We start from the raw sequence: 217,847 nt of genomic DNA, 5'->3' as shown, positions 1-217,847 counted from the left end.
ATACTCTGGGTTTTTGATATTTTTTCACATGTACATTACTTGTGTGTTGTTACAAGAACTTTCGGATTTTATTATAATACTTGACCTCATGACCTTGATCTTGAAGTTTGATGTAGTTTTGAGAAGCTATAATCTTTGCTGTAACTGTTATTAATTCAATAATTTATGTCTTTTTTGTATAACGCACAGACAAGACAGGACACACAAAGAAGACAGTTACAATATGCCATAAATAATGGCATCCCATCCACTAAGACACCGAAAGCGGGGGATCAGAATTCTTTAAATTTGCTTGTTAGAACTAAATGTTAAGGAAATTTAAGTATGCTTCTGGATTACATTTAACTTGCATATGTATAAAATTTGCATGGGTTAAATCATGTGAATGAAGAATATATAAGCCATATTTCATTTTAACAAACAGGAAGATGAGGAATACCTCTGAGCACTTTGGTACAAACCTTGAGAATTTAATTTAATTTTTAATATGTATTTACATTTGGAAATACTTAAGAATTCTAAATGCTTCTGATTTAGAGTTTCTGACATTGTAAGAAAATTAAATTTTCATAGGATCATCATGTTAAGGTCAGTCAGTCGATATTGGTGTTTTCTCTTAATTGACCATAATTTTTTTTTATTTTTAATTGAAATATGGCAAATTTGGTATCATTTTTCTTGTAATAGCATATACTTTCTAAATGTAAAATGAAATATTATAGAAAGACATGAACTTTCATAGAACTCATCTATCATCATGTTAAGAACAGTCGAATCGATATTGGTTAGTTGATCATAACTTTTTTAAAAATTATTTTTCAATGAAATATGGCAAATTTGGTATAATTTTTCTTGTGAAAACATATTCTTTTTAAATGTAAAATGAAATATTGTAAAAAGACCTGAATTTTCATAGAAAGCATCTTTCATCATGTTAAGGACAGTCGAATCTATATCGGTGTGTTCTCTCAACTGGCAATAACTTGTTTTTCAATAGAATATGGCAAATTTTGAATTATTTCTTGTAATAGCCTATACTTTCTAAATCTAAAATATCTTAATTTACAGACAATTTGGAAAAGTTAAATGAGACAGAAGACAGTTTCACTCTCAGGGTCAGTTCTAAATTATTGAAAATAGAAGGAACCTGTCATTTGCTGCCCTACACACCACAGGTGTAAAGGACAATGATGATGATGATGTGATTTGAGGTTTTATTCAGGGTTATAAAATTTCAATTCATATTCTGACTATGAAATGTTCTCTCACTTCATTATTAAAGGCGGTGTTATGAATATTCATGTTCCCCAAACAAAGATTCGAAACATATTGTTTTTACTCTTTTTTAAAAATTTTTTCTCCGGTACCTTTTTGTTCGTGAGTGTTCTCGGAAACTACTCATCCGATTGAGATGAAACCTTTTTAGGGTTAACAGGCATGTTGTGTAGATGCGCACTTACGTGTTCGCACGAGGAGTGAAATGACAAATACATTTGAAATGGCTTTATCCTTCCTAATTTTGATGATATGCTTTTAACCTTAATATATAAACATAAATTAGCAAGAAGGCATGTGCTTGCACATGTGCGTCGCTCTGATTGGCTGACACAGTAAATCTCAATAACCTTCTTTTTTGATGAAATACTTTGAAATTTAAAAAAAATAATCATACATAAGGAGGTTTTACATTATGATATCGTGAAAACGCGCGTGTGCTGCAATTTTATTGGCTTAAACTTTAAATGGTTGAAACTTAGTTTTCATCAAAACAGGATGAAATTTAGAATAAAGATAGGTATAATGGGTTCTTACACTGTCCTACTATCAAAATTGAATGCAAGAACATGCGTACATGTATGCTGGATTCCGATTGGTTAATACTTAGAGGGTTGTATATCTCATAGTTTTCAAAGAAAATGTTTGAGATTTCTTACAAAGGTGTATTTATTGCGAGTCTCTTTACGAGGAAGACGTGTGAAATATCTAGAAAACTTAGGCATGTGCATGCTCTGAAATCTGATTGGGTAATACTCAGAGGACTATACAGGCGTCATTATTTTTTTTAAATACTTCTGAAAATGAAGTGAGATTTATTACACAAAATAGTCGCCTAATTTAATGAAGATTCTACGCAGTGAGGCATAAAGTGGAGTAGGGGAGTGTTTGGGGAACATCTGTAACGGTTCCCATTACTATTTTCACTAGGTTCCTTAGTTAGGTATCTCCATGCATATTGTATGACTAATAGTAATCTGTTTTAATTGTGATAATTTTTGGTTCGTGCAGTTTTTTTTACAAGAAAAATATAGATTTCCCATCTACATTACTTAAAAAACTTCTTGTCCCATCCTTATGAATGCCCCAAAAAGTACCTGTCCCATCATGCTTTGCACCGGTCCCACCCTGATGATAAATACTGCCTGGTCCCTAACGACGTCGGTATATTTTTGCCGCGCTGCGATAGACGAGACCCCACGTTGTGTTTGTTTTAATACCTGTATTCGAAAATGCGAACTTTTTTAATACATTGTATTTCATAAACTACCTGGCCAAAATTATTCATTTTTTGCATAATGTTGGGAAATGATATTTTTGTCATTTTGGCTAAATAATATAAGGTTCCAATGCCATATGCATTTATAAACAACATTTAAAGCGTGTTAAATATCGGTGGTCGGCGCACGTCAATTTCTTGACTTTCAAAAACAACATTGACAGCAATGTTTTCTTTATTACCAGGCTATACGGAAATATAATGTTACAAAAATTATATCCTTAGAAACTTTATGATCTAGAGTACTCGTGTGTAAAAATCAATACTCTGACATCATAAATAACAAAAATATGACGTTTTATGCACAAACACTGTTAATTTGATATTGCCAAAAACGGCGACGTCGAGCGATAATGCGGCGCACCAAATTATTACTGAGTGTTGTGTGGACCGGAGTTTGACTCCTGTTCATACGGAAACAAAAGCTGGGAACGACGGAACGACGACATAGATACATGTTGTTTATACATAGTAACTAAAGAGGTTAAAAAATGAATGAACTGGTTATCCGATGGAAGAAGCGTTTGGTAGACCAACAAAAATGACGACAAACTGAAAAGGCTAGAGCTGGACGTCATACGTGGAGACCACCGTTAAGTATTCGAGCAGTAAGGTTTATGATCGGGGTTGGGAAATTGTCTATTAAAAGAATTCATTTTTTTTCTTAACTGCAGTACGTGTGAAATAGATAACTCGGTAACAAAAATAAAATAAAATAAAATGCAGTATCATATTTATGGTTCGAACGATTTTTAAAGACACATGGTTCCTAAAAAAATTCAAAACTCCACAAGCTACGCTTTGATGTCGTCGGTAGCTATTTTGAATGATTCGTTTACCAAAGTGAGAGAGAGAAAAAAGACATTTATAGAGACATTTTACTGGTATGTCTGTGAATTATTTAAATAATGTTGAATTAAACGCATGCCAATTTTTTTTAGCTCTACTGGTCAGAGACCAGAAGAGCTTATGCGATAGTAAGGTGTCCGTCTTCCGTCCGTCTGTCTGTCTGTCCGTCCATCTGTAAACAATTTTTCAAAACGCTACTCCTCCTACAGTTTTGGTCTGATTTCAATATAACTTGGCACATAAGTAGACTAGTACTACACTAAGATACGTAATTCTGTATATCGGTTTTTAATTTCGATGAACGGTGTTGCCATGGTTACTAAAAATAAAGATTTCTGTGAAATACTTTCAAAACGCTACTCCTCCTACAGTTTTAGTCTGATTTCAATAAAACTTGGCACACAAGTAGTCTACACTAAAATACATAATTCTGTGTATCGGTTTTTGATTTCGATGAACGGTGTTGCCATGGTTACTAAAAATAGAAATAATCTTGGAAAAACTTTCAAAACGCTACTCCACCTACAGTTTTGATCTGATTTCAATATAACTTGGCACATATGTAGACTACACTAAGATATATAACTCTGTATATCGGTTTTTAATTTCGATGGACGGAGTTGCCATGGTTACTAAAAATAGAAATTTCTCTGTAATACATTTCAAAATGCTACTCTTCTTACAATTTTGGTCTGATTTCAGTATAACTTAGCACACAAGTAAACAACACAACGATACATAATTCTGTACATCGGTTTTTGATTTCGATGAATGGTGTTGCCATGGTTACTAAAAATAGAAATTTCCTTGAGATACTTTCAAAATGCTACTCCTCCTACAGTTTTAATCTGATTTCAACATAACTTGGCAAACAAGTAGACTACACTACGATACATAATTATATTTATTGGTTTTTCATTTCGATGAATGGTGTTGCCATGGTTACTAAAAATAGAAATTTTTCTGTAATACTTTCAAAATGCTACTCTTCCTAGAGTTTTGGTCTGATTTCAGCATAACATGGCACACAAATAGACTACACTAAGATACATAACTGTCTGTATTGTTTTTTGATTTTGTTGAATGATGTTGCCATGGTTACTAAAATCAAAATTTCTGTAAATTTTTTTCAAAATGCTACTCCTCCTACAGTTTATGCTGATTGCAATAAATCTTGCCACAAAAAGAGACTAAACCAAGGATCATTATTCTATTTATTGCTGTTGCAAATTTCTAGTCTGAGTGCTACTTTTATCTTCCTTCGTTATAAGTACAAACCAGTAGAGCTACAGTCTCGTCAGAGACTTCTGGTTTAACTTTATAATATTATTCAAAAAATATTGAAAATGTTCTGAGACGAGCCTCGTATATATCTGAGTGAACTTTTAAGGCAACAGTCAAAATATATACAATTATTAAGGTATAAAGGATGTATTCACTATTACAAAAGAATTGACCTATAGGAGAGAAAAATTTCCCGGAAAATGTGACATTTAAAAATTAATCTTTATTTGTTGTTTTCTACCGTATATATGTCTAAATTTTTCAAATTTGTATTTTACAACTAAAATTTATTATTTACAACTTTACAATAAACCTCCAAAGTTGACCGAAACACCATTTTGTCCGTCAAAGCGTTGATTTTTGCATGAATTTTGGCCTAGAAGTCCTTCAGGGCAGGCCTGTCCCTAAATAAAATTGTCACAGTGATATTTTGATAGCTTTGGATGTAAAGAATAATTTAATATAGGATTTTTTTAGGGGCACCCGTTCCCTAGGGTCGAAATTCACAAAAAACCTACAAAAAAATAAGGAAACCTGATTTTGACAATCTGCTTCAAATTTAAACCAATCAATTTTATAGTCAGAATAGCTCACTTGATACATGCGCTGACTATTATATCGTGGGTACTTTCTTTTTAAAGTCGGGGGTTCGAATCCGCCTGGTGCTACACTTTTATAGTTTTAAATTTTCGCCTTTTCAAAGACTATTTTAAATATTTTATAGGCTTCTTTATTTTCCTTCAATTATCTATCCTTTATGCATTCCCATTCTTGATATAAGAAACACTAGAGTGAGATCAAATCGTAACAATCCAATGTACAGTTGTCAGTCAGGCGGAACAAACCTCAGTACAAGCAAACGTTCTCCGAGGACATGAATAACTCACTCTGTGTTACTCGATACAGGTATTCTCGGCAGCATTGAGCTCGATGAATTTCAATTGTATATTTTCCTTAGAATTTAATCACATTGCTTTTATTCTGTCTGTGCTACTAGTGCTTGTCTTGGTTACATGTAGTATGTTACGTATTGCTTGAATTATTAGGGCCCCGCTCTGCGGGCGCCCTATAGTGATCAGTCTGTCCGTCCGTCCGTCTGTCCGTCCGTCTGTCCGTCCGAGATCTCTTGTCCGGAGCATATCTTCTCTCTCCTTGGCCCAATCTGGCTCATACTTCACCCACAGAGTGTCTTTGGGTGAAGGGTGTGCAGTGACCTTGAACCATGTTTCTAGGTCTAAGGTCAAGGTCATAACAGAATTATATGAAAAATCCTTGTCCGGAGCATATCTTCTCTCCTCTTGGTCCAATGTGACTCATACTTCACTCACAGAGTGCCACTGGTCAATGGATGTGCAGTGACCTTGAACGAAGTTTCTAGGTCAAGGGTCAAGGTCAAAAATAGCCTCTCTGTTTAAATTCTTGTCCGGAGCATATCTTTTCTCTCTCCTTGGCCCAATCTGGCTCATACTTCACCCACAGAGTGTCTTTGGGTAAAGGGTGTGCAGTGACCTTGAACCATGTTTCTAGGTCGAAGGTCAAGGTCATAGAAGAATTATATATATGAAAAATCCTTGTCCGGAGCATATCTTCTCTCCTCTTGGTCCAGTGTGGCTCATACTTCACTCACAGAGTGCCACTGGTCAATGGATGTGCAGTGACCTTGAACGAAGTTTCTAGGTCAAGGGTCAAGGTCAAAAATAGCCTCTCTGTTTAAAATCTTTGTTCGGTGCATGGTTTCTTTCTCTTATTAGTCTAGTCAGCCTCAAACTTTACCAATTGACGTAGGGTACAGAACATTTGTGAAATTCCTTCCATATTTTGATACATATGCAACAGTTTTCATAGAGGATATGCAACATTTGTGATTTTTGTGCTGCTTTTTGATAGAGGGTATGGAGCACTCGTGATTTTCATGCCATTTTTTATTATAACAGGGTTGACATAGAAGCCCTTTAGATTCAAACAACACATCCCTTAATAGTACACAAGTGTTCCTCTTCAAAATAAACCCTTTTCAGCTCCTTTACTTTTTCATGTTCCTTGCTGAAAGCGGGGCCCTTTGAGATGGCACCATCTCAATGATATCTAGTTTGAGCTTATTTATAATAATACATGTACACTTAGAATGACATACATGTACTTTTGTTTTCAGTCAATGTTCTAACTAAAGATCTTAAGATTTGAAACAGTAGGGATACATATATCAGTAACTGTACTCCCTTGGATTTCATTTCATTTAGCTAGGCTTATATAATTCGCACACATTAATGGCTTGTTTTTATTATATCCACGGAGATGTGTTGTAAAAAAAAAAGCCTAGACATAAAGAATAGAATTCCAGAGACAGTAGACATTACCATCATGTACAATGAGAAGTAAAGAAAAATATCAATGATTACATTTGGAGATTTAAAAAAAAAAACTCAGAACATCAATGAAAGTGTTCTCCTACCTCTACTCACTGAAATAAAGAGATATGAAAAACAAATTGTTACATGCATTCAGCCTCAAGTCATTAGTCGGAACGGAAATCGACAAGCTTTTTGTAGATAGCCATTCTCTGTAAGCATTTAAACTCTTACATAGGGAGTGTGGCACGCTAGGTCTTAGATTTTTATGAAACTTGGCACACATTCCTATATTGATGTATGAAACTAAAATTCATAATAAAATGGTTGCTATGGTCAATGGTTACCATGGCAACCAACATACATTTTTCATGGCGCAGGTAGGTTAAGGCTTCCCGTAGAATATGACAGTGCACTCTGTGCCTTCACAACTCTAAACTACCAAAATATGACGTCATAATTGAAAATGACGTCAGGTCACTGAAAACTTGAGGTGTTATGACGGGGAGAGTGTCATGAACTTTACACTTTATTTCAAACTGCATGTAAAATGCTAGATAGCTATTGCAAAATTCACGAGTCGTTAAAGGTTTTTTAAGTCTTATATGTCCGAACACTTTAAAAATACACCGCTTACCTACCCTTGATTGAAATTCATCATGTTCAAAATGCTCATGAAAAATATACTTTTGAAATGTACTCTGTTTCATACCCGTGGTTGGAGGTAGAATTTATTTGGTGTGTATAAAAGAGTCTGGCGCAGGTGATAAATGAGGATTAATCTGAGAATTTTTGTGGAAATCTGTAAGAAGAGGTTGTTCTCTAACTGAATCTTGCTTGGGGAAAATGTGTGTTGGCTTTGTTTTAATACAGATTACGATATTATGTGGAAAATACCCTCAAATTTGTAGGTAAGGTGAGTTTCTCAGGAAATATTTTGTACCCAAGTAATACTATGACTTTTCCCAAGCACATTTCGGATACACAAGGATACGAAAAGTTTATTTATATAACAAAATGTTAATAATTATTGTGTTAATCAGCTGCGCCGAAGCGATTTATATGAAACACTTCAAAAAATTATAAATGACCGTCACGTGATCAACAAAGTCATGCGATATCATAACAAATATGCTAATATATAGCCGAGGAAACCCTTTATATAAATTGGAAGTACTAAATTTCAATACTTATAAATTAAAACCAAAACCGACCTCGCAATGACATATTATGTTTTGAGCGCATTTTAAAGCTTCGGGAAGCCTTAACATAGCTGCGGGCCTAAAAAATGCTATATTTTTATGAAAAATGACCATTTTTGACAAATTAAAAGTCTTAAATACAACGAGATATTTACATGACTTCATCTTTTTTGCCAAAATACATCATTTTTATAGTTCTTTAAATGATTTCTAGTATTTGAGTAACTTTACCTAATAGAAAAAATATCGCCCGTTTTTAGGTAGGATTTTTCTGGGAAAAAGTTGTAGATTTTAGGCTCTTTTGAAAAGCCTGGTATAAAATTTTGCGGACATTTGGGAAAAAATAAATACATTGGTTTGAAAGTCCATATATAGTTCTAATATAAACTGCAAAGAAACACTTGGTATTCATATTTTGTTTTCATGTTACCATGGTTACAAACTTATGCTTTTTTAAAGAATTCCAGACAAGGGCAATAGGTATCTACAATCAGTTTCCATATAAATACCTGAGTATTTTAAAATGGATTAAAACCAAATTTAGTTATGTGATACACAATAGCAAAAACAATTAAAGAGAAAAATCAATTTTCATGACAAAAGGTCAAAGGTCAAGGTCAAAATAGCTCGATTTAGATAGAAATTTAAGGAAACTAAGCACATTTTTATCTGTGTCCTAACTAATACTTTTGTTTTAAACAGCATCAATAAACAAAATTACAGTTCTGGTGGACAATAACTACATGTGGCATCACATGCATTAGTAAATACGGACAGAAGGTCAAAGTTCAAGGTCACAATGGTATATAAAAATTGCCTTTTTGTCCCCCGCTTTCACTGAAAGTGGAGGATATTGATTTGGGTCTGACTGACCGTCCATCAGTCTGTCTTTCTGTAACACTTTTGTTTCGGCCCGATGTCTCGAGAAGCCTTTCAGCCTTTGCAATGAAATTTTGCATAAAAAATCCCTGTGGCCTAGGGAAGACTCCCATTGATTTAAGGTCAAAAGTGAAGGTCATGAATACATAAATTCTGTTTAAACACTTTATTTACAAGAAGATTTTGCAATGAAATTTTATATCAGAACTCCCTATGGTCCAGACTGCTCCTCTTAAAGTGTCCCGTCCCCCCATCCCCACCACCCTCCGCCCACCACCCCTCTAAATCCATATATGCTCTTCTTTTTTCCTTAAGCAGGGGACACAAATTCCCTGAATTAGCTTGTTAGTATAGCATTTATACTTGGATATTGTGAAAGCGTATCCTGTTTTATACACAATTTATTTTACTGAAACTGCATGATAAATAAATTAAATTCTCACCTAGTTTGATGCATAATGTGAAAATGCTATGAGAATGTTTCTTTTTTAAGGTCATTTATTGAAAAAAATGTAGCCAAGTCAAAATATTGAAAGCCTATACACTTACCTTATTGAGTGACTTGCACGTAGAGAACTGTGTACATGCATATAAAAACACTCTTTTGTTGTTTTTGTAGACTAAGTCCTTGTTCTAAAATGTACATTTTTGACCCTATTCAACAGCCTGCTTTTTTCCATTGACAGTCAAATTATGTTTTCCTGTGACTTTTTTCAGAGAAGTTGACAGTAAAAGACTAAATCCATTTTACTTTGCAATATTATTCTTAAAAACTTGAAAATTTAGAGACATTGATGATAAATATTTCAACCAAAATATGCATGAGTTCACACATAATAAATATGCTTTTTCCCAAAGTTTAATCAATAATTATCTGTTGTAAAAATCTGCTGGACCTGTTCGGATAATTTGTTTTTGTGCTTTCTTGAATTTATGTCGGTTGCTAAATTTGAGTTGGTTGGTAAGCTTGATGGAATCGTGCACCTTATGGTGTGTAATGTAAACATAATTTCTAAAGTTTAGTCCTTGAAAATGTTGAAAATAAATAATCTGTCCCTGCCTTCTTCCTACGGTTTTCATTTTTTTTAATGAATATAGTAAAGTAACCAATGACCAGGACTTACTCCACCCCTTCCAGGAACCATGTAAAGGCACTTAACCACATCAATTGGTACGAGGCATTTGTAAAAACAAACAAACAAACAAACAAAACAAAACAAAAAACATTGATACCTTGTAAAACGTTAAGAAGCGTTATTTATAAATATTAAAGGAAGTGGTTCATTCATATTCATTCATAAGTGATTAACCCCAACCCGCCCCCATTCCGAGGTATAGATTTTTTATGCCCCCGGATCGAAAGATCCCGGGGGTATATTGTTTTTGTCCTGTCTGTCTGTTTGTCTGTTTGTTTGTCTGTTTGTCTGTTTGTCTGTCTGTCTGTTGTCAACTTTAACCTTGCCCATAACTTTTGATTGGTTGGAGCTATGACTTTCATATTTCACATGTGTATTCCTTGTGACAAGACCTTTCTTTGGGTACCATCATATTTGACCTTTTGACCTTGACCTTGGACTTTGACCCACTTTTGCAAAATTTTATGAGACTTTAACCTTGGCCATAACTTCTGAACAGTTGGAGCTTGGGGTTTCAAACTTCACATGTGTATTCTTTGTGACAAGGCCTTTTTTTGGATACCAACCACTCTGAACTTTTGACCTTGACCTTGGACTTTGACCTACTTTTGAAAAACTTTAACCTTGGCCATAACTTTTGAACAGTTGGTGCTTAGGGTTTCAAACTTCACATGTGTATTCCTTGTGACAAGACCTTCCTCTGGATATCAACCACTTTGACCCTTTTGACATTGACCTAGGAGTTTGACCTACTTTTGAAAAACTTTAACCTTGGCCATAACTTTTGAATGGTTGGAGCTAGGGCTTTCATACTTCACATATGTAATCCTTGTGACAAGACCTTCCTTTGGATACCAACCACTTTGACCCTTTGACCTTGACCTAGGAGTTTGGCCTACTTTTGAAAAACTTTAACCTTGGCCATAACTTTTGAATGGTTGGTGCTAGGGCTTTCATACTTCACATATGTAATCCTTCTGACGAGATCTTCCTTTGGATACCAACCACTTTGACCTTGACCTTGACGTTTGACTTTTTTTTTAAAAACTTTAACCTTCACCATAACTTTTGAACAGTTGTATCTAGGTCTTTCAAATTTCACAGGTGTTTTCCTCGAGACAAGATCTTTCTTTGGGTATCAACATTTTTTATCTTTTGGCCTGGATTTTGACTTGCATTTGAGAAACTTTAACCTTCGACATAAGCTGCCATACGGGGGCATAGTGTTTCACAAACACATCTTGTTTTGTTTAATTTTAGATTTTTTTCTTTTGGTAGAAAGGGGGGTTGATTGTCAGAAATTAATTTATGCTTTCATTGTTAATAAAATACAGCTAGACAGATTTAATATCAATTTTACTCTTACAAGGTTCAATCTAAATGTATCCTATTCCAGAGAAATGATAAACCGTTAACTTTAAATATGATTCAGACAATTTGTATTTCTATGCCTCCTCCCCCCCCCCCCCAAAAAAAAAAAAAAATTGAAAGTATAATTTTGACTGGTTGATAGGAATCAAACAAAACATTTTTATTATTGGCCTTAACAATTTTTTTTAATTTTTTTTTTATTGGATAAAGACCTTTCCCTTAAAGAAAATTCTTTCTTCAGCAACATTATCAACTTACGTCATCGCATCATTCAATATAAACTTGATACACCTGTACTTTGTTGTTACCAAGCCTATTTTTTATCCAACTTTCAACTTCCAGTTTTGTACAATCATGTAAATGTAGCTAGACTTTAATTATTTAGGTAAAATCAAACTTTTCTCACATTATAATTCAGTTTTGTTTTTTTCCACATTCGTTTTTTAAAAGAAACACTGGCTTTCCAGGCTGTTATTCATTGTAATATATCACGCACTCTGACTGAGACACTGTACCTCTTCTTACAACCAATTCAATATAATTCTGATATATTAAGTTTATCTTTTTATCCCCATTTTGAAACTCCTAAGACCTTGAGGCTTAGGCTTCAATATCATGAATGTGCACAGAGCTGATTTCTTGTACCATGTGGTCTTGTACATTTCGCCATTGTTTACTCATTAAAATTATTCTTTTGCATCCAGGAAATAAACAAAGAGGTTAAAATTTGTATGCACATTAAATAAACAGAGAAAAACACTTGATTTTACTTGAAATCCAGGATATATGTTGAAAATGTAAACAACTTCCTTGAAACTTGAAACTTTTATTTTCACTAAAGCCCCCACATGGGGTATGTTAGTACAATAAGAGTTTAACAATTGAACAAATCAACATGTGAACAGTTAACATAATGAACCACAAAAAGAACTTTGATATGGACAGTACTGACGGTTGTATAAAAAAAATCGTTTAATGTTTACATTGCAGGAAGTTCAGGCATGAAATAATTTAAGAACAGTTTTACAAAACTTAGCTAAACCTATTAGTTCGTATATATCAGAAGTATTCATCAAATTATAAAAAGATATTGTGTTTGGATTTGTGTAAATATTGCTAGGTATAAATTTCTGTCTTTCATTCTTAAAAAAAGGACACTTAAATAAATAATGAAACTCATCACCAAGTTCATTGTTATTGCAGAGGTTACAATGTCTCTCAGATCTATCAATACTATAAAATCTATCAGCTTCAATTGGCAAGTTATGACTGACACAACGAAATTTACATAAATATAATCTAAGATCATTTGGTAACATGTTTAGATAATTTTCAAAACCAAAATCACACTTGTACATTCTATAATTAAGGCATTTTATTTCTTAATGTATTCTTAACCAACACACCAATTTTGCATGATTTATCAACATACTGAGCATTCCACATTAGATCCAAATTACAATCATGTAAAATATTCTTAATTTCCATGAGCCATTTTGAATGGTAAAAACCTTTTGAGCTAAATTGATACAAAATTGAGTACAATGTGAAGGAAATTTTCTCATTTTTACCACACAAAATCCTTTGCCAGAAACCAGCCATTCTAGACTTTACTAAAATACTAAGTGGTATTCTACCCAGCTCTCCATAAACAATACAATGAGGAGTAGTCTTTTTAACTTTCAAATTTTTTTTTTTACAAAATTCCATATGAAAGGATTCTAAAATGCTGCAGTTTTCAAAACCCCATACTTCTACACCATACAGCAAAATAAGTACAACCATGGTGTCAAAAAGTTGCAGTTGCATATCAATAGGTAAATTTAATTTCCTGGATTTTCTAAGAACAATATACATAGCTTTTCTGGCTTGTTGTACCAGATGTGACTTTGCGTCATTAAAAGTACCTTTACTAGAAAAAATTATTCCAAGATATTGAAAGTTTCTAACAATTTCTAGTCTATCACCATTATAAGTAAAATGTAAATTATCAGTGTTCATGTTAGAGCGAGAAAAAATAACAACTTTTGTTTTAAGAGAATTAACTTGCATCTTCCAAGTTTGACAGTACAAGTACATTGCATTTAAAGAAGCTTGCAGTTAAGCAGCTGACTCTGCTAAAATAAGTGTATCATCAGCATACAACAACAAATACAAACGTAAATAAACAGTTATCTCGTCAGTATCTAATAAGTGAGCTGCCGTGTTCATATCTACAAGACCATTATAGGCATGTGACATAAATTCAACCAAATCATTAAGGAAAATGGCAAACAGGACAGGTGATAAATTTTCACCTTGACGTACACCAATATTTGAAATAAAAAAATTGGAACAAGAACTGCCTTGCCTTACACAAGACTTTGCATTACTGTATATATTTTGTATTATTTTTAACATATTTCCATCTATAGAATGTTTCAACATTTTTTGCCATAAATAAGCCCTTCGTACAGTGTCAAATGCTTTACGATAATCAACAAAAGCACAATACAATTTTCTACCTCTATGTAAATACAAATCAATCAAACATTTAAGATTAAATATATGATCTGTTGTGCTATAGCCTTTTCTAAACCCTGCTTGTTCTTCACAGAGCATGCCAGAGTTTTCTAAATATTTATGCAACCTATTATTTAAGATACAAGTGAACAATTTTCCGTAACAGCTTAGAATGGTAATACCACGATAATTATCTACATCATTAGGATCTCCTTTGTTTTTGTATATTGGACAAATATAACCTTCCGACCAACTGTCAGGCACAATACCAGTCATGAAAACAAAATTAAAAATTTTTACAAATACAGGCATTAATTTTGCAGTTGTATTTTTCAAGAATTCATTCAATATAAGATCCCCACCACATGCTTTGTTGTTTTTCAGTGATTTTATAGCATTTAACACTTCCGTTTCAGTAATAGCTTGGTTCAATTCAATATTAAAATCAGTTACATTAGGAAACTGATGACATCATCATCAGAATCATTATCTAAAGCATTCATATTCTTAAAATGATTATAGAAAACATCAAGAGCAATTTTTCCAACATTTTTACTACCCTTTCTGTCACATTTATTCAATAATGACCAATATGCTTTCGCATCAGTACTACGTAAATTTCTCAGTTTGTTAATAATTTTTTTCTGATATTCTCTAAGCTGTTTATCTAAAGTTTTTTTATAGTCTCTACTACTTTGTAATAAACTTTGTTCTGTCTCAGCTCTTTTAAGTCTCCAATGGAGATTTCTACACTTGTGATACTCTTTACGTTTCAAATAACATTCTTTGTTGAAATAGGGTTTACACAGTTTAGAACTTACAGACCTCTGCACATTGTTATTAGTCACAATAAACATATCTGCCTCTTCTGCTGCATTCTTGATTATAGAATTACAATTAGTAACAACCTGATTTACAAAACCAATATCGACTTGATTCATGTCAACATTCTCAAGATTCATAAGCAATTCATTTATACTCTCTTCACTTAAATTTTCAATAAATTCATGTGCATTGTTACTTTTCCACTTTGGTTTTAAAACAACTTGATTTTCTACAGTATTTTCTTTAAACTTACATGTACAAGAAAGCTCATTTATATCTGTTTTTGTCATAAACACAGTATCAAAGTGCACAATAACAGGACAATGCATATCACTCAACATAGGATCAAAATTACAAATTTTGAAAGAAGAAATACTATCAAATAAAGATGGAGACACAATAACATAGTCAATAACGGTATCTTTACTTGTGGTTGCAGCACCTACAAAACTATCATCACCGATTCTACCATGATTTGCAATATATATATCTAAGCTTTTACAAACTTCAAGTAGTTTATTTCCATAATTATCAACACGCTTGTCCTTTGAATACCTCTTTATTGGAATACCGAGTTCGTATAAGGAATTTAAACTGTTCATATCCTTCCTGGAGTCTTCATCAATCAGCAGATTTATCGAGAATAGTGTCATTTACAATAATGTAGTCTGCAAGAGACCCTGTATGAGCATTAAAGTCTCCAAGTAGGCACACTTGGTAATTTTTATCAACTGTAACTAACTTATTAACAATTTCATCAAACATATCAACAGAACTATAAGGACTATTTTCTGGGGGAATATATACAACCCCAAATAAAGTGTCATGTTGCATAATATTTTCAACAGAGAATAAGTAAATGCATTGACTAGATGTATCAACGACCTTAACATATCTATAAATTTCACTTTTGACAAAAACTGCAATACCACCTGATTTATGTTTACAATTCTGACGAATGATTGGTGGTAGTAATTCATAATTATGAATACCTGTATCATCAGCCAGCTTTGTGCAATGATTTTTTTTATCTCTCACACTAAAGAGCTCACAATTATCAAAGGGAGATAATTCAATTTTTAAATGAATGTCTGTCTTTTTAATCATAAAATTCTCATATTTATAGACTGAATACCAACAATGTTTTTAAATGACTTTTAAAATCAGATGTCATACTTTTTATTTCTGTGAGTAACATGAATTGAAGTAGCCGCATTTCATTGAATAACATTCCCAAAAATTGCATTTTTTCAGTAAAAATCAACTTTAGACATCGTTTCCGTGGTAACTACTCAACATTCATATGATCTAACAATATTTTTTATATTAATGCAATAAGTATTTTGATAGCCCAGTTACACATTAAATTGCTTATTTCTTTCCATAATCCTCTCATCACTAGAACACCATATCTTATCCTCCTTAAATGAATAAAAAGTCTGTAAAACAGTTTGTCGTGTGTTGCCACCTTTGTGACGTTTACTAATTTGTTTGAAATTCTCAAAAGTATTATTAACAATGGCATATAATTTTAGCAGACACAAAATATAAATATGAGAAATAAACCAATTTTGTAAAGGGAGATAATCCAAATTTCCAGTAATTACAACTTAGACTTAACAGAAAAATCATGAAAATGGGAGTAGTTTATGATGTGGAAATTCTAGCCAAATTTAAAAAAAAAATGTGACTATGCGTGCCACAAAAGTTTAAGTGGTTACAGAGAATGGCTATTAAATATAAGTTTGACTGGCAACTGAAAATCATACGATTTCAAAGTACATTATCATGAGCTCATAAACATGTATAAATGCTGATTATCTAAACCCTGCCTCTAAAATTTCAAAACTAATAAGTTAATTAAACTGTCCGAGATATTTTTTGCAAAGTAGATCAAAGGTCAAGGTCAAGTGGATTGTAATGCTGGTATTTTTCACATCGTCTTATGACAAAGTGCACATGCTAAATAGCACAGACTTACCTCTTGTCAAATGTCAAAAATATGCTGTATATGGGCACTACGAACTATTTTGAAAATTAGGTCAAAGGTCATGAGGTCGGTTACCATGGTAATTTACAAAAGCCAAAGTGCCAAGCAATATATGTGCAAAATATCAAATCCATACCTCTTATAGTTTTTGAGATATAGGGTGTGACATTAGGACAAATGCTCCAACTATTGCACCACGCGGACGACATGAAGAAAAACTTTTTTTTAAAAGAATTGATCACATTACGGAACACATGGCAGTTACTACTAGAATGAAATTATATTCAAAAAATTAAAAAGCAGTAAACTTTTAACCATCATGCTGATCTTTTTGCATCCAAAATTAAGCATTTGCCAAAAATAGTACTAGAGGAACACGAAAAAAAATTTGATGTCGCCATGTGTAAACACTTGCTTTAGTTAGATTACATGTCAAAAATAATTAAAAGCCATGACATGCGATATGCCACCCATTGCTTGGATTTAGGTAGACTGCCTCTTAAGAACAAATGCATACAATAAGTAATTTCTTTAATTCATAGTTAATGATTCTTATTTCAGTTTCATGTTGTATAAATTTCATATTAGCAATTCGACAGACTTTAAAGCAAAGTATCAACAAGAAAATGTACCCTCAGAATAAAATCTCACATAAAACAATCAGTATTGAGTATAACCACCTCTCGCTCTAATTACTGCAAGACATCGTTTCTTCATCGATACAATGTACTAGTATATCTGAATACAGTAGGCTGAACTATCTGCTGGCATACCTGCTCTTTGGATCTTTCTAAATCGTTGATGTTGCTTGGAGGAGAGAGAGCTTTGACTTTACATTTAACCAAGTCCCAGATGTGTTCTATGGGATTCAGATCCGAATATTTCGCAGGCCAGGGTATTACGCGAAGAAGTTGTTGGTTGCCAGAAATTGTTGGGTTGGGTTGCGCTATGACGGGGGAGGGGGGCATTATCTTGTGCTAGAACCATGCCTCTGTCACCTGCAACATCTGAGACAAGAACTGGTCCAACAATATCATATTGATACCTCTCTACTGTTAGGCCACCAATAGCATGAATAATTGTAGTTTTCGTGTGCGTCGACACTCGTCCCCCGACCATGATAATTCCGCCGGCACAAAATCCGTCTACTCAACACAGGCCGCACTATGACGTTCTTCTCGCCGGCTGTACACTCTTTTTTCTGACCCATGCAAGACTTTTGGGTTAATACTAACAACCCCCCCCCCCCCTTGGACGTTTAAATCTGTAGACATGAAGTAATAAGATAAATAACATAGACAGAGACTGGAAACTTGTATTGAAGCAGAAGATCCTTTTAGAAACATTATATTGATTGTGTACTTCAACTGTGTCTAAGGAATTTTTCAGTAAAATATTGTTAATTAAAGTAACAAAAAAAAAACAAAAACAAAAACAAAAAAAACACACACACAAAAAGTGGGAGGGGGCACTTTTCCAAGATAATCTGACGCCAGCGCGCGTCTTTACACAACAAAACGCGTGTGTGTCCGGGGGGGGGGGGGGGGCGCAACCAGCTGCATTTAAAGGAAAATTTTCTATAGCAGAATAGTGTACTTAGAGAAAAGTGGGGGACTGGGCCCCTGCCCCCCCCCCCCCCCCGCGTTAACGTTCTACGTGCCTGGTAAATATATTAAGGTTTGTTTTTGTAATGTCGATTTCATTTATACACTGTACATGTATCGTTCATGATGACTGTTAGTCAGTTGATCTTTTTTAGAATACATGTACTTACTTTAAAACTTTGTATAAAATATCTAAAAAGCCTTTATCCTATGTGTATTTTATAAAGAGATTTTGCAGAGATCACTTCAAGTAAAAAAAAAAAAACAAGATGTGTTTGTGAAACACTAATTCCCCGTATGGCAACTAATAGCGAAGGTTGAACTTTCTCACATGCAAATCAAATATGTTAGTACCCAAAGAAAGGTCTTGTCCCGAGGAATATATCTGTGAACGATGAAAACCCTAGCAGCAACCATTGAAAAGATACAGAAAATGTTAAAGTTTTTCAAAAGTAAGTCAAACATCAAGGTCAAATGGTCAAAATTAATGGTGCCCAAGGAAAGGCCTTCTTACAAAAAATATACATGTGAAGTATGAAAGCCTTAGCATCAACCGTTCAAAAGATATGGCAAGGTTAAAGTTTTTCAAAAGTAGGTCAAACTCTAAAGTCAAGGTCAAAGGGTCAAAGTTGTTGGTATCCAAAGTAAGTTCTAATGTCACAGGGATTACTGTTCAAAAGTAATGGCCACGGTTAAAGTTTTTCTAAAGTAGGTCAAACTCCAAGGTCAAGGTCAATGGGCTATGATTGTTGGTTTCTAAAGGAAGGTCTTGTCACAAGGATTACACATGTGAACTATGAAATCCCTGGCACCAACCGTTCAAAAGTTATGGCCAAGGTTAAAGTTTTTCAAAAGTAGGACAAACTCCTAGATCAAGGTCAAAGGGTCAAAGTTGCTGGTCTCCAGAGGAAAGTCTTGTCAAAAGGATTACACATGTGAAGTATCAAAGCCCTAGCATTAACTGTTCAAAAGTTAAGGCAAAGGTTAAAGTTGGGTAAAATTTTGTAAAACTTGGTCAATCTCCAAGGCCAAAAGGTCAAATATGATGATACCCAAAGAAAGGCTTTGTCACAAGGAATACACATGTGAAATATGAAAGCCATAGCTCCAACCAATCAAAAGTTATGAGCAATGTTAAAGTTTTTGCGGACGAACAGATAAACAGACAGACAGACAGACGGACGGACAGGGCATAAACTATATACCTCCGAATCTTCGATACGGGGGCATAAAAAGGCCGCTTGTAATTAGATACAGACACATTACCTGATTTTTCAACAGGTGATATAAGATGTATATAGAAAATACATGTAATGAAGATATATCACAAGACGTAAAGCATGGATTTATTTGAGAAACTTATCACAGCTAAGGTTATAGGATATACTATGATACTATGATAACAGAAAGTAACATTATTTTCGATTTTAAACTGTATAAAGAAGATGGGCGTGTTTGGCGTGTTATCTGCAGGAATAAGGCGTACGAAACATTTATAGTTTAAATGTCTCCGATTTAGTCTGCTGACCACAGCTGGACATACTTCACAAAGTTACGCATATATGGGAAGATGTTACATTTAGTTTGAAATACTTTGTCTAATTCAATATATCAGTCCGCTTATCTTAATTATTACTGTAAAACTTTGTAACACTTCACATGAATATTAACCATATAGGGTTTAGTTAAATGCAATTACAAACATGTATATATTAAAGTATCAGTAGGTTGGAAGAATTGCTTTCGCTTTCGGTACAACAGAACCAGAATTTATCTATTTGAAAATAAATCAGTACAAAAAATTAAACTGACAAAAGATTGATTGTTTTTATTCAAAAAATATTAAGGCTCCATGCGAGGATCGAACCAAAAATATTTCTTTTTCATTGCACTGGACGGGTGACGCACACTACTGAGCTATCACCGCTATACATACTTCATTGTTTTTAAAGCGACAATGAACACCGCATTTACACATTGGAATTTTTTTCGGGAAAAGTTCATATTTTATCGTCTTTGGGTCTTCTGTCCATTTTTTACACATGTTTGTTAGTTTCTTTGAATTACAATGCACACAGATAACGTTTGAAAATCATGGAGAGATGACCCAGAGGTAGCAAATTTTTAGAAAAACGTGTTTGAAAATGTAACATTTTGTTCCAAATGACTCATCTAGCTAATTTTCAAGTTCTTTTTAAGCAACTCAAAATACAATATCGGGAAAATAGTTCCCTTTCCTAATTCACAGGAACCTGTTACATCAAAAGAATGCTAAAATTTCATGTGACAGATCAATGAAATTTTCACTTTTCAAGTGCACCCAGATTCCTGCCGAATGCCAATCAAAAGCGCCCTCTTTCTTTAAAAAAGTAATAAACTACATAAAAACTTACTTTTATTTGTGTGTAATTTTTTCATTAGTTAAATTTGACGAAGCAAGTTACATGTATAAACACAGAAGTGATCGCGTTACACCATGGCGTCATCATGGTAAAATCTGACGCATTTAGTGCACAGTAAGATGTGAATCAAGTTTTTTTTCATAGTTTTTTCATAGTAAAAATATGTTTTATAATTTAACAGACTGTTTGCAGATATTTCATACCACATTTATTTAACTGCAATGCCTTTTTAATATTTTTTCTCTACGTTCCTAATGTATCAAATAGATATGGTCCAATCACATTTTTGGTCCAAGATATTTAAAAGAAACGGATAGTAACAATTTCCTTTTTTCTGTTTTTTTTTATGAAACTGGTTCTACCTTACAACCTTTGAATAGATTAACCAAGATCATGTGCCTTGAATTTAAATCGCAATAACATACATGTACATGTATTAAGTAGGGGATGAAACTGTAGAAATAAAATGCTTCAAGTTCAACATAGGTCAAACAAAAGTTAAATCCCTTTTAAAATTCCCAATGATTTACAATTTCCATAGGAAGTTAAAACTCCTTTCAGCATGCAAGCATGAATTTTTTAAAATGAAATAAAGATCTGCATATGATTTGAGGCTAAACTCTACATGTCTGTATTTTAACTTGATGTTTATGGAGGATCATTGGATCATCCATTTTTTTTTAATCTGAAGTTTTTGATTTGTATCGTTTTCAGTTTTTTTTTTTTAAACATAGATCTAATTTTAAACTGATCTAAAGTTATATGACGTATACAAGCTGAGTAGTCTGTTGTGAACAGCTTTCAATACTTCACATATGGGGAATATAAGAAAGCTGATTTCTGGTTGGATAAAACCTTGGTAGTCTCCTCGGATTTTATTGGTCGATGATTCCGAGTATATAAGGCCTTGCTTGGGATCCGAGATATGGGAGAAAACCTGTTCAGGCTGTTGGTTTTCTAAAGCATTCCGCCTTCAGGAAGGTATGTTCTGCTCGTGCAGTTTTTAAAGAAGTTATCGTATTGATTCTTTTCTAAAATTATATCAATGTTATGGTGTTATATTTAAGCAATATACGTTTTCTCGGAATTCCGTTCTAGATTCTCTTGTCTAGGTCAAGTATTTTTAGATTTTGCGAGTATTATTAATCGAACAGCATGTGCATTTCTCTGTGTCATTATCACGTGTCGGAAAATCTTTTAAATGTTTGATAGGCACGTAAAACCGTAAAAGGAATAGTTCTAGAAGTGGAAGTGGGGTTTGGATTGAGTATATACATGTATCAAGAAAAACTTATGAAAAATTATCGTTGGTAAAAATTACTAATTCTGATTCTGTGAATGTTAGATAGAGCTCATCTGTGAGGCTCTCTTTTTTCACATACCTTAAAACAACTGAAAAATAAATTATTTAACAATATTTGCGTAACAGTGGGCTGTATATGGAAATATAAACACGCCTCTGTCATGGGTTCAGGTCTTATTTAATATAGACACAGTGAGCTATGGCAAACATATAAAAATAGCCCTGAAATATAATAAATAGAGAATATTACATAATTAAATCCATATCATATGTCATAGCAGCCCGAGTGGCCCCATATCCGCCCGAGGGCTGATATGGGGCCCGAGGGCTGATATGACATATGATATGGATTTCAGTATGTAGTATTCTATTTATCATATATTTAAAATACTTAATATGCGAGTTCACATAAAATCATTGAAGAATGTTTCGTGCATGTTCAGGACCTTTTTCTTTAAAATCTAATAAAGCAAATTTTAGGTCTTTGAAAACAAATTAAGTCCACAGATGTTAGTAAAGAATTCTTTTACATGTGCATGTATATTTAAATAAAATCAAGTTAATTGACTTTTAAACTTTAAACAAACGTTACTTCCGGTGTGATATGGATTTTTGCCCGCCGGTCCGATACGTGATATGGATTTTCGGACCGGTCCTTGATATGGGGTATTGTGACGTCACCCGTATCGCACAGTGCAGAATCGGTGTATTTACTACTAAGTATATGATAAAACACCAATATCATATCAATACATCATTCATACATAGCTCTTATTGATAACATATCCATAGTTACATATTATAATATGTATATGTTCAATCTTGATTAAGGGAGATAATCTTCTGACTAATAATCTCATAATAGGCATTACATATTTTCATATAAAGGCGAAAAAATATCACTACTTAAAACAAATAATTCCTCATTTTTCCGTGGAAAAAGGCTACCACAGATATGTGTGTGGATATGTTTACATCCAAGTAATATGTATATGGATTCTGTAATTTGATATAGTATATATACATTAAAATAAATATTCCATCAAAATTTAAAATAATCTGTTCTCTTTGAACAAAGTCTTAACCAAATATATGGATAATAAAATATTATGTAACTTGAGTATAACAATTTAAATTATCATTGTATAACATTACCAATCTTTATAATCATAAATATCTTTCATTAGTGGCCATTCATTCCATTAATATGAAGTGTAAATCGGATCTATTGTAATTGCAAATCCACAGGTAAAGACTGGACATATTTATTCACAATTAGCAATAAGGAATACTTAATATTAATTTAATACTAACGTAAGAATGGAAATAGTCAATCTAAAGAGTCATAGTCTGGAGTCCATTGTTCTTTCTGATATATTTCATTTTGTCAAATAAAATCTGCACAAAGTAGTCATGTTGCAGATTTTATTTGACAAAATGAAATATGTCAGAAAGAACACATTAAAATAAAATCTGGGTTCTTCTCAACAAGACAAAGAATGTTCAATTTGGCGGTATAACCAATGATCATAAGCATAAAACCCATCAAAACCAAGTTGACAAACTTCCAAACCTTTTGAAGGTAATTATATATATATATATATATATATATATATATATATATATATATATATATATATATATATATATATATATATATATATATATAGGTGTACAGGTAGAGCTACCCGAAATTTCGAAGAAATGTAGTGGTAATGTTGATTGACTTCCCGAGCTAGGGATATACAAGTGTGGATCCAACTTTAATAATTTTTATTCCGTTTATGATAGTTTAATTTTCAATTTATTTATATTTAATTTAAAACATTAATAAATCAAATCCACTCTATTGTATTAATTATTCAATAAAATAAAAGAATAAAATGCGTAAAAGATACAACACAATTTTTTTTAAAAATTAAATTTTTCTATGAATTTTGAAAATTAATGAAGAAATGTATTGTCTCAGAGCGGGAAATTGTCCTCGCCTTGCACGCCTCATTTCTTACGTGGAAATTCCTTCGAAATTCCAACCAGTGCTTTACATTTATCATGCGATGTAGAACGGTAAGAAACACAACTCGGTGCCTTGATTCTTTTATAAACAGTGTTGCCACTATTGCCATCCTAAACAGGCCCATAGCAACGGTTTCAAGGGGGGGGGGGGGGGCAACTTCCCAAAATATCTGAAAATCCACAAAAAACCCTAAACTGATCAAAAGTGGTGGGGGACTTCCCAAAATTATCTGACAAGCACACAAAAGGGGGGATTTACTGTCCGAATCCTGAAATTTGACAATGCTCGACCTTAAAACATCAATAAAAGGGGGAGGGGGGGGGCAACCTGCATCTAAAGGGAAAATTACTATAGCAAAATAGTATACTCGGAAAAAAGTGGGGGGGGGGGCTCCCCCGGCCCCTGTGTTCTACGGGCCTGCTAAAATTCTTTATCAGACTAAACTTTGTACATTTTTTTTATTTGTTTCGAATAAATCCTGATATAAATGACTTACTTTAAGGATAAATCAATCTGTGCATCTTTTTTTTAAATTTCAATTAACGGCTCTTGCTTAAAATATTTACATTTGATTTAATTTCGTTCAGAATTTTCCATTAATTTTTATAGCTTATGTCTGACCTAAGTTACCTGGTTCAGAGATTACCTTTATCATTATTTTAATTAGTTTTATTAACGGCGATGCAAATCAAAAATAATTTAAAAAAAAAAAAACAACGTTCTAAATTTTTTTTTAAAAAAAGTGCAATCACTCGTGAAGCATCTTTTTTTAAATAAAATTTTCTTTTTAAATTATAGAATATATTTACAATCTTTTGAAAATTTTCTTCTTTCTTTCTTATAAAAATCACTTCTTTCCTCAATCAGTAAACTCTGGTTAGAACTCAGCTGTATAGATATCTTATGTAGTGCGCTTTTCTATCGAATTGAATTAAACATATTTTTTGCAATATATATACAATGGGATTGGGCACAAGTTCTTAAAACTTATTTCGCCCTCTCCCTACATGAGAAGTCTATAAAGTTTGAGTTACATGTGTTACACAGTTTTAGAAATAAATATGATAAACTCACAACATGAATTTGTAAACTGCAAGAAAATTTATGATATACAAATGCAATACATAAACAATTACAATATATCATTTAAATCTGCCAGAGTGCTGAATATATGAATGCACAATGGAAAAAATGATATACATTTTCAGCAACACTTAGTGAAGTATCCCCCCCCCCCCACTGTAAAGTATATGGGTGTCAACAATATAAACCTTATCAAATCTCAAAAACTTATCGAAAAAATCTTTCCTGGCCTTAGTATAATTAGAACAAGAGAAAAACTAATGAAACAAACATGTCAAAAATGTACTTAAGGACGTTCGATCCTGAGCTTTTTAGCAGATTTTGGTCTGGAGGTTTATTTCTAAAATTCTGCATTATTTTTAAGTTCTAACATTAAATCTGGATTCTACAATGCGAATTATACTATATCCAATGAAAAAACCGCGATTAAATTCCATTCAAATAGGATTATGCCAGGAACTATGTTTTGTGGCGGAAGATTTTTAAGAAGAAAATGATCATTTTTTTCCCTTTCGAAATATATACTGTACTTCTAAAGTTTAGATTCCTATTTTTCCATGCTGGTTGCACACAGAGCTATTTTGTGCATTGAAATGTTTAATGCTGGTTCTAAAATATTAATTAAATCAGTTTTTTGTGAATTCTATCATCATATTGTGACAAATATAGAAAATATATTCTGAAACTCCAGGAAAAAATTGAGCCAATTTTATCATAAAATTAACAGTTTTTTAGTAATATCTAAAAAATAACATCATAGACCTCCACTTTTGATTTTCTTTTCTGAATATATAAGATAACTCTGATCAATCTACTTAAATTCAGCAAAAGTTTAAGACTTTAAAATATTTTTCTTGCTTGTTAAATTTTTAATGCCCGAAAAATGACATTTTTTGAGTGCAGAAAGGTCAAATAATTGATTATGCGAAGCAATTTGAAATTTTTTTTGGTCACAATTTTAATGTGTCTTTTTTAAGAGAGAATAATAGCATACTTTGTCCCATGATTTATTTGGATAAAAAATATTGGAGGGAAAACGTCGAAGATATTATTTTTGATTAAGACACAAATTAAGTGCAAAAAGGTCATTTTAAATGTACTGTAGCGCCAAAAGAAGCATATTGACCCCCATTTTTTGTTTTGATTTTTAATTAAGCTATGTGTGTAGAAGCTAAAAATATACTTGACAAAAAAGTTTAAGACTTTAAATATCAGGATCCAGCGTCGTTAAATCTACTTTATATGATTATTTATAAAGACATAAATATAAACAAGAAAATGTCTTTCTTTGTTTGTTAGTACTAGGATTAACGGTTGTACATATGTAGCTATTGCAAGAAAAAATTACAATACCCACTAATGCGGATTAAGTATTTTTTCTGAGCTGCAACGTTAATTCCTGTACTAACAAACAAAGAAAGCATTTAATTACATTTTCAACAATAAAATACTGTTATTTATTACATTTTCAACAGTGAAATACTGTGATTTATTCATTGTATAAAAGTGATATTCTCTCACAGTATGAAAGGATACCAAAGTGATATTCTCTCACAGTGTGAAAGGATATCAAAGTAAGTAAAATATAATTTCTGGCCTGTAATAAGATTGAGAAAGTAATTAAATCATCTTGAATGAGACTAAAACTGCCAATTTCTTCCCAAATATGTTGCTAAAATCCATATTACAATGTTTTCAATCTCAAAACTGCTAAGCTATGATGTCTCAACTGCTCAATTATGACGTCGCAGCCTATGACACATTGTTAAGAAAAGACAGAGGCAAAGAGAAAATCAAAGAAAATGTAATAAACAGAAAATTCAATGTTTTGTAGTTGAATAAGGAATTTATTTCACTCGTGAGAAAGGATTTTTTTTTATATTTTAACTTGTGCTTCGCACTCGTGAAAATATAAAAAAAATCCTGTCCCACTCGTGAAATAAATTCCATATCCAACTACAAAACATTGAATATCCTCTATTTATTTATTGAATAAAAGTAATTTTCTGTCATAGTGTGAAAGAATATCAAAGTGATATTCTATCACAATGTAACAGAATATCAGAAGTGCAGCAAAACACTCGATCAATTTTCTCTTCCTTTCACAAAGAATGTTGTAAAAAGTACTCCCTTGTCTGTAATGAGAGAGAGAGAGAGAGAGAGAGAGAGTATATAAACCATCCTGACAGAGACTAAAACTGCCAAAGTTTCTCCAGCTAAATGTTTACAATGCTTCAATCTTATAATTGCTAAACCGTTCAACTATGACGTCAAAGCCTATGACACTGTGTTACAAAAGACTGATGCACACAGAAAATCAAAGAAAATGTAATAAACAGCAGGAAGCAATTTCAGTTGGGGGGGGGGGGGGGCACAGCTATACATTTTCGGGACACTATCAACTATCAAAAATTCCTTGACAAGGGGGAAAAAAGGTCATCAGACATCAGACATTTTTATTGAGGGGGTACATGCATATAATAGCTATGTTTTCTATAGTAATCTATTTATCGGCAAAATTATTGAAGGGGGGAGGGGCACGCCCCCTCCCCCTAAGGACATGAACAGAAAATTCAATGTTTTGTAGTTGAATATGGAATTTATTTCACTCGTGAGACGGGATTTTTTTTGGTGGATATTTTCAGTCGTGCTTCGCACTCGTGAAAATATCCAAAATTCTGTCCCACTCGTAATATAAATTCCATATCCAACTACAAAACATTGAATATCCTGCATTTATTGTTTAAATTAAGTTCGAGAATTTTCCCGATAAGCTTTTAAAAATATATTAAATGTATCAAATTCTATTCCTGTAAAACTATGCTTGCTCCTTGTTGATTGCTGTAAGTGATGCTATATTTAAATTCAGATGGGAAATTTAATTTGGAGAGCACTAGAGGAAGTTTTGAACTGAGAAGCAAGTTGTTTACAGTCGTATTGGAGACTTCTATAAAACAACGTCGCAAACTTTTTTTCCTGCGTTAAAGATATGTTAAAAATTTAATTTGAAAAAAATTTCAAAATTTTTAGTTGGTTATTCTGGCTTAAACTTCACTAGGCAGTGCACCAGACTCACGGGAAATTTCTCTATCGTATGGCGAATAAAGCGAGATTGGGATTTGTTTACTGATATAATTATTTACGGAAATGTAATTCCATACAACTGTTTCAAGTCTACATTTTCCATTAAATGTGTCCTACCTAATTTGAACTTGAACTTTATCAGAAAAAAATTGACATAACCAAACGCCATGACATACAGGAAAATATAAAATATGCTTGGTTTATTTAGGGATATGCAATGTATCCATGAATATTCGCTTTGCATTAATTTCGTAATTCACACGAAACCGCTATTAATGAAAATTATTAGATAAATCTAACCAGTATTAAATCATTTATTCCTGGTTATTACCTCACTCTGTTAGTGATAGTTCTTCGTATTAACCTCCTTAAAAGTAAATTTTAACAAATTTATTATTATTGTTGAAGTTTGAAAATAATTTAGAAGACCGTCTTGTCCCTGAAAACAACATATCGTGAGTTCTAAACAATACTTTTCTGATAAAGAACACTTTCTATATTGAAAGTTTTCTTGTGTTTGTTTGGTAAGATAACATCTCTGGAGAATACTAGTCAATGAATCAGAAAGTTTTATTCTTCATGACGAAAATGGTCTTCTCGGCTGAGATGGTTATCAAACTACTGTGCTGAAATGAATTAATTTAATTTAATTAAAGTTGTGTCCACTGAACTGGACATTGACGGAACAACCCCCCGGGGTACGTTGGGTTGACATACAAACTTTTTAAGAATCTACGTACACACATATCGCGAAACCTAATTTACGTGACTGTCGATCCACCCACGTAGGTATATAAAACAGGCTCGATACCCAAACAAAAATCAGTTTAACTCCAAACAAAAACTTTCATTGTAATCCAAAAATACCTACATGTTTTTCGTCATATAAAGAGGTACTTCTGTTTCAATTTCATTTACCCAGCTGAGATGGGGACCAATATGAGGGTGCTGAGTTTGCTGGCGATTGTCATTCTGCAATGCCTTGTTGTTCATGCCCACAGAGACAGAAATAAAAGTAAGTGTTACGTAAGGAAAACAAGATGCATTAGTATAGAATTGCTATTACTTAATTCAGTAGAATTTTAAACAATAATATTAAAGATAAGATGAAAGTTAATTGATACTTAAAAGTAAAATGTTTAACAGGCAACTTAAAAAAATGTTTAAATTTTTCGAACCTTAGAAAAGAAACGAACAATATTATTTTCTTACTTGTTTTTTATCCATATAAGAAAATAAAATTAATGAAGCATATTTAACAGTTAAGTAGTATCGGTTTTGAAAGGTGGGGTGTGTGTGAAAAAAAGACAAATTACCTGAAAAATCTTTGACAAGCAAAAGAAAAAAGGAAACTGTCAAAAGTAGGATATCATATTACGGGGGGGGGGTGTCAATGTTTGTACCAATTAAATTATTAATACATTACCATGGAACGATTTGACCATATTGCAGCAAAACGTATGTGCGCAAGGGGGGTGGGGTGGGGTGGGGGGCTTTTCGACAGTAAAAGGTTAGGTTCGGGAAAAAAAGATGGGATCACCCCCCCCCCCCCCATACTACGTGCCTGTTTAATACCAATAATGAAATGAAGAAAGATGCTATATTTAAATGAACAAGAGGGCATTATTTAAATGTCACAGTTTTAATAATTTTTCCTAAATAATAGAAAAAAAAATCGCATTACATCCCCGATTTCAATTTCGCTAAGTCATTAAAATTGCTTTGGGAAGCTCCATTTCGTGAGGGAAAATATGCAACATTATTTCGTGACGTCTCGTTCTTGGATCGAATATCATTCACTTTGCGCTCCAGTATCACGGAAGTTAAATTACTGCATTGTTTTCATGCTGCGTGTGTGTCCTTGACATGTTGTAAGGTTAAGAGACTTGATCTTTCTGTTTTCATAAAGGGGGGATTAAAGCAACGTATTAAAGTCATTACATGTCTTAAATGTGCAATTAAATAGGGGGGAAACGTGTTTACCTGCCAAGTGAAAAAATTGCGTAGACCCCTGTTGCGCTAGACTTCACTGAATAGCCTAAATCCTGATCATTCTGATTTATAGAAAGAAATTAAATTTTATTTTTCTGTAATGAAAGTTGTACTCTTGACCAAATTGGGGAATTAACATCTGTTCTGGGATCACTTTGAGCTTTGAATTGAAATAACTTTAAAGTTAACAATTCGTATATACATGTATATTGAAAGATTGTATCTAGGAGTAGTATACAACCTTACATAATTAAGCCAGGTCGTATGGATGTCCCTTTGTTATCTTCAGATATAACTTGGGGCATTCGTGCCTTGTTAATTTTCTTTGAAATATTCTAATCAACTAAAATATCGACGGGAAGAATTAAACAGTCTTCCGTGACCATTGTTATTCTTGGCCTATCGTAATGACCTTTTTTTTTTACCCAATCGCTATGACAGTCTGACATACTTTCATGCTTTCCATTAAAGCTCGAGATTTATTTAACGTACAAAGATTTAAGTTTGTTTGTAATTAATTGGCAGACCAAACAAAACTTGCTATTCCTGCCTACTGGGCTTTCTATTTTAGTTTTTGCCTCCATCAAAGATTAGTTTTCCTCGACTGAAAATAGTAAAAGACGTCACAATAACATTTTGGTAATGTCGTAATGCAAAGCCAGGTTTTGTTTTGCATGGGCCGAATAAGGTTTTAATGAGTAATCTGAAGGAGAAAAATAAATACAAAAAACAATTAGCTGACTGAATGTGTTACTGTTAATCCTTTCTTAGGCAATTATTTTTTAAAACGCCACAAACTGGATTTTAGGAGTGATATTATGAGAAACGATCTTCGTCTTTCGGTGTCATTGAATATTTATGAATTTATAAATTTAATACATAGGTCTTGGACTGAACGCTCCTCTTTTGCTATAAGAACCTGATAATATGAGAACAGTATAAATTATATCTTATTTTAGTGAATAATGTTTACGCATACCCATCTTATATATGTTAAATATTCTACATCTATAATATTTCACTTTTAAATGTACATATTTTCTCAATAATTAGAATAATTAAGCATCTCCTTTATCATGATGTATGATTTCTTACATTTATAGTCGTTGGTAAAACAGAAGCAAGACAGATCCTTAATGAGCTTAGACAGAGGCACGACTCACACATCTCAAAGGTGAGGGTTTTTTCCCCTTAAGATTAGAACAAATGGTTTAATCTGGAAATTCTTCATTATACTATAACGAACCTCCCAGAGACACGCAAAAATTTCATCGTTTTGCCCGATAAAACCAGCAGATATTTAAATCAAATATTAATTAAGCACTGAATTAAAACATTTTTGACGCACACTGTGTCTGACGGCTCCGCTGAAAAATTGAATTAGGCGCATTTGTGTGATGTGAAAAAAAAAAAATCAGCACTGTCGATCTTGTCATTACGGTGGTACATTTAGGACACATAATTATTTTTTTTTAAGATATCAGGAAAAATTTATCTCGTGAAAACGAAAATTATCTCGTGAAAACGAGATAATATCTCGTGAAAACGACATACATGTGTTATCCTGTGAAAACGACATATTATCTCGTTTTCACGAGATATTACGAGATATTATCTCGTGAAAGCGACATATTTTCTCTTTTTCACGAGATATTATGTCGTGAACACGAGATATTATCTCGTGAAAACGAGATATTATGTCGTGAAAACGACATATTATCTCGTGAAAGCGACATATTTTCTCTTTTTCACGAGATATTATGTTGTGAACACGAGATATTATCTCGTGAAAACGAGATATTATGTCGTGAAAACGAGATATTATCTCGTTAAAACGAGAAATTATCTCGTTAAAACGAGAAATTATCTCCTGAAAACGAGAAATTATCTCGTGAAAAATAGATATTATCTCCTGTAAACGACATATTATCTCGTGAAGACGAGATATCTTGTGAAAACGACATATTATCTCGTGAAACGAGAAATTATCTCGTGAAAACTAGATATTTTCGTGTGGAAACGTCTTATCTTGTGAAAACGACATATTATCTCGTGAAATTCGACATATTATCTCGTGAAAATATTATGTCGTTTTCACGAGATAATATCTCGTTTTCACTAAATAGTATGTCGTTTTCGCGAGATAATCTCTCGTTTTCACGACATAATATGTCGTTTTCACGACATAATATCTCGTTTTCACGAGATAAATTTTCTTTGTATCTTAAAACAAGAGGCCCATAGGCCACATCGCTCACCTGAGCACATTGGCTAGGCAAAAGCACAAATCAGTTCAGTATTGAAAAGATTACCGGGGGGGGGGGGGGGGAGGGGTTACTTGAGAAGATTTAAAAAAAAAATTCCCATATATTCCTTTGTAAAAATTTGATCCCCCATTGTGGTTCCTCCCTATCCCAGGGGTCATCATTTGAACTTGAATCTACACTACCTGAGGATGCTTCCATATCAATATGACTAAACATAGCTTTCCTGTTCTTGAGAAGAACTATTTTTATGCGCCCGGATCGATAGATCGGGGGCGCATATTGTTTTGTCCTGTCTGTCTGTTGTCTGTCTGTTGTCAACTTTAACCTTCGCCATAACTTTTGAACCATGAGAGATAGAGACTTCATATTTAATATGCTTACTCCACTAATTAAGCTCTTTCAAATGGCACCAAGTTCAATGACTTTGTGACCTTGACTGTGACCTATAAGCTAAAAATAGCCTTTTTGAACCATCGCCATAACTTTTGAACCATAAGAGACAGAGACTTTATATTTAGTATGCATACTCCACTAATTAAGTTCTTTCAAACGACATCAAGGTCAATGACCTTGTGACCTTGACTGTGACCTCTTTGCTAAAAATAGCTTTTTCGAACTTTGTTGCTGCCGGGTGTATAGTGTTTCACAAACACATCTTGTTCCTATATATTTCTATGTAAAACTTTGAACCTCCATTGTGGCCCCATCCTACCCACGGGGGTCATGATTTGAACAAAATAGAATCTACACTACCTGAGGATGCTTCCATATAAATATGACTCATCGTGGCTTTGCTGTTCTTGAGAAGAAGATTTTTAAAGATTTTTCCTATATATTTCTATGTAAAACTTTGATCCTCCATTGTGGCCCCGCCCTACCCCCGGGGGTCATGATTTGAACAAACTTGAATCTACACTACCTGAGGATGCTTCCATATCAATATGACTCATCATGACTTTGTTGTTCCTGAGAAGATTTTTCAAGATTTTTCCTATATATTTCTATGTAAAACTTTGATCCTCCATTGTGGCCACGCCCTACCCCCAGGGGTCATGGTTTGAACAAATTTGAATCTACACTACCTGAGGATGCTTCCATATAAATATGACTCATCACGACTTTGCTGTTCTTGAGAATGAGAATTTTAAAGATTTTTCTTATATATTTCTATGTAAAACTTTGATCCTCCATTGTGGCCCCGCCCTACCCCCGGGGGTCATGATTTGAACAAACTTGAAGGTACACTACCTGAAGATGCTTCCACATGAGTTTCATCTTTCCTGGCCCTATGGTTTTTGAGAAGAAGATTTTTAAATGATGCATTTATTTTTTTTCACTTATTCTTAATTATCTCCCCTTGAAAGAGGGCGTGGCCCTTCATTTGAACAAACTTGAATCCCCTTCACCCAAGGATACTTTGTGGCAAGTATGGTTGGAATTGGCCCAGTGGTTCTGGAGAAGTAGATGAAAATGTGAAAAGTTTACGACAACAACGACGACGCCAACGACGACGACGACAGACAACGGACAAAGAGCTAGGTTCACTCTATGCATAAAATGACCCTGTAGATAAACCAATTTATCAACTTACACCTTATGTCCCTTTCTCAACATCAATATAAAGTAGAGACTTGGCGCTTTCAGTTTGTATATAAAAATTTCCTCTAAAGAGTCCAGGTACTGGAAAACAGGTTGTGTGAATTTGCAATGTTCTTGAATTTTGCAGAAAACAGGTGAAATTGAGAGTCTTCAACAAAGAACTAAAATATGAGCACACCCCTCGATCCAAAAATTAAAGTATGTTTTATCATCTTAATAAGCAGTTCTTTCATAATACATTTGCACATTTTGGATCGGAGGTTGTGCTGTATACGAAATATTGAAAAATAGCATCATATTTTGGCCATTTTTAAAGAAATATTCGGGATATGTGAATAATGACGCAATTCATGGCGTCATAATGCATTGACTAGCACGAAAATTACGTCATTTTTAGTAGAAATTCAGTCACCAAGTGTTCAAGTGAAATTTATTACCTTGTCGACTAAAACTATGCAGTTTTAATTTTTCAGAAATTTGCAGGGCGAAAAAAGTCCCTAAGTGGCCCCTGCTCTTTTGATCTGAAAAGCTCACTTGAGCCTTTGGCTCATGTGAGCTAAAAAATAACTACGTGTCCTAAATATACCACCGTATGTTATGGCACATTAATAGTCAAGAAATGTTAATTTAAATCTGATATTTATATTTTCAGATAAATTTCTTTATAGATTAAGTTTGTCTTTGCTAGTTTTAATTAGTAAATTGTACATGTACATGTATAGAACAGCCGGTTCCCCTAATTCAAAAGTTCTCGTTTGCTCTTGGTGAAAATGTAGTGCAAGGATTGATTTAGAAAAAGAAAGTGTTTTGTGTTTTATTTCTGTTATTTAAAATTTTAGTTTTACTACAGTTAAGAAAATACAAACAGAATAAGGAATATCACCGTTCAATTCAAGGTTTCATGCAATGACTGTATAACTGAAAGGTTTGGAATTTGTCAAAAAGAACCCTTTTTAAGAAATATTTTTCTAAAGAAAAAAAAATGGAACAAAGTTGCGCTTATGTCATGTTCTAAATTTAGAATTTACCGGGTGGGAGTAAATACAAAATTTAGAACATGACAACTTGTCATGTTCTAAATCTTGTATTTACTTCCACCCGGTAAATTCTAAATTTAGAACATGACACTTACAGTGTTTGTTGGGATATATTTATTGATAGATTAACTTGTCATGAAGGTCTTTTTATTTTTATCCAGAGGTCAGCAGACATTAATTTCGGACAGGAAGATGAGGATATTGACCAGTTGTTGCTTCGAGCTTTAAAGAAGGAGGAGGAAGAGAATGGCGATAGCGAAGACAACAACGACGACAGTGGCAAGGGAGGCAACTCTAATGATGGGGCTAAACTTATAGAAGAAGCTCTTAAGGTAGGGAAAGACAGGAAGCAGAAATCTTTACACAGGAAGTAGACACCCTTTACACATGCGCGGATCAGAAGAGGGGGGGGGGTGGGTCCGGAGTTTTTAAGTGGAAGTACACAGCAAATGAAAAATGACTTTGGACCCCTCCCCCCCCCCCCCCCCCCAAAAAAAAATGTTGACCCCACAACCAACACCATGAAATAGTTTTTTCACTGGAGAATGGATTTTAGGTTATTTATTTATTTATTTTTGTTTATTTTGTTATTTACTTGTCAAGAAATTTCTGGGTTGAAATATTTTTTGACTGTGATGCCCCCCCCCCCCCCCTGGAAAAAATCCTGGATCCGCGCCTGTTTACAGACACCTTAAGATTGAATAATGATGCTCTTTGTGAGTTTTCTATTTTTTTTTATCCTAAAAGCATCCGGTAAGTAAAGTCTAAAATATAATTTTTAAAGCATAACACGCACTTATATGTATCATTTGAAGCATATGTGTTTTCATTATGGTTTGCAATTGCATTCAAACATTCGCTTTGTTGTTGTATTGTATGTAATTAATACATATTTAAATTAACTACATATTTTGCCTATTTAATTTCAGCACTTAAAATTAAATCAGGGAATCACATCACTAGATTTTTCCATTAACATCACTAGAGTTTTCAATTAACGATTATGAGAACCTAAGGAGAACTTAATATAATCTGATTTTTTTTTTCCAAAAATTGTTTTACGGTCGAACAATCCCCTGATAAGAGAGATAACTTCCCAAGAAAATAATCCTAAAATATCTGATAGTTTGTCTTACCAGAGTTTAGTAGTACAAACCATTATATAGTCAGTTCGTTCAAAATCACTATAAGACGCAAACCTTCTATTTTCATTTGCTATCATTTTTGATAGTAGCTAATAACATTTGATCTAAAACATTTGCACCTAGTTTTTTCAACTGTTACAAATTGGGATATTACTATTTCTTAATAAACAATTTAAAAGCTACATTAACTTGTGCTGTACCATATAAATAATATTTTTAATTTATGTTATGATAATGAATTGTTGCCTTTTCTGTTCATTCTATTTATTTCACATCATGGTTAGACATAAAATTTTTGTCTGAAAAAGTAAGCACCGCTTATTATTTCAAACTATTTTCCATTTGAATCTAATTTTAATTAATTTAATTTGTGAAATTTAGAGCAGAGGGTCGTTACATCTTAAAAAGAATGTCAAGATTTATCGGCCCTCAGAAAAGGAAGAAAACTCTTACTTCGATACATTGCTATTACCGGGTTTTATATCAATAAATTGTCAAATTTAATGATGGAATAATCTTATTCACTCATAAGTATTTATAATCGACCTGAAAGATGAGATCTGCTATGTTGATTTTGTTTAGAGATATGTCTAATGTTTACAGGGTAACGTCGACCCAGATTCTGACGTGGTAAACCTACTAGAGAGTATGTTTGTGGATGAGGGAAACAGGCACAATCTACACGTAAGTCTCAGAAACACTTCCGGTTCAGTCTATAAACTTTCTAAACCATGATCTTTGTTTCTACATTTTTGTTGACTAAATGAACATTCTTCATTCAGTTGCTTTTTTAATACACATGTATATCTGTGAAATAATTGCACAGGATATTATCTTAAAAGATTTAAAGATATACGTATTTGGCATAATATAAGATTTATTGAGACTAATATTGGGCCATTGAAGGCGTACGAGTAAAGAATAACACACAAAAGAAGAAAGTCAAAATTGATAGCAGCAACATGGCATTAAACAAGAGACCCAAGGGCCACATCGCTCACCTGAGCACTTTGGCTACTGCTAGGGGAAAAAAATAAGTTCAGTATTAAAAAGTTTAAATATATAAGTGGTCCCACCCTACCCACTTCCCCAGGATTCTTCCATATTCCTATGTAAAATTTTGATCTTCTATTGTGGCCCGTCCTTCCCCAGGGAGTCATGATTTGAAACTTGAATCTACACTACACTGTATCTGAGGATGCTTCTGTATTAATATGACTAATCATAGCTTTGCTAGCGCTGTTCTTTAGAGAATGGGTTTAAAGAAATCCTATATATTCCTATGTAAAAATTTGATCGCCTGTTGTGACCCCGCCATACTTTCAGGGGTCATTATTTGAACAAACTTCCATCTATGCTATCTTAGAATGCTTCTGTATTAATATGATTAATCATAGCTTTGCTGTTCTTGAGAAAATTTAAACTTGATGTTTCCTATATATTCCTATGTATAACACTGAGCCCTGTTGTGGTCCCACCCTATCCCCGGGGGTCATGCCATTAGCTCAGGTGAGCTGAAAAAGGAACTAAATACAGAGGATTATATACATGTAGCAGATGGGGATTATCTAAATATTTTGCATATAATTAATGAAACAACTTTAATAAATGATATTGTTCTTATAATATTTCAAATGTCACTTAACGTATATCGTTAAAACTTAAATGCACGATAAAACATTTTTATTTCAGCCTGATGGTATTGATAAGATAGCTCTTAAGAAAGGGAAAGTCTTTGGTGACACACACGACAATCATAGACTAACACAGCAACAACTCGATGATTTAAAAAACAACGTAAGTCAGCGAATTCAAAGATTAATTAACAGTAATTGAATTTTTCTGTTGAGTCTTTATATATGTAATATAAGATTATTACATCACGTCAGCCCCCACCTCCCACTCCCACTGTTTTATTTCAAGTCAAACATTTAGACACCGAGATATGATAGTATGATGGCCGTATCTATTGTCAACAATTTTGGTATATTTTGTTTGCTTGTTTGATATTCTGGTGGATAATGTCTAACTTCAGAAAATGTGTTTATTTTAGCACCGTGTCACTGGCATTTTCTGATTAACATTATCATATCTTACAAACGGTAAATAAAGTCAAGAGCTTTCAATTCCAGTGTCTTTCTGAATTAGCCTTGAACTTTGACCTTGAAATAGGTAACACATAATTTATCTGTTTTGATGGTAGCGGAACTTTATTATTATTGTCATGAAATGAGACATTTTCAATGCACCTTGAAATTGTTATTTTATTTTAATGCTTTGTTTTTGGAACTTTGATCGTCAGATGTCGATAAATTATGAAATATTTTCAGTATTGCCTTTTAGATTAAGCTTAACCTTTCATTTTGCATTGGTAAATTAGTTGCAATCTATTTTGTTTAGTGAACTGGTAATTCATATATCTGATGATGTGTTATCATATAGTCAATTTTGTGCATTCTGTCTTGTTGCTTTTCTTCGAGTTTTTTCTTCAAAACCCTTTGTTTATTTGTTTGTTTAAGACCCTTTGAGAATTTTTCACTCATATTAAAACACCACCACTTGCCGCAGGAGGGCTACAAATTTAGATCTGTACTCGGCACTTACTGCCTTTGAGCAGTGAGGGATGTTTTTCGTGTCAGTACCTACTGCGAAACAGGACCTCGGTTTATACGGTCTCATCCGGAGGACCGGTCTCCACGTCCAGCAGTGGGATCCGACCCGCGATGTAAGGAACAACTCATTACTGGACACGTCTGTAGAGCAAGCGCTCTAACCACTGTGCCACGCGGGCGACCAAACTCCTTATATGCTTTTCCAAGAGTACACTGTATTTGACATTGATATTTACGCGAATCTATTTTCTTGGTCATTTATCGATTTTATACATTTTTAAAACTCGCCTATGTAAGATTCTACTACCTCCTCCCTGTGTCAGTAGGTAATTACCTAGCTAACAGAAGAGGTACCTTTAAAAAATAGTGGGAAAGCAGAAAAAAAGCAGAAAAACCATTTATGGATAACTGCTAGGGTGGTGCTCAGTTTGACACAACACAACACAACTCATTGTTAAGGAATTGGAATGGTCATTTATTTAACTAATAAATGACAAAGTATTTTGCCAAGAAAAACAAATAAAACAGTTAAAAATACAACAAACTAAAAGCACAATACCATAATTCAATAGAGGGATTTGTGGCTTGTTAAAAATTCCAAAAATGCCACAACCCTAAAAATAGAATATAAAACATCATACACACAGTTTTGTTACATTTTGTCACGGAAAAGCAGGATTTCTTTTCTTTTTTGGCAGAAAGTGTTCTTTCGTGAAAAAGTGGAATTAAAGCGGTGCAGTCTGGCGCCTCCGTTTGAAGTGGCTTTTTAATTTCTAAAATTGAAAAAAATTGAATTTTATTTATTTGTGTTTTTTAATTATTTATTCAGAAATTCAGGAATATCTGTAATCAATATCTTTTAAAAATTACTTGAATTTGTTTACTTAGACAGATTTTGTCTAGCTGATGGGACAACCGACTATAGATATTGGTATTTATATATTTGAATGTTTTTTATTATTTATAAATTTATGTTACCTTGTTTTATATATTTAGAGTGGTGGAAGAAAGAGAAGGAATTTCTTAAAATCGGCTCCACTTTGGCCAGATAACATTATTCCATACACAATCGACAGCAGTTTATGTGAGTTATATGTGAAACAGAAGTACATGTATAATGTTAATCAAACATCAATGTTTTGCTGCATTTTAAGTATCATTCTAATCTGCTCTGCAATAAAGCAGTTATTTCGAAACTTATTATGATATCAAATACTGTTTTACAAAGTCCACACGATGTTTTACTGGAAATTAATACTAACTGCAGAACTGTAGCTCTCCGAAAAGAAAAAAATTGACAGACCGGAGAGCTACAGAGCCACCCATAGAAAAAAACTGTATATTTATTGCGCACAAGAAGTGCGCCGTTTCTCGATTTATTTCTCCGTATTTTTAAACTGCAATCTCAAAATATTACTAATCGTGTGTTCCTAACACATTTTCGCACTATTCCCACATCAAAACATTTCCTATAACCGTTGATTATAGCTCTCCTGGGCCTGAAATTAAAACCATCCAAAATTTCGCCTGTTAATACCGCCATTTTGGGTGGCTAGACAATTCGGCCAAACGCGCTTCGTAAAGATGTCAACTACAAGAGTAGTTGATAGAGGTCTAAGGAATTTGTTGAAATCGAGCTTTTGTGCAGTTGAGGTAAGAAACTGGAGAAATAAACGCAGAACCGAGCGCAACTTTTTGTGCGCAATAAATATACAGTTTTTTTTCTATGGGTGGCACTGTAGCTCTCCGGTCTGTCAATTTTTTTTTCGGAGAGCTACAGTTCTGCAGTGAATGTTTGGAATTTCTCTCTCTCTCTCTCTCTCTCTCTCTATATATATATATATATATATAAAAGAATTTATGAGGTCCAGGCGCGGATCTAGGAATTTTTTTTTACGGGGGGGGGGGGGGGGTCATTACCCAATGAATTTTATTGACCAAAAAAGTAAACCTTGTTCTAACCTACTTCGTTTGGGGTGGGGTATGGTAAGTCGAGGGGTTCGTATTTTCTAAACGGGGTCCAATGTCATCATTTTCTTTCTATAGAAATACATGTATGAAAAGTCTGAAAATTCCAAGGGGGTCCCGAGTCCCCCATCCGCTAGAGCACATAGTGATATATTGGTATATTTAATTTGTAGACATGGCATACTAAAGAGTTTTATAACCATTGCTCAATTTCATTTGTAAAATCTTGAATGCAAAGCTTCAGTCTCAAAAGTGTGTTCTGTATTTTTTTTTTTTTCAGAAACCCCCTTTTTTTTTTTAGAACATTGACATTGAAACAAGTTAGATTCATCTTTTGAAATTTTCTTCTTTCAGCCAACAAGCAAAGAAACGTGGACGTTATAAATAAAGGGATCAAGCAGTTTGCAGACTACACGTGTTTGAAATGGGTACCCCAAGGCTCCACCGAGGCTCAGAAACTTACCCATAGTTCCTACATCGAGTTCTTCTCTGGAAGGTACTTTTTTTTTTTAGGTCACCTGAGTCACTCAGGTGACCTATTGCCATCTGTTTTCGTCCGTCGTCGTCCGTCGTGCGTCGTCCGTCGTCCGTCGGTCGTAAACTTTTGAACATTTTCAGCTTCTTCTCTTGAACCGCTGAACCAATTTCAACCAATTTTGGCATATAGCATCAATGGGTGAAGGGGTACAAAAATGTGAATTTCATGGTCCCTGCCTCCCTGGGGCCTGAGGGGTGGGGCTAAAACCATCAAAATTAGTGCTATCTTTAAAAATCTTCTTCTTTACTCCTGGGCATCAAGCAGTCAAACTGTTGGCATCATTGTAATAAGCATTGAGCCCTCTACCAAAATTGTGAAATTCATGGCCCCAGGGTCAGGGGTTCTGGTGCTAGGGCGGGGCTATATAGATCATATAGTGAAAGTGCATTATTTCTTTGAAAATTTTCTTCTCTGCTCCTGGGTATTATTTAAACAAATACATAGTTATGATAAGCAAGAGTGACTTTACCAAAATTGTGAAATTCATAGCCTCAGGGTCAGGGGTTCTGGTGCTAAGGTGGGGCTATATAGATCATACAGTGAAAGTGCATTATTTCTTTGAAAATCTTCTTCTCTACTCCTGGGTATTATTTAAACAATACATAGTTATGATAAGCAAGAGTGACTCTACCAAAATTGTGAAATTCATAGCCCCAGGGTCAGGGGTTGTGGTGCTAGGGTGGGGCTATATAGATCATATAGTGAAAGTGCATTATTTCTTTGAAAATCTTCTTCTCTACTCCTGGGTATTATTTAAACAAATTAAATACATAGTTATGATAAGCAAGAGTGACTCTACCAAAATTGTGAAATTCATGGCCCCAGGGTCAAGGGTTCTGGTGGTAGGGTGGAGCTATATAGATCAAACAGTGAAAGTGCATTATTTCTTTGAAAATCTTCTTCTCTACTCCTGGGTATTATTTAAACAAATTAAATACATAGTTATGATAGGCAAGGGTGCTTCTTCCAAAATTGTGAAATTCATGGCCCAAGGATCAGGGGTTCTTGTGTTAGGATGGGGCTATATAGATCCTATAGTGAAGGTGTATTATTTCTTTGAAAATCTTCTTCTCTGCCCCTGGGTATTATTTAAACAAATTAAGTACATTGTTAGAATACGCAAGGATGCTTCTTTCAAAATTTTGAATTTCATGGCCCCAGGGTCAAGGGTTCTGGTGAAAAGGTGGGGTGGGGGGGGTGGGGGGGTTCTATTGATTATATAGTGAAAAAGCAAAATTTCTTTGAAAATATTCTTTTCTGCTCCTGGTTAAAAAGCAAAGAAGCTAAGTGTATAGTTATGATGAGCAAGAGTGCTTCTTCCAGAGTAGTGAATTGCGTGACCCCTGGTGTAAGGGTGGGGCTCTTGATAATATAATGAAAATGCATTAATTCTATTAAATAATCCTGTCTACTCTTAGTGTTAAGCAGATAAACAAAGTGATTACTTATGATGAGCAAACTTCTGGTCCCAGGGTGAGAGGATCTGGTGTTTCTCGCTGGGGGGGGGGGGGGGGGGGCTCTATTGATAATATAGTGAATCTGTAATAAAAATGCATTATTTCTTTAAAAATCTTCTCTGCACCTGGGCATATCAGAGGCAAAAAGAGTAAAAGTTTTAATAAGGAAGAGTATTTTTACCAGATTTTTGAACATCTGGACCATTTGGTCAAGTGTTCTGGTCCTGGCCAGGGCTCTATTAATTTGTATTCTACTGAGAGGAGTTATTCCCCTTTGCCATTTACTTTTGATAATTAATCACTGTAAATAATGTACTTGAAAGGTTAATAGAATAAGAGAAATATGCAAGAATTTTTATTGTATAATACAAAAAGTACTTTCATAGTTTTAATGATCAGGTATACTTGTAAGTAATAGATAAATAAAAATGAGACAGAAATAACTTGTCTTTTTAAATGTTCATCAAAGACCAAGAAGATTTCAACAAGGAATTAAAATGGTACAGAAGCACTGATAGTGATAAATGGGGAACAGATTAGAATCTAATGTATGAACTGTTAATGAATACTAGACTAATTATTTTGTTGATCCTGATCACCCTATTTTTCTTGCTTTTGGGCAACAAAGCTTCACCTTTCAGTTCATTTTATACTCTATGGATCCTCTAAATTGTATTATACTCAGGTGGCCGTTAAGGCCCTTGGGCCTCTTGTTTTTTTTTTTTTGCTTTGTCTAATAATATATATTTTAGTTTTCTATTATTATTGCCATCATTATTTTGGATAGCGAATATTTGAACGTTGATATAAATCAGTGAAGATATGGAATTTTCCAATCTATTTTATATAAGGATGTACTGTGTAACTCATATGTCTTTATCTCGCTCCATGAAGGTAAACCGATAATTGTTCTAAATTGACTCTGAGCAACGAAATATTGCTTAAAGCTGTACACGACTCGTAAATAGGCATACGCCATTTTCGATATTATATCTACGATACATCAACACCAGGGTATACTCCTCGCATTCGTTACACCTGACTGCTTTATTGTCACGGGTATCGGCGTGGAATGGCGACCCGTGTTCGTGCTGGTTATCTTGCTTTACCTTTGTTTACATTTTATTGTAGTTACGTGTATCTGTATTTGTTTGTATACTGCACTGACCTGTACAACTGTAATTGTAAGTTTCTTTTGTATCTTACTTTCCTGCATTAGACGAGATATTACAGTTATTTTTGTCGCTACCGAGTGCTGTATAGAATACGTCTCTCTACACCGGTGTCGACTGATTATACTAAACAGTGTCCAAGTCAGGCCCTTTATATAGGGGTCCTCAAATATAGCGAGAATCCGAACAAAAATGGCGGACACATTGCTTTTACGAATCATGTCCAGCCTTAAGGAGGGATTCTTCTCGTGTTTATCATATTTAAAAATTAATGAAATTTTCACAGATTGAAGAAGACAATATCACTAGGTGATACAGTGCAGGGAACTAATTTTGTTACATAAACCAGCATCAGCATAAGCATTAGTAGCATCAGGATCAAGCTAGCATCAGCATCAGCATTTAAAAAACAGCATTTCCAGGATCAGCATCAGCAAGCAAAGGATAAAACCAGCATTGACCTACATAAAATCAGCATTATCCTACTAGCATCAGAAAATCAATGAGTTTTAATTCAGTAAAAAATTAAAAAAGAAAGAAAGAATATTGGTTAAAGTATTCACATTATTGATACATAGTGAGATATTATGATCAAATAATTGTAAAAGGCACTTTTATTGCTTTAAACGGCAATGCTGAAATTCATTATCTACTTCCGGTAGCATGATGCTACTTCCGGTAGCATTGACCTAATTATAAAACAGCATCAGGATAAGGATAACTAGCATTAAATCAGCAAGCAAAGGAAGCATTCAAATCAGCATTGATGCTGTAACAAAATTAGTTTCCTGCACTGTAACATAAATTTCATTATATTTGACCGTTTAATTAAAAGGTCAAGGTCATGTCAAGGTCATTATCTTTTCCCTGTCATTAAGAATAAAAAATTATTGTTGCCAATCATGTAATGCTTATTATCATTTTAAAAGATTTAATCTTTTTCTTTTTACATAAAAGGTTGAAACAACAAAAGGTCTACCAAATGATAATATCAAATTGAGATAAACAGTTAAACTAAATAGATATCGAGTAACCCGAATTTCCTCTATTTTTCTTTAATTTTTAGGGAATATTAGTTGTATTAATAATTTTTATATATTTAAAATTTTATTATTTTTACATATGGTAAAGTAGTCATGTAAAGGTACAAAATGATACATTAACCAAAATTTTGACCGTTTAACAGGTTGGGCACAGTTCCTTTTTCGGGGAAGTATTACTATAAAACGGGATTATTCCTCTTTCAGTAGTAAAAAAAACATTACTGTATACGGGAATTTTCGTCATATTTTTAAAATAATGCCCCAAATCCGTTTATTAAATAAAAAGTGCATGAAAAATACGACGTGATGTGTTTAAACTTTATTAAACCAACCTCACTGACAAAAATTTCGGTCCTTTAGTGCTGCAGACGGTAGTAAGATGAGATTTAATCGTACAACATTATGAGTATTCTTCAAACGGATGTGAATATTTCCTTATAAGTTATATTATTATTTGTTCAAAAACGGAAAATTTCATAGCTTGGTTTCGTGGAGGTGACATCTTTTGAACATGCATAGGAATTTAAACTCACGTGCAGCAGTAATCCACGACTTTTACTTTAATTTTCCCTGTTGATAAATGATACGAAAAGTATGGAATCTTATAAGGGCATTCATGCTAAAACCATCTTTGAAAAACTATATTTTAAAATTTAATATTTTAAATAATTATTTTCATTTGTAAAAGAAGCAGTGGTATAAAAAAATTATTTTTACGATGTCTTTGAAAGAAATGATATAAAATTAAATTAGAACGAATAATTTCATGAACAAGTTATTAAGTGCTGAACTTATTTAATATCAAAATTTTAACACAGATAAGCTTCCGTAAGAAATTTATATCGTAGAAATATTTCATCACTCTTCTTCAGCATTTTGCAGCGATAAATATCGTAGTTTTGAGAATACGTACACTTAATAGACTGTAAATATTTAGAGGATGTAAAAATATTCTGCACTTAATCTTTTATTCAAAGCAAACACGAAAATAGAGGGTAAACGAGTGAAAATTCCCGTATACAGTAATGTTTTTTATTACTGAAAGAGGAATAATCCCGTTTTATAGTAATACTTCCCCGAAAAAGGAACTGTGCCCAACCTGTTTAATAAGAGAGAAAAACATTTTTTACTGAATTTTTACTCAAATCTGTTCTTAAAATCCTTAGCTTTTAAAGTCTATAAGATTACCATTTGTCCAGAAAATTATATTTATTTGATATATTTTTAAACTTTAGTCCATTATTATTAATTTCAGCCACTACAAAAACTTCCTTAAGCCTTTGATTGTTTAAAATGCCTTTTAAATTCATTGTTCTGTAGTAATTTTCAGAAGCAGAAAAGGAGATATTTTCATACGCCGCCATTTCGCCAAAAATATAGTCCCTGCTAGATTTTGAAGTCAGTTTACCATTACTATTTCAAATTGTACAATTATGAAAAAGAAAGAAAGATATGATCTTTAAAACCCTTAACATCTAAATATAAAAGACCTGTAAGCAAATATACTTTGAGTATTTCATTAAGTCAGAAACCAGACAAGAATCCCTCCTTAATTAAATCGAGGTATTCATGCTAAGTTGATTGAAATATTAATTTATTAATTATTCTCCCGTGGTTTGACATGGAAAGTTCGAGAGTTTCTTATCGAACGTCCATTGTTACATAATGACACGCCCATTTTTTTTTTTTTTTTTTTTTTTTTTTTTTTTTTTTTAGAAATGAGAAATACTCGTCGTAATGCTTTAAGACACCCACTCTTTGCGACTAGCAACATGAGATGTACTAAAATGGAGAATTTAAAAAGCGAGAAAGAGTGAGAGTTAGTTAGAGACTCCCCGCTTCTGCAAAACACGTATTGCAACGAATATATACATAATAAGGAATTTATCATGTTTACTGAAGTTAACACATGTGTCGGTCGAACATGTGTTTACCCGGTGTTTATGTAGACTGTCAATTTGATTGGTTATATTATATAAACAATTTGACCGTTTTTTTCCTTTCTAAAGAAATGGGCGTGTCATCACATGACTATCAATATTCTAAAGATAGCTCAAAAACTTCCATTCAAAGGGAAAATTTTACCACTTCAATGCGCTTCATTAATACTGTTCCCCAGGTTGTGTTCCATACTATGGCGGCATGCTGCCCCCTACATGCAAGATAAATTTATGCTAACATGCAACATAATTATGTAGACATGCGACTTATTTATGTCAACATGCAAAATAATTATGTTGACAAGCAAGTTACCAATCTCTTTAGAGAATCTAATTTTAATATTGGTAAACTTACTTACTAACGCCATTATATGACATTATACAAGCAAGATACAACAGGATTATGTTGACATGCGACTTATTTCTGTAAAATGCTAGATAATTATGTAGACATGCGACTTATTTCTGTAAAATGCTAGATAATTATGTAGACATGCGACTTATTTATGTTAACATGCAAGATAACTATGTAGACCATGCAATTTATTTATGTCAACATGCAAGATCATTATGCAGACATGCAACTTATTCATGTCAACATGCGAGGTAATTATGTTAAGATGCGAGTTAAATATGTCAACATGCGAAATATATGTTAACATGCAACTTATTATCTTGCATGTTTACATAATAAGTTGCATGTTAACATACACTGTACATATCTCGCATGTATTATGCATGTTGACATAAATACCTTGCATGTTAAAATATAACCCGTATGTTGACATAAATAAGTCGCATGTTGACATGAATAGAAATATATGGAGATAACGAACAGTATTCAAGCTCAAAAGTCCATTAAACATCACAAAATAGGTGCAGAGCAAACATGGACCTCCAAAACAACAGAGGTGGGATCAGGTGCCATGGAGGAGTGAGCATCCCCTGCCAACCGGTCACACCCGCCGTGTGCTCCTTGTCATGATCGGGAAATAACGGGAAAATCCGTCGACAATTCAGTGTGTAAATAATGGCCTCACAATTAGTATGAAAAACGTCAGTAAGCATTTGACTCAATTATAAATTATATTTGCTGACAAAGTCATTGTATCGACCATAGAACGTACGAAATGATGACTTTAAACGAGACTGCTGATATTCTTGTTTCATCAACTTGTTTGTCAATAATTTATCTCGTTTTAGAAATTGTGCATACGTAGAGCATGCTCTTGCGTATCGAATCAACTGAGAGATATATATACCCCGTATGCAGGTGATGAAGGTATATTGCTGCATGAGTAAGGGAAGTTAACGATTGAAAAGTTAAAGTCATCACGTTTATCATAAAGCTTTGTTGCATATGTCGCATGTTAACATTAAATAAGTTGCATGTTAACATAATTATCTCGCATTTGAAGATAAATAAGTCGCATGTCTACATAGTAATGTTGCATGTTAACATAAATAAGTCGCATGTTGACATAAATATCTTGCATGTTTACATAGTTATCTTGCACGTTAACATAAATAAATCGCATGTCAACATAATTCTGGTGCAGCTTTATTGAATGATGTTTACTGGCGTAGTAAGTCAATTTTACCAACATGAAAATTAGATTCTCAAAAAAGATTGGTAACTTGCATGTCAACATAATTTTTTTTGCATGTTGACATAATTATCTTGCATGTAAACATACTTTTCTTGCATGTTAACATAATTTATCTTGCATGTAGGGGGCAGAAATATGCCACCATACCATACACCCTGAGACCGCGAACTAGGATGTGTGGGATACAACTCGGGGTAAATCCCCGTACACCCTTGATTTTACCTGGATAACGAATTTATTTCCTTTGTAAGCAAATAAATTCTTTGTAAATCAAAGTCCAGTTAATGGTGCTTCAAATTATCGATTTCATTTACGAAGTGCTACAATGCATCGTGACGTCATGTTATTTGTTAAGCCGGGTGTACGGCAATTTACGCTCGGCTTGCTAACCAATCAAAGGTTATGTTACAAGCAAGGTAGGAAATAATCGCTGCACGTCAGTTTTCACTTATTCTATACATGGAGGGCGCCTCATCAAGCTAATGTGGGCAGCACGTGACCTGTGTACACACTCTCTCTCCTAACTTCATAAAATCCTCATATTTGTCAAAACTCACGTTGTAAGTCACAGAAAGTGTGGTGTCTAATTTCTAAAGGATTGGGCGTGTCCTTGCTTAACAATCGATCAATAAAGAAAGATCAAGACTTTTCATTCAAAAGAAGAAATTTACCACTTCAATGCGCATTATAATATCATTTATGGGAGCCGACTGCGGTTTTATTGAGTGAAAACTACAATATAGAAACTCTTTAATTTTATACCATATGTAACTTACATTAACTTTAGTGTATATGCCAAGTTGAGGGAAAATCTACCGTCTAGGTATTTTAAGGGACCGTCTCAAAATACAGGTACATTTACCATAGAATTAAACGGGAAAGTGCCGCCAATTTTTCGCACTTCAAATCGAATTATTCAAATAATATTATAGCCTATTTGCTCAAATTATAATGTGATGAGTAATATTATATTGTACATTATACATGTATGTAAGGACGTACTGACCCCATTAAGGACTTGAAGGACTAGCTCCTAAATAATTCTCTTCTGCATACGAGATCTCAGAAACGAAAAGAAACTTCTGAAATACTTGTAGAATAAAAAGTCTTCAAATTCATAAGTCCTTTTATTTGACATCAAGAAAAAGGGGACGACCTCTCAAAAAATTAGCTGAGAGGGACCGAAAGACTTAAATCTGTAACTCTTTTAACGAGCAATTTTTTTTGCTATAGATTAATGAAGCAAAAATGATCCTAAGTTACGTAATATGGGGCTTAAAGAGGCCAGTATGCTAAATTTTGAACGCTTTGAATCTCGTAAAGGGGAAATATTTTATAAGTAATGTTGAACAAAAGATGTTTAGAATATTGTTTTTAACAATACACAATCTCTTATTTTTTTGCTAAACATCCCAATAAAGGAGTTAAAGGACCGGTCCCAAATTTTTTTTCCCATAAATTTGGGAAAATGAAAACGAATTTCTAAAGATTTGTTGAACAAAGTGTTCAAAATCATGAGAGCTTTAATGTGATATCAAAAAAGGGTGAGCCCTCAAATTAGGGACCCAGAGGGACCAAAAGTCTTTAATCTTTAACTCTTAAATGATTAACATTTTGTTATACATCACTGAAGCAAAAATGTTTATCTGATTGAAATCAAAGGAAGCAATTTCTCATATCATTATTTTTGAACGAACACCATATCTCATTTTATCAGGCCGTCACGGTAGCTCAGTCGGTTGAGCGCTCGCTCCGTGATCCGATGGTCGGGTGTTCGAATCACGGCCGCGACTGACCTACGTTGATAAAAAAATAGGTAGCAACTGTTCCTTCGCCAAGCGCTCTCCTTTTTGAAGTGAAAGTTGCGGGTCCTTCGGATGAGACTTTAAAAACCGAGGCCAATTGTCACGGTAGGCGTTGGCACGATAAAGAACCCTCACTGCTCAATGGCATTGAGTGCCGAGTAAAGGTCTAAATTTGAAGCCCTTCAACGGTATGTGGTGACGTTTCTATATGAAATATATGGAGATAACGAACAGTATTCAAGCTCAAAAGTCCATTATACAATACAAAATAGGAGCAGAGCACACACGGACCTCCAAACATCAGAGGTGGGATCAGGTGCCATGGAGGAGTGAGCATCCCCTGCCGACCGGTCACACCCGCCGTGTGCTCCTTGTCATGATCGGGAAATAACGGAAAAATCCGTCGACAATTCAGTGTGTAAATAATGGTCTAACAATTAGTATGAAAAACGTCAGTAAGAATTTGAGTGAAATATTCTCGAACGGGACGTAAAACAACAATCAATCAACCAATCAATCATTTTATCAAAAATGGGACGGAAGACACACTCGTTGCTCGCAACCTGATCGGATCTAGTTTAATATTAATACAGTTTTTTTTTCTTTCATTTACAGTGGATGTTGGTCTTACGTGGGAAAGGTTTTTTCAGGAAAACAACAAGTTAGCCTTCGGGACCCTGGATGTGTTTCAGTAATGCTAATTGATATATCTTTTTCATAAGTTTTATTTTTTAAATGTATAAGATAAATTTAATCATTTTAAAGGGGCCTGGAATAGTTGCATTGTGTACAATTAACCTTAAATTTCTATTTTCATTAAAAAATAACTTCAGTTTAATGAATTGAACTAAGGTGAATATTCTTAAAGTTCAATTACAACGCCATTCTTCATAACATCATGTCAAACACGTGTGTGTAAACAGGACACGAGCTCTGTTATTGTTAGTGTTTACGTTTCACCGGATGTGTTCAATTTGATTAGTCTGCATACATCAATGAGCACGAACTGAAAGTACTGTTGAATTGGTTTTGCATTCTCGCTTTTTGACTGATTCTTCTGGATTACAGTTTTCATTCTTTTCATTAATACACAACAAAATTTCTACCCTTCTTTTAAAGTATTATGGATAAAGTTTACTTCGTGAAAGTGCAAGGATATGTGACAATCAGACGTGTCCCGAAATTTGTAATTTAAATAATTCAGATAAAAGAAGTTTCTAAACACGCTTTTAGTATATTTCGGTGTGACATACATATGTCATGATATTGTATTGAAATTTTAGAAAATATGAGCTTCAAAGCTGTGTTCCAGTCCCTGTAAGTGGTATTCCACTCTCTTTTTTGTCTGGAACTCATGTAAAAAAAAAAAACAAAAAAAAATTTCAGGTTTCCACAACAGTTCATGAAATGACACATGCTATAGGTCAAATGCATGAACAATCCCGTACTGACCGTGATAACCATGTCACCATGTTATGGGCGAATACACAGGGTGGGACAGGCAACAACAACATGGCAAAAAGCAATACCCACGACTACAACCCATACGACTACGAATCAGTTCTTCAGTATAGTTTAACGGTCAGTTCCTTCATTTTTTCTTTAAAAAACATCATCAATATGATTTTTTTCACGACGTCACAATCGAGCCGTTTCTTGAAATATATGACATTTTAGATGTTTTAGTGTACAATGGTCCATGAAATAAGCAATATTCCTGTTTATCCTTGTACCTTCTATTGTCTGCATATATTACACAGCACCTTGAAGATATAATTTACATTTTTATACAGGCATTCTCCACTAATGGCAAACCGACAATGGAGTTTCGTGACCGTCGATTGGATTTCTTGGCTGACTCAGCAACTGGTCTTATGTTTTACGACATCCAGGACATTACTGATGCATATGATTGCACTAGTAAGAATTATATGTTTAGCCCCCTTGGCCCAAAGACTGTCATGTGTTGTCTGTATACTTTTCAATTGTTTAACTTTCTTCTCCAGAACCATATGTAGCCGCATGCAAACAAACTTGCCACCTAGAGATTCCAGTTTGCTAAAGGAAGAGCCCGTTCTCTTTCAAGAGAAGATAATCAAAAATAGTGTAAATTTAATGTGGTGACGTAAACGTCATCATTGTATGAACCACTAGGGCCAGAAAAGGCAAAAATTAGGTGAATTCTTACATAGTGTGAGTGCCATTTTTTTTCAAATATTGGTCCAAGGCCTGAAGGATTTATGAAAGGGCTACAGTGGGGGTGAGGTAGGGGGCTTATATATTTAATCCACAATGCTTGTGTGTTCAGTTTTAACCAAGTTTGATCGATATGGCTAAAACTATTTCTTTGAAGCTACTTTGAAGATCTTAACTTCATACTTTTAGCTTCAAAACAGAATTTGTTTTTGTTCTTATATTTTGAATTTGAACAAATGACAAAGATCATGAGGTTGAAATTGTTTCTATGTACAACTAGGGTTTAAGGTGTATTTAACAAAAAATGCAAATCCTTACATATTTTGTTGTTTCACTTGACGAGCACCAAGAACGACTCACTATGTACGTGACATAACAATAAGTATCACCTCATCCTTAATTTTAGAACCCTGCAAAGGTCCAAATGGTGATGTCCCCCTGAAGCAGTGTCAGAATGGAGGATTTGTCCTACATACCTGTGATTGTCATTGTCCTGAGGGACTTACTGGAACGCTGTGTGAAACACCTGCTACTGATCCAGGTAATAAATTTATTAGTGCTAAGACTCCATCGTTAGACTTTGTCTAATATATCCTGTGAACAGAATTTTTGTCACAAGATACGTACTCTCAATATTTCTGTGCCTGCAAGTCCACTTTGAGCAGTAAAGACCAGGTCCGTTACAACGATTTCAAAAGTGGGGGGGGGGGGGCAACCTCCCCAAAAAGTCTGACAAACAAAAAACAAACAAAAAAACTAAGTGTCCGAAACCTGGAATTTGCCATTGCTCGACCTTACAGCAACAAAAACAGGGGGGGGGGGGGGGCAACCAGCATGTAAATGACAATTTACAAAAGCAGAATTCTATACTCAGAAAAGAAGTTGGGGGGGGGGGGGGGGCTTGAAGACAAATATAATAAATCTAAGCTTACAATAACATACATAATTCGGTGTTTTTCTTCTTGATTTTGCCTTGGTTTCTAAGCTAAAACATTTCTATCGAGTTCTTCCAAAATCTTATTCCTCCTACAGATTTGTTTTATTTTTAATAAATGTTGAAGGTTTATGACAGGTTTATGAAACAAGGTGCACATTAAAATTTCAATGAGGAATATTACATGGATTAATAAGTATAGATGTGTGGAATTTTAAAAGCTATCTCTGAAAGTTTGGGTTTTATTAACATAAAAAAATACCAAAAGTGTCATCAGATTACTTCTGGTTAGCTAGTGTTATCAGATTCTTCTAGCTGGCTACAGTCCCATCAGATCTGTTGTACTGACTAAAGATGAGAAAAGCCAACTAACAACTTAACTGTATGACAAACTAGAGGACTTCACTTTCGTTATTTAAGTAGTGATAATCCGATATCAGCTGCAAATGGCGTTTATGTCTCCCAACTTATACTCAAGTGCATGCTTTAAGTCCTCTTCACAATGTCAAGGTTTTGTGATATTCGTTTCCCTACACAAACCCTTCTTAAATGTCGTTATTTAAAGGTCGGTCTGGGAAGCTATTCTATTTTTTTCCCGTTAGATACTAGGAATCACTTAGGAAACAGCCTTGATTGTAGGAAAGTTTTGTAAACAAATATGACTTGTCTTTAGAATGGAAAGTTCCAGTTTTGTAGAATATGTGACTAGTACTTCAAATAAATTTTTGGAAGACCCTTCTCCTTACAATCATAAAAGATGTGATAAAGGCTTTTAGCTACTTAATAACGATGGATTTCAAAGATATTCTCATTTGTTGGTTTATAATTAATCATTGCTTCATGTGTAATCACAAGCCCGACTTTCAAATAGTGAACCTTTTAAGGGTTTTGAAAAGGAACGATATCACAAAACCTTCACTTTTGTGAAGACAGCTCTATGAACAAACAATTTTTAAACCTAGGAAGGTTATTAACAAATAAGTTGATGATACAGGAATTTCAACAACGTCTAAAGTCAGCATTTCGTAAATTCTTTAGTCGTCATATATCCTCATTAGGAAATATAACTTATCGTTGGGTCGTTTTTAGACTGACAAATTTCATATCAATTGTTTGGCCTTTGTATTAACATTGAATTTGATTAAGGAATATTCCGTCTACCTAATCAATAAACAGGGCTCACGTTGGTGTGACCAGTCGACAGGAGATGCTTACTCCTCCTATGCATCTGATCCCACCTCATGAATTTCCGGGACCATGCCCTGTTCACAAATTTATTTTGTACGTTTGTTGTGAGATCGATCACTCATCATTATCTTAAAGCTGAACACGACTCGTAAATAGGCTCACGCCATTTCCGATGGTACTATCTACGATATCAGCACCGGGGTATACTCTTCGCATTTGTTACACCTGACTGCTTTATTGTCACGGGTATCGGCGGTGGATTGGCGACCCGTGTTCGTGCTGGTTATCTTGCATTACCTTTGTTTACATTTTATTGCAGTAATGTGTATTTACAAGTGTTTGTTTGTATACTGCATGGACCTGTGCAACTGTTGTAAGTTTCTTTGGTATTTTTGTCTCCTGCATTAGAAGAAGTACACAGTTATATTTTGTCGCTACCGAGTGCTGTATAGCATACGTCCGTCTACATCGTTGATGATTGATTACACTGAACAGTGACAAAGTCAGCTACTTTATATACGGGCTCTCAGATATAGCGAGAAACCAATCGAATATGGCGGACAAATTCCTTTTACAAATCGTGTTCAGTTTTAATTCACCTTTTTCATACTTCTTGTTAACTACAGTCTCAGCAGATATTTCTGGTCAGCTACTTCTTCGGGAAACACTTTTGAATCCAAAGAATATGGAAATTCATACCGTTCTGACACAAAGAATTTTGTTTTACAGTTTGTGGTGGTATAGTAAACGTAGCAAATGGAGAAACCAAGACAATAACAACGCCTGATTTCAACAATGGAGGTCCATATCCCACCGGTAAAAAATGTGTCTGGTTAGTGAAGGTTGGTAAAAAAAACAGCTTATTTTATCTAATCCATTTCGTAGAAGAATAATTTGATTCAAGTTAATTTGTGTAAATGACCTAGGTCTCTTGATATTTAAAAAATTAGCTATCCTAGTTTTATTACAAATATCATTTCTGCTTGAACTTTCAGTAAGGCGTGACAATCTCGGCGATACATTATTAGCGTCTCTCAAATGGTGACCTAGATTCTCATTGGTTAAGAAATTCATAACATTAGCAACTTTAGATTGTTGTTAACAAACAATGGGATGACATAAGCCACGCCTCTTTACTGTTAGAAACGATGTAATTGGTTTCTTGCGTCACTCTTTGACGTCTGAACCATTTTTATTCCATGTGTATTTCACCCGTGAATGAAAAGCTGTGTAAATTTCGTATTGATGAGCTAATCTGGCAACCAATGAGAATCTAGGTCATTATCTGAGAGACGTTAATTATGTATAGCCGAGAATATCAGGCCTTACTGAAAGTTCAAGCAGAAATGATATTTGTACTAACAAGCACACATTTTTAGGCCACCTGAGTCACTCAGGTGACCTGTTGCTATCCGTTTTGTTTGTCGTCGTGCGTGGTCTGTCGTGCGTGAACATTTAAACATTTTCAGCTTCTTCACTAAAAACGATGAACCAATTTCAACCTTTTGACATATAGCATCTATGGCTGAAGGGGAACAAAAATTGTGAATTTCATGGTCCCTGCTGTCCCGGGGCCAGAGGAGTGAGGATACCACCAAAATTAATTCAATCTTTAAATCTTCTTCTTTACTCCTAGATACCAAGCAGTCAAACTGCTGGCATGATTGTAATAAGCATTGAGTCCTCTACCAAAATTATGAAATTCATGCCCCCTGGATCAGGGGTTCTGGTGCTAGGGCGGGGCTATATAGATCATATAGTGAAAGTGCCTTGTTTCTTTGAAAATCTTCTTCTCTGCTCCTGGGTATTAAACAAACTAAGTACATAGTTATGATGAGCAAGAGTACCTCTTAAGATTGTGAATTTCATGACCCCTGGGCCAGGGTTTCTTTTGTTAGGTCGGGGCTCTATTGATTATAATGCATTAATGCTTTGAAAATTTTTATCTCTGCTCCTGGGTATTATAGATAAACTAACTTAGTTGATATATTGTAGTTATGATGAGCATGGTTGCCTTTTCAGAAATCTTGAAATTCATGACTCCAAGGTTGGGGGTTCTGGTGAAGAGGGGGAGGGGGACTCTATTGATTATATAGTGAAAATTCATATTTTTTTCAAAATAATTTTTCTTCTCCTAGTTATAAAGCAAAGAAACAAGTGTATAGTTATGATGCACAAGGGTGCTTCTTCCAGGATTGTGAGTTTCATGGCCCCTGGGTCAGATGTCCAGGTGTAAGGGTGGGGCTTTATTAATAATATAGCAAAATGCATTATTTGTATTAATTGTATGAAATAATAATCCTGTCTGCTCCTGGGTATTGAGCAGATAAACAAAATGCATAATTATGATGAGCAAAGGCGTTCTGGTGTTTCTGGTTTTTCCGGGGAGAGGGGGGGGGGGGGCTCTATTGATAATATAGTGAAAATGTGTGAATGTTTTTAAAAAAAAATTCTTTCAACTAATTGCATAGTTATGATGATGTGGGTACCTCTTCCAAATTTATGAATTTAAAATTTTTAATAAGCAAGGGTATTTTTACCAGAATTTTGAATATCTGGACCATTTGGTCAAGTGTTCTGGTCCTGGCCAGGGCTCTATTAATTTGTATTCTACTGAGCAAAGTTACTCCCCTTTGCCATTCACCTTTGATAATAAAGCAAGGGTATTTTTACCAGAATTTTGAATATCTGGACAATTTGGTCAAGTGTTCTGTTCCTGGCCAGTGCTCTATTAATTTGTATTCTACTGAGCAAAGTTACTCCCCTTTGCCATTCACCTTTGATAATAAAGCAAGGGTATTTTTACCAGAATTTTGAATATCTGGACCATTTGGTCAAGTGTTCTGGTCCTGGCCAGGGTTCTATTAATTTGTATTCTACTGAGCAAAGTTACTCCCCTTTGCCATTCACCTTTGATAATAAATCACTTTACATGGTAAATAATGTATTTTAAAGGTCAATAGAATAAGAATGTTGTTCAAAGGCCAAGAGAGGCCAATCTGAGAGGTAATAACATGGGGTTTAAAAACAGATATTTTGTTAATAGTATGCGCGGTAATGGTGCTAAATGGGGGACAAATAGATACTAGACCAGTTATTTTTTTTATCCTAATCATACTATTTTTCTTGCTTTTTGGCAACAAAGATTCATTTATCAGTTGATGGATCCTCTAAAATATTGTTGTATTCTACTCAGGTGACCGTTAAGGCCCTTGGGCCTCTTGTTATATAATTCTTACTGTTTTTATGAAGATTTATTTAATTTCATTTTGCTTATTTGTTATCAGGTAAAGTAATTTCAAATAATAAGTCGATGTTTTTCCTTATAATCTATGAACTTAATTATGTTCCCCAAACCAAATTTTGGAATATATTGTTTTAACGCTGTTTCTTCGTCTTTTTTCGAATTTCTTCTTCAATATGATTTGTCCAAGAGTGTACTCGGAAACAAATTCTTTCAGATTTAACGTATAGGTTTATAATATAAGGCTCAGGTTAATATCAGGTATTATAATAACATGATATATATAAAATTCTTACTACACGCTCACACACGTGCGCTGGAATTTGATTTGCTGAAACTTTGAATGGCCACACCTTTCTTAGTTTTTAACAAAGCAAGACGAAATTTAGAATATATGTAACTATAATGTGTTTCTACATAATGCTTCTATGAAATTTGAATGCAAGCATATAAATGCATCTATGCTGAATTCTGATTTGGTATTACTTAAGGATACCTACTCCTCAGCCAGGAAGGATAACTCTTTATTTCATTATTTAATTTAAAAAGTCTCAAAATGAAGGTTGAAATTGAAATCTTTTCGTGCAACAATTTTCATTTCATGCATCTCAATGTGATTCAAGGTTCTTTGAAGTCTTAGAAACAGTCTTGTTAAAAGTTGACATTTGTAACCCGTAAAAGTACAAAAATACATTTCTAAAGAAATCGAATTTTCTTCAGTCTAGCCTTAGATACCAATATTTATTAGAATGATACGAAATTAGAAGTTATCCCAGATGTTTTGCAATGAATACAAAAACTTTTTACACTATGTATTATATAACATCTACTCTCTGATACATAAATCTATATATTGGTTTTTGATATTGACAAATGTTGTTGCCAAGGTTACAAAAAAATAGATATTTCTTCGAAATTCTTTCAAAGGCTTTTCCTACCACAGTTGTTGTCCAGTTGCAATGAAACTTGCCATAAAAAGAGACCAAACTGAGGATCATTATTGTATTTATTGCTGTTGCCATAGTTTAAGTAACAGTGCTACTTTTCTCATCCTTTAATTGTTGTAAGTACAAACTGGTAGAGCTATGTAGACTTGTTTTCCCTAAAAAATTACTTTCAAAAATAAAATGTGAATCTAAATGTATAATACAAAAGCATTTCCTAAGTGAATGAAGCTTATATGGAAATGGGGAACCTGAAAAAAGTGGGTAAGCCGTTTGAGGAACATCTGCGACGGTTTCCGTTGCAATTAGGTTACAATTAGTACTATATGTAGAGATACAATAAAACTCGGTTATAACGAAGTCACTGGGACCTGTGAAATTACTTAGCTAAATCCGTAAATTGCTATATCCGTATAAGGAATTCGTTAAATTCATATAGCTGGGGATCCAAGAAAACTTCGCTATATCCGTGAATTCGCAATATCCGTGTTCGCACTAAACGAGTTTTACTGCATATAGAACTTACTTTAAAATCCTGTTTCCAAAACTGAGAGTAAATAAATTTTATAAATTATTCAGGGTCCGGTTGGGAAAAGCATTCAAATGACTATAACGGAGATGGATTTAACAACGCAAAATGGAGCATGTAGTCATTGGTTAGAAATACAGTATAACCTGCTAGGACAGACTGGACCGAGGTAAGACATGCATATCATATCAACACATGTTGTTTTTAGTTGTTATGAGAATGTTTAAAATTGTGCATTGAAATACAATTTATTTAATCATCTTTTGAAATTACAAATTGTAATATTAAGTCTCTGAAAAAACAAATAGAATTACCGTATAAGTGGAATTTTTGGCGAGATTTGTCCTTAAAAATCAGTATTTAATTTTAGCGAGAAGTAATTTTTATGATTTTATGGTGCACATACTTTTAAAATAGGGAATAAATAAGTAAGCGATTTTTAATTTAAACGGTCTCAACACCCTCGCTAAAGATGCTAAAATTGAATCCTCGGAAAAAAATTTCTGCTTATACTGTATTTAAATTTCTGACAGATATTATCATCAAGATACTCAATCTTTTATGAGAGAAGAAAAATGAAAATATGTTTGCTAATTACTTGTGAACTGATTTTTTAGACGCTGTGGAACAGTTAGCAATGATGTTTATGTGACGTCAGAGTATGGTGACCCTACTAAGATGTTACTGAAATTTGACAGTGCTTTTGCTTCTAATGTAGCAGCCGGCAAAGGTTTTTCTTTGACAGTGAAAGCTGTTGGACAGGGTAAGTATAGAAAGAGGAGCCTTGTTAAGTATGACGGAAAATAGAGACCATTTCAGATAACATTCATATATACAGTAAAACATTCTCATAATGAATAATTTTGATTCCTTATATTCGTATTGCTAGTTTGTTTGTTTGACGTCCCTTCGAGAATTTTTCATTCATATTGAGATGCCACAATTTTCTGGTGGAGGGCTGCAAATTTAGACTTGTACTTGCCACTTAGGCCATTGAGCAGTGAGGGATCTTTTTTGTGAAAGCACCTGCAGCGATACGGGACCTCGGTTTATTTGGTTACGTCCATAGGAACGGCCTCCACGACCCGCAGTGAAATATTTTTGGGGATTCAAACCAACGACGCAAGGATCAATTTCTTACTTTATCTATTAATTACATGGATCGACTCCTTTCTTTATCTATATAGAAGTGTTTTAAAACTACAGAAAATATAAAAAACTGTGTTCGCTGTAAAATGCGTATTCGCCGTAGCCGTGTTTTACTGTATGTCGATTAAATTTAATTAAATATATATATGTATTAAAATTAGGGATGTCAACAAGTATTCGAATTAGTCTGCTATCGCTGGATCATACCAACTATGGACCACTTATTGTCATCTCCCTCGGGAGATGACACATTAAGTTTGAATCACCGGAAGTAAAGTCCTAGTGTAAGCTGCCATTGATAAGCTGGCGGTCTGGCAAATGACACGATTTCTAAATATAGAGATGTAAACAAAACTGCTCAATGACAAAGAATAGGCGATCTGTCAAACAGGCCATCTTAAAAAAGAAAAACTACACATAAATCATAGAGAGCCACAGAGACAATATCGCTTGGGTATAGTGGTGGGTCTTCAAAATACATGCAGTTATCTAATCATGGTCAGCGCGTGTGTATCAGAATGCACTAAACATGACATCGATTAGAACGGCCAAGGCGTGGATCAAAGTATTTACAGAAAAACAAAGTGGTGGGTCTTCAAATAACATGCAGTTATCTAGGCTGTTACGTAAATGATGGCCAGTGCGTGTGTATCAAAGTACACTTTACATGGCATCGATTAGATCAGCCAAGGCGTGGATCTAAGAATTTACAGAAAAACAAAATCAAAGTAAATACTCACATTAAAAGTTTAAATAGGACTGATGTGAATTGATGTCGAAAATTTTACCTTTTTGTGTATCTTAGTCATTCAATAACCTGATGCCATTTTTAATTTTTTTTTAAACAAATAGTTAATGTTAAAACTACAGGCATTGGAAGAAAGATTACATAATCATTGTGAATTTTTACGCATGTTCTACAAAAAATAAATGTCAGAAATACAATATTGTTACCTTTGTATAAAAGACGCAATTTCTTTACCCGACTCGTATTTTGAGAATTTACAATTATAACATCTGCAATCATTTTCTTTGTGTAATTTTAAATTGCATTATTGGTTAGTGGCAAAAAAGCTATCAAATCACTTCTCTTATTCTTGAAATATTATTATATAATATGATTGTTTCCTTGAACAGCCTAAATATCAGGTCTCTTTCAGATAATTTGTTAATGCCTAATTTTAGCTTATACCGTGTAAATTTTATTACTGACCTATTATATTTAAATGCATGTGAGGGTTATTTCTTTGGATAAACCATATATTTAAAAGTGGAAAATCTTTCGAAATCAATTGAGGGTCAGTGTCGTATAGTGAGACTTCCCCATAGTGAGATTTCCCCGGAAGACTGGCTATATAGTGAGATATACCACGGGAAGACTGGCTATATAGTGAGACTTCCCCCCGGAAGATCGACTGGCAATAGAGTGAGACTTCTCCCGGGGAAGTCTCACTATATAGCCAGTCTCTCCCCCTTTCATAGTGAGACTTCCACTCAAATGTAGTTTCCGGAATATTTTATTTCATTGTAAAACAATATTTTTCAGTATATGAATAAAGGTTCTCCGTTAATTAATAATTAAACATCTTAATAGCCTTTTAACAGTTTGTTAGTCAAAACTAATTATGGGATGACATGTACATGTATATTGATGTGAGATAACTGAATGAAAAATGTACATTATTGTTACAAGTATACATCTTTCTTTACTGTATTGTATTTATTGCATTCCCCATGAAGGTTAACATAAGCAAATTCCAAGAGTCCACGAGTAATGATCTATATTAAATGTATTTCTTTTGATAAGAATCGTTTTGGAACAGTTCGATTATTTACTGTGCACGATAAATTTTTAATGCGCACTTCTATATTTATTCATACAGGTATCTATTTTATAAGATCATTATCAAAATGCAAATATATATGCATCGTCGATGTTAATAAAATACTACTGAACATGGAAGGGGGAAGCCTCACTATGGTCGTTTAGGGGGGAAGACTCACTATATAGTAAGTCTCCCCCCTCTTACCGCTATATATAGCCATATTTCCGGGGGGAAGTCTCACTATGAGGGTGGGAGTCTCACTATATGACACCGGACTAATTCAAGTTAGCGCTTTAAACTTCTTGGCTGTTGTCCGAGTAAGCTGCTGTGATGTAAAGTAAATAGGAACGCTAAGGTTTTACCCATCCTCTTGTATAACAATTGTTTACAAATTTTACGAATACTGCTCAGTGGTTACATTTTTTAAACACATATACAAAAAATATTTGAAATTACTGTTGCAAATGTTTACTGAAAGGCAGCTTGCCTCTACCTTCCCCACATTTATTCATACCCCCCCCCCCCCCAATGTGTTTTCGAGAGAGTCAAAAAGTTTAAATCTTCCCTCCCATCCACGAAATAAGAATTTCGAGTTTGAACACCTCCTTTTTTTCCTAGTGAAAGATTATTCAGGTAAGTTGTAATTTTTTTTTCTGACTACCCCCCTTTTTTAATAAAAAAAAAAAGCTCTTCTGCTTGTAATCGTGAGGAAAAAAAATGTTACATTCCGCTATTTATTGTGTGCCCCCCCCCTTTTTGAAAAAAAGTTCTTCTGTCTGTAATAGCTGAGGAAAAAATGTTACATTCCACTGTTTATTCTGTGACATTAATGAAGCCAAAGAGATGACATTTCAGGCTTTCTGGAAAGCCAAACTTGTTTTAATCCATTACTTTTCAAAATATGCCGGTTATGTAAAAGTATATTCAAGTGAATATATGTAAGTAGGGCTTTTCGCTTTCAGGCGAAAAGCCCTATTGCTTTCGTTTTGTTTTATTATTATTTTTATTCTGAACACCTTTTTTCTGATTTAATGAAAACCCTTAAAATTACTGATGCTTTTTGATAACCATCTGATAGCAAATTTTAATGTCCCGCGAATGTTAGGTTTTGTACTTCCGGATTACTTGAACCCCTAACCGCAAGATTATGGATAGATTTTTTTTTTGCATTTTCAATACAAGTATACCCTCCTATCTCTTTCTCTCTCGCAAATATGCCCACTAAAGAGTGTATAGCATTGATGTTACGCAGATAGTTTGTGAGATGTTCACAAATGGAGCCGATCTCTTTGTACTGCCTCTAGTTTCTGAGTGTTGTGAGCGGTATGCGGGTCACAGAGAGAGGATGCATACTCTACTACAACATGTACAAGTATTACTAGTGTAGTATAGCATTATTTAGGCTTCTATTCATCTCTTCAATTTAATTCTTATCTGCCTTCTTCCACAAGTATATTTTATCGTGTGTCGGTTTGTTAATTTTTGTTGTGATGTCAGAGTCATTATAAATATGTCTGGAACGATTATAAATCTCATTTTCAGGTTAACAAATTCTTTGCACATAAAACTCCTGGTTTTTCAAAAGCTGAATATTTTCGGTTTTCAAGTTCAGAATGGTGTTGTCCCGTTCCTGAAGTTTCACTCTGTTTTTCTCCATTCTTCTTGGACACTAGCATTAATCAAATCTACTAATTGTTTGTGAGATGAATTTTCAATCCGTAGAGTTTGTACTTCGTGTTGCAACTTTGAAATGGTTAGTTTATCTTCAGCAGTATTGTAATTTGATCATTCGGGCGGGTGTCTTGGTACTAGTTGATCAAGCTTTTCTTCTTGGTTGATAATGATGTTAAATGTAGGCAAACTTATTTCAATCTCTTTTAACTTTACACGTATTTGATGAAGCTCCGTTTTAAGTCCTTGGTTTATATTTAGGGTCCCATGGAACACTGTATTCCGTAGATTATACAAAGGTAGTTTGCGAAGGTGAGATTTTGTTTCTAAGTATTTTGCCATACGAACTTTGTCTCTGGACTTTCGTCTACCGGAACGTTGCTCTTGGATTGGTGCACTAGTATTTGCTATCATTGTCATCCTCTGAGGGTGGTAGGAATAGTCCTACACAAATATTCTAGCGTAGTGACCGTGACGCGTACATCTATGACACTTCTCCATTGGAGCACGGCAAATGGGTCCACGCAAAATTCCACATCGGCCACAAATTGGGTATTGACACTGAGAGGAAAAGTCCACGGGTCTCCGTTGCGTTCCAAGGCTGCGATTCATAGCGGAGTGTACGAAAGTTGCTTTTCTGAATTGGGGAATTCTCGTAGAAGATAGGGGAATCAAATGATAGAGCTCACTTGGCGAGAGGGGGTCGTACCCGGTTATCTGTCAGATCTTTCTACTGTAGATTGGCAAATAATCACGATGGTTTTTAATTTCACTGTGTTCGCGATTCATCACTTTCCCACCAACGCGATTGGTACTTTCTGGGAAATCGTGAAATTAAAACGATTAAAGATAAATCTGACAGATTAAAGCAAATATAACAATTCATAAATTAATAGCAGAAATAGCAGAAATGTAGGATTTGATAGTGAAAATATTCGAAGTAATTGTCACTATTTATTATCGGTTTTAAAGAAACTATTCAATATATTTTCATTAAACTTTGTACAATAATACAAATTTTCATGTTACAGCTCTCATGATCCCATGGCGAGGCATTCGTGTCCTATGGACATATTCCTAGTTATTTTTTTTACTCTAACACAAAATAGACATTTGTTTCCTAGATTAAGTACATTTATTTCGATACTTTTCAGGATGTAGGTCAACACCTTGTAAGCAAGGAACATGTACTGATGTTGGTGATAGTTTTACCTGCTCCTGCTATCCAGGTTTCAGTGGACAACTATGTGATACTCTTACTGGTATAGTTGTATTACAATCACACTATAAACTTACTCAATGTATTTATTCTCATAGGACGTTGATCTGTTTCAGCGTGTCCATGGCTATAAGGGATTCAAGTTTGTTTAAACGAAAGACTGCATCCTAAAAAAATAAAAAAAGAAATAGTGAAAATGTGGTGGAGTCATTTAAAAATCTTCCACCGTGTCAGAAAATCTGAAACTTATACAAAAACTTCCTGACATAGTGTAGAATTAAAATCAAAATCTCTATTTATAAGAAAACTTTTTCAGAAATAAAAAATAGTGTTTAATGTCTATATTAACTGTATTAGAAGTGACAAAAAATATATTCTTAAAATATTCCTTCCCGATATTTGCAGTAAATTTCAGATATTAATGTTAAAGATAATTTTTTATATTGTCATAAAAGAAATTAAAAATCAAGAATATAAAATTATAATATCATTATATAGGTAGTCAAAGTAAATATGAATATGTTCAGTTTTATCTTTTCAGCATCTGGGAGCGTTTCATGTGGATTTGAAAGTGGCGAGACTTGTTTCTTTGCAAATTCACCAACAAATTCCTACAACTGGATTTCAAATTCGGTATACCAATTATTATTTCAGCATATATTTCGATATTTTGTTTCTCTTTATGGATTGCTGTTGGATGAGCAATATGTAAAGAAACGACATTTTAAGAAGCATGGAGTATAAGTTCACCGAAATATCTTACACATCTTGACTAAGAATACCCAAATTTTCGTTTTTATATCATGTATTCAATTCTTTTCAGAAAAAAGAATTTTATAAAATAAATGAACTCTTCGTTAAAATTGAATTAGACAATATACTTTCAATTTAAAAAAATCTAAATAAAACCTCGGAAATTATCAATAGATTGAATAATTTGCTGAAAAGTGTTTTGAATTTGTTAAAAATTGAATTGCAGCAAAAAGCTTTTGACCATTTATGATTGCGGTAGATACATTGAAAATATTGCCAGCCGAGATGTACGTCGAACATCTTTGTGTCAAATCTCCTGACGTTTTCATTTTACAGGGTTCCACTCCGTCTAGTGGTACCGGGCCTTCTGGAGCTAAGACTGGAACACAGTATCTCTATGCAGAGGTTTCCAGTCCTGTAGAAAGTGGTGCTAAATTTCATTTTGAGACACCTTTAATTCCAGGTATGCCAATATACTCTAAAGAAACTAATTATTTAAATATCCGTCAAAAATGCAGAAGCTAGAGCAGTGAGCTTACAATTGCCTATTGCCAGAAGTAACTTCAATTTTCTTTAATTAAAATTATGGCACCAAATGATACAGTCATTCATTTTAAGCTCTAGTAGTCAGAGGCCAGAAGAACGTATGCGATAGTAAAGTGTCTGTCTAGCTGTCTGTCTGTTTGTAAACAATTTTTCAAAACGCTACTCCTTCTACAATTTTAATCTGATTTTAAAGGGGCCTGGATACAGTTGCATCGTTTACGATTTAAATTTCTTTTTTTTATTCAAAAATAACTTCAGTTTGATAATTTGAAATCACATGAATATTCTAAGAATTCAATAACAATGACATTCTTCATAACATTATGTCAAACATCGGTGTTTTATAATCAGGGCACGAGCTTTGTTACTGTTAATGTTTACGGTTTACTGGGTGTGTTCAATTTGTTAGTCTGCACACATCAATGAGCACGGACTGACAATCCTAGTGAGTTGGTTTTGCTTTCTGGCATTTCTGGATTAAAGTTGTCATACTTTCCATTAATACACAACAAAATTTATAATTTTCCTAAATATAATGGATAAAGTTTACTTCGTGATAGTGCAAGGCTCTGCGTCAATCAAACTCGTCCCGAAATTCGTAGTTTTGATAATTTCAAGGTAAGTTTCTAAACACGCTTTTATTAGATTTCGGTGTGAAATGCTTTAGTAACATATACCCGGTATGTCATGAAATCATAATGAAAATTTTAGAAAATATGAGCTTCAAATCTGTGTCCAAGCCCCTTTGATATAACTTGTCACACAAGTAGAATACATTGAGATACATAATTCTATCGCTTTTTGATAATTATAACGGTGTTGCCATGGTTACTAAATATAGAAATTTCTGTCAAATACCTTCAAAACATTACTTCTCCTATAGTTTTGGTATGATTTTAGTATAATTTGGCAGGCAAGTTAACTACACTAAGATACATATTTTAGGATATTGTTTTTTTTTTAATTTTGATCGCTATTCCTTTTACAGTATTCCTCTGATTTCAATACATCCTGGCACACAAGAGGACTCAACTGAGATACACAATTCTATTTATAGGATTTTAACTACTCCTGCAGTTTTGGTCTGATTTCAATATAACTTGGCACACGAGTAGACTACACTAAGATACATAATTCTGTATATTGGTTTTTGATTTCGGTGAACGGTGTTGCCATGGTTACTAAAAAATAGAAATTTCCTTGAAATACTTTCAAAATGTTACTCCTCCTACAGTTTTGATCTGGTTTCAGTATAATTTGGCACACAAGTAGACTACACTAAGATACATAATTGTCTTTATTTTTTTTTTATTTTGTTTAATGATGTTGCTATGGTTACTAAAATCGAAATTTCTTTAAAATTTTTTTAAAAGGCTACTCCTCCAACAGTTCTGATGATTGCAATAAATCTTGCCACAAAAAGAGACTAAACCAAGCTTCATTATTCTATTTATTGCTGTTGCGAAGTTTCAAGTCCAAGTGCTACTTTTATCTTCCTTTGTTATAAGTACAAACCAGTAGAGCTACAGTCTCATTAGAGACCTCTGGTTCTCTATATTGGATTTTTTAATGAACGGTGTTGCCATGGTTTCTTGAAATAGCAATATCTGTAAAATATTTTCAAAACACTTCTTCTCCTACAGTTTTGGTCTGATTTTAATAAACTTAGCATGCAAGTACACTACACTGAGATACATAATTCTCTCTTCTTCTTTTTTTTTTTTAACTTTGATGAATGTTGATGCCATGGTTTCTAAAATAGAAATATGCAAAGGGCTACACCTCCTACAGTTTTGGTCTGATTGCAATAAATCTTGCCACAAAAAGAAACTGTACAAAGGATCATTATTCTATTTATTGCTGCTGCAAAGTTTTAAGTCCAATTGTTACATTTCCTTCTACTTTGTTTTACGTACAAACTAGTAGAGCTACTGTCTCATCAGAGACTTCTGGTCAATGATTGATGTTATATAATATTTGTCATATTAAAAACAAATAGGATTCAGATATGAAACATCTTATCTTCCACGTTTTTGAAATCTTAAGCTACCCAAAGATGTTTGTCTTTCTGGTATCACATGAATGGTGGTAATGTGGGAACATTGAACGTTCTACGGAATGGAAACCAGGTCTGGACTAAAACGGGAACTCAAGGAGACCAGTGGAATAAGGCTGAATTTAATGTTAATGACAATATCAATTACAAGGTAAGTAGGATAAGTAAACTCTGTACAATATCTGTTTTTCTGAGAATGGCTATTGCATATATGTTAAAACTTTGAGCTGCGAATTTCAATGATCTTTATACATATCAATATTGCTCTTAAAACTTTTCAAAGAAATTCTAAGGTCCGTCAGAAAAAATAAATATTGATCAAAACATTAAAATCGTTCCTTAATCACCTTTTATCAATTCAGGCTTTCGTTTATATTGTTGATAATTATTTGACAGATTTCTCTGATTGATGCCTTAAGTTGTTTGGTTTTCCTTATATTTGTTTAACACAGATTCTTCATGACAATAGGAAAGAAAAATTTATTTAGTTCTCTGGGCAAAGTTGCCAGGCTGAAAGGGCTTAAGTAAAGGAAAGAATGGCAATTGCATAGATTAAGTTATACTGAGAAAAAATACTAAGCAAAGTGTCATTTTGACTCTTTTTAATTAGTATGCGACCAGAAGATGGGCTGCCTTATGTATTTAACTGAGGAAGTGCCCATCCAACTTTCTATAAGCAGTTGTGTTGTTTTTTTAAAATCGTTCTCTTCCATAGATTTTGTTAGACTTTAATAAACGCAAGTAAATTAATCCAGGAATATTTCTCCACTTAACAGAAATAAAGCGTAATTTCAATGAAAACATGCCATTGGTGGTGTTAGTGTCTACTTCATCAAGATATATAATTCTTTCTGTTGGTTTTGTTTTCATTAAATTGTATGGTTATGGTTACTTAAAAGGAATGTAATAATTCCTCTTCAATGATTTTGGTCCAATTATATTTATACTATATAAATAAGTAATTTTCACAAAGAAACAATTCTCTTTAAGGTAAATGAAATATTTCGTGATCTTATTTTTTTTCAAAATGATTTTTCTACTCCTCCTACTGTTAAGACAGATTTCAAGAAAACTTGGAACAGTGGATAACACAAAAGTATACTCTTACAATTTTTTTAATTATATTTTTTGATTATGTTGAATGGGTGTTACTATGGATTTGAATATATCGTAATACCTGATTTTTTAAAAGGAAAAGCTGTTTCTCTCAGTTTAGTTTGTTTAGTAATTCTACAGTATTGTAGTGGTCACGAAACAATCTTTGAAGTTCATTGAGAATTCTACTCGTTGATTTGGTTTCAATAAAACTAGGTTCAAATTTAGAAAACATCAAAATACATAATTTTGTAAAAGAAAAGTATAAAGCAGTGTCACAGTTAAGTTACTGTACACTTTTCTCGTCCACCCTTCACCAATACAAGTTTAACATAATAGGCAACTTATGATTCTGAAAATTGTAAAACTCTTTACACAAAAGATCTAATGGGAAATTAATTTAAAAGGAACAAATTAAATTGACGCAAAGCATAAATCGGCCGCAAAAATATATTTAGCATTAATTTGAAAGTATTTCTATATAAAATAGAAAAGAGTCCAAGGAAACAAGAGTCCAAAGAAAAAAAAATCAAAGTAGAAAAAATATATGAAACATTTTTATTGATAACTACACTTGCCTTACTTTTCTGTGCATTTTTTATGCTTAAATTTTCGGTGATTAAATATTATAGATAAACTCTTTGAAACGAAAATCGGATTGCGCGCGATAACGGATAGGAATGTATTATCATTTAATTATTCGATTTAAATGAAATATATGGAGATAACAGTATTCAAGCTTAAATGTCCTTTAAACAATACAATTTTTGGAGCAGAGCAAACACGGACCTCTAAAACATCAGAGGTGGGATCAGGTGTCATGGAGGAGTGAGCATCCCCTGCCGACCGGTCACACCCGCCGTGTGCTCCTTGTCATGATCAGGAAATACGGAAAAATCCATCGACAATTCAGTGTGTAAATAATGACCTAACAATTAGTATGAAAAACGCCAGTCAGCATTTGACTTAATGATAAATTGTATTGGCTGACAAGGTCATTGTATCGACCATAGAACTTACAAAATGACTACTTTAAACGAGACTGCTAATATTCTTGTTTCATCAACTTGTTTGTCAATAACTTACCTCGTTTTAGAAATTGTTCATGCGTAGAGCATGCTCTTGCGTATCGAATCAACTGAGAGATATAAACCCCGTATGCAGGTGAGGAAGGTATATTGCTGCACAAGTAAGGGAAGTTGAAAGTCATCACATTTGTCATAAAGCTTGTTTGTTAGATTACCATTAATGTCTTTTTCAAGTATAATATCCAGATATGAAACAGATGTGTCAGACTCTGTGGTATCTTTTATTTCAAGCTCACGGGATATACCGTATCGACATAAGAATGGAACCAACCATTGTAAATTGACAATATGTCGTCGATATATCTAAATGTCGAGTTGAAGGCCACAGCAAGTGTTTCTTCTTTTGACGTATATATTTTGAACAAACTCTGCTTCATATGAAAACAAAAATAGGTCTGCTAATAATGGGGTGCAATTGGTACCCATGGAAATTCCAATACATTCTAAGAATTCCGAGACAAAGAATCTAAAAATATTAATTATGAAGAGCAGAAGAAAATAATTATGTAATTTGAAACTGTAGTGTATTCAAAACAAATTCTACTCCTTCTTAAAACTTTTACAATTAATTAATTATTTTAGGCACTGTAATTCATATTCGGAAACTTAATACGTTTTGTTTTTATACCTTACGCATGCCCGTGTTAGGGTGCAGTTCATTTAACAACTTTTTGTAAAATCATAAATTTATAAATATCTCAAGAAAAAATAAAAACATATTGAAACGTAATAACAAACACTTAGACTTGGGATTAAAGCTGAACACGCTTCGTAAAAAGAATCTGTCCGCAATATTCGATTGATTTCTCGCTATATCTGAGGACCCCTATATAAAGCCGCTTACTTAGTCGCTGTTCAGTGTAATCAGTCGTCATCAGTGTAGACGGACGTATGCTACACAGCACTCGGTAGCGACAAAAAATAACTGTGTACTTCTTCTAATGCAGGAGAGTAAGATATACTAAAGAAACTTAAAACAGTTGCACAGGTCAGTGCAGTATACAAACACAAATACACATAACTGCACTAAAATGTAAACAACGGTAATGTAAGATACTAGTAACCAGCACGAACAAATGTCGCCATTCCACGCCGATACCCTTCACAATAAAGCAGTCAGGTTAACGAATGCGAAGGGTATATCCCGGTGATGATATCGTAGATAGTATTATTATCGAAAATGCACTATGCCTATTTACGAGTCATGTTCAACTTTAAGCAAGCTTTTAAAATTTTTATTCATAGCTTTTACGTAAGTTATTAATATCGAATTATTCCATCGAAGCAATGAAAAATAACGTCTCATTTCCCCATGTGCACCTTCTAACACAACAACAAATAGATCGGCTGCTAACAATATTTGGGTGACCTCGACTGTATAGCTATATATAGAAGCAAAACAATTGTGAGCAAGAGGACAAAACCGATTGTATATTTTGAAAAGGATTTAAGGAAGACTGGGTCATGCAAGAATATGGGCGAACAAGGCTAGCCAAATGCCTATAGTAAGGAGAAAATTAAATCTCAATAATAACAAAATTTTCTTTGACATCTCATCTATCATTAAAGTATACTTTATGTAAAATCTCCAAAATTTGCAAAAAATCTCAAAAAGATTGAAATTATTTGCCTTTGAAATGGAATACACACACTAAAGAGGACAAAAAGGACCATTTTCTCATACTATAAAACAATTTTTACACCCCCCTTTGAAGAAAGGAGGGCATATTGCTTTGCTGCTGTAGCGGTCAGTCGGTTGGTCCACCAACAGTTTCCGTTCATTTTCTTCGCAGAGGTTGCACATACTGAAATGAAATTTTGTATACAGGTTAATCATAAGATTATCTGGATCAAATTCTACATGTGTGTATTTTGGGTACGATCGAGCAATCTTTGACAGAGTTATGTCCCTAGGACTTAGAAAAATTCGAATTATTTGCAGTTTCCGTTCAAATTCCAATTATTTGCAGTTTCCGTTCATTTACTGCGGAGAAGTTGCACATACTGAAATGAAATTTGGTATACAGATTTATTATAAGAATATCTAGGTCAAGATATGTTTTGGGTACGATCGAGCAATTATATGACAGAGTTATGCCCCTTGGACTTAGAAGAATTCCAATTATTTGCAGTTTCTGTTCAATTACTGCGGAGAAGTTGCACATACTGAAATGAAATTTGGTATACAGATTTATCATAAAAATATCTAGATCAAATTATGTTTTGTGTACAATCGAGCAATTTTTGACAGAGTTATGCTCCTTTGACTAAGAAAAATTCCAGTTATTGGAGGGGGGCGGGGATAAGTGTTTCACAAACATCTCTTGTTCGATATGAGTGGGTCTTTGCTCCATTTTTTAAAAGTGTATCCTAAAAGTTGGCGTTAAAATAAGCATCTTTTGGTTAACAAAATCATGGAGCAAAGACCCACTATACCAGCAGTACACTTTCTTGACACAGCATTCGCATCTTTCCTCGAAATACTTGAAGTCCATTTAGTCAATGGGCATATCACAAACATGATTTAAATGCCACTATTCATCAGGAGCTGTGTAGCGTAGTGGTTAGCGCGTTAGTCTCAAAGGAAAATGGAATTTTTATTGCTAGGGTTCGAACCCCACGAATACCACATTTTTTTAAACAGAATAATTTTTGCCGAGAAAATTTTCCTCAGGAAAGTTTTATCATAATTTTCAATAATGAGGACTTTATTGTAAATACTAAATTAACAAATTGAATATGATTTTTATATTTTTGATAAAATGTTGCCATGTAGGTGTGGATATTTGTTCCATAATGAACATTCATGAATTATTTCATTTACCAACAAGGTGGTTAATGCATGTATCTTTAAATAAAGCTTTGAAAATATTGATAATTTTTGCGAGAAAAAAATTATTTTAGCGATCGACCCTTAACTTTATTTTACCTCAAAACTTACAAAAATCTTCAAGAATATGCAATTTGATGGAACTCTACGATCCCTCTAGCATTAAAACATGCCCAGTTTTGAACAAGTATATGATTTTTAATAGCCAAAATTTTATTTTAGTAAGAATAAGTTTTTCTGCATATGTTTTAGTTTATGTTTTGAAAATCTGTGCAAAATGTAACTAGTGCGGTTCACTGTATTTTCAATCTTAGATATAGTTTTCAGAAGATTCTGGATGGACAATTCAAGAATTGTTCATAACAGTTGAAGACGTACAGCTGTATTTTTTTAAAACTGAGATATTAATTGATTAAACTCTAAGATAAGATTCCTTTGATCTATAAGGTAACATTTGAAGCAATACGAGGAGATGGCTGGCAAGGTGATGTTGCTATAGATGACGTTTTATTATCCGCAACACCCTGTGGTAGGTTTAAATTCTGTGTATTAATTAAAATGTATTTTTCTTCATAAAATCTTAAGTTATTTCAAAGCATAAAAAATCTTCTCAGCAGCAGATATATTTTTATGTCAATTGTTCGCTGACTACTTTATAATGTTTTTTTAATTAGTTACAAATTTTTGGTCAAATTCAAATTATTTCAAAGGTAACAAATCTTTTCAACAGCGAAGCTATTTTTTAGGCCAATTATCAACTCCACAGCCTAGTACACAAGCACCAACAACACAACAGCCAACAACTCGGCAACCAACAACACAACAACCGACAACTCGGCAACCAACAACACAACAGCCAACAACTCCGCAACCAACAACACAACAGCCGACAACTCGACCTCCGACTAATCAGCAGGAACTGCACTGTACCTTCGAGGATTCTACTTGCTTCCTACAAAACATAAATGGAGATTCTTTCGACTGGACAGTAAGATCAGTAAGTAATACAGGACCATTATATCAGTTATACTGGATAAGATCAGTAAGTAATATAGGATCATTATATCAGTTATACTGGATAAGATCAGTAAGCAATACAGGATCATTATCATACTGGACAATAAGATCAGTAAGTAATAGAGGATCATTATATCAGTTATACTGGATGATAAGATCAGTAAGTAATACAGGACCATTATATAAGTTATACTGAATAAGAACAGTAAGTAATATAGGACCATTATATCAGTTATACTGGATAATAAGATCAGTAAGTAATACAGGATCATTATATTAGTTATACTGGATAAGATCAGTAAGTAATACAGGATCATTATATCAGTTATACTGGATAAGATCAGTAAGTAATACAGGATCATTATATCAGTTATACTGGATAAGATCAGTAAGTAATACAGGACCATTATATCAGTTATACTGAACAATAAGATCAGTAAGTAAATCAGGATCATTATATCAGTTATACTGGATGATATATATATATATATATATATATATATATATATATATATATATATATATATATATATATATATATATATATATATATATATATATATATATCTTTTTTCCAAAAAATATTTTAAATTTGATAAACAAGTTAATAAACTGTTTATGGTGTATTATTTAAGGGGAATACGCCATCAAGTAGTACAGGTCCCTCGTCTGCTTATGAGGGAACTATGTATTCTTACATAGAGGCAACAGGAAAAAGGAGAAATACAGAAGCCAAGCTTCAAAGTTCAGCAATTGCAACAAGTAAGTCTTTTGAAGGTCTTTTGTGTCATTCAGTGACCTGTTGCTATCGTTTTAGTCCGCCGTCATTCTGCGTGGTCCGTTATACAATTGAAGGTATTCAGCTTCTTAACTGGAACAACTTAACCAATTTCATTTAATTTTAGCATATACATTTGAACTGTGGTATCTCAAACACTGATGCCTCGATTATCATTGATATGTTGAAGTGATTTGGAAGTGATGAATGGCCAAGCACAGGCATGAAAATAGATTGTTTTCAAGATAAGATTGAACAAGTCTATTATGCAAGAATTTTTTTTATGATACATAAGACAAAAAGTACTTATATATTTTTTTAATGCTTAGGTAGATTTGTGATTACTAGGTAAAAAAAAATGAGGTAAGAAACTATATATTTGTACATAAAATGTTCTTCATAGACTAAGAGAGGCCAATGTGTGAGGGAGTAAGAAGTGTTTACTACATGTAATAGACTATAATAATGTTCAAGCACTATTGGTTTAGTTTACATGGTTGAAGTGACGAATGGCCAAGCACAGGCAAGAAAATAGATCTTATTCAAGATTTTTTTAAGAGTTCTAGAATAATTATTTTGTTGATCCCTGATCATTTTAGTGTTCTTACTTTTTGGCAACATAGCTTTTCCTATCAGTTAATTTGATTTTATTTTAATAATACTTCATTGGTTCCTTTATCATGCTGTACTTAGGAGACTGTTAAGGTCCTCGGGTCTCTTGTTTTTTAATACTTCATTGATTCCTTTATAGTGTTGTATTGTACTTAGGAGTTAAGGCCCTCAGGTCTCTTGTTTGAGAATATGTGGAATCTTGCTTTATCTTAAAAATGACTTTAATTCAATGCAAAGGAAAATTATATGCAAGATATGATCATGCAATGAATATCAGAAAAATAGTTACTCGGGAATTTTTAACAAAATTTAATAACATCGAAGTGTAGTAGCTGAATGTGAAATTTTTATCCGGACTTAAGATGTTTTGTTTTTATGTTAATATTTTTATGTACCATTTTGTGTTTGATCTTACTTGCAGTGTTACAGAATTATGAGTTATTCTTTCTGTTAGTATTCAAAATTCGTTCAGATCTCTTACATTAATTAATATTGCATAGTGCCCCATTTCTTCAAAGAAGAAGGTACGGTTTTGGGCTTTATTGTGCCCTAAAAATTGAATGTTTTCAAAAAGTTTTGAAATTGGCATAAATATGAGTTTAGTTTATGAGTGTGTTAATTCATGAAAGAATATGACATGAAGGAGGACCATTCTAGAAATATGACGTCATTAATTTCGTATTTTTCTAAGTTTTAAGCAGAAAAAGCCTCACAATGAATCATTTCAGGGGGTATTTTCCTTGAGAAAAGTGTCCACAGCTGTCGCCCACTTTAATATTCGGACATGTTGTGTAAAATTCTTTAAAAAATCACATATCTCAAAATCTTTATGGGCAATGCATGTGGTCTATATTATCTGAAAAAAAAATTCACTGAAAATTAATGTCTTCTGCTACTTTTTAAAAAAAAAATACCGGAAAATGCACAAGTTTATGACGTCACAATTAACATTTATGAGTCAAATGAGAAAAACGATTTGTTTGATCTTACTGCATGGAGTTTCAACATTTCAGAAAGCATGATTTTTAATTTCTTTCACCACTTTCATATTTTAGAAAAATACAGAGCCAGATTTGTATTGAAACTGTACCTTGTTCTTTATACATTCTAGGAATTAACCTCTTGTGAAAGATTATAATTTAATATAAAATCAACCAATTAAATCAAAACCATGCTGTATTTCCAGGCCAGATTTTCTGTCTGACTTTCGCTTACCACATGTATGGCGCAAATATCGGCTCCCTGACCGTGGACGTTATTTCCGCTGGTGGCACGCAGACTCTGTTTAGTGAAAGCGGCAACAAAGGAAATGTGTGGCAAAAAGCATATATTCCAGTTTCACCAACAAACGGCATTGTAAACACACTACATTTATCAGTCTCAGTATTTTCATCGCCTTGAAATTATCTGTATGACATGTATTTGTTACATTTTCATTGAAAAATATATAAAAGTTTTTTTTCTTGAATGTTAAGATAGCAAATGAAATTTATTTATTTGACAGATCGAATTTACTGCATCCCGTGGGAATGGTTTCCGTGGAGACATAGCAATTGACGACGTTCACTTCCTGGCAGGTGACTGTGGTAAGAAGCTTATCCTTTCAGTTTATCACTTTCTTTGGTTTCTATGAAGTCGGTACAGAAAGAATATCAGTTCTTACGTCTTGGATATTTTCAGTCATCTTTCCTAATTTTGCATCATCTTGAAATGCTTTGCGTAAACTTTCATTAATGTATCCTAAGAAATGCTCACATTAATAACATGTTCGGGTTAAAAATAAGCAAGTGTCTTGATACAAATTTTGTTCAAATTGAAAGAAGAAAAATGTCCTTAACGTTATTGGTTTAAGACGATCCCGACCCTTCATGAAGGATAACAATGTTTCTCCCATTTCAGTTGTCCCCACCACCACCACCCCCGCCCCCCTGTCTCCTCCTCTGAGCTGTACCTTTGAGCCAGGGACAACCTGCTTCATGACACAATCACGAGGAGACGATTTTGATTGGACAATGAAAGTTGTGAGTTCATTATAATTTGCTTTAAGGCAGATTTCTTGTTGTTCTTTTTTTTTTTGGATGTTTAGAAATTAGCCATGTATGCTCCTTGTTTTTCTTCTCATTTAAGGTGATGCGCTGGGGGATTAATGTTTTCCTTATTTAGGTCTTTTTCCACTAAAATATGGAGAAAGGCTTAAGGGTGATTTATCACATGTTTAGTACTTTATGCAGTGGATATAGCTCATAGGATATCGTTTTCATATCCACGGTTGTGACGTCATTATGGATTTTGTGTGGATTTGATCAAGTCAAATATTGTAGATTTACATCTATGAAACAGTATAAAACATGAAAAAGCTATGTGTAAAACATGTGATAAAAAATCTCCAATGGTCTGTGGTTGGGATTTGATTTTTTTATCCAACTCGTTGTGTATTTTTATCCCCTCTCCAATGCTCGGGGATAAAAACACACAACTCGTTGCATAAAAAATCATATCCAACCACAAATCATAGGAGAACCTTTATATATTCAATCTGTTCATTTAACCTTAAAGCTGAACACTGTTATAAATAGGCACCGTCCCACAGGTATATAAACCCTTTGATTTTGTTACACCCGATTGCACACTTGAAACTCGTGTCCGACATGTAGTATATCTTTCATCTTAGATTTAGCATGTTTATTCCTTCTTTTACATGCATTTTCTGTTTGCGAATAATGCATTGACTTACATGTTTAATGGTCACTTTTCTCCTAACTCGGAAAAAAGTGTGTAAAATTTGATAATTTCATTGCGACTGAGTAACACGGCAATGTAAGATATACGTCCACACCGGTGAGACCTCTACAGCGAAATACTTGAACTGTTAGGAGGTCTGCAGCTTATATAGGGGTTGTAGGGATTGCAAAGATGAAAGGGAAATATGGCGGACAATGCCTTTTACGAGTAGTGTTCACCTTTTGTCATTAATTATTACATATTCAATACAATGCCTGCTACCCTATCCATGTATGTTTCAATATGCTGCTCAATTCTTTTGTTTCATTACGTAATACAATGCTGTCTTATCCATTAATGTTTCATTACATAATACAATGCCTGCTGTCTAATCTATTTATGTTTCAATAATTATTACATTTCCTGCTGTCCTATCCATTTATGTTCCATTACATAATACAATGCCTGCTGTCCTATCCATTTATGTTTCATTACATAAAACAATGTCTGCTGCTCAATTCATTTATGTTTCATTACATAATACAATGCCCGCTGTCCTATCCATTTATGTTTCATTACATAATAAAATGCCTGCTACCCTATCAAGTAATGTTTCATTACATAATAAAATATGTTCAAATCAAAATCTCTTGTGAATTTTCTAACATTAACTTGGTATGAACAAAAATCCGGTGACAGACATTAGGTCCTTGCTGTTGTGAAGCAAAGATTAATTTATCTAAAAATGGTGTGTAATATTAAAAAAACTCACCAAAAGGTCAAATTTACATCATTAATTTCCAGAGTGATTTGGGAATTTACCAAGTCAACTTAAAATATACTGATAAATTTAGAACTTCAAACCACCACCTTCCAGTTGACACTGGTAGATGGCCATTTATTCCATTAAATTAAAGAATGTGTAAATTATATAATTCAGGGTAAATATAAGATAATTTCAATTCATTTTAGAATGTAAAACATTGTTGCCAGAGTAATATTAGGAAAAACCTTTTATACCCAGATTTTGTAAAACGTCAAATACTATTAGGATTAATGAAATTATGTCAACCACAAAATTTTTAAATCTTTCAAAAAAAAAAACTCTCTTTAAGAAGTCTTTTGACATAATTGAAACAGTGCATTTACATAAACAATACTCCACCTTTTGTTTAATTTAGGGTGGAACAAGCTCTTCAAAAACTGGACCTAGTGCGGCATTTGAAGGTACTACATATGCCTACACTGAGGCTTCGGGACGTAGGTCCGGAGACCGAGCTGTCCTTGAAAGTCCATCAATTATGACAGGTTTGACTTTTTGCCTGTAGATTATTCTGAAAAATGCTGTTAAATACATCAAATGACAACAAGATGATTGATTTTATTTGAATGTATTGACTCTGAAATCATTTTCCTCACATTATGAATGTAAAACGTAGCTTTTCTAGTCAATTACTAAATTGTTTAATATCAAGTCAGCGATGTTTCAGTCATATTTCGGTCAAGTACTTTAAATAATAAAATCTCCTTATTAAATTTGTTTTTTTTTTATATTTTGTATAGCTGATTCAATGTGCCTGTCCTTCGCTTATCACATGTATGGTAATAAGATGGGATATCTGGAAGTCATTTATGATAATATGACAGTCTTTGCCGAGTTTGGGGACAAAGGAGACAACTGGCATCAAGCGAAGGCTACTCTTTACCCCACCACCTCTGGACCAAATGTATGAATAATCTTATTATTACTTCATGAAAATTACATACATATTGGTCTAAACCTACTCATGGTACATGTATCTATCATCAGATAGAATTTGTGGGTACACGTTGATATAAATCTTAATATCCTATCTTCAGATCAGGGATGGGGTAATTGAAAAAAGTAATTGTAATTGACTGTAATTAATTACATTTTTTGAAGTAATTGGAAGTAATTTGTAATTGAACATTTTTTCAATTACTTGTTATTGTAATTTAATTAATTACACTGAAAAAATACCATGTAATTTCAATTACTTTTTCAATTACATTCAATTACTTTATATAATACACATTCATGATATATTCATGATATATCGTCACCACTACCTCCCCATTTTACTGGTTTTTATTTTATTGTTAAACATATCCTCAATCCTTCATTTATACAAAATCTTAGGTTAATGCTTACAAAATAATTAAATGATTGGCTTGATAATAATAAACTAGTTTCTTTCTAATCATTATGTAAATTTTGAATTTTTTGATCTATGTTTATAAATATGAATTTTGAACCACCTATCTTAGGTCTATTCAGCTATGAAACACACATTTATTATATTTCAATCTTTGTTGTTTGATCAATAATAAAGGAAAAGAAGGCGTGTGTCATTAATTAAGTTCTCTCTTGTTGGGAAGAGATAATTGCCCTCCAGATCACAGCTTTAAATTGCAATCAAAACAAATCAACTCCTCTAAAGAGATATTCATTCCATGATTTAGAAGGCAAAGCCAATGAAGATAATTATATCAATTTAAAATGCTCCGCTAGCTTTAGAAAAAAAAACTTTCAATTTGATAATTATTTTAACATCTTAACAGATTTTTATGAATGAATTTTCTATCTGTACAATTCTGATTTATGAAGTAAAATTCTTCAACATAAATAGCAATTTAGGATGTTCAGGTTACCTTCAAAGGAAATATTTAATTTGAGGGGTTACAGTTGCGACTCATTTCACTCTACTAAAATACTCACTTTTAATCAAATATCATAAGCCATGCAATTTGTGTACATGTAGGTTTTGTGTGGTGGAAACTGCATCAAACTGATCTCGGATAGTTCTTTAAGGAGATTCTTATTGTTTTGTAAATAAATGTTAAAAAATTTAATTAAACCAAAACGATACACAATGCCTATAGCATATTATTTCTAGTACTGTTTGTGCAGAGGCTGAGCTTATATACAAATAAATGATGTTCTGTATATTCATTGACAAGGATTATAAAAATTTAAAAAAAATTAAAAATGTAATTTGTAATTTAATTAATTACTTTTGCAAAGTAATTGTAATTTAATTAATTACATGTCTTAGAAAGCCTGTAATTTAATTGTAATTTAATTGAAGAAAAAGTCAAAGTAATTGTAATTTAATTAATTACTTTTTGAAGTAATTGACCCCATCCCTGCTTCAGATACAGTTTGTGGGTACACATTGATATATTTCTTGGTATTCTGTCATCAGATACAGTTTTGGGGTTAACTTTGATAATAAATTTCGATATTGTATCTTGTTACAGTTGTTATCCCATCTTCAGATACAGTTTGTGGGTACACATTGATTTAAATCTCGAAATTCTATCTTGTTACAGTTTGTGGGTAAACATTGATATATTTCTTGATATTCTGTCTTCAGATACAGTTTGTGGGTACACACTGATATAAAGAATAAATGGGCTTAACGCCCCGTTTTGGATCTTTTTGCGATTCCTCTACCAAGCTGTAAATGAAGTGAATCCAAAATATTTTACAAACAAAGCATAAAAAAGAGCTACGTATGCATGATTATATTAGGTAGAAAATTTGTACAAAAGCAATGCCTTGCTGCTATAAATCAAAACTGAAGCAACGATACATTAGTGTCGCCGTCCGGATTTTGACATGTACCCGGAATGGTTTTTAGGTCACATAAGCAATATTAATAGAAGGCGGGGCTATCGATCGGTGTCAGTGTCGACATCTCTCTCTCTCCTCTCTCTCTTTAGAAATTCGAATATGTGTATGGTATATTACAGCGATGTCAATATGAAATTAAAAAAAGATGTGAGGGCATTTGCTAAATTCTGAAAATATTGCAATCAAACACGCTCCAAGACGTGATTTAGATCGAGTTAGGTTGAAGAATACAATTGTAATTTTCACGAGTACACTCGCAGGTGGACATCACGTGATGAATTCGACAGATCAATCGAAGTCAAATCAAGGTTAACGCAGTCATAACAATGGAAGCGAGAAGTTCGTTTTGTACATGTTTTTTGTAAGATTAAGTATGAGCGCACGTTTGTCGGCTATTCTCCTTTAAATAGGACATTATGTTGTTCAATAACTACAGTTTTCTTAAGAACAGCCGACAAACATGCGCTGACTATGTATTCAGACGATGAAAAACGCGTGACCCTGATTATCTATTTATATTCAAGAAATCTTCGGGCCCCATGCCTTCGATATTTATTTAGTTTTTCTCGAAAAGAGCATTTTAAATTCATATCTGTACCTAGAATACACGCTTAAGATATCGGGGATTTATATGATAGAAAGAAATAAACATTTTATAACACTTTTAACACTTTTGTTTTTGGGTATACATTGATATAAATCTTAATATCCTGTCTTTAGATACAGTTGGTGGTTCCTGTTGATATAAATCTTAATATCCTATCTTCAGATACAGTTTGTGGGTACACATTTATAAATTTCTTAAAGATATACACGCTATATAAACGCAGTTTTTTTTATGTGAAACAAAATGATTAAACATGATGTGTAATAAAAAATAATACTTTCCACAAAGATTTACTAAATAAGTCGTAATTACAAAACAATTAAGCAAGATCTGCAATTAAGAATTCAGCCTTTTCATGAATATTGATAAAGGACGTGCGTACACGCATGTCCGCAGGAAATCGTAGACGACTAGGTACGTTGCATTTTGACTACAATTATGAATAAAAGGTCAATATCTGTCATTACAGAGTAGATGGTTAATACTAGTTGTTTCAAAGGATAAGTATCTTTAAGCATTCAACGTGTGCCATCCATTTAAAAAGTTATTTGTATACCAAACGGCCTACCTCGTTTTCTTGACCCCATTTTTGTTCTAAAAGTAGCGACGGTGTCACATGATGCATGAATTTAAATATAGAGGCATTACTTACCTAGTAGGAAAATAAATAATTATAATTTGAGATCTTTATAACGCGTTCATTTTTAATCGTTTAATTTACAGTATTTTCGTAACTTTATTTGGTAAACAAAATAAATAAATTTCCAACTTTATTTTTACCTGACGCAAGTTACAGCGTGTATATCTTTGATATTATGTCTTCAGAATGATACAGTTTGTGGGTACACATTGATATAAATCTCGATATTCTATCTTCTTACTGTTTGTGGGTACATGTTTATATAAATCTTAATATCCTAGATATTCAGATACAGTTTTTGGGTATACGTTGATATATTTCTTGATATTTTGTCTTTAGATACAGTTTGTGGGTACACATTGATATAAATATCGATAATCTATCTTGGTACTGTTTGTGGGTATACTATGATATAATTCTTAATATCCTATCTTCAGATACAATTTGTGGGTACACGTTGATATAAATCTTAATATCCTATCTTCAGATACAGTTTGTGGGTACACGTGGATCCGGATTCAGAGGAGATATTGCCATTGACAACATTCAGGTCAACACAGGAGAGTGTGGTTAGTGATATTACAAAAAAAATGTGGAACGAAAATGATATTTGCTCTTCTTTTCATATGAAATCAGCTTCATTCTGTTACACAAGGAATAAATTTTTAGCTCACCTGATCCAAAGGCTAAACTGAGCTTCTTTGATCTTCTTTGATCACATTTTGTCTGGCATCCATCTGTCCATTTGTTTGTCTGTCTGTAAACTTTTCAAAGTTTCTACTTCTCAAGAACCACATGCATGACCAATTTCAACGTGCAAAACAGAGTATTCTTGAGTGAAGAAAGATCGATATCAAGTTTGATCAAATGGACCACGCCTTCTTCTAAAGGGAAGATAATAACGAATTTATGGAAAATTAAAGACACCTTTTAAAAATCTTCTTACAAACCAATGTGCAAAGAAATACTAAACTTATATGGAAGCATCCCCCAGTAATCGTTCAAATAATTTAAATATATTTATATGGAAGCATCCTTAGATAACGTATATCAAGTTTGTTCAAATTATGACCCCCTGGTGTTAGGGGGGAGACATAATGGGTCATGAAAGTTTACATAGGAATACATAGGGAAGATCCTCAAAATTCTTCTCAATAACAGCAAAGCCGTTATAGATCAAATTCATTTGGAAGCATCTTTTGGTAATGTAGATTCAAGTTTGTTTAAATCATGACCCCGAGGGTTAGGATGGGGCCACAATAGTTAACCAAAGTTTTACATAGGAATACATTGGGAAAATCCTTAAAAATCATCTTCTCTAGTACAGCAAAGCCATAAGTTATATTTACTTGGAAAGATTCTCAGGTATTTAGATTAATTTTTGTTGACATCATGACTCCTTTGAGTAGGCAAGGGCCACGATGGGCGGTCAAAGTTATACATATGATTATACGGAAAAAATCTTGAAAAATCTTTTTTCATAAACAACAAAGCCATGATTTGTCATATTATTTCATAAGCATCCTAAAATAGTGTAGTTTTAAGTGTGTTGAAATCATGCTGTCCCGCTCCACTTATTTATTTTAACTTTTCAATACTGAACTGATTTCTTCTTATTTACTAGCCAAAGTGCTCAGTGAGCAATGTAGCCCATGGGCCTCTTGTTAATATTTGTTTTATATTAGAGTTAATAGCCAGTATCAGAGCACACGTGAATTTAGAAATCATTATTCTATATAGGTTCTATATAGGTTATTGTCTACATATCCCCCCCCCCAAAAAAAAAACAAAAAAACCAACAACAACCCTATAGTGGACATTTGCGAGAAACGCTGACTTTTACAAACGACGACTTACTTTCACAGTAGGGCATTATACGGAAGCTCTTTTGCGATATAAACATTAAGCTCAAGAGTTAATTAAACGATGATATTTGGCAATTTCAAAGCAAATATTACGTTGTCTAGGAAGGGATCGGCATCCACCCTACCCCCAACCCCCTCCATTCCCACATTAACCAATTCTTGCTTAGTTTTTCTTTAGATGTGTTTTTTCTTCCTTATTTCATTCCTTTAGAAAAATTAGATTGAAAGGAGGTACTGACCTCACGAATAAGGTAATTTTAAGGTACGTCATTCTGCCTCTCATCATCTCTTGCATTGATTTCATACCGGTAAATCATGTTAGTGCCCCTACCAACATACCTATAACCACTATAAGGGTTTTCTTATCTATTATCAATGCCGTGCCTCCGTAAATACATGTAAGGCAGGTTTAAATATCAAAGTAAGCCATCGACTGTAAAAGTCAGTGCTTCTCGCAAAAGTCCTTTACTGATGTATTTACGTTTTCCTCACAATTTCATAACCCTACCTCTTGAACAAACTTGTTTACTGGGTGAAACATACATATGCTTAGTGTTAATATATCTGATGGAATAATATTTACTTTAAAATCATATCTCTTAAATATTTTGTAAATGAGATGTACTATTTATGAGATGTATTTATTTGTGTAATGGAAGAAAACAAGTGATATAATTTTTTTTATCAACGTTTATCTTCTATGCACTAATATACTTAATTATTTTTTTTAATTTTTCACTTCTCACACGTTTCTAAACTTTTGAATTACAATGTAACATAAAGTGCACCGGGTATTTGAAATAATTTATTTTATCCAGTCCTAGATTGTTCTGATAATCCTTGCGGTCCTAACAGCGTGTGTATTGCTGATCCAGGTACAACAGCTGGTTTCAGATGTGAGTGTACACCAGGCTTCAGTGGGCAATTCTGTGAAATAGGTAAGTATCATGGGATGACCCTTTGTTATGGAAGAAAACTTGGGGTTTAAAAAAAAAAAATTATTATTTAACTCCCTTGTTTAAATTTGATTTGATCATTTAATTTGCAAAGAAAAGATAAAGATTTACAACATTTCTATTTCAATTTCTAAAAAAATATATGCACCGTAGCGCTGTATATCGTATGATGGGTGTCACTCTGTTAAGTAACATTGCCCATGTGCGAGTACCGAGTAACATCGACTTGATCAAAGTTGTACTAAAACAGCTTTAAATACCCAAAACTACTACGTCTTCTGTGTTTCAGTTTTTGAATCTCTGAAAATAAAGTCTTTAAGAAAATGTTTTCAAAACTAAATAAATTTAATTTATTTATTCGTCACTTATTTTTTTGTCGGAAATGGTAACTATGTGTTCAGTTTTTTGCTAATATGTTAGGGGCGAAGTGTTAAGTTTATTTCCTATCATGAGAAAATGTCATATTTCTCGAAATTTTAAAGGAATGATTAATATTCCACTGTTAAATCACCAAAAAAAATTGGGGAATACACTTAAAAACTCCAGTGAACTGGAGCAGGTTTGAAACTAACAATAATAAAGTCTTGGTCTTTTCATATTGTTCTCTGAAGATTCAGAACAAAAATAAAAGAAAAAGAAAAAATGCGTATGTTGAGAGTTGTGGTGGCACATGAAAGAGGGAGGTCTCAAAATTGCTTTCAAAATTCTTTTCTCCTGTTTTAAAGTAAAATCCTGGATCCTCTTGTGCAGATGTTTACTAAAATTGAAAACTATAAAAACATTCCAAAATTTCATTCTCATTTAATTATTTATGAAAGCGTCTTTGAATTCATATATTTTGTATACACTTGATTTTTTACAATCAATAAAAATAAATTTGGACTTGCTATTTAATTGCTATTTAATTAAGAGCTAAGGAGATAGAGTGACTGATAAACATGTCATCTGGTAATGCACTATAATGCAATACACAACTTTTAAGATATTACGTATCTATTCAGCTGTCGGTCCTGTAGAATGTACATTTGAAGATGGAGAGAACTGTTTCCTAGAAAACGAACTATTCGACGTATTTGATTGGACCATAAAATCCGTGAGTAGAGCGATATTCAAGATTGTCCTATTGCATTTTATAATTCGCAACCGATAAAACACCATATGGTTTAGAAATGATGTCATACACGTCACAAATACCTTTTTAGCTCATCTGAGCTGAAAAGCTCAAGCTTTTCTGATCACCTGTTGTCCGGCGTCCATCCGTCCGCCGTCCGTCTGTAAACTTCTCACATTTTCAACTTCTCAAGAACCACTGGGTCAATTTTAATCAAAGTTGGTACATAGCATCCCTGGGCAAAGGGGAGTTTAAATTGTAAAAGTGAAGAGCCAAGCCCCCTTATAAGGTTGTTGTTTAGTGTCGAGAATTTTTCATTCATATGGAGACGCCACCACTTGCCGGTGGACAGCTGCAAATTTTGACCTATACTCGGCACTCAAGGCCATTGAGCAGTGAGGGATCTTTTTCGTGCCAGCATCTCCTGCGACACGGGACCTCGGTTTAAACAGTCTCATCCGAAGGACCGGTCTACACGTCCCACAGTGGGATTCGAACCTGCGACGTAAGGATGAACTCCTTACTCCGCGACTTTAGAGCGGACGCTCTACCACTGTGCCACGTGGGCGACTGGTAAGATAATCAAGAAAAAAAATAAAATAAAGTGGGTTCATATAAAAAAATATTATCAAGAATCTCTGGGTTAAAATAGCTGAAACTTATGTGGAAGCAACTTGGGGTATTGTAGATTCTAAATTTTTCAAATCATGACCCCGGAGGGTAGGGTGGTGCCATAATGAGTATTACAAGTGGGAAATCTGGTGAACAGCAGGGCAAAAGTTACTTAGGTGAACGTTGTGGCCCATGGGCCTCATGTGTTCATGTAAAATTTTCTGTTGTTATGATATATATGTAGCATTTAAGTTCTCAATTCAAAGAATTCAAATTCAGCTATGAGGATTATATTTTTAATTCTTTTAACTTTAACAATTAATTGTTAAACTTTTTAAAAATAATTGTAATTTTTGTTTGATTCACATAATTTTTTCATGGTATTTAAATTCATAAGAAGACTTGGAGATATAAGAAGATACAAGTTCCTTGAACTGAATAAACTTCCTTAATTCTTAGGGAAGAACACCAAGTGGCAATACGGGTCCTAATTCTGCCATACAGGGTAATAAGTACGCATACATTGAGGCCACAGGGCGTAGGTCGGGTGACATGGCAATATTGGCTTCTACAACCAAATTTGAAAGTGAGTTTAGCTTCTTACCGTACCCTTGCTTATAACTAAATACTCCGAGCAATATTGAAGTTCAACTCCAAGAAACGGATTTCGATATATGTACCAAAATATTGCTCATGCATATTGATCATTGAAATTTTTGAGTTGTGTTTTATAATTATAGGCGGGGAAAGGTGTTTATCTTTCCAATACAGTATGTTTGGAGATGGTATTGGTGAACTGAGAGTAATGCAGAACTCTTTGTATTCGATCGAACTCTTTTCAAAGATTGGTCAACAGAGCAGTTCTGCAAATGACTGGAAAATGGCCGGAATCGATGTTTATCATGATGCCAACGATACGGTCAGTACAATACAGTCGCTTTTTCTGTTTTTTTAAAGAAAGTCAATGCAGTGAAGAATAAAAATTGGAGAAAACATTTTCACTTTTTTTGTCGGGGGAGGGGCTACTTCCGGGTTGCACAAGCGGCTTTCGCTCATTAATGTGATTTTTCTAGTGGTCCTTGTTTCAAATGCAGAGTTCAAAATCTTTTTTTGGCTACCTTACTATATAAATTTTGGTACCTGAAAATTCCAGGGAGGGGAACTCCAGTCCTTTCTTGATCCACACATTTAACAGGAATAAACAGAAAATAATTAAGTTGGTTAATTTCTACAGTATTTGCAAACAATATTTTAATTTAATTTCCCCTAAATATTACTGCATTTACATGTAACCTTACAGGCAAAAATAGTAATTTGCTTGTACAACATATATATATATATATATATATATATATATATATATATATATATATATATATATATATATATATATATAAATTTTTTTACTTTAGATTATGTTTGAAGCCTCAAGAGGAAGCAATTACAAGGGCGATATAGCAATAGATAATATCCGATACATTCCTGGACGATGTGGTACGGTACCTTATTTTTCTCATCTGTAAAATATTCCAATTTTGGCCATCATGGTGTAATGTGTTAACTCTCATGTTTTCAGTACTACTGGTCAGAGACCAAAAGAGCTTATGCGATATAACCTATCCATGCATGGGCTGCCCACCTTTTTTTTCTCTCTGTCTGTAAACATGTTTTTTTAAAAATGCTACTCATACAGTTTCGTTCCAATTTCAATATAACTTGGTAGGTAAGAAAACTACTTTAGTTAGTTATATATTGAAATTTATAATACATACCTTATTTAGTTCTAAACTTTTAAAAGACATAGCTATATGGAAATGATAATGGTTAATAAGTTCCTTACCTTGTCATAAAATTTTTGTCACACGAGATAATTGTTTTGGTGTGGCTAAATGGTCCTATCCTGAGAAGCTTAGACAAGTATTGAGATGACCGTCAGGCTTATGTGCCTCTTGACTGAGTTGGACAACACTGAGCTTTTTAGGTTGTGACAGTATTACCTGCACGTGTCTCGTGACTGAGTTTGACATTACAGATTTTTAAGGTTGTGACAGTATTACGTGTATGTGCCTCTTGGCTGAGTTTGACATCTCGGAGCTTTTTAGCTCACCTCAACGAAGTTTGGGGAGCTTATGTAATACCGTCGGCGTCCCACGTTAAAGTGTTTGAAGCAGATTTCTTTTCAAGTACTTCTATGCTCTCTATCAATCAGAGGTGCATGGAGGATGCCTCTAATGTGTTTCATTGTACCAGTCAAGGATTTAGATGCTGCAATTTCACCTAAAGAATGACCTAGTTAATGTTTTTGGAGCAGGTTAGAGTTTTGGAGCAAGTTAAAGTTTTTGTAGCAGATCTTGTTTCCAAGAAACTATAAGTCATATATTGACCAAACTTGTATGAATGATACGTCTAAGGATGCAAACTACCAGGCTTGCTTCAGATGCTGGATCTGACGTATATTTCCGATTGATTAACCAGGCTAAAATTTTTGGAGCAGATCTTATTTCCGAGTAACTATAAGTCCTATATTGACCAAACTTGCAAGGATGATACATCTAAGGATGCACACGACTGGACTTGCTTCGGATGCTGGATCTGACCTACATTTTCCAGATGAGTGATCAGGTTAAAGATTTTTGGAGCAGGTCCATTGCCAAGAAACTATAAGGCCTATCTGAACCAAACTCGCATGGATGATGCATCAAGGGACGAACACTTTCAAACTTGCTTCGGATGCTGGATTTGACCTACAGTTTCTTGATGAGTGACTAGTATAAAGTTTTTTGAGACAAGTCCGTTCCCAAGTAACTGCAAGCCCTATCAGACCAAAATTGCATAGATGTTGCATCTAGGGATGCACACTACTAGATTATTAGTTTAGTATGGGATTTTGTCTTACTTAAAGACAACATTCGTTGAGGTGAGCTCTGTAATCTCTGATTACCTATGTTTTAGGTTGTGACAGTATTACCTGTATGTGCCTCTTGACTGAGTTTGACATCTCAGAGCTTTTTCAGGTTGTGATAGCATCACCTGTATGAACGGGGGAACATGTATGGATACGGCCACAGGAGGTGTTTGTCAGTGCCCACCGATATACTCAGGAGCCCTCTGTGAAAACTTCGGTAAGATTTTCATTATGATTAAAAAACCTGTCATATATGCCATTTTTGAACTGGGCAAAATGTTATTATTTGAATTTATTGATAAAAGCCTATATTTGGCCGTTTTATTACCTATTTACGGCTGTAATTCAAACTAATTAAACGATACAATAATAAAACTTATCAAGAATGTAATGTTAAATTTTGTATGATAGATGATAAAACCTGTTAAAAAGCGGTATGAAAAATTAACAAGCATAATATAAAAGTACTGACCTACTTTTTTGACAATTACCTAAGGCTGCATAGTTTTCTTACCATGTGTTATTCCTCCCTTAAAAGTGGACTTTTTACGAAGACATTTACTTTAGAAAGTAACTGTCAATAATACAGCTTAACTTTTAAGATTTGTTTTCTTCAGCGGACAATGTGCTTTCCTGCACATTTGATGACAATCCATGCTTCTTGGAAAACGTCACAGGTTCAGATACTATGAACTGGAGAATATCGAGGGTGAGTGCTCCAAAAAGAATAAATTAACATAATTTAGTAAATACTATTTAATTAATACTATTGTTTTTAACATATTTTATTCACTGTTTCAAAAGGATCGAAACCAACTTCTTATAACTTACTACATGTAATACCTCTCCTTATATATTACATGTCATGCAAATTAGAGGAAAAAAAATGAATGAAAAAACATACAATGAAATCTGAAGATAAAAAACAGAAATCATGCTCACAAGTCCATTGAAGCAATACTAATCAAAGCTGTGCTAAGTAGCCAGGAAAAAGCAGACAAAGTAATGAAATAAAATTGAAGAAAAGCAGGGTGGTCTTTCACATAGGTTATTTTCTTATGTTAAAATGCACACAGATAACTTTTTAAATCTGCTTAAGTTAAAATGCACGCAAATTACTTTTAAATCCGCGGAGATATGACCTAGAGATAGCAAATATGCAATATTTCAAGGGGTTTTTAGGAAATCAAAACATTTTTAGGAAGTATTTCCCTTTTCTACTTCAGAGGAACCCGATACATCAAAGGATTGCTTACATTTCATGTGAAAGATCAGTGTTATTTTCACTTTTCAAGTGCGCTCAGAATTCAGCCCAAAGCAATCAAATGTACCCCCATTCCTTTACAAGCCATGCAAGAAAAGGAGCGGTAGTGTTAATTAGAAAAAAAAACTTAGTTAATTTTAGAATATTTGTAACAGATTTCTACTAATAAGAATATTTTTACAGCACGAAGGTTCAGACAGTGATCGTTACTTTAACAACTGCAGATATTACCAGTTTTCGAATTATTAGCATGCTTTGAAGTGAATAACAGCAAAAGCATTTTTAAAAGAATTTCTTTTCATGCCACAGGGAAGTACCCCAAGTAGTAGAACAGGACCGAGTGTTCGATTGGATGGACCTTACGCGTACATTGAAGCTTCCCGAAGAAGACGTGGAAATAATGCTATTCTTACATCCGAATCAACGTCCATTGCTGATGTCGGTGAGCACATTTCTTAATTGTAAAACATGAATCACTTAATTGTAATACATGAATCACTTAATTGTAATACATGAATCACTTAATTGTAATACATGAATCACCTAATTGTAATACATGAATCACTTAATTGTAATACATGAATCACTTAATTGTAATACATAAATGACCTGATTGTAATACATGAATCACTTAATTGTAATACATGAATTATTTAAATGTAATACATAAGACACTTCAATGGAAAGAAACAACATTATGTACCTATACTTATTAAGTGCGCAAGGTTTGTTAACAATGACCTCAGACATTAGAGAAAGTCATCTAATATGCATTTTGCAATGTTTTGCATCATGAAATGTACTAAAATGGATAAAAAAATTGTTTTCTTTTTCTAATACAATGCATCACAAAAATTATTATTTTTTGGCTGGAAAGTTAAGCATGTGACCAAAGGAAAAATTCAATGCACTTTAGTGAAATCCATTCCTTCTGATTTTCTATAAAAAATGTTTATATTTATGTTTTTTTGAAAACATTAGGACCCCGATGTCTTCGATTCTCCTACAACATGTATGGTTCTAATATGGGGACGCTGCGTGTGCTTGCCGGAGAGCGTGGCGCAGAGGTGGAGGTATGGAGTCTCTCTGGAAATCAAGGAGATGTGTGGACTCCTGTAGAAGTGGAAATTCCGGCAGCAACTGACCTCGTGGTATGTTGTCTTTTATACTGACCTCCTTGAATGTTGTCTTTACACTGATCTCATGGTATGTTGTCTTTATACTGACCTCGTGGTATGTTGTCTTTTATACTGACCTTGTGGTATGTTGTCTTAATACTGACCTCGTGGTATGTTGTCTTTTATACTGACCTCGTGGTATGTTATCTTTTATACTGACCTGGTGGTATGTTGTCTTTATACTGACCTCATGGTATGTTGCCTTTTATACTGACCTCGTGGTAGGTTGTCTTTTATACTGACCTCGTGGTTTGTTGTCTTTACACTGACCTTGTGGTATGTTGTCTTTATACTGACCTTGTGGTATGTTGTCTTTTATACTGACCTCGTGGTATGTTATCTTTTATACTGACCTGGTGGTATGTTGTCTTTATATTGACCTTGTGCATGGTATGTTGTCTTTTATACTGACCTCATGGTAGGTTGTATTTTATACTGACCTCATGGTATGTTGTCTTTCATACTGACCTCGTGGTATGTTGTCTTTATACTGACCTCGTGGTTTGTTGTCTTTTATACTGACCTTGTGGTATGTTGTTTTTATACTAACCTCGTGGTATGTTGTCTTTTATACTGACCTGGTGGTATGTTGTCTATATACTGACCTGGTGGGATGTTGTCTTTATACTGACCTGGTGGTATGTTGTTTTTTTTATACTGACCTTGTGGTATGTTGTCTTTTATATTGACCTGATGGTATGTTGTCTTTATACTGACCTGGTGGTATGTTGTCTTTATACTGACCTCATGGTATGTTGTCTTTTATACTATTTGCTGCCATCCTTGTTGTTATACATGAGTGCAATCTACTACAAAATGAAGGGGTCCATTATTACATTTTTCTTAGGTGATAATTGTAATGTTTTCTTATGATTTTTTCAGAATAGTTCTTGATCGAAAAAGTGTCAATAAAATAAAAGCCTCCTCAATTTTTTGGATTGGAATTTCATGCCGGAATTTTAAGATTGTTTGGAGAAATGCTTTTGTCTGAAAACATCTGAAAATACAGGGGAAAAAATCCAAATAAGAATGTGTAAAGTAGTTTCCTTCCTTTTCTTTTCAAAGATATTTCAGACCCGTTTGTTTGTTTGTAAAATATATGTAAAATACACTTGTCTAGTTTTAGTGGGGCATCTTGAAATGTCAAAAAATAGGGGTTTTTTTCCCCTATTTTCATGAAGCACTACATGTCTAAAACTTCCAAATTAAATAAAGGTGTGCCAATCCTAATTAAACTAGAAATATGTCCCTAGGAAATGAATGCCCTGCTCAGGGTTCATTTGTAATGAAGCATGAAAATTTATATTAGTGCATAAAGTTTGATAATTACCTTCATACAATAATGGAGTGTACCCAAGTGCCCAACATCATTAAATATCGAACTATATTAATTTCAATGAATAAAAAGGGATGGGTTGAAAATTAAGAATGTGATACATTTATGTGTTACTTAAAAAAATCAGAACCCATTGTGTAAATGTTCTTTTTCAAACAGAAGATTTATCAATCAGGATTGTGAAAAATTATATATATTTTGCAGGTTCAATTTGAGGGAATTCGCGGAAATGGTTTCAGAAGTGATATGGCAATTGACACTATCAGTCTGTCCGAGACTCCTTGTACAGGTATAGGTTTCAAATGCATATAATATTGAAAATATATATCTATATATATTCGCAGAGTTGACAAAGTATATTAATATTTTTAAACTAAAAAATGACCATCTTTTTGATCACCAGAGTCACTGAAGTGAACTTTTTTGTTATCTGTTTTAGTCCATCGTAGTTCGTCTTCCATTGATCTTTTTTACAATTTGTTTTCGTAAAAAGGATTTTTTTTTTAAATTCAGTATTTCTCTGAATGTCATTTAAATGAAATTTCTTAGGTAATCTAATTTCTCTTGGTTCATATAGCCAACGTCCACACGCAGAGATTAGGTTCTAGGATGGGGCTAAGTTGATGAAAGTTCATATATAGAAAATTATTATATAGTAGGCCTGATCTTATTTACTCCTGAAGTTCTGGAAAACCGCTGTATGAATTTGATAATGATTATAAAGTCCTGACCAAACTGTAAAAATTCTACATGAGACGAGTTCCAGGTACATGTAGGGTTAAAGTGGTCCTAGCCTAGAGAGACCCATGATACTCACGTGAACTTCAAGGCCCTTGGGCCTCATGTTTAATATTTAATGTTGAATATTTTGATACATAATTCAAGAAAGGACAAGACTTTAATGTTATTTCAAACCAAGTAACATTCTATATTTATTTGATCGTGAATTTGAATATATTAATAATGTATTTTATAGTAAAGTTTAATCTAGATCAGTTATGTATTTGATAGTAAATTTATTTTATTTATTGTAGGACCTTCGCCAGCTTGACGTTAGAATCTTGATCAAATGAATTAAATGTCCACCCTTCAAGACATTCTTGATTAGGCCTAGTTCACTTTTTTTTTTGTAATTTGAGTGCAATGCACTGCAAACATTGTTACAGTATAAGAATTTAATGAAAAATCTATACATATTAGTGTCTGATTTGTTCAATCAAATGTTTGCTTTAATAAAATGTTTGTTTTCGTATTGTTTTGTCTTTGTATATAGTCCGCTTAAAAAAATCAAAAATTGGATATTTAATAAAACATTTCAATTCGCAATAATGTGGGGTTTTAAGGATTGGTATCTGTTCATCATAAGTAATGCAGCAATGTTCCGAAAAATAAATCCTATCTTTTCCGTAAGCGATGTCAAGGCTTCCTGAAAATGACTTTAAGTATGCATTTCCATTGCTCTAGCTAGAAAATCTCAAAATAAAGGCGATGGAGAGTTGCAGATGCAAATTTACACCACATCACGCCTCAACAGGCTCTTACGTATCATTAACTTGAATTACAGTCCTTGGAGCGGAAGTCCAAGGGTTACTACACTGCGCTTAGCTAGAGAAAATTCGACCTCATCATCTTAAAGCTGAACATGATTCGTAAAAGCAATGTGTCCGCCATTTTTGTTCGGATTCTCGCTATATCTGAGGACCCCTATATAAAGGGCCTGACTTGGACACTGTTCAGTATGATCAGTCGACACCGGTGTAGGCGGACGTATGCTACACAGCACTCAAAAATAACTGTAATACCTCGTCTAATGCAGGAAAGTAGATACAAAAGAAACTTACAATTATAGTTGTACAGGTTAATGCATTATACAAACAAACACAGATACACGTAACTACAATAAAATGTAAACAAAGGTATTGCAAGATAACCAGCACGAACACGGGTCGCCATTCCACGCCGATACCCGTGACAATAAAGCAGTCAGGTGTAACGAATGCGAAGAGTATACCCTGGTGTTGATGTGTCGTAGATATAATATCGAAAATGGCGTATGCCTATTTACGAGTCGTGTTCAGCTTTAAAAACAGGCATTTAAAAATGGCAAAGAATATTTCTTTCGCTCAGATCTTGAGATATATGAACCTACTGCATCATAGAAATCAAGCTGCAACTGTTGTGCATGACAGTCTTGCACGCTGTAATTGAATGGTCGGGGTGGGGGTGTTTTAAAGAGGCTGGGGGTTGTGGCCATTTTTAGACTATATTGATCTCCTTTAGAAGAAGATCTCCATATGAAGATATAGAAAATGATCAAATTTTAAAACTAAAATTTTTGAAATTTTTCTTTGCCAAATGATAGTTGACAGCTTAAGATATCATATCTAAAAAATTAAGTTAAATCTGGTGGTTAATTTGTGGTTAATTTGTTGACCCCCAGCCTCCTTAACAACGGAAGTACACCAAGAATGAATTACTTATTACGATAACGTCCGAGAGGGTTCTGGCTTGACGTAATAATCTCTCTCGGGTGTTATCATAATATGTAATATATTCTCTATGCAATTCCGTTGCGTTTACCTAAGGATTTTTCAACGCACTGACTGCAATGCTGTTTAAGGATTAATTGTGGGATTCTTACGAGATGCAGAGTCAATCCAATAGCATGAACTAAGACAGAAATATATGTAGAGACAATGTGAACCGACATTTTAGGTTGAAATAAAATATAAACATGTTTTTAACCCAGAGAGACCAGTGGGGGGTACAACGTAAACAAACCAGAGTGGCATACCTTTCTCTCTTATAATGTATAATGAGGCATTTTTTGTGTGGAACGATTATTTTGGGGTTTTCACGATTTTTTCCTATGGTTCACATGATGTATAGGTGCAATAAATATAATTTGTGAAAAAATGTCCAACAAACCCCGGGGTTGAATATCGGGGGGGGGGGGGGGGGAGGAGGGTCCTGTCCACCAGTACCTGTGGACCAAATCGTAGACATTTAAACCATAAATGTTTCGTACACATGATTCCTGCAGATCGCACACCAAGTACGCCCAATCTTCTTTAAATACTATGAAAATACATCGGGACCGGTATCATAAAGATGTATACTCAGAATTGCGACTGAAATCTCTATAGGGATTGCGGAATAAACAGAGAATAAATGACAAATAAATTCTAATTTCTAATAATTTCAATTGCATTATTCATTTTATCCTTGAGAGTTGGGAATCATACTTTATTCAATTTTCACATTTTATATTCTATTGAAGTATTTCTATCTGTGGATTTTTAGCTCTACTGGTCGAAGACCAGAAGAGCTTATGCGATAGTAAGGTATCCGTCGTCTGTCTTTCTATCTGTCCGTCTGTCTGTGGACAATTTTTCAAAATGCTACTCTTTCTACATTTTTGAACTGATTTCAATATAACTTGGCGCAAAAGTAGACTTATGTAAGATGCATAAATCTGTTTATGGGTTTTTGATTTCCATGAACGGTGTTGCCATGGTAACTAAAAATAAAATTTTCCCTGAAATACTTTCAAAATGTTACTCCTACAGTTTTGGTCTGGTTTCAAAATAACATGGCACAAAAGCAGACTACACTTAGATACATAATTCTGTATATAGGTTTTATTATTTCCTTGAACGGACGTGGAGACCGGTCCTTCGGATGAGACTGTATAAACCGAGGTTCCGTGTCGGAGTAGGTACTGGCACGAAAAAGATCCCTCACTGCTCAATGGCCCTGAGTGCCGAGTATAGGTCAAGATTTGTAGCATTCCACCGGCAAGTGGTGGCGTCTCCATATGAGTGAAAAATTCTCTAGAGGGACGTTAAACAACAAACAAACAGACGAAAAATTTCCTTAAACGGTGTTGCCATTGTTACTAAAAATAGAAATATCTATGAAATACTTTCAAAATGCTACTCCTCCTACAGATTTGGTCTTATTTCAATTAAGAAATAATGTATCATTTTTAAACATCTATCGGGATATAAATACGGGTTGGTCACGAGATCAAATTCCATAAAGCCCGAAGGGCTTTATGGTAAATTTGATCTCGTACCAACCCGTATTTATATCCCGATAGATGTTTAAAAATGATACATTATTACTTATGTTTACATTTATGACTTATTCATATTTTATATTTTCCTGATTATAATCTTTAACGCGTGAAAAGTTTTATTTTTCAAACTCAACGGCACGTATTTGATCCATTGTTTGCGCGTCGACCCTTTATGACGTCACTGAGAAATTACGTCGAACGTTTATGACGCGAGGAACCCGTGTTTATACGGATATAGATACGCGTTGCTTTCAATAGTGTTATATAAGGGAAAACATTTGCAAATGTAAATATTATAACTTGTCACACAAATAGACTACATTAAGATACATAATTCTGCATATCAGTTCTTGATTTCTTTGAACAGTGTTGTCATGTTTTCTAAAAATAGAATTTTCCTTGAATTACTTTCAAAATGCTACTCCTTCTACACTTGGTCTGATTTCAGTATAGGCTAACTTGTCACTCAAGTAGACAACACTAAAATACATAATTCAGTATATTAATTTTTGATTTCCGTGAATGGTGTTGACATGATTACTAAAACAAGATTGCAAGGACAATTCGAAAAATCATGGAGTTTTCTGTTATTAGGAGTTCCTTAGTAGAACTTTTCAACTGTAATAAAATAAAATTGAATACTTCTACATTTATTATGAAAAATTATACGTTGCATTATTTATTGAGCGGCCGTCGTATATGTCATTACAGAGTAGGTGGTCAATACTGGTTGTTTTAAAAGATAAGTATCTTAAAGTATCTTAAAGTGTTAGACGTTTGCCATCCATATCAAAAGTTAGTTGTATCCCAAACGGCCTACCTCGTTTTTTCTTGACGCCATTTTTGTTTATCAATCTAAAAGTAGCGACGGTGTCACGTGATGCATTTTTGTGTTTATGGAAATATTTTATTTTAAGTGTTTAACACACACAATTATTGAAAATGCTTATTTCTCTCCACGTGTTAACATATAAAACAAAAATAAGCACATTGCACATTTAGTATCTTCACATATATTGTGATGACAAACAGCGTTCCATACAATTTTTTGTGTGCACATGATGCTACAATGTAGCCTTTTGTCTTGTACATGTACATGAAACACCCAAAGAAGGAATAATTATTCCTTTTGAAATTAAAATAAAAATTGTACTTCTGATGGTTTTGCTATTTGTATACATAAAGAAATTACCAACTGCAGGGTGGGCCCAACCTTATGTTAAGATGGTAATAGGCCTATGTGGAAGTCAGACTTCATTACTTTGAAAATCAAAATGCATCATACTTTTCATTTAGTTATGATTGCATAACAAAGTACTGATTAAAACAGCAACTTTCAATGCTATTTAAATGGATATTGTTTACATGTCTGCCATAGAAAGCTCACTTTGAGAAGGTATGGTGTGCAAATGCGTCATTCTAAATTCATTTTGATCCCCTAATTTTTATCTTTCAATTTTCTAACTTCCCCTGAGTGAACTTTTCTAAACTTTTTATATGTGAGTTACCAATTGTTTATTTATAAATCTGCATTAAAATATAAGCTGTTGCAATTAGTTCTCAAACTTTCTGAAGAATGACTGGACAAATAAAGATACAGTTATTTATACGGCGGGTACAATGTATGTTCAATTTGTTATAGCTAAACGCTTCATATTTTACATTTATTTCATGCATTGTTTTCCTAACATAGCAAACGATTGGCGACCTGTTGATGAAATTTTTTTTAATTTTTGTTTTATTTATCTATTTATTCATTTTTACATTTTTACGTGCACGTCACTGTCGCCATACTGTATGAGAAAGCTTGGAACGATAAATAGCAACAATTACCAATGCACCTCTCAAAGCATTTGAAAGATGAACTGTAGACAAATTGCATGAATATTTTTCAATAAATAAAACGGTGTCCCATTAAAATTACGCTGTTAATGAATTCCATTAAGTTATTTCAATTTAGTTGTTTCAAGTCAAATCTGGGCCACAACTAACATGTTACAGAACAAAAATAAATCGAAAGTTAGAGTTAAAACAAGTATTAGCTTTCCTAAAAAGCTTGTCTGACTTGAGCAAATTTATTTTTACGCGAAGAATCAAGAAAAGTTAAAATCTAGTGAAATGAATTCTTTTCCTAAGACACAAGAAATGTTCATTTTAGTGACATCAACATAAACTAAAACTTGAACATGAATTTATTCTATATACACTATATTACTTGTAATTCCTTTTTTTCATGGATGTAGGAACCGGGGGTGGGGGGGGGGTGGGGTGGGGTTAGGACAGTGCCTCCAATAATTTTGCCGATTTATACATAGCTACTTTATGCTTGTGTCCCCTAAATCATGTAAATATTAACCTCTGATAACTTTTATTATGTTCTATAGGGAATTTTTCCTTGATAGTGTCCACCCTGAACTGAAAGAAGATGGGTGAAGAAGGCGTGCAGAATGCCTATGGCTTCAGACATTAATAAAATCATATTCAATTTGTGAATTAAGTATTTAAAATAAAGTTCTCATTATTGAAATTTATGAAATTATGATCAACAAAACTTTTCTGAGAAAAAAGATCTCAGAAAAATTATTCTTTTATTAAAAAAAATAAAATGGTATTCGTGGGATTCGAACCCCTATCAATAAAAATCCGAAGTATCATATCGTTTTGAGACTAACACGCTAACCACTACGCCACGCAGCTCCTGACGAATAGTGGCATTTAAATCATGTTTGTGATATGACCCTTGACTTAATGGTCTTCAAGTATTTCTCGGAAAGATACGAATGCTTTGTCATAAAAGTGTACTTTTAAGGTATAGTGGGTCTTTGCTCCATGTTTTTGTAAACCAAAAAATGTATATTTTTATGCAAACTTTTAGGATCATTTTTCAAAAAAATGGAGCGAAGACCCACTCATATCGAAAAATTTTGTTAAAGTGTGAGAAAATGATCCTTTTTGTCCTCTTTAGTGTGTGTATGCTATTTCGTAGGCAAATAATTTCAGTCTTTGTGAGATTTTTGTAAATTGTTGAGATTTAGCATAAAATATACTTTAATGTTAGATGAAATATCAAAGAAAATTTTTATATAATTGAGATTTTATTTTTCACTTAATGTTTGTCGCACTATAGGCACTTCGCCCGCCTTGTTCACACATCTTCTTTCTGAACTTTCTTCCAACGGGCCTGTTCATGGATACAAAGATAAAACCAGTTCTTTTGAAAGAAAAAGCCACAACACAGAAAAATCAATTGGTGAACAATTTGGATAATTAAGAAATGTTTTATTAAAACAAATAAACGTGTTACAAATGAGCTAACATCTTTGCATTTAAGCCAAAGAATATTCAACTTCTATCCTTCACTTTGATATTTTTTTTTTAACTCTGAATAAATCTAATGTCTGCAAGTTATGAATATGACTGTGTAGATTTATAAAAATTCTAAAGGTAGAGAGACTTGGTATGCATTGAAAATAAACATCCATTAGTTAATCTCATAAAGATAATCGACAAGTGTTGACCTTACCAGCTTCATTCCTTCTGTTTTGCTGGACATGAATGATGCATTCAAGAAAGGCCAAATGTTATGTAACCTGTATTAATGTATAATGAGATTATAATGACATCAGCTCCAATGCTCTGGCTTGTTTGGGTGTTTAGCATGTTTCTTTTACTCCTCGTGCTCATCAATTGATAGTTAAGATAGTAATATGAAGTTTCCAAGATCAAGTTATCACAAGAATTCTACTGAACGACTTGACAAACAAGCCTTGGCTTAATCTAGTACTGTCTGACACCATGACGTCAGACAACAATATAGGTTATACACAGGTAAAATTGCAACGTATGTTCGACATATGTTTCGAGTAACATATGTTGAGCATATGTTGACCGTATGAATTTTCGATAGTATGTTAAACATATGTTTAAAATATATGTTGAACATATGTTTAAAATATATGTTGAACATATGTTTAAAATATATGTTGAACATATGTTTAAAATATATGCTGAACATATAGCAGACTAAAAACATGTGTTGATCATATGTTTGTGGTAACTATATGTTTAACGTGTTGAACATATTTTAAACATATGGTTGTTTCAAACATACATGTATATGTTCAACATATGTTTTGAGTTTCACATAAAATTCATACTCGAACATTATATAATAACCAATAGCCTTTTCACATTATTTCATTTAATATTAAATTAATGTTATCGTTATTTGAATCAATTTTATTTTAATTTAACGAGATTAAAAAAAAAAGTTAATTAATTTAATGTTAATCAGTGAACCGGCAGTAATTTAATATTAAAAAGACATGAGTTAAATGTTATCTCTCTTTCTTTCTTTCTCTTTCTGCAAAAATAAAGGGGGTTCAACCCCCGGACCCCCTCCCCTCTGGAGCCGCCAATGGACAAAAAAAATAATTTCAATAACATTATAAATCAAGATAAATTTGAATACATATTTATTCAAAAGAATGGTTATTTGTTGTAGAAGCTTACATAAAAAAGGGGGAAGGGGTTAACTACTCTGATACCCTGCACCCCGGCCCTCCCCCACTCGTTTCTCAATTCAGCGCTCCTCCCTTCTTAAAATTCAAAATTTGTCTTCTTGAACATTATATTCCTTAAATTAAATTTATGAAGAATTAATTAATTTGCATTTTTCCACGTTGTGTTTGGATTGACCTTATGAGTGAAATTAAGATTATTCCACATTTTATTTCGGGACCGGTTTTGATTTTTATCGGTAGAAAGTGTACGTACGTCATTTTTGGCGTCACTGCTGCAGCAGAAGTGTTGGATGTTGGAAATAAGTATAAGTGCTTTCAGATATGTTTTTAGAATTTAGTTCATTGTGTTAAGAGAATTTCTTTACTGCGAACTTCTAGTACTCTCGTGACTTGTATAACATCTAACTGTAGAACTATAATTAATGCAGTTCGTAAAAAGACGATACACCTAGTGATCTTATGTACGTTATTTTGGATTTGTTTTCAACGAAGTTAAAACCATTTAGTATTACTAATTTTTTCAGATTTGTTTCCTTTTTTCAATAGTTACATTTGCATATTTATGTACGATCTTGTCATGAAAGTGAAAGCAGAAGTCTTGCATAGCAGTTTGTATGTAGTCCATGGCCGTAGGAACCGGGGGGCACGGGGGGGGCGTGCCCCCCAATAATTTTGCCGATATATAGATTACTATAGAAAACATAGCTACTATACGCATGTGCTCCCTCAATTAAAACGTCTGATGACCTTTTATTTTTTTTATTATTTTTTTTTTTGCTTGTCAAGGAATTTTTGGTAGTCGATAGTGCCCCCTGAAAATGTATGGCTGTGCCCCCCCCCCCCCCCCCCAACTGAAATTGCTTCCTACGGGCCTGTAGGCTTAAGTAACTGGAGTGGAGTTCAGTGTCAGAGTGCCGTTTTTATTGAAAGAACCCAAAGCTGTTAAGACTGAAGATTCAACCCAAAGCTGATTTGACTGAAGATTGCATGATCACAATACAGGTGAAAATAAATACATGTAATAATCACAGTAATTACAGGGTCACATAAGTAATGACTCTTTAATAAAAAAAAATATTTCTTGAGAAATTTCGTTCTGCTTCATAAGGACGACGGACCCGATTCGAAATTTCGCGCCACTGCGCAGAAAATCACGCATATGCCTCGAATCAAATTGACTTAGTAATGTATTGCAAAAGATAAAATATATATATATTTCTAATTCTTTTAAAGATATTCAAACGTTTCCTCTCAATTAAAAAATATTGTAAATATTTCGATTTATATTCATTTGTTAATTTTATTAATAAACGATTTATTTGGCCAAGGTATTTCCATTGAAAATTTCTCAAGATGTGCCTACACCTGAGTTTGACATCCCCCCCCCCCCCCGATAACCCATTTATTTTTTGGCATAATTTGCTGGTAAATTGTCTAATTAAGATCGTCCTGTAATATGAATAAAAAATCTATTGCATAATTTTTTTCAATGATCACTCTTATACCCTACAATGGCAATTTCCCATTATTTCCTATAGTAATTATCGATTTCCATCGCCAACTTTTGTTGAAACGCTCCCCATTAAAAATCTACATCGACGACAATATGATTTTTTTAAAATTGATTTTAACTCATCAAAAGTCACTTTACCTCGTATTAAAATTTGAATAAAAAATCTATTTCAGAAATGAATTAGGTCCGTCGTCGTTAAATTAATTCTACACTGTTTTGATCTATCAAAAATTAATCAAACTCTTATTTTACTAAAATATTGAAGATATGGCTAAAGATAGAACTTGCTGGCATTAAAACTATAAAATATATGATGAATTTCAGCCTAATCTGGCATTCAAGATAAAAGTGTAAATGTATTTAAAGTGTATCAGCTAATTTATTACTTCTTTATATATTAATTGACATAGATTTTTTTTTCAACACTAGAGAAGCCAAAGACTTGTACTCACTTTCTTTCGAAGTTTCTTTTAAGTTTTGATTGGAATTTGATTAGAAAATGTTTACTGTATGACTATTTTATTTTATAATTCTTATACGTTCAATATACATGTACAGTCTCTTTGCTATGAATAACATGGAAGAACGCATTGACCCTGGGCTTGCTTCAGAATAATTAAGTACACCCTGTATTTAAAGCTTTGTTATTTTCTTCCAAACAAAGTTTTGGGATATACTGAAAAAAAATGTCTGTTTCTTTGCCTGTATTATTTTTATATCCAAATATTATATATTTGTATCCAATTTTCTATTTAATACTAATTTATCATACTATTTCCAGATTCCAAATTCATTTGTAAACTTTCAGATAAACTGTTTTTTTTAATGATTTTATTATTAAGCTAATCTTCCAAGAGTGAAATTGTCTTGGAAATAACATTATTTTATTACACAACACCATATAATGTTTTATGAAATTAGTTTTAACTCATATCATAACCGATAACTATTTAGGAGAAGAATGAGGTATGCATTCGTTTGCACATACAAATACCTTCAGTGTATGAACTTAAATTAGAGTAGAGTTTTAATTTGTAGAGTTAAATTTGTATTTCAGAGAACCTGTATTAATCAACAGAACCTTAAACTTGGAGACTCCACTGTAGTGCCACCCAGTACCTTAGTATGTGTCAATTTCAAATCCTATGATGAGGGTTTCAAGGAGTTGTAAAATGGAAGAAAACAAAGAACAGGCCAAGAAAAAATTTGTAAGTGCTCAAAGTAATTACTCTTTGTCAATTGTGCTAGCTAAAATATATATTTATTAAAATTACATATAATTGACATGAAGTTTGGACTTCTTAATATTTATTATTTTTTCTTTATCATTTCAGAAGCAATGCAGTCATTGTCAGGAAAAAAAGCCAGAATAATTTAAAAATTGAAAAATAAACACAAAATTAATGCTTGAGATTGTGTCCTTTGATTTCTTATTATTAAATGATTAAAAGACAAGATATATATAAAAGGTCAAGTTAGATTACTTTTTAGTTTACTTTGCAATCCAAAGAAATACAAAATAATTAAATAATAAATGTAAGTAATTAAGAAATAAAATTAACATATGAAAAACATATGAACATAAACATATGTTAATCATATGTTCATACAAAACATATAAGCAACATATGTTAAACATATGATAAATATATGTTCATAAACAAATGTTAAACATATGTTGCTCGTTTTTATGGCGAACATATGTTTTAGAACATATGTTCAACGTATGTTCAACATATGTTAAACATACCTTGCAATCTTACCTGTGTACATCTAATGTTATTTTCTCACAATCAACAATGGCTGTAGATAATAAAACCTCTAATTCCAAAAGGAAGTACTACCGATTTTCCATATTCAATTTATCAGAGTTTTTGACTAAAGTGATTCAAAATGCTTACTGCATTACAATGATTTTGAGTAGAGTCATTAAAATACAACATCAAGGATTTCATTCTGCAGTTAATTTGAATAGTGATACATATATACCAAACAAAATATACAGGTATAAATGGAAATCGTACAGGGACCTTTCGTGGCAGGTGATTAAAGTCTGTATTGTAGATTGGACACCTATAACATATTTCAAGGAATGTCAGCTGTCAATGATAGAGAGGATCTGATGGTCTAAAGCACGAAGAAAATTGAAAATCTGAGGGGAAAACCTACCTTAGAGAAAGCAAAAAAAAAAAAAAAAACAAAAAAAAACAAAAAAAAAAAACAAAAACAAAACAAAAAAACAATTATTTCAAGATTAATATAGAAATCAAGGTTTGCAAAATAAATCTTTCTCAATGTTGAAGATTTTGTTCAATATATCATCATATAAGTTTCGAAATGAAGTGAACAACACACGGTAGCTCAGTCTTGTAGAGTGTTGCTGCCAAATTCATTACATGATCAGTGTTTTTTCTACCCTGGTTTGATTCCCTTCGAACAAAGTCCTTTTTCGAATTCTAACATTTCTATGATTAACATTAATAATATTTAAAACGCCAGGAAACTTATTAATTTGCTATATATAGCATTAATTTGAATTATGCTTAAACTAAACATGTATCCTTTGATAATAATTATAAATACCCAATACACTACTAGATAGGAACGCTAACGGCAAGGGAAAAACACTTTTTTCAGCCTATTAAAATAAACCATGACATTCAGTGTTATAATTGTTCACATTGCCTTTGAAAGTTTTTTTTTAATTAAATACGCTGGAAAACCACTAACTTGATAGGTATTAAAAAATGTTTGTTTTCCTTATTAATCTCTGCTTTCAAAGTTCAGTTGAAAAAAAGTTAAGTTCAGTTGAAAAAAATTCCATTTTCTAGTTGATGAACGAAACGTATTTGTAGCCTAAAATCATAGCTTGAAACGTCTTTTATAAATGAACCCTGTAGCCGACTACCCTCTTCCCCAAAGTGTTCCTTTAAAGAAATTGCAAAACAATTACCCTGCATAAAATTAAGATATACTTTAGCAAGGAAGTAAAAATGGCAGAAAAAAAACCCCATCGTATCGTTTTGTAAGGCAATCGACTTCTTTCAGAGGCAGCTCTTTAAACTTAATTTCTATTGAAAGTATAGTTTTAAATTAAATCAATTTTCTGTGTACTTTTGTCAATGAAACTCAATCCTTTTTAGAAAAAGCTCTTTAAAATGCGCAGATCCTAAATCGTTTTTTATCAACAGATTTATGCTACGAGAACTTAAAATGTGTAGAAATATTGCGCGTCATTATTTTTCAAAATTGCCTCACTTGTTTGTATTCAACGACACTACACAATTCATGGATGAAATAAAGTAATATTAATCTAATGACAAGAACGTCGCGAATCAGCTGTACTAAAAGCACAAATTATATCTCACTTACATTATCCAAAACTGCTTTGGAATAAGTTATCAAAATAAACCAGTTAAACATGATTTACTGCAAGAAATCGTTTTTTTTTTAAATTTAATGTTTTACATGAATGCTAAATTAATGGTAGAGGCTAAAATTAAGAATATTGCACATTCAATGTGTATACCGTCTTAAATGAGGAAAACTTCCTTACCTGGTATTAAATTGCAAAGAACAAGGTACAGTTTCAGTATAAATCTGGCCCTGTATTTTTCTAAAATATGACAGTGATAAAAGAAATTAAAACTCATGCTTTCTGAATCATTGAAAGTCCATGCACTAAGATTCAATAAATTCTTTTTCTCATATGACTTCTTAAATGCTGATTGTGACTTTATAAACTTGTGAATTTTCCCTTATTTTCTTAAAAAGTTGCAGAAGACATCAATTTTCGTGAAATTTTATTTCAGATAGAATAGACCACATGTACGGAAGCCCAACAGTGCAAACATAAAATAAATAAAAATAAAAACGAAATTATTAAATAGATATGTACAAAACGAAATTATTAAATAAAAAACAAATCAGGTCTATATAATTACTAAGTGATGCTTTATAACACGTGTGCTTTATGGAATGGTTCAGGCCCCTATCATGCACATCTATAAATTCCGTATTTTAGTTTCAGTTTTTTATTTAAAAATTTCGTTTTTTATTTTATAATTTTGTTTTTTATTTAATAATTTCGTTTTTTATTTAAAAATTTCGTTTTTTATTTAATAATTTTTCTTTTTAATAATTTCGTTTTTAGCTCACCTGAGCCGAAGGCTCAAGTGAGCTTTTCTGATCACATTTTGTCCGTCGTTCGTCCGTCCGTCTGTCCGTCTGTCTGTTCGTCTGTCTGTCTGTCCGTCCGTCTGTAAACTTTTCACATTTTTGACTTCTTCTCAAGAACCACTGGGCCAATTTTGACCAAGAACCACTGGGCCAATTTTGACCAAACTTGTTACAAAGCATCCTTGGGTGAAGGGGAATTTAAATTGTTAAAATGAAGGGCCAAGTCCCCTCACAAGGGGAGATAATCAAGAGAAGACAAAAATAGGGTGGGGTCATTAAAAAATCTTCTTCTCAAGAACCACAGGGCCAGTAAAGCTGAAACTTATATGGAAGCATCCTGGGGTAGTGTAGATTCTAAATTGTTCAAATCATGACCCCCGGGAGTAGGGCGGGGCCACAATAGGGAATCCAAGTTTTACATTGAAATATATAGGAAAAATCTTTAAAAATCTTCTTCTCAAGAACCACTGGACCAGATAAGCTGAAACTTACTTGGAAGCATCCTGGGGTAGTGTAGATTCCAATTGTTCAAATCATGACCCCCAGGGGTAGGGCGGGGCCACAATAGGGAATCCAAGTTTTACATTGAAATATATAGGAAAAATCTTTAAAAATCTTCTTCTCAAGAACCACTGGGCCAGATAAGCTGAAACTTATGTGGAAGCATCCTGGGGTAGTGTAGATTCCAATTGTTCAAATCATGACCCCCGGGGGTAGGGCGGGGCCACAATAGGGAATCCAAGTTTTACATTGAAATATTTAGGAAAAATCTTTAAAAATCTTCTTCTCAAGAACCACTGGGCCAGATAAGCTGAAACTTACTTGGAAGCATCCTGGGGTAGTGTAGATTCCAATTGTTCAAATCATGATCCCCGGGGGAGGGTGGGGCCACAATAAGTACTACGGGGGGGGGGGAAATCAGGTGAAAAACAGCAAGGCAAATGTTACTCAGGTGAGCGCTGTGGTCCATGGGCCTCTTGTTTATATTATAATTCCGTTTTTATTTATTTTTGGTTTGCACTATTGGGCTTCCATAAATGCATCGCCCAGAAAAATTTTGAGAAGTGTAATTTTTCATATTTTAAACAACATATTATCCGAATATTGAAGTCGGCGACGGCTGTGGACACTACTTTCTCAAGGAAGATAATCGAAATGAGCCATTTTGAAGCCTTTCTGCATAAAACTTTAAAATACACCAAATTAATGACATCATACTTCCAGAATGGTCCTCCTTCGAGCCATATTTTTTCATATGTTATCAAACACATACTCAACTCATATTTAAGGCAATTTCCAAATTTTTTGAAAACGTTTAATTTTTAGGGCACAAAAAAAAAGCCAAAACCGCGCATCTACTTCTTTAAATTTGAATTTTTCAAGACAAGTAAATGTATTTACACACTGTTACTTAAACTGCCTGATTTTAAATTTCCTTTGGAAACATGATTGACTTCATCAAATGAGACAATAATTTTGAAATTACGAATTTTAATTTGATTTCTTTTACAAATTTGCACGTACATCTACACACAGTTACTTAAACTGACTGATTTTAAAAGAAATCAAACACTTCCTTAAACATTCAATATGCCCTATTGTCTTAAACACGTAGAATGACTATCATAATAATTTAGTGCCTGATTACTTAATGGACATACTTCCAGATATATGCGCTGTAACACATCTATTTACTCTACAAGAAATTCTCAAAATTATGATATTCCAAAATGTCGATTACAAACTTATAAGTCTACATTTATTCGTACTGCAGTTAATGAATGGAACTCAATTCCACTCGAAATTCGAAATTTACAGTCAATGTCAAAATTCAAATCTAAAATTAGTACTACAAAATTTGCTCCACCATCATACTTTGATTACGGTAACAGACGACTAAATGTTCTTCAAACTAGACTATGGCACAATTGTGTATTGAATAACGACCTTTATAGATGCAATTTAATATCAAGTCCTTTATGCTCAAGTAGAGGATACATATCATTATTTTTTTGTATGTCCAAAGTATGTGAAAGCCAGAAATGAATTTTTAAATAAATCTTTACAATTTGACAAAATCCACATTCTAGATACACATGTCTTATTATTGGGGGTAGATTCATTGAATGCTGCAGAGAATGAACGTCTCTTTTCTTTTGTTCAAACATTTATTAAACATTCAGGTAGATTTCCTTGTTAGCATTAATTAATATATCACTATATGTACATGTACAAAATTATTTGTATCTATATATATCTGTAAAATGCATCAATTTGTAAACTTTTGCAAATATTGTATACTTTAAAAACATTATGTTTAACATGTTTAACTGTGACAATTTTAATGTGTAATTTATATGTAGGGAGAGGGCGTAACAAGTTTTCTGAACTTGTGCCCAATCCCTTTGTAATTATAAATTACAATAAAACATGTTCAAATCAAATCAAATCAATAACTATCATATGAAACAATAATGGCAATTTTAAAACAAAAAGATAAATAAATGACAAAATTAAACCTCTAAATATCTTAAACATTTTACATAGAATGATATTATATATATATATCTATATCTATCTATCTATCTATCTATCTATCTATCTATCTATCTATATCTATATCTATATATATATATATATATATATATATATATATATATATATATATATATATATATATATATATATATGTCTATATCTATATATCTATCTATCTATCTATATGAATAAAAAAAAAATCATAGTTGTATGTAAACAAATCTCCTCCTCTACGTATTCTTCATATATACATTACGTAAAAGAGGAGTTTTGATTACACAGAATTATGAATATTTTTTTTATTTGTTTGGTTGCGCTAGATATGTAGTCACTTTTGTTATTATTTATTCTCCTTTTTCGAGGGTAGTTTTCAAGAAGTAGATATTTCATCTAATTACAAAAATACACAAATAAATAAAAGAAGAAAATATGATAGGGACTTTTCACTCTCTCTTCCAAAAAGCACATACTCCGTGATAATGCAACATTATTTTCTTTAAAAAAATATTCAGATATTATTTTTAAAGCACAGATTACTTTCAAAATGATATTACAAAATACGAATTTTAAATAAGTTATGTAAGCTGATATTTTTGACATTTAGTCAAAAAGTTATGCATTACATTTCAAATCCGTTTTTATTTACAAATAATTAAAGATTTATATCTTTCAGGATTCTTACTTTGTCTATTTTTAAATTCTGATAAGAATGTGTAAATAAAGCTAATGAAATAAAACACGGGGAGAATGATCAACAGGCACTTCCCCATTTGGTACACTAATATAATCGATTTTATTGGTTTGGAACTCCTTAATTTGATCTGATATTTCGACAATGACGTCAATCAAAATATTAACATTTGCATCTGACTTTTGAATTCAAACAACAAAGAATTTTTATAACAAAACTATTTTTAAGTATAAAGATAAACATGTACGAAAGAAATTTTCAAATTGTACCATAATGTATGACAGTATTTCACTTCAATCTGTGAATTGGGTAGCTCCACCAGCAAACACTTCATTTTTGCAAAGGAAAGATAATTCTGAAAAAAGTATTTAATTCTCAATCTAATGACTAGCGTATCAATTTACCAATTAAATCAAACCATCCTGTTTTTGTTCTTTTTCTTCTTTGAACTGTAGTTCAACTATCACCTGGTGTTTGCATCTCCAAACTTATTCGATACTCAGAAGCATAACCTGAGAACGATCAGTTTTTAAACCGAGAAAGGCTAGCTTCTGACAGATAAGTTGATATATACAGGAATTTCAACAATTTCGTTTAAAGTCAGGCTAGGTCAATATTGATATTTGTCTGGTGAATAACAAACCATATTCTGTGAAGAGGGCATAAAACATAAAATACTGGAAATAAATGAGTCAGCATTTCATAAATTCTATAGTCAATATAAAGACCTTTTTAACAAATAATATACAATTATGGACTCTTTCTGTGGTGTGAATATGGTTTGTTATTCACCAGAATAAAAAAGTGGAATATATAAACAGACAACATTCTCGCTGAATCCCTATTAGTTTTGACACTCATATCTCGCATTTCACGAGCATGTTTTGTAAACAAAAACTTCGTGATTTCCCCCTTTTTGTGTGAGATCAAAGTTATTGTTTTTGCTTTTTTAAATATCAAAATTGCCATAATTTAGGCTAAAATTGATAATAAAACTAATAATGAAAATTAATAATGAAAACATTGAAATATTCAGGAAGTTACGGATTATACCAATTAAAGGAAACACTTAAACCCTGTTATAATGTCTCTCCAAAGGAGAGGAAGCACCACTCTCTGAAATACAAAGCTTCAGTAAATCACGTCAACGTCAAATCATTCATGTAGAAAATGCAATGGCAGAAAGTAAGTTAGTAGTACACAAGTGAGTTAGTTAGTTACTTAATAAGTAATGAATAAGTAAGTAATGAAAAAGGTGAAGATGAAAATGGTCCATCTCAAGAATCCACAAACAATTCAAATCAGTGAACACGGCATAATACATGGACCACTGGAAATTTCCATGATATATCAACCTATCTGTCAGAAGCCTAGGCTTACCTTGGTTTAAAGATTGATCGTTCTCAGAGCATGCTCTTAAGTATCGAATAAGTTGGAAGACATAAAACCATATGCAGGTAATTAAGGAATATTCTAAATAGATAAGAAAAGTTGACGATGGAAAAGCTGAAGTCATCTCATTTGTCATTCATTGTGGTTGCTAGTTGGCCCTTATCGTCTATAGTGGGTTAAACATCAAAATATGAAACAATTTATTTTTCACATACCAAAGAATACAAATAAAGCAATATATTACAATTGCATCTGAAATATTGGCATCCTGCCTCAAAGATATATGAGGCACTAAAAATGTACAAGTTATATCTTTACAAATATCTTCAAATATCTGCATGTTTTCTTGTTTTGTGCATTAATTAAAATGTTCTGCTACCACAGCCTGTACGTCCATGATTTCTGACTTCATTTAAAAGCATAGGTTATCAGTTTCTTTTAGAAATATCACAATTTGCTTCTAAAATTTTGCCTTGTATATATATAAATCATAGCACAAGTCACTTTAAAATTTACAGTATAATAAGAATTTTTTTTTTCATCCTCCACAACAACATATTTACAAGTTCTACATTGGAAAGTGATACCGGCTTGGTGTATCTGCATTTTCTGAAGGTTTTCTCATTTTGAGGAATCAATGCAATATCATCAGCATAAAGCAATATTGATTGTTTTGTTTAGCTTTACCTCACAATTTAGTGTCTTTATTTCGTTTGCAAAGTCGATATCATTAATATATATTGAAAACAATTTTGGTGACATTTTACATCTTTGTTTCACACCTTGGATTACTGAGAAAAAATCGGTCATATAATTATTTAATTTAATAGCACACTGTTTTTTGGTTATAAATAGATGTCACAGCAGTAAGAAATCCTCCATGGTCTCCCCTGAGTAAGTCTGTACCAGAGTAGGTCCCGATTCACACAATCGAATGTGACAATGCGAATTATATTCAAAAGTTGAAACAATAGTCCATTATACAAGAATCATTTTTTTCAATAATATATTTTTCCAAAGTCTGAAAGCTCTTGACAAAAAATTGCATATTTTAACTACAGAATACATAACAATTTGCTTAATAGTAGAAGTTATTTAAGCAAATAAAAAGGTATTTCTAATGCTTTCTTATTGCAAGGAATGTGTTGAAACAAACGAGCACCTATTAAATGAATGTCAGAATGTTTAAAGAATATGGAATGCTGTTATTGAAATTTTAAAATTCAATGTAACATGGAAACTGGTAGTTGTGAGATTTTATTATGAAGTCAATGTAAAAAAAAAAAAAAATCAGTTTACTAATCTCATATCATTTGTAGCCCTACATGTAAGACTGTATAAATAGAAAATTTGGTGTAGAGGACAATGAAAAAGATGAAAATAACGAAAAGTAATCGATCTTTTAAGAGAAATCTACAAACAATGCAAATCTGTGAATAGAGCATAAAACAGCAGAATCATTAGAAGGAATTTAATGTGTGATAAAAATTCCTGAAACACATTTTACATGTAATAGGCTTTAAAAGATCTAAATAGAAGCAAAATAAATGGAATACATTAAAAAAAAAAGTAGAAGAAAGATTATAATTTTAATCATCATATTTTTGTAAATTAAAATACATAACATTTCAGTCTCATTACTTTCTTCCTTGTCTGTATTGTTACTTTTTTCTTCCAGTAAATGTGTTTCTTATCACTATTTAACCCATCAATTTCCATTGATTGTTATAATTGTATTTGTTTCTCCTCGTTGTCCATCAATGATAAAACATGAATGTATATAAGCAACAAAATTTGTATGATGCAGAAAAAGGTAACCAAAGTCTCTAGTTACCTCTATTAATTATAGCGAAAATGCGTGAATTTTTTTTGAAAATCTTCTCTGCTTCTGCGTATGAAGTAAACAAATTGAGAGCATAGTTATGGTGAGCAATGGTGCCTCTTCGAAAATTGTCAATTGTGAATTTCATGGCTCATGAGTCAAGGATTCTGGTGTTAGGACGGGGCACTATTGCTTATATAGTGCAAAGTGGGTTATTTCTTTGAAAATTTTCTTCTCTGTTCCTTGGTATTTAGCAAACAGCCAAAGTGCATGGTTATGATGAGCTAGGGAACCTCTTCCAAAATTGTGAATTTCATGGTCCCTGAGTCAAGGATTCAGGTGTAAGGGCAGGGCTCTATTGATTATATAGTGAGAATATTTTTTTTGAAAATCATCTCTGCCCCTGGTATCTAGGAGGCATATAGAGTAAGCAAGGGTATTTTTACTCTCAAGTGTTGAAATTCTGGACCACTTTTTAAAATGTTTTGGTGCTGAGGAGGGCTCTATTAATTTGTAGTATGCTGAGATAAAATATTCCTTTGTGCTATTCACTATGATAATTTACCACTGTAGATACTGTAATTGAAAGGTCAACTAAAAAAAGAGATTTATACAGGATTTTTTTTTTCATTATCATATAAAAATCACTTTCATATGTTTTAATGGTTACGTTGACTTAAACTAGTATATAATAAATAAATAAAATGAGACAAAAATACTTATTTTCGAACAATAAATGTTCTTCAAATATCAAAGCGAGGATGAATCCTTTACTGGATTGTTTAATACGCAGGTGACAGCTAAGGTCCTCGAGCCTCTTGTTTGAATTCATTTTTACAGAGATTTTTTCTTGCAATTCTCCTGTATTTTCTTTATTTGTTGCAAAGATGAAAGCTGATGATTCAAAACCCATGCAGTTTGAATGTACTGTACATATTTGTACAATAAGTCTAAAAGAAGAAGCACAAAAACAGAGGTATAGGATCAAGTGCCATGAAAGAGTAAGTATCCCCTAAAGACCGGACACTCACGGTGTGTGTAATCTGTAGACAATTCAGAACAATTTGTATGAAAAACGTCAGTCAACATTCGATAGATTGTAGCCGACAATATATATATATATATATATATATATATATATATATATATATATATATATATATATATATATATATATATATATATATATATATATATATATATATATATATATATATATATATATATATATATATTAGGGATGGCAATTTATAACCGGTTAACCGATTACTCGGTCGGAACGATGGTAATCGGTTAAAGAATTTGTAATCGGTAAGTCGGAGAAAATAAAATATGTGTTAATTTAACGCAATTTTCTTAAAATTCATTTAAAAAAAAAGAATCCTCTGCATAAAAATTGATAGTTTAGCATTTTCACATATCTGTCTAAGCTGAATTAGCGGTAATTATGGCTCTTTGAATTGAGATCGAAAGGTAATTAGTTTGTGAAGTGTAAATTACTATTTAAACACCACGTCGTTACCCCGTCCTGTAATTATTTAATGATCTTTTGCAGTTATCTATCAATTTATATTATTACATTGTTTATTAAGTGAAAGTTCCGACCTAGTTTTAATTATGTTGACAATGCAGCATGAACCACTGGAAAATTATCAATGGCTTATTTCTAAGGCATGTTCCATGGGTTTTCTTAATGTTTTCTTGTGTATTGAAATTGAAATAAACTATTTTTACATGTAGTTTATTGATCAAAGTAAACAGAACGTTTCTATCTTTTGATTAACGTATTTTTTAGTCTTGTGTTTATCATGAATAGAGGCACTTGAAAAAAAAAGTCAAAAAAATTAATATGTATTTTGATACGATTAACCGGTTAATCGGTCGGAACGTCTTGCGGTTAACCGATTAGCAATTTTGAAATCGATTGCCATCCCTAATATATATATATATATATATATATATATATATATATATATATATATATATATATATATATATATATATATATATATATATATATATATATATATATATATATAAAGCACTAAAAATGACCAACGACACGAACAATAATAATTGTCAATTTTTGGGACATCCTGTCCCTTCCTCAGGACAAAGAAAAAAGTTAAGAAGTCATAAAAACCAAGGAAATAGAGAAGCAAAAACAACTAGCACTACTACTAGACTACCAAACACTAAATATTTACAATGTTACATGTTTAATTTGGAGTTTATAAACAGTTGTGAACAAAGAAATCCGGAGCGCTATGAATTGCGTCCGGTCTATCGGGTGTTCTCTGGTGAAGTGTGATTTACATAATTGAACGAATTAATTATCGCTAATTAATTACGGCCAACAGTAAATCGTACATTGTCTTATTCTCTCAAAATAACGTAACTCTACATGATAAAAAGAAATTAAAGAAAGATAATATGGAAGGACAGTTTTGAAATATGAATTTGGATATATTATAAATTTGGAAATCGGAAAAAAGAAATAAACAAAAATGTGAGCTGTAAATATTTGGGTAGGTTGTTCCAGGATTACTAATACGAATTAACGGTAAAGTTTACACTATATAGAGAGAATGAACTTGTTTGTTACAATCCGGGATTGGGTCTAGTTCACGTTCATCCTGGTGAAGTCATTAAGTTTGTTAATACCATTAGGGCGGAATGACTTCAGCCTGTGCATCCAGAACTTTTCCTTGCCTTTTCTCTGCGCGTCTGTCCATCTTGGATTATGGTCAATAACCACTTCTGTCATGTCCTCCCATTTGTGACCTTCAAGGTTGAAATGTTCCCCAACGGGTTCATTGAGTTTTTTGGTCCTAATGGTAGAACGGTGATTATTGACTCTCCTGCGGAGATCTCCTGTTTCACCAACATACTGTTTGGAGCAAACTTTGCAACTGATGAGATAAATGCAGTTGTCTGTTTGACAGGACAAATTCTCTAGTATTTTGTAGCTGCGGCCTGTAACGGGGCTGTTAAAACTGTCTGTGTCAGAACTGTACTTACAAAGAAGACATCTTCTGTCAGAGCAAGTTTTAAAGCCCCCGTTAGGTAATGGATTGTCCAATCTGGTTCTTACTACCATGTCCTTCAGGTTCCTCGGGCGTCTGTATGCAGCCAATGGGGGCTCCTTAAAGACCTCTGCCATTCGTTTATTTGAGTGGAGAATTGGCAGATTCTTTTGAAGGATACCGCTGAGGTTCTTAAGGACGGGATGGTATGTGGTTACCAGAGGGACCCTGCCGCTATTGTCTTTTTCCTTGTAGCGTAATAGGTTTTGCCTGTCATGTCCCGCCATCTCATCAATAGCAGTTTGTACGGTGCGGGCATTGTAGCCTCTCTTGCATAAGTGGGACTTAAGGAGACCGCTTTGTTCTTGATATAAGGCAGGGGATGAACAGATGCGCCGAATTCTGGTGGCTAGACCCTTAGGCACACCCTTAAATGTGTGTGGGGGATGACAGCTAGTTGGCATAAGATACAGATGGGAATCTGTGGGTTTCGTGTGGAGACTGAACTCGATTTCACCATCAGTAAGGGTAGATGTAGTATCTAGGAATATGTTTTTCGAATTAGATACGTCTACTGTAAATTTGATAGACTGATGAAAGGTGTTGGCAAACGAAATGAATGCCTCGAGGCTCTCGCGACATTCCACCCACTTCATCTCTATATCGTCAATGAAACGCAACCAGCTAAGGGGCCTAAATGGTGCTTGAAGTAGCAAGTTGCGTTCCAGTCTGCCCATGAAAATATTGGCATAAGATGGTGCCATTTTCGTACCCATAGCAGTGCCATTAACCTGCAGGTAATGTTCTCCATTAAATATGAAGTTGTTATACTACGCTACAAGGAAAAAGACAATAGCGGCAGGGTCCCTCTGGTAACCACATACCATCCCGTCCTTAAGAACCTCAGCGGTATCCTTCAAAAGAATCTGCCAATTCTCCACTCAAATAAACGAATGGCAGAGGTCTTTAAGGAGCCCCCATTGGCTGCATACAGACGCCCGAGGAACCTGAAGGACATGGTAGTAAGAACCAGATTGGACAATCCATTACCTAACGGGGGCTTTAAAACTTGCTCTGACAGAAGATGTCTTCTTTGTAAGTACAGTTCTGACACAGACAGTTTTAACAGCCCCGTTACAGGCCGCAGCTACAAAATACTAGAGAATTTGTCCTGTCAAACAGACAACTGCATTTATCTCATCAGTTGCAAAGTTTGCTCCAAACAGTATGTTGGTGAAACAGGAGATCTCCGCAGGAGAGTCAATAATCACCGTTCTACCATTAGGACCAAAAAACTCAATGAACCCGTTGGGGAACATTTCAACCTTGAAGGTCACAAATGGGAGGACATGACAGAAGTGGTTATTGACCATAATCCAAGATGGACAGACGCGCAGAGAAAAGGCAAGGAAAAGTTCTGGATGCACAGGCTGAAGTCATTCCGCCCTAATGGTATTAACAAACTTAATGACTTCACCAGGATGAACGTGAACTAGACCCAATCCCGGATTGTAACAAACAAGTTCATTCTCTCTATATAGTGTAAACTTTACCGTTAATTCGTATTAGTAATCCTGGAACAACCTACCCAAATATTTACAGCTCACATTTTTGTTTATTTCTTTTTTCCGATTTCCAAATTTATAATATATCCAAATTCATATTTCAAAACTGTCCTTCCATATTATCTTTCTTTAATTTCTTTTTATCATGTAGAGTTACGTTATTTTGAGAGAATAAGACAATGTACGATTTACTGTTGGCCGTAATTAATTAGGGATAATTAATTCGTTCAATTATGTAAATCACACTTCACCAGAGTACACCCGATAGACCGGACGCAATTCATAGCGCTCCGAATTTCTTTGTTCACAACTGTTTATAAACTCCAAATTAAACATGTAACATTGTAAATATTTAGTGTTTGGTAGTCTAGTAGTAGTGCTAGTTGTTTTTGCTTCTCTATTTCCTTTGTTTTTATGACTTCTTAACTTTTTTCTTTGTCCTGAGGAAGGGACAGGTTGTCCCGAAAATTTGACAATTATTATTGTTCGTGTCGTTGGTCATTTTTAGTGCTTTATATAAATTTCCATCCGTGACCTTGTATCTACTTAGTAGATCCGACACTTAGGATATACAGTGTTGTTGGTTTTTAGTGCTTTATATATATATATATATATATATATATATATATATATATATATATATATATATATATATATATATATATATATATAATATATATATATATATATATATATATATATATATATATATATATATATATATATATATATATATATATATATATATATATATAAAGCACTAAAAATGACCAACGACACGAACAATAATAATTGTCAAATTTTCGGGACAACCTGTCCCTTCCTCAGGACAAAGAAAAAAGTTAAGAAGTCATAAAAACAAAGGAAATAGAGAAGCAAAAACAACTAGCACTACTACTAAACTACCAAACACTAAATATTTACAATGTTACATGTTTAATTTGGAGTTTATAAACAGTTGTGAACAAAGAAATCCGGAGCGCTATGAATTGCGTCCGGTCTATCGGGTGTACTCTTGACACTTCACCTGAGTACACCCGATAGACCGGACGCAATTCATAGCGCTCCGGATTTCTTTGTTCACAACTGTTTATAAACTCCAAATTAAACATGTAACATTGTAAATATTTAGTGTTTGGTAGTCTAGTAGTAGTGCTAGTTGTTTTTGCTTCTCTATTTCCTTGGTTTTTATGACTTCTTAACTTTTTTCTTTGTCCTGAGGAAGGGACAGGTTGTCCCGAAAATTTGACAATTATTATTGTTCGTGTCGTTGGTCATTTTTAGTACTTTATATAAATTTCCATCCGTGACCTTGTATCTACTTAGTAGATCCGACACTTAGGATATACAGTGTTGTTGGTTTTTAGTGCTTATATATATATATATATATATATATATATATATATATATATATATATATATATATATATATATATATATATATATATATATGAATAGTTATGATTTTTGGTAACTTGATGTGGAGAGTATCCGACTTTCCTGATACTCTGTTCAAAACCAAATATTTATCACACTTCTTCTTCTTTTTAAAACCGTTCACGGTAGCTCAGCCGGTAGAGCGCTCGCTCCGTGATCGGGAGGTCGTGAATTCGAATCTCGGCCTCGACTGACCCAAGTCGATAAAAAATAGGTAGCAAGTGTTCCTTCGCCATGCGCTCGGCACTTTGAAGTGAAAGTTGCGGGTCCTTCGGATGAGACCTTAAAAACCGAGGCTCACTGCTCAATGTCCCTGAGTGCCGAGTAAAGGTCAACATTTGAAGCCCTTCACCGGTATATGGTGACGTTTCTATATGAGTGAAAAATTCTCGAATGGGACGTAAAACAGCATGCAATCAATCAATCAATCTTTTTTTTTTTTTAAATTATATTTAATAACATTTACTATGTTATAACAAGCTAAGCGGCAAGAGATACGGGAGGGAGAACTTGAACAATTTAGAAAAAAAATGTTCTCTATGTGTTTCGCAACTTAATTCCATAAAAAATAATTGAGCGCTCAAACAGAACATGATGTCACAAGTTGATTTTTATTAATATATACACTTATGATAAGGATTTATTAAAAGTACATCCTGTTTTGCCGTGAGAGAACCTCAGATGTTGTTGATGTGCTTCGGTTTAAAATTATTTGATCATAAAAATAAAAAGCTATAAAATTTTAAATCAATTCACCCAAATTAATGTTCTTCTTAAACAGGTTTGAAAACTTTTTTAGACCAGTGTGGTACACGTGCCTTTTCTATCGAACAATTATTTCTGCTGGAAAAAAATATTAATTTCATTTAGAAATTGACAAATAAATAAGGTTAAACCAACCCTTCATTTCAACTCTGTAATAAGGTTACAAGTATTTAAATCACTTGAATGCTTACCCATTCAGATCATAGAAGTGAGGTCATCAGGATCATGAAAAAGCATTTTTATTTACTGAAAGATTTGAAACAGATAACAGCGCTGTTTCATTAAGTTTTTCCTTTCATTGATGGTCCAAATATATCTGCAAAACATTCAATTTCATTTTTTATGCATTTTACTTGTTTTTCTGATATAACGAAAACATATTTCAATTTTTGCTTTACGTTACTTGATTAGTAAGTGTAAACAGCTTCTAGGTTTCTGTTTGGATTTTGGTAATAAAATGAAAAACCCAGATAAATGTGAAATATACATAAAATTGAATAACTATGTTAAACAAAGATTGATACTAGAGATTTTAATTGTTTACATAAATATCGCTTGTTGTCAATCGGTTTAATTTTTCGATCCTTTCTGTTATATTTCTATCAGACCTTTTATTTTATCTAGCTATTTGTCCTAAGCTTTAAACTCCTCAGCTAATATCCTAACCTTAATGAATGTTTTGGCCCTTTTGCAACTACATCCTTCTATTGATCGGTTCTCTGTCATCAATTATTGTGAGCTGCAATCAATTGTTGTGAGCTGCTATCAGTTATCGTGAGCTGCTAGACCATTGTCCTCTCGTTTGCTTTTTGGTGTCATAGAATCTTCATTATTTTCTTATTTTCAAAATCCAACATGCTCTCATATGACGGGGTTTTAGACAAATCATTATAACCAAAAAGAAAATGGATTTTTTTGTATATAGAGTGTATCTTATTCTTCATAAAAAAGAGCTCATAGCTAACTTGTGCAAAATTTTATTTTGATAAAAACATAGATATTGAGGTTGAGAGTTTTTTTTTTATTTGTTCCTTACAATTCAAAACGATTTACTGAGTAACATAGAATCTTATACATTTAAAGAAAAGTTAAATAATAACAATTGCGTTGGCGGTAGCAGTTTTAAGACAGCTAAAATGACACTTTAATTAAATGTACCATTTAAATCTTTTTATTAAATGTGAGTTTTTAGTACTTTTTTCCCAAATAGAATTAGATGAAATTGAATGGTTCCGTGCTTAGTACCTGGTTCAGCGCATTGCGTTGGCAGGAGTCATAGACCATAACAGTATAAATAGCAAACAATTTTTATACATTTCATATCATTTTGATAAATAAAGATGAGACAATTAAAGAGAAATTGGAAACTATTGACGTTTATCGTGCTTCAGAGCATTGTATTATTCGCAATAGCCGATGTCCAGACCAAAGGTAATGTTTTAAAATTAAAACAAAATTATTCTTTTTAAGTTTTAATTATGTATAAACAATTTACATTGTGAATATATTCTATTATACTGGTAAATTTTTCTCTTTTCATTTTTCTTTTCCAGCCGTTGGTAAAGAAGAGACCAGACTAACCCTAAATAAACTGAGACAGAGATATGAATCAATCAGATCCGAGGTGGGATTTTCTTTAGAACTGTTACACAGCATTTTATATGTACTCTATGTAACATCTTTATTATCTGATTTAATACACAGCAGTGTTTTGGTAAGTAGGGACGGATAACTAAGGTGAGGTGAAAGTTTTCTTGTTCAATCTCCTACTGTCAACGAAAAATAAAAAAAAAGTTGTATTAAATTAATGAAGTTATTACTTTAAGTAATTACTACCACATATATTTCTCCGAAATAAACTGCATTCGGACACTCTTCAAATGAAATAACTTAATATATGAGTATTTTAAATGAATGCATTTTTGATTGCGACTTTGAGACGAAAATTGAATGAGGAAAAATTCTTTTAAAACTTCTATATAGGATGTTTTGTTTTAAACTCTGCTTTTTTTTCTTTTATCTGTTTCCTTAAAAATTAAAGAAATAATTAATTATTAGATTATATATATATATATATATATATATATATATATATATATATATATATATATATATATATATATATATATATATATATATATATATATAATACTTAAAATAAAGAAGAAAAACACGAAAAACCTCAGTAAAGTTTTAGGCTTTTAATTCTTTCATCAAAAGCTTTACAAATCATTTCGTAACGCTTCTGAAGATAGAATGAAAGGCCTTACGTTTTACTGAAGTTTTTTTTCGTGTTTTTCTTCTTTATTTTAAGTATTTAATTCCGACCACTGAGACTTTATATATATATATATATATATATATATATATATATATATATATATATATATATATATATATATATATATATATATATATATACAATACACACCTAAAACGTGCTGCTTTCAAAAAAACTTTCGTGCGCTTTATCGTGCAAATCGTGTAATCGTGTAGCGTTTCGAGTAAACCGTGCTCCATTTTGTGTAGACTTCACAGTGTTTCGTGCAAACCGTGTAGCTAGCGTGCGAGAAGCGTGCGAGAAACGTGCAACTGTCACGCAAAAACAGTAAAAAAAACGTGCGACTTTCATACAAGGATCGTGTGATGAACATGTAGGATTGCAGTGAGCGAAGATACATACTGCCGCCGCCGACAATATGTACCGTCACAACTCACAAACTTAAAACTTGTTCTGCTATTATCTCTTGTCAATCATGGCTACTCTGACACCCCAGAAAAACAATTGACTTTTATTTTGTGCAAGCAAACGGCCTTATTTGTATTTAAAGGACACAGATAAATACCCGGGGATTTTATTTCTTACATCAATCCATATTTCTGCACACAGTGAATTTATTCGTGAATAAAAAATAGAAAATGTATGTGTAGAAATAAATCATAGATAATTATATATTAGTTGTTTTATTAATCACGCAGTTTTACAGTAGTTCTTAGTTTTTAAATTAAGCTTTCTGTGTTCTAAAGATACATCTCGTAACCGCATATTAGGCATTTTGAATTTTTTAAACAAAAATCGAAAAAAAAAATGTCAAAATACGTGTTCTTTCATTAAATTTAACAATGATATATATTGAAAATTTTTATATAAAAATTGTTATTTGTATACTGAACTTCTTTCAAATATGGACAATGGCAATAATATGTTTTAATAATTATGAAAAAAAAAAGTCAAGATCCTGTTTCAAAGCACACCTAAATGCATTTTATAGTATTTATATATGTGAGTAATCAGTTCAACTGAAACACATTAAAGATTGAAATTAAGCTTAATTGAAAATAAAAAATCATAAACCAAGAACATTAACCTTTGACAAAGTAAGACACTTTGTTTACATAAAAGGAACTTTCTTTACTTGAAATCGTGTTTAAATGCTGAAAATTAGAGTCCCTTTAACGGAATCTACCTTTCTATTTAAAGTCACAATGTCACAGAAAATGATTTTGAAAAGCTCATATACGTTTCAGGCAACAATGGAAGGTTAAAGTACACTTCCTTACTCTAAGCTATCAGACTTATTGTCCAAAAATTGGAATACTTACAAGTTTATTGTTAAAAAATACAACCTTGGAATAAGTATCTGACAAGATCCGAGAATTAAAATTAAATTTAAAAAAAAAAATTTGAAGTAAAGATATGCAACTAACAATTCATAATTTAAAAAAAACTGGCTGGATTTTATTGATATTTTGTGATGAAACTTTGATTTATTGCTAATTGTCGTGGTGAAAAATTCCAAGTTTTTTTTTAAAAATGTCCACCATTATTTTCATTTCTGTTTTGTTTCTGAATTTTTCTTGCTGCTATTTATGATAATTTGTATGAAAGTTTTTTTTTATTATCTTTTATTTGTTTAGCCAAATGTCTCACATTCCATGAGAACCTTTTTAATTGATCAAATTATCGACAGAGTTAATTTCATTAGGTAATTTAACTAATTTTCACACCTTGACTACGACAAGAATTTACGAGTGATTTTAGTAACAATGCTGGACTGTTATGTTGATTTAATTGTCTATCTTTATGATTTTACCCTTTATCTCATGTGTTTAATCTTTTTTACTCAAAATTCTTATTTATTAATCAGTTGGAGACGGACAGTCGTGTTATCAACTCCAAACTGCAGTCGGAAGAAATAGTAATGAATCTCGTTTGAACATCTTTATTCCTGCCTGTAGTAAACCGGTTTTCCCTTATCAAAAGCATCAAAAGCATTGAAGTATTAGGATAAGAAGCGCCATATGCCGAGTTGGAAATACGTTACTAATTGTCGTGTACTCATCATTTGAATTTCTAATAATCATGAATTAGTGAACGATTGTTGATTGATTGATTGTATGTTGTTTTTCGTCCCGTTCGAGAAATTTTAAATCATATAGAGACGTCAACATATTCCGATGAAGAGCTTGAAATTTAGACCTTTACTCGGCACTCAGAGCCATTCTTTATCGTGCCAACGCCTACCGTGGGCTTCGGTTTTTAAGGTCTCATTCGAAAGACCCGCAACTTTAACTTCAAAGTGCCGAGCGCTTGGCGTAGGGTCAGTGCTATTTTTATCGACTTAGGTCAATCGCGGCCGTGATTCGAACACACGACCTTCCGATCACGGAGCGAGAGCTCTACCGACTGAGCTACCGTGACGGCAAAATTAATGAACGACATGAAAGTAATAAATTTCGATCATGAGATATATTTTTTTCATTGCACAGTCTCCCTATCTATAATATCTTTGATAATTCTAATTGTTGCCTATTTATGCCCTCTAGATGCATTTTTGTAAGAAAATTATTTCGATATTCTAAATATTCTGTCAATATGCAGCATAAACCTATCAACTTGCTACATTACTAAGTTGGTATGCAAGGAAAATATCAGGGGATACGAATTTTCATAAAATATTAAAAAATCACCTACATATGATTTATAAGTTGCACGATGGCATTAATGAATTGAATCTTGCATATGGGGTATCAGCATGAAACGTATTTTTGTTTACAAGCAGCTTTTGTAAACTTGCAGGAATGGCTTTTGTAAATTGCATGTCAACATAAATAAGTTGCGTATTTCCATAGACAAGTTGCGTGTCAACAAAGATTTGTTGCATAACTTAGATAAATTTAACACTTCAACATAAATTTAAATGTCGACCTAAAAGATTGCATATCAAAATAAATTAGCTGCATGTCAACATTGATTTTAATATTTAACAAAAAAGTATACTACATTGTAAATTTGAAATTTTATGGGTTTCGTAATTTTTATCCGATCACATCTTTCTTGCATGTCATTTAAGTTATATATATATATATATATATATATATATATATATATATATATATATATATATATATATATATATATATATATATATATATATGTAAATATCTTCATATCTTATAATTAATTGAAAAAAGCTTGGTTATAAGAGACATAAATATCCCACCACAATTTTTTGTTATCCGTGATAAAAACATATAAAATACTTTTAACATTTTTTTTTCTAAAATTTAAACAATTTTGAAAAACAAAACTTTTGTTGTACACATACCTTTAAATATATCTAGGCTTAAAATACTTTATAAGTTTTTAGCTCTATTGGTCAGACACCAGAAGAACTTATGCAGTAGCAAGGTGTTCATCGTCCGTTCATCTGTCTGTCTTTCTGTCCGTCGGTATGCAAACAATTTATTTTGCAAAATGTTTCTCCTACAGTTTTGGTCCGATTTCAGTTCGATTTAGTACACAAGCAAACTATACTAAGACTTAAGAGTATCCTAAGTAGGCTACTGACAGATTAATTGATGTTACAGGGCCTTCAACCATCTCATTTAAATTCAGAATTTCGTAAATTTTATGGTCGTTATAATGACCTTGTTTGGAAAAATATTTTACCTATGGGTCATATTTTGACATATATTCCTTACCAATTGTTAAGCCTTTGTTTATATACTAAATTTGAATATTTGAATTTTCCGTCTACCTGATCGATACATAGGGCTCACGGCGGGTGTTACCGGTCAACAGAGGATGCGTACTCCTCCTATGCACCTAATCCCACCTGGAATTTCCAGGGGTAAATGAATTACGTCCTGCTCACAGACTTGTATTGTTTGTAGATTTTTTTTTAGATTGATAGCTGTATGTTATTTTTTTTTCATACACGGAAGGATATTGTCATGGTTACGAATGATAGTAATTTCTGTGAAATGCTTTCAAAACGCTTTACCTCATACAGTTTTGGTCCAATTTTGATACTCAAGTAAACTATACTAAGATACATAATTAGTATTTGATGTCGAAGAACATTGTAGTAACGTTTATTAAAAATAAAATAAATTAAAGAAAATATTTTGAAATTCTTTCAGAATACTTATCCTACAGTTTTGGTTCGATTGCAGTAAGATTTGGTACTCTGGTAAAATATGCTAAGAAACATAATTCTGTGTAACAGTTTTAGATTTCCATGAATGGTTATTTTGAAAAGACATTTCCGTGAAAATATTACTCATCTTACGGTTTAAATCTTTTTCAATAAAACTTAGTACACAAATAGACAGCTTTCATTTATTATCTTTTTTAGTATCGGTACACAAGTACTAGTACATGTATATTACGTCATAGATGGTATTTTTATTTGTTTTTGTTTTTTCATAGCTAATATTTTCAAGTCTAGGAATGCTCCTTTCTTTCTTTTTTTAAGCAGCTACAGTCTCAGAGATTTCTGGTTTGTTCATCACTCAGAAAAAAAATGCTACTGTACAAAAATATCATTTACAAAAAATTGAAAAATCATTAAAATTTTAGCGCGAGTTAATATTTCTATGTCAGAGAACGCCTCACACTGGGTCAAGGCATGATGCATACATCGATAGATTGTTACTCCATGCAATTCATGAATATGAAAAGAAACGAAGTTCCAGTAACAATGAGGTCAACAACATAACTAATCCAGAAGACGGTGCAAAACTCATAGAAGAGGCTCTTAAGGTAAACACATTTGGATATATTTGCATAAAAATGCTATAGGCATTCTTTTGTTCATCCATATTTTAATTCATTTGAATATATATATATATATATATATATATATATATATATATATATATATATATATATATATATATATATATATATATATATATATATATATATATATATATATATATATATATATATAATAAAAAGTAACAAACGAATGACGTGCAATATACTATACTAATGAAATTTAGGTAACATCCAGCAAAAACGCTTAGCTTTTTTATAATTACAAATTATCTCCGAAATTTTCTAGTGCAGTATATACATGTATGACAGGCAAATATGTAATAAGAATTGTAATGATAAATACACAATAAAGATATTCCTATTTGTTGCAGGGTAACGTTGATCCTAATTCTGACGTGGTAAACCTACTAGAGAGTATGTTTGTGGATGAGGGAAATAGGCACAATCTTCACGTAAGTCTGGGAATACGTTTTGGCACAAAAGTTGATATCTTTCGCTTATCAAATTTTCTTGTTAAAGTGCCAATATGCATTTAATCGATTTCTTTTCTGTCTATGAAAAAAATTGAAAACTAATGGAAAGAAAACAGTGAAGCTAGTAAAAGATAAAATGATTCTCTCATCTTTTGATTGATTTAGCCTGATGGTATTGACAAGGTTGCTTCCAAGAAAGGAAAGATTTTTGGGGACACTCATGACGGCCATAAGCTGACACCAGAACAGATCGATAAATTAAAGGGCGGGGTAAGACACGACAGTAGGAACACTTAATTGTAAATCACGGTGTAAAAAAATTCCAGGCGCATGGTCTTGTATCTAAATTTCGTGGATTTATCGAATTTAGATGACCCATGTGATTCTTCTTATTTCTTCAATTAATTTTTAGCATATTTTATTCTTATTTTGTTTTAAAACTATATCAGCGAGAGTCTTTTCAATTTAAAGAAATGCACATATATTATAATGCATTAAACTCCTATTACTGTACTGATTAAGATAAGGCCATATTTCACATGTATTAAAAAAAATGTAAAAAAAGAATAGATGAAAATGTAATAAATGCAATTATTCATTTTCACTGCATACGTTGTATAATAATCAATGAAACTGTACTCATAAAATAGAATTATCTCCTATGTACTTTCAAAGTTATTGTGAAACTATGCAATACGATTTCAGTTAATGTTATAATTTGAATATACATAGAGCAGTGGAAGAAAACGGAATTTTTGGAGATCTGCCAGACTTTGGACTGATAAAATAATCCCTTACACAATCGCCAGCTCATTGTGTAAGTTAACTTAGTTTTTTTCACGATTATTTTAGAACAAATTTGATTGTTTTGTCATTCTATTACGTTATTTTGTAGAATTTTTATTAGGATTTATTTATTTAATACTCCTTTACATAAAAACTGTTAAATTCATATAGATAAATGTGAAACAACTGAATAATTAATTCCGTGTATTCAAAAATGCTTGCTATACACCTGTAAATTTAAGCAACATTGAAAATTGAATAGTTCACATTCTATTTGTTCTTTAATTTCTTGCTTCAGCTTCAGTTCAAGGAAACCTAGACATCATCAATAGCGCAATCAAACAGTTTTCAGACTACACCTGTTTGAGGTGGGTTCCTTATGGTTCTGCAGAGGCCCAGCAAGCAAGCTATCCAAATTATGTGGAGTTCTTTTCTGGAAGGTAATGACATTTTCAAATATCAGGTCAGATTGTCAGAGATAAAGTCATTAGATCATTAATTGTTTGTTTTTTACCCCGAACAAATAGGAAACAAAGAGATGATTATCAATTTTTTTAAAAAAAGACATTAATTGAATTCTTTACCACACTAGCTGGCGAAATCAAAGTTATCTTTTTTATGATCATTAGTGGTTGTTGGTCTTATATTGGAAGAGTGGGATCAGACAAACAACAAATCAGTCTTGAAGATCCTGGTTGCGTTTCGGTAAGACATTGTAACTATAAAAACAGTCCTAGATTATGTTTTGCACATAACCATTCGAGGCAGGTACATTCCTGCAGAGGAAAAAAAAAGGAAAGGAGGTGGGCATTAAAGGTTGTCAAACCCACAAAGGAAATTTAAAAAAAAATTAACATAATCTGTCAACTTCACAGGAGAATAATAAATATATATAATTTTGTACACAGTTTGAAAAAAGGAAGGGATACAGATAACAATTAGCCTATGCCAATATTGTCTTTTAAAATGAGGTTTAACTCAAAACCCCTTTTGATATAAACTATTTCCTTAAACATGCTTTTATTTGAACATTTAAGGTGTCAACTACAGTTCATGAAATGGCACATGCTATAGGACAAATGCATGAACAGTCCCGGAATGATCGAGATAATCACGTCACCATGTATTGGGCTAATATACAGAATGGTCAGGACAATAACAATATGCAGAAAACCGACACCTTCGATTATAACCCGTATGACTATCAATCCGTGCTCCAATACAGTCTAACGGTCCGTTATTGTTTGTATCACTCGTAAATGAAAGAAAAAAAAGAACGAAATCTCAGAGTAATGGCATCAGTTGTCAGGAAGTCTTTAAGAAAACATGCTTAATAATTTACTATAATACTCAAATGTGCTCTATTGGCTACCTTAATGATTACCTTAACGTTTTTAAAGAAATATAGCTTAAACATTTGTATCTGTTTTCTTCAACAGGCTTTTTCTACAAATGGTGAAGCAGTAATGAGGTTCCATGACCGTCGTCTCGAGTTCTTGGCTGATTCAGCCACCGGACTGATGTTTTATGACATTCAGGATATTACAGATGCTTATGATTGTACCAGTAAGATTTCATTTAGTATTTTATTTCAACAAGCAGTTTCATTGGCTCTGTTATGGTCATACAAACAGGAATGGTTAATATGGTGGACAGATTTAATCTAAATAATTTTCATTGGTCTAGTAGCTGAAAAGACTTTCCCTAAACCTAATACTCTTATGCAAAATTCACTCAAATCACCTAAAGCAGAAAATACAATTGTAACCTACTTGTTATTATGTCAATGTATTTGGACCTGATGCTATGAAATATGGAGATAACGAAACAGTAATCAAGCTCAAAATACCATTGAAACAATACAAATCGGGAGCAGAGCAAACACGGACCTCTAAAATGTATCAGAGTTGGGTTCAGGTACTATTGAGGAGTAAGCATCCCCTGTTTACAGGTTACATTCGCCGTGTGCTCCTTGTCATGATCGGGCAAACGGAAAAATCTGTAGACAATTCAGTGTGTAAAATAATACCTAACAATTAGTATGAAAATGCAAAATCCTCCTAACACATCAAAAGCAGATATTATAATTGTTACCTACTTGTTTCACTGTATTAGGACCATGTCGAGGTTCCAGTGGTAATGACCCTTTGAAGCAGTGCCAGAACGGGGGTTTTGTCATCCATACCTGTGACTGTCTATGTCCATACGGTTTTACTGGAGAACTGTGTGAGACAGTTCAAACTGATCCAGGTATTGTCTTTTATTATTTTATTTTATTTATCATCATGAATGGGAGAAGAACCTTTCTAAAAACATATTAAAAATTAGTGAGATTTCGTCTTGTATTCATTAAGGCACTAGCATCAAATAGAAATCAATACTTACCGAACCTGAATAGCTACTGTAGATCACTAAATTTTGGCGACATTTACCCGAGAGAGTTTTGTGGTATTTATAGGACAATGTGTTCAACTTTAGAACATACAAATTGCGACCAAATTGTAGTATATTGTTACAATGTTTCACCGTTGTTTGAGGCTATTTTGTACAAGAAAACTGTAATGCAAGAAGAACTTTCATTTTTCAATTATAATAAACATTATTTTGATTAATTTTTCAACTATAAATAAATTGTCTCTATGTCGAATGTAAGAATAATTAATATTCGCCAAAGATTTCAATTTGATGTTTTAAACATATATACTATTCTATCGTGCAGGCCAAGGAAAAATAAACGGTTAAAAAAAAAATAAAATTCAAACAATACAATTCAAACAATACAGAAATTCGAAGTATAAACAACATTTCAATCATGATTCAAAAAAGGCATTTTCCTCAAAAGTACTGCAAAAAATGAAATGATTCATTTTTATCCAGAGATTGTATACTGATACGTTGTGGTTAACTACTAAAATTAATTACGCATTAATTATCAATCGTAATTTACATTCACTGATTCAAATTTAAATTTCATACCGCCTTCAAAGGTGTTTTTTTTTTTGTTTCAGAATGTGGCCCAGGTATCATAAACTTAGCTGATGGAGAAACCAAGACCATAACCACACCGAATTTCAATACTGGAGGTCCATATCCCACCGGTAAACGATGTGTTTGGCTGGTGAAGGTAGGTAATTATAAAACGATCCACTTGCAGATTTTTCATGCATTTCTTTATTACTGAAATATCCCTAAGGTTAAAAAAATGGATTAATAGAGAAATTTGTAAACATCAATTCACGGAGTGAAAAAAAGTTTTAAACAAAGAAAAATAAACAAAACAAACTAAAAGAAAAAGCTTTTTTGTTCTATCCTTTTACTTCCTTTATTAGATTTCTAATTTGCAATGCAATATCATTTCATTTTCAAGTATGGCTTATTTAAAATACGGATCCAATAATTTATTTATTGATTTTTTAAAACAATCATGCATTCCATTGGCTAAATTTCTTTTTTGTTTTATCTTATCTTTTCTTTTGTTTAATGATGATTATTTCTTACACTCGTTAGTCTTCCAATGGAAAGAACGTCGCCATGAAGATAGACGAGATGGATTTAGCCACAGATGACGGAGCCTGTGCTCACTGGCTAGAGATCCAGTATAATTTAATCGGACAGGGTGGTCCAAAGTAAGAAAATAGAAATATAGAAGAATATTTGAAATTAAAAAAAGAAAGCGACCCCCTTCCCCCCACACACATACGCATAAGGAAAAAAAAAAACTTTGATGGAACAATGGGGATAGGCTTAGGACTCACTTTCAATTCCTTAACTTTTGCCATTTTAGACCAAAAAGTATGGGACAGAAATAATTGAACAGAAATTTGAGCAAAAAAAAACATATTTTATAAGATTCAAATCAGTTGTTTTCTAGCTTTCTATTCCATGCATTTATAATGAAAGATTTAATTGTCCCGTTTATGTAATAGCTAGATGAAACTAATGAAGTATTCATGTTAAAAGATCTTTCATCATTTTCACCTTTCTCTTAGCCCAACGATAAAATTAATATTTATGTAAAAATCTTTCCAAAGGAACAAAACGCTTTCTACAGCTAGCCTCTCCTATGGATATTTGGACCATAAGATTTCCCAAAATGAAGCTTCTTTTGACTAAATGGTTATATTTCATTAGTGAGTTATGACATCGGAAGAAACCCTCAATGTTCAGAAAAAAAGTATAAAAATTTTTTATACTAACATGTAGGACTTGAAGGATAACCGAAGAATTTATGAACTTTTGATTTTTGCTCTCATTATCTCTGATGTTATCTCAAAGGTATCCTTCTTCAAAATAGTAATAAAAAGTATATTTCCAAGATAACTACATGTATTTGCAGCTTAGAATTTTTATTATGCTATATACATACAATTACCTAAAATGCATTCTGCCGTTTCCAAAAAAAAAAAATGATCATGATGATGATGATGACGAAAGTGTACTCACACAAACATTTAATGTTTCAGACGCTGTGGAAAATTTTCCCACGAGACCTATGTGACGTCAGACTATGGGGACCCCTCCATGATGTTACTGATATTTAACAGCTCCTTTGCTCCTAATATCCAACCGGGCAAAGGCTTTTCTCTGTCTGTGTCCTCTGTTGGTGCAGGTAACTTGTGAAAAATATGCTCCATATGAATATGAACACCAGTATATGATGGTGACACTGGTGATATACATGTGACTAATTTCACCTGATAGTGAAAACATCAAGTATTATCATATTTATGAAATATATATCATAAAGAGGGGAAAGACGTATTGTTTTAAAGTAGAACACAGTGTCAATTTCGTCGATAGTTGATTTGATTTAAAATTTTGACACAGATACTTTCGATAAACAAGATGTTTTGTGTTCTGTAACCATTGTTTATCACTATGGCATGTTAAATATTGAAACATTGAAGTGGTGCTAGGATTTCTGCCTGGAAGCACTGATCAGAACTTACTCATGTTAATGTCCATGACGAAAACATGCTTCATTATTTCAATCTGAGGTCAAATCGCAGATTGTGCTAGCCATGTTAAACTCGCTATATAAGCCCTGTCAAGGCTGTAATTTCACAAATCCCAATAAAAACCTTGTCAAGGCTGCAACGTTTCAAATGCTTACACAAACCTTATCAAGGATGTGACTTAACATATCTGGTTAGAATGAATTCAAACTCTTTTACGTTGTATCCTATGTTAAGATCTCAGTCAATGTCACAAAGGGCAACGCGTCATGATAAGATGACATCATAAAATTATTTTGTACAGTTAACTGAAAACAAAAATTTTAAATCTTTAAATTTGTTGACTAGAGAACTTTGATTCAAGACGCCTTCAGGTCCATGAAATGATGGTCCAGGATATAGTTAGACTAATAGAAGACTACCGTTTTTGCTGAAAAAAATGCTGCTCTTAACGTCATGGATTAAAGTGAGGGAATTGAATGTTTGAAGTTTAAGGCACTAATTTGTACCATATATATTTCTAAAATGTTTTGTACCGATGTCCATATATTTATATAATGTTTGAATAATATATATCTTAGAAATGCTTTGATATCTTTAGGCTGAAAAAAAACCCACAGCACCTTGTGTGTTTGGAACATGTATTGATGTCGTTTTGAGACAGCATTTTGTTTTTTTAGGATATGTATTGATGTCGTTTCGTGAAATTAAGGCTGTAAAACAGCACCTTGTGTGTGTAGGACATGTATTGACGTCCTTTTGTGTAAAGTTTAGGTTGTAAAACAGTACCCTGTGTGTTTGGAACATGTATTGATGTCGTCGTTTTTTATGTAATGTTAAGGCTGTATAACAGCGCTTTGTGTGTTTGGAACGTGTATTTATGTCGTTTTGTGTAATGTTTAGGCTGTAAAACTGTGTACAACTGTGTTCGGGACATATATTGAAGTCGTTCGTGTGTTATGTACTGTTTAGGCTGTAAAACATCACGTTATGTGTTTTGGACATGTATTGACGTCCTTTTGTGTAAAGTTTAGGTTATAAAACAGTACCCTGTGTGTTTGGAACATGTATTTATGTCATTTTGTGTACTGTTTAGGCTGTAAAACTGCACCATGTGTGTTTGGGACTTGTACTGATGTCGGATCCAGTGACTTCACTTGCTCCTGTGCTGCCGGATATACTGGGCAACTATGTGATACCCTTGCTGGTCAGAAGCCTTATTACATTCATTGTCTTTTATTAATTTCATTAAAACCATTGTTTTGTCATTGGTCACATTTTTGACCCCTAAAATAACATACCGATTCAAAAGAAATCGTTGTTGATATACTGTCAACTAGGCTTGACACCTATTCTATCAAGTATCAAAATAAATATTGATTATAACTTAATTCATACAATAAAATTTTCAAGATATAATTTCATTAAGTTATTTTGTATAAATTACCCATTACTAGAAAATCAAAAACAAGCTGAAATATATGTTTTGTTTGATTATTCTGAAGTATGATATTTCAGCTAAAACTAATAAAATATTTCCTTGACAGGCTCCGGCGATATCTCTTGTGACTTTGAAGGAGAAGTTTGTGACTTTAGTAACTTGAAATCTGACTCTTACGACTGGGTTATAATATCGGTAGTGTATAATTCATTTTTCACCTGTATTATTTTATGGAGCATTTCTTCATAGTGATGAATTGGGTCTCCACATATCTTTCACTGATGATGTCTTTGAACTCGTATATTTGCCGAAATGCATTCATCTTGAGTTCTGGTAATCTTATAAGCTAGTAAATCACTACAAATATAGTTATTGGTTAAAATATTAATCTAAAACACACTGATTTTGTGTTCTCTCAAACAAAAGATTTTAAAAGATGTGGATTTGCTGTTGACCATTGGGGTACAGGCGACAGCCGACTACAAACCCTGGTTCAATCTTTTTTATTCCGTACAACATCTCATACACACTTTTACTGTTTTTATCAGGAATCTAGATAATAGCTGGCTGACCTTCTTTTATCTTTAAGCATATATCAAAATCGCTCACCTAGATCATTAAATGATAAATTGAAATTTGAAGATAACGATAACAGCAGTCATGCTTAAACTCCAATAAAACGATGCAAACTGTGAGCAGAGCAAACATAGACATCGAAAAAGATCAGAGGTTGGATCACGTGCCACGGAGGAGCAAATATTCTCTGCCAGGAACAAATCAATCCGCAGACATCCAAACAAAAAACAATGGCCGAATCTGAGACTGACCTTACTTGCAAACAAGACAACCGCACTAACCACAGAACTTACGAGTTGTTGATCACAAACCTGAAAAAAATATCGATACCTGCAATGATTGACTCTCTAATTTTTTTTTTTTTTTTTTTAGAAAAAAGGTGCAAATCGATAGTTAGCTTTCTCTTATTATGAGTTTGCATTGCACAGGGCTCCACTCCATCTGGAGGCACTGGTCCTTCTCAAGCAAGGAGCGGATCAAACTATTTATATACAGAAATGTCATACCCTGTACCTACTGGAACTACATTTCATTATGAAACACCTTTCTTGACTGGTAAGGCAATATAATTTATCATACCAGGTTACCCTATATATATCAAGTGGGATGAATGAATGACGGCGATACCTGAAGACAATCCTTATTTACAACCCTGATGAATATCTGCTGTAATTGATAATGGGCAATATTTAAATTATTTTACTTAAAGTGGTATTCGATATTTGTTTTAAAAAAATACAAAAAACAGCATTCAATATGACTTAAAGGATAAAATCGCTTAAATCTTGTTTCTATCTTTTTTAACCCAAGCTGGTCCAAGATGTCTGGTGTTCTGGTATCATATGTATGGTTCTGGTATGGGAACCCTTAACGTGCTTCGCGATGGCACTACAGTGTGGACTAGAAGTGGAGATCAGGGGAATCAGTGGCAGAGAGCGGAAATCAACATACAAGGATCAACAAATTACAAAGTAAAGTTATTTTAGTGCATGTGTCTTTCATCACTAAAACATTAATGATTCTATTTTGCCATATAACTTGTATTTATATATTAGCAATTTTTTTTCTATTTTTCACGTGGATTGTTCAAGGATGAAATTGATGTTGATTGTTCAGTAAATTGACTTATCTATCTAAATACATTAGGTCATTTTTGAGGCAATAAGAGGGAGTAATTACCAAAGTGATATTGCTCTAGATGACATTTCCTTAACTTCGGCTGCATGTGGTAAGTACATATTGTTCTTATATACGAATGACTATACTAAACAGAAATCGATTTTCGCAGTTTTTAGCTCACTTGAGCTGAAAGCTCAAGAGAGTGTTTTCTGATCTTGTCCATCTTTCTGTCTCTTTGTCATGTGTAAACTTCATATATTCGATTTCTTCTCTAGCACCACTGGGTATTTCAAACAAAGTTGCCATCTTGGGGGATTCAAGTTCGTACAAATGAAGAGGCATGTCCTCTTTTAAAGAGAAATAATTAAGAATACGTGAACATTTCGTGGCATCTATTGAAAATGTTTCTCTCAAGAACCAAAGGGCTAAAAAATTAAAACTTTTAGGAAAGCATCCCGAAATGATGTAGAATTTTTTTTTTTAAATTATGACCCCCACCTCCGAGGGTAAGGAATCAAAATTTTAAAATAGGAATCTATAGTAAAAACATTAAAAATCTTCTTAAGCACAGCAAGGGCATGATTAATCATATTATTGCGCAAGCATCCTCAGGAAGTGCAGAGTCAAGTTTGATCAAATCATGACTCCCGGGGGTAGGGTTGGTACACAATAGGGGGTCAAAGTTTTACAAAGGAAAAAATATTTTACTTCTTCTCAAGAACAGCAGGACCATGATTATTGATAATAATATACAAGCATACTCAGGTGGTACAGATTCAAATTTGTTCAGATAGTTCCCCCCTGGGGGGGGGGGGGGGGTTAGAGTTGGCAAAAATATGTGATCATAGTTTTAAAGAGGAATAAATATCATAAAATCTTTAAATATACTCTTCTCGAGAACAGCAAGGCCATAATTTATATCAATATGCAAACATTCTCAGGTAGTGCAGATTCATGTTTGTTCAAATTGTGACCCCCTGGGGTATGGTGGGACAACAATAGAGTAAAGTCTTACATAGGTTTATATAGTAAAAATCTTTCAAAAAAAAATTCTTCCCAAGAATAACAGGGCAAATTTAGTGATATAAAAATCCAAACATCATCAAGTACTGCAGATTCTTGGTTATTCAAATCATGGCCTAAATCTATCAAAGTCTTCTTAAGAAAAACCAAAGCCATGATTAATCATATTAATATGGAAACATCCTCAGGTTTTGTAGATAAAATTTTGTTCAAATAATTGGCCCCCGGGAGGAGGGTAGGGTTGCGCCACAATAGGTGATCAAAGTATTGTATAGGGAAAAGACTTTTAAAATATCTGACGAAAAACAGCTTGGCCATGATTAATAATATTAGTATAGAAGTATTCACAGGTTGATTTTAGTTTGATCAAATCATGACATTTTGGGAAATGATGGGGCCAAAATAGGAGTTAAAAGGTTTACATAGAAAATGCAATGTATTGGGAAAATGTTAAAAAAATCGTCCTCTAATTAGCAACGAAGCCATTATTTAGTCATATCGATATTCAGGCGTCTTCAGTTAGTTTAAATTCGTGAATGTTCAGGTTAAGGCCCTAAGGAATAGGTTGAAGCTGGTTACATTAGGGAACCATTCTTTTACAAAAGAGTATAAAGGAAGAAATCTTATGAAGAGTGACAGGAACACACTAATTCATATTAAAAAGCAAAACAGCCTTAATTAGCTGTGTGGATTGATTTTTTTAACTTATGAGCACTGGAGTTAGGTTGTGCCAAAATCTGTATGAAATTGAAAGAGGATTTTTTTTTTAATCTGCTGATATAAAGCCAAAATGACTCAGGTGAGCGTTGTGGCCTCTTGTTTTCTTTCTTTCTTTGTGATTCTAAATGTAATGATATTGTATCTAGGTTCACCAACACCCACCACAACGGCAATGACAACAACCAACCCAACGACAACAACAACAACGACGACGACAGCAACAACAACAACGACAACAACCAATCCAACAACAACAACGACAACCAATCCAACAACGACAACCAACCCAACAACAACAACTATGACAACCAACCCCACAACAACAACAACCAATCCGACAACAACTATGACAACCAACCCAACAACAACAACAACCAATCCGACAACAACTATGACAACCAACCCCACAACAACAACGACCAATCCAACAACAACAACAACCAATCCAACAACAACTTCCACAACAAACCCAACAACAACTACCACAACCAACCCGACAACAACAACCAACCCAACAACAACTACCACAACAAACCCAACAACAACTACCACAACAAACCCAACAACAACAACAACATCGCCAACAACTAGTCAACCAGGAGAAATTAGTGAGTATAACTTTGATAATTTACATCCCTCGAAGATATCAATTATAATTAATTAAAACTACATCTGTTCAGAATCTGTCAACTCTGCGTATGCTGTTTGTTAGTCCTACAATAAATAAAAAATATCTCGCCGCTGTTTAGGGCCCCAGTGTGGAGCGTACTAAGTCAAATAGTTGAAAACTCACTGTACAGTTCATTTTTCAAATTGTCTTCGCCTCTGAGCATCTAATTTTCAAATTGTATCCATGATGATAATAAATGTACTCGTAAGCCATGATGAGCCAGTCAATATATTTTTTAATTTGCGTCTTCAGGTCTGATTACACAGTTTAAGTAAATAATTAACTGAAAATGCATTACTATATAGAGCATACAGAAGCCTACATTTGCAATATATTTACAATTAAATGGAAAATACATGTCACATGAGTTCCTGTTCCATCAGGAACTGACATGGTCATAGCCCGAGAGCTCATGAATCTCGATCAGTAGGTACCAAGGTCTATGAAAAGAATGTTGTAACATATCACTGGGAAACTACTTAACTGGGGTATTTTACAGGAAGTTAAAGAATAAACCACTGACGTATATAAATATTTGAAGCACTGATGTTACTGTTATTTAGTTAAGGGGCCTGTGGCGTGTACTTTTGAAAATGGAGTGGACTGTTTCCTAGTAGATGACATATCTGACAATTTTAACTGGACCATTCGATCCGTAAGTAATTAAACCAATCAACCAGTTTCTGCCTTGATATTAATGAGATATATAAAATATGTGTCCTATTCAAAAATACAGGGTTGTGGAGAAGGTCAAAAATAATTATGATAGAACAGTAAACTATGATATGGTGAAGCAAATTTATTATTTCAAATTTGAAGAAAATGAATATTGAGTTGTCCTCGGTTTGTAGGGACGAACGCCAAGTAGAGGGACAGGTCCCCGTAGAGCGACACAGGGCTCAAGGTACGCCTACACTGAAGCAACAAGACGTAGACCAGGGCAAAAGGCTGCACTGGTTACTAAATACAAAATTGAAAGTGAGTAAAATTTGCATCTTCATGAAAGTTTTTAGTTTTGCGAAAAATGTTCTTTTTAGTTTAAATGGACGTCTTTCTATTTTGAATTATTTATTTAAACATTTCTGAAAATGATTAGTAAACATTTTGTTTATGAGAAAAAAACTATCATGCAGAAAGGATTTGCTAATATTTCAACAATATTGAGACACATTTTCCACCTAAATATCTCATCTTAAGTCAACAGAAGATATGAAACGATTTTTTTTTCATTATACATACACTTTTATCATTTGATTTAGGCAATAAAAATTGACCAACAGTTCCGTTTGAATTGTAAAAATATCCTTGAAATTCATCCAGTGAATTTTAAAATAAAAAATGGAAAAGAAAGCAATTTCTAAATAATTAATACCTTTTATCAGTAAAAATTAAATTTAATCAATTTGTAATGTTAATTGGACTTTTGAGTATAATTACCGTTCGTTATTCTCACATTAAAAATGCAGGAAAATTGTACATAGGTTTTTTTTGTCCTCGTATACATGCGCTCTTGTCCTTAGTGTGCGATATCGTTTGCAAGTAGGATAGGACGAAAAAAAAATCAGGGCGAAAACAACTCTGAAAAAAAGTATTACGCTTCTTCAACTAGCTAGAACCTATGAATCATTTATAGTTTATTTCTAATGATACGATTTGTGACGTCATGTAAGGAAATAGATGGTTGAGTATGTATCAATGAAGACCGAGGTAGAAACCTTAATGAAATATGGAGATAACGAAAAGTAATTAAGCTGAAGAGTCCACAGATTTGGAACAGAGCAAAAACAGACCTCTAAAACATCAGATGCCAAGGAGGACTAAGCATACCCTGTCAACCGGTCACACCCGCCGTTTGCTAATGGTGATGACTGGGCAAACGGAAAAATCCGTTAAACATTGTGTGAAAATAATGGCCTTACAATTAGTATATGAAAAAAGCCAGTCAGCATTCGACTTAAATGCTGACAGGTCATTGTATCGACCATAGAACTTGTGAAATGTTGACTTTAAACAAGAATGTTGATATCCTTGTTTTATCAATTATTGTTTGTCAAAAGCTTGCTTCGTTTTATAAACTGTTTGTACGCAGATCATGCTCTTGCGAAACGAATCAAGTGGGAGACATAAACTCCACATGCAAGTGAAAAGGGTACAACGCTACATGAATAAGGGAAGATGACGATAGAAAAATTGAAGTCATCACTGTTTTCATAAAGTTTTGTTGTTATGTTACCATTAACGACTTTTTCTAGTAAAATATCCAAATATGAAACAGATGTGTCAGACTCTGTGGTATCTTATATATCGAATTCAGAGGGATATATCAAATCAACGTAAGACTGAAAATGAATATTGTTAATTGATAAAACGTCGTAGATATATCTAAATGTTGAATTGAAGATCACAGCAAGAGACTTCTTCTTTTCATGTAGAAGTTTTTGAATAAATTCTGCTTCTTATGAATACGAAAATAGGTCTGCTTATAATATGGCGCAATTGGTAGGCATGGGAATTCCGACAAATTGTTGGAAGACGATCTCATAAAAACTACATAGATATTGTCAATCAGAAACTCAAGCATCTTTCTGGTATCAACTTTGGATTAAAAATATAATTAAAAAATGTTCCTTCAGTATAAAGGATTAGGAAATATGTTTGTCAAGACCCTAAATGCTATTCATGAATGTTTTATATATATATATATATATATATATATATATATATATATATATATATATATATATATATATATATATATATATATATATATATATATATCGCTATTTATGTGTGTGTTGATAAGTTCAATTCATGGGACAGCAAAAAATACTGAATGAAACAAGTGAAGATAACGAATAGTGATCGATCTTTAAAAAAATCTATAAACAATACAAATCTGTGAAGAGGGCATAACCCAAGGACGCCTTGAAATTCCAGAGGTTGGATCAGCTGCGTAGGAGGAGTAAGCATCCCTATTGAACGGTCATACCCGCCGTGAGCACTATGTATTGATCAGGTAGACGAAACATTCCATAGTCAAATTCAGTATAAAAACAAAGGCCTAACAATTTGTATGAAACAAGTCAGCCAAAAAACGACCCAATGATAGGTTATATTTGCTTGCCAGGTCATTATAACAACCATAGAATTTGCGAAATGCTTGTTGAAATCCCTGTAGCATCAACTTATTGGTCAGTAGCCAGCCTCGGTTTAAAAATTGATCGTACTCGGAGCGTGCTCCGAAAGAAAAAAAAACAACAAAATAATAAACAATAAAATTATTCAGGGATGTCTGAAACCAATTAAGCATCTACTAAATTTTAATTTTAGCTGGAGACAGGTGCCTTATCTTTAGGTACCATATGTCTGGAAGTGGGATAGGTGAACTGAAAGTTATGCAGAAGTTTGATGCGGGCTTGAGCGAACTTTTCTCAAAAATTGGACAACAGAGCAGTTCCTGGCATGATTGGAAGATGGAGGCAATCGATGTTCATCACAATGAAGACGACAGTGTCAGTATAAAAAAAAGGTTTCTGAAATTAATTGATAAAAACCATCGAATTCAAGGTAGAATTCACAATTTTTCTAATAGAATACGTCCACTTACAAAGGTCATTAATTTGACATATCTTTGGTGCAGCTGGTGGAAATAGCTGTATTCCGGTTTACAGGTTACTATCAGTTACGTATAGTTTACAGTATGTAACAGCATAGATGATCACATGAAATCAGATGTAAATTAACTGGATTTAATTTTTTCACTTATTTTTTGTTCCATTTTAGATTATATTTGAAGGTACAAGAGGTGCGAATTATAGAGGCGATATAGCACTGGATGATATCCATTATATTCCTGGGAAATGTGGTACAGTATTTAATAAGCATTCATGATATACATTCGTTGATATGCAAACATGAAATACATTGTATAAAGGAAACAAGCTTTATGAATCTCTACATTTTTTTTTAGATTGTGATAAAAGTATATACAATTTTTATTTGATTTTCTTTATTGGTGGAAATATGTATCAATACATTGCAGTAGTATTATAATGAATTTATTGATTTAGGGTTTTGAGGTATGGAGGCCTAATCAGTTATACATGTATTTGATTACATTAAGAAAACGAAGCTATCTTTTTTAAATTAAATATTTAAATAAAATTTTCATAATCTGTGGATTGGTTATAAATATTCTTTTTTTCTAATTGACTCTTTTTTAATGCCCCACCCTATTTTTGCCTTTTCTTGATTATCTCTCCTTTTTAAGGGGGCTTGGCCCTTCATTTTAACAATTCAGAATCCCCATTTGTGATTAAAATTGTACCATTGATTCTTGAGAAGAAGATGAAAATGTGAAAAGTTTACAGACAGACTGACGGACGCCGGGCAACGGGTGTTCAGGAAAGCCCACAAGAGCTTTCAGCTCAGGTTAGCTCAAAACAAATGTTCATTCCAATTTTGTCTACGAGTTTTCATCAATTTCTGTTTCCAGCTGATATTATCTTCACCTGCACTTTCGATGGTCCATGTTTCTTGAATGACGTCACAGGTGTCGATAGAATGAACTGGAGAAGAACAAGTGTGAGTATTTACAGAGGAAAAGATGATAGACTCTAAACCAAGAAATAATTACTGATATTAAATCATGAAAGGGAAAATGATACATTGTTAAAAAAAAAGAAAAGAAAAAAAGAAAGACTTTAATCCTTAAATTTTTAAACAAAACGTATGCCAAGAAAAAGGCGATTGCAATCATGCGCTGGCTCTCTGTCATTAAAGCCAAGTTCATTTCAACGTACGAAATATGAATCATCATCTAAAATACTGTTAAACTTTGGTATCTTCAACATCAATATTTCCATTTCTCAGCCCCAACGACTACCGGTATACATAATGAATTAAAGATGTCTGATAGAGTTTTAATCACAGTGGCCATTAACGTACTTTGCTTAATTTTACTTGATCAGTATAATTATATATTATATAAATACTGCATGTAATTGAGAGTTACATTGAAAATTTTCACCCCAAGACAACCATTGTCAACCAAGGTGCAGCCAATGTTGGCAATGGTTTTCGGTGAAATTTTTTAATGCAACCCTCAACTACAAACAGTATTTACTTTATTATACCGAATGTATTATACAGATTCCGCGCTATATATATATATATATATATATATATATATATATATATATATATATATATATATATATATATATATATATATATATATATAATTGGATAATCGCCCGTCGTCAAGAAATGTTGACTGTTGCTATGTTCCATTGCACTGGAGGGCGTGGTTTCTCCATTCAGAGAGAAAAAGGTTTTTTTTGGACAAATGTTTCTCGACAAATCAAAGTCAAGTAATTTACATGAAAGTATAATGTATCAAATTGCCTGTTATGCAGAAATTATTCCACTTATCCAGCTTTTGTTATTGTCCGACTCCCTGATATGCCCAACAAACTAGACGGCTATTCCTTATAATTACATTTATACGTGAAATAAAAATGTAAATATAAATCAAAAATGAATTGAATTCATAAAGAATTCCATGTTAATGTCAATAGTACCCGCCCACTAATATCAGACACGAGGTCAGCCTTGGAAATTGACATGCATATAAGGCACTTGACCCTTCACTTGGCGAAATTTACATTCAGTTGTAAATGTCGACTATTTATATAACTTTCAAAGAGTTATCAAAGGGAAAACAGTTGGAAATGTATTATATTGATCAATTAACATCAAGCATTGTATGTAACTGTCCCCTGTGTTACGAATCCCAGGATATACATGTAAATATATATCATACAAAATACAGTCAAACCTCGTTATCTCGAACTCGATGGGACCGAGAAAAAGTTTTGACTTTCAAACGACTTTGACATATCCATGATATCAGTGTTCGAGATATTGAAGTTCAACTGTATACGTTTTATGTGTTTTATAAGAAGTTAATTTCATATTATAGTGCACTCTGATATTTACGAATGAGCTTCATTTTCTGTGTTTTGTTTGTATTCCAAAGGGACCCACCCCATCTAGAGGGACAGGGCCAAGTAATCCGTTTGATGGGACTTACGCATATATAGAAGCCTCGGGAAGACGATCTGGCAGTAACGCGATTCTTTCCTCAGAAGCACTGACTATTCCTGGAAATGGTAGGCTCATTGCTTCATATTTATCCAGGAAAAGGAATGGTCCACTAGCGAACTGCTTTACTACGGAAGGGTTGAAAAGGAATCATAATATATAAATCGATCGTTGATGAACAATTCCTCCTGAAGTTGTATTTTCTTATAATTCTGTATTGTTTAGCCTTTTTTAAACTAGAAATTTTCAGATAATTTAAGCTTATTTAAGGATACATTTTTAGGTCATCTGAGTCACTCAGGTGACCTATTGCTATCTGTTTTTGTCCGTCGTCGTCCGTCGTGCTCGCGCGTCGGTTGTAAACTATTGAAGCTTCTTTTCTTGAACCGCTAAACCAAAATCAACCAATTATGGCATATAGCATCAGTTGGTGAAGGGGTCCAAAGTTGTGAATTTCATGGTCTCTGTACCGTGGGGCCTGAGGGATAGGACTAAAACTATCAAAATTAGTGCTATCTTTAAAAATATTCTTCTTTACTTTGAACATCTAGCAGTCAAAGTGTTGGTATGATTGTAATAAGCATTCTTTCGAAATTGTGAAATTCATGGCCCCATGGACAGTGGTTCTGGAGTTAAGTTATGGCTCTTATGATCATATAGTGAAAATGGATATTTTTTTTAAAAGTCTTCTTTTCTTCCCCTGTATATTTAGAAAATTTACTAGGTGCATGATTATGATAAGCAAGAGTGCCTCTTCAAAAATTGTGAAATTTGTGGCTCGAGGGTCAGGGGTTCTGGGTGTTTTGGCGGGGCTCTAATGATCATATAGTGAAATGCATGGATTCTTTTAAAATCTTTTTCTCTCTCCTGAATATTAAGCAGATTAACCAAATGAATGGTGATGATGAGCAAGGGTGCCTCTCCACAAATTGTGAAATTTGTGGCCCGAGGGTCAGGGGTTCTGGCGTTAAGGCAGTGCTCTAATGATCATATAGTTAAAATGCATAAATTCTTTAAAAATCTTCTCCCTCCCTGTATATTGAGCAGAAAAACTAGATGCCTGGTTATGATGAGCAAAGGTGCTTCTTCCAAAGGACAAGGTTTAAAAATCTCCCTCTCTCCCTCTGTTTATTTAGAAGTTAAACCAGTGTCTGATTATAAAGCAAGGGTAACTCCTCCCAAATTGTGACATTTGTGACCCGAGGGTCATAGGTGTACGGGCAGGGAGCTGTTGATTATATAGTGAAAATGCATAAACTACTGAAATAGTCTTCTCTCATCCTGTATATTTGGAAACTAAACTAGGTTTCTGATTATGAAGCAAGGGTTCCAAAATTGTAAAAATTGTAGCCCCAGGGTCAAGGGTTCTGGGGCTAGGGCAGAGCTCTAATGATCATATAGTGAAACTGTATAAATTCTTTTAAAATTTTCTCTATACCTGGGTATTAAGCAAACAATCAAACTTAGTGCATAGTTATGATTAGCATATGTGCCTCTTCCGAAATTGAGAGAACAAGAGAAACTAATGTAAGAGGGAATGCAATTCGTATTCTAATAGTGCTGAAGCACTTTTGATTTGTTAGTCAGAAAGGTTATAGTGAAAAATGGGGACAGGTACAGACAAGTAAGTAGATCCGCTTTTTTGTTACTGAGTAATAAACTAATTACTTTGCTGATCCCTGATCATCTGATTTCTCTTCTTTTGGGCAACGTATCTTCGATCGTCTATCAGTTTATTTTTGTTTTATTTTATATTTCTACTGGGGATGTAAATTTTACTCGGAGAGCTTAGTCGAATAGTCGGAGGCTTTTGTCGAACGGTAGTCGAGTACTCGTTGAAATTTAATTTGATTTTTCATGCCATTTTTCCTATTTGTCTTTAATAGACTGCTAGCCTGTACAATATTTAATCTACACTATTACCAATCTATACAATTTTAAAATGATTGATATTAATATCAGAAAGAAAAACCTTTAAATTACGCTCATAACTATCCCCCAGTTTACATGTATTAACAAATATGTAACAGCTGTTTAATTATTATTCATTAATTCACAGCTGCGTTATACGAGATGTTAGGGAATTGCATGTTAAAACTTCACACTTAGGATCCGACATCTTTAAAATATGCATGTTTGCAAATTCCCTTGAACAATTAACGAAGACCGGTTAAGCCTTTCCCTGAGTTTTACTCACGAGAACACTGAACACTGATACGTTAATAAATGAAGTCAGATCCAACTTTTTCTTTACCTTGAAGTTAAGATTACTATTAAGTAGCAAATTTTTAACGAATAACCAACTAAAAAAAATTTAGTCGATAGTCGGTATGATCGAACGACAGTCGAATATTTGTTGACATCCCTAATTGCTATAGATCCTTTACAATGTTGTATTATACTCAGGTGGCCGTTAAGGCCCTCAGACCTCTTGTTTACGTTTGTTTATTGTTTCTCTCAAGAATTTTTCACTCATATGGAGACGTCACCACTTGCCGGTGGAGAGCTGCAAATTTTTTACCTAAACTCGGCACTCAAGGCCATTGAGCAGTGAGGGATCTTTTTTCGTGCCAGCACCTACTGCGACACGAGACCTCGGTTTATACGGTCTCATCCGAAGGACTGGTTTCCACGTCCCACAGTGGGATTCGAACCCGCGACGTAAGGATTAACCCCTTACTCCGCGACTCTAGAGCGAACGCTTTAACCATGCTCCACGCGGGCGACTCTTGTTTACGTATATTTATCAGTAAGAGTAAGAGCCAACTTTTTACGATATAACACTAAAAGACAAACTACACCAAGATTTATGTATCATGAAGTGTTTTTTAATATTCTAATGATTAATGAAAGCATGCTATATTAAAATTTCTTTTTGAGGAGGAGATCGTTGTCTAAAATTCTTCTACAACATGAATGGTGCCAACATAAGGAAACTTCGGGTGAGGGCTGGAGAACGTGGCTCTGAGGATGAGGTCTGGAGCCTCTCGGGGAATCAGGGAGATGTATGGACTCCTGTAGAAGTTGACATCCCAGCAGCGACTGACTTGGTGGTATGTTGTCTTTCATTCTGAGTTGGTGGTATCTTGTCTTTATACTGACTTAGGGGTATGCTGTTTTATATACTGACTTAGTGGTAGGCTGTCTTTTATATGGACTTAGAGGTGTGTTGTCTATCATACTGACTTAGTGTATACTCGCTTATTTTTTAGGTCACCTGAGTCACTCAGGTGGCCTATTGCTATCCGTTTTTGTCCGTCGTCGTGCGACGTGCGTCGTGCGATGTACGTTCACATTGGAGCATTTTCAGCTTCTTTTCTGAAACCTCTCAACCAATTTCAACCAAATTTAGCATATAGCATCTATGGGTGAAGAAGAACAAAAATTATGAATTTCATGGTCCCTACTAAAACCACCAAAATTAATGCAATCTTTAAAAATATCCTTCTATACTCCTGGACATCAACCAGTCAAACTGTTGGCATGATTGTTATAAGCATTGAGCTCTCTACCAAAATTTTGAAATTCATGGGTCAGGAGTTCTGGTGCTAGGGTGGGGCTATATAGATCATATAGTGAAAATGCATTATATCTTTGAAAATCTTCTTCTCTGCTCCTGGGTATTAGATAAACTAAGTAAATACATAGTTATAAAGAGCAAGAGTGCTTTATCCAAAATTGTGAATTTCATGGCCCCAGGGTCAGGGGTTCTGGTGTAAGGGCGGGGTTCTATTGATTATATAGTGAAAATGCATTATTTCTTTGAAAATCTTCTTATCTGCTCCTGGGTATTAAATAAACTAACTAAGTACGAAGTTATGATTAGCAAGAGTGCCTCTCCCAAAATTGTGAATTACATGGCCCCAGGGTCAGGGGTTCTGGTGTTTGGGTGGGGCTATATAGATCATATAGTGAAAGTGCATTATTTCTTTGAAAATCTTCTTCTCTGCTCCTGGGTATTATTTAAACAAACTAAATACATAGTTATGATTAGCAATGATGCCTTTTTCAAAGTTGTGAATTTCATGGCCCTTGGATCAGGGGTTTGGGTTTTAGGGTGGGGCTCTATTTCTTATGTAGAGAAAATGCATTATTTCTTTGAAAATCTTCTTCTCTGCTCCTGGGTATTATTTAAACAAACTAAGTACCTGGTACATTTGTATGATAAGCAAGGATGCCTCTTCCAAAATTGTGAAATTCATGGCCCCAGGGACAGGGGTTCTGGTGCTAGGGCAGGGCTATATAGATCCTATAGTGAAGGTGATTTATTTCTTTGAAAATCTTTTTCTCTGCCCCTGGGTATTATTTAAACAAACTAAGTACATTGTTATGATATGCAAGGATGTTTCTTTCAAAATTGTGAATGTCATGGCCCCTGGGTCAAGGGCTCTGGTGAAAAGGGGGGGGGGGGCTCTGTTGATTATATAGTGAAAAAGCAAAATTTCTTTGAAAATATTCCTTTCTGCCTCTGGTTAAAAAGCAAAGAAGCTATGTGTATAGTTATGATGAGCAAGAGTGCCTCTTCCAGAGTAGTGAATTGCATGAGCCCTGGGTCAGATGTGCTGGCGTAAGGGTGGGGCTCTTGATAATATAGTGAAAATGCATTAATTCTATTTAATAATCCTGTCTGCTCCTTAGCAGATAAACAAAGTGATTACTTATAATGAGCAAACTTCTGGTCCCAGGGTCAGAGGCTCTGGTGTTTCTTGGTTGGGAGGGGGCCTCTATTGATAATATAGTGAATCTGTAGTAAAAATGCGTTATTTCTTTAAAAATCTTCTCTGCACCTTGGCATATCAGAGGCAAAAGGAGTAAATATTTTAATAAGGAAGGGTATTTTTTACCAGATTTTTGAACATCTGGACCATTTGGTCATGTGTTCTGGTCCTGGCAAGGGCTCTATTAATTTGTATTCTTCGGAGAGGAGTTATTCCCCTTTGCAATTTACTTTTGATAATTAATCCCTGTAAATAATGTACTTGAAAGGTTAATAGAATAAGAGAATTATGCAAGAATTTTTATTGTATAATACAAAAAGTACTTTCATAGTTTTAATGATCAGTTAGACTTTTAAGTAATAGATAAATAAAAATGAGACAAAAATAACTTGTCTTATTAAATGTTCATCAAAGACCAAGAGAGGCCAATGTAAGAGTTTTTACCAAGGAATTCAAATAGTATAGAAGCACTGATAGTTTGTTAATATACAGTATGGTGATGGTGATAAATGGGGAACAGATTAGAACCTAATTTATGAACTATTACTGAATGCTAGACTAATTATTTTGCTGATCCTGATCATCCTATATTTCTTGCTTTTGGGCAACAAAACTTCACCTTTCAGTTCATTTTATACTCTATGGATCCTCCAAATTGTTGTATTATACTCAGGTGACCGTTAAGGCCCTTGGGCCTCTTCTTTTTTATACTTAGTGGTATGTTGCTATCATACTGCATGACAGTGTATACTTATATATATTGTATACTTAAAAGACAAGTCAGTATACCCTATGTATATTGTATACTTAGGGTATACTGACTTGTCTTTTATTCTGAGTTAGTGGTATCTTGTCTTTTTACTGACTTAGGGGTATTTTGTTTTGTATACTGACTTAGTAGTAGGCTGTCTTTTATATTGACTTATAGGTGTGTTGTCTATCATACTGACTTAGTGTATACTTATGTATATTGTATACTTAGGGTATACTGACTTGTCTTTTATTCTGACTTGGTGGTATGTCGTCTATCATACTGACTTCGGGGAATGCTGTCTTTTATACGGACTTATTGTGGTATATTGTCTTTTATACTGACTTAGGGGTTTGTTGTCTATCATACTGACTTAGGGGTATGTTGTCTTTTATACGGACTTAGTGAGATATTGTCTTTTATACTGACTTAAGGGTATGTAATGTTATAGAACCGAGCAAAACTTTTTGGGCGCAAAAAATAAACAGTTTTTTTTAGAACTATAATGGCACGGTAGCTCTCCGGTCTGTCAGTACTTTTTTCAGAGAGTTAAAGTTCTACGGCTTAAAGATTTTATATCGCTACTCTTTTGTTGAATTCTTTTTTAAAAGTAAAATGTAGATGATATTATATGGTATATAATTTATTATGATACATGTGCAATATGTATTTGGAGCATATTCCATTCACAACTATGAACAAACGTCATGTTTTGGATTTAAATTCTAAAAGGAAATTGCGAAGTCTTCTTGACGTTTAATGTAAAATAGAATTTTTCAAGCATGTTGTTATTACATCTTTTTGCCAGGTAAGCTTTGAGGGCATTAAAGGAAGAGGCTTCCGGGGTGATATTGCTGTCGACTCCATCTCTCTGTTTGATTCTCCTTGCCCAGGTACGACCCCCACATTTAGTACACAAACTTCACAAAATTATAAATTAAACTCTCATAAGAAAATTGGCTTTTTATAAATCAAATTATTTTGATACCTATTTTGGAAATATTTTCAAGAATTAAAAGCATTTCTCATATTTATGTGAAGAAGGGTTAACCATTTTTTAAACTTCTTCCAACCCTTGTATCATTTTGTATTTAATTTTTGTGTTTTCTTCATTGTAGTTGGAACTTCAACAGCTTAAACTGGACATTAATTGTTCATTGTTCAGACAAATTCCTAGAGCTGCAACTTAATTCTTGTTACGTAGAGTGAAATACAGAACGTACTCAGCAAAACACTGCAAATAATTTTTACACAAAATCTCTCTGTTTATGTATTTAGTCTGAAGATAAATGAATGTTTAAATGTTTGATTTGTTCGATCAATGATCAAATGAGAGCTTTAATGATTAATAAAATGATAGTTTTCATAACGTTTTCGATTTAATATTTATAGGTTATGCATCATTGTTTTATTTAATTGTCAAGGAATAATAAGTGGAATAGTCCTGCGACAATTTTGATTCATAATGCTCGCAGGTACTTAAGAAAGTTCGATTATATTCATGTAGTATATCCGACCATCACACAATTCATTTATCACTTCTCTTCCTACTTTTTAGAGGTATCTTTAGAATTTTGCGTATAAAAGGCCTGTTCTTATGAAAAGGACAGTATGGTTTTGAAACTTTGCTTTTTCCTCCCAGGGGTCTCCAGGCCAGTGGCCTAAAAAAGTGTAGTCCAAAAATTAAGCTTGTTTTTGGAACTCTTACATTTTGAGATGTAGCATATGATCGGCTATGTCGTGTTCTGTCCCAGAGCTCGAAAATGATCAAATTTTTCACATTTCCATGAATAAACACGGAAGGTAACATTCCTTGAATGGATTACAAGGTTTTTTGTTTTAAGAACCAATTTCATTTTAATTGAAAAGCTGTTTACAGTATTTCAATTATTCAAACTCGAAAGTCCAATGGAACGATACAAATTTGGAGCAGAGCAAACACAGACCTCAAAATTTAGAGGTAGGATCAGGTGCCATGGAGGAGTGAGCATCCCTGCCGACCGGTCACACCCACCGTATGCTCCTTGTCAAGATCGGGAAAAAAACCGGAAAAATCCGTAGACAGTTCAGTGTATAAATAATGGTCTAACAATTAGTATGAAAAAAGTCTGTCAGCATTTGACTCAATGATAGGTTAATGTTCTGACAAGATTAATGTATCGACCATAAAACTTGCGAAATGATGACTTCAAACGAGACTGTTGATATCCTTGTTTCGTTAACTTGTTCTTCAATAGCTTACCTCGTTTTAGAAATTGTTCATACGTAGAGCATGCTCTTGCGTATCGAATCAACTGAGAGACACGAACCCCATGTGTAGGTGATAAGGGTATATTGCTACATAAGTAAGGGAAGTTGACGATTGAAAAGTTGAAGTCATTACGTTTACCATAAAGCTTTGTTTTTAGGTTACCATTAACATCTTTTTCTAGCAAATATCTAGATTTGAAACAGATGTGTCAGACTCAGTGGTATCTTTTATTTCAAGCTCACTGGGATAATCGAGCCGACATATGAATGGAAGTACTAGTTTTTATTGTTAATTGAAAATACTTCGTCGATTTATTGAAATGTAGGCCACAGCAAAAATCATCTAATGATTTACGTGTGCTAGAAATACAGTGATTATGATCTTGGATTTACAAGGTTTGTTTGTTTGTTTTGTTTTGTTTTGTTTTTTTTTTACATGTAGTCATTCCATTAGTATTCACTTGTGACATTGCACCTATAGTTGATTATAAAACTTCTAATGATAAAATGAGTTCCGAATGTATGTTTTAGAACTAAAGGTATTTCAGTTTTTTTCATAATTAGGATTTGACTGGTAGAGATCAATTTCAAAAGAAATAAGTATGAAATGTTTCATACAAAAGTCGATATAATGGCTTAGAAATCTGCTGCCTGAAAAAAAGCTTTTACCAGGGATATTTACAATACCCCCCCCCCCCCACTTCTGCCCAAGTAAATTACTGATGTACGTAGTATTTTTGCTACAATGTTATTTCCGCTATTTTTACCATGGCAGAATTAAATCTTAAGATAAACACTGTAATGAATTAACATAAATACTATAATTAATGATTTTTAATAAATACTCAATAAATAACGAATTCAAAACCAAGCAAGAAATTTTAATTTTAAAAACTTGAAAATACCCAGAGAGAGAAGGGAAGCGAGGAAGGGGGTGGTTGATACCTATACAGAAGACAAGCGCCTGAGAAATAATTCTTTACATGGAAAACAGTTCTCCCACAGATGATTTTTGATATAGAAAAAAAATTCCCAGCAATATGGGTTTTTTTGTATACATAACGAAGACAAACCCTAAAGATTCTCTTATATAGAAAAGAGATCCCCAAAAGATAAGAATGAAAACTGTCCCGAGAAACGACTCTACATAAATACGAGGGTCGTTCAATAAATAATGCAATAGGTCATCTAAAAGTAAGAAAAGTACGTAATACATATTCTAAACATTTTCAATCCCTCAAAGCATCCCCCGTTATCCTTTACATATGCCTTAGGTCTTTGTACCCATGACCAGAAAACTTCAGCATACCCATCTTTAGGGATACCCTAAAGACACTGAAGAAAATCACTTTCCATGACATATCTAATATTGTACAATCTTCCTTTGATTGTTTTCATGCGTTGTTTGGAATAAAAAAAAGATCTCAAAATGGCTGAGATCTAGCGAATATGGGGGATGGCAAAGCTCTATAAACTTTCTTTTCTTCAGAATTTCATTTATTTCTCTGTGCTTATTTGCAACAGCGTTGCCAGGTGCAAGAAAATTACACTGGGGGCAGTATTTGGACTTCCTTTGCAGGAAATCTGTTTACCTTTCCTCAGTGCAATTTGAACATAAACGTTACCATTGATGGTCCTTCCTTTGGGGGTATGTACATGTTTTACTGGACCTCTTGAAGAAAATGAAAACTAATAAAACATGCTTGGAGCCCTTGTTTGTTTCTAAAATGATAAGAAGGATAGTTTTTTCTTTGATTCCACATTTTATTATTGATTTTCCTTTTCGGCCATTAAAAAGTGCACCCATGTTTCGTCATTCATCATGCAAATTTAACAAATTTTATATTTTGTTAAAATATTTGTTTTTAAATAGATCGTTGGCACATTTAATGCGTTTTTTTCTCTTAGGTAATTTTATGAAAATAAGGCACCAATCTGATAAAAATATTATAATATTCATTTTCTTTGTTAGAATTCTATAAAATGTTATGACGATGAAATGCTGAGTGTTCTAGCAATGTATTTGAATGTAAATCTGACATTTTCAGGTATCATGTTGTACATAGCACAGTTAATTTTTCTTGCTCCTACAAATTGCAATCGACCAGTTACACTTATATATTTGAACTCTCCTTTTTTACTTTTGAATTTCTGAATCAATCTGAAAACTGTACAGCGTTAAAGACTATTCTTTCCACATATAAATATCATATCATTATTATGAGCTCTTTATGTAAAGAAGCACACTTTTCACATACGCTCTCATTTTCATCTTCTTGGCAGAGATCATTTTCAACATTTTTCAGCTCAGTATACTGACCATGTATACTTTAAAAGTGAATTTCTTTGCGAGGACAATAGGAAAAATCAAGGGGTTTTCTGTGATTAGGAGCTCTTTAACAAAACGTTTCAACTGTGAAAAAATAAATTTAAATAGATCTACATTTACTTTGACATACTGTTTGTTGCAGTTTTTATTGAAAGACCCTCGTAAAACAATTTTCAAGTTGTGATTCTCTTTGTAGAAAATTTTCAAGAGGGAATTTTACATAAAACATCTATACACTGGCAATGTAGTTTTGAAATGACTTGGGTTAAGGTGTTGTTCGCTAGGATACCATTTTAGGAGAAATAGAAATAATTATATAGTCATTGGAGTGTCTAAATAGGAATAATTATATAGTCATTACTATGTCTAAATAGGAATAATTATATAGTCATTGGAGTGTTTAAATAGGAATAATTATACAGTCATTGGTGTGTCTAAATAGGAATAATTATATAGTCATTGGTGTGTCTAAATAGGAATAATTATTTACTCATTCGTGTGTCTAAATAGGAATTATTATAAAGTCATTGGTGTGTTTAAATAGGAATAATTATACAGTCATTGGTGTGTCTAAATAGGAATAATTATATAGTCATTGGTGTGTCTAAATAGGAATAATTATTACATTTTCAAAAGTGAAATACTGTGATTTATTTATTGAATAAACCTGATATATTCTCTCACAGTGTGAAAGGATACCAAAGTGATATTCTCTCACAGTGTGAAAGGATATCAAAGAAAGTAAAAAATAATTTCTGGTCTGTCATAAGGTAGAGATAGTAAGTAAACCTTCTTGCCAGAGACTAAAACCGCCAAAATTTCTTCTCAAATATGTTGCTAAAATCCATGTTACAATGTTTTCAATCTCGCAATATTGCTAAGCTATGACGTCTCAACCTCTCAACTATGACGTCACAGCCTATGACACTGTGCTAAGAAAAGGCGGAGGCAAAGAGAAAATCAAAGAAAATGTAAGAAACAAAAAATGTAATGTTTTGTAGTTTGATTTGGAATTCATTTCACTTATGAAACCGTATTTTTTCTCGTGCTTCGCACTCGTGGGAAATATCAAAAAATCACATCCCACTCGTGAAATAAATTCCATATCCAACTACAAAATATTGAATATCCTCTATTTATATAGTCATTGGTGTGTCTAAATAGGAATAATTATATAGTCATTGGTGTGTCTAAATAGGAATAATTATACAGTCATTGGTGTGTCAAAATAGGAATAATTATATAGTCATTTGTGTGTCTAAAAAGGAATAATTATATATACATCGGTGTGTTTAAATAGGAATAATTATATAGTCATTGGAGTGTCTAAATAGGAATAATTATTATAGTCATTGGTCTGTCTAAATAGGAATAATTATATAGTCATCGGTGTGTCTAAATAGGAATAATTATAAAGTCATTGGTGTGTCTAAATAGGAATAATTATATAGCCATTGGTATGTCTGAATAATTAATTTAATTATTAAAAGTGCGGACACCAATACTTAACAGAAGGAATCCAAAAAATTACACAGAAACAAATGCTTTGGGTACCAACTATTTCGATCTCTTGATCTTTACCTTGGAGTTTGACTTGCATCTGAGAAACTTGAACCTTCGCCATGAGCTGCCATGTGGGGGCATCAGTGTTTCACAAACACATCTTGTTTTCTTTAGTGAAGCATTATTACACATATGCATAAAAACACCAAAAAAAATCATCTACTGAAGCGAAGAATTTATATATCGATAGTTCGCAAGTTCAGAAGTAATATTATATTACTCGTTGTAAGTTTTTGTTTCTGGATAAATTTAAAAAAAAAAAGCAAATTAAATCAGAAAATTGTTGTACCCCGCTTTCGGGGTTTTACTGGTCTGTCTTGTCGGCATGTCCATCATACTAAACTGAGAGAACAAGAGACAAAAAGTGAGTCAAACACAAAGGTCAATGTCAAAGGGTCAAAATTAGTGGTATGCAGGAAGAAGACCTTGTTATAAGAAATATACATGCAAAATATAAAATCCCTAGCACCAGCTGTTCAAAATTTATGGCCAATGTTAAAATTTTTCAAAAGTAGGTCAAACTCCAAGGTCAAAAAGTCAAAATTGTTGGTACCTAAAGGAAGGTCTTGTCCCAAGATACATACGTGAAATATGAAAGCCATAGCTCCAACCAATCAAATGTTATGGGCAAGGTTTAAGGTTTTTGCGGACAAACAGACAGACAGCTAGACAGACAGACGGACAGGGCAAACACTATATACGAGGGTCTTTCAATAAATAATGCAACAAACAGTATGTCAAAGTAAATGTAGATCTATTTAAATTTATTTTTTCACAGTTGAAACGTTCAATTAAAGGGCTCCTAATCACAGAAAACCCCTTGATTTTTCCTATTGTCCTCGCAAAGAAATTCACTTTTAAAGTATACATGGTCAGTATACTGAGCTGAAAACTGTTGAAAATGATCTCTGCCAAGAAGATGAAAATGAGAGCGTATGTGAAAAGTGTGCTTCTTTACATAAATAGCCGAAGAACTCATATTAAAGATGTGATTTTTATATGTGGAAAGAATAGTCTTTAACGCTGTACAGTTTTCAGATTGATTCAGAAATTCAAAAGTTAAAAAAAAGGAGAGTTCAAATATATAAGTATAACTGGTCGATTGCAATTTGTAGGGGCAAGAAAAATTAACTGTGCTATGTACAACATGATATCTGAAAATGTCAGATTTACATTCAAATACATTGCTAGAACACTCAGCATTTCATCGTCATAACATTTTATAGAATTCTAACAAAGAAAATGAATATTATAATATTTTTATCAGATTGGTGCCTTATTTTCATAAAATTACCTAAGAGAAAAAAACGCATTAAATGTGCCAACGATCTATTTAAAAACAAATATTTTAACAAAATATAAAATTTGTTAAATTTGCATGATGAATGACGAAACATGGGTGCACTTTTTAATGGCCGAAAAGGAAAATCAATAATAAAATGTGGAATCAAAGAAAAAACTATCCTTCTTATCATTTTAGAAACAAACAAGGGCTCCAAGCATGTTTTATTAGTTTTCATTTTCTTCAAGAGGTCCAGTAAAACATGTACATACCCCCAAAGGAAGGACCATCAATGGTAACGTTTATGTTCAAATTGCACTGAGGAAAGGTAAACAGATTTCCTGCAAAGGAAGTCCAAATACTGCCCCCAGTGTAATTTTCTTGCACCTGGCAACGCTGTTGCAAATAAGCACAGAGAAATAAATGAAATTCTGAAGAAAAGAAAGTTTATAGAGCTTTGCCATCCCCCATATTCGCTAGATCTCAGCCATTTTGAGATCTTTTTTTTATTCCAAACAACGCATGAAAACAATCAAAGGAAGATTGTACAATATTAGATATGTCATGGAAAGTGATTTTCTTCAGTGTCTTTAGGGTATCCCTAAAGATGGGTATGCTGAAGTTTTCTGGTCATGGGTACAAAGACCTAAGGCATATGTAAAGGATAACGGGGGATGCTTTGAGGGATTGAAAATGTTTAGAATATGTATTACGTACTTTTCTTACTTTTAGATGACCTATTGCATTATTTATTGAACGACCCTCGTACCCCCGAATCTTCGATTATGGGGGCATAAAAATCTATTTTGAATTGCTCATATGTACATAAAGGATATATTTTGTGAATTCTGAACACAAAATTACCCACATTACATTGTCTTATGTGCGCATACATTTAATGGTACATATACACACAGCTGCAATAATGTAGCCTTGTTTGATTTTACGATGTTTACCTATTTTCTGGGGCCTTCGATCGTTTCTTTCATACAAAAGTTGTGACCAAGGTCACCGTTTTTTGTGACAGGCAAACAGACGGACAGGCGAATCAGATTTAACATGATGGCCTCGAGTTTTTGCGAAAAAAAACCTGAAACTGATTTATTTGATAATTCGCCTATTTTTACATAAACGTATTCAATAGCGTTGACAGTAAAACTGCTAAAAATATTTACATATATACAAATATTCATGGAGAGTAATAATTAAAATAAAGCATCAAAGTCCCTAAAGAAAAAATATTTTAAGTTGTTTTTGAAATCATCAATAGATTTTGATTGTTTAATATACAAAGGCAGTTCGATCCACAATTTTGGTCCGATGGTACTAAAACTCCTGTCGCTGAAAGTTTTTCTTTGTAAAAATGGGATTATGTAACAGCTTTCGGAATTTCGGGAAGAGCGCAATTTTTGATTTGAAGTTTGTTTTGACAGAAGTTCAACTGAATATTCTGGTGCTTGGTTCACTGAACAATTATACATGAATGACAGGATTTTGAATGATATTCTAGTTTTGATCGGTAGCCAATGGAGATCAAATAGATCTTCTTTCGAACTGTCAAATTTCCTCCAATTTAAATCCAATTTGGCACATATTTTTGAATTCGTTGCATTTTATTAATTTCGTATTGTGCAGTACCGAATAAAATAACATTGCAATAGTCTAAATGTGAAATAACTAATGATAGAACCAAAATTTCCGTAGCTTCCTTCGTTAAATTTGCGAATGCTTTTGATCCTAAGATAATTTAACATATTGCTGTACGACATTTCCTATTTACATTTTCTTTGAAATTAAGATTTTCATCTAAAATTGCACCCAAGTATCGTATACATTTTACGGAGTTGCTTTCATTTTCATTAATGTTGATCACTTCTGTAGCATATTTTTCTAGTTGTTTTTTACTCCCAAATAGAATAAATTCTGGTTTTGATGCATTCTTTTTAAGTTTATTAGCGTTCATCCAGTTGTTAATAATCTTTGCGCAATCCTCAATCTCGCGAATAGCCTCAATTTCGCTGTGTTTCGACGTTGGATTAATAGAGGATATTCAATGTTTTGTAGATGAATATGGAATTTATTTCACGAGTGGGACAGGATTTTTTGATATTTTCACGAGTGCGAAGCACGAGTGAAAATATCAAAAAATCCTGTCTCACGAGTGAAATAAATTCCATTTTCATCTACAAAACATTGAATTTTCTGTTTATTACATTTTCTTTGATTTTCCCTTTGCCTCTGTCTTTTCTTAACACAGTGTCATAGCTAGGTTTGACGTCATAGTTGAGCAGTTGAGACGTCATAGCTTAGCAGTTGTGAGATTGAAAAACATTACATAGCATGGATTTCAGCAATATATTGGGGAAGAAATTTGCAGTTTTAGCTCTATCTTATGACAGGCCAGAAATTATTTTTTTACTTACTTTGATATCCTTTCACACTGTGAGAGAATATCATTTTGATATCCTTTCACACTGTGAGAGAATATCACTTTTATTCAATAAATAAATCACAGTACTTCACTGTTGAAAATGTAATAAAAGCATGTATTTGCGGTATGGTAATCTGCAGAGCCGAAAACTGATATGGACGGAGGAATGACATCAAATATAATTATAGTTCCTGCGTGCGTCAGATACAGCCAGGGTCCTAAGCAGCTACCTTGTGGAACGCTGCATTGCAGCTGACGCACAGATGATAAAATGGAATTTACACATACTTGGCAGCCACGAGGTGTATGAATCTACCCATTTTAATGCCAAGCCAGATTCCATATTGTTTTTGAAGTACTTTTATTAATATATCTTGGTCTACAGTAACCTATCGAACGCGGCGCTGAGATCGATTGCTATAAGAGCGGTTACGTCTTGCTTCTCCATAGAGTCAAGCAGGTCAATTACGAGTCTTAAAAGAGCAGACTCACAAGAATAGAAACGTCTGTATGCCGAAAGATTTTTGGGAAGCATTTTGTTTTCATATTGTTTTCATTAACGTGCATAAAGAGTCATAATGAGTCTATAAAGAGCGGATTTTTCGATAAGTTTTGAAAGAAATGAAGATTACTGATTACTCCAGCGAAAGTTGGAGATGAATGAATGAATGAATAAATAAATAAATAAATAAATAAATAAATAAATAAGTAAATAAGTAAATAAATAAATAAATAAATAAATAAATAAATAAATAAATAAATAAATAAAATAAATAAATAAATAAATGAATGAATGAATGAATGAATGAATGAATGAATGAATAAATAAATAAATAAATAAATAAATAAATAAATAAATGAATGAGTGAATGAATGAATGAATGAATGAATGAATGAATGAATAAATAAATAAATAAATAAATAAATAAATAAATAAATAAATAAATAAATAAATAAATAAATAAATAAATAAATAAATAAATAAAATAAATGAATGAATGAATGAATAAATAAATAAATAAATAAATAAAAATCGTGATAAGAACAGTTAAAATCACCCCCACCCCACCCTTCCTACAAAAATATAAGTGAAAAGCAGTTTTTTATTTTGAAAGAAAGAAACATAGAACTTGACTAAAACTTTAAATAAATAAACGTGAACTTGTGTAACATTTTCCATCATTTCCATGCCTGTGTCTCATTGTAAACCTTTTTTTTTATATACAATCTTATTGTGGGGTTAATTTAAGTCCTATTTCAATGATTTTTTTTCACTGAATCATGCAATATTGTTCAAATTTTCTTGTCTTAAAATGCTAAACAAGATGATACACTAATCTAATTCTTTGAGAATAAATATGAAATCGTCAAGACAGAAATTTGTAACCTCAAAGTACTATATATGATTTCTTAACAAATTAGAGTCATGAAATTTTTACTTTGCATTTGACATGTGATATCACCGAAATGCCTACAGATAAAATTATTTTGAAATTATGCGGAGAAACTGCGAAGAATTCTAGATTTAAAAAAATGCATTTTTCACTGACATATATAGTGTAAAAAAAATTATCATGCAGGCCCGTAGGAAGCAATTTCAGTTGGGGGGGGGGGGGGCACAGCCATACATTTTCAGTTGAGGGGGCACTATCAACTACAAAAATTTCTTGACAAGCAAAAGGAAAAAAAATGGTCATCAGACGTTTTTATTGAGGGGCACAAGCATATAGTATCTATGTTTTCTATGGTAATCTATATATCGGCAAAATTATGGGGGGGGGGCACCCCCCCGTGCCCCCCCCTCCGGTTCCTACGGCCATGATTATGACTCTCTTATGACCAGGTACTGTATTTATTCTTTTAAAAAAAAATATGTGAAAAAGCATTTACACGCACTTGTTCCACAAATATGTGATCCTATTCGATTTCCCGGAAATAATTATTTGCCAGTTTGAAGTTTATGATAACCGTATTTCCATTTCCGTTCTGTAAGATTAGCCCTAAATCTACTACATTTGATGGACCGTGTTCGTAGAGGAACAGTTATTGCAGTAAGTTATAAGATAATATTTATTTTGAACATCAGATACGTTTGATTACTTAACTTATATATGCAGACATAATGTGAGCAATTGAACATCCATCTAAACACAGTTGTACATGTATGTAAAACGAAAGTAGGAAAGTCCATTTGCCAATAATACGTAAATTTATTGGGAAAGTCATTCTCCAGCTGATTATTATAATAATTAAGTATCAATAGCAGTACCTATGGTTTTTTAGGTTTTACTGTATTACAGGTCAAAATAACATTATCCTAGTATACATTATTTAAGTATATCATGTATATTAGGCCAAAAAAATAATAGTCTTGTTTCCTGCTACCAGTACCAGCCTGAAAAAAAAAATAGGGTCGATAGGTAGGAAAATTTATTTTATATTTATTATTTTATTTTTTTCCGACAGCTTTTTTTGGATATGAACTAATACAAGATAAAATTAAACATGTCACAGGTCAATATTGTCTTTTAAAATTGAATTTCATGTCTTTTTATGCAAAACTCAAGTGGTATTTTATAAAAGTCAATATTTAAAACAAGAATTTCATGAAATGCTTGTTTTGTGTTAACACGGAAACCGATTATGGTGACAGAACAATGAAATTCCAGAAATTCCTGATTTTTTTTCTTCCAACACTTAAAAAAACTTTAGGGTCTGGTGCAAAAAAATAGGGTAGGTCGGGTAGCAGGAAACAAGACTATTATTTTTTTGGCCTTACATGCGTAATGTATAGCGTAACATGTTTAATATAGGGGGAAAGAGTCAAACTGGTGTCACCATTTTACTAAGGGAACGGCTCTGCATAGAATCACTATAAACTGTTAATGGACTTAAGTCAAAATTTAAATTTTGTATATTTTGATTTTCATTTAAATTATATGTCTGGGGCTTTGGTAAATCTTCCTCAGGCATGTCAGGAGCCAGCAAGTAATCAGTTGCCTTATCCTACAGAGGATCTTTTTACAAAATATCTTATGACCGAGATAAAATTTTCCTATTCTAGAAAAAGTATTTAAGCTATAGAAGGTCACAAAAAATTTATTTTTCTAATACATTAGAATATGTTGTGAATAATCCTTTATGGAAAAAAATCACATTTTTATTGAACAAAGAAATTACAGAATTGTCAAATTTTAATCTTGGTCAACAGGTCAATGGTCACAAGATTTTTTGTGAAAAGGGCTACAGATTTTTAAGATATAATTTTGTACCAAAAAAACTTCTTGGCCAAGATCATCACCATGATCACTATTCAAAAATACAAAATGCATGATGCACACTTGTCTAACTGTGCTATCCCTTGCCCATGGAAAATCTGCAACCAATGTTGGATTTACCCCCCCCCCCCCCCCATCACATGACACCATCACTTGGAGATGGTTGAGACATGTATTTTTCTCTTAGACATGTCTCTCAAAGTGACAAAATTATAACAGGCTATGACTGCAAACAGCCCTGTGAAAACAAATCAAGCTAATAGGGGTCGTTTTGATATGTTTTTAGACAAAGTAATTATTGCAGAGAACAGTTCACACCTTAGAGTGCAATGTTTTGTGTACAGTAACCAAGTACATGTACTGTAAGTCATGCTTCTACTGTTGCAAAAGTGAGACTTGAAGAAAAGTGGCAGATACATTATCATTCTTACAGATTTGGTCCATTAATTCTAATAAAACATGAAACAAGTAGACAACATGAAAGTACAATTCTGTCTATCAGTTTTGGGTTTCAGGAATTGATGTTGTATTATTGTAACCAAAATTAGAAGTGGGGAAAGATAATATTTAGAGAATGCTGCCTGAATCGGAAAAGTTAGCATATACAGGGCTCGACATAAACTTTTTTTCCTACTTGTCCATTCGGACAAGTGACCAAGACATTTACTTGTCCGAACTTCAACTTCACTTGTCCGAAAATTTTTCAATAAAGATCTAATACTGTCAACTTGAAAACTTAAATAAAGTCCATTACACATGACATGTGCTTGATTGATTCGTGATGTCATTGATATTTACAACAAACACATAAAACGAAATTTTATCTAGGCTTTCTGTCCTGACAACAACATAAATGTCCACAAGTGAACCAAACTTCGTTAAGTTCGTAAGTTCCATGCCTTTTCAGTAGTATCCAATTAGTGAACTTCGATCCCGAATCAATGTGAACTCAATTAGTAGTGATCCCTATCGGGATCGAAGTCCGGTTTTTATGTACAGCTTCCGTCTTGAAACTACCGATTATCTTTCACAGTCGTTCTTATTATTATATAGAGACTCCTTTACATTAAAATACACTTGTCCAATCGGACAAGTGCCCAGCAATATTCACTTGTCCGTAATTTTTTTTCACTGGTACCGGGCAAGCGGACAAGCGTTAATGTCGAGCCCTGATATATGCATGTATTGAGATTTCTAATTTTCTCTGAATAATACTACCTCAATATCAATAAATATTCAGATGCAATGCAATGTTTACAAAATAGGGAGAAATCCTGCATCTTCGTTAAGAAATTCCTCCATTTGAATGTAATTGCTTTCATTTTTTCTTTTTAATTCGTGCTACAAGTCTACAATGTATGATTTGTTAATGAATTGTTAAAATTGTGATTTGAGAGGTTATCCAAATTACTGATGCCTCTTTTTAGGAAGATATAAAATGAATTAAATTTTTCATGACTTTTGGGTGGGTAGGAAAATATTCCTATTCAAACATATACAAAAAATAAAAAAGTTCTGCATTCCTGTATTATTTTATTTTTTATTTTTTCAGAAAATGGTGGCTTTGTTATGGACTAACTTTCTCCAGATCATCCTGTAACAAAACTGAAAATGGCATCCATACCTAGCCTTGATGATAAACTGAGCTCGAGTGAATATATTCATGTGAGCAGAGACTCATCTCTTCTGTTGACAAACAGTAATGTGTCAGGGTGTCAAGACACTGCAAATTCACATCAAGAAATCCTAAACCCTGTTTCTACAGCACCTCAGCAGGATCCTGTAGATATTGTCAGAGATCTGACTTTGTCCCTTCACAATAGCATTGGATTTGATTCAGCAAATGAGGATTTTTTGATTGATAAATCTAAAACCAGTCTTTCTGAAAGTATATCCATTATTGATCAAAGCCAGATATCACCAAATACTTCTCCGAGAACCCCATTAGTTAATCCACGAGTGGCACAGGTCATGAACGACATTGTAAATGAGAGACAGCTGTCTCAACCAAGTACAGCCTCTACAGATACATTCACTGGAGATAACCAAAACCTACAAACTACAGGGCTGATAACAGATTCCAGAGAAAGTGATTTGTTTAGGATGAGCACGACAGAGTCAAGTGATAGTATACTGGTCTTAGATAATGTTGATTTCAGAAGTTTTGAACAGTCGTCTGCTACATCTGACAGAAGCCAGACACAGGTCATGCACATAGTGTCCACCAAAAATGAAAGCTTTTCCATGGTATCTGCAGAACAAAGTTTAAGCTCACTTCCAACCCAGGAGAATGGGGGACCAGATAATGATCTTGGTTTAGTCAGCTTTAATGGATTTGATTCTCTGCTGAACTGTAGGGACAAAGTTGGGGATGAAGATTCAAAGAAAGAATTGGATCTCAATTCATCTGTGGACTCCCCAGGACCACCATACTTCCAAACAGATAGGCATAATTTGTCAGGCAAACCAGATCTGAAGAGCAAAACTTCACACTCTTATTCGGCCACTGACCAGTTGTCTTCTTATAAGGCAGATGATTTGAAGAGTTTTGAAGTGCCAAGAAACTCACTCGAATGGTGGCCAGAAGAAAGTTTAAAGTCAAAAAGGGGACTATCTTCACAAAATGATGAATCTTATATTTTGCCAGACACTGTGGGTACTTCCCTAAAAATAGACAGTAGCAAGTCCATAAATTTTTCTGCTGGGATTAGCAGTATTCCAAACACTTCAGTACAAGAACAATCTTTTGTGGAAGTTCAAACAGATTCCAATTCAATACCATATCAACCTTCAGCAGGGCATACCAATCAGACATTTTCTGCTTTAAAACCAAGTGATTCAGTTCCAAGACTTCACAGTGATAATGTTAGGAATGCAAGTGTTGTAACAGAACAGATGGATGTTACTGGTGTGTCTGGAGATTTACTACTACAGGAATTGCCATCCAATATGCAACAAAATGTTGAAAGTGATTCAAACTTATTTGGAATTGGGAAAGAAAGTAGTGGAGAACAATCCCCGGACAAATGGAGTTTTTTAAAAACAGAAGAGACAAAATATGAAAAGACACAGTCTGCTGTCATGCAGACTCTGAAAGACTTTGTCTCTGTGCATGGTCAAATAGGTCATGACAACATAGAGGATGTGTCAAAACTACTCACAGATGTTTTGACAAATGAAAGTCCTCTGCAGAATGTATCGGAAAAGAGCCAGGAAGTGATGGAAACCAGGTCAGAAGTTGTTCAAACCCCAGATAGCCAGACCTATGTCATGGAACCCAGGCAAGGCAGCCAACCTGAGGAGTCCCAGACTGAAGAGATGACTGAGGAGAATTTAGATGAAGATGATGATTTAGATTTAGAGGAAGGAGCATCCACACAGAAAAGAGACACACAAGAATATGAAGTGATGACATTGGGCCCAGGACACTGTCAGACAATCCCAGTATCAACTGTGCAGTTAAAGCTTCTGTCTATGATGGATGGAAAGTCTGTTCTAAAGAAAAAATATGATGTCTTTGTCCAGGAAAATCTGCAAGACAAGGCTGTAGTTTTACAGGGAATGATTGAGAACATTAACTTGGCCATCAAATCAATCCAAAACAATGATTGGCTTGCTGGATTTTCCATGAAGGTGACACAATTGCACCCATTACTAATACATTTATTGAGTTTGGATGAGGTAGAGTCTTTCCTAGACCATGAGAAATTGAGTGGTTTGGGATGCAGGTATTGTTGGCTTCCTTTGACCGAGGAGAACCATCTGGTACTGTATGCAGACACAGAGCAAACAGCCCAAACTGTGCTTAACACCATACTGCAGAATGTTGTGCTGAGAAGCATAGCCAAACCCAAAGACTTGCAGCAGTTAAGTCAGAAAATAAGTGAATTGATGCAAAAAAATGATGGGAAAATTGTTTGTTGTGAAGACGAAGAATTCATCCATATTGCTTTTTGCAGTAATTGGACAGAAGATGTAAATCAGTGTCTGAAATCTTTGGAAGTGAAAGTTAAAGCAAAGGAAACTGAAAAATTTGTTGAAATTGAAGAGGATGTGTTTGAGTACATAAAGAGATGGAAGATGCCAGACATAGAGAAAATGGCAAGTAGCCAATCTGTAGGAATAGCAGAAGGACCAGGGACCACTCCTGGAATTGTTGTTATGGGAACACAGGAGAACATCAAAGCTGTTGCTAACTTCATTTTGGATTTGATTAAAGAGATCTCCAGTCAAAGAATTTCCATCAAATCACAAGAAGCATGTGAAATTATCAAAATGAACAATTTTGCACTCATTAAGTACTTAGAACGGCATCACCGTAGTTCCATTAAAGTGGAACATTCAGGAATATATCAGAGGGATTGGAGATTAAATCCTTCAGGATGGAGGTCACAGGATGTACGGTTTCCTGTGTTCAGAATTGAAGGTCAGATAGAAATCCAGATTTTCTGTGGGGATGCCTCTCAAACAGATGCTGATATGGTTGTGGAACCTGCTGATAGATTGGAGAATACACCATACGGTATTTACTGTTAAAGTTCACTACATATGATCCTTAAGATTTGAATACTGTAGGTATTTAAGATAATAAAAGATGTGAAGTATGTGTAAACTTTAAATTTTTAAATAGACATTCTTATTAAAAAATTCTATGGTGTATTAGAGAGGGGAGAAATAACTGTATTGATTGAACACTCATAATTTTAGCATTTGTAAAACATTTTATAGAGAATTAACTCGTGCTTAATCATGTTAATGGAGTTTATAATACCCAATAATTATTTCTGTATAGGTTGCTGTCGATTTCTGTATATAGAGAAACAAAAGAAGAAAGCCGCTAAGGTAATTGTTCCAAAGTGGAACATGGGGAAAGGAAAAGAAAAACATGAGCTGATGGACATGCTGGTGGAGATGTTTGAAGATCTTCAGAAACATAGGTTTACATCAGTAACCTTTCCCATCAGGAACTTTAAGGACTGGCCACATGAAAAGTTAACCAAGGCCATCATTGTCGCTCTACAGACACACATAGAAAAATCTGGGGCTCACTGTAATCTCCAAGTAAGTTTACGAGTTGTAACAAGAAAGGTGAAAATATATGGCTGGACTGGGAATTGAACCCGGCACCCCTGCATCACTAGTCAGGTGCTCAGAGCTACCAACTGAGCTATCAAGGCTGATATCCTTGCCCCAAACCATTACTTTCCTCCCTCCTTAAATTGTCGTCGCCATTGAAGACACAACTCAACTTCTTATTTTCCCCCTGGCAGGACTTCACCTGCAAGTTCAGGGGTGGTCAACAGCACCAAATTATGGAACAGAAAAGGAGAAAATGTATGACTGGACAGGGAATTAAACCTGGTACCCCAACATCACTAGTCAGGTGCTCTACCAACTGAGCTATCCAGGTTGATATCCACGGTCCAAACCATTACAGAGTAAAATGGGTTTCCTGAGATGATTCATTGTTGAATGTACAACATTTGGGCAAATTCAAGGTCACAGTTTCTAGTCCAAAACTCATGGAGAAATATTAGTAATTTATACATGACACAAAGATTGCTTATGGCCTGAAAATATGTCATGATCTTGAACAAAGTTCATTTGGGCATGTTCAAGGTCATCGGAAGAAAAGTGTAAAATTCATGTCAGGTCCATATCTATCAAATGGAGAAACAATGGAAGCTAATACTTCACACAAAGATTACATATGACCAGGGGCTGTGTGATGACCCTGAACCAAGGTCACTAATAGAATACTGTTTATTCCTCTCCTGGCCATATTTTGTAATGGAGAAGTATTAGAAATTCATTCTGAACACAAAATTTTTTATTAGCTGAGGATGTGTTATGACCTTGACTCTAGGTCACTTTGGCAAGTTGTCACTGGAAGGAAAAAGTATAAAATTCATGTCAGGTCCATAACTTGTGTAAGACAAACATTGGATGAAGCACTTTAATAAAAAATGCAGCAGGACTGTAGGAGATATAATTCTGTTTTTTACTCACAGTGGCTCTGGTTACAGTTTCAGCGTAACCAAGGTGTCAAAAATTATGAGATTACAACCATATTAGGTAACAGGGAGTTAAGCATGTGAAATTATTAGCTGGATTTTTGTTTTGCTTTATTTAGATGTGTTTAATGTCTGATGTCCTTCTTGTTCTATGCATACAGGTGGTTACTCTGTGTGACCCAGAGAAAGAGATCTGTAATCAGATCTGTAAGGTCTGTAGAAATGCCACGGGGGATAGGATCATAGAAACTCCTCCTCAACCACAGAGAAAGACAAAACAGGGACTTACTCTAAAGCTCATTAAAGGAGAAATAGCTAAACAAAAGGTAACTGAAATTACATATTGCAATTTGACATGAAACTACTGATAAGTACTTGTGTTATATAGGGATTTAGTAAATGTGTGAAATATTGCATAACTGTTTAACTTCAGCAATTTAATGATAATTAAGACAGCATTTTTAACTGAATTTTAAATGGGTAATCTAAGTTATGAAGTAGGGCTTTTAGAGAATTAAATGTAAGGGAGATTTCAAAAGGTAGGATCTGATTATACCCCCAACATCCACAAATCTTTTTTTCCAGTTGCCACTGTCTACTTTATTTATCTTAATTTGAGGACATAAGCAGTGTAGTTTGGAAATTCATTTACTTATATCCTGTATATTATGGAATTATCATTGTTCGTGGGGGATCAGTGTTCATGGATTTCATAGGTCACCTTTATCCATAAATTTACATCCCCACGAATGTTTATTTTGTAAACATATTGATTCATTGAATCTTCAATATAAACAAGTCACCCACAAAATTATGTCCCCACAAACGAGTAAAATTTTGCTTGCCCATGAACATTGACCTCCCATGAATTAAAATGATTCCACAGTAATTTAAGATTTCCAATAATTAAAGACCTTTGTGTGACTCATATTAATGCCTAATGAAGCTGATGTAATGAGCTCTTCTAAATAAGTTTTGATGAAATACCAGTTAACTATACTTTTGTTAATTTTCTTTGAATATAATAAGGATTTTCATCATTTGATATTTGTTTAGAACCTATAGTAATAAATGCTGATTATCTATATAAGAACATCTGATGATACTATGATTATATAAATCAAGAATATCTTGAAAAATCATCAGTGGGAGAGGAATGTCGTTAGGTACAATATATGTGTACATTTACATAGCATATAACCAAACAGAAATGAAAACTTTTTGGAAAATTATATTTGATATAATATTAACCCTTTCTATGCTGTACAGATTCTGAACATACATCATAATATGCACAAATTTTGTGCGCAAGAGCAAGGGTTAAGAAAAATTGAAATAATGAAAACTAATCATCCCCCCTCCTGACGTATGCAAGCATTGAATTCAAGAAAAGATGTCTTTATAGAATAATACAAATAATAAAATTATGTAAACAGACTTTATATAATTTTTCTGTTTGTTCTTGAGGTGATTTACAAAACTACTTTACATAATATTATCCCTCTTAGATGGTCTAATGATTTTATATCCTAAATTATTTGACAGACAGATGTAATTGTTAACACAACAGCCAAGAACTTAGACCTAAATTCAGGAAAGGTCTCCAAATCAATTCTTCATAGAGCAGGCAAGGGGATTCAGGATCAGTTAAAGAATTATAGCCCAAGGGGAATAACTCCTGGAGATGTTGCTGTGACTCGGGGCTTTAGTCTTGACTGTAAGTTTGTTTATCACGGAGCCCTGGAATTCTGGCCTCAACTGCATGCTGCTGAATCTGAGAAGAGCCTGTGTTTAGGGGTAATATCAACAACTCACATGTACAGATTTTCTTTATCTATACTTTTCATAATCCAGGAGAGCTTTTGTGATGTTGTATAGTATTTGCATCTGTCTGTCTGCTTGTCTGTAAACAATATTTCATTGCACTTCTTACAGATTTCAATAAATTATTTTTAAAAAGTTGGAGCACCTGTCCAATAGACCATGTCAAGATATGTAATTTTGTATATTAGTCTCTGGTGGAAAGTGTTGCCGTGGAATCCCCCCCCCCCCCCCCCCCCAAAAAAAAAAGAAGAAAATTTAATCTTTCATTCTTGAAAATACTACTCCTTTATGAATTTCAATATAATTTGGTCACACAACTACATAATTCTTATTCTTTTTCATGGTTCTTTGATTTTGATTAATTTTCATCTGAATGCATGATAGCTAACAATAGAACAATTAAATCTCTTAAATCTTTCAATACGCTTTAATTTCCTCTTGCATTTTACGTGTATAAAGTGAACTACATTAAAATACCAGCTGATATAATGTATGAGTTTTTAATTTGTCTGAAATGTGTTACCATGGTACAAAACATAGGAGAAAAAACTGTGACAAATTTCAAACAATACTATAAAATCTATAAATGAGGAAATGTCCTGTTTTGGAGAAAAATGTAAACCAGTGAAAAGGAAATGATCCAAGTGCAACTGTTCCTATATTATTGTAAATTCAGACCAGTAGAGCTACAGTCTCATCAGACAACTTTTGATTAACCATTGCCTCATATTGTATGTCAAGTGTTATTTAAGAGAAAGGTATTATCCAACAGCAAAAACAGATGTTTAAATTTTACATGTATGTGCTTGACATACATACAAACTGTTTTTGTTAAATATTTTAAAAGATACATGTACATGTTTGTTTTGTATGTATGAATTTATATTTCAAATTAAAGTACTCTTAGATTTATGTAAAAATCAAACAATTTTTATTTACATGTAGATACTGACAAAGTTTGTGGAGGAGTGTTTGAAGCAAGCAGACCAGAAGGGCCTGAATGACATCTCGTTCCCGGCTCTAGGATGTGGGACGCTCAACATGCCTCCAGCTAAAGTGGCACAAATCATGTTCAGAGTCTTTAAACAGTTCGAGGAGAAAAATCCCTTTTCTTCACTGAAGGAGATAAACATTGTTATATATCCTGATGATAGAAATATTTTCAGGGTAATGTATTTTATTTAATATATAATAGTAATTAGCATCATATACCTTTAATATAGTTGTATTTGGTAATTGCAATGATGATCTGCCCAAATTTATTATAATTCAGTTTTACAGTGTTTTATTAACTATTCAATTGAAATGATGACAGGAATTCGAAAAGGAACTGAAAAAATACAACCAACAGGAAGCCAAATCTCCTCCAAGAGAAAGGACCCCACTAACACGTCAGATCAGTCTCCCCACATCAAGAGTGTCAGGTTTGAATAAATTTCCTTCAGTATATATATACATGTAATTGTATTTTGTACAAAGCATGACAGACACATAGGGATCACTTTATCTGCCAGCTATTAATTAATTTGTCATGCTTTTACAAACCAAAGTCAGAACTCTCATTTAGCGATGCACTGTGAAATCACTAATATTCTTGTTGTTTTAATTTTCGTTGTTTTCGGGGTATAAAGAAAACCACAAATTTATGTCCACCACGAAATGTAAAATGTCAAACAAAAAACTACTCAACAATTCTTCATCCACAAAATAAAATCCCGACGAACCCATAGCTTTACATTAAACCACAAAAATTTGACCCCACGAAAATATGTGATTTTACAGTACATGTAAATGATCTTAAAGCTTAAGAAAACATCAATTTAAGGTCCTTCAATATAGATACAATTTTATATCAGAGGTACACTTCTATTTTTACACATAAATAGTCTTGAAATTCAAATATTAATTACTTAGGTTTTGCTTAATGGAATATAAGGACTGTCACATGTAGAAGCAGACAAGAAGGTATCCCTTAATCATATTGACAATAAGGTAAACATGCTGCTGATGGTACAAGTAGTTGTTTGCAATAATTTGGAAGTGTTTGAATGTGTAGGGTAAAAAATGATTAACCACTCTTATTCCTCTATATGTATTAGGTTACAGGGAAACTTCCCATCTGCTACTGTTATCGCAGATATCTAGATGTATTGGGTATTACATTAATTAGCAGCAAAAAAATTATACGTCTATTTCCATGATATCAGGATTATGTATTGTAAAAACTGAATAAATATTTTTAAAGGCATTTGATACAATGGGAATATTAATGCAAAAGCTTTCTCTTGTAAATTTCCATGTTTACAGGGATATGTTTTTTAATTTTGGCATTGAAAGCCATCAGAAACAAGGTGTGTTTGTGAAACACTGATGCCCCCATATGGCAATTTAAAGCGAAGGTTAAACTTTCTCAAATGCAAATCAAATATGTTGGTACCCAAAGTAAGGTCTTGTACAGAGGAATATACCTGAGAAATATGAAAGCCCTAGCAGCAACCATTGAAAAGATCTGGAAAAGGTTAAAGTTTTTCAAAAGTAAGTCAAAATCAAGGTCAAGGTCAAAATTAATGGTGCCCAAGGAAATGCCTTCTCACAAGAAATACACATGTGAAATATGAAAGCCCTAGCACCAACCGTTTAAAAGATATGACCAAGGTTAAAGTTTTTCAAAAGTAGGTCAAACTCCAAAGTCACGGTCAAAGGGTCAAAGTTGTTGGTATCCTAAATAAGGTCTTGTCACAAGGATTGCATATGTGAAGTATGAAAGCCCTAGAACCAACTGTTAAAAAGATATGGCCAATGTTAAAGTTTTCAGAAGTAGGTCAAACTCAAGGTCAAAGGGTCAAAGTTGTTGGTATCCAGAAAAAAAGGTCTTGTACCATGGATTACACATGTGAAGTATGAAAGCCCTAGCATCAACTGTTCAAAAGTTATAGCCAATGTTAAAGTTTATCAAAAGTAGGTCAAACTCAAAGGTCAAGGTCAAAAGGTCAAAGTTGTTGGTATCTATCCAAAGAAAGGTCTTGTCACAAGGATTACACATGTGAAGTATGAAAGCCCTAGCGTCAACTGTTCAAAAGTTATAGCCAATGTTAAAGTTTTTCAAAAGTAGGTTAAACTCCAAGGTGGTCAAAGTTGTTGGTTTCCAAAGGAAGGTCTTGTCACAAGGATTACACATGTGAAGTATGAAAGCCCTAGCACCAACCATTCAAAAGTTATGGCCAAGGTTAAATTTGGGAAAAATTTTGTAAAACTGGGTCAAACTCCAAGGTCAAAAGGTCAGGTATGATGGTACCCAAAGAAAGGTCTTGTCACAAGGAATACACATGTGAAATATGAAAGCCATAGCTCCAACCAATCAAAAGTTATGAGCAATGTTAAAGTTTTTGTGGACAAACAGACAGACAGACAGATGGACGGACAGGGCAAAAACTATATACCCCCGAATCTTTGATACGGGGGCATAAAAATAGCTTATCTTGAATTCTGATAGCTTTCTATTATATAAAACAAATCGTATATTTTTTTTCCTTTGGCAGTGTTGGCCCAGCCTAACACAGCAGAATTCTCATGTCATGTGGATGGGATACACGTAACAGCAGCATTAGGGGACATTACTAAGCAGGAGGGATATGATGGTCTTGTCAGACTCTTTACCAGTGACAATCCATTCCTTACTGGTTAGTGTTAAATTTATGCTGTTACACATGCATTTTACCAATCATCAAAAGATTTAATATTGGGCATAAAAATAACTATTGATAATATGAGTACACCTGTGCTTACTTGTTTTTTGGATGAAAGTTAAATTTATTACTCATTGAGACTATTACATATACAGTTTTATTTTGTTGTTTTTTTTTAATTTGTCTGACCAACTCTGTTTTTTTTAGTATTGAAACTAGAATTCTTTATGTCAATTTAAGTTTAGCTTTGTTACATATAAACATGTTTTAGTCTTGGCTGTTAAAAGGCCTTGCCAATGTATTAAATTGGGGGTGGTACTTTGAATTTAGTTCTCATATGGCGCTTAACTGAAGATCTCAAGTTGACAAGTACAAGTAGACAATTTTTATTGTCTGGGGAGTGGAAATTGATACAACTATAGTCAGCAGGATTTACTTCCCTTTGGAGAAATAAGAAAGAAAGGACATACATGTACTAACTTATAATGTTTAAGTGAAAAGCATGTCTTTTGAACTTTCATTATCTACATGAACAGGCAAATGATTGATTTTTTTTTCTTTTTGATATAGATACAAGTGATGATCCTGTGCTTAAGGGTATTTCTTCTGATACTATCAAACCAAAAGGTAATATTTATGGCCTAGTTTTAATTGTAATTTAATATTGTGTATTTAATTGAAAAGTTTTAATCTTTCTAGTAATTTATACTTGAATTTCAAGGAAAATTGAAAAATTATTATGTTTTATTACGTTGCATAAAAGGTAACTAATTTAGATGTATATGTATACCGTTTGCAGAAACAATCTCTATGTCATTCAGCAAGAACTTTGTGACACCTGCTGGAGACCTGCCCCAGAAAAAAATCATTCATGTTCACACCAGCCCAGATAAATTACAGGAAGCTCTCCTTATAGCCTTTAGAACAGCAGAGAAAGAGGAAGGCATCAAATCCCTTATCATACCAGTCAGGTCAAATGGTAGGAAGAAATAATTTTTTTTTACATCTCAGCTTTGACGAAGGGAATCATTGTTTTACTCTAAATTTTTCTTTTCATATATAATATTCATGCTTTGACAATAAAGTTTGTACATTTAGCTTATAGAGGCCAGACATTTTTTTTTCACCAAAAACTTATGATATTTGGTATGTGGATGTTACATTAAAAAGATGTGAAGGGGATTATGTATGTCCTAGCTAGTGTACAAGAATAATAGGAATCATATATATGTAGGACTCCAAAGTCCGATGGTGACGCCAAAGTCCGATGGTCTCGCCAAAGTCCAATGGTCTGCACCAAACCCCGATGGTTTGACGTCTGTACGGATGCCAAAGTCCAATGGTCACTCTAAATTCCGATGGCTCATTTCCTATGATACATGTGCGCTAAAGTGCAATGGTCTGACACGCCAAAGTCCAATGGTGCAGAGAAACAATTAACGTTTATGATGTCACAATATTCTGATATCAATCCTCAACGCCATAGTCCGTAATTCAAAACCAATAATTTAGGATGAGTCATCGAATACCATTTGACTGATTTTACTTAATGTTTGCACTCACCTGAGTTATTAGGATTAGTCCTTGCACACCACTTGGCTGATAAGCATTAGTCCTTGTGCACAATTACACCGATTATAGGATGGGTTGACACCCACCTATGACATTAAGGTTAATATTTGTACACTATTCTATTGAATAGTTTTAGTCTCACAGCCAAAAAGAGGTTCGACTGATGAGGGTTAGTTTCTCTCCCATCCAGGATGTTACAGACCTTTTGACCGATCAGGGTTAACCTAGCACCTATCGAAGAGATTAGGCGTCAGCCTCACACCCTTCCGAAAGATTAGGGTAAGCATTGCAGCGATCACAGAGATTAGGGTTAGCCTCGCACCCATCCGAGAGGAAAGGGTTAGCCTCGCAACCACTTAAGAAGTTATGGCTAGTACGTGGTACAATAAATTTTTTTGCGTTTTCTTTTAGTGAACCATATTACTTTGGCATTTAAATACTTATATTCATTTAATTTATTTTAAACTGTTTTACCTTGGCTTGGCGCAGCATCCCAATTTGGCACAGAAGTACTATGACGTCATAAACAATGATTATTTTTCTGTGCTATCGGACTTTGTCGTGTGAACCATCGGGGGTTTGGCGCAGACCATCGGACTTTGGCGTGACCATCAGGCTTTGGAGTCCCATCGCACTTTGGAGTCCTACATAAATATATATATATATATATATATATATATATATATATATATATATATATATATATATATATATATATATATATATATATATATATATATATATCATGTGTAAGGCAAAGTGAATTTTATGAAGTTATTTAAATGCCCAATTTCCATCAGACTCGATGGGATAGTGTGGAGAGTACTAGTCTTACATGGTGAGGGTGTCGGGTTTGATTACCAGCTTTGCCACACAGTTTCTCATTAACTTGATAAAACTGTCTATTAAAGTATAACAAGCTAAGCACCAAGGGGTACATCATATCAGCAAACCTCATACATCTATGTTCAAAGTTCAACAGACATTAAACTCTTAAAATTTTTTTTTAAAGAACATGGCAAAATGCTAATTTGCAAAAACTGAAGCCTCACCTGCTTTCATATGGACTCAAATGTTTGTCCCCCGTCCTCCCTTTCAATTATTTTGTCAAATACTGTTTCTAATTTATGAAATCTAATCTGTTGCATGTTTTTACCATTATTTGGGCCTGATTGAGATAGAAATGCCCCCTCTTCTTGTCAGTAAAATGTTAATTAATAATTTGGAAAGTTTCGGAGAAAAATTTATTGGACAAATGATTTTTGAGAATTTTTTTGTAATAAAATGTTATTATACTGTCTTGATAAAGGATCAGTGCACTTAACCTATGAGAGTTGGATCCCGGTGCTTTGCCAATAATAAATTTCCGAAATTTATAATTTTTTTGAATCAGAATTATTAAACAATATCTTAAGAGCAGGGTTTGATATATTATATCACATAAAAATATTAAATAATGCCGAGCGACAGTGGTTTTTGCGACGGGTCTAGCAGTTTTGTCACATTTCTATTGTTATTCATATGCATACCAGTTTTCAACGACATTGTTTACATCGAGCCGCAACTTGTCCATTCTTCTCATTTGCACAGAATGTGTATTTTGATTTAAACTTATACATATCCAAAGGGCAATGTTGGACAATTTGCGGCTCATATGTAATTTTTTAAAAAATTCTCCAAACTACGCCCAGGTTAGCTACTAAATTAACAGGTCACCGAGTGTCAACCTATTTTGACCTGTTTGATATTATAATCACTTTACTCACGTGACATTCCACTGTTCGATATGCTTTCATTGTGTCCATCAATGGACTGACTATGTGTAGACTTTTAATACGGTGAATCCTAAGATTTTTCGAATCTTATAAAACTGTATTAAGAATAGGGCAATGCGCTATTTCTTAATACAAATCTTAACTTACCTTTCATTTTTAAACCAATCAAAAGTACTCACATTGTGGTCATCCTATATTTATCATAACAAAAAAGCACGTGGTAAATAATGGTCGACTTTAGCAGAAAAAATATAGAAAAACTCGTTGTTTTATGGGAAGAAGATCAAAAGGAGTAACTACATGTAATTGTTAAAGTTGCTCAAATGCTGCATTATCTATTCTAAAGAAGTTTTTATAACTACTGGGGTCTTCTCTTTGCACCTCATCTAGCGATGCATGTGTGCACCAAGTACATATACGAGTGTTCCGCCGCTGTTTCCATTACGATGGGTTTTTTTTTAGTTTTAATGCAATGCTTAATACGATAGCAGATATTTCTAACGGTAACGGGACGTTTCGCCCCTATTGACGTTTCGCGCCGAGACCATTCGCCCCTAAAGACGTTTCGCGCCGAGACCTTTCGCGCCCAATTTAATCTACATTGTCTACAACCATATATTACGATGTTTTAAGATAAATATTTATATATAAGGTTAATATTGACTGTTTAAAAAAAAGTTCTAAGGTTATTAAAATACTTTTATGTCTTAAAAGTTGTTGAAAATAGGCTTATACCATAATTAAATGTATAATTATCCATGTGCAGATATAATTATATTTATTCAGCAATCATAATTGTCTGATTCAGTTTTGTAATTAAGGTGTTATAACTATAATTTGCTGTTAACAAGTGATAATTACCACATAATTGATTAATTGATCTTCGGCGCGAACCGTCTTGGGGCGAAACGTCTCAGCACGAATGGTCTTTGGGGGCGAACCGTCCCGCACTCTTTCTAACAGAACGTCGTTTTCCATTATTGAGAGAGAGAGAGAGAGAGAGAGAGAGAGAGAGAAATATTGCGAGGGAAACACGTAGAAATCCCTAAAGTCTTTTAACAATGTAATAAAACGTATAAACGTGTGTACAGGAAAGTATTATAATACAAATATAATACTTGTATTATACAGTAACTACAAATCTCACCGTTTGTACCGGCCAGAACAATTTCAAAATAATGAAGAATTTTTGCAAAAATTTTATTAGGGTCTTAAAGTTTACCTTGTCTTCTTTCACTAAATTGTGTTTTTCGTTTGGTATTTTGAAGGAAATTCTGGTACTGCCAGTGCAAATCAAGTGCACGATTAGTATGTAGCTGTGTTAGCTCATGTCCCCTCTGTATTATGGTCTGCAGGCATCTACAGACACATCCCTAGACACTAGTATCATACCTGACAATATTTGGATTGCCGAAATGAAAGAGATATTGGAAGACATATAAGCAAGTGATTATCGATATAGTAACGTTGTAGAATTTTCGTTGACCATGTTTTTTAATCTGAAATATACTCGTTCCATCAATAAAATGTTAATTTAAATTACAGATAGTTTGTATTTCTTGGAGTTTTTATGTTAACCTAGTGACTCAAATTTTAAGTTAAAATTTTATATTTCATTTCCGAATGTTATTTATCTATACATGCATATAATAAAATATGTATCACCGTGAGTACTACATACATGTATAATTTGTTTCACTACACATTTGTATTACTCTACGTACTACATGTACAGTGAATTATGATTAAATGTAGTGTGACATCGATGCCATGTACATGTGAATCATTCTTAAAACATACATTCATTCTTTGAATTGAAAAGCATTCAGCATATAAAACGAAAAATGATAAAGCTAAAGAAAAAAGAGGGGGCATTTTTTATCATATACGAAAACTTAAGATTGATCTAATTCGGTGCTAGACATCAAACATATGGTTACGAATCATGAAAATGATCAATATGTATGGCCATGAATCATTTATTATTTGTGTGAATCATGAAACTACAAAATCTTTCTCTCCTCCATTTAAATTCATACTGTAGAATCAATCTGAAAATAATGTGCAAATGTTTACATTCCACTTCCATGCGATTTAAATATCTCCGCCCATTTGCGGGTACCTTAAATTCGAAAGTGGTCCAGTTCAAATTTCCGGAATTTAAGGCTTATACATGTTCTTTTCAATGACGTTGTGTGGAATTATAACAATATGTTTAATAAAAAATTCGAAGTATAAATATCAAAAGCATATGTATGCACAATAATCATAGATTAATTTAGCAATATAGTCTAAATTAAGGAGGTTGGATCCTACCATCAAAAGTAATGAGAATTTTTTATCAAGTATATTTTTAGAATTTATACACATAGCTTTATTAAAAATCAAAACAAAAAATGGGGGTCAATGCGCTTCTTTTGGCGCTACAGAGCATTTAGTTTGACCTTTTTGCACTGTAAATACGTCTTACACATAAATCAATTTTTAAAGTTTTTCCTTCAATATTTTTTGTTCAAATAAATTATGGTGAACAAACACAGTCTTATTTCATCTTAAATAGACACATTAAAATTTGTAACAACGAAGAAATTTTCGAATTACTCCGCATGTTCAATTATTTGACCTTTTTGCACTCAAACATTCTCATTTTTCTGGCATTAAAATTTAACAAGCAAAAAAAATCATTTGAAAGTAATGACATTTTACTGACTTTAAGAAGAATGGTTAAAAGTATCGTATATATTCAGAAAAGAAAATTAAAAGTGGGGGTCTGTGATGTTAATTTTTAGATATTACTAAAATAGTGCTAATTTTAAGCTTAAATTAGGGCTATTTTTTTCTTCATTTCCATAATATATTTGCTATATTTATCAAATATGATGATAGAATTCATGACAGTTTATTTAATAGATAATTTAGTACCAGTATAAAACAGTCCACTGCACAAAATAACTATGTGTGCAGCCTGCATGTAAAAATAGGAATCCAAACTTAACATACTTTAAATACTTCAAAAGAGAAAAAATGATCATTTTCTTCTAAAAAAACCTTCCGCCACAAAATATAGTTCCTCACTTAATGCTTTTGGTATGGAATTTAATCATGGAGTTTTAACTGAATATAGTTAAATTGGCATTGTAGAATCCAAATTTATTGTAAGAATTAAAACATTATGCAGAATTTTTGAAATATAGGTTAAGATAAGAATCTGCTCAAAAGCTCAGGAGCGAACCTCGTTAAGGCTTAAAATGGGTGGCCGAAAAGGCTCCAAATGACACTCTAAAGTGCACTCATTCTTTACTTCATTTTACAAGTTAATTCACAATTTACTCTATATAAAGCGAAGAAAATCAAAATTTTTGTGTCCCTGCAGCATTATTGATGCCATGTCCTGATGTGTAGCAAAAAGGGTTGTCTCCCTCTGATCATTGTGCTGTAAAATGCTGTTGCCTGGGCAACCTCCATAAGAGCCAAAAACCACTTTGACTGATGTATTCAAATTATATATTTTAAATTTGTGAAGTAAACACTTCACAATTATTTCACTATACCAGTTATACTTCTTGAAGAAAGGAAAATCTCACGAATTAAAAGCTGATGTCTTTATATAGGTCATGACAATTAGAGGTCAGTCTGTGTTACATGTAGAGCTGATGTTACCAACTTTAAATGTATAATCAAACCATCAATGAAAAGTATCTTATTAGAGGACAATTGATTTTGTTTCAGATCCTTTATGTGAGGACTGTAGGACATTTGTGTCCTCAGTATTTCTGGCTGTTTGTAAATTCACCCAACAAAAGAGCCACAGAAGTCAAATTAAAGAAGTTAAGATATGTGTCACCGAGCAACATGCCCTGAACTCAGTCCTTATGGAGCTTCAGTCACACAGTGCACAAGGTTAGTTGATAAATCACTTCTTGATCTTTTGGAGTCTTGGATTGTGGTTTATACATTCCATATACATGTATAGTGTTTTCACTATATAGTATAATTGTACAGAATCTTAGCCAAGCTGAAACATGTATATGTGTTGGAGCTGCAGAATCAATACACCAAATTTGTTAAATAATGATTTTATTATACAGATTTAAAGAGAGCAGAACAAGATGTGACCAGACCAATGGTTCTGAGAGTGACAACAACTAATTCTCATATGGACAGTCTGATGTCAGAGATCAGAAGCATCGAGTTGTCACCAGGAGATCACCTGCAGAAAGCTATGGAAGGAGAATCAGTAATATCCAATGTCACCCAAGATGTGTATGAAGCCTTTCTCTACTTTTACCAAAAAGACTTGCAATCACAACTAACATTCGTAAACATGACATATGATGGTCGAGGGTCACAGATAATTTTGACTGGGCAATTTGAAAAACTTTCTGAAGCTGAGATGATGGTGAAACAAAAGTTACAAGAATTGACAGAAAGAATGCATGTAGATACCATTCCATTACCAAGCCTGGAAAATTCAGTTTTGCAGTCCATGGTGAGCGAAATTCAGCCACAGTTTGAAGAAGCCCTCCTCTTTGTTCCTCTGGCAGAACAGTTCAATGGCATTCATGTTATTGCTTTGTCTTCAGAAGATGCAGAACGAGTAAAAAATTCAACTTTAGAAAAGATTTCACACATTCCAGGAAAGCCTCAACAGGCATTGAAACTTCTGGCTCCTCCAAGGCAACCAATCTCTGTTGATTCCAGAAATGATGTCTCCACATTTATCACAGAGGAAGGTATTCAGGTGTTTGTTTACAAAGAGAACATTCTAGAGCTTCCAGTGGCTTGCATTGTTAATGCTGCCAATGAGTATCTGCAGCATGGATCGGGGGTGGCATTTGCCATACTGCAGGCAGCAGGAGAGGAATTTGACAAGGCATGCAAGGAGCACATAAGGAGAAATAGTCTTGTGAAAGTAGGGACGTGTGCTGAAACAGAAGCAGGCCAGCTACCCTATGCTTGTGTTATTAATGCTGTTGGACCACGCTGGGATCCTTCTAAGGAGAGTCTGTGTAAAACACATCTGCATTCTGCTGTTGAATCAAGCATTGTGAAAGCTGCAGAGTTAGAAATGGATTCCATTGGGCTTCCTGCAATTAGCTCTGGTAAGTGCATCTTCAGCGGAATAAAAATAAAATATAATGTTTGCTTGTAGACTTCCTATTTAAAACTGAACATGATTCGTAAAAAGAATTGTCCGCCATTTTTGATTGGTTTCTCGCTATATGTGAGGGCCCCTATATAAAGCCGCTGACTTGGTCACTGTGTAGTGTAATCAATCGTCACCGGTGGAGACTGACGTATGCTATACAGCACTGGGTAGCGACAAAAAATAACTGTGTACTTCTTCTAATGCAGGAGAGTAAGATACCAAAGAAACTTACAACAGTTGCACAGGTCACTGCAGTATACAAACAAACACAAATACACGTAATTGAATAAAATGTAAACAAAGGTGATGTAAGATAAACAGCACGAACACAAGTCGCCATTCCACACTGACACCCGTGACAATAAAGCAGTCAGGTGTAACGAATGCGAAGAGTATACCCCAGTGCTGATATCGTAGATAGTAATATCTAAAATGGTGTATGTCTATTTACTAGCCATGTTCAGCTTTAAGAGTATGTATATTTAAGAGTATGTACTTGAAAAGATCAAAGTTCCTATTCTACAGAAATTTAGTACAGGTAATGGTAAAATGTAAATGAAATGCATTATCAACAATAAATAATTTGTATGCTTTAAAGATTATATTCTTTTGAATACTTTAAACATATTTAAATTAGCAGTAATAACATTTTGGTGACTTTTTTCACTGCCATTTGTCTACTTATTTATATTTATGCTATATTTGATTAAAACTTGTATGTATCGACAGTTATCACTGTTAGAACTCTAGTGTGCTAATTTATGATTACTCAAATCAGATGAATTAAGAGAACAATTGTGCTAAATTTTGTACATTGAAAGTATTTTTTGAAAAAGACATTTTTATACCCTCGTATTCACAGATTTAGGGACATATATTTTTTGGTCTCCATCCATCTGTCTGTTTGTTTGTCCACAAAAACTTTAACTTTGGCCATACCTGTTGATTGGTTGGGATAGGGCTGTATTTGACATGTACATGTATATTCCCCATAAGAACATTCTTTGAGTACCAATATATTTGACTTCTTGACCTTGGAGTTTGACTTACTTTTGAAAAATTCTACCTAACTTTTGAATGTTTGGCATGAAGGGTTTCAAGCTACATTATGTATTTCTTGTGGCAAGTCCTTTCCTTGGGAACCAATTTTTTGAACTGTTGACTTAATTTGACCTTTTCAATGCTTGAGCTAGGGCTTTTATATTTTACCCTTTTTTTGGGAGGGGGTGCTTGTATATGGAACAAGTTATGATTGTATGCTCATTTTTAATTGATTTCTGCAGGTATATTTGGAATGCCAGTTGAGTTGTGTGCATATCAATATGCATATGCTGTGATATCAGCCAGTGCCAAAATAAAAGGATCTTCACTGAAGGAAATCCACTTCATAGACATGGATGAACATGTGGTTTTCATTATGAAGCAGATTTTTGCCTATGTTTTTAGTGGTCAAAGCTACTTCATTTCCCTCTCCGTCAATTCTGCCTCAGTCCGGCCCATTGGCAATACTACACCAACAGAATCCGGAGCTTCAGGGATTGAGGGAAGATTTTCTGCAGGTTTTCCAAAATCAAGCACTTATGAAAGAGAAGGTGTGGTTTATCATGAATATTTGCTGTCTAATGACTTCTCTGTGCAAGTTTACACTGGAAACATTATAAAATCCAATGCAAATGCACTAGTTTGTTTCGAAGACAAGAACTTTAAACATGAAGGGGAGATCTCTAGAGCTATTGCAGACTTAGGCGGAATAGAATTCCAAAATAAAGTAGAAAAATGCAAAAGCAGTCCCAGCAGGCCTGGGGATGTTTTTGTGGTGGAAGCAGGGAGGAATTTTGATGAGACTGTTTACATATTTATGGTGATATCTCCTGTGTATGATGAAGCTTCCTCAGAAGAAGAATGGCTGCGAAATGTCACTGATTGTCATGCCAAGATTTTACAAGAAGCTTGCCAAAAACAGGTCTACAACATTGCCATGCCTTTGATTGGAACAAGTAAGTTAAAATATAGTCAAACCTTGTTATCTCAACTCGAAGAGACCAAGAAAATACTATGAGATATCCGAGGATTCAAGATATCCAGGGTAAAATACTTGTTAATAAGGAATAGGCAGTTGGGATTTCAAAATGACTTCGACATATCCATGGTATTCGAGATATCTGTGTTCGAGATATCGAAGTTCATCTGTATTTAAATATTTTTCTTCAAGATTTTGTTGAAGTCTAATTATGCACATAATTATATATTTAAGTTTTACATCCATGAATTTTTACTATCTATGAAAATTTAACAAAGAAATTGTAAATTCTTTGGTGATCTACAAGCAAATTTCAGCTGCTAATTTACTTACCAGCAAGTTAAAAACCAAAACTTAAATTACTTATTAAATAGATAATTCATAATTTTTTTATGCCCCATAAAATGGCCAGGGGCATATAGTGTTACCCTGTTCGATCATTCCCTCATCATTGACTTTCTGATCATTATCTCAGCAACAGTTGCACATATTCAACTCAAATTTGACATATGGATATGTCAGGATTACCCAGGTCAAGCATGATCCAATCATTTTTGACAGAGTTATCCCTCTTGAACTTAGAAAAAAATTAGAAATTTTCAGTTTCCGCTCTGAAATTGCATATGCAGGTATTTTATCAAACATACAGGTCAAGTTCAAATTTGGTCCTGGTCCAATGATTTTTGACAGTTATCCCCCTTGAACTTGGAAAAGATTTAAAACTTTACAATTTCTAATCATTATCTTGACTACAAATGTGCAATTTACAATTTGCAGTTTGAAAATTTGACTGCCTGTGGCAGTTTGGGCATTCGTGACGTTACAACACATCTAGTTCCTTAACATTTCCTTGTCAGATTATGTCCTCAAATATGAAACTTTAGATTCCAGGAAGAATTTATATGAACGTTTGTAACTTATCTAAAAATAAATTTAAACTTAGAGGAAATCCCTTTTCAAGAGTAGGAATATTATGATGTAATACTTGGACTTCCTGAAGAAAAGATTATACATAATATATTATATATTATAATCAGCTGTTCAAAGCAGAATTATCAGAAAAGTGTCCATAAACTCCGTACATATAAATAGATGATAAGGAAGTTTCAATTTTTCAAATCAATCCTAAATATATTTTTAGAATGAAAACTTAACCAAAATTCTGGTTGAATGTAAATTGTGTTTGAAGTTGTTGAAGTTTCATGTAAGTTTTCTGAAGCATATATTTTATCTGAGTTTCTACCCTATTTTTGTAAAAAATGAAATTTATTTTCACTTCTGATTTTCAGATGAAAGTTCCTCAGAAATCGTGTCAAGTGATTTAGTGAAACAACTAACTGACTTCATTAACACAAAACCATTTGATTGTCAATTGAAGTGTATCCACATCGTCAGTTCTAATGATGAGACAACTTTAGTGGTGACAGAATCATTAGATGTATATGTAGGCGAGGAGAGAGACAAAATAAAAAAAATGATGAAACAAAGTGAGAACCACATCGCTGGTGGCAGTGTTGAAGAAGTTGCAATGGACGTGGAAGAAGATGGCCCGCCAGATTTCGAGGATGATACAGAACCAAATCAGATGTCTGACGTCTATTCAGCGAAGCAGATGACATCTGCTACAGGCAAAGAGGACCCTCAATGTGTGATATGTTTGGATTCAGTGGGTGAGGACCATGAAACTCTGGAGAAGTGTAGACATAAATTCTGTAAGCCCTGCATAGAGAGACAGTTCAAACACAAACCTGTTTGTCCCACTTGTGGAGAAGTTTATGGGATTGTGTATGGAAACCAGCCTAAAGGCACCATGTCAGTTACAACAACCAGCCAAAGTATCCCTGGATTTCCAAATTATAATACACATGTCATAGTTTATGATTTCAAAGAAGGTGTACAAGGGGTAAGGATATGGTGCAGTTTATTACATAAAATACATTTTACAGAATTAGCTATTAGAGGAAGTTTCCTTTGAAGGTTTCAAATCACTTTGAAAAATATCTATATAAAATACATACAGTTTACCTAGTATGTGTGTCAGTCAACACGTTGATATGCATTAGATGATAATCATTTCAGTTGATTTTTTTTTGGTACAATTGGCATGATCAGAGAATAAAGTATCAAAGATTTACATGTAATTAAGGAATAACTGTCTAGTTTTTTTTTGGTTTAATAATGTGATCAGTCAATTTGCTTGCGTGATAATTTGCATAGACGCCAACGGCATTTGATTGATTGATCATCATCATAAAACCAAAAAACAGACAATTTTTCCTTATATTTACATTTTTACCTGATCCTTGAAAAAATTTCTTATTCAATAATAAGAAATCTCAGCATCCCCGCTAGATGTATAACTAAGCACAAACGGCAAAAAAGCATGCAGTTTTTGACATGCTGAGCAAATCGATTTATGGGGTTATAAAGCTATTACCTTATTTGTAGTTTTATCTCAGACGAAGACATTGGAAATGTAAATATTAAGAGTTGAGGGTTGTTAGGAGACTCATTTAGCAATGAACAAGTCTTAATTTAGCAATGGCTGTTTTGACAGTAATAAAAAAAGGAGGCTAATTAAACTATTAATAGATGTATACAGTAAACATACATAAATTATGCACTCAGAACTAAGCACCACCTCTTTTATCATCTGATTAGTGTTTTCATAAATAAGCCCATTCGGAGCAAAGCAACCATATATACTCTTTTTAATTATATATATTAGTGTTTATTTGAATTATTGCATACTGTAAATCACTTTTTATTTGTGAGAACTTTATTTTTGCATAAGTGTATGAGGCCATCCACTTGCAAAAATTTAGTTCTTGCCTTTAAATGTTAATAAAGATTATATAGAAAAAATAAAAGAAATTGTGAAAAAATTGTCTCACATTTAATGAAATATATCTTTCTCGTAAAAATATGGTGTCGTAAATGTTTGATGATTTACAGTAATAAGCAGTACAAAAGATGCCAAAATATGATTACCGCTATATTTAATTGAATACATTTACAGTAAATATTTACTTTAATTTTTGAAATATCAATTCTAGGAAGAGCACCCAAACCCTGGTGTCCGTTATAGAGGAGAGAGGAGAGTCGCATATTTACCAGACTGTCCAAAGGGTCAGTTAGCCCTCAAACTTTTACGGATAGCCTTTGACAGACGTCTCGTCTTCACCATTGGCTATTCAAGAACAACTGGACGTGACAATGTCATCACATGGAATGATATTCACCATAAAACAAACATGTATGGTGGTCCGGAGAGGTAAATCTCTTATACAAAAACGTCATGTACTTTTATCCCCATATTATTATACATGTATTAGTCGTGTTTTTAACGAGTTTATAGGACACCTGAGTCACTCAGGTGACCTATTGCTATCTCTTTTCATCCCTCATGCAAGTGTGCTTAAACTTTTCACATTTTTAACTTCTCCTCAAGAAACATCAGACCAATTTCAATCAAACTTGCCACAAAGTATCCTTGGCTGAAGGGGATTTAGATTTGTTCAAATAAAAAATCTTCTTCCCAAGAACCACTGGGCTGGAAGAGATGAAACTTATATGAAAGCTTCCTGACACAGTTTAGATTCAAGTTTGTTCAAATCATGGCCCCTGGGGATAGGGTAAGGCCACAATGGGGGATCAGAGTTTTACGTAAAGTAAATTTAATAAAATCTTTCAAATTCTTCTTCTCAAGAACAGCAAAGCCATAGATGATCATATTTATATGGAAGCATCCTCAGGTAATGTAGATTTATTTTTGTTCAAATTATGACCCCCCGAAAAAGAATGGGGCCACACTGGGAGATTAAAAGTTTTACATAGGAATATATATAGGAAATTTTATAAAAATCTTCTTCTCAATAACAGCAGAGCCAAAATGGCCATATTTATATGGAAGCATCCTTTGGTAGTGTAGATTCATGTTTGTTCAAATAAAGACCCCCAGGTTGTAGGGTGGAGCCACAATGGAGGATTAAAGTTTTACATAGGAATATATTGTGAATTTAATTAAAAATCTTCTCAAGAAAGCAAGCTATAAATGGTCATATTTATATGAAAGCATCCTCAGGTAGTGTAGATTCTTGTTAGTTAAAATTATGACCCCTGGGGATAGCTTGGGCCACAATTGGAGATCAAAGTTTAATATAGGATTTTGGGGAAAAAACCTTTAAAAGTCTTCTTCTCAAGAGCAACAGAGCCATTGACAGTCATATTAATATAAGCGTCCTCAGGTATTGCAGAATGCCAGATTCAATTTTGTTACGGATATAGCCTGAAAAACTCATGATACTCAGGTGACCATTAAGGCCCATGAACCTTTTGATTATGTGTATTGCTGTCTTATGAGACCTACAGTAATATATTATTCTTTTTTTAAATCTAAAGGTTTGCTTACCCAGATCCTGACTATCTAGACAGGTTATTGGAGGAGCTGGCCACTAAAGGGGTCACAGAGAGGGATCTCACGAGTGACACAGAGAGATCTCACGAGGTGACAAAGAGAGATCTCGTGTAGGTGTGAGATTGAGTGACTACTGCACTCTCAATCTTGTTTGGTACAGGTGATTCCGATGGTAAAAATCACATACATGTATATACAGCTAATAGTTATATAAAAGTATAAACTAGCAGTGAACCCTGCAATTTGTGAAATTTTTAAAATATCTTTACTTTTTTTGAACTTGATATTTGTTTGAATATGCAACTGTAAGTATACTGTATAAGCAGAAATTTTAGTGAGAATTCAGTTTTGGCAATGTTAGTGAGGTGTTGAGATTACAAAAATTGAATATTGCTCACGATCCATTTCACATTGTTGGAAACCGCTAAAATTGAATATTGTTAACAATTCATTCCACATTGTAGGTAACTGTTATGTTTTTAAGCATAAAAAAAATCCTAAATTTGCATCTCGCTAAAAATTCCACTTATAAGGTATTTGAAGCTGTGTGACAAGTGGTTAAAGAAAAGCGAATGGCTTCACAAAGTATTTAATTAACATCATCTATAAATATTGTTTTACGATACTTGAAGCACCATTTAAGTAATTTGTTATTATCTCACTGTGAGTGTTGTTGCTCACTCCTGATTGTAACATACATTATGTCGTGTTAAGCGTTTCATGTTAACTCTGTATTTTTTAAAAGTGATTTTGAATTGCACACTTGGTCAATGTTTAACAATGAAGTTAGTTTTTCTAAATTAGATTGCTTTGGTAATTTGGAACAAGATGGAAAGCCCTAATAAATAATTTCCTTTACATCAGGAAATTTCTAAATGAGATCTACTCTCAGCAAGGATTGTGTTGAGTGTTATATTAGGCAAAGTATAAAAAATAAAAAAAATATATATAGATTGGATCTTTCATCTAATATATCAGTGATTTACTAGAATGTAAATTGGATGCATGTGTTTTTCTACTTGAATGTAAATTGCATGCATGTGTTTTTTGATCATGTACATGTGGCCATGGAAATTTTGTATGTCTTGTAAAAATTCAAAAGAAATTTTTTAAAAAAATTTCATTGAACATTTTAGAATCTGTGATATATATAGCTTTAAAATTTTTGCAGAGATTTGAATGAAAGGAAGGTAAAAAAAAAAAATTTCTAATTACATTCATCTATTCATGGAAAATTTAAGTCATTTGTATATGCATACAAACATGTATGATAAAATTTCTGCTTAATTTTCTCTGTGACACACTGTGTCTTTTTCCTTTATTTTTGCACATGTATTCAAGATTATTGTACATGTATTAAGCAAAGTACAGGCTGCTCAATTTTCACTACTCTTTTTATGGTGAGAATGGAAAAGGGAAGGGTAAATTATTTCTTATCCACAACATTTTATTTTGTAAAGCAATACTTGAAGGTTCCATAAAAATGAATTAACAAATCTTTCAGTCATGTTAATCAATCCAAAAGTAATAAGTGTCTAAAATATTATTGCCCTATAAGTATACATGAGCAGCATGAAAAAGATTGATAATATTGAAAAAAAAAATAGGGATGGAAGTTTCTGTACACTACTTCACTTATTTTTGATGCGGACACTATATGTACATGTACAATTATATTGTAAAATAAAGTCAACTTCAGTTTCTAATACAGTGATTACAATTGTTGATTTTTGGAGAGAAAAAAATTCAGTGAAATTTGCTACTAGATTAACAGTGCTTCATTTTGCTTTGTTTTCTTTGTTTTTGTTTGGTTCTGGGGCTGTTCTTATTATAGTATATGTTTTGAATATATAGTATATGTTTTATTGAATAACTTTACCATTGAAATCAATATGAAAATATTTACATGTAAACAACAGGATTCCTTTTAAAAAAAATTCTGAGTGCATATGAACTGCACTTGATGAAGAATAACTTTGCATGGGTGTTTTTCCACTTAGCCAACATTTTGAAAATATACAGGTGAATCACAGGTTTACCTGTGTGGGCTAAGTAGGAATGGGGTGAATTACAGATAGGCTATTGTCTGTAAGATATAAGCTGAATAAAATATTTTATATAGTATCCATCTTTAAATAATTGTTATAATTAACTAGATTAAAATTATTTCTTATGCTATATCACAACTTTCTTTTTGTCATTTTTTGTAAACATTTGTCACATGTTTGTTGAAATATGTTTTTTTTTAAAATATATATGTGAAAAATAAGAAATATTAATTATACAGGTATATATTTCTTATCTATTTTTTTCTGTTTCATTAAATTTTTTTTTTTACATCATTGAATGCCATTTTATCTATTATAAATTTATTCATTGAATATTTTTTTTTAAATTGTTTGTTCATGAGACGCAGGTGGCACTACTTTTAGCTAACATGAAGAAGCCATTCAAAATACTTTGGCAATTTTTGCTTTTGAATGAAATAATGCCGTGGTAAATAATATCTTTGTTTTACATGCCTTAATTCTATGAAAAGGTGCCCTCCAGACCGACCAGAAAACAAACACATTTCAAAAATCATTCAATGATCAGCAATATAATAAATAATAAATGAAAAAGGAAGCTGTTTTTTTATTCTTTATTTTAAAGTACTTTAATCTTGTCAAAAACTGCGCTTTCACACAATAGCATTAATAAAATAAAGTATACTTGAATTTCTTGTAAGTTTTTGCTTTCTTTCAAGGCCTTTTTTGTTTCCCTTACTCTCAGAGACTTAAGCTTTCTGTAGCCTTAAAAAATGGAATGGATTTCAAAATTAATTTTTACTAAAAATGCAAAGAAAAATTGTTGAAATTATGACGAACTTGTGTTTGTTTTTTTGACCAGATTTTACTTAAAACCTACACGCCGGGGGACGTAAAACAAAGATTTAACTTACTGTGGTCTAAATGAAAAGAAATGTTTTTGTAATATATTTGGGGGATATGATCTAATACATGTATTTTGAACCAAAGAATTTTTTTTTCATTATGCACTAATTTGTACACAATGTTAATTCATTGATCATTGTTATTGTTATTATGTTAAATTGTGTTGTTTTGTGATATTTTTGTTTGAAATATGCTTAAATAAAATCTGAATAATTTAGAATCAAAGATTTACGTTACTTACATACGTTCTGGATACATGGGTTTTACTTAAGGAGGAGCAGGACCTTGAGCTGAAAAAAATCCTGTCAATATACCCCCCCCCCCCATATTTTGTATATTACTAATTTAGAATGCCTTACATATATTAAAGCAGTTCTTTTAACAGATTTCTTGACTTATTTAAGAGATACTTATTTAAGAGATATTGCCGCACAAATATTGCTCCGTACCGTGTCTTTATGAAATTTTGATTCTTCATGTTTAAAAGCCAATTAGAAAAATAAAAAGATATGTACTTTTTCAAGTATATAACAATATGAATTGTTAGTTTGTTGTTAGCATATCCCTCTCGAGATTTTTTTTCACTCCAATGAAGCACAGGTGCTTGGGGACGGGACCCCCCCCCCCCATGTTCCGTACCCAAAGGGTTCTTTTTTAAATAAAATATTTTTCTATGATACATTCACAGAGTAATACAACTGAAAAATCCAAAATATAATCTAAAACTAGCCTTTTATAAAAATTCACAGTCTCTTGTACTAAAAGAGAACTTTTGTCAGAGAGTGAATTTTTTAAAAGGCTAGTTTTAGGTTATATTTTGGAATTTTCAGTTGTAATACTTTGAGAATGTGTCATAGAAAAAAATACTTTATTTAAAAAGAGTCATAGAACCCTTCGGGTACAGAACACGGGGGGGGGGGGGGATGTTACACTCAACTACATGCAATATTTATTATATATTATACAGAATGTTTTATACAAATACATATAACAGTGAACCTTGCGCGCATAAATTCTGCGCAATCAATATTTTTTGGAATATCACCCGTCGTCAAGCAATGTTGACTGTCGCTAAGCTGGAGGGCGTGGTTTAGTCATTCAGCGGGTAATAGTATACAGTTATGGAATGGGTATGAGGGAAATAGCAAATTTATGGTTCCCCAAGGGAGTAAACTATTTTCCGAGGCGGCGAAGGATTATGTTGTCTTCTTTTTGCTAGAATTCCAGTATGATTTTGACATCGCTTGTCGAAATGTTTTGACGTCATAGTTACATATTGCTAATGACTCGAGATTCCTTGAACGCTCCGCCCACTGTTCATTTTAATTGGTTAAAATTATTAATAAATATTCATGAGGGAGTAGTCCCAGGGAGTAGCTCCGATTTTTCAGGCAGTATTCCTCCGATGAGGGAAATACATATAGTATGTTCTCGGGGAAAGAAGACAACGATAATCCAAAGTGTCAGTAAAATTATTTTGTATTTTTAATAATTTTATTTTCCTCGGTATCGATGCATTAGTTATCTTACAATATTTTTAATCACATGCATTTGTGATTATTTAAATGCCTCTATTATACAGTTATTGAATGGGTATGAAGGAAATAGCAAATTTATGGTTCCCCGACGGAGGAAACTATTTCCCCAGGCGGCGAAGCCCCCGAGGGAAATAGTTTCCTGCCGAGGGGAACCATAAATTTGCTATTTCCCTCATACCCATTCCATAACTGTTTTATTATACCGAAACAAACAAAGGAGATTTATGAACTAGAGACTTAGACATTTTTAAAACATTTGGGGAACCATAAATTTGCTATTTCCCTCATACCCATTCCATAACTGTATAATAAGAGGCTCAAGAGAAGCATATTAAATGAACATTTTTTTAAATTTCAATCATCACCTGTATACTAGTACATGTAAAATTCTTCTATCATTGGTTCCTCACACTAATGATTCAAATGACATTTGAATTTTATATTTGCACATCAGTTTCTAAATTAACATACATTCTAGAAGTTGTCAAATCTGAAAATAAATAGGACGAAATCATTACATTAAGATAATTATTATCTTCTACCTAGGGAACCATGATCGAGATGCAGGGGTTTCAACAAAGCTGTCAGACTTGTCTTAGTCCCTTAAGGTGAAAAAATTCTGTTAATTCGTAGTGAATTGTTTATTACAAGTATCTTTTTTCCTTTCAACTAGTACTCTTTTACAAATCTTAATAAATATTTTCAAACGTTTTACAAAAATAAAAAAAAGAAGAAAAACATATATCAGCACCTTATCTCAACACATATATATATATATTTTTTAAAAAGTATCAAAACCTTTATCTGAAAATCCCGGATATACTCTGTAACTTACCAGTCATATTTTCTTGGTAGATTTAGTTGTTGCCAGACCAGCTTTTGTAAAAGTATATTGGAATGCACCTCATCTCCATTTATCTTCATAACAAACTCTCAGTGTTTATTAAGTCCTGATTTTTTTGGGGTCTGTTGACAATAAGTGCCATAAATTCCCTTTGCTACAAGCTGGAGACAATATGTGCCATGTAATCGACATGTGTATTGTTGGAGATAATATATACCATAACTCCCTCCCACTGGAAAGGATTAAAGAGCCATCAAATTTTCAATTAGAATATTGGGATCAAATTACATTTACCTATCTAAGCAATAAAAGACAAGAAGAAAATTTTACAATGTCAAAAGATTGCACCAGTACTTGTTGTAGAGTAGCTCAGTATTACGCAAAGGTCGATTAATAAAAGGTGCAGTCATGAATTAACGTTATCAGCATTTTCTTGTTTATACCAAATCAAGTTCTGCGATAATCTTGAATTAGCACGCCATTGACTGTGCACGTGCTGAAAGTTGAAAAACATAAACATTATAAATTTCAATACATTTTTTACGGAAGCCGGTAGGTGCCAGGTGGAAAAATATTTTATCTGGCGGCCGCCAGATAATTATTTGGCGGCGACCAGATAACTTTCTTGCAGCCGCCAGAAAGTTATCTGGCGGCCCCCAGATAAAATATTTTTTCTACCTGGCACCAACCGGCTTCCGTAATTTTTTGCAATAATTTTCTATGTGAGTGATACTTGGAATGTTTCAATACTTTCAACATGTCAAAGACTTGTACCGCTTATAATTCTGGGATTTCTGAGAACGCCAATTTATATCGGTTTGAGCCAGTCTACTGTTACTTAAGAATAAGTGCGTTTTCACCCTGTATGTTTAAGTATTTTGATTGACTCGGTAAGTGTTAAAAATAAATTTCTAATTCCAAAAAAATTAGCATTTAGCCCAAAAGAAATTTTCATTTGAAATTGATTAAAAATTATATTAAATTTTCATATTAATTGATTCATTAATTAAAAAAATGAAATATTGATAATATAATTTAGAGATAATGCATGATGTGTCTACATGGCACATGGTTATTTAGAAACCTACTGTGTCTTATCAAACCAAACACTAAATTGAATATTATTGATTGTCACCTACTTCTGTGGGGAGATGAATCACAAAATGTTGAAATCAATAAATATATTTTTCAATCTGTACAAAAATTTATAAGAGATTCTGGCAGATTCAATTCATTATTACAGCCTTACACTAAAACTCTAGTTACATGTAGTTATATATTTATTATGTAATTAATGTATGTTTAAAACAAACATGTTTGTATATCAAATATTTTTTTTCTATATACAGACCTTGACAGTTGTAGCCATTTATGGTGAGAACCTCGTAAGTTGTTAGAACTTATGTTCAAACCATTTGTATTTTATTTATACAATAAAATATGTTCAAACCAACATGGTTTTTCGAGCTAATCTCGTTCCTTAGTAATGTTAAAGAAATTTCTGGAAAAGATACCTATACAGATTATGTTCAATTGTCATAACAATGGCATTTGTCAACATGTTATGTTAAACATTTTCTTAAAAATTATTATTTTTTCGACATGAAGCTGTCAGTCAGATGCGTAATCACGGATGGTATTGAACAATTCATATCATAGATTCTCTTGGAAGAGAAGTATATTAATCAAATATCAAATCGATCTTTAGGCACCAATGTGATTTATTGCTCTCTGGTTCTGTTCATCATGCATACTTCATGCATATGTTTTCTTTAATTCTTCTATAGAATCAGCAAACCAAATTTACAACAGGTATCTCTAGACGAAGTCCACACGTCTGTCTATCTGATGTCACTTTTCCAGAATTCTCTCTCCTCGTTGCAAACTGATTTGCACTTTATTTAAAGGGTCCCCAAGGGTAAATCTTGCAAACTTAAGGCAAAAGTCCAAAATCATCTGTGTGTAAAATTTCTGTCCGGACCATATTTTCTGTTATTGATGTAAGTTTCCTTTGTACTATTTGCCTCGATCTTAATTCACGGTTTTCAGTAACCTTGAACCGATTTTCTAGAACAAAGATCAAGGTCAAACATATCTCTGTGTAAAATCATTGTAAGAGAAAATTTACCCTCCACTTGGGCCTAGGTAACTCATTTTTACTTTCATTTATGCATACGTTAACCTTAGATATTCCTTTCTTACATAGAAGTGTCTTAAAAATATGTTCCAACTTTGTCAAACATTGTCATTGTTAAGAATACTTCCCAGTATGTCCCAACCTTTGTCAAACATTCTCATTGTTAAGAAAATACATTTCGTGTCTAAAAAAAAATACCATTCTTTCTGGGACTCGCTGGACGCATAGAATTTTGAAAAATAATTTTGATGGTCATTAACTGAATGAAATATATGAAGATAACGAACAGTATTCAGGCTCAAAAGTTCATCAAACAATACAAAATAGGAGCAGAGCAAACACGGACCTCCAATCATCAGAGGTGGGATCAGGCGCCATGGAGGAGTGAGCATCCCCTGCCGACCGGTCACACCCGCCGTGTGCTCCTTGTCATGATCGGGAAATAACGGAAAAATCCGTCGACAATTCAGTATGTAAATAATGGCCTAACAATTTGTATGAAAAACGTCAGTCAGCATTTGACTCAATGATAAATTATATTTGCTGACAAGGTCATTGTATCGACCATAGAATGAAATGTACGTATTAAATCAATATCTAAAAAAGTTTTTACTTTTCCTTTTAAAAAAAAAGAGAAGAAAAAAACAATATTTTTCCTCCATAACATCGAGACAAGATCCTTTCTGTGTACAAAATGGTCTTTTCTATATACAGACCTTTACAATTTATTTTTATTCTGTCATTTACTTTGCTATACACGGGCCCTATGAGATGGTCACATCTCAGTGGTGTCCAGTGATGTAGCTGTGAAACGGAGAGCTGATTTAATTGCTTTCCCATGTCAATTACAACAAATGAAATTGGACAGTTGATGTATTTGAATCGGTTTACATGAAATTGATTCTAAACTGGAGATCGGTTTTATACAAGAATGGAAATCAATTCACATCAAATTGTTCCAATTCTTGGTCGTTATTGTTAGCAAACATGTCCTAAAAGATGAAAACCATGTTGCAATCAATGTTTAATGTAAACCAACACATTAAACACGAACAATTTCGTGATATTTTTCTATACTCTACTAAAGTATGCCATCTTTCCAAAGAGTATTTAAAAAAAAAAAATTCCTACAGAATATACAGCTAAAATGTTTACAAAAGGCGTAATATTTGAACAATTTCATAAATCACTTGTATAACACGAATCACCGTCACTGAACTTCAGTCTTAACTGTAGACGTGAGAGGAAAATTAAAAGAATATTGTATTTTCTTGACACTTCTGTAATCAAAGAATTTAACACAAAACAAAGTTAAAAACAACTACAACTCTGTTCAATAAAAGGAATATGTATTGTTGTTTTATGGATTTTCTTATCAATTACGTGAACATGTAACAATGCATTTTTCACCAGATTTGTTTTGAATTCTGAATGTGATTGATAAGAAACACGTATTAAATTTTGCATTTTAAAACACTGCTCGCAACTCCAATGGCATACTATATTCATGCGAGAAGATCTTGATGCAGATGATTTAATTGTTTAACAGTTTCAGGAATAAAATTTACTTCTCTTAACCTTAATACAAATCGAACTTGAGTTTAGAGGTTATACAAATTAAAATTAGTAAAGTTTGAAAATAACAAACAGAGATCAGTGTCACAAACCCAGCAAAGAACATAAATATTAAACAGGGCAACAACACGGATCGCTGGAAACATCACAGGGACGGAATCAGGTGCTCAGGAAGAGAAAGCATCCCCTATCGACCGGTCCCATGCACCCGTCGTGAGCCCTATGTATTGGTCATCCGTAGTGAAATTTAGTATTAAAACAATGACTTTACAATTAAACATTTTAAGATTTATTAAATCGTCATAATAGACTTGAGATTTTTTTTTCAAAATTGTCAACAATGCTTCCTTGGTATTTTACATAAGCTCTGAATCAGAACACTCCCCTCTGGAATCGTCTTTTTCACTGACCACATATTATTACTCTCCTACGAAGCTTCCATTCTTATAGTTTGAGTTTTCCTTGTAGAGCACAGACAGGGGGACGGGTATTAAAATCATCAGGGTCAGTCAACTCGTAGAAGTAAACATTGAGATGTCCATCGACGACTAAATACCTGTTACTGTTTTCCTGACCAGTCATGGCCACGATGTTGTCTGGCAGTTGGTACCACGGGTTTATTGGTCTTTGATTATCGTCCGTTCCTGAAGTGTCATTTTTATAAAAAATCCCTTCATGGGGAGACTGGTTTCTGTAATACCGAATCGTGGAGGACTCTCCAAAAAATAGTGCGTGTGCCCCATGTCCCCTATAGACTCCCCACTGAACGTTACTGAAGAGATTTGTTGCTGTTTGGTACACCGAGGTTTGGATGTAGTCGCCTTTGGTTTTTGGATAACCAGAAACTTGTAATATATCCCCGCTATTTTTCTGCCAACGATATACTTGATCATCAAAATCTGAAAGTATAAGATTTACAGAAACCGAAATTAAAAGGTCTTTAGTTAATGGAAATCTTAAATTATATTGGAAATAAGTAATTGAACTTCAAAACTTTCTTACTTATGTCCTTAAAAATAAATAAAATAGATGGTGGCAACTGAAAAAAAAACAACAACAACAATTGTGGAGATGGTGGGGGGGGGTGTAATCAGATCCTGCCATTCGTAATCTTCCAATCATTTGATTCTGGAAAAGCCCAAGTTCCTTAATTTAAATTACTTGAATTTGCGATTGAATTTTGGCAATAAATGAAATGACTCACAGACAAGAGACTAAAATGTTTCACATATTTTCCAAAGACCATGTAAACTATAGAATTTATGAGTAGAACCAACAGGGTACTTCTAAAAACAGAAGTGGGATCAGGTGCCTTGGAGGAGTAAGCATCCTCTATAAAATTCGCAGACAATTCAGTGTGAAAAAAGGCCTAATAATTTCTATGAAAGACGTCAGTCGACATTTGACCTAACGATATATTTTATTTGCAAACAAGGTCATTGTATCAACCATAGACTTTTTGAAATGGTTGATATCCTTGTAAAAGCAACTTATTTGTCAATAGCCTATATTGTTTTAGAATTGTTGGTACGTAAAACATATTCTTGAGTATCGAATCAATCAGGAGACGTAAACTACATATGCAGATGATAAATAATGGAATTTGCTACATAAATAAGGAAAGCTGACAAAAAAGGTTGAAGTCATCACGTTTATCATTATATGTTAATTGACTGGGTTCGAGGGCAACATGCGTTTTGTCGACTTCTTGAACCAAACTGTTTGCCTTCAGCCTAACGGACTCAGGCAAACATTTGGTTCTTGGGTCCGACAAAACACATTTTGCCCTAGAACACAATCAGTAAACGTTTTATTATATCTTTTTTTGACAGGTATCTTGTACTTGCTTCCATGATATAAATTTCCTTTACCCGCACTACAGTAAAACTTGGTCAATTCTGTCACTGTCTAACACCATGCAACGAATAAAAAAAAAATTAGCTGATCCCACCCACAGTGTGACGTAAGCTGTCTAATATCTCATCGATAGGTCCAATATCTTGCTCTTCGGTTAAATATCGATTTTTTTGTGACCGCTCAATAAAACATTGGCAATGTTATACTTTTTGAGTATAGATTTATATTGGAACCAATTTTTAAAGGTATAACAAAAAGCTTTGTTATTTTGCCATCTATAGTAAAATAGCAAAATGTGAAGCAGATGCGTCAGATTCATTTCGACTTTAATGGGAGATATCGATTATCGAATCAACGTATAGGAATATAATGAAAATAAAATGATATAATATTGTTGATTGATACAACGTGGTCGACTTTCTAAATGTCAAATTGTATACCACAGCAAGATACTTCTTCTTTTCACATAATTTTTTAAATAAATTTTCCTTCATATGGCTATAAAATCAGGTCTGCTAATAACGGGACACAAATACGCGTAGTATCCATGGAAATCCCAACAGAGTATTGGAAGACCTTCTCCGAAAACTACATATTACTGATATTAGATATTGTCAATGAGAAACTCGTGCATCTTTTTACTATCAACCCCGCAGTCCTTTTGTGTAGAATTTGATTTTTTTATCCATATGTTTGCACATGACCAATGACAAGTTATCCTATTTATTATTATTTCATTGAAGAAGCAGTTGTCCATGATGGCATAAGGTCCGCATGGTCTGTCTATTGTCATTTCTGTTCTTACGAAATAGAGAAAAAAAATGAATGCTCATACTTGTGAAAAGATCAAAGTAAGTATTGGTGTATGTCAACAAAGCAGACCATGTTGTGACATCAGGTAATGTGGAATATCCCGCGAAAAGATCATCAATCGTCATGTTCCTGCACGCTCCGGTAACGAGGGATTCCGCGTTGTCATAGAGATGGACGCCTCCTGTTGTTACCACGGCAATGTCGTGCTGAGAGTTGGTTGAACATAGGTTATTGACGTTGTCTATCATATCTATGATTGTCTAGATAGAACGTAAAGGAGAAATAGTGTAAGGTACTGTAAATCTTGAAACTGAATTAGAGTTTCTCTAAATGTTTTACGAACATCATTTTCTTGATATATGCCTGTCAATTCCTTTTAATAATGAAACTAATCCGATTGTACAGAAACATTGTAATAAGATATTCACAGCCATTAGAAAGCACTGTTATGGACCCTTTGAAAATTTTAATATAAAATACATCAAAGTGATTCTCTCATTTGTTAATTAGCATAATTTATTTTTCCCCTCCTGATTTTTTCCCTATATTTAAATCGTTAGATGTGAATAATTCCCTAGAAATCGCCGTGAAAAGATAATCCCCGATATGCTGTGCGACAGTCAAGTATGTTATTAACTACTTCGAAATCTAATTTCCGGTCATCCATAATCCCCTTTTACTTTTGTATCGTTATAATAAAACAGTTAAAAAGTATATCATTGAGGGAGTCCGCCTCAGGAAATAATCCTGGCCAAGGCGGTAACTACCACTAAGGCAAGTGAGGCAAATGCCTCACTAAGATTTAAGAGTTTTCTGAAAAGAGAAAAAAAAGGTTTTACTTTGAACTGCTTCATTATAGTTGAGAACGCATGTAAAACATAATTTAAAACATGTGAAAAACTTTCAAAGAATATATCTTTAATTTGCTAAAACCCAGGTTTCGGGATCCCCCCCCCCCCCATGAGAACCCCCATCAAGACACTACTTAGTGTAGACTCGCTTGGGCCGAGTGGCCCTCAGAACCCATGCCTCACTAAAATTTTGAGCATAGTTACGGCCTTGGTAACATCCCAATGATATACTTTAACTGTATACTAATAATCTCAAGAGGAATTAGATAAAAACTCAATATTTTTGTTTAAAATATTTAAAAAATTTGATATGATAATTTTTAGCTCATAGAAAAAAAATATGTGACATACTTCCGCATATGGAATAACTTTCGCTGTTGTTGTTGAAGTATCAGAAGTAAGTTCTCTTGTTGTTGTTAATGTTGTTGTTGATGTCAGTAAGGTTGATGAAGTTTCTGTTGTTGATGCCATTTCTGTTATTGTTGTTAATTCTTCTGATGTTAAAACTGAAATCCCATCATCTACCATGAAGCACATGGACGAGTTATCCGCCACTATATAAGGGTCCGCAGCAGAGGGGGCTCTAATTAAGGAACACATCCCCTCATCCCCACGGTCAAGATAACGTTCATATAATATTACTTTGCAGTCCTTTGTTATTAAACATCGAGCACCACATTCTATCTGCAGAATTATTATTTTCGATCATTAAAAAAGTCGTCTTAGAAAATACTATTCCTCTAATATTTTTCTTTCAAAATATACATACTTAGTATACATGCTTGTAAGGGGATCAAAATACTTTTAAAAAGTTTATCTTTAAAGGTACATGGTGGTTTTGACAAAAAAATAAAACATTCAGAGAGAGAGAGAGAGAGAGAGAGAGAGAGAGTTTCAAATAAATGCAAACATTAAAATGTACGTTGACAGTAAGATCCTGAAACTCCAATAGCATGATTAGGTAAAAAAATTATTATTCAAGTAGATATTTAAATATTTTTCCTAACTTGGGCCCACTCCCTCATTTTCTCTCTATATACTGATACTTGCCTTTGATTTTAAAATTGTACTTTTTCCAATGATATGATTTAATATACTTTTTCCACACACTCTGTTAGCTAAATGTAGTTGTTGAAATTTTGTAGCACAGAAAAGTAATCCAAATGTTAGAGTAAAAAGTTGTAAGATCCAGTACGCATTCATGTTGAATATCTGAGAGATAATAAGAGAAGAATTTAAACTTTCTCTTAAGCATAGTCAATTTTCGACGTTTCACGCTATCTTGTATCGATTACTGACATAGAAGTAAGATCAGTGCAAATAACAACAAAGGGCCCATGGACCACAACTCTCACCTGAGTAACCATGGCCCTTCTGTTCTTCATCAGCAGATTCTTTTTCCTATATAATCTTATGTAAACATTTGATCTCATATTAAGGCCCCAGTATACCCCAGGAGGTCATGTTTTGAACAACTTTAAATCTACACTACCTGCTTCCATATAAAGAACTACGCACGGTAACTCCATTTAATTTAATATTGTTGACAATTTGGCCATAACATCTTTGTTTAATACAAAGAACAGTTCAATGGTAATTGATTAATTATTCTAATTCCAGTGCTAAATAGTAAATTATCCCTAATTCCAGCTCTTGAAATAAGGGGGGGTAGACGATATTTTCGACTGAAATCGGGCTATAAAGCATCACCATATTCTGAAATAGTCTTGAATATGAATAAATGTTTCTTAAATCTTTTCTTATGTTTTATGCATATAAAATTAAGCATATATATTAGTAAAATATAATGTTTCAGTTGTAAAGGACTTGGAAATTGCTGAAAAAATAAGCATTTTTGTCGTTTTTTGTATATAAACATATGTTCCCCCCGTGAAACACAAAAAGCTTTGGTATGAATTTGTGAAATGACAGTCCATATTACCCGTAAAAAGGAATTTTTGTTTCACGGGGGGGGGGGGGGGAGGGGAAGATGTTTTAAAAATATTTACCGTTTTCCGTTGATTTCTATAGTGAAAAACACGAGTTTTACCAAAATTTTAGAGTTATCTCTCGTTGTTTTCCCAAAGAAGTAATGTTTTATAAAAATCCATATAAATATCAATATAAATATTAAAAATCATTCGAATATCTTAACTTTTGAAAATTGACTTGGAGGTAGGCGGGAGAACAATACTATCGTTCGCAATTCTTTGACTAATCATGGTTTTGCTGTTGTTAAGATATTTAAAGACATTTCCTTAATATTTCTATGTATGATTTCGTTCCCATGTTGTGGCCCCACTCTACTCCACGGGGTCATGATTTGAACAATCTTGAAAATTGCACTATCCGAGAATGCCTCTGTATTAAGGCTGTTCGTGATAAGAAGATTTTTAAAAATATTTCATATATATTCCTATGCAAAACTTTGATCCCTTGTGGCCCTGCCCTTGGTCATGATTTGAACAATTCTATATCTACACTATCTGATATAACAATATGGCTATTCATGGCTTTGCTATTCTTAAGAAGAAGATTTTTTCCTGTATATTCCTATGTATAACTTTGATCCCCTGCTGTGCCCCCTAACCCCCTCCCCCCCCCCGGGGGGGGGTCAGGATATGAACGAACATGAATCTACACTACCTAGGAATGATTCTATATAAATATGACAAATTAAAGCTTGACTGTTTTTGAGAAGAACGCATTTAAAGATATTTCTTTATATGTTTACCTGTGATCCACTGTTATGGTCCCGCCCTAACCCAGGGGTCATGATTTAAACAGTCTTGAATCTACACTACCGGAGGATGCGTCTTTATTAATATGACTTATCATGGCGATGCTGTTCTTTGGAAGAAGTCTTTTTTAAAATTTCCTATATATTCATATGTATAATTTTATCCCCTGCTGTGGCCCAACACAAACCCCGGGGTCATGATTTGAACAATCTTGAATCTACACTTCCTGAGAATGATTCTGTATAAATATGACTAAAAATGGCTTTGCTGTTCTTAAGAACATTTTAAGATTTCCTATATCTATACTACTATATTAAAATAATAGACTCGAATTTTTGGCCTTTAATACCGATAAATCAGAAGAGTACTGTCTTTTGTTTGATATATTTTAAACATCATTGGTACTTGAAGATTACCAATTTGTTTTTATTTTTTCTCAATTAAGCTTCGCTAATTAATAATCAACGAAAATTCCTCAAAAAATTCCGGAAATCATCTGGATTTTTTGGATTTTACAATCTTGCGCGTGCGCATTACATTCACGCTAAATCAATCTCCCTTGCAGAGTTGTCGTTCGTTTCTCTCTCATACACGAATGTATGAGCCGTTGGTGGAGAGTGTGTTCAAATCAGAGAAGACAAAAGTAAATACTAAGTAGATATATATTTGTTATTGTATAATTTCTCTAATAAGAAATCAGTAATATATATGAACAGAATATATAGCAAATTTCCAATGAAAATTTACACGTATTTGTCATAGGGGTCGGAACCGGGGGGGGGGGGGGGGGGCAAGGGGGGCTTAGCCCCCCTTTTTTTGCAAAGATAGACATAATATAGGCATTGAAAATTGGGGCTTACCTTTTTTCGTTGGTTTAGCCCCCCCCCCCAACTTTCAAATAGCCACCCCACTTTCAATTTGCTTCTGACGCCTATGTTTAGCCGGGCTCATTGCTCGTATTCTTATATTAAACTTTTATCCTCTGTTGTGACCCTAAACTATCCCGAGGTCACTATTTAAACAATCTTTAATCTACACTACCTTAGGATGCTTCTATATTTGCTATGAATAATCGTGGCTCAGCTGTTCTTCATTACAAGAATTTTCCTATAATACATACCCTTATGCTAAGATACAATTTGTAGTCTAATTTTGTGTTTTGATAGGCCGTTTTGATATGCTCCTTTTTCCCCTACAATAAAGGCTAGCCAAATTTTCTTTTCATTTTTTTAAAATGAGGAATGGATATTGCAAAACATTTTACCCTTTATTTTTTTTTTTAATTTGTCAATTCCTTGTTTTCGTAATTTCCAACTAGATCGGACCTCGTTAAAACAAAATTAAACTTGATATCACTATTACCCAAAATTTATTTCCTTTACAGATTACAATATACATAACATTTACACTGGATTTGACTTTTCATAATTCTTAACATAATAATTCATTTGCTCATGTCAGACAAGCTTTTTAGGAAAGCTAATACTTGTTACAGAAACAAGTGCCCGTTTGTTTCACCTTACCAAAGAGTAAAAGTCAAGCGGATTTAAGATTTTTTGTGGCCACTCGAATGATTCTTGCAGAACAAAATAAAGCAATCAGGTTGGAAATGTTTGAACACAACTCGTGCAGTGTTTGAGGATGGCCATCTTATCGGAATTACATCTAATACAACAGATTCTGATGCATCTGTTTTATATTTAGATATTTTACCAGAAAAAGACGATCATGGCAACAGCAACGGAACTTAAGAATAAACGTGACGACTTCAACTTTTGTATCCTCACCTTCCCTTATTTATGTAGCAATGTACCAGTATCATCTCATGTGGAGTTTATGTCTCATACTTGATTCAGTTCATAAGAGCATGCTCAAAATACGAATACTATTTGTAAAACGAGGCAAGCTATTGACATATAAGTAGATGATTCATGGAAAGCAAATTCAATCTATCCTTAAGTCGAATTTTGGCTGACTTTTCTCATACAAATTATTGGGCCATTTTTCCCACCTCTGATGTTTTGCTCTGCTCCCAATTTGAATTGTTCTCATGGATTTTTGAGCTTGGTTATTGTTCAATATCTTCATATTTCACGTACTTAAATTGCCAAGGTTCCAAGATCATTGTTTTTTTAATGAAATGAAGTTATGCAGGTATCTTTGAAAATTAAAACTTAAGACATTTTTTCAATACCATCTAGTTTTACGAGATGAAAAGGACTTTACTTACACTTATAAAAAAAACAAACAAAATAGATCCAACCTTAATAATACCCACAACTACCTACTGCAGGAATAATACAATATTAATAAATTCCTTTTCAATAATTATACCTTTGAATTTCCCTCTTTTGGACTATTTAGTAAAATAAAATAAATAATATTTTGCTATTAAATGTATGCCATAAAACTTGTTGCTGAAATGCTTACTATAAATGCTCAATTAGAACAGCTTTCTCTGACATATTATGCATACAGTCATCGTAATAGTTGCTTAAAGTGTTATTATATGGTTTAGAAATGATCGCTTTTAAATCGGAACAGGACTTTGATATTCTCCGTAGACGCTTGGTATTTTGGGAAATGCTGATGTAACAATCGTCACCAGGAAACTCGGACAGGGTGACTAGAACACTGTCTCTTTGAAAACGTGCGTCAACAGAGTCGTATTCTTTGCCTTCTTCGTGATTGAGTTTCTTCTTTGAGATGTTTTGGTTGTTGAACAAATGATTGTACTCTGTAGAATTTATTTTGTATTCTCCAGTTTCACGTTCTTCCTTTTTCTTGCCATCGAGGCTCATTTGGGATTCCCGAACATCGGAATATATTTCCTGTTTACCAGGAAATGAGAGCAAATTCACTTGAAACCCTGTAAATTCATAAGTAAAAGCGCATGTTCTTTAAGTGTCTTTAATTTGATTTAAAATATACACTTACTATTGTTTAGATCTATAATTATTATGTTTTACCCCTTGTGTTGTCTTCACTGATTTTTAATCTTCTCTGCAAATGTATCCGCCTGGAATGAAAATCCAGATTAACAATGATTGACATTGATGATGTAATAAACTCGGAAGACAATAAAAATTCTTCCGGTAAATAGTGAAAACTGTGCCTTGTTTCTCTTATATACTGGGGTTTGTTGCATATAAAATAATAATAAAAAATAATCAAAAATTATTACTTTTATCGAGGAGGAAATCTTACTCAATTTGATAGAAATTTGCACAACTAAGTTTCCGTACTTTCAAATGTGCACTATTTTAGTCGTAGTTGAAGATCACTTCAATAAAATTTTAGTAAAAAAAAGTAATAAAAGTCTGAAGATGAATACAAAACAACAAATCATTCTTACCATTTACAAAACATAATACCAACAAAAACCAGAGAAGCTGACAGAGTAACGGATCCAAGTCCAATCACTAGAACCAGTATAACTCCGTCACCGCTGCATTCCTTTTCTTCTACATTGAATGAGACCAATTAATTGTTATGAATTTCATAAATACTTATACATAATTATGTATAACATATCCTTATTATGTAAAACTTTCTAAAACCAGGCTTTGTGTGGCATTAGATCATTCTATTGATGATGAAATTTATTCCGGTTAAAGGTGTTCTATCCAAGCTTACACAAAATGTTGATTCTATGTGCATAATCCTTGCAATGACGATTGACAAAGCTTATCAACTCCTTCTAAAATTCATTTATAATATATGTTTGCATGTGGCACAGTGCTTTGTTATCGTGTACTTCTCAGTTCCTTTTAAATAGCTCACATATCACGATTTTGCATAAAATAGCAATTCTAAATTTAAAAGAATGATTTCATTTTTGTAAAAAAGAAAATCAAAGAAATACTACTCACCATTCTGTTGACATCCTAAGTATTTATTGCAAATTTGGTACTTTGTACAGTCGCATGTTTCTTTACACCTGTAGCCGTAGGAAATATTTCCACATGGCGTGGAGCAGTTTTCTCCATATGCCCCGAAACATTCTGAAGAATTTAAAGAATTATTCATTAGATTTACATTTTAGGAGAAAAGCATAATTTGTTTCGGTATTATGTGTGAAAAAGAATAAATCTAAAATTTATTTTGATATTACGTACTGGTTTCAGAATGATATAGTTAGCATATGTTACTTACCAATACAGAGGTTCTTAAACAAATAAAAACCAGAACAGCATTGTAAAGTACCACTAGATAAGTAAAAAGTCCATTTATCAATTCTCTCTCAAAACATCAGTACCACAATGTTTTCAAAACGATATTATAAGAAAATAATTTTCAGTTTGAATATAACTAGAAATAAGTAAAGATTAAATAAAACAAACTTACTCCTTGCTACACGTATTTTTATCTGCCTGTGCGTTAATTTCCTCCTGGAAGTGATAAATAAGTATTAATATAAGGTTGAAGATCATGTTAGGATTCTTGAAATATGTAAATTATCAGAATGAACTTAATGATGTTTATATAAACAGGTTAATATACACGTTAAAATCTACTTCCCTGAATGACGAAAGCAGAATATTTATTTCCTCATCGAGAGGATGTGAGTTTTGAAAAGTTCTTTTTGTTAACAAGCACTTTTGATTTAAACATGTGCCAAGGAATTATAATTTTTTAAAGACTATAATTTCGCATAATCAAACAAACAAAAATTGTTTTGTCAAATTAAAGAATTCCTATATCTACATCATCATCATCATCATCATCATCATCTGACAACGTTTAGTTACATATATAATTCTAGGTTTTCTTATGAAAGCAGAAAATGAAATGCACTTGTGAATGACTATAATTATTATAACTAATCAAATGAGAAGGAATTATTAGTAACATCATCATCATCGTTATATATATATATATTTTACTTCTTATTTATGTTTGAAACATCGTTGTCTTCATGATTGCGACCAAAATCTTTGTGGATCAATTTATATTCTATTTTTTAAGGAAATATGCGCTCAGCTTGAATAAAGATTATCTGGTTGTTCTTGTTGTAATTTAGATGCATTACAAGGTAAACTCAAAATACATGTTATCTACTGGCCCAAAAAGTATTTCAATAATTAAATAGTATTAATAGCCAGAAAAGAGTGGTCACGTGACGGAGACGAATGGACGCTTTCTTTTGGGCTTCGTGGATTCGTGACTTTTGTTTACACATTGTGGTGTTTTGAGGCAAAAATTTTGCATCAAACTGTGTATATATGTTTATAACAGTGTTTGGACATTGCTTTTTGCAATTTTGCAGTTTCCTTTGTTGTGTCTGTATGGATTAACATCTGGATTGCTATTACTGTGAATACCCAATCTGTGAGTACCTATTCACCAAGCTTTCGAGACGCTGTATTATAACGGTAGCCATCCTAGGTTTGAATGTAAAATTGGCACAACTACTGAAACCTATTTATCTAAAAGACAGTGAAATGCCAAAATTGTCAAATGAAAGAATTACAAATTTTGAATTATTAGAAGCAGTAATGCATCGTGTAGGCGATACTGTCAAGTGCGTACAATTAGACCGTGGCGTCTGGAGAATTTATGTAAGTGATTATGAGAGCAGAAACGAAATACTCATACAAGGCTTTGATCTTAACAATCAGTACATTCAAGTTGCGATTCAAATCCATATTCCATGGGGCTTGAGTACCAAGAAAGCAAAACATTAAAAATCACCATCTGCAGTGTTCAGCTATCTGTGGATGATTCGTCCATCTATGGAATGCTTCAAAAGTTTGGGACCCGTCCTAAAAGTGATCTCAAATATGAAAAAATTAGGAACCCTAATAATAACAAAATAACCAGTGTTCTTAATGGTACTTGTTCTTCTGTTGATACATCCTTTGCCCATTCTATGTACGATCAATTCTGGGGAACCGGTTTAAACGCCACTCAAACCCTTTACACTAAACCAGAGACTTGGCCAAGAAAAAAATATCATGGGTTAGATCATGCAGAAGCTCACAGAAAAGCTGCATAAAGCTCCAGGGCCCACAAGGTTTCGCCCAAGGAGTGTTGCTTCTATCAACAAAACGAATCACCAGGGCCTAGACATCTACCTTAAAGGCCGAGGTTTTCAACCGGTCGCTTTTCCTCAGGTAAGTTTGGTGTGGGTGGAGCTTAATTGAAACGGATGTGAAGCCCCGAGGGAACCAAGCTGGCTTGTGTACACAGGATGTTACCTGTATATTACCTGTAAATGTTTTCCTAAGACATAGGTTAACTTCACGTGTTGGTCAATCGAAATGTAGATCGTCAAATTTATGAAATAAAACATGCTAAATTTTTTAAGTAGACTAATTCCTTTAGTTCAATTCTTTATTAAGGATACACCAAAGGTTTCCAAAAGCCAGGGTTTAATTTGCATGCAATTCTTTCATTATCTAAGATAACATAATAAAAGTATATATCATTTGAAAGCTTGTTCAATTTACTATCTAATTATCCTAATTTAAACTTTAATTAATAACTTATTTAAAAATTATTTGAATATTAATGTAAACTTAAGTGCATAAATATTTTATAAATCAACTTTTCTGTATTTAACCCTTCATTTTGCCTCAAGGTAGATTAAAGATTGAACTTTAAAACTGTATCTCAGATTTTTGATAAATATTCTAATTCAAAAGAAACAGCCATTTGCCCTTCAATGTCACCAATTTATTAGCCTAATTTAACATTTCCCTCAATAATTCCAAAACTAAGCTAGATATCAAAAATCTGAGATACGGTTTTGTGAACACACATTTGAGAAGCAACCCATCTAATTTTCAGAGAAATTGGTCAATAAATAAGGGAGCTGAATCCTTTGAAATAATACCACAAACTGTCTGATCTTACTTTACAGTAGAGGGCAAAAACCCATTACACAACAAAATCTGCCAAAGCTAGGAATATATGACACCTTGGAGATTCAGCTTTGGATACCTGTCACTTAGCCATATTTCCTATGGATATTCACAAGAATGGGAGGTTCCTTTCTGTATTTAGATGCTTTTAATTAAGTAAAATAGGTTCAATTCTGAATCAGAAAGATTTCCCGGCAAAATGGCAAGAGCTAAGATCCACCTCCTATTTTATGGTCATTAGTAATCTGTTAGATCTCCTTCCCTAAATCTAGAGTCCCTGTAGTTTGATTACTGATAACCTCTGTGTGGCTAGTGAAGAATTCCCCAAGTGGTCACAGTGATTTATTGCGTCTTTCATGAGCTAGCAGTCACAGATCAAATCAGAAGCTTCAATAACGGAACATTCACATGTGGTAGTGTTTATGTTTCATTATTGTTAAATAATTAGAAAACCATTTCATAATTACCAAGAATTTTACATGCATTATAAAGCAGTAATTAACTTCTTTTTCTTAACCAAAAATCTTAAAATTGTTGAAAATCTTGAAAAAAGCCTTTGGTGTATCCTTAAAATATGTTTGAATAAAGCAGACAACTCAGCTTAATTTTGTTCGTCAATAAATTTCAAATCTTTGGTTGTAAGCTGGCGGCACCGAGGGAAATAGTCATTCGCAAATCGAAAGTAGAAAAAAGCGCGGTCCTGAAAAGTCTCTAAAACTCAGAAATCCTGTTTAAAGGCTAAATTTTGTAGAAAATATATAATAAATGAGATAAATATTTTTGTATAATTACTATGTGATTAACCCATGACGCATGCATATTTCGTAAAAATGGTTATGGCGTCCGCGTATTGTTTCTCTGACAGGTAGACGAAACGGGAATATAATCACTTTATCCTACTTTTTTCCTCGATATCCATAATTCTAAACATAACTTGTATATGCAATGAGAGCTTTTATAATACTGCTTATTTCTCTTTAAAACTGGTTATTTTACCGTAACTTTCATCACCATGTTCGAAGAAATATTACACGTCTTAAAATTTTTAACTTGGATAATATGACTATAAATATGAAAAAGGAATTACTAAAAAGGAATTACTATTTTATCAAATTACACGATGCTTCCAATGCAATTTGATATTCCCTGTTTTAAGTAAAATCGATGTACGTGTAGATTTGGACAATCTATACTGCATTATATATTGTATAGTGAAATGAACCCCCCTTTCTTAATTACAATTTAAATAGATATATGACTAATTTCCTTTTTCATTAATTTAATTATTTGACAGACTGATTAAATATAAATTATATATGGCTAATGACTTTATCATAAAGTTAAAAAAAAATAATATCAGCTCTGGCTGCTTCTTTATCACGATGTTATTAATTATATGCGGTAGGCATCAAAGACTGAATGTTAATTCAATGATCGGTACGATCCGCAGCCAAGGTATACAAGATATATACACAATGGCAGGTAGCAAAATGTCAATCATTTTTCAGTATCCAATCTCAGTATTAATTTCATCTGATTGACAGGGGTTCACAGACCAGGTAAAATTGGGGGCGGTGCTTATCCCCCCCCCCCTCCCTTTAAGAGGTAACTCTTCAGACAATGGCTAACATAAAGGTTTTATGATTTGACTGTAGAGGTTTAAATAATTATGACAAAAAATTAATATGATACAAATGACTCAATGGTATAAAATGTGATACTATATCTTTGCAAGAAGCCAATTTTATTCCAGATAGAATTAATAGCATCTATTTGTGTATACAAAATAGATGCCTTTATTTTACGAGAAAAGTATATTTGCAGGGACCTATATACTAGTATATAGGTCCCTTATACATTGGCTTTTAAGAGTCGGGCTTGGATGACACAGCAAGTATCTATTAAAAGGGTCGGGTTTGTTCTTCACATTCCTTTCTGCTGAACCTTTCAAAGGTAAAGACGGATAACAAATGCTTGCAAAAAATACATCTAATTTTTGCTTTGTAATTTTAAAAAATCGTATAATTTTCCATTTATGTATTGTTTTTCAACCATTTTAAAGCTTTTATTACTGTTGATGTTTATTAAATAAGGCGGATGATGTTGGATTCAAAATTTTCACGCAGCAGACGACGCACACGCGGTTATGCCAAAAAATAATTAATTTACCATTGTATTGATATTAAATGATCAAATATTGGTTATTAACATTAATTATTGTCTTTTTGTTTCATACTGCGTCGAAATCGGAAAATGCAAACCCAGAATAGGAGAACAACAGTATGGAAACTTGGTCGGACCTTTTTTGTGGACACAGTGAGGATGGGTCAAAATATAAGTCAAAGAAAAGAAAAGCAAATAATCTGTGAACCAGTTGGAAAACCAGACATTGAATATACGTATCATCACAATCCAATATATCAGGTACATCCAACACCTTTGAAATACATAAATCAGTGAATGTTTATACTTGATTAATCTTTGCCATTGTAAAATGAGACAAAAATATAAGCAATAGTCTGCTTATGCAGTGTATAGATATTGCTTCTAAAAATCCTTTCCTTAAAGTGTTACCTTTCAAGCTTAGAGTGTAGAATTTATTTCTATTTTTAAAGAAGGGGGGGGGGGGCTTACTAAGGAAAAACTAGTAAGTTTCAAACAAAAGCACCGGAAAGTCAAGCTGAAAACAAAATGTATATAAATATAACTACCAGTAAATCCTACAAAATTATGTCACAATAAAATAATCTTTCAAAAAATACATTCAAATAATATTTTCTTTTTACCATAGAATTCTCTCAAAATAAGGACAAAAGACTTACATTTGCCTGGAATTGTTCAAAACTAAGGTCAAAATAATTCAATAGATTGTGCATAGATGCTATTGTTAGGTGCACATTGTACAGCAGCCTTAACTTTGCCATTTGTCCGGTTATATTAGTAGAATGTTCTGGATCTATTATACATTTATATTAAGTTTCTATTTGTGAGAGGATTAAGTTTAGTTTTTGTGTAAATTCA

The 217,847-nt window shown here is 33.2% G+C and overlaps 5 protein-coding genes across 5 annotated transcripts; 3 read left to right on the top strand and 2 right to left on the bottom strand.

Moving 5' to 3' along the window:
- The first annotated feature begins 21,863 nt into the window (after positions 1–21,863).
- Positions 21,864–96,398, top strand: LOC133191195 (MAM and LDL-receptor class A domain-containing protein 1-like). Its single transcript, XM_061326926.1, has 39 exons — positions 21,864–21,927; positions 29,356–29,448; positions 31,529–31,599; positions 35,490–35,660; positions 37,077–37,157; positions 38,166–38,270; positions 40,082–40,169; positions 41,408–41,549; positions 51,234–51,309; positions 52,005–52,199; positions 52,412–52,538; positions 53,221–53,355; positions 55,666–55,778; positions 59,704–59,822; positions 60,271–60,416; positions 65,454–65,561; positions 66,060–66,151; positions 66,608–66,734; positions 68,864–69,024; positions 74,334–74,415; positions 74,633–74,883; positions 75,539–75,665; positions 77,480–77,649; positions 77,798–77,879; positions 78,193–78,314; positions 80,196–80,322; positions 80,578–80,741; positions 84,407–84,488; positions 86,603–86,722; positions 87,742–87,833; positions 88,923–89,049; positions 89,204–89,382; positions 89,876–89,957; positions 91,478–91,585; positions 91,986–92,077; positions 92,942–93,074; positions 93,614–93,783; positions 95,351–95,435; positions 96,181–96,398. Exons 2-39 carry the CDS (start codon positions 29,361–29,363, stop codon positions 96,195–96,197), a joined length of 4,557 nt encoding a protein of 1,518 aa, XP_061182910.1. The 5' UTR covers positions 21,864–21,927; positions 29,356–29,360; the 3' UTR covers positions 96,198–96,398.
- A 20,374-nt stretch (positions 96,399–116,772) lies between these two features.
- Positions 116,773–154,411, top strand: LOC133191280 (MAM and LDL-receptor class A domain-containing protein 1-like). The gene is made up of 28 exons (XM_061327033.1): positions 116,773–116,886; positions 129,544–129,726; positions 130,116–130,196; positions 130,383–130,487; positions 130,950–131,034; positions 131,302–131,443; positions 131,633–131,708; positions 132,041–132,235; positions 132,443–132,569; positions 133,119–133,253; positions 134,012–134,127; positions 134,511–134,629; positions 135,467–135,612; positions 137,055–137,165; positions 137,506–137,594; positions 138,404–138,530; positions 138,786–138,946; positions 139,122–139,203; positions 140,984–141,445; positions 142,071–142,162; positions 142,359–142,485; positions 144,838–145,019; positions 145,291–145,372; positions 146,003–146,091; positions 147,548–147,680; positions 150,493–150,665; positions 153,890–153,974; positions 154,200–154,411. Exons 1-28 carry the CDS (start codon positions 116,773–116,775, stop codon positions 154,217–154,219), a joined length of 3,639 nt encoding a protein of 1,212 aa, XP_061183017.1. The 3' UTR covers positions 154,220–154,411.
- Positions 154,412–167,825: 13,414 nt separating this feature from the next.
- On the top strand, positions 167,826–195,803 carry LOC133191279 (uncharacterized). The gene is given in 15 exon segments (XM_061327032.1): positions 167,826–170,736; positions 171,007–171,275; positions 172,390–172,554; positions 173,774–174,025; positions 174,998–175,219; positions 175,368–175,476; positions 177,592–177,732; positions 178,309–178,365; positions 178,538–178,717; positions 184,815–185,031; positions 185,184–186,187; positions 187,518–188,231; positions 189,544–190,157; positions 191,311–191,528; positions 192,656–195,803. Coding segments are annotated over 15 exon segments (7,203 nt in total). The 3' UTR covers positions 192,786–195,803.
- A 6,283-nt stretch (positions 195,804–202,086) lies between these two features.
- LOC133191278 (uncharacterized) lies at positions 202,087–206,174 on the bottom strand. Its single transcript, XM_061327031.1, has 4 exons — positions 206,142–206,174; positions 205,571–205,903; positions 204,391–204,628; positions 202,087–202,597 (listed from the first exon to the last, which is right to left on the bottom strand). Exons 1-4 carry the CDS (start codon positions 206,172–206,174, stop codon positions 202,143–202,145), a joined length of 1,059 nt encoding a protein of 352 aa, XP_061183015.1. The 3' UTR covers positions 202,087–202,142.
- Positions 206,175–209,312: 3,138 nt separating this feature from the next.
- LOC133191277 (uncharacterized) lies at positions 209,313–212,393 on the bottom strand. The gene is made up of 6 exons (XM_061327030.1): positions 212,308–212,393; positions 212,116–212,168; positions 211,833–211,964; positions 211,316–211,424; positions 210,930–210,979; positions 209,313–210,829 (listed from the first exon to the last, which is right to left on the bottom strand). The coding sequence occupies exons 1-6, from the start codon at positions 212,391–212,393 to the stop codon at positions 210,390–210,392; spliced, it is 870 nt and encodes a 289-aa protein (XP_061183014.1). The 3' UTR covers positions 209,313–210,389.
- Positions 212,394–217,847: the final 5,454 nt, after the last annotated feature.

Source organism: Saccostrea echinata, unplaced genomic scaffold, assembly GCF_033153115.1.
Source record: "Saccostrea echinata isolate AGI-Se365-2 ecotype Australia unplaced genomic scaffold, CSIRO_AGI_Sech_v1 ptg000023l, whole genome shotgun sequence".
NCBI lineage: Eukaryota > Metazoa > Mollusca > Bivalvia > Ostreida > Ostreidae > Saccostrea > Saccostrea echinata.
Note: the sequence above shows the minus strand (reverse complement) of the source record. Positions and strands in the feature narration are given on the sequence as shown.

Coding starts and splice junctions, on each gene's coding strand:
- LOC133191195 (XM_061326926.1), top strand. CDS start 29,361: ATGGGGACCAATATGAGGGTGCTGAGTTTGCTGGCGATTGTCATTCTG. Junction 29,449..31,528: donor CCACAGAGACAGAAATAAAA/GTAAGTGTTACG, acceptor TTACATTTATAG/TCGTTGGTAAAACAGAAGCA. Junction 89,050..89,203: donor TTCTACAACCAAATTTGAAA/GTGAGTTTAGCT, acceptor TTATAATTATAG/GCGGGGAAAGGTGTTTATCT.
- LOC133191278 (XM_061327031.1), bottom strand. CDS start 206,174: ATGCTATTGGAGTTTCAGGATCTTACTGTCAAC. Junction 205,904..206,141: donor TTCAGGATCTTACTGTCAAC/GTACATTTTAAT, acceptor ATAATTCTGCAG/ATAGAATGTGGTGCTCGATG. Junction 204,629..205,570: donor AAGTTATTCCATATGCGGAA/GTATGTCACATA, acceptor CGTTCTATCTAG/ACAATCATAGATATGATAGA.
- LOC133191277 (XM_061327030.1), bottom strand. CDS start 212,393: ATGATCTTCAACCTTATATTAATACTTATTTATCACTTCCAGGAGGAA. Junction 211,425..211,832: donor CTTAGGATGTCAACAGAATG/GTGAGTAGTATT, acceptor CATTCAATGTAG/AAGAAAAGGAATGCAGCGGT. Junction 210,830..210,929: donor CAGTGAAGACAACACAAGGG/GTAAAACATAAT, acceptor ATGAATTTACAG/GGTTTCAAGTGAATTTGCTC.
- LOC133191280 (XM_061327033.1), top strand. CDS start 116,773: ATGAAAGCTGATGATTCAAAACCCATGCAGTTTGAATGTACTGTACAT. Junction 134,128..134,510: donor GATGTGTTTGGCTGGTGAAG/GTAGGTAATTAT, acceptor TACACTCGTTAG/TCTTCCAATGGAAAGAACGT. Junction 134,630..135,466: donor ATCGGACAGGGTGGTCCAAA/GTAAGAAAATAG, acceptor TTAATGTTTCAG/ACGCTGTGGAAAATTTTCCC.